A 288,358-nucleotide genomic window follows, 5' to 3' on the forward strand; every position below is an offset into this window, starting at 1 on the left:
AAGCAACAGAAAGTAGCTTAAGCAGAAAATGAAATTATTGCAGGAATAACAGGAAGTATAACAAACAGGCTTTGAAAACAGGCAGGAATTAAAGGAAGCAAAACAGAAACAGATAATCAGATCACTGGCAGATCCCACGATGCCATTATCCTGTATCTTTGCTCCACCCAACCAAACTCTATCTCGGTTTTCCACTGCGTCTTTTTATTACTCCCCCCAAAGTAAAAAAACCTGGATGAGAGTGTCTGATTGGCTGAGTCTAGATCTCACCTACATATAATAATTTTCTGGGAGTTGGGAGGGGGAACATATTTCACTTGGCTTCTAGAGTGGCAGGTAGGGCCCTGTCTCCCACTTATTTTGGAATTCCCTATAATGATATGTTTGAATGCTGGGCAGTCAAAAATGACCACTGTCCACAACACTATCTGTGTTGTTCAGATTCTGGCGTGTGATCCTAACTCCTCTCCAGGACTTTCAGGATCCAGGATAGGCCCAGTGTAGATAGTTATGTTCTAAACCACGATCCTGGTCCTGGAGAGTGAACAGGAGATCAGGTGTGGAAGGTCGCCCTGGCTCAACCATCTAGAACCTGAGCGGGGAAACCAGTTGTACTGGTGAGATACAGAGAGAACTTGAATTACATGAGAGAATATTTGAAAGGCAGAGAAGATAGTAGGCCTTGGTGATTAATCTAGAATGTGGTAAGGCGGAGAAAGGAGTCAAAGGTGACAGTCCGAATTTCTGACTTGAGAGAGAAGGGGTGAATGAAGATTGTGCGGACGAATAGGGACAGTGACACTGAAGAGAGGCAAGGAGTAGACTGTTTATTGCTGTTTGGGGTGGTTAGAAGGGAAGGGTTACGTTTTGATGTGGTGAATTCAAGATGAAGATGTCCAACACACAGTTGACATTACAGGTTTTAGAAAGAGATCAACGAAGATCAAGTCTATTGGCTGAGGCCTTGGATGAGGGCGAGAACAGCCCAGGTGGTGAGGAAGAACGCCAGGGAGAAGGTTCCGGTGATTTCCGATATTTAGGAGGTGGTCTCCCATCTTCCTACCTAGCCTGGTGCTGCGCACGTGCTCTGGGCCCCCCACGCCGGCGCCCAGGCACCCTCTGGTCCACGGGCGGGCCACCCCTCCACATCCCGCCCCTGTGGGCGGGGTGAGCAGCGGTAGAGCAAAGTCACCCGGAAGATGAAGTCGGATAGGCGCGGACCGGGGAGGGGCCCCGCAGAGTCGGGCGAGGGGAGGAAAGCGCCTGGGCGGAGGGTTGGCCGGATGTCCCGGCCCGCAGCCCTGAGCGCTGCGTTGGCGGCGGCGGCGGCGGCGCTGGTGGTCGCGCTGCTCCTGCTGCAGCCTGAGGACGCGGGGCCGGGGGCCGGCTCCAGGTAAACCCTCCGCGTGGGGGACCAAGCTGGGCTCCGCGCCCCTGCGGGCCAAGGCAGGAGGGGCCGGAGTCGGGGACACCGTGGGGGAACGAGGCCTCCTGGTACCCGGGCGCATTCCCTGTTCCAGCCCCTTCCAAGGTGTGGGTTGGCTCAGAAGCGGGTAACCAATACGGCGCCCCGCCCTGAGGGTGACTCTGCACTTTCCCCCGCGCCCAGACTGCAGAGAATAACCGTATCTTCCTCCAGAACAAATAACCTTTGTTCCCAGGGTAAGCACGGCTGTCCCTTTAAATATCCCGAGACCAGCACCTGTTAATGTTATTTCTGTAGCATGGCCGAGACAGAAGCGCTACCGAGGCTTCGGGAAGACTTCAGGATGCAGAATAAATCCGTCTTTATTTTGGGTGCCAGCGGGGAAACCGGCAGAGTGCTCTTGAAAGAAATCCTGGAGCAGGGTCTGTTTTCCAAAGTCACGCTGATTGGCCGGAGGAAGCTCACCTTTGACGAGGAAGCGTATAAAAACGTGGTGGGTATTTGAGCTGGGACTCAAAAATGTACCCGCAGTGATTCTTCAGAGTGAGCATATTTTATGCTGCGAGGCTGAACATTGCCCTGCAGTGGCGGCAGGAGGTGTTCAGAGCGTGACCACGATTGGTCTGTGAGAGGCCTTACTGGAAGCTGGATTGTAGGTCCAGGTGGGCCTCCCCCTCACTGCCAGGCCTTGGACAAAGCCCTTCTCTCAGGCTTTGCCCCCATAAAATGGGGCCTAAGTGTAAGGGGGTCTAGGGAGACAGAGAAGAGCCATGTTTCCAGGGTCCTTTAAGCTGGCTTCTAGAAAAAAAGCCCTGTGACCTTGGGTAATTTTCTCAACCCCATTGCTTGTTTTGTCTACCTGTCCACTACACACTAAAGTTAGCGAATCAGAAATAGCTTTGCAGAGGGGGAAAGATCTATGGCACTGAGAGGTGGGGTTATTCACCTACAAGAATTTGCCCTGTCTCAGGGCTGCAGGCTTGTGTCTGTAAGTGGAATAGTCCCTTTCCTGTCACTTACACTTTTCGTGTTTAAACAACACTGACAGACCAGACTTCAGTCTGGTGTTAATCCCCTAAATATTTGAAACCTGAGCTTGGTGGAGATTTCTTTCCCCTTGCAAATGGAGTTATTTGTGAACTGCAGTAAATTAAACTATAGTGAAATTCTGAGACCGCCCCCCGCCCCCCCGCAACCTGGACCCACAGGTAGAACATTCCAAATAACAAACGGTCTCACAAATAAATGTTCATGACCCCTGCAGGTCCATGATCAGGTCATTTTGCATATGTCTTTGGTCCCTCAGGACTTTTCTGTTAAAATGGACATCTTTGTTCAGACTTAGGCAGGTAATACGTGATCTTCATCGTCTGGCTTCATGGGGGCATGTCAGACACCTCTGGTCGTTAGAAACTGAAATCGAGTTCTGTGCTTTGACAGTTGAGTTTTGGTGGTGCCTCTTTTGGTCAGGCACTTTTTGTAAACATACGTTTCTTCAGCATTGTGTATGGTGCCAGGAAAATGCTTTTGAAAGAGTCAGTGGTAGAGAGGGAAAGCAACGTTTTATTTAAAGTCCTGAATGATGGAAACTTCCCAAACTTTTCTTTTTTAAGCTTCACAACAAACTTAAGAGGTTAGATGGAGGTTCTTAAATTTCCATGGGCATGAGAATTACCGAGGGTGCTTATTAAAAGTGCAGTTTCTGATTCAGGAGTATTGGTGTGAGACCTAGGAATATGCCTTTTTGTCAAGCACCTGCTGACTGATTCTAATGCAGGTGGGTCGTGGTGTAGACTGAGGGAAAGATTATCATTCACATTTTACTGCTGAAGAAACTGAGACATATAAGTAACTTGGCCAAGATTATTAACATGCCTAGTAAGTAGCAGACCCAAGACTCAAGCCTAGGTTTTGAGACTCCAAACACCATTTCCTTCCCCAACATTATACCTCATTGGTATTTCTCCTGGTAGTATACAGACAGGTCTTTTATTTTTCCAGAGAGAAAATTATAATTGAACCTGACTTTAGAGATCTAGATCACACCTAGTCCAATTGTGTGTACTGTGGACATATAAGTACATTGTTGATTTTTGAATTCAGATTAATTGCTTTTTGGTGGGAGAAAATGAGCTTGCAAAATTTGATGTTAAGTGGGTGGACTCTTTAGTAATGTTCTGTCATTCTTTAAATCTAGAGGGGGTATTTTTGTCTGTTTTTTTGTTTTGTTTTAATAACATCAAGTCATATACAACTATGTCTTTGTTGTCTAGAATCAAGAAGTAGTGGACTTTGAGAAACTGGATGACTACGCTTCTGCCTTTCAAGGTCATGATGTTGGATTCTGTTGCCTAGGTACCACCAGAAAGAAAGCTGGGGCGGTAAGGAAGGAATCTACCCTTTTCCCCTTTCTCTGGTCAGTAATGTCGCAGATTCCATTCTTGCTCCCTCTTTTGCTTTATATTTGCTGTGCTTAAGTGTAAATTAGCTCTTATCATTTAAGATTCCATATACTGCCCTAGCCTTTGCTATACTTTGAATAGTACTTATAAGTTCATCTTTCCTTCAGCATAATCCTTGAGTTCAGGCCTGTGTGCTGGAGATGTCATAAATATTTACATGGTCTTGCCTTTTGCAGATATCGTGGTCACTACTTGCCCTGACTTACGCAAACCATTATGTCTGAGTAAAAGTAACTGGCTCATGCTCTTAGCAGTAAGTTATTTTGGTTTCTTTATAAATGTCTTAAACTTAAAGCATTCTCTCTCACTTGAGTGATTTGCTTCAACCTGTTTTCATGCCAAGCTTTAAACTTCTGGGCTAGAACATCAGAACAGAGGCACGATTCAGCTAGCCTCCGGTGATGACTCAGCCTCCAGCGATGATTCAACCCCAATGGTGATTCAGCCTTAACTGATGCAGAACTGTCCTAACACACATTTTATTCTTTTTTTAATGATGTTCTAAATTGCTTCGGCCTCTGTATAGAAGTCAAATTTTACTACATAGTTAGAAATCATAGCTTACTATGTAGGTCCTGGGCAAGTTTTAATACGTACATCTTATTTAATTTATACCTTGACTATAGTTTATCCCTTTGACAAAATTTACTTGCTGGAGTTAAACATGTCTTTTAAACATGCAGAACCATGATGCTGCCATGGGGGCTTACCATAGGTTTATAAACAGGCCCATGCATCAGAATCATTTGGAGAGCACAGAACTATTGGTTTATACCAACCAAGGAGTTAGGCTCAGATGTATTTCTCTGGGCTTTCTGGTGATCCAAAGAGTAATTCTATTTATGCTTTCAGTAGGGACAAATTTCCAAATCTTCTGTAGTTCTACCATGCACCCGTGGGAACACATCTGAGTTTTGAGCTCTGTTCTGGGAAGTGTGGATTATCGAGAAGTTGACTCTCCCGGGAATTGGCACATTATCTCGCCTAGGAAGGGTCATTTTCCTGCTGATCAGCTCCTGCAGTCTTTTCTGTCCCAGGGACAGTCACAAGGCATGTGCCCTCTGACAGCATTGAAAAACTTTTGTTCTAGTACACTGCAGGTTACATTGTCTCAAGTGCCAACCTGACTTTGGTGGTGACTCAGCAAAATAAGAACACTACTGCATTAGGCATAGAGCAGTTGATTTTCATGACATAAGGCAAATCTCATTATAGGGCGCTCCAGGGGAAAGTCTAAATTGCTTTGTTGCATCCAAATCACGTAATGCAATTTTAATCAGAGGAGTTGGATGTCTTCCCTATCCAGAATATTTTTTGAGATGGAGTTGGTTCTCCACCTGGAAACTAAATACCTTTTGTGCTCCAAAATCAGTTTGGAAAGATAAAAGTAATTAACGAGTAAGCAAGAGAAAAGACTGGTAAACCAAGTATAATCTCAGAAATAAGTTAGAGCTTAAATGGTTTAAGAGGATAGTGACAGAAAATAAGCTGACATTTCCTCCAGAAAGTCTTTTTTTTTTTTTTTTTAATTTGAAGGTGATTTAGATTGGATGCAGTATGAAGTTTGGAGGTTGTGATAACTTCAGGCAGTTTAAAAGAGGTGACAGTTCACAAGTGGCTAGGTAATAATAGTTGTTTGAGCGGGGGGAGGGTGTGTGGATTTCCAAGCTCACTCCACCTGGTATTCTGGTCAGCAGCGTTCTCTGTAAAAAAAAGGGAGCATCAGATGGGTATTGCAAAGCTGGTGGCAAGCCTAGTGTCATTCTGTAGCTGTTTGTTTTGTAACTGGAGCAGCCCGCATTTTACTTTAGCAACTTCAAGAAATTCAGTGTTTCTGTCTCAGTGTTGAAATCCTATGAGTAGCCTGCTTATTTCCCTATGACCTTCAGTTTAATTTGCTGGGGATGGATGTTATAACAAAAAAGCATAATCAAGGTGGCTTAAACAACAGACGTTTTCTGTCTCACAGTTCCCAAGGCTAGAAGTCTGAGGTGGAGGTGTTGTCAGGATTGGTTCTTTCTGAGGGCTGAGAGGGAAGGATCTTTTCCAGGCTTCTCTCCTTGACTTGTAGATGGCTGCCTTCTCTCTGTGTCTCTTCACATGGTGTTTTTCCTATGTGCCTGTGGCTATGTCCAAATTTCTCCTTATTATAACAACACTAGTCAAACTGGATTAAGAACCACCCTACTTGGAATGACGTCATCTTAACTAATTACATCTGCAAATAAGGTCACATTCTGAGGTACTGGAGGTTAGGACTTCAGCACAGGAATTTTGAGGGGGTAACATTACAACCCATAAAATTCAGTCTACCCAGATTTCTTTTGACACTGGTGCTAGGGATAGGTCTGTTAGCTTTCTTCAGCTGTTTGGAAAACCATTTTCTTTAGCAGTAGCTGGTTAGATGCTAATCTTTCTTTTCACATTCACAAGCCATAGTTGTCTAATGAATGCAGTGACTGTGACTTGGCCCTAATCCAGATCTACTGGATCAGAATCTCTAAGGTTGGAAGCCTATTTTTAACATGCTTCCTGGGGGATTCTGATGCAGCCAACCTTTTCTTCTTGTTGGACCTGCTTTGTGGATGCATTAGACAGTATTAGTCCTCTTCGCCTGCTGGGTTTCCAGGTACTGTTGTCCCAGATAGCCTTCACCTTGCTTTGGTAAGTAACTTATGTACTACTGAAAGTTGAAATACCCTTTGAAAACCAGATCTACATGGGCCATAAGTGAGGAGCAAAACCTCACACAGGGGCCAGAGAATGGTGCTTTCCCCTTATTAAGAGAAGGATTTGGTTAGTGAGTTTGAGGGGGTGTGATTTAGTTTCACCTTTTCATTTGTCTCCTCACCTGGTAGGCACAGGCTCCAGAAGTCCAGGCTCTTGTAGTCTGTTGAGTGGACGATGCCATTAATGTGATGAATGCAGCCATTGTCACACTTATTAGGCATCATTAAAGTCTCGTGGCCTCTGATTCAAATGATACACTCTTATAATCCAGGGGCTTGTAAACTACAGACTGTGGGCCAAATACAGCCTGCCTGTTTTTGAACAGCCCGTGAGCTAAGAATGTTTTTGTATTTTAATTTTTTATTTATTTATTTTTTTAAAGTTCTTTTTCTTTTGAATTTTATTTTATTTATTTTTTTATGCAGCAGGATCTTATTAGTTATCTATTTTAGACATATTAGTGTATATATATCAATCCCAGTTTCCCAATCCATCCCACCACCACCACCCCACACACTTTCCCCCCTTGGTGTCCATACGTTTGTTCTCTACATCTGTGTCTCTATTTCTGCCCTGCAAAAAGGTTCATCTGTACCATTTTTCCTGGTTCCACATATATGCGTTAATATACAATATTTGTTTTTCTCTTTCTGACTTACTTCACTCTGTATGACAGTCTCTAGATCCATCCATGTCTCTACAAATAACCCAATTTCTTTCCTTTTTATGGCTGAGTAATATTCTATTGTATTTATATACCACATCTTCTTTATCCATTTGTCTGTCGATGGGCATTTAGGTTGCTTCCATGTCCTGGCTATTGTAAATAGTACTGCAGTGAACATTGGGGTGCATGTGTCTTTTTTTTTTTCCACTTTAAAGTTCTTATTTTTAACATCTTTATTGGAGTATAATTGCTCTACAATGGTGTGTTAGTTTCTGCTTTATAACAAAGTGAATCAGCTATACATATATCCCCATATCTCCTCCCTCCCACCCTCCCTATCCCACCCCTCTAGGTGGTCACAAAGCACCGAGCTGATCTCCCTGTGCTATGTGGCTGCTTCCCACTAGCTATCTGTTTTACATTTCGTAGTGTATATATATCCATGCCACTCTCTCACTTCGTCCCATCTTACCCTTCCCCCTCCCCGTGTCCTCAAGTCCATTCTCTACGTCTGTGCCTTTATTCCTGTCATGCCCCTAGGTTCTTCAGAACTTATTTATTTATTTATTTTTTTTTTTAAGATTCCATATATATATGTTAGCATACAGTATTTGTTTTTCTCTTTCTGACTTACTTCACTCTGTAGGACAGACTTTAGGTCCATCCACCTCACTACAAATAACTCAATTTCGTTTCTCTTTATGGCTGAGTAATATTCCATTGTATGTATGTGCCACATCTTCTTTATCCATTCATCTGTTGATGGACACTTAGGTTGCTTCCATGTCCTGGCTATTGTAAATAGAGGTGCAGTGAACATGGTGGTACATGACTCTTTTTGAATTATGGTTTTCTCAGGGTATATGCCCAGTAGTGGGATTGCTGGGTCATATGGGAGTTCTATTTTTAGTTTTTTAAGGAACCTCCACACTGTTCTCCATAGTGGCTGTATCAATTTACATTCCCACCAACAGTGCAAGAGTGTTCCCTTTTCTCCACACCCTCTCCAGCATTTGTTGTTTGTAGATTTTCTGATGATGCCCATTCTAACTGGTGTGAGCTGATACCTCATTGTAGTTTTGATTTGCATTTCTCTAATAATTAGTGATGTTGAGCAGCTTTTCATGTGCTTCTTGGCCATCTGTATGTCTTCTTTGGAGAAATGTCTATTTAGCTCTTCTGCCCATTTTTTGATTGGGTTGTTTGTTTTTTTGATATTGAGCTGCATGAGCTGTTTATATATTTTGGAGATGAATCCTTTGTCCGTTGATTCGTTTGCAAATATTTTCTCCCATTCTGAGGGTTGTCTTTTCAACTTGTTCGTAGTTTCCTTTGCTTTGCAAAATCTTTTAAGTTTCATTAGGTCCCATTTGTTTATTTTTGTTTTTATTTCCATTACTCTAGGAGGTGAATCAAAAAAGATCTTGCTGTGATTTATGTCAAAGACTGTTCTTCCTATGTTTTTCTCTAAGAGTTTTATAGTGTCCAGTCTTACATTTAGGTCTCTAATCCATTTTGAGTTTATTTTTGTGTATGGTGTTAGGGAGTGTTCTAATTTCATTCTTTTACATGTAGCTGTCCAGTTTTCCCAGCACCACTTATTGAAGAGACTGTCTTTTCTCCGTTGTGTATCCTTGCCTCCTTTGTCATAGATTAGTTGACCATGGGTGCATGGGTTTATCTCTGGGCTTTCTATCCTATTCCATTGATCCATATTTCTGTTTTGTGCCAATACCATACTCTCTTGATTACTGTAGCTTTGTAGTATAGTCTGAAGTCAGGGAGTCTGATTCCTACAGCTCCATTTTTCTTTCTCAAGACTGCTTTGGCTATTCGGGGTTTTTTGTGTCTTGATACAAATTTTAAGATTTTTTGTTCTAGTTCTGTAAAAAATGCCACTGGTAATTTGATGGGGATTGCATTGAATCTGTCGATTGTTTTGGGTAGTATAGTCATTTTCACAGTATTGATTCTTCCAATCCAAGAACATGGTATATTTCTCCATCTGTTTGTGTTATCTTTGATTTCTTTCATCAGTGTCTTATAGTTTTTTGTATACAGGTCTTTTACCTCCTTAGGTAGGTTTATTCCTAGGTATTTTATTCTTTTTGTTGCAATGGTTAACGGGATTGTTTCCTTAATTTCTCTTTCTGATCTTTCGTTGTTAGTGTATAGGAATGCAAGAGATTTCTGTGCATTAATTTTGTATCCTGCTACTCTACCAAATTCATTGATTAGCTCTAGTAGTTTTCTGGTGGCATCTTTTGGATTCTCTGTATATATCATGTCATCTGCAAACAGTGACAGTTTTACTTCTTCTTTTCCAGTTTGTATTCCTTTTATTTCTTTTTCTTCTCTGATTGCTGTGGCTAGGACTTCCAAAACTATGTTGAATAATAGTGGCGAGAGTGGACATCCTTATCTTGTTCCTGATTTTAGAGAAAGTGCTTTCAGTTTTTCACCATTGAGAATGATGTTTGCTGTGGATTTGTCGTATATGGCTTTTATTATGTTGAGGTAGGTTCCCTCTATGCCCACTTTCTGGAGAGTTTTTATCATAAATGGGTATTGAATTTTGTCAAAAGCTTTTTTTGCATCTATTGAGATGATCATATGGTTTTTATTCTTCAGTTTGTTAATATGGTGTATCACACTGATTGATTTGCATATATTGTAGAATCCTTGCATCTCTGGGATAAATCCCACTTGATCATGGTATATGATCCTTTCAGTGTGTTGTTGGATTCTGTTGGCTAGTATTTTGTTGAGGATTTTGCATCTATATTCATCAGTGGTAGTAAGAATGTTTTTATATTTTTAAATGGTTAAAAATTTCCAAAGAGGACTAATGTGTCATGACACATGAGCATATAAGAAATTCACATTTCAGTATCCATAAATAAAGTTTTATTGGAACATTCTCATTACTTTATATATTATTAGTGGCTACATTTGCACAATGATGGCAGAGCTGTGTAATTGCAATAGAGGCCTGCAAATTTGAAAATATTTACTATCTCACCGTTTATAGGGAAAGTTTGCCAACCCCTGTTGTCACCTATACTATTTTATTTGATGTCTAGGAGGGGGCTTATGAAGTGGTGAGGTCCCAGACGTTTCGTGAGACCCAGATCATAGCCTCTGTTTGGGTACCAAATGGCTGTGGGACCTTGGGTATGCTGGTTAGCTTCTGTGGGCCCCTGTCTCCTTGTCTGTGCTGAGAGGGTGGTGACCACCGAAGCCCCTTTGGCCTGCAGAACTCTCTGACTTTCAAAACAGAAAGAAAGGAATGCCCCAAATGGGAAAAAATGTGTGATAACATAGAGATTGACTCAGGAATCCTCTGCATCTATAAGGTTTTGTTTTTCTATCCAGAGCTCTTTCTCTAACCAAGATCTTGGTTCCCCCTCTGTACATCAAATATAGACGTGCCCTCCAGGACACAAATAAATGGGGTCTCAGGTCATACCATTTGTTGTTTGTCAGTGTCTCTGTTTTCTAGTCTAATTTATAGGGTTGAATTGAAAAGGGAGTGAAGGAGAAAGAATCTGAAGCAGAAATATGGCCAAGTGGGACCCTTTGCAGAATGAAATCCTCCCTTCTTGGAAAAGGGTCTTGTTGACCTTGACTCATTCCTGCCTGCTTGCTTGTCAATGCTGAAATACCTTATCAGGATGAGGTGTTCTTAAGCCACAGTGTTCCCAGTTTGCAGGCATTGGTAAAGAATATTAGAAGGAATACTTAGTAGCTTTGGATTTTCATAAGACTTAAAATAAAGAGTAATTAGAGAATTTGTCTACCTAGATGTTTGTAGAGCCCATGAAGACATCTCTGCTGTGTCATATCAGTATATTGTGTTTATTTTTTCGAGCAGGTGCTGGGAAAGGAAATTTATAGTGGGAATTTATTTAATCATTTCCTTTTTCTAGAAGGACTCTGATTCCTGTCTTAGAGTAAAACACACCAACTGTGGAATCATAAAGACACAAAGACATAATGGACTTAATTCTCTCAGAAGAGACATCTTTTTTTCTGCCATATGGTTGGGGAAACTAAATATGGTTTTTCTGAAAATTATGTTTCTGGGATATGGAGTAGCTTGTTTTAGTTTGTTTTTCTATTCTTTTATTTGAGCTGCTAGAGAACAAGAAAGGGTTTAATAATATCTTAAAGATAGCTCCTTTCTATCTACAAAGGGAGTCTTCCTCACTCCAGAGAAAATCAGTGTGTGTCGGTATCTCTGAGTAAGTGTCCGGGATCCACGTTTAAGTTTGGCTTCTGAGTCCTTGAAAGCCATTGACCCCTTTGCTTTTGAGTTTCATTCACCAGTTAAAAGGCCACGCATCAGGGCGGGGGAAGTGAAATTCAAAGTTTGTGGGCTTGGAATGATGCGTATTTATAATCAGCTTGAGGGCTCAGAGGATTTGTGAAATCGTTTTGGATTAACAGCCATTGATTGCTAATAAAACAGTATTGAGCTTTGTCCAGAGAACAGCAGTGAAGAAAGGTATGGGCACCTTGTCGACAGGACCCATTGAGCAGGGATGATGGGCTAAGTGTGAGGGTCTCTGCAGCAGCGTGGGTGCTCGTCCTGCCCGGAGCCGTTGTCAGTCCTTTGCCAGGCGGGTGAAAGGAGGGACGCCAGAGGCTGATGGCTGGGGTGGTATTGATGTGCCTTAGCTGACTAATCAGATTGTAAAAGTCCCATGGTATTTATGTCACTTTAATTTTCATCAAACAATTGGAGACTGCAGGACTCTATTAAGGAGTGGTTGATCCAGAACTAAAGCCAGATAAATTGGGGTCTCAGTTTAATCAAATTATCCCTTTACTGGCCCAGGATTAAGTGAGAGGGACAGCGTCGGTCTAGAGCCTTGTGATTGGCTGAAGCTTTCCCGTATTTTTAAAGACACCGATGAAAGAAGAAACATTTTAACAGAGACAACTCTAGTAATCCTTCCAAGAAATAGTGCTAAACCAGCAGCAGCAACAGAAAGGAATTTATTTCACTAGTCAACGATGTAATTTTATTGGGAATAATGAACCTGTTATCAAAATCAGAGTTCTGGTGAATTGGAGTGAGGGGAAGAAAATAGATGTGGAAGACAAATAGAGTGTTTTAGAATTTTTTAAAGTCGTTTTGGGTTGTTTTTCTTGGCACATCTTGAGCACATGTAAAAATCTCAATCCAGAGAATGACTCTGAGGAGAGCAATCACAGCCCACTCCCAGGATGTGCTGAGTATTAAAACTGGTTTGCTGCACACTGATTTAAGAAAGCAACAACATGAGTTTCAATCAGTGTGTAGGACAGGTTGCTGAGTCCGTTATTAGGATGGAATGTCAAAGTCTACAACACAGAAGCAGATGGGGATGATTCCCGGCTAAGAGTTAAGTTTATATTATCTAAAAAAAAAGAAAGAGGAACAACAGTACCCTGCAGGTCGTGGACATCGTTAAAAATGCTCCATAAGTGATAAGAAGAGAGGACGAGACAGGCTTTTGGGGTAACGGTGGTGCTCTATTTCTGGATCTGGGAGCTGGTTGCAGAAGATATTTATTAGTTTATGAACAGCTTATATAGCCAGCTCGATGCTTAGAATATATTTACTTTTATGATCTACTTCAATACAAAGTTTGAGAAGTTTGCTTGGGCCCCTTGTTTTAGAATTGAATTCTGTATTAGTTTCCTATTGCTGCTGTAACAAATTGCCTCAAATTTAGTGGCTTAAAACAACATAAGTTTATCATCTTACAGTTTTATAGGTTAGCAGTCCAATGTGGACTTTGCTGAGATAAAATCAAGGTGTTGACAGGGCTGATTTCCCTCTGTAGGCTCTAGGGGAGAATCCATTTTCTTTACCTTTTCTGGCTTCTAAAGACCACCTGCATATCTTGGTTCATGGTCCCTTCCTCCATCTTTAAGGCCAGCAATGGGGGATCAAGTGCTACTCACGTTGCCTAACTCCAGCCTCCTTTTCTGCTTCCCTTTTCCACTCTAGGGACTCTTGTGATTACATTGGGCCCAGTTGGATACTACAGAATAACCTTTTTCAAAGTCAGCTGATTAGCAGCCTTAATTCCACCTGCAACCTTAATTCCCCTTGGCCACATAGCCTCTAACACGTTCACAGGTATGGGGATTAGGGCATGGACATCTTTGAGGGGCCATTATTCTGCCTACCACAGTTATGAATTAGTTCTGTTATTAGCTGGTGATGGTGTGAGGTAAGAAGGAACGTGAGTACCGTGGGGAGCACGGCTCAGAGAGTCAGGAATTTGCGCTCTGCTCTCAGCTATCTCACTCATTAGCCGGTAGTTCCTGGATCGCTGGACCTTGTTGTCACATCTCCACAGTGAGGGGGTTACGCGTGATGTTTCCTAAGGTGCCTTCTATCTATCTTATGAAAGATACATATCTCCATACAAAATATAACATTTAGGGTCAGTAACTACCAGAGGGCAGATTTTTAATTAAAAAAAAATCACTGGGGCAGTAATCCAGTCTTCAGATTTGGAATCCTCATTATATGAAACCTCATTATATAATTGTGGGTACCCATGAAGTTCAGCTTCAGTAGACTTTAGACTGCTCTTCAGCTGTACCAAGTTTGAGGATGCCAGACTTCGTGGTGGTCCCAAGAAGCTGTTACTACATGGAATTCCCTAGTCTGGGTACAGGCCGGTATCCTTCACTTAGGCCCTGGAAACCAGTCTGTATTCTCTTGTTTGCACCATCCTCTCCCCTCTTCCTTTGATTGCCACTTAGTTCTTTTTTTTCCTAATTGGATTTACCTTTTCTCTGCTTTCGCTGGACTTTTATTCATTCATTCAAATATTTTTGGAGCACCTGCCATGTGCTGGGTGGGCATGTACTGATGCTGAGATGTGAATTAGGGAAGACCCAACCGCTACCCTCACTGGACTGAGTCTAGACCAGGGGTCTCCAAACACTCTTGATTATATACCTGTCAGTAAAAAAAAATTTGCAGATGCACTCCTTACTAACGTGTGAAGTATGTTGTAAAGCATACACAAAAATTGGAAATTAGATAGACTTTGTTCTCATAGTGCGTGGGTAGTGTTCTCTGCCACCCTTTGAGACCCTGCTATGTTAGAGTTGACACACAAAAAAATAGAGAAAACAGAGAGAGGGTGGTAAGGTTGTGAAGGATTAAGGACAAAGAAATGTGAGACTAAAAACAGTTTCTCAGGGACTTCCCTGGTGGTCCAGTGGTTAAGATTCTGTGCTCCCAGTGCTGGGGGCCAGTGTTTGATCCCTGGTCAGGGAACTACATCCCGCATGCCACAACTAAAGATCCCACATGCCTCAACTAAAGATTCTGCATGCCACAAAAAAGATCCCGCATGTCACAACTAAAGACCTGGTGCAGCCAAGTTAATAAATAAATAAATATTAAAAAAACAACAATGAAAAACCCCAGTTTCTCAGCCTGATATTATTGTTCCTTTTGCTCCTTGCAGATTTTCTTGGTGTCTGTGTTTCAGTGTCATTGTCCTTGTTTTTTCATTGCAGTCTGGCCTTGCTACTAAAGCTGGTACATCTATCCTGAGCATCATATTGGAGTCATTCCCAGGGTCTAAGCCTGACATTCGTGTTGTTTTGGATGCATTTTATTTGGATCCCCATCCTCGTCCACCCCCCCCCACCCCCCCGCAAGGACTCTTAACCTGCCACCCAAGCTGATAAGTAATCTTTAAGATGAACTCACAGCTTTTGGGAAATAACTCACATCCTTTTCACCCTTAGGAGGGATTTGTTCGTGTTGATCGAGATTACGTCCTGAAGTCTGCAGAGCTGGCAAAAGCTGGAGGGTGCAAACATTTCAACTTGCTGTCCTCTAAGGGAGCTGATAAGTCAAGCAGTTTTTTATATCTGCAAGTCAAGGTTTGTGCATGTTTCTATCTTTTGTATACTTTGGAGAACCCTGGCTAATTGGCAATACTAAATAATACAAAATGCTAAGTAATGCCAAAATGCATTAAATGCATTATATTATGCATTTTTTATAACTACACGGACTGCTTTTTTGCAGAGATGTACTTAGTAAACAGGAGTGATTTGAAAGATAATTTCCAGTGTCTTCCCCTCTGTTGATTATCTAGTCATCATAAAATGAGATGTTGCAGCCCTGGTCTTGAGGATCAGCCCAGAATCTTAGCATTAGAAGAGACTTTGAGACAGTGATACTTCTCCAGAGTAGATTAAATGTTATTATTGGGTATGGTTCTTGTCCTCAAGAATTACAGTCTTGTTTGGGGGGATCCCCAAAGCCAGCCCCAAGTTTGGGAATGCGCTAGAAGGCCTCCCAGGACTGCCATATAGTTATCTTCACAGCCATGTTGTGTTACAATGAAAGAATATAAAGCAGAGTCAGTGCAGGGAAAAAGAAGTGCATGGAGTGAGCTCTGGAGGAATCTAGGTTCAGGCTTCCAAGGGTCTTCTGCCAGTGGAGTTACACGTGTTTCATTTCTCCAGCAATGAGTATTGCCTACCAGAGAAATTCACTTGAGCTCAGGAGTCCAGGGTTTTGATGGGGGTCAGTCACGTAGGCACCCTCAGCGTAAAAAAATTACAGACTTCCAGAAGGAAAGCAAGTGTTCAGCATAAACCACATTGTTTGTACAAATAGTTTAGGCATAGTAAAGTACCCTTATCAGTTAGCTAATGACGGGAACACTCCTAAAATCTGAGTTCCCCGACACAGGCCAGAGGACAACCTGGCAAGCAGACCTTTCTAAGAATAGCAGTTTCAGCCTGGTACTCTTGTACACATGTTGCTAATAGAGACAAAACACATCTTTGTAAAAAACCAACTAAGAAACGCACCCTCATAAAAATTTACATATGAATGTTTATAGAAGCATTATTCATCATAGACAAAGAGTAGAAACAACTCAAATGTCCATCAGCTGAAGCATGGATGAAAAAAATGTGGCATATACCTACAAAATAACATTGATTTAACTATGAAAAGAAATGACATATTATAGCATGGGTGAACGTTGAAAACATTATGCTGAATGAGGGAGGCCAGTCACAAAGGGCCACAACTTACATGACTTAATTTATAGGAAATGTCCAGGATAGGCATATCTTTAGAGACAGAAAGATTAATGGTTGGCTAGGGTTTGCGGGAGGGGATGGGAGTGAGTGCTAATTGGTACGGGGTTTCTTTTGGGGTGATGAAATATTCTAAATTTAGATTGTGGTGAAGGTGGGACAACTCTCTGTGAATGTATTAAAAATCATTCATTGAAAAAAGCTTTTTAATACATTGATTAAAATGTATTTTTTAAATATATTGATTAAAATGTATTACTGCAGATTATACAGTGCTGTAGGTTAAGTGCCAAATGAATGGTATGAACAGGCCAAGAAGGCGGCGGTGAGCAGGCTGCTTAGTTCATAGGCCTTTTAAACATCCCTGTGGCCAAGCTTCTCTGGCATTTCTGTTTATAGAGATGCCTGGCGTGAAAATTCATGGATTGTTCAACAAATTTAATTTAAAGCCTCATCTAGATGCTCTGTCTCTTGAAATGTTGTGGGTTTTGTTAGGAAGTGAGTAATACAAGGGAGTCTGTGGTTCTTCTGACCTCCTGAAACTACCTGGAAGCCAAAAAAGGTTAAGGTCCCCTGGCCTGCAGCACTGATTCTGGAGTGACGGACAGTTCTTTTATGGCTGAACTCCTAACATGTCACTCTCTGGATCTGTTTCAGTAGGTCACATGACAGGCTGGACTGACCATGCAGCCATTTACTCATTCGGTGCATCTTTTTTCACTCTCTACTACGTATCAGGATTAACTGATCTTTTCCTTAACTTCCCAGACTCTCTGGAATCTAAAAATCTAGGGGAGGATATTAACTAGTCTTGAGACCTGCAGAAGTAGATTGTCTTCAAAACCCCAAGTTATTCTTGTTATTCTCTCTTAAGCATTACAGCAAGTTGGTCTTGATTAAATACTAGAAATGTTTTTTTTTTGTTAACAGGGAGAAGTGGAAGCTAGGGTTGAAGAGTTAAAATTTGATCGTTACTCCATATTTAGGCCCGGGTAAGTATTCCTACTGCCTAAGAGTACACCACTGTTGGTTATTCCCTAGAAGCTGGTTTTTCATTTGAAGAGGCTGACAAATTTCTAAGATATGAAAGAGTTGGCTGGAGGGAGATTGCTTCTCTGAAGAACCCACTTTTAGCTTTGAAGGAAAGGCTAGACGGTTGGTGGTGCCAGGTTCAGAATAGTCTGAAATTTTCTGGGTAGCCTTGGCTGCCTTCTTCTTTAAAATCCTCTTCGTGCCCAAATAAAACCATTTATGCACTGTATTAGTGTGTTTGGGCTGCCACAACACTAACACTGCAGAATGGGAGGCCAAGGTCAAGTCCAAGGTCAAAGTGCCATCAGGGTTAGTGTCGGGTGAGGCCTCTCTTCTGGCTTGTTGATTCATTGCTGCTTCTCTCTGTGTCCTCCTATGGTCTTTCTTCTGTGTGAGTGGAGAGAAAGAGAGAAATATCTGATATCTCTTCCTTTTCTGTAAGGACACCAGTCCTATCAGATTAGGGTCCCATCCTTATGCCCTAACTTAACCTTAATTACCTCCCTAGAGGTGTGTCTTCAAATACGATCCCACTGGGGATTAGTGCTTCATGAATTTGTGGGGACACAGTTCAATCCATAACATCCTGTATGGTCTGAATGCAATTTACCATCTCCTCCTCTGCTCTTCTTTTTCTCTTTAGAGTTCTATTATGTGATAGGCAAGAATCTCGCCCAGGTGAATGGTTGATTAGGAAGTTCTTTGGCTCCTTACCAGAATCTTGGGCCAGCGGTCACTCTGTGCCAGTGATGACTGTGGTTAGAGCAATGCTGAACAACGCAGTGAGACCAAGTGACAAGAAGAAGGAACTGCTAGATAACGAGGCCATCCACAACCTGGGGAAAGCTGATGGCTCTCTCAAGCCGTGACCACACTGGAGAAATGCTTTCTATTGTCAAACTCAACACCCATCACCTAATCGGTAATTTCGGGGTCTAAAAAACACATGTGCTTTAACTGTGGTTTCACTATTCTCAGTCGCCCAGATCCAATCAAAAAATGATCGTGCTCTGCATCAGCATTTTAGAGCCTGATTGTACATATGTAGACATTACCCTGGGAAGCCTTTCAAAAATAGAGATCCAGCAGCTCCCTGGTGCTCTAGTGTCTCGTATTCGGCACAGAAATGAGAGGTTCATAGGCCCTACCTCAAACTTTCTCAATCAGAATTTTGGGGGTATGGGGACAGAAATCTGTTGTTTTATTTAAGCTTCTCTTATGGTTCTGATGCCACTGGTGGGGAGGCCAGCTTTGAAAGCTTGTCTGCAGAGTCACAGCAGCAGTGAAAACTTTATGTATCATGCAGATGAGTCCTGAACAAAAATTGTTGACATTTGTGTCTCTGAGTTACCCAGTGCTGACTGCATGTTAATTGTGTAAGTGAACATTGTGCCTTACTATTTCTTTAGAATATATAATAAAAGTTATTATATAACTGAGCTTATATAATTCATGGGAGAATTAAATAGAAGAATTAAAATAAATGGACAAGTCGTGGGTTCCCTTAGATTGTTAGAAAATGCCCAAGTATCTGTGGTAATATGCAGCATTTTGGCCAATGGGATTATAGAATAGCAGCTAATATATATCAAGTGCTTGCTAATTGCCAGCTTTTACACATGATGTCTGTCCTTTAACCCTCCAAACAATCTTTATACTTCTTACAGGCAGTACTATCATCCCCCTATCTTAGGTGGGGAAACCGAGGCTCACTGTGGTTAAATGCCTTGCCCAGGGGCTTAAAGCTGAAGCCTGAAGCTAGGAAATGGCAGAGCCAGGATTCTAACCCAAGTGAGCCTGAGTCCATAGCTTCTGTTTTTAACTACTCTGCAAGAGCATCCAGTATCTGTATATTTCCAGGAAGTTCCAGTTAATTGTTACTGGATCAGTACATGCCATGGATGAATAAAATAGAAATGTTTGGGTTTCTTCATTGGTCTAGGATCCCTCTAATGATTAACTACACAATGTTCACATAGCCAGTAAATGTATATCTCAAAGTGCTTCACTTTAAAAACTACGGAAAAGGAAAGGAAGAGGCAGAAGGAAGGGTCAAAGTCAAGAGGAACACACTGTTAATTTCCATCATGGAACAAAGGATAGTAGTGAAGTTTGTCTTAACGTCTGTGCTGGGGGAAGCAAAGTAATAAATTTCAAGCTTCAGTGGACTCCTTTAGAGAGAGGGAGAGAGAGAGAGAGAGAGAGAGAGAGTGTGTGTGTGTGTGTGTGTGTGTGTGTGTGTGTGTGTGTGTCTTCTGTCTTTAGAAGGGGTTGGACGTTCCCAATGTCAGTCATCTAGGAAAGAGGCATATTTTAGGATGGGGTGAGGACTTGAAATGTGGGCTTTAGGAAGGAGATGGAAGGAACATCTTCCTCCTGCCAGGGGTTCCTTTGGGGCTGGACTCTGAAGAGCCTGTTTGTTTAGGTGATAACAAGCATGGGCTCCAAGAAGTGAGGCACGAATTACGGGGACTCCGTGAGGATATACTGAGGCTGGTGGGCTCTAAAAGCAGCTAAACCCAGTGGCCAGTTTTAAGTTATTCTCCGTGTGTTGAAATTCCTTACCCACAAACCTACTGTCAGGTGTTGTTCAACATTCTTTTCTGACCTCAGTAGTGAAGTGGCGTGATGGGAGAGGGTCTGTGTTTATCTTTGGAGTAAAGAAAAGAGCTGTTCCCTCCTAAGCCCAGCATTGTGGAGACACATAAACTTCAAGGAACAAGATTCTGGCCCAGTCACTCCTCTGGATTGGGTGTTACTTCGCTACTGTTAACATGGAATGATTGGGTGTTAATGGGATTTAGCAGGTTTCCCTCCAAATGGGGAGAAGATGGGCCTTGCTGGAGAGTATGTTGGAAGGATGAAGGAAAAAAAATGACCTTGAAGTTCTTTCAGCTTATTGAAATGCCTCCTGTGTGCCACTGGGCACGTAGGCAGTGGGTCTACATCAGTGAATAGTAAGTCTAACCCAGCAAAGCCTGCAGCTATTCTGGCAGTGGCCTGCAATATAAGGGGGCTTCCAAACTAATATTTGATGGATTCTGTCCTCTAGGGGTTTACAGTCAAGGGAAAGGAGTGCATTCAGAAGAGTTTGGCAACAATACAAGGCATCGTTCTCATTCAGCAAATTAATATTGAGTACCTACCTATGAGTTAGGCCATATATTATGTGCCAGAGAAATGAAGGTAGAGACATGGCCCTACCCTCATGCTCAAACACTGTTGTGACTAAAGACGGGAAGAAGAAAGGAAAAAGTAAATGGTAGGTGATAAGAAAGAAACTAACAGGAGGCTGCTGGAATGACAGTGGAAACTACTTTAGAAAAGATGACCTGAGGAAGGACTTTCTGGCTGAGACAAAAAGTACCCTTTTGTAGAACATTCTTAGCAAAGACCTTGAGGTGGGAAAATGATTAGCACCGAAAAAAAGGCTGGAGGATGGGGCCCAAGGTGGAGGGTTGAGGTGAGATGTTAGGCGGATTATGCAGAGCCTGGTAGGCCGTGGTAGTCAATTTAACTGGATAAACTTGTGCCAAGCCCAGTGCTAGCACCTGGCACTAGAACTTGGGACATACACTTTAAAGACTGAACTCCTTAAAAAAGCCCTCGAGGCTCTGGCTCCTGTGTGGCCCCTGGTACACCCACTGGCCCCTGCAGTTCCCTCCCCAGCCGCACCCCACGGGGACCAGGGAGCCCCGGAACCAGTGTGGAGTACCAGCCTCTCTCCTGCGTTCGACCTCCTCCGTCACCAGAGGGCGCAGCGAGCAGGTCGCCCCCCCACTAACCGCTCATCCCTCGAATAAGGGACGCACAGGGGGCGCGATGCCGACTGCAGAACCGCTTCCACCTCTGGGCTCTGAGCCGCGGTTTAGGACCTCCCGCTAAGGCCTGCCGCATCCCGAGGAGAAAACAAAAGCCAGGTCCAAGCCTGCAACGCCCAGCCCCGGTTTCAGCGCTTACTCGGCGCGCGCTGCATCAACCCTGCGGCAGGAGGCGGAGCCCGGGCTCTCGCCCCGCCCACCCCAGCTCACGTGAACAACGCCGCGGCCCCGAGGCCGGAAGCGCTTGCGAGCCGGCGTGCACGCGCTCCTGTTTCCAGGCGCCGCAGGGTTCCCGGAGCTTCGGCCCCACCGCGTGCCCGCGCGCGCCCTCACGCTCACACTCACGCTCGTTCCCGGGTTCTCGGGCGGGGAGGGCTCGGAGGCAGTTGCGCCTGCGCTGCCCAGCCTGGTCCCCGCCCCCAGGCGCGCCGGGCTCTAGCGGCACCGCCGCCATGTGTTCGTTAGCGTTGGGCGCAGATGGTGGGTACCCCGGCCCCTCAGCACCTAGGCCGCGACCCCGTGGGGCCGGTGAAAGCCCCTCCCCTCCCCCTGCGCCCGGGACGCGGAGCCGGGGTGGTGGGGCCCGCAAAGAGGGAGGTGGGGGGGAGGGCCCGCCGGGCCCAGAGCGTTCTCGCTTTGCTGCCCCTCGTCCGCCCTCCTGGCACTGGGGTCCGAGGCAGAGCTGACCGTTTGCGTGTGCTAGGCGGCCGGGGCGCTGTGGAGGAGGAGGAGGACCTGCCAGGACTGTCAGACAGCGGTGACGAGGCCTCCTGGGAGGATGCGGAAGATGCCGATCTCCCCCACGACAAGCAGCAGACCCCCTGCCTGTTCTGTGACAGGTTCGTCCACCTCAGCGCGAGGCGCCAGCCCTAGGGTGGCCGGGCCCCGTGGGTCTGTGTGGTCTGCTCCTCTGGAGTCCAGCCCAAGTGGCTGCCCTGGAAGTCTGGAGCCCGTGCTTTGGAGTGAGGGTTTGTTGAGCCGGAAGACCCACAGTGGTTTCCAGGGAGGAACCATGAACTGGAAGCCAGGTTACACTGCTTCACTTTGACGGGCCTCAGTTTCCTCTTGTGTAAAATGAAAGGGTTCTGGGCCGGATCTGTGGTTCCCACATCTGGTTGTGCACCTCTGTCACCTGAGACACTTAAGAAAAAAATACACAGATGCTAAACTGCACCTCAGTCCTTCTAAATCAGGGATAGGGTCTAGGAATCCGTTTCTACAAAGACGCTAGCTGAAGTGATTCTAAAGAGTAACAAGTTTGGGAGTCACTAAACTTGATTAATCCCTCAACCTTCTAGAACCGTTCAGGCTCTCCCATTCTATAATTCTTTGACAGTTAGAAAGCTTATCAGGTGTAATAGTTCCATTTGAGCCGTTTAAAGAATCACCTTTGTTAGGGGCTCCCCCCCGCAATTGAAGGGGAAGGAATTGATACTATTTTCACTTAGGGAAAAAGACGCTGCAATACCAGTAACTTGTTCAAAGTCACAAAGCTGTGGTTTGTCTTATAACCAAATCCATGTTTTTTCCACTTAAAATTCTGCCTCTTCATCTTTGACTTTGGCTGCTGTCCTGGGCAAGTGGGCGTGAAAGAGGCCTGGTTGGCACTGGCCAGTGTTACTTTAATAAACATTTTACCAGTATCCCCTGAGTCTCAGCATGGTGCTGATTGGTGGTATATTAGCTTCTGATGATTCGTCATTGTTCCCACGTGTAGCCTCATGTGGGTAGGTACGGGATGTCTGCATATACTGTAGTCGTCAAAAAATAATATTTATTGAGCATCAGGGAGGTACTTCTTTGTGATAGGCTGTGTAAATACTGTATAAATAAGCTCTCTCGGTAAACGTTTGTTGAAAACTGCTGCATATGTGCTAAGCATATAGAAGAGGTAATGCAGGCTCTCTGCCGTGTGTTCTTATTACACGTCCTTCAGTTTTGCAGGTCACAGAATAAAGGAGCTTGACCCTCACAGTGTCTATAATACAAATCCTTGGGGAGCACTGTAAGACCACTTTTTGAAATATGGCACTTTGGGAATTTACCAGCTATAAAATTACATTTTATGCTTTATTTCTAAAAGCAGTTTGAGCTGTGTCAGTTCAGAGCCTCTGAAAGCAGAGTTGATACTTAGAGGAGAAAAGAATCTTATGCAGTGAATTTTTCAGGTCTTAAGAGACACAGTCTATCAAAGGGAGTTCTCTTTCTTAGAAGCCTTATGATAAATTGAGTGCTATTATTTGGCAAATTCAGCTCAACATTTTAAAGGGTGGTTTGTTTTAGGTGTAAAATGGGACTCAGAAGTACTAATTCTCTTTAGGAGTGCTGGGTTCCTCTCTACAGCTGTGTTTGGTTTTTTTTAATTAATTGGAAGTAAAACTGGAAACCTGCAGTGAGGGGGAAAAGTTTATATCTAACATGAAGTCAATATTTAGACTTCTTAGGAGACTATTTCATGAAGCTGTTGCTTGGTTTTTCAGGTTATTTACATCTGCTGAAGAAACATTTTCACACTGTAAGTCTGAGCATCAATTTAATATTGATAACATGGTTCATAAACATGGTGAGTAATTTTTAGAATAAAGAAAATTTTAGTTGAGAAATTTAAATTCAAACATTATGTTTTTCCAGACCATTCCTTTCCTGTACAAATCCAATATAGTGAAACACATGACAACAACTTATGAAAATGGCGTGTTTTTGACAAATGGCTTTTGAGGAAAGATTGATAAATAAGTCATTCTTCTAGATATGATTGACTGTATTTAAGCTTAAATTGCCTTCACAACGAAAAAGGAAAAAAAAACCCAAAAAATCCTTGGCATGTGATTACATTTTAATCATTTTAGAATTAGGAAGACAAGGGGCGTGGATATTAGAATTAGGGAGAGCAAAGGATAGAGGTGGTCTTTGGAAAAGGAGGTGGATCATTATGAAAAAAGACAACTTATCAGGTCAAAGCATAACATGGACTTCAAGGCATACAAGATTGAGTTTTATAAGGAGTTTGGTAAGAGAGTGTGGAAAAAGCGAGTGCTAAAGTTAAGGTGGTAATCCAGAGATTCAGCTGATGATTCTATTGAAACTTGCATCTAAACATACTTAAAATTAAAGCCTTCTAATTTAAACGAATATAGAAGAGCTACAGTATCCCACTAATATTAACTAAATACAGAATTGGCTTTTTGGTCCCTGTATTTACTAACAACTAGAAAGGACCTTACTGAAGAATACCAAATATTAGGCAGATTTGGGGTCTCAGATAAACATATGATACAGTATGTTTATGAATCATAAATTCAACTGCAACTACTTTTGTAAGATACAAGTGACTTAGTTTCATTTTTTTTCATGTTTTTAATGTGCATTTTAAAACTGAATTGAAACCGTACTTTATATTATTTTATATCTTTTTCAATACCAAATAGGGGCTTTTGTGTGCTATTACGCATATGAAACATTTTTATATGCTGGTATGTTCTCATAACAGTATTTCTCATGACAAATAATAATTGGTTGGGTATGCTATTGCTTTCCCTTATTTTAAATGCTGCTTCATTTCTGAAAAGATGAGAACCAGATAACAAGCCTCACTATTTTTTTCATTTGCATCATTTAACTTAATGTAAAATCTAGTATACTTTGTATACTCTGTGTCCTGGCAAAATTACAGTTTGGTAGGTACCATAAAAATTGGGTATTTAGAAACTTTAGTATCAACTCTCGTATTAGCTGCCAAATACTTGGTAAAATCAAGGGCCTAATTTTCCTCATCTGTATTGTTCTGATAAGTGAGTAGAATTCTAAAAATTAATTTCCGATTTTTCAGAAATGCAAGAAAAGCACTTAAAAATTTGTCCTTTCTGGCTTTTTCTCAATTAAAATATTCTGAAGTGTCAGAGTTACTGTTTCTAGTTCTTAATAAAAAATTCAAAACTTTTAAGTAGTAGTTGAGAGGACAGAAATATTTTATTGTCTAACCAGAGAAGCATCTTCGGAGCAGGTTAATGAAACAAAACTCATGTTAAAATAAGTGAATTATTTTTTTTTCCCTTTTAGGACTTGAATTTTATGGATACATTAAACTAATAAATTTTATTAGACTTAAGGTAAGGTGGTAGCTTAATCTACAATTTTGTTTAAAACCTAAAGAAGTACTACAGTGATTATCAATGCACCGATTTTTAAAAGAATATGAGGAACTGCTGTATAAGGAACTGTTATAAATTTGACACTCATCATATTGGGGGAATCATGGACATCAGGAACTAGCACAACATACAGCACCAAGTAAATAGATACATACCATACTTAAGTGTGGTTTTTAATTTTGTGTAAGAGATGAATCAATGTTATGTGGCAAAGTAATTCACTGTCAGATAAAGGGGAATACTGATAGTCTTTCTGTAAAATCAGAAATAATTTCTAGTGCGATTTTTAAGTGCTTTGGTTACTCTTTTTGTTCTGTTTTTTAAATACTTTGTTCTAGTCAGTTGATGTTTATATTGCCATTTCCTCAAAATCCAAACAATATAAAACTGTGCATTGAAACAATTAAGCAGTCATCCAGTCAAGTTAATGAAATAGCCAGTGAACATAGACTGTTTAAATAGAGATTTTGTGTGATGTAGACATGATTTCCTTTTTGTTTAATTTTCCCAGTTTTTTGGTAGGGGGATTTTGTGATTATGTGCAGTGAAAAAATATGCAATTAATTTTACTTCCAGAATCCTCCAGTTGAATATATGAATTCCATATACAACCCAGTGCCTTGGGAGAAAGAAGAGTATTTAAAGCCGGTATTAGAAGATGACCTTTTACTTCAATTTGGTAAGATGAACATATGGTATCTACTTTAAAGCAGGGTCATTTGTTATGGCAAAATAGTGGTTAGGTGTTACAGGAAAATATATCATCCCCTTGATTCTCTAAAGACCTCGTCAGGTAGTTGGTTTCAGAGGGAACGTTAAGTCACTTAGAAAGTGAGAGTCACACTAACGGTTACCAGGGAGGAATATGAGCTTGGGTTAAACATTGTGTAAAAGATGTTTTGAAACATAGGGAGACTTGAGAGAATAATTTTTAGTTGTCAGACTGATTTTTAATGTAATTAAAATCGATGAAATTTTAAATTTAAATAAAAAAAATTAAATCAGTATATTTAATATTTAATAGATTTAAGTAAATTTAATAATATTGCTGTTTTTACCTCATAATACAATCAGATACATGACTTTTCTTAAGACATCTAATTTATGGAGCTTTTGTTTTGGTGCAGGACAGATTCCACGAAAATTCCCCACGTATACTAACTCTTAAGCCTCCCTTGTGGCAGGGTCACTCGTCTTTTGACTGTAGCTTTCTTAGTTTCTTGCTCTGTGCTTTGGTTCATTCCTTATTGAACAGGAATCTTAGGAAAATTCTGTTGGCTCTCTATAGGTCTAATTTGTTGGAGTTCATGATTTATTATTATTTTTTAAATTTATGCTTTCTTTCATGTTTTTTGTGCTAGTTAGGTGAGATAGAGGGGTTTGCTGTCTTCGGATCAGCAAGACCATTCTAAACAGACACATACCTTCTCAGATAGTAGTTTGACAGTGTGTATTTGGGCAGTCCTTTGGTAAGTGGGAACTGTGGAAAACCACTCATTTCCTTGAGAAGTACCATCAAGAGAAGTTGTGTGCAGTGTGATGCAGTAGTAAGAACCTTAATGTAGGATTCAGGAACTAAGTGACCCTGGACAAAGCACTTAAGCTTTTTGTTTTTTAGGTCTTCATCTATAAAATGAGAACTAGGGCCAGATTTCCAACTTTCTACCTCTAAAATTTGGTGAGGCCTAGGTTGATTCTTTCCCATTTTTACAACTTCTATTAAATTTTATTTCTCCTCAAAGTAACCAAAGTGATCTCTTTGATACATGACAAAGTGCCCACTAGGTGTTCTTTGTGACTCCCTAAACTCGAAATTGAACACTCACAGGTTGAAAGTAGTATGTTAAATACTTTAGAAATATGAAGAAATGAATCCTTCACATTGGGAGCCCACAATCTAATAGTAGGAGTGTTTTGTTTTTGAATGACTGTCCTGTATTATAAGATAAGGTGGAATATAGTAAGTTTCATGAGAAGTAGGAAGAATAGTGCAGTTCAGAAGAGAAAGAGATTACTCAGATCAACAGATACCGAGTGCTATTTGCTGGTCACTATGGATACAGATCGGTATTGATCTCTTCACTCTCCAAAGGTATATTAACTTAACTTCTTTCAGACTTAATTTTAATTTATAAAAAGGTGATAATGACACCTACCTTATAAAATTGTTACAAAGATAATGCATATTAGCACAGTGCCTGTCAGAGAGTAAGTGCTTAATGAAGGAGAATTTATTGTTATTAGTAAATAAGTTCTAAGGAGTTTAGATGAAGAAGTCACGACCGAGCTCTGAAACAGTTAAGGGGCCTAGTAAAGGAGGTGGAACTTGAATTGGGCATGCTAGTTAGTGCACCGCCCGTGCCTCTCAAAGGATCTGTGGGACTTCCCTGGCGGCCTGGTGGTTAGGACTCCATGCTTCCACTGCAGGGGGCACGGGTTTGAACCCTGGTCAGGGAACTAAGATCCCACAAGCCGCACGGCACAGCCAAAAAAAAAAAGCAAAAGATCTGTTCTCCTGGCCATTGGTGTAGAGAGATGGAAGAGAAGGTTCTTCATTCTCATGGCTCCTGGCTTGATTACTGACTATTTCACCTGCACTGTCTTTCAGTAAATAGTTATTGAGCATCTGCTTTGTATTAGGCTTTGAGAATATAAAGATGACTAAATTTAAAAAGGAGATAACTAAGAAAATAGGCAATGAAAGTACAGTGTAAGTGGGGAGAAGTAACTATACTGATGGAGAAACCTGGCAAACACTGCCTTAGCCAGGTAATGAAGGTTAACATCATTGGTGATGTAATGTCAGTGGTATGGACCCTTTATATCATGTGATGAGAATGGCACTTTACCTCAGTGGTCTTCCTCCCAGGCCAGTAATCTCAGTCTAACCATGAAAAACCGTGAGACAGACACAAAGTGAGGGACATTCTACAGACTGCCTGACCAGTACTCCTCGAAACTGTCCATGTCAAGGGAAGCCTGAGAAGCTGTTGTAGCCAAGAGGGGCTTAAGGAGACATGACAACTAAACATATGTGGTATCCTGGATGGGATCTTGGGACAGAAAGGGGACATTAGAGGAAGACTAATGAAATCTGAGTGAATAAAATGGAGTTTAGTTAATTTTTTTTAAAGTATGGTATAATATTTGAAACATATTCCACAAAGGGTTAATATCCTTTTTACATAAAAGACTCTTGAAAATTAAGGGACAAAGGATCAAAACAGTTGATAGAAAAATGGGGAAAAATTCTACCAAAAAGAGGTAGGAAAATAGCCCAATAGCAAGATACCATTTCTCACCTCTCAGACTGGTAAAAATTTTTACAATGTGACAACACATTCTGTTGACAAAGCTGTGGAGAGACAGGCACTGTCCTAAGATTGCTAGTAGAATGCAGATTTAGCAATACCTAAAAAACTGAACATGCGATTTTTTTTTTTTTTTTTTTTGCTGTACGCGGGCCTCTCACTGATGTGGCCTCTCCCATTGCGGAGCACAGGCTCCGGACGTGCAGGTTCAGCGGCCATGGTTCACAGGCCCAGCCGCTCCGCGGCATGTGGGATCTTCCCGGACCGGGGCACGAACCCATGTCCCCTGCATCGGCAGGCGGAGTCTCAACCACTGCGCCACCAGGGAAGCCCAGTAATGTTTTTTATAGCCTTCATATAATCAAAAAAATCAACAATTGAAACAACGAGGATATATGTATACAAGGGTGGTGCTGGTGCGAAATGGAATGCAGGCACTAACAGATGAACTGAACTGTAATACAAAGGAATAATGTAACCATACTGCAGGGAGTGGGGAGGAAAAGAACTAGGTGAGTAACTGAAACCTTTAATGGATGTTGTGCTGAGGCTACAGATAAAAAGAACTGCATCAACGTTGTAATCCAGTAAGAAAAGGCATTTCTTGCAGGGTAAGAATTAGCAATTCTGACGCTATTTTTGTGTATGCTAGAATGGAACATGTAAGTTAATAATTTATGGATGGGGCTTCCCTGGGTGGCACGGTGGTTAAGAATCTGCCCGCCAGTGCAGGGGACACGGGTTTGAGCCCTGGTCCGGGAAGATCCCACATACCGTGGAGCAACTAAGCCCATGCGCCACAACTACTGAGCCTGCGCTCTAGAGCCCGCAAGCCCAACTACTGAAGCCCGCACGCCTAGAGCCCGTGCTCTGCAACAAGAGGAGCCACCACAATGAGAAGCCTGCTCACTGCAACGAAGAGCAGCCCCTGCTCACCACAACTAGAAAAAGCCCACACACAGCAACAGAGACCCAACACAGCCAAAAATAAAAAAATAAAATTAATAAATTTATTTTAAAAAATTATGGATAAAAGCCAGGTTTCTCACAGTTGGAGAATGAGGTTTCAGATAGGGAAATGAAGGATGAAATGAGTCCTGTGTTGACAAATTGGAATCAGAAGTGTCAGTGTAAATTCATAGTTTTTCTTATACAGACAGACAGATACAGAAATGTAGATGTGTGTGTGTGGGGGGGGGGGGGTTAGTATAATACATATACTTCCGAGCTGTGCTGAAAGGGCCTAGAAAAACCCCAGTAGCAATGATCATACCTAGTGCCCAGATCTTGATTTATAATCCTTTATTAATAAAAGGAACCAAGGGTCCTTAGAGAGGTGATTGATTTCCAGGTGGGGCAGGGAAAATACAAGATAAGTCTAGGACACCTTGTTCCAGAAAATTAGGAAGTACTTAAGAAAAAGTGGGGGAAGAGGGGACTTAACTTAAAGAACACAGGAACCAACCTGAAGGACCTCCTAGTGGCCAAAGCTAGAAAAATTTAATCAATACAGAAAATGACAGTATTGGGTTTTAACCCATAGGATAAAGTAAATGTCCATGAATTCTTCTTGACATGAATAAGCAACCAAATAAATGGGAAGGAGTAGCTCCACTTCAGCATAGAATTCCTGTTAATAAATGTCAAAGGAAAAAGAGAAACAGAAAATCAGCATTAGGCAAACACCATGGTAGTAACTTGCAGAAAAGAGCAACCCATGCATGCTAAGATTAGTGGGTGAAAATTTAGGCGAGTGAGATAGGATTTGCATAGTTCAAAGTATGTCCTCCAAGAAATTTAACTACAAAGGAGCTGTTAAACTTTTGAGTGGAAAAACTGAGCAGACACTACCATAACCAAGTGATCAAGGTTTACATCACCAGTAATAAGTGTACTGACGCCATGAACCCCTTGGTGTAATGCTCTGAGGAGGCAATGTCATTTCTCTGCTGTTCTTGCCAAAAATGTTAACCTCATTCTAATAATGAAAAATCATCAGATGATCCCAGGTTGAGGGACAGTCTACTAAATTACTGATCAGTGTTCTTCAAAAATGTCAAGATACAGTAATTGGGTGCAGTATTCTATAAATAATTCATGGTGCTGAATATTTTTGTTCAGATCTTTTATGTCTTTTTGGATTTTTAAAAATCTACCTCTATCGGTTGTTGATAGGGGTGTATTTAAAATCTCTGACTGTGATTAGAGGATTGTCTTTTTTTGCCATTCTATCAGCTTTTGCTTTGTGTATGTTGAACCTCTTTTGTGAGGTTTATTCTCATTTATAATTGTTATGTCTTCCTGATAAATTGACTATTTTTGTGTGTGTGTGTGTGGTACGCGGGCCTCTCACTGTTGTGGCCTCTCCCGTTGCGGAGCACAGGCTCCGGACACGCAGGCTCAGCAGCCATGGCTCACGGGCCCAGCCGCTCCGCGGCATGTGGGATCCTCCCAGACCGGGGCACGAACCTGCGTCCCCTGCATCGGCGGGCAGACTCTCAACCACTGCGCCACCAGGGAAGCCCTAAATTGACTATTTTTATGGTAGTTTTCAGCTGCCAAAATGAAGTATCCAGGTGATTTGAACCTCCTGAGACAGAATGTAGATGTGGAAGTTCATCTTCCTGAATATGGTTTAGGACTTTAAATTAGACTGTTTTGATATATTATAGTTATGCATCGTAATGTTTACTGAATTTTTTCTCCTTTTCAAAGCTATACATTTAATATATAATTATCTGTGTACAGTTGGCCGTCATATCTGGGAGTTCTGCATTTTTGGATTCAACCAACCTTGGATCAGAAATATTCAGGAAGGGCTTCCCTGGTGGCGCAGTGGTTGAGAGTCCGCCTGCCGATGCAGGGGACATGGATTCGGGCCCAGGTCTGGGAAGATCCCACATGCCGCAGAGCGGCTGGGCCCGTGAGCCATGGCCGCTGAGCCTGCGCATCCGGAGCCTGTGCTCCGCAATGGGAGAGGCTACAACAGTGAGAGGCCCACGTACCGCAAAAAAAAAAAAAAAAAAAATTCAGGAAAAAAAAATTCCAGAAATTCAGAAAGTAAAACTTGAATTTGCTGCCCAGTGACAATTATTTACATTGTATTTATAACTATTTGTATAGCATTTACATTGTGTTAGGTATTATAAAGAATCTAGAGATGATTTAAAGTGTTATATGTAAATACGCCATTTTATCCAAGGGCGTGAGCATCTGCGGGTTTTGGTATCCGAGGGAGGGGGGTCCTGGAACAAATCCCCCACAGATACCAAGGGACAACTGTGTTATTAATGCTAACAGCTTTTATTCTGTTTTGTGTCCCCTGCATCGGCGGGCGGACTCTCAACCACTGCGCCACCAGGGAAGCCCGAATCTGTAGTTTTTTAAAGCAACGGGTCAGTATTCTGCTAGACTGTTTAGAGTTTCGTGGCACACCATACTGCTTTTATAACAAGTTCAATTTAGGCTCTAGTCTCTAAGTTATAATATTATCATGTATTTGTGAAGCTTAGTTATTTTGTCCCAGCTCTAAAGAAGTGTTGCAGGTAAAAACTGAATAGGAAAAAAAAAAGTCGTGTTTCCCTCAGAGCTGTACTGAGGAGACAGTGTATTATCTACATTGTTTTCATTGCTTTATGTTGATTCAACAGTTAATTAGACGGGTCAGTGGACATTGGGATTTTGTAAAACTCACTAGTTCCATATATTAACTTCTGTTTGCAGAGTTAATGATTTACATATATTAACTTCTGTAGCAGAAGTTAATGATTTACATATAGTGAAATTAAATTTAAATCAAGAATTTTTAATAATATTAGGAATTAGGATATTTAATAATGTCAGCAATAAGACAGTGTATAGATTGCATACCACCTTACCCATGATGAAAAAGTTATTGAATGTACAGAATTCCTTACCTACACACTGTCCTTAAGGAATATCTAAATGTCATACCTGTTACTCTACTGATAAAGACCCAGAGGCTGGAGGTGGCCCTGTGTGGTGGCAAGAACACGGGCTGGGAAGGCAGGCATGGGTTTGAATTGTAGTTCCTTCATTAAACAGCTGCATGACTTTGGGCTAGTCAGTTTCTCTGAAATTTATTTTTCCCATGTCTTAAAATAGGGATAAATGTTTATATTTTAGGTTTGTTTTGAAGATGGAATGAGATGTAATGCATGAACTTGAAAGATACCTGATGATCAATAAATATGAGTTTTTTCCTTCTACTTTTTAATTTCTTCCTGGGTTTGGTTCAGTACAATTAATGCTTATTTATGTGTTCAGTTTAGCCAACTAGTGAAAAGTTTAGACTAACAGCATGCTCTTTAAACTCAAATTGGAATAGTTTGGATATTAAATATTTATTTAATTAAAAGTACTAATTTTTCTCAGTTGGCCGCATAATAGGCACTTAGTATATACTTATTCGTAACACATTTGTATGTGCTTCATTGTTATAAGATGGCCTGATAGAAATGTCCATTTGTTTATTTAGATGTAGAAGATCTTTATGAACCCGTGTCAGTTCCATTCTCATACCCCAGTGGACTCAGTGAAAATACATCAGTTGTTGAAAAATTGAAACACATGGAAGCCAGGGCACTGTCTGCTGAAGCTGCGTTAGCTGGAGCGCGTGAGGATCTGCAAAGAATGAAGTAATTTATCAATCTTACAGAAAATTAATTGTTTAGATCCCCAAAATAATATAATTCATAAAAAGAATATGGTAAAATATTTCATATACTGGAAAGCACAGTGTAGATATTTAATTTCAATAATATTAAAGGTATGCAGTATTTTTTATACATTGTGGATGTCGTTGATTAACATAAAATTCTGTAGTTTTTATCTGTCCTCTTATATTTCTTTATAATTACTTTTGTACTAATGATAATTGTTCTGGGGAGTGTGTTCCTCCTGAGTGCTTTTTGTTCCTTGATATTGCCTTCCTTTGAATTACCTTATTTCTGATAGATTTCTCCATTTTACTTTTTCTCTCCTGGACTTTTTAAAGTGTAGGGATTAATACTTTTTAGGCTTGTGGAAAATACAGGGTTGAAATTTTTGTTTTTAAAGAATCACAATATAATTATGATGAAGTATATAATCAGAAAACCAGCTACATAGGATGGTTTTCTCTAGTGAGTAAATTAACATTCTGCTGGCTTAGTACTTGTCAGAATTTAATGTGCATACGAATCATCTGGGTATCTCGTTAAACTAGATTCTGATTCAGGAGGCCTGAAATAGGTAGTGTCTGAGGTTCTGCATTACTACCAAGTGTATATACCTCTAGCTTAACCTATTAGATTTGTAAGTTGGTTGCTATTGCCCAATTACCCATTTTTGATGGTTTGCCAGAATGTCCAGCAGGAAAAATAGTATAGCTGATTGTAGTTTCCCTTTTTCTGAGATTTTATGCTGGGTAATCTATTATGTGCCTCTTTACACTTCTCTCCCATATATACCTCATAGATTCTTGATGTGTTGTTATCAGAGAAGGAGCTGAGTTTTAGAGCCTGAGCAGATGGTGTTGATGTGTGTAAATAATTCCCAGTTTGGGTCTGCTTTCTGCCTATATAACCCTTCCATGAGATACTATGGTTTTAAAGAATATTCATAGCATTGGAATATGCTATATTGATTCAGCTGCTAAAATAAGATTTTGGAACAATAGAAATAATAAAGTTGAATAAAGTCATAGTGTGCTTATTTTGTTCACTTGAAAGATAAAACAGCCATAGCCTGCAGCTGGCAGTGCTTTTGTGATTTGTAGAAGGAATGCTTCCAACTGGGTTTGAATATGCCATTGCTTAAGATCCAGCAGGGGGAGCTTTCCGTGCTTAAGATAGAATGTGATTTAGAAGGCTCATCACACCCCGCACTCCCTCCCCCCCTCCCCCTTCCTCTTCCTCAGCCTCTAGCCTTTCCTTTTTTCATGGTCCAGTAAACTTGTCTCAAGGGTGTATTTCAAATTGATTACAGACAATTTGCTCAGGATTTTGTGATGAACGCAGATGTCAGAACCTGCTCATCATCTACAACTGCCATTGCAGACCTCCAGGAGGATGAGGATGGTGTTTATTTCAGCTCATACGGGCATTATGGGATACATGAAGAAATGCTAAAGGTTAGAAAAGAGCACAAACGTACCAAATCCATACTAAAGGAAAAATAGAGTAAAGAAGGTTCTTAATACATATGGGAGAACTGCTTTTTCGGTTTTTGTTTTTTTTGAGAACTGCTTTTTAAATCTTTTTGGTGCTTGATAGCTCATCTTGCATTGAAAAGATTATAGAAGCATCAGAGACACTGTAAATTCTGTTTAAGATCATTATTAATCTTTATTATGAGATTACCTTTTGCTGGGAATAGAACATTCGAAAAAATTGCTGATGATTTTAGTCTTCTCAAGAGCAACTTTTAAATAGGAAGAAAAATACGTTTGCCTTTTAATGTGTGAAGGAAATGATTAATTTTAGTGTTTTAATTAGCAGTACTGACTTTAGTTTGGGCGAATAATAATTCTTTGGTACAAAGTTAATTATAAATAATTCTCACAGTTGTTACGGCATTACTTTTTTACATTTGAAATCATTGCTATATAGAAGAATTTCCTAAATCAGATACTTGAATTTGGTTGGTTTTAAGTTTTATAATGGTAATGTCCATATAAACTATAAGTAGATTTCTAGGTATACCTGGTATATTATGTACATTTTATCATGTATTATAGATTATAAAATAGCAAAATGGTTTTTTAATTCAGTAAAACTGAAAATATCTAACTAGAGTAAAATAAATGTTGGAGTGTAAAAATTACTGAAAACTTTAATGTTTATCTCTGTGAATTTTAGATGCCACTACTTTTTTTTCTTAAAAACCAACAAATGAAAAATTCCTTTCTGAATCCTTCCTCAAAAGATTGGTTTATTTTACGGACACCCCAAGACTGTGTTCCTTGAAACATGCCCATTTAAGATAACCAGGGGTAGTTAATGAGTATATATTTTGTTGAGTCAGTTTTGCAGGATCACAGAGTGGAGGTTTGCTGATTAATAGTAATTGTAATTACTTGGGGTCTTTTAAAGCAATGTCATGTCATTTCTTTGCTAATGACTTGTCACAGTTGGTTGTGCTTTTTGTTGTCACTTGGGTAGTTGCATAGCATTACAAATAACAGTTATAACTGTTGCTAAGTAATAAATTAAGTCCAGAGTGAATTTGTTTAAAAGAAATTGACATACTCCATTTTCTCTGTTAAAATTAATTTTATTGTGTCTAGAATATTTCCTTTAAAGGAGTTAATCTAAGCCCATGTTTGCCGTTATAAATCACCCCATCAATTTCAATGCCATGAACCTTTAATGCTTTTGATATGGTAATTTTAGTTGGGTTTTTCAGACAGATAAGGCTACTGAGACTCCTAGAAGATAGTACATCTGAGTGCTCTCAGTACAGTCATCAGGGAAATCCAGTTTGGACTTACTTCCAAATCTCTGTCCTGGACCCTTGTAGCTCTGTATCAACAACTAGAGGATCTTTACACCTGATGGAATATTTTAAGTCCTTTTGATGTACATATATATTTAAGAAGTTCCAGCTGGAAGTTTCCAGTGCTGTGTTTTCACTTTTAGAGAATCACTTAAGACTCCTTATTAATATAAGTTTCCATGCCTTAATTCCCCTTTGCTGTTATACAATGTAACCACCTTCTCCTTGGAGATAACTTAAGTCTTTATAGGAAATATGGATATATTTCATTCAAAAAGAACTATTTGTCCATTTTATGTTTTGTTAAGTTACATACTGTGGATGAATATGAAATGTGCCTTATATCAAGCAATATTTCTCCTATTTCTTATCAAAACAGTTCTTAGCACACATAATTTGTTCAAGGTTGTGCTACTACTGGAGTCTCACCTGATCTTTATAAATAAATTAAAATTGAGAAGCCATGCATACAGGACTTATTTTTATGCTTAGAATTGGCCTTTTATAACAATATTATTTGGATTTTTTGTTACTTACTAGTCACAGGTATTTTAATGACACTTTTTTGGCATATGTTGTGATTATAATTATAAATAAAGACAGTTTGTAATCTTATTTTCCAGAGTCAAGGTGAAGATAACTTTTTTGAATTCTAGAGATAATGGGATAGTAGTGGACATTAACTTTCAGAATCCTTTGCCACTTTATCTTTCTGAAGAAGAGTCATTGTTGCTAATGTTATAATTCGGAGATGCATCACTCTCCTTTTTTTTCTCCTCAAGTAAAACATTGTTCATCGTGGTGAACATTTATCACAGATTATAGTACCATTAATTTTTCATTACTGCATTTTCCTCATTGTATCTGCAGCTGACTCTTGCATTCTGTCCACCTTCATGAGCCTATACATTTAAAACATACTGTTACTTATATAGGTAAAATTTATAATACATAACTTTTCTGTTGTCTTTAGTCTTATACTTAATTTTTTTTAATATTGGTAGGAATTATTCCATGACACTGTACTAGCCTTAAAAGATTGTCTTTCTTCTTAATATTGGACCTCTAATTTTATTCTTTTGTGCTTCTTAGTTTTACTAGGTTAGTGCAAAAGATAACTTTATTTCTGTTTATTACCTTATTTTATATTGAAGAGTTAGTCTTTTGTTAGAATAAATTTTTAGAAATGGTTTGAGGGCTAGTCTTTGATTTGCTTGAATTTTCATGTTTAGTGAATTTTCCTCTCAAAAATTCATTTATTAAATTGAAGCTCTGCTATGTCCACAGCACTGTGTTTAGTAGACTTTGAATTTCATTGCACCAGTATGAGCATATGAGCAAAAGCAGATGGATATGTAGGAAGAGACTGGATGAAGGATTGTAGTTGAGCTGAGCAGCAGTGCATGGATTTAGGACAGGAGTTGGGATGCTAGTGATTAAGTTAGAGCAGCGGCGAGGCAGTGTGATTGGTGAGAGCTTTCCGAGTGACTGCCTTCTTGACTGATGTTCACCCTTTGTAGGTTTTGTTGTGTCAGCAAAAATCACTGGTTACAGTGTAAGAAGGCTATAAAAATGGTAGAAATGTATGAAATCGTATGTTTTTTTAAAAAAAGACAGTTTTTAAATTAATTAATACTATGTTTAAATTCATTTAAAACATGAAGTTCTCATAGTAATTCTTTTCTTTAAAATTTATTAATTTTTGGCTGCATTGGATCTTCGTTGCTGCACAGGGGTTTTCTCTAGTTGCGGCGAGCGGGGGTTACTTTTCCTTGCGATGTGTGGGCTTCTCATTGCAGTGGCTTCTCTTGTGGCAGAGCACGGGCTCTAGGCTCAGCTTCAGTAGTTGTGGCACGTGGGCTCCAGTAGTTGTGGCTCGTGGGCTCTAGAGCACAGGCTCAGTAGTTGTGGTGCACGGGCTTAGTTGCTCTGTGGCATGTGGGATCTTCCCAGACCGGGGCTCGAACCCGTGTCCCCTGCATTGGCAGGCAGATTCTTAACCACTGCGCCACCAGGGAAGCCCCATAGTAATTCTTAAAATACACTGAGGGAAAGATTTCAGTTTTTAAAATATGATTTAAAATTTTGTTTGTAAAGCAATTAGAAGTAATTCCATCAGAAAACATGGAATTAATTATGGAATTTCCCTTTTTTAGATCCAGCAATTAAGCAAAACAGCTTGCCTTTTAATTTAAGCCCCTCTTTGTACTTTTTTTTAAATCCCAGTATTGGCATAAAAGTTTTTTTGGAGGGTATGGACTGTGTAAAGTTTTATGTTGTAGTATTTAGTGTAACTACTTTTTCTTTTTTTTTTTTTTTTTTTTTAACCTAGTGTGAAATCGAAAACTAGAATTCCCGGTATGAGTTATTTTTTATCATACTCATTTTACTCACTTGGCAGCAGAGCCCCTTACTGCTGAATTTGCTGTCAGCGTGTGTGTCAGCCGAGGTGATTTAAAAGGAAATCAGCTCTAATGTTCATGCACCAACATAAATGTTAGCATTCAGTGCCTGCCTTGGTCACAGGTCTTGTGAGACTCCATAGTGGAGAAGTCTTGCAATATGGTCTGCGGGGCTCAAGCGATTGACTTTTAGGCTTATAGGCTTTTTTTTTTTTTTTTTTTTGCGGTACACGGGCCTCTCACTGTTGTGGCCTCTCCCGCTGCGGAGCACAGGCTCCGGACACGCAGACTCAGCGGCCACGGTTCACAGGCCCAGCCGCTCCGCGGCATGTGGGATCTTCCCGGGCCGGGGCACGAACCCGTGTCCCTTGCATCAGCAGGCAGACTCTCAACCACTGCGCCACCAGGGAAGCCCTAGGCTTATAGGCTTTTAAGCATCATTTCCTACTACAGACATTTCTAGAAACAAAACAGGATTATAAATCAGATAGGTGCTGATCAGTGACTTTCTTAGGAAACTATACTCAGTTGAGCTTCATTTTTCATACGTAACTGTAACTTTTACATCTATCTAGTTTGGTTCTTTCCTCCCATATTTTAACTTAGTTCTACCACAGGGAATCAGACTCTAGATTCCAGGCCCTATTTAAAGGAGTAAAACATGTTCATCTTCTACTAGCATTATCACTTGAAGTCTTACAGTGCATGTCAAGATGAAAATATGTACATTTTTAAGAACTTAGGTCTTATTTGACTTTCAGTGTTGTTCTTAAACGTTTTCTTTGTGTGTTGTTGCTATTTCCATTCTTTATTATTTTCTTTTAGGAAAAAAAGATTAGGCTTGGTTTTCCAGGCAAATTGTAGCTATGGAAACTAGAAGTGTGTGATAAATTAGCAGATATCTTCCTTAAATATTTTTATTTGTTCAGACTATCCTGTAAACACAATGTCTTCCTCTTTCTACCCTAGGACAAAGTACGAACAGAAAGTTACCGAGATTTTATATACCAAAATCCACATATCTTCAAAGATAAGGTGAGTAGCACAGACTACAGAATTGTACATTTCATGTGGATCTTGGGCAGCAGAAATCCTCTCTTAGGTCATCATTGTGATAGCAGTTGATTTCATGTACACTGGCTTTATTTCATGGAAAACTTTTATGATGCTGCCCTGTGGTGCAGTATACTGATAACAGAAATGCTGATTGGTGCTGTCATTCAATATACTCTTTTTTTTAAAATTGAAATTAATTAAAATTAATTTTTAAATTAATTAATTACAGTGACATAGCTTAGTTAAACTTTGCTTATCCAGATAATTTTGCTTAAACCATATTTTTGGTTTACTGTGATTCCTGTTCATTTCAAATGTATAAGCTCTGTATCAAAGCACTTTTAATTATTATTTTAGTTTGTGTTAATTAGTTACAAATTAATAATTTTAAGAAGTCATTATTGGTAGGTAGGGTCAAATATTATAAGGTACAATTTATTTTATGTGCTTTCTTTTAAGACCTCATTTATTTACCCTTTTATGAGTTACTTTATTTTTTAAATTTTAAAAATTTTTATTCTTGGCTACATTGGGTCTTCGTTGCTGCACGTGGGCTCTCTCTAGTTGCGGCAAGCGGGGGCTACTCTTTGTTCCGGTGTGCGGGCTTCTCATTGCAGTGGCTTCTCTTGTTGCGGAGCACAGGCTCTAGGCGCTCGGGCTTCAGTAATTGTGGCACGTGGGCTCAGTAGTTGTGGCTTGCAGGCTCTAGAGCACAGGCTCAGTAGTTGTGGTGCACGGGCTTAGTTGCTCCACAGCATGTAGGATCTTCCCGGACCAAGGCTCGAACCCATGTCCCCTGCATAGGCAGGCGGATTCTTAACCACTGCACCACCAGGGAAGCCCTGAGTTACTTTAAATTTTACAGTTAGTGTTAATACTGCCTCAGGTTATTTTGAAGGTGATCTTTCACTTTGTATATGGGTGGGTGTGTTAAAAATGTGTCATTTGTTTTTCCTCCCTTGTGAATTTTTCCATTTTTCTTCTTCACTTTCTCCTTCCCTCCCTCTCTACATTGGCATGGTTATCTAAAAGTTCAGGTTTTCTGTTTCTGTTCCTCCTCATTGGAAATTAGTCCACTAATTTAGTCAAATATATTATCGTCTCTGCCACTTATATACTTTTGCTTGGGAATTTTTCCCCAGTCTTTCTACTTTAAGAACATGTATATTGGTAACATCAGGTTTTTATAATTCCCCTTTCACCTCCATTTCAAAGATACTTCTGTCAGGTGATTTCATGAGCTTTACGTGATGTTGCAGCAGTGATTAACAACCTTTATATGTTGAAAAGCTCTTTCCCTGATTTTTATGTTGTTTGGAATATCGTAGATTGGCTTTTCATTTTCCATACCTGTTTCCTAAGAGCGGTGTTTCACTTGTGACCTAGCCAAGTTGGACCTGCGAAATTTATATGGTGCTCTGATACCTTTTGGCCAAAGCATTACCTATGAGGTAATGGTGGTGTGTGTTTCTTTGTTTTTGCTAATTCCCCTATAGACAAATGATTATTTTATTTTTAAAGTATTAGTTTTTATCAGTTCTTTATACTTGACCTTTTTGTATGCTTTTTATATGTTTTTGCAGCAGAGACTAAGAATTTTTTTTATAGTTTTTATGTTTGCACCCAAGTGCTGAAACAATTTATTTAATATTTGTCTAAAAAACCACATTGTTGGGCTTCCCTGGAGGCGCAGTGGTTGAGAGTCCGCCTGCCGATGCAGGGGACACAGGTTCGTGCCCTGGTCCAGGAAGATCCCACATGCCGCGGAGCAGCTGGGCCCGTGAGCCATGGCTGCTGAGCCTGCGCGTCCGGAGCCTGTGCTCCGCAGCGGGAGAGGCCACAACAGTGGGAGGCCCGCGTACTGAAAAAAAAAAAAAAAAAAGTTGCCTTATATTTACAGTTCAATTTTGCCTAGATTTTTATTTTATTTTTTCCTTAATATGTTGTATAGAAATTAACCATGCTCTAGTCTGGGAATAACTAGTCCTGCCTGGCTTCTTAGGAACCATCTACATAGTAATTTTAGACTGTGGTGAATCTCTGTGGGCTTCACTTGTAAAATGATTTTTTATGTATAGCTGATTCGCTTTGTTATAAAGCAGAAACTAACACACCATGGTAAAGCAGTTATACTCCAATAAAGATGTTAAAAAATAAAAAATAAATAAAAATACAATGATTTTTTAAACCTTTCTGGTTCTAAAATTTTATGATTTTTGTTTTTGTAAAAGCAGTATCATTTTCTTTCTTTGAGCCATCTTTTTAAAAATACTTTTTGATATGAATGCCATAAGAATTCCTTAAGTAAAAGTAGTTAGAAGTTTCTTTTTCAATATGCTCTGAATAGATTTTTGTGTTATATTATATAAGAAAATACTGAAAAGGCACAAGTATTAGTAAACATAAGGTTAATCATTGGGAAATTAAGTAATTATGAATATTTCTATGTATATGAAGCACATCTTACTGGGTTCATAGACCTCTACACAGTCCCTTTCTGCTTTTAATTTTTCATTTGTAACAGTCTTATAGAAATATTGTATATATTATACATTTTTGGACAAAATACGTGACCATGGAACACATAGAGTGTTTAATTATTTTGTGTTCCACTTACTGCTTTTACTGAAGAGATTAAATCTGCCCAAGTCAGAAAGGGGCTTACTAATAAACAGGGAGTATTTTTCCTTAGTACTTTGCCTAAGATGCTTTCATTTAATTCATCAATGTGTAATTAATTTTGCTTGGCATTTGTGTTTTCTCAAAAGTATACTGTGATGTAAAATATATGTGTGTCAATTTCTAACTCTTTGAAGTATATTCAGGATATAATTTTCTATAATTAATAATATTAAGTAATCTAGAACTTTCATATTTTTAAATGATTTGGGATACTTTTCTTTATATTATACTATGACTACAGATTTTAAAAATATACGACACATATTTAAATAGCATTTGATAATTTATAAAATACTTTCAAGCATGTTGTCTCATTGTTGCTATACAATATACCAATATGGTGTATTCATAGCAGGTATGTATTCATCTCTATTTTTCACATGAGGAAATTTGAAACCAGTAGGTTAATTGACTTTCCCTAAAACAGACAGCTAAAAAAAAAGCAAACAAACGCGGGTTTTAGTCCTAGTCTAGTGCCCTTAACCCTGTGCCACTACACTTTGAAACTGTTATGTTAAAATAGAATGAGTAATTAGGGTGGGATTCATTAGTCATATTTTAATTAACACTATTTTACATATATAAGTCATATAATTTCTGTGTGCCATGACAGAACATGTTCATGAAATTATTTAAATATAGTTCTTTTAAAAAATGTATGAAATAACATGTTTTCTTAAGTTTTATTACCATTGTTTTTGTTTGCTTTTTTCTCCATTAGGTAGACAAATTTCATATCACAGCACTAGCTTCTGTATCATATTATTTAGTGAATGGTAGAGATTTATTTTTCAGAAAGGTGCTTAAATTTAAAATGTCTTCCTTCCTTCATTCCCTTCTCCCTCCATCCCTCCCTTCCTACTTCCTTTCCTTCATTTCTTTCTTAATATTGTTTTAATTCACAAAGCTCCTGTGGAGGACATATGGTTTCTCAGATTTAATTTAACTTTGGGTGGCGTAATTGTGTTATCACTCACTCATAATTAATTTCTATTTGTAGTTCATTGAAGAAATTCACAGTTAGGTGCCTTTTTTATGCTTTTGATTATTATCTAAGTTAAAGTTGACGCACTTTTTCTCTCTTTTTTTTTTTTTAGAAACAGTGAATCACATTCCTTCATCATTTTATAAAATAACGTTAGTGTATTCTGTTAGCATTTCTACCTCTTTCTTTGATTCTACCAGATTTTAGTTTATTTGCCCAACTACCTAAATCTGAGCTAGATGTAATAAATAATTAGTATATAATTTAAAATATAATTTAAATATAGGCTTTAAAAAGCAGATTGACCTATGTATGTTTGAGTGCTACCTTTACAAATTACTAGCTCTATGATTCTGGATCTGTTACTTTCCTTGTCTGAGGCTCTCCTTCCTTCAGAAAAGGTTAAAGAAGAATTTTATATATATATGTATATAAATTATATATGTGTGTGTATGTATAGTCTTAAAAAAGAACACACACTCTAATTGGAGTAAATGATACATACCCTTCTGTACTTAGCTTTTGTAGCTCAGCAATTTCTCTAAGATAATTCGGTATTAACATTATTTTAATGGCTCAAAAACCCAATGTAAAATTGTCCATAAATTGTTTTAAGTTATATTAGAAATAATGCTGCATGTAAAAATATAAAATATTAAAAATCTTTTTATAAATATGAGAGTAGAATAATAAGATAAATTCCTAGCAGTGGCCTCCCTAGGTCATTCTACCCAGGATGGTTTTAGTGCTGCCAACTTGTCTTTCCAGAAACTGTGTGGGTGTTGATATTCCCAAATACCATTGCCAAAGCCCTGTGCTATCAAACTTCTAAATTCCACACTGATCTTTTATTTTTAATTTTTTAATTTTGCAAATATCTTATTTCAATGAAAGTTCTTGGGAAGTTATCACTTACTATTGTGTTATACATATATATTTTTTGTGTTTTTTTGTGTTTTTTTTTTTTTTTGCGGTACGCGGGCCTCTCACTGTTGTGGCCTCTCCCGTTGCGGAGCACAGGCTCCGGACACGCAGGCTCAGCGGCCATGGTTCATGGGCCCAGACGCTCTGCGGCATGTGGGATCTTCCCAGACCGGGGCACGAACCCGTGTCCCCTGCATCGGCAGGTGGACTCAACCACTGCGCCACCAGGGAAGCCCGTGTTATATATATTTTTATATTTTATGCCACATAATATTTCAAACTGATATACTATAACCATACTATAAATATATATGCTCTGTGTTATAGTATTTTCTTGATGTTGTGGTTAATATATTTTATTTGTAACATTAAAAAAATAGTTTTGCTTGCAGTGATGTTGTATAGATTGCACCTTACAATTTTAAACTTTCTTGTGTGTGAAGTGGTTATGTTAAAATGTGCTGACTCACCCAGATAGGCCACATGTGCAGGAACAGTCACATTCTCCCTGTGGAGCCATCTGGGCCACGTCCTTCTTAGAGCAGTAGCCTTTTGGCAACCTTATTTCTTCAATAGAAATTAGACTGTTTAGATTCTGTCTCTTCTGGAGTCAGTTTTGGTGTATTATATTTTCAAGATATAATGGAACAGGGCTTCCCTGGTGGCACAGTGGTTAAGAATTCGCCCGCCAGTGCAGGGGACACGGGTTTGAGCCCTGGTCCGGGAAGATCCCACATGCCGTGGAACAACTAAGCCCGTGCGCCACAATTACTGAGCCTGCGCTCTAGAGCCTGCAAGCCACAACTACTGAGCCAGCATGTCATAACTACTGAAGCCCGTGTGTCTAGAGCTTGTGCTCTGCAACAAAAGAAGCCACTGCGATGGGAAGCCTGTGCACCACAACAAAGAGTAGCCCCCGCTCGCCGCAACTAGAGAAAGCCCGCGTGCAGCAACTAAGACACAACACAGCCAAAAATAAATCAATTAATTAATTTTAAAAAAAGATGTAATGGAACAGACTTCCCTTACACTAGTAAACAATGCAGAAGATAAAATGTGTAGGAACAGACTTAACTAATGTGCAGGACGTAGATGAAAAAGATTTTTTAAAACCCCAAACTCCTGAAGAACATAACAGATGATTTAAACAAATTGAAAGTCATACCATGTTCCTGAATGGAAAACACAAAATAAAATTGTCTGTGTTCCATAAATTTATATTTTAGTGCAATCCCTATAAAAATGCTAAGACTTAAAAACAAAACAAAGAAACCATAGACAAGCTGATTTTCTTGTTCTTGTGGGAAAATAAACATATAAAATTGTCCAGAAACACTGTGAAAACAGTTGGCAGTGACGGTGGACCAGCTTTACTAGACAGAAATTCTGCCAAGCTTCTATAATTAGAATAATTATTGGTACGTGATTGTACAGATTAATGGAGCAGAATAAAAATCTAGAAATAAACCAAAATATACACAGATCTCCAGAGGGATCCCTTCCTCTCCTCTGTCATGTGAGGACACAGCAAGAAGTCATGTCTGTGAACCACAAAGCAGGCCCTCACCAGAGTCAACCTGTGCCTTGATCTTAGACTTTCCAGCCTCCAGAACTGTGAGAAATAAATTTCTGTTGTTTACAAACCACTTAGTTTATGGTATTTTTGTTATAGCATACTGAATGAATTGAGACAGGGACCTTCAGCATTCACTAAAATTTCTGTGTGTTTTGGTCTGTCCCCATGACATAATCACCTCCGAAAGGCCCCAGCTTCTAATACCATCACCTTGGGGGTTAGTATTTCAACGTGTGAATTTCGGGGGGTGCAAACACAGACTGTTTAATAACATGTTGGGACAATTGGTTAGCTTTCTGAACAGAAGTAAAGTTGGAACCATACCTCTTAGTGTATACTATGATTTAAAAAAAAAAAGAAACTGTAGTAATGAAACTATAAATGTACCAGAAGGAAGTGTGAATGAAATAGGAGAGAATATGGGCTAAGTTGGCCTAATTATGATCAAAATCCAGAAGCCATTAAAAGAAAAAATTAATGAGTTTGACTGTTGGTAAAGAATTTCTACATAGCAAAGATCAGTTTAAGCAGAATCAAAAGGCGAAAAATCATATGCTGAGAGAAAACATTGCAAGTCATATTACAAAGGTCTGCTCTTCACTAACAAAGAACTCTTATTTGATAAAATTTGATAAGAGAAATTTGGTAAGAGAAGGACTAACAACTTGGTGGAGAAATGGAGAAAGGCTAAAATAGATGGTTCACATAGAACTACAGATGGCTCTACAACATGTGACATATGTTGCAAAGCCTCATGATAATGGAAATGCACATTAAATCTAGACCAGTATATCATTATTTTGTACTTGCCATATTGGCAGAAATCTGAAAGTTTGATTATATGGGCTAGTGTCACCTGTGAGGAAATTGGCCCTTACACATTGCTGATTTGAGTCTTCATGAGTAGAATTGCCATATGGTGGGTAATTTATGTTTAGCAGAATTACAAATATGTATATTCTCTCTGACCCAGTGTTTTTATTTCTAGGAATAGATTTACTCCTTTGTACATCTGTAGAGTTACTCATGTATGAATGGGATTAGGTATAATGTTATTTACAGCATTGATTGTCATGGTAAAATTTCAGGAACTACGTAAATGTCCATCAGTAGAGAACTGGATCAGTAGATTATGGTACAACCATGATACGGAATCCTATACAGCTATATAAGAGAAAGAAGTTCTATAAACTGATATGGAAAGATCTCTAAATTATATTGTTAAGGAAAAAAGCAATGTGTAGCACAGTGGGTATAATATGCTTCCATTTGTGTAAAGGAGGGAAGGAAATACATATATAGTATTGCATTGTATATGCATAAAAATTATTTTGAAGGATAAATAAGAAATACACTTTTTGATGTTTAAACTGTATGAATGTTTTACCTAGTGAAAAAGTAATTGTTGAAAAATATAATAGATTCTTAATTCTAGTTCTATTTTTCTTACAGTAGCTTCCCATTACTCAGAGTAAAATCCAAGGGCTTTATGTGATCTGACCCCTGCTTAACCCTGATCTCACCGCCAAGGAACCTTTCTCACCCAGCTCAGCTACAGTGGCCTTCTTGCTTTGCCTGGAATCTTGTGCTTTGCATTTAATATCTTCTATGGTTAGAAGAGACTTCCTCCAGATCTTTGCCTGGCACACTCCTTTACTTCATTTCCTTCTCTGCTCACATGTATCAGAGAAGTATTCCCAGACCTATCTAAAATTCTAAAAGAGTGTGTCCCCCGCCCCTTGCTCTAACGTCTACTCTGTGCTTGAGTTTTCTTTATAACACTACTATTCTCTGTTAACATTCTCTGTTCTTTATTCTCTATTCTTGGTCTGTTCATTGTCTCCCCCACAAGATTGTAAGCTCTATTAGGACAGGGACTTGGTCTTGTTTGTTGCTGTACCCCATCACCATGATCAATGCCTGCACTTCGTAATGCTCAGTGAATACTTATAGTAGAAGACTACTGAAATAATTTCATATTTTGAGACAAGTATATAGGGTTTCAGGTCATTGGTAATGAAAGACTTAAGGCACTGCAGTTTTCAGTAATTTCTAGTGTACCTCTGAGTATTTTGCTGAATGTGTTTCCTTGGTAATTAGTTTTTGTTTTTTACTATGAACCAAGCACGTTTCACTATACTGTTCTGGGAAGAACCATGTGAAATTCTTGATTAGAAATAATTGCTCCCTGCCTATCCCCAATAACATCTTAAATTTGGTTCTTCTTATTTCTTTCACCAATGATAATGAATATCATTTTTAAAAATTAAACTCTCAAGTTACTGAGTTCTAGAAGCCAGTTTGTTTTTATTGTACCTGTATTATTAAAATGAGTTGAACATTTAATTTTGGAAGTGGAGGGGTTATGGCAATATTCTATATCCATGATTCCTTTATTTTTTTTTACATATTTATTGGAGTATAATTGCTTTACAATGTTGTGTTAGTTTCTGCTGTATAACAAAGTGAATCAGCTATATTTATACATATATCCCCATATCCCCTCCCTCTTGTGCCTCCCTCCGACCCTCCCTATCCCACCCCTCTAGGTGGTCCCAAAGCACCGAGCTGATCTCCCTGTGCTATGTGGCTGCTTCCCACTACCTAGCTATTTTACATTTGGTAGTGTATATATGTCCATGCCACTCTCACTTTGTCCCAGCTTCTCCTTCTATCCCCCTGCCCCATGTCCTCAAGTCCCTTCTCTACGTCTGCGTCTTTATTCCTGTCCCGCCCTTGGGTTCATCAGAACCAATTTTTTTTTAGATTCCGTATATATGTGTTAGCATACAGTATTTGTTTTTCTCTTTCTGACTTACTTCACTCTGTATGACAGACTCTAAGTCCATCCACCTCACTACAAATAACTCAATTTTGTTTCTTTTTATGGCTGAGTAATATTCCATTCATGATTCCTTTATAACCATTTTTAAATTGTACTGGATCAGGCTATCTTGCTTAATTCCTGCCACTCAAACTTGAGAAAGTTTATTTCTGTTAAAATTTAGAATTACTAAGCCTAAATTAGAGCATACATACAATAAGGAAATAAAAAAGAGACTAATTCCCCCTTAATAAGTCTGTGGGAATTGTTTATTTCATATAAAACATTTCTTAAATTTACATTGTTGCATCTGATTGCAGCAGACTGTGGCCAAAACACTGTTACGAATTTAAAACAACTTAATGTAATTATATTTTCTATTTCCCCAAAGAGAAATTATTACCATATTTGATCGGTAAAGTTTAAATTTTGTTATCTATTCCTAGCCAGAAACATCATCATATATGAATAGGATTTAAAGTATTAGACCTTCTTGATAACATCTGTTTTTTTATTACACCAGGTAGTTTTGGATGTTGGTTGTGGAACTGGAATTCTCTCTATGTTTGCTGCTAAAGCTGGGGCAAAGAAGGTTCTTGGAGTTGATCAGTCTGAAATACTTTACCAGGCAATGCATATCATAAGGTAGTTGCATTTTATGGCTTGACTTAAGATTATTTTTAAATTTAATGATTAATATCAATTGATTTTCTTGTCTTTAATAGCTATCCAATGCAGACTCAAGACACTTGTCTTTTAGTAAAAATTCATTCCAGAATAATAAGATTTTAAGTTGGATTGACCTAGACATGTTTGAGCTATGAATAATCTTTTCATTGTTCTTCTCATTGATGAGAATTATTTTTATATAGTTTTCTGTCCTTCCAACTATGGCTATAGATATGCTGATTACAATAATGTGAAATTAGAAATCATGGACATATAGGGCAGTGTTAGAAGACTTGCTACAAAACTCAATATATCAGTAGTATTTCCTTTAGCAAATAGCAGTTCAACTAAAAAGACTAAGGATTATCTTTTTCTTTTTGACAACACTAGCCCTTGTGCCTCCTCAAATTAAAATAAGTAAATTCCAGAATGGCTACAAACTTAATTATGTTCTCTAAAAATATCTCTCTTTGAGGAATTAAGTTAGTTAGGTTAATTGATCCGTGATTGATTTTACAGTTGGCTTATATCCTAGTAAGAAGACCTTCATTTGAATTACAGCTTTTAGAACTAGATTTTGTTAGCTGTGTACTTAACCAAAGCATGTTACATTTGGAACTTTGGAATAATTTCCAGAATAATTTTAATAGCAGGCTTATTAGTGATTCTTTTTTCCCCCAGCTTTATTGAGATATAATTGACACATAATATTGTGTGAGTTTAAGGTGTAAAATGTATTGCTTTGATACATGAATATAGTACAGAATGATTACCACCATAGCATTAGCTAACACCTCCATTGTGTCACATGAAATAATTACCATTGCTTTTTTGTGTTGGAAGCATTTAAGGTCTACTCTTTTAACAGCTTTTGCCATGCTTATGTTAGATTCTCGGCAATGATTCTTAAATGGTCCTCCCCACTGATACATATGTTTTATTCTTAAAATTGGTTAATATTGATCATTTCTGATTCATATAAAATTTAATTATGTAAAATGTTTAAATTTTTAGATTTTATTGCATTGAAGTCTATTGTTGTGGTTAAGAGTGCAAAGTTTGAGTCAGACAGGTTTGAGTCCTTGCTCTTTCCCTTCCCTGTTGTTTGAACTTCAGTTAAATTATATCTAACCTCTTTGAAACCTCAGTTGTTCTACTGTCAAAATGAAAATAATGATGACTACCTCATATGGTTATGAGTAAGGTAAATAAGTTACAAGTAAGTTATGCACCTCAGTCTCTTTGGCATATTGCGTGCCCTGGCATGTAGTAGGTATTCAGAAGTTAGCAACTGTTATTACTAACAAGTACCAAATTAATGTTAATGAAAAAATGACACTGCTCTTGCTTAGATTTTTTCATAGATAGAGGTTTGTGGTTATTATTTTCATATTAGAGAATATGCATCTATGTTGCATATGCATATTCAGTCCATAATCTAGTAAATTTTTTTTATTTCTTATGTTGCCATTAACTACAACATCATCATTTTGGGGGTTCTGTAAAGAGCACCCTCTCTTGCTTGTGCATTACCATCCAAACAGATGTGAGAACCACTTTCCCAAAGAAGAGATTGTTTTAGATGAATTATCAAAATTTTATTGTTGTGATAGTAAGATTACAGTAAGATATTTCTACTAGAAATTCTCATCTTATGAAAGACCATGTTTATTTATGTATTCGTCATTTTTGATTTCTGTAAGGTGAGACTAGATGTGCTGTCATTTTAATTCCCTTATGGAAGAAAAAGATAGGAATAGCTCTCATTTTATTTTGTTTTGTTTTCATTTTATTTCACAGAAGCTCTGATTCCTAGTGACTTTTTAGAAATATGTTTGTACAATGATTATAATCAGATTCATTGTGTATGAAATTTAGTGCTGGAGTGTATGGAAATTTTGCATGAGAGCATTTATTGAAAATGACTTAGCATTCAATTCTAGGTACTTAAATTTAACAATAAAAGTTGCTAACATTAACTTAGTACTTTCTATTTAATTATTTTTTGAGGTAGGTACAGAAACAGTACATATATATATATTTGTTTTTATAGAGATTAGGAAATTGAGACACAGAGACTATGTAACTCTCCTTATTTGTCGTGCAGCCAGGATTAGATCCCAGGCAGCCTGACTCCATGGTCCATACTCAAAGCCAATTTACTATGCTGTCTCTCCATTTCACTACTCACAGTGCAGGTATTGGTTGCATTCAGTAGTTTGCTTTACTTAGAACCTATAGAGTTTGAAAATCAGACCTTTTTGTTTTGGATGAGCCAACATTGTACTTTTCTTCAAAGATGTTCTCCTTTGCCTTTTTTTTCCCCACATCTTTATTGGAGTATAAATGCTTTACAATGTTGTGTTAGTTTCTGCTGTACAACAAAGTGAATCAGCTATATGTATACATATATCCCCACATCCCCTCCCGCTTGAGCCTCCCTCCCACCCTCCCTATCCCACCTCTCTAGGTGGTCACAAAGCACCAAGCTGATCTCCCTGTGCTATGCAGCAGCTTCCCACTAGCCATCCATTTTACATTTGGTAGTGTGTACACGTCACTGCTACTCTCTCACTTCATCCCAGCTTCCCCTTCCCCCCATGCCCTCAAGTCTGTTCTCTACATCTGCGTCTTTATTCCTGCCCTGCCACTAGATTCATCAGTACCGCTTTTTAAAATTCCATATATATGTGTTAGCATATGGTACTTTTCTCTTTCTGACTTACTTCACTCTGTAGGACAGACTGTAGGTCCATCCATCTCACTACAAATAACTCAACTTTGTTCCTTTTATGGATGAGTAATATTCCCTTGTATATATGTGCCACATCTTCTTTATCCAGTCATCTGTTGATGGACATTTAGGTTGCTTCCATATCCTGGCTATTGTAAATAGTGCTGCAATGAACATTGTGGTACATGACTCTTTTTGAATTATGGTTTTCTCAGGGTATATGCCCAGTAGTGGGATTGCTGGGTCACATGGTAGTTCTATTTTTAGTTTTTTAAGGAACCTCCATACTGTTTGCCATAGTGGCTGTATCAATTTGCATTCCCACCAACAGTGCAAGAGGATTCCCTTTTCTCCACACCCTCTCCAGCATTTACTGTTTGTAGATTTTTTTGATGATGGCCATTTGACCAGTGTGTGGTGATACCTCATTGTGGTTTTGATTTGCATTTCTCTAATGATTAGTGATGTTGAGCATCTTTTCATGCATTTGTTGGCCATCTGTATGTCTTCTTTGGAGAAATGTCTGTTTAGGTCTTCCGCCCATTTTTGGATTGGGTTGCTTGTTCTTTTGATACTGAGCTTCGTGAGCTGCTTGTATATTTTGGAGATTAATCCTTTGTCAGTTGCTTCATTTGCAGATATTTTCTCTCCATTCTGAGAAATGGAAATTCTGTCTTTTCGTCTTGTTATGGTTTCCTTTGCTGTGCAAAAGCTTTTAAGTTTCATTAGGTCCAATTTGTTTATTTTTGTTTTTATTTCCATTTTTCTAAGAGGTGGGTCAAAAAGGATCTTGCTGTGATTTATGTCATAGAGTGTTCTGCCTGTTTTCCTCTCAGAGTTTTATAGTGTCTGGCCCAAAAATAAATAGAGTTTATTTTTGTGTATGGCTTTTAGGGAGTGTTCTAATTTCATTCTCTTACATGTAGCTGTCCATTTTTCCCAGCACCATTTATTGAAGAGGCTGTTTTTTCTCCGTTGTATATTCTTACCTCCTTTATCAAAGGTAAGGTGACCATATGTGCATGGGTTTATCTCTGGGCTTTCTGTCCTGTTCCCTTGATCTGTATTTCTGTTTTTGTGCCAGTACCATACTGTCTTGATTACTGTAGCTTTGTAGTATAGTCTGAAGTCAGGGAGCCTGATTCCACCAGCTCCGTTTTTCTTTCTCAAGATTGCTTTGGCTATTCAGGGTCTTTTGTGTTTCCATACAGATTGTAAAATTTCTTGTTCTAGTTCTGTGAAAAATGCCATTGGTAATTTGATAGGGATTGCATTGAACCTGTAGATTGCTTTGGGTAGTAAAGTCATTTTCACAATATTGATTCTTCCAATCCAGGAGCATGGTATATCTCTCCATCTGTTTATATTATCTTTGATTTCTTTCATCAGTGTTTTATAGTTTTCTGAATACAGGTCTTCTGCCTCCTTACGTAGGTTTATTCCTAGGTATTTTATTCTCTTTGTTGAGATGGTAAATGGAATTGTTTCATTAATTTCTCTTTCTGATCTTTTGTTAGTGTATAGGAATGCAAGAGATTTCTGTGCATTAATTTTGTATCTTGCAACCCTACCAAATTCATTGATTAGTTCTAGTAGTTTTAATTATGGTTTCAATTTCATTACCTGTGATTTGTCTTTTTATATTTTCTAATTCTTCCTGGTTCAGTCTTGGAAGGTTGTACTTTTCCAGGAATTTGTCCATTTCTTTCAGGTTGTCCATTTTATTGGCATATAGTTGCTTGTAGTAGTCTCTTACGATCTTTTGTATTTCTGCAGTGTCAGTTGTAATCTCTCCTTTTTCATTTCTAATTTTATTGATTTGCATCCTCTCCCCTTTTTTCTTGATGAGTCTGGCTAAAGGTTTATCAATTTTGTTTATCTTCGCAAAGAACCAGCATTTAGTTTTATTGATCTTTGCTATTGTTTTCTTTGTTTCTATTTCATTTATTTCTGCTCTGATCTTTATGATTTCTTTCCTTCTATAATTTTGAGTTTTCTTTGTTCTTTTTCTAGTTGCTTTAGGTATAAGGTAGATTGTTTATTTGAGATTTTTCTTGTTTCTTGAGGTGAGCCTGAATTGCTATGCACTTCCCTCTTAGAACTGCTTTTGCTGTGTCCCATAGGTTTTGGATCGTCGTGTTTTCATTGTTATTTGTTTCTAGGTATTTTTTGATTTCCTCTTTGATTTCTTCAGTAATCTCTTGGTTATTTAGCAGCACACTCTTTAGCCTCCATGTATTTGTGTTTGTTACTGTTATTTCCTTTAATTGATTTCTAATCTCATAATGTTGTGGTTGGAAAAGATGCTTCATATGATTTCAGTTTTCTTAAATTTTCCAAGGTTTGATTTGTGACCCAAAATGTGATCTGTTCTGGAGAACGTTCTGTGTGCACTTGAGAAGAAAGTGTATTCTTCTGCTTTTGGGTGGAATGTCTTTAAGATATCAATTAAGTCTATCTGGTCTGTTGTGTCATTTAAAGCTTGTGTTTTCTTATTTATTTTCTGCCTGGATGATCCGTCTATTGGTGTAAGTGGGGTGTTAAAGTCCCCTACTATGATGGTGTTACTGTTGATTTCTCCTTTTATGGCTGTTAACATTTGCCTTATGTATTGAGGTGCTCCCATGTTGGGTGCATAAATATTTATAATTGTTATGTTTTCTTCTTGGATCGATCCCTTGATCATTATGTAGTGTCCTTCCTTATCACTTGTAACTTTCTTTATTTTAAAGTCTATTTTATCTGATATGAGTATTGCTACTCCAGCTTTCTTATGATTTCCATTTGCATGGAATATCTTTTTCCATCGCCTCACTTTCAGTCTGTATGTGTCCCTAGGTCTGAAGTGGGTCTCTTGTAGACAACATATATATGGGTCTTGTTTTTGTATCCATTCAGCCAGTCTGTGTCTTTTGGTTGGAGCATTTAATCCATTTACATTCAAGGTCATTATTGATATGTATGTTCCTATTACCATTTTCTTAATTGATTTGGGTTTGTTTTTTTGGGTCTTTTTTATCTCTTGTGTTTCCTGCTTCCAGAAGTTCCTTTAGCACTTGTTGTAAAGCTGGTTTGGTGGTGCTGAATTCTCTTAGCTTTTGCTTGTCTGTAAAGCTTTTGATTTCTCCATCAAATCTGAATGAGATCCTTTTTGGGTAAAGTAATCTTCATTTTAGGTAGGCTCCCTGGTGCCTAAGTGGACTGGGAGAGCGCTGGCCGTGTTCTCTTCCATGCCCCCCCATGCCCACTGTCTCCCCCAGGATCTCCCTGGTCCCCGCTGGACCCCTAACTGTGTGTGTGTCCCACTGGGTGTAGGAACTCTCCTCCCCCAGCCACCCCTCAGGGATGCCCATCTGGGAGGTCCAGCCTTTACTTTTGCTCCCCCTTCCCTCCCTCCCACTCCCTCAGGACCCTCGTGGCTGGAGGGGGCCTAGGTGGGCAGAAGATCAGGCCCGGGATCTCAGCAAGCTCCTGGGGCCCCAAGTGGGCAGGGGAAAGCTGGCCACACTCCCTTTTGATCCTCTGCCCTCCCAGTGGTCCCCAATTTCTGCCTTCGGACATGGGATCCCTTCCCCTCCCCCAGCCACCCCTCTCACCACCAGTCCCGTCCTGCCTTCACTTTTCCTCCCCCCTCACTCCCCCCCATAGCTCCCGTCCTACCCAGTCGCTGGGGGTTCCTTCCATCCCCTTAAGTGTCCATGGTGCCCCACTGGTGCCTGGTAGGTGCCCTGATTGTTCAGAGACGTGAATTCCGTGTCCTCCTAGTACGCCATCTTGACTCCACCCCCTGCATTTTTTATATTGTGAAAAGATAGCTATTTCCATAGTGTTCTCAGCATCTCTCCTTCGTTTTCCATTTGAATATTTGAAATTTATACTGTGGGGTGATATAACCTCTGTTCTTCTGTTTGTGAATGTCCCTGTAGAAGAATATTCAGGAAACAGTTTATGTTAATATTCCCAGCATTTACTGGCCCATTATTCTACCAGTTGAGGAGGCAGAATAGCATACTTCTCTCAGCATCCGGAACCAAATGACTTGATTTCTAATTTTGGCTTTTTGACTATTTAGCTTTATGAAAATGGGAAAATTGCTTAACTTCTTTAACCCTGGTCTTTTTTTTTTTTTTTTTTTTTTTGTGGTACGCGGCCCTCTCACTGTTGTGGCCTCTCTCGCTGCGGAGCACAGGCTCCGGACGCACAGGCTCAGCGGCCATGGCTCACGGGCCCAGCCGCTCTGCGGCATGTGGGATCTTCCCAGACCGGGGCACGAACCCGCGTCCCCTGCATCAGCAGGCGGACTCTCAACCACGGCGCCACCAGGGAAGCCCTGGTCTCTTCATTTATAAGATGGGGTTGATGGTAGTACCTATCTCACAAGATTATTATAAGGATTGAATCCATTTATGGTGCTTTACCAAGTGGCTGACATGTAACTGCTTACTAAATGTTAGTAATTATAATAATATTAGGTGATAATTGTAGTGGTATGTTTGGCTTGGCACCAGTGCCTCCAATAATACTTTACATTTGGTTGGTTATGTTTCTAAAATGATCATTTCTTGCAGCTATCCCACCAACATATGATGACTCTCTTTTTTGTATTCTTTCTGTTTCACAGTCTGTTCTCTTACACCATAAAGCTTCAAGCATTAGCGAGCTGTATTCCGTATTCACTCTCCTCCCTTGAAATCTACCCTAAGCTTCTCTTATACTTGTCTATTATTGCACTGGAGTTTTCTAGAACTATCATCAGTCAGTGAAAGCAACTCTTCTGATTAGCAGGCTGTGATTGTCTTTAGCAATTCTGAAGCTTCTTTCTCTGTCAGAAATCTATACACAGCAGGATTTCTCTAAAACTCCATAAGCTTACATCTGAAAAAAGTACTTTAAATTCTAAAAGATGGATACTTTTAAAATACATGTTTCTTTATTCTTTTAGATATACTCGACTTACAATCCTTGAATTGTGTTCAAAGTAATGATAAAATAATTATTTCTTTTCTTTGTTTAAAAAACAGATCTAACATTTTTAAAGAAATGAGTGTAGAATGGAGTAAGTTTTGGCTTTAATGTAAACTAATATATATATATTAGGGCTTATATACATATATAAATTATTTGTATATAAATTGGGACTTAATAAGAAAGTCAGGCTTGCAGTTCTGAGGTTGTAGACATGAATAAAGTAGAATATGGATTTTTAAAGGTGTTATATTAACGGGCAAATAGAACTCAAAGTGAATATGGAAGGAATGAAAAATTGTTTCTTTTTCTAGCTGTCACATTCCAGTGAATGATCATTTCAGAAACATAAACTTACCTAAGGACAGCAAAGCTATTCAGTTGCCAGACAGTTGTATCCAGTGTTCACCCTCGGGAAGCAGAGGTAGCTTCTGGCAATATTTTTACCATTACTCTGGCTGACTTTGGTTTCTCATTGACTCTGCTGTGGAATAGCTCATTATTCAGACTTTTGGATGTTATTGCAGAGGAGTTTTCATGAGAAGATTGATCTATCATATGGCTACAATGCAGTGCTTTCAATCTCAATATGACATTAAAGATGCAGTCTTTTATATTGCCTGTGTCTAGAATACTGTTAAAAATGAAACATTAAGAAAAGCCTAGATCTGTTGTCATATTTATGTAAATATCCTTCTCTGGATTCTAGGATAGGAGCTTTATCTTCTTAATATTTTTATCCCTATTACACCTGGCAAAGTGTCTTATATGTGGTAGATACTTAGTGAAAGGTTTTTGAGAAGAATAAAGTAAGTTAATGAATTTAAAGATTGTGGTGGTATATATAATATTTGGAACAAGATCACAAAATGCACCGGATAAATCCTTGAAGTAAGGGATGTTTCTTCATATTTGTTTATAAATATAATAGAAATAATAGAAGAGCAAGTTAAAGTTGAAGGGAACTTTGAACCACTGATGAAGTTAAAATGGTAAAAAAAAAAAATTGCTGCTCAGGAGTCTTCTAATGAAGGTAATGAAGGTGATCAAGACGCCTTACGTAGAAACTAAATTCAGTTTTTCTTGTGTCCCACCATCCCCTTAATTTTGTGTCAACTCAGTGGTCCTGTCTTGGGGGTCCTGTGACTACCCACTAGTTCAGTGGTTCACTGGAAGAACTCACATGACTCAATATAAAGTTGTGTTCACAGCTAAGATTTATTACAGCAAAGGATATAGTCCAGGGACAGTAAGAAAAAGATATCCATAGGTAAGGAGGCCATGTACAGGCTTCCACAAAATCCTTTCTTCTCTGCAAGAGTCACGCAAGATGTACTTTTCCTTCTAGCTGTGAACCTCAGAGACTCTTATGAGATATCTCTACCCAAGGAAGTTTGCTTGAGTCTTAGAGTCTATAGTTCTCAAAGAGAACTGTTCACGTAGGCACATACCTGTTGTGTGACCAGCCATTTGTACAAACCCATGTCAGATACCAGGTACATATCATTAATCTTCATGTTTACTTTAAACATTGCTGTCCTCCTGATTTGTCTTGGTCCACAGCTTCACGTGTATAGAATAGCATCATTAACCAGAAACTACATGAATGTTCAGGAGTTTTGTTCTTAGGGTTTGATGCAGAATTATTGACATGGTTACAGAGATAAGTAAGAACTGAGAGAACAGACCTGCATTAACTCTTCTCACAGGTCAAAATGGGAACCTGGGACTCAAACTTGGCGTCTCCATCAGCAGACTTGCTGGAGATAGAGTCCTCTTGAAAAGCCTTACTGTTTCTCAAATCCATCCCTTGTCTACAGTTGATGTGTCTTTTATATTTATTTATTTATTTATATTTATTTTTGGCTGCATTGGGTCTTTGTTGCTGCACTCGGGCTTTCTCTAGTTGCAGCGAGTAGGAGCTACTCTTTGTTGCGGTGGGTGTGCTTCTCATTGCGGTGGCTTCTCTTGTTTTGGAGCACGGGCTCTAGTCGCACAGGCTTCAGTAGTAGTGGCACGAGGGCTTCGTAGTTGTGGCTCACAGGCTCTAGAGCACAGGCTCAGTAGTTTTGGTGCACAGGCTTAGTTGCTCTGTGGCATGTGGGATCTTCCCAGACCAGGGCTCGAACCTGTGTCCCCTGCATTGGCAGGCAGATTATTAACCGCTTAGCCACCAGCGAAGTCCCTCATTGATGTTTCTTAAATCCTTGCCTTAATTCACATTCTTGCATTGCGTATATACTCACATGAATTAACACATCTGCACATAAGTAGCTCGGTTATTTGTATTCAGTTATTTGGTCTTCTGTCATGTACTCTCTCAGTGCAGCCAGATTGACTTTCCTACCAATTCTCTTCCCCTTTAAATAAATAAAGGAAGAAAGGGGAAAAAGTTGTTTTTGTGTTGGGAAGACATGAGAGAATAAAGGAGAAACTAAAAATTACCTCTAATCCTGGTATGAGATCTCACTTTAAAGACTTAGGTTACAGGAGATGAAGTACATGAAAATGTAAGCTTTACTAAAAATATAAGCTCCCTAAGGTTAGACAGGGATTTTTCTCCATTTCATTCACGGATGTGCCCCAACCTCCTGGGAGGGTACCAGGCACACAGGTAGGTATTCAGTGTACATACTTACTCAATGAATGAATGAATGAATGTATTTTCAAGATCCAGGACATCAAACATTCAAAGCCAGATAAATTGTCAACACGAAAGACTGAAAACCTATTGTCTCTGCTTGAATCCAGGTTATTCTTTCTTCATTTTTTTCATTGTGTTAGAAGCTAAGCTATTGCTAATTTTAAATAATAAATGTCCCCAGTGTTAGTAATTGCGCAGCTACACTCCTGTAAACACAAATGGTACATTTGGGAGGGAGGCAGCTCATGGAATAGCTTTGTTATGATTGCAAGTCTGGCCCCTGCATTGAAATTATCTGCCTGGTAGTACTTGTTGTTTATGAGATGTCCTTACATCTTTCCCCTATCTCAAATAGTTAAGGATTCCTTTTGTTTTACATTTATGAATGGAGGACTAGATTATTTCATAAAGGTAATTGATATGGGTTTTCTCTCATCTCTCTGAGAAAAAGGGAGGGAGATCTGTTCTGGGCACCACTTTTCCTATGATTTTTCAGTTCCTTTGTCACTTCCACTTTGTATACCTCTTGACATCAGGGATTTGTGTTGTGAAAAATGGCTCCCACCTCCACTACAGTCTTCTCTGATGTGTGCTCTGAGCACTGGGTCCTTCTTCACAAGTTTACCAAAATCATTTGAGTCTCCTTTTTTTCCCCACTGAATTTATCAGAATGTTTGGTTGTTTGATATTACCTTCTAAAATCTCCATGAGTTTATAAGTGTATTACATTTTGTATTACTTTATTGTCATTTCAGCATGCTTGGGGAACAAGAGAGAAATATGTATGCTTGGGTGCCATAGCTAACTGAAAGCAAAGTAATACTATATGCCTTGTATATTTTTATATCAGGGTATTCCCTCCCTGTCCCCCTGCCCCATATGCATTTTGAAAAAATAGTTATCACCCATGTATTCTTCTAGGTAAACTTTATAATAATTTTGTCACCAGCTTTAAATGCCATTTAGTTGATAAGGGGTTCATTGTATGAACCCCTGTGGTACTTTATGCTGTTTGCACGTCTCTCTCTCTGCTAGACCATGTTCTTTCTTAGAACCTAGACTATGTCTTTTATCAAAATCACATTGGGCAGAGGTACATTACAAATTTGATCCTATATTTCTCATTCTAAAAATCCTGAAATGTCTCCTCATTATCTCTAAATAAAATCTAGACTCCTTTGCATCCCCTGTAACTACCTCCCAGCTTTGTCACTACATACTACCTCTTGTTGTTCTAATCATACTAAACTATTTATAGCTCTTCAAACTTGGAATTTCTCTTCCATACACACACACGCACACACACACATAACCACAAGCAGTTTGTGCACACAGAGATGAGGCACCCTCCTTTACCCCCATGCTTGCATACGTCTTTGTGGATGCTCTGTTTTTTCCTGACTAAGCTCAAATGTCACTTAGTTAAGGGCTTATTATATTAGCTCCTGTGGACCCTGTGTTCTTTACTGCTCTGAATCCCTTAGACCATGTTCTTAAGCGCACAGACCATGTCTTTTATCTCTGTATGCCCAGTATCAGATAATCATGATGATGTCCCTGTATCATGAGATAAAACTTAAATTGCTACTTTTAAGATAGGAAATAATATAGGATAGTGATTGTTGTTCTAACAAAATGTTCACTTAGAAAAATAGATAATTTGTGTTTATTGGATTAGTTAAGAGACTTACTTAGCGTACTCTTTTTATTATGGTGTTGTATTTCTATAGATTAAATCTATGCTAGTTTTTGAGCAGGTGTTTCCAGAGATAGAATTCATTTCGAATGCTTTTTTTTTTTTTTTTTTTTTTTTTTTTTTTTTTTTTTTTTTTGCGTTACGCGGGCCTCTCACTGTTGTAGCCTCTCCCGTTGTGGAGCACAGGCTCCGGAAGCGCAGGCTTAGAGGCCATGGCTCACGGGCCCAGCCGCTCCGCGGCATGTGGGATCTTCCCAGACCGGGGCACGAACCCGTGTCCCCTGCATCGGCAGGCAGACTCTCAACCACTGCGCCACCAGGGAAGCCCTCGAATGCTTTTATGCTAATGTAAGGTTTAGTGATTGGACACTTGAGAAAAGAAAAATAAGTAAAATCTATAGTTTCTTTCATGAATGGTAAATCAGGTGGTGATTAAGATGAGCAGTCTCATAAAAGGGGTTATCTACATGAATGATATCTGTTGTGATGTTTTAATACAGAATTACTGGGAATTATGGCCTTTGTCTTTTTTTCTGTATTCCCTGAAATCTTAATCTTTCCGGTTATATTTATATTTGAACAAGTAATTACTGAGGCAAATAGGATTATGACTTGTAGCAGACAATAAACAGCCTGAGCAGATGGCCTTTTACAGGATACACCTTGTTTCGCATGAGCATTCTGAAGATATTTTTACGGCAGTGGGAACATTTTGCTCTTTTTAGAAGATTGCTTTCTGTTTCCTTTGAAGTGTTTGTAGTTGTGAAAGCCCAATTAAATATTGCAGTAAATAGTAAGCAACTGCAGCAGTTTTTTCATAGAGAATTTTATTAAGTACCTCTTTGAAAAAACTCAGACGGGATATAAACATCCTTTCTTTTTTACCTTTGTGTGAGATATACATATTAAAAAGTGCATAACACATAAATTATATGTTCTAATATGCATATGTATGGATAAATAATAGGAAAGAGAACATTTCCAGCACTTTAGCATTCCTCCCACCTCCTTTTGCCCTTTTTCAGTCAGATGCTCTCCCTGCTTGATTGAGGTAAGTACCATACTGACTTTGGTGGTAATCACTTCCTTTATATTGCTTTATATATTAACCACTTAAATGGGCATAGTTTAGTTTACTCAATTTTGACCTTTAGATAAATGAAATCATATGCATTCTTTTTGTCTAGCTTGTTTTGCTCAACATTATTTTTAGTGTTCATTCATGTTTATTATTATATAGAATGCCATTGATTAATATATCCCAATTTATCTTTTCTGTTCTTGATGGGAATTTTTGTGTTTTCCAGTTTAGGTCTGTTAAGAACGATTTTGTTATGAACTTTCTGTACATGTGCCTGGTACACACATCTGTGGGGTATATATTTACATATAAAATTGCAGGCTTTAGGGTATACATATCTTCACATTTTCTCAGCATCGCCAGGCTATTTTCCAGAGTGGTTTTACCAATTTATACTTCTACCAATAGTATATAACATTTCTGGTTGGTATTGCCTACCTTTAAGAATTTTTTCCAGTTGGTTGTATAGCAGTATCTCATTGCAATTTAAATTTGCACTTCTGTGATTGTCAGTGAGGCTGAGCATCTTTTCATGTGATTATTGGACATTTGGATTTCCTTTTCTGTGAAATATCTGTTTATGTCTTTTGTTCAGGTTTCCATTGAGTTGGGCCTTTTTATTATTTGTAGGCAATCTTTAAATTTCTTTTTATTTGATTTGTTTATAGATTTTATGTAATGAAAAAGTTCTCATTCTTGCTTGCTATTTCACTGTCTTCATAGTGACTTTGATGTACTGAAATTCTCAGTTTTCATGAGCATCATTCATGTTTATGGTTGCCACTATATGTGAGTTGGGTAAGAAGTCTTATGGAGGTGTTTTCCTATATTCTCTTATAAATTTTATAGTTGTGTTTTTTACATGTAAGTTTGTAATCTACCAGGCATTGTTTTTTGTATATGGTATGAGGTAGTGATCCAGCTTTTTATTATTACTATTATTATTATTATTATTATTTGTAATCTGTTTAAATGACCTAGTTGTCCCAGTCTCACTTAGTACAGAGACCATTCTTTCCTCTCTACTTTGCACTGTCATATTTGTTGGGAATCAAGCATCCATATATGAGGCCAGTATAACCTTTATACCAAAACTCTACTAAGGCAGTAGAACAGAAAATTACAGGTCACTCATTTGTGAACATATGTGCAGACATCCTATACAAAATATTAGAAAATTAATTGAGCAATATATTGGAAGGTAATAAAGTTTATCCCAGGAGTACAAGTTTGGTTAAATTTGAGAAAATCAACCAGAAAAATATTTTGAGATATCTCAGGAAAAAAAGTTTGATAAAATTCCATATCCCTTCAATGTATCTATATATTAAAACTCTTAGCAAACTAGAACTAGAATGTTATATTGTAACATGGCACAGTGTATCTACAAAAACCAGAATTACAGCCTAGAACTTGATGAAGCTTTGAAAGCATTCACTTTAAGTTCAGGAACAGGACAGGGATACTTGCCATCACCTTTTCTATTCAACACTGTAAAGGAGATCCTAGACAGTGGAGCAAGGCAATAAAAAGAAGGGTATAAGAATTGGAAATGAAGGAACAAGACTGTTCTTGTTCCCTAGTAATATGTTTGTGAATATTGATATCAGAAATAAGCTATAAATAAGTTATTACAATAATAAAGTATCAAGGTGCTGAATACTTTAATTTTTTTAATTTGACATATAGTTGATTTACTGTTGTGTTAGTTTCTGGTGTACAGCAAAGTGATTAAGTTATACATATATACTTTTTCATCTTCTTTTCTATTATCATTTATTAAAAGATACTGAATATAGTTCCCTGTGCTATACAGTAGGACCTTGTTGTTTATCTGTCTTAATATATAGCAGTTTGTATCTGCTAATCTCAAACTCCTAATTTATCCCTGTCCTCTGTCCCTCTCTGCCTTTCCCCTTTGGTAACCATAAGTTTGTTCTCTATTTCTGTGCCTCTGTTTCGTATATAAGCTCGTGTTTATTACTTTTTAGATTCCACATATGAATGATATCATACACTATTTATCTTTCTCTGTCTGACTTGTTTCACTAAGCATAATATTCTCTAGGTTCATCCATGTTGCTGCAGGTGGCAATATTTCATTCTTTTTAATGGCTGATTAGTATTCCATTGTGTGTGTGCGTGTGTGTGTGTGTGTGTGTGTGTGTGTGTGTGTGTATCATATCGTCTTACTCCAGTCATCTGTTGCTGGGCACTTGCGTTGCTTCCATGTCTTAGCTGTTGTATATGGTGCTGCTGTGAGCACTGTGGTGAATGTATCTTTTTGAATTAGTGTTTCTGTTTTATCTGGATATATACCCAGGAATGGAATTGCTGGATCATGTGGTATTTCTGTTTTTAGTTTTTTAAGGAACCTCCATACTGTTTTCCATAGTACCTGCACCAATTTACATTCCCAGTAGCAGTGTAGGAGAGTTCCCTTTTCTCCACATCCTCTGCAGCATTTATTATTTATAGACTTTTTAATGATGGCCATTCTGACTGGTGTAAGGTGGTACTTCATTGTAGTTTTGATTTGCATTTCTCTAATAACTAGTGATGTTGAGCATCTTTTCATGTGCCTGTTGACCATCTGTATGTCTTCTTTGGAGAAATGTCTACTTAGGTCTTCTGCCCATTTTTTCATCGAGATGTTTGTTTTTTTGTTATTGAGTATTATGAGCTGTTTGTATATTTTGGAAATTAAGCCCTTGTCAGTTGCATCATTTACAAATATTTTCTCCCAGTCTGTAGGTTGTCTTTTTGTTTTGTTTTGTTTATGGTTTCCTTTGCTGTACAGAGTTTGATTAGGTCCCATTTGTTGATTTTTGCTTTAATTTTTATTGCCTTGGGAGACTGACCTAAGAAAATACTGTTACAATTTACCTCAGAGACTGTTTGCCTATGTTCTCTTCTAGGAGTTTTATGGTATCATGTCTTATATTTGAGTCTTTAAGCCATTTTGAGTTTATTTTTGTGTATGGTGTGAGGGGTTTACATGCGGCTGTCCAGCTTTCCCACCACCACTTGCAGAAGAGACTGTCTTTTCTCTACTGTATATTCTTGCCTCCTAGGTCGAAGATTAATTGACTGTAGGTGGTGGTTTATTTTCGGGCTCTCTTTTCTGTTCCATTGATCCATATGTCTGTTTTTATGCCAATATCATGCTCTTTTTTTTTTTTTTTTTTTTTTTTTTTGCAGTACACGGGCCTCTCACTGCTGTGGCCTCTCCTGTTGCAGAGCATAGGCTCCGAACACGGAGGCTCAGCGGCCATGGCTCACCAGCCCAGCCGCTCCGCGGCATGTGGGATCTTCCCGGACTGGGGCACGAACCTGTGCCCCCTGCATCAGCAGGTGGACCTTCAACCACTGTGCCACCAGGGAAGCCCCATACCATGCTCTTTTGATTCATGTAGCTTTATAGTATTGTCTGAACTTTGAGAGGGTTATGCTTTCAGCTTTGTTTTTTTTCCTCAGGATTACTTTGGCAATTCTGGGTCTTTTGTGGTTCCATATAAATTGTAGGATTATTTGTTCTAGTTCTTTGAAAAATGTCATAGCTAATTTGATAGGGATCACATTCAATCTGTAGCTTGCTTTGGGTAGTATGGCCATTTTAACAATATTAATTCTTCCAGTCCAAGAACATGGGATATCTATCTGTTTCTTTAAATCATCTTCAGTTTCCTTTACCAGTGTTTTATAGTTCTCAGTGTATAAGTCTTTCACCTCCTTGGTCAGGTTTATTCCTAAGTATTTTTTTTTAAATGCAATTTTAAAAGGGATTTTTTTTTTTTTTTACTTTCCTTTCTGATATTTCATTTTTAGTGTAAAGAAATGCAACAGATTTCTGTATGTTACCCTTGTATCCTGCTACCTTGCTGAATTTGTTTATCAGTTCTAGTAGTTTTTGTGTGGAGGCTTTAGGTTTTTCTATATAAAGTATCATATCATCTGCATGTAATGACAATTTTATCTCTTCCCTTCCAATTTGGATACCTTTTATTTCTTTTTCTTGTCTGATTGCTGTGGCTAGGACTTCCAATACTATGTTGAATAGAAGCAGTGAGGGTGGTCATTCTTGTCTTCTTCCTGAATTTAGTGGGAAGGCTTTCAGCTTTTCACCATTTGGTTTGTTGAAAATTTTTGCATGTATATTCGTCAAAGATATTGGCCTCTACTATATGTGTGTGTGTGTGTATTTTCTTTTGTTTTTTGTAGTGTCTTTGTCTGCTTTTGGTATCAGTGTGATGATGGTGGCTTCATAGAATGACTTTGGAGGTGTTCCCTCCTCTTCAGTCTTTTGGAATAGTTTGAGAAGGATTGGTATATGTTCTTCTTTGTATGTTTGGTAAAGTTCCTCAGTGAAGCCATGTGGTCCTGGACTTCTGTTTGCAGGGAGTTTTTTTATTACAGATTCTATTTCACTTCTAGTGATTGTTCAGTTCAAATTATCTGTTTCTTCTTGATTAAATTTTAGTGGGCTGTATGTTTCTAGAAACTTGTCCATTTCTTCTAAGTTGTCCAATTTATTGGCATATAATTGTTCATAGTACTGAATACATAATTAATATGAAAAATTGTATTTCTGTAAAGAACATGAAACACACACTGAAAATTAAAGTATATCAAAGTGTATTGTTAATATTTCTAACCTCCTTCCAGACAATGCAAGGACGTTAAGTCACTTTTTTTTTTTTTTTTTTTTTGCGGTACTCGGGCCTCTCACTGCTGTGGCCTCTCCTGCTGCGGAGCACAGGCTCCGGACGCTCAGGCTCAGCGGCCATGGCTCACGGGCCCAGCTGCTCCACGGCATGTGGGATCCTCCTGGACCGGGGCACGAACCCGTTTCCCCTGCATCGGCAGGCAGACTCTCAACCACTGCGCCACCAGGGAAGCCCATTAAGTCACTTTTAATGGAAAATTCATCCAAGGGATGAATATCCCCCAATAGATGCTGTGCATGAACTACCAGTCAGCTGTTTTAACAACTTCTTCCCCGTTTTATCCTCTGACATTGGTCAGTATTTCCTTGCCATGTATTTCTCTGGTATCTTTACTCTTACAACATTTTCTACAATGATTTCTGCAAAGAAAAAACCTGTGAAGACCCTAATGACTACCAGGATTTGAACCATTCTTTACAAAGCTTATTAATAACTCAGTAGAAATGTTATCTAATTTCTCTTTTTCACATCATATTTCGAAAGCTATCTAAACTCCCCTCTCAGTGAGCTGGTTTTTGTTTCCTCCCTCTGTCTTTTCTCCTGTTGATGCCCCCTTTCTTTTGTATGTCAAAAACATCATGCAGTACTATTCTTGGTAACTGAACAAAGTAATCAGATACTGCCTCCTGAATATTCTCTTGGCTTCCCAATAACAAGATTACATAAAGTGCTCAAGAAGGAGGAGTTGCTGATTTCCACATCTGTTCTTATCTTTGCCAATAGCATTAAATTATATTGTTATCATAAAGCCAGTCTAAGTTGACTTGCATGCATAACATGCCTACTGTTTTAGAGAACTGTTCTGCTTGAGGGTTGGGGTGATGACAGGGGATTACCTCTCTTGAGATAGATAAACTGCAGCCCTGCTCTTACTCACTGTAGTAGTTTAGTTGTTGTATCACCTGGAAGCATCTGTTCACAGCCTCTTAGGGATCTATCATCGACCCAAGTAATCCTTTCTACTCAGTTGTATGTAAAATAAGTGATAGTATCCTCCTGATTGTTTATCCATGCCAGTAATGATTTCACCAGCATTTTCTCGGATGTCTCTCAAAAATGTCCTCTTTCACAAAATATTCTCAGCACTCAGTCCTCTGACCATGTCCTCCTCCGTTTGTATCGTCTTTGGGGGTAACCCCAAGCTTTAAGTTCATTACTTTCTTAGTGGATACCTCATCTTCCCAGGCAGCCATATAAGCATAAGAAGGCCTTCCAGTGAGAGGAAAAACTGTTCTTCTGGTCCTTTCTCTTGCCATCATTTCTTCTCTGAAAAGAGTGGCATTTTTTCAGAAATGCTAGTAACTGCCAGATAGTGTAATTTTTTACTATCTTCCTCTCTGCCTGCTGCTGCCTGTCAGGCCAGTAGCTACTTTCTCTGAATCTCAGTTTTGCCACTTCACACCAAGGATGAGTAGGCAGCTATCCCAGGATTAGATCCTCCTCTTATTTTTCAGTCTCCTCCTTTTTCTGGCTAAAAAGTGCCTCAGCCTTTTTGATTCATGGATCTGTATGAGTCCTCCTCACAGCACTACTCTGAGATAAAATATTTTCAAATCAGATACACAGAAACCTGATTACCCAGGATTACCCAGAGAGATTATCCAGTATTAAGCTTTATTAATAATTTCAATGATACAGGCAATCAAGAGACTCAGAAAAAGCAGGGAGCAATCTGGTACATAGAGCAGGACTTCTTACTGTGGAAGTTAATAACCTGTGCACCTTTCTTAGAGGCCTGTCTACTCTAGGCCAGAGTGTGCATATCTAATACAGGGAAGGGAAGAATAAAGAAGTTGCTTTTCATGTCCCAGACTTCTCCCTGATTAGTCTGGACCTCTTAACTGCCCGTATTTTTGAAATTATTTGTGAAGCCTGACACTGGGTAAAATCTCTGGCTTATGTGAGTCAGATTTGACAGTCTGATCCTTATTCACTCACCGAGATATGTCCATTCTCTTTTCTCATTACTTCCTATTGGGACATAGAAATGCTGTTTTGTTTACATATTGTCTGAGAGCTGATCCTAAAATTCATATGGAAAACACAAATGACCTGGAATATCCAAAAGAATTTTAAAAGAAGAATAAAGTTAAAGGACATACACTGTCAGACTTCATGACTTGATTTAAAGCTATAAAAATCAAGAAACTGTTGTATTAGCATTAGGATATGCATCTAAATCTTGGGGCAGAATTGGAAGTTCAGAAATAAGCTTACACATTATGTTTAATTGATTTTTGACAACGATTCTGAAGTAATTCCATGGGTTGGTAATACTTTTTCTTCAACAAAGTTGAAACTATCACTTGTGATAGTTTTTCCAGCAAAGTTTTTTCATTATATATGAAAATAATGATCATGATGCTATATTGGAAAAAATAACTTAAAATGGAAACTAAAAAAAATTTAGAAGAAAACATAGGTGAAAATATTTGATGTAGGCAAAGATTTCTTAGATATGTCACCAAAAGCATGAACCTCAAAAGAAAAATATGATAAATTGGTTTTTATCAAAATTAAAAACTTTAGCTCTTCAAACATATCATTAAAAAAATGAAAAAGCCACAGGATGGAAGAAAATATTCACTGTACTTAAATCCATCAGGGTTTTTATCCAGAAGATGTAAAGAACTCTTAAAATTCAATAATAAGACAACTGAGCCAATTTTTTAAATGGGCAAAAAATTTGAACAAAAGATGATAGGGGAATATGGCCAGTAAGCATATGGAAAAAATACTTGGTCATTAGGAAAATGCAACTTTTAACCATGATGAGATCTTAACACCCAGTTAAAATTTAAAAGATCAGCAATACTAAGATGACTAGGTTGTGAAGCTATAGAGAAAACCATAATTCAAAAAGACACATACACCCCAGTGTTCATTGCAGCACTATTTACAATAGCCAGATCATGGAAGCAACCTAAATGCCCATCGACAGATGAATGGATAAAGAAGATGTGGTACATATATACAGTGGAATATTACTCAGCCCTAAAAAGGAACGAAATTGGGTCATTTGTAGAGACGTGGATGGATCTAGAGACTGTTGTACAGAGTGAAGTAAGTCAGAAAGAGAAAAACAAATATCGTATATTAACGCATATATGTGGAACCTAGAAAAATGGTACAGATGAACCTTTTTGCAGGGCAGAAATTGAGACACAGGTGTAGAAAACAAACGTATGGACACCAAGCGGGGAAAGCAGCGGGGGGGTGGGGGTGGGGGGGTGTGCTGAATTGGGCGATTGGGATTGACACGTACACACTGATGTGTATAAGATTGATGACTAATAAGAACCTGCTGTATAAAAAAATAAAATAAAATTCAAAAATTTAAAAAGGAATGCTCATATATTGCTTGTTGGAATGTATAATTGTATATGAACTTTGTAAAACAAAATCGCAGTTTCCTAAAAAGTTCTATCACTTCCATTTAACAGAGCAGTTCTTGTACATAAATGTTAATAGCAGCTTTATTCATTATAGTACAAAGCTGGAATAATCCAGAATTCCATCCCCAGGTGTGTGGGTGAACAAAAGTGTTTTATTCATACAGTGGAATACTACTCAACAATACCTAGGAATGGAACTACTGATATACAGAAACATATGCATGAATCTAAAAAGTATGCTTTTTGAAAGAAACCAGACACAAAGGGGTACATTCAGTATGATTACATTTATGTAAAACTCTACAAAATAACAAACTTTAAAAAAAAATAAATTTATTTATTTATGGCTGCCGTTGGGTCTTTGTTGCAGTGCGTGGGCTTTCTGTAGTTGCGGCGAGTGGGGGCTACTCTTTGTTGCAGTGCGTGGGCTTCTCACTGAGGTGGCTTCTCTTGTGGAGCACGGGCTCTAGGCACGCGGGCTTCAGTAGTTGTGGCTCGTGGGCTCAGTAGTTGTGGCTCGTGGGCTCTAGAGCTCAGTCTCAGTAGTCGTGGTACACAGGCTTAGTTGCTCCGCGGCATGTGGGATCTTCCCAGACCAGGGCTCAAACCCATGTCCCCTGCATTGGCAGGCAGATTCTTAACCACTGCGCCACCAGGGAGGTCCCCAAAATACAAATTTTAATATGTAGTAAAAGAAAGAAATCAGTGCTTGCCTGTGGATGGGAGGATTTTCTGGAAGGAGCACTAATGAATCTTCGTAAGAAAATAGAAATGTCTGTATATTGATAGTGGTGGTGGTGGTCACCCAAGTATATCTGTTTTTTTTTTAATTCAACAAAATTTACCCTTAAAATGCATTTAATCTTACGTATATAATACCTCAGTGAAATTTGGGTGGAAAATCCCTCCTTTGTTAGCAGAAGAAATCCTTTATAATTCAGATGTACATCTTTTGAAGGTTGTGAGTTTATTTAATTAGATACAAGCTTAGTAGCTTGCTTTTAGCTTTTTGGAATTATCTCTTTAACTCTGTTGTTCATTTGAAATTGCAAAAGGAGGGGGTGAAAAATATGTGCTAATCTAGTGATCAAGCATGTAAAAATATCTAATGAATGGTATTGGACAAGGTTAAATTATTTATGATGGGAGGAGAATTTCAAGTTTTACACAGCATACGGTATTTTGTTATTCATGATAATACGTTACCATTATATAGGGCTTGAGGATGTGTACATAGCTTTCACAAATATTTCATCCTCATAATAGACTGTGAAGTAGTTAGGGAAGGTATCATCTTTCTGTTTTACACCTGAACACACAGGCTCAGTGAGATTGTTACATAATTTGGTGAAGATCACTTAGCTGACAAGTGCTAGAGGACCTGGAAATCAGTGTAAGAGCTCTGGCCCTAACTGTCTCTCCACTGTGACACACTACTTCCCTTTAAAATGTACTTTTGTTGTCTGGTCTGTCTCCACCTCTCCCTTTAAAAAAAAAAAGACCCATTAACTTTATTGACATGTATTTTGAATAGAATTCGGGTTTCTTTTCATGCTGTAGTTTTAAATGCTGGTTTAGTTGTATTATTGTATTAACCAGAAACATTCTGGGGGGTTCATGATGTGACCAAAAAGCAATTACAGTGCACAGAGAATAAATAAACTTTGAAAAAACATACCTTTGGGTTCCATAAACTAAAATGAACGGTTGCCAAGAAATTATGTAATTTGACTAGTTTTCAGAATCTGTTTAACATACTAATTTAATTCATTATGACAATTTTCAGACTAAATAAACTTGAAGATACTATTATGCTAATTAAAGGAAAAATCGAAGAAGTTCGTCTTCCTGTAGAAAAAGTGGACGTTATTATATCCGAGTGGATGGTAAGTGTTTGCAGAGAAAACTACTTTCATTAATTTTTAAAGAAGGCAATGAATAAAGTAGCAGGTTTTCTGCGTTTAATTATATTTGATAAATGGCAAAATGGTAGCATTATTTTAAAAACAGCTACAGTCTTTTTATGGTAGTTTATTCTGAAATGGCACTTCTTTTCTGGCCATTTATAATTTTTTAAAGAATAGGGTAAATTAGCCTTTTTGCTTTTAAAGTCATAATAAAGAATTATTATTTTTCTACTTTCTAGATTTGTAGAGGCCTAAATATGTTTTCCTAAAAGCCTACAAGGACTAGTTAAGGATTTCCTAAGACTGTTTATGTCAGAATAATGTGATGTTGCCACTGTTGTTGTCATACTTAATATCCTATCTTTCTGATCTGTTAGGTCATGTAATCCGTGTCCTTTATCACATAAAATATAATTTATTGGCATTATTAAGATAATAAAATTAAGGTACAATATATAGCTTTATAATTTGCTTTTGAAACCACAGATCAAGACTATTTATTTTAAAGAGTCTGTAAAGTAAAACTAATGGTATTGTCAACTGATTTAACTCACTGATACGCCACTTCAATTAAGACAAGTATATATTATTTCCAGATATACGAAGATTTTTTTTTTAACCATTTGGAAGTTGTTAAGCTTTTTTTAAAAAGAAGTATTTGATAACATGTATTTTCATTAAATGAATTTATCAGAACTTCTCAAAAAGAATGAGTTTTGCTTTACAATTTTCTATAAATTTTGAATAAACATAGAAAATAATAATTCTAGCAAAATTGCACTGACTTCAGGGAGCTTTTGAAATGTTCAGTTTTAATGTAGTGGTTTTAATTTAGAGCCAGTGACAGTCACTGTTGTTGGCAGTTACTATTTTGCATGTGAAACAGTGTGTTGATTTTTTCATGCTAGGCTTGACTTTTAACAATTCTTGATCACAATATCATTATTCTTCTTATGCCAAATAATTTGTATCAGCACCCTGATTTCCCTTATGAATTGAGTGAGAAGGAATGAATTTAGTATAATTAAAAATTCAGCATCTTTTTAAAGACTACAAAAAGGTGTTTTGGAGAAAGTACATTTGAGGCACCTGCTTGGCAACAACTTTAAGTAGTTTATACTAAATATTGGCTGACATAATCCTCATTTCTCTAGGGACCATTTTATTTTTCTTGGAAAATGCATCTTTAAAATTAACCCGAATTACACTTGAAGCAAACTAAAAGATAGACTTCACTAAACTTGCTGTCACCTCAGTTAACTAGCTGGGTAGTTCTTGCCCTGCCTAGCAGACTTATCCTTCTGGGTAGTGATGTTCTAGGAATTTTCATTTCAGAACTTGAAATGTGGTCTAGAAATATTAATATGCAATTGAAATCTTAGAGCCAGTTGGTATAATAATAAATGATAACTTAGCTAGTTTGAGTGAAATTATGAGATTGTTACAATTATGATGTGAACTTTACTGGAAGGTATGCTGGTCTTGGGCTTATTTTGCCCTCAGATCCATTTGACATCCTTCTTTTTTCTTCTGTCTGATTGGAGAAGGGCTACCGCTGCAGGTGGCTTTTCCTAGGCTCCTGTGGCAGCCGACTTCTATTGGGTTTGGGGAATCTAATGGCAAACACTAATGGGAGATTTATGGAAGGGAGAAGACAGGGCATTTCTCTACTTCTCTTTTGTCTCTAGTGGTGTTGCTGACAGAAGCTGTTTCTTTTGTGGCTCCAATTCCCACTTGTCATAATTCCAGCATCCACTGTGCGATCCTAGCCCTGGGCTCTTGTAGCAGTGCTTTTTCGTTTTGTTCCTCTAACTCTTGTAGTTAGACTCTAATTGATGTAAAGGACACCTTTCATTTTGGAAGATTAGTCAGGCATGATCTCTGCCTTTATCGGGAAGGCAGTGTCAGAGAAACAATACTGAGTCACTGGAACCTGAGATGAAAGGGGTCAGTTGTTTGGAACCAAGGTGCTTTCAGAAACCCTTCAGTAAGGGAAACAAATATGTGTGTCCAGGAAGTGGTAACTAAGAACTTTCTTTCTTCCTCTTCACAAAGGTATAACTTAAGAGTGTGCATTATCTTACTATCTGCCTTTTCCTTGTAAGCATCAATGAGGTTGGAGTCTAGCAGATTGTGTTAAACGTGTTAGGTGGAGCATTAGACACTGTAATTTATGACAGTTACCGAATCATCTTTGTGGCTTGGCAGTATCATTTATAGTATCTTCTATAAGTAAGTCCCCTCCTAACTTTGGTACTTCTACTCGGATTTCTGAGCTGAGAAGCTGGAAAATTCTAATTACATAATTAAACAAGGAGAAGGTATGCTTCCTAAAATATATTCAAGATTTTTTTCAGATATTCCTACTTTGGCTTAAACAATGGGCAAGTGGCAAACAACTGACTATTCTAAATTTATTTTAAAGCCACATTTTCATGAAGCAGCATTTAAAATTAAAATACCTTGCATAGAATCCTCTGTCTTTGATTTTTTTTTTTTTACATCAGTCAGGATGCAAAAATCTAGAATAATCCAAGTTCAAGCTATAGCATAGACTTTTTTCTCTTTTTAAAAGTATTTTCAACAAGGAAGGGCCGAAAAAAGAAAATACCCTGCAGTATTGAACACAGATGTTTAATGGACGTGTAATCCAGTATAGCAATGTAGGCATCATATATTGCAGAGACGTACATCTGTTTTCTTCTACTATGGTCCACTAACTGATCCATGGCTTAATCTAGATATGTTTTTTGTCTACAGCTGTTCATGAACTTTGCTTTTATTTTGGAAGATGTTCTTAGAAAAGAATGTAATTTTAAAAGCCAAATCATTGCTGTTAGCATGTCAATTTAATAAACTATCACTTTTCTCTTAGATTTATGCATTTCTACATTTAGATTTGCATTTAATTTTACATTTTCATTTTTATTGAATGAAATTTCTATTTGATAAAATTGTTATAATTTAAATAAAAAGAGTTTAATTTCTATAGGATGTTAATTTTCATGCCTATGAGTATCTGTTCTCATTTTTTACATTTTACTTACCAACAGAACCATTCTTTATGACTTCCCATTTCTGATCACCTAATAAAACTTCAAAGTAAGCATCCCTAATTCTTGTCCTGTGAGCCAGTAAAGCCAGACTGACTCATTTGATGTTGCTCTTTTCTGTCTAAGTTTTCAGCATGACCTCCTTACAAATAGATACATAAGATCCTGGAATTGCATGATACAACTGCCAGAGGTGATTCTTGTTTGGACATGTTATTTTCTGTCATCAGGACCATCAGGAAAATTATACATTAGGTGAATTTACATTGTCCTTATCACTTATAATATACATTCAGGTTGTCTAAAGTCCTTTGTAATTTTTCTGTCTAGGCTTGCTCTTCACAGAAGTGACCTAAAATTTTGTCACCTTTCCCATCCCATTTTCACTAACACAAGTGTGTCTGTATAGTGCATGCATGCACCGGCCCACACCCACAATGATGGGGTATTCTTTGTTCATATTTAATATTCTTTATTGTTTGTAAATAGTTTTTCAGGATTTTATAGCTTTTATCACTTAGAAACATGACTTGTGATTTGGTTTATCAACAGTCCAGAAACTGGGCCATGAAGCCTGTCATAGGTCACATTTTCAACTGGTGCGTGTTGAAATGTCTTTGTTGGTTTTAGTTTGGTCTGGCAGTGAAACCATGCCATTTCAGACAACTGCCACAAGGATTAGGTGGCCTTTCCCGGTCTTTCTTGCCTTAAATGATATAATAATAATTATGTAAGTAGTTCAGTAAATTAGATAAGTTGAATTAATCTTAGAGTTAGGGAAAGTATAGGAGATTAATTAACAACACAAATTTTCGGTTGTACAGGTGTGTTTTTGCCTTTCCTGTCCATAGCTTATGACCTAAATTTAAGGATTTTTTTAAACTCTTCTATTTTTCCTCTTTTATATTTATTACTCTTAAAATTTTAAGCAAAATAAAACTGTACATGTCTAGTATGTATTGTTTTGTCTATTTAAAAGTAGACATCATCTCATATGTCCAGTGGTTCAAGATAAGGAAATGTAAGACATAACTTTCCCTCAACTCTATACCTCTTGCCATTTTTTTTCTTGCTTTTCTTATTTTTCTGTTGGTCCGTCAGAGTAAAAGACATCTTTTTACTGCCAGATTTTTGGTATATTTTTTAAACTCAATAAATAATAATCAATAACAGGGACTTTCCTGGCGGTCCAGTGGTAAAGAGTCCACCTTTCAATGCTGGGGACACGGGTTCGATCCCTGGTCAGGGAACTGAGATCCCACATGCCGCGGGGCAACTAAGCCCACGTGCCACAACTACTGAGCTCATGTGCCTCAACTAGAGAGTCTGCGTGCCTCAAACTACAGAGCCCACGTGCCCTGGAGCCCACGTGCCCTGGAGCCTGCGTGCCACAACTAGAGAAGAGAAAACCCGCACACCACAACTAGAGAGAAGCCCCCGCACACCGCAACGAAAGATCCCGCGTGCCACAACTAAGACCCAATGCAGCCAAAAATAAAATAAAATAAATAAATAATAAATCTTTAAAAATATAATAGTGAAAAATAACAAAGGTTAAAAATCAAAAATACAGTGTTACGTAAAATTAACTGAAAAAAATGTTCCTTTGATAACAAAGATTACTGTTGTTTTAAAGTCTTTTGTTTCTATTTCTAAAGTCACGTTATTATTAGTGTGTTTTTGGCAGAAATAGTTTGCCCCTTAATGGAAGATACTGATGATTAGTGAGAGCAAAATATGTGTTAGCAAACTGCCTTATTTCTTTTAGTGTGTTTTACCTTCCCTGTCTGGCAAACTGCTAGTAGTTCTGGAAGACTCATCTCAGACATCTCCTCCCTTATGCAGCTTTCCCTTTTTGCCCCTTGATCACATATAGAATCTCTTTTCTCCTTTCTTTTGCGGTTTAGTTTAAGCTTCTATTATACACTTTTACAGTGTATTAGAATTAATTGTTCATGTACCTTTTTCGATTCTCTTAAGACTGGGAACCAGGATTTACTTGGTATGGTCATATTCTGTGAAAGGGATCAGCATTAGTAAATGATGGGGGAATATACATCATAAGAGAAATTTCCCAGATAGAAACTCACTGGCCACATACACGATCTTATTTATAATTTTCTGTACATCACAGGAAGGCAAGGATGTAGCATGTGACAGAGTTAAGAATATTGCTCCAGAGTCAGACCACCTGAATTCTTGGCCCTGTTTTGCCGCACCTAGGTTTGTTACTTTGGGCATGTTACTGAACCTCTCTGTGAGTCAGTTTCCTTTTCTATAAAATGATGATAACAGTAGTACCCACTTCACCAGGTTTTTGTGAGGATTAAATGGAATTAATACCTGTAAATGTCATAAAACATTCTGGCACATAATAAGACCTCAGTAATTAGCCATTCAGTTTTGAAAGTTACACAAACTTTTAAGCAATCTGTAACTAGTGCGTGAGCTGCTTGAGTAGGTTATGCAATAAATAAAAGTTGGGAATGGTAATATACATGAAGTAAAGAATATTAATACTTGAGGGAAGAACATTCTTGGGGCTTCTGCCTTGGCTTATTAGCCCTTTGTAAGAGCAAAAGGTCCTCTGTTTCCATGGCTAGCATTTACTAATTGACTCTGCCTATGATGAGTGCAAAGAAGTATGATAATCAGCTGAGGGATGTGGATTACTGGGGTTAGGGATATTTTTGATATTTTTCTTAATATGAATTAAAATGTATTATATGTATGTTTCAAGAAAAAGTCTCAGTTTGCTGCTCTGTAAACAAATTTTAGGTAGTACTGATAATACCTAATTATTTTACATAAAATATAAAATGCATATTCAGTAGGACTTTTTTGAGTACTCCAAATATTAACAGAGAGATAGTTACTGTATTTGAACACTGAAAGGAAAATTGTGGTTTATAAGCATGATTTTTTCACAGATGTGCTGACATCTGAATTAAGAATAAAATGAAAACAAAGACAGTAAAAATGTAATTAAGAACAGGCCTCTTGGGCTTCCATGGTGGGCACAGTGGTTAAGAATCTGCCTGCCAAAGCTGGGGACACGGGTTTGAGCCCTGGTCCGGGAAAATGCCACATGCCTTCTAACAGCTAAGCCCGTGTGCCACAACTACTGAGCCTGCGCTCTAGAGCCCGCGAGCCACAACTACGGAAGCCCACGCGCGTAGAGCCTGTGCTCTGCAACAAGAAGAGCCACTGCAATGAGAAGCCCACGCACTGCAATGAAGAGTAGCCCCTGCTCGCTGCAGCTAGAGGAAGCCCGCGCACAGCAACAAAGATGCAACGCAGCCAAAAATAAAATAAATTAAAACAAATAAATTTATCAAAAAAAAAATAGGCCTCTTATGTATGATTATTTCAGTTTTATAATCTTTACATTTGTTCTTAGCTGCACTCTTAACCACTCCCCATCCTCCCCTTTATTTAATCTTAATGTTTGTTTAAATTAAAATTCACATGACACTCTGCAGCCATTTTATTTCTTACTCTAGAGAGGAGACCGTTTTGTAATAGTGGGATCTTGGTAGCTGTAGGGAAAATTTAACCCTTTGAGAAATTGTTTAAGTGGATCTCAGGCTATTTTATATTGCAGGTATGTTAGAAAAGTATAGTAATATGTATCATATTCAAATATATGCTGTTTTTTTTCTGTGCTTGAGACCAAATTTAAGTGAAAATGTTTAGTCCCTTAAGGAAAGTTGTTTATGTTGAAGCAGTTATGTGTTGTGGGTAACTTTTTGCTTTTGAAACATAATATTTTAGATGTTTTATATCTCTTTCATCACATTTCTGGAAGTTGCATTTGCTAAGAGATTCAGTGCATCATATGTGATTGATTCAATTGGATTTATTTGCTTTTTGGCTCTCCATAATCCATGTTGCATTCCAGTTGTGCTTAATGTTTGCTCAATGAGTTGTCAATTATTCTAATTATGAAGATACAGGGCATAAGTTATTCAGGAGTGTGTATCAACTGTCCTTACAGAAACTTTTCACTATATTAGCCATAAAACATGAAATATTTGTTAATTTTTATTTCAAACTCAAAATTGTATAGCAATTAAAAATTTTTTTTTTCAGTAAAACTGTTTACCTCTACCTGGGAGTGAAAGTAAGCTCCTAAATTTTAACAGTTTGCATTCGCAGACAGATGGGCATTCATTACAAACTCGGATTGTTTCATGTAACTCAGTTGTCTCAGTCATAATTACTATAATAATTAGTATGAAGTGGTTCTACTTAAGAATTATCTTAGGACAGATATTTGATTCACAAGCCTTGAGTAATCATATGAATGCCACCAATTTGTAATAAATAATACCTGCTCCAGTGCTCCACAACCTGGATTTAGAGAACCCCCAATCATGTGTTTGAGAAATAACAAATTATATCTGTGTGAAGATTCAAGGGGGGCATTATTAGTATTTTTATGGAGTGGAATGCAAAATTCTTACAGATTTTTAAAGTAAAACACCTGCCTTCTTTTTTGAGCCCTTGCAGAGCTGATTTTAGTAAGGTACTCCCTAATTCCTTGGGAATTCCAATTCATTCTCTTTAACCATTAGAAATACTTTAAGGGACAAGTTTAAGAAGCCATGACTTACACTGCTTTTTGAAACTGATTTAAAGGACTTGATGGAGATAATTGTCCTCTTAGTTTTTCGTCCCTTTTAGCATAGATCTTTCATACTCTCTTTAATAGATCCTCCAAATTGGCAAAATTTAGGTGACAGGACTCTGAAGTAATTATTTATTTAGGTGAAATGAAAATTTTAGCTGGAGTTAACATTAAATGTTGATCTGTTCTTATTAACGACTTTCTTGACCTCTCAATACATTACTTGTTTTGAGTAAATTTTTCAATGGTGGGTATACATTGATTTGGTTGGCTCCATTTTCACTCTCTTTCCTCTATACCTTTTTAATACTAGAATATTTATTTGGAGATACCCAATGTAAAGTCAGGACTACAGCTTTGAAGTTGAATGAATGTGAGGTTAACTGACCTTTTCATGAATTCAGTCTTCAACCTTATTTTTATTAATTTGTGCTTCTGTCCAGTAAAAGGAAGAATAAACCCGAGGCTTAATCTGTTCCCTTAATGAAATTTCTGTTTCATTAAGAAATTAAATGTGATTTGTCTTGATCAGTTTTGCTAAGGGTTTATCATTTAATACGCTTTTCAAAGACCCCAAATTTTGGCTTTGTTGATTTTTTTCTATCATACATTTATTTTCTATTATTTATTTCTGACATTATTTCCCTCTACTCTTTTAGTTTGACTTGCTGCTTTTATTCTAGCTTCTTGAAATCGAAGCTTATTAGATCATTGATTTTCAGATTTTCATTTTCTAATATTTTGCATTTGAGGCTTATATTTCTAAGTAGTGATTTAAGTAATTTAAAAAAATAGTTCTAAGTGTTACTTTTTTTCTGAAATGCTGTTATTAAAAGAAAAACCAAACTACTGTCATATTTTAGAATTAATCTACCATTAAAAAAATAAAGGCACTGGTACTTCTTGTGTTAAGGCTTAACTAAGTGCTGTAAGGGACCCTCTTATTGCAGAACCACAAAACCCCTGAAGAATGTACATTTTATGTTTTTTTTTCTTATTATGGAAGTCAGTTTTGCTGTTATTTTCTCTTTTCTGGTTCAGTTGTGTTGTGACTATATATTTTTTATTTTATTTTTATTATTTTTTTTGCGGTACGCGGGCCTCTCACTGCTGTGGCCTCTCCCTTTGCGGAGCACAGGCTCCAGACGCGCAGGCTCAGCGGCCGTGGCTCACGGGCCCAGCCGCTCCGCGGCATGTGGGATCTTCCCAGACAAGGGCACGAACCCATGTCCCCTGCATCGGCAGGCGGACTCTCAACCACTAGCGCCACCAGGGAAGCCCGTGACTATATTTTTTAAAAGAGAAGGAACACAATTTTAAATAAATTTTATTTTATTAAATAAACATGAAACCAGAATATGATTTGCATCACTGGCAATCCACTAAGAGATTACAGAAACAGGAAGAAATCTCACCCTTTTATATAACCAAGCACATACAATGCATTGCATACATGTTCTCAAGATAAACAGTATTATTGACTGGTTTTAATTGCTAATTTTTGCTCATTTCTTTATGTAATTTGGGAGGGAATTTCTAGAGTGCAGTTATATAAATGTGTAAGAACTAACAGTTTTAAATGAGCTTATAGCTCATTTTGGCATTGTCTTCTATGAAATTTCTGTTCATTTATTTTGCTTATCATTGTATTTGGGATTTTTGTCTTTTTATTATTTTTCTGAAAGAGTTTCTTATTTATTCTAGTTACCAATGTGTTAGTAGGGCTATTCTTTTTTTTTTTTTTTTTTGCTGTACGCGGGCCTCTCACTGTTGTGGCCTCTCCTGTTGCGGAGGCTCCGGATGCGCAGGCTCAGCGGCCATGGCTCACGGGCCCAGCCACTCTGCGGCATGTGGGATCTTCCCGGATCGGGGCACGAACCCGTGTCCCCTGCATCGGCAGGCGGACTCTCGACCACTGCGCCACCAGGGAAGCCCTAGGGCTATTCTCATATCTTTTGCTTCTCCTTGTTTCTGGGCACATAGGAGAATTTATCTTTCTGTCTCCTTTGAAGTTAGAGGTGACCCTATGACTTGCCTGACTCCCTTAGTGATTATAATAAGCAGTGCTTCTTGCCAACCTGTAATACCAGAAATAAACCTTTTGTTTGTTTGTTTTAGGTGATTATTTGGTTGGTGTTTGTTAATGCAGGGTAACCCAGCTTGTCTTGACAGATACATTATTCTCTATCAATTACGTTTGTTGGCAGTGTGTGGCTTGTCAGTTCATTATTTTTTTGATATGATTTGATGAATAGACATTCTTAATTTTTGTGTATCAAATTTATCAAACTTCTTTATGGTTTGAGTTTTTCATATCTTGTTTAATAAATCTTTCTAGACTTACCATTGTATATTTATTAGACTTCTCCATCTTCCATGCCTCCTCACCTTTTCATATTTTCTAATGTTTTGGCTTTCTGGACTGCATTCTGGATAATTTTTTTCAGTTCAGTCCACCAATTCTTTCTGAAGTTAGTTTTAATCTGTTAAACATATCCATTGTTTTTTACTTTCCTTTTTTTTTTTACTTCTAGGTTTGTTTTTTCAATTGAAGTATAGTTGACTTACAGTATTCTGTTAGTTTCAGGGGTACAGCGTAGTGATTCAGGATTTTTGCAGATTATATTCCGTTACAGGTTATTACAGGGTAATGGGTGTGATTCAGATGCTGTGTAGCATATCCTTGTTGCTTATGTATTTTATATATGGTAGTTTGTATCTGTTAATCCCATACCCCTAATTTTTCCCTTCCCCTTTCCCTCTCCCCTTTGGTAATGTTTCATATATCTGTGAGTCTGTTTCTGTTTTGCATATACATTCATTGTGTTAATTTTTAGATTCCACATATAAATGATATATAGTATTTGGCTTTCTCTGTCTGATTTATTTCACTAAGCATAAAATTCTCTAGGTCCATCCACATTGCTGTAAATGGCAGTATTTCATTACTTTTCGTGGCTGAGTAATATTCCTCTGTGTGTGTGTGTGTGTGTGTGTGTGTGTGTGTGTGTGTGTGTGTATCACATCTTCAGCTAGTCATCTGGTGGGGGGAACTTCAGTTGTTTCCGTGTCTTGACTATTGTCAAGCCACTAGCGCCACCAGAGAAGCCCTCATAAATCTTTAATTAAGCTTTTGGTTTTGAGATAATTGTAGATTATCACATACAATTATAAAAAATTACACAGAGATTCCCTGTACTTTTATACCCAGTTTCTGTCAATGATAACATCTTGAAAAACTATCATGCAATGGCACAACCAGGATACTGATATTGATATCATTGAGATACAGAACAGTTCCATCACTACAAGGAGCCCTCCTATTGTCCTTGTCCAATCCTAGCCTTGACCTGTGGTAAACACTAATCTTTTCTCAGTTTCTTTCATTTTGTCTTTTCAAGAATGCTGTGTAGGAGACTTCCCTGGCGTTCCAGGGGTTAAGCCTTCACCTTCCAGTGCAGGGGCTGGGGGTTGGATCCCTGGTCAGCAGCTAAGATCCCCTATGCCTTGGGCATCCAAAACACCAAAACATAAAACAGAAGCAATATTGTAACAAATTCAATAAAGACTTTTAAAATGGTCCACATCAAAAAAAAAATGCTGTGTAAATGGAATCATACAGTATCTGACCTTTTGGGACTGGCTTTTTTCACTTATCATAATTCACTGAAAATTCATCCAAATTATGACTCGTGTCAATAGTCTGTTCCTTATTTCTGAGTATTATTCTATGGTGTGGATGTACCACAGTTGGTTTAACCATTCGTCTTTTGAAAGACATCCAGTAGTTTGGGGCTGTTACAAATAAAGCTTTATGAACATTTGTGTATAGATTTTTGTGTGAACATAAGTTTTCGTTTCTTTCAGAGAAGTGCCCAAGAGTATAATTGCTAGTCATATAGTAATTGTATGTTTCGTTCTATAAGAAACTGTCAAATTATTTTCCAGAGGGGCTGTACTATTTTCTGTTCCTACTAGCAACATATAAGTGATCCAGTGTCGCCACATCCTTGCCAACATTTCCTATTGTCACTATTTTTTTCATTTAAGCCACTGATGTGTAGTTATATCTCACTGTGCTTTTAATTTGCATTTCTCTAATGGCTTATGATGTGAAACATCTATTCATATATTTATTTGCTGTCTGTATCTCCTCTTCAGTGAATTGTGTGTTTCTGTCTTTTGTTCATTTTCTAATTGGACATTTTTTCAGTGTTGAGTTTGATAGTTCTTTTTACCAGTTCTTTTATCGGATATGTAGTTTACAAATATTTTCTCCCACTTTGTAACTAGTCCTCTTAACAGAGCCTTTTGCAGAGCAAAAGTTTTTAATATCGATGAGGTACAAATTATGTTTTTATTTTTATGCATCATGCTCTTGGTATCAAAATCTTGGTGTCTAAAATCTCTTAATCTGTAGGTTCACCTTCCTCTTTTTTTTTTATCATGCAATTCTTTGAAGAAACTGGGCCATTTTTCCTGTAGAATTTTCCACGGTCTGGATTTTGATGATTACATCCTCATGGTGTCATTTAATATGTTTTTCTATCCCTTGTATTTCTTGTAAACTTGAAATACAAGGTCAAGAAATAGAGGATTAACAAATTCAAGGGGTTTTTCCCCCCAGAACACCTCATGTGTGATGGTGGTGATTGGTTTCTATTGTATTGAGTCAAGGGACTCTTAGTGTTTGGCTGTCTCTGTTACATTGAGATTGATAATTGCTTTTGGAGTTGTCAGCCTAATCTACTTCTTATAAAGTTCCCTATCAGCCTTTGACTTAAAGATTTTAGAATTCATTGAAAATGATTTCTTAGATTCATTATTTCATTAGAAGTTATAAAATTGTGATATTCTAATTATATCATTTATTCTTTGTTAGGTGAAGTTATTCTGTAAGTACTCTCATCAAACATTTGGTTATAAACTATAGTTTATATAGGAAAAAGGGGATAAATGCCGTATATTTTCTACTTAACATTTTCAGAATAATGAACTGTTTCCCTAGCATTTTCTAAAGGGATTTTTTTGGTTTGTTTTTAGTGTCATTATGAACTCATGGACTTTTAACATATTTGATGTATTTTGAACCATTGTAATTACTATTTTTGGTGTTCACACTGGCCTATTTTTAGCTAATGACAGACACTTGAACTTGCCTCTTATATCCCTTTAACAATTCCTAGTTGTCTTCAATATAATAATGAAAAACAGAAAATATAAGTATGTTTATGTTTCAGATTATACTTTCTGGTCCTATAAGATATTTTACAGTCATTTTATACTGCCTAAACATGGAATCAAAGAATCCTGGTTCTTTCATTGGAAAACGGTATATATAGAGATCACAGTCTGGGTTCTAGGAGTGCTCGTTGCTACTGTACTGCCATTGGTTGTATGTTGTTCTTAGTGGACAGGTATAGCTATTTTTTTTAATATTAAAAAAACCATGAGTTTACACTGATATTTCCAATTTAAGATTATGGAATTTTTACTTAGAGTCTTTAATTTTGTACTGTATCTCTTTTTCTTCTATGTAGAAAATATTAATTCTTAAAATAATAATTGTTTACTTTATCATATAATAGATTACCTATAATAGTTTTAAATTTTTTATATCAATTTTACTACTAACAATAAGATTTCTAATGCAATTTATGATCCCTCTATATTTTCTTTTGTCCTAGAGTATATCTCATGGGAATACACAGTCTAAATACTGTGTTTCAAAGTTACTTGAATTAATTATTTTCCTCTGGTTATGTAACGAACTTGACATACAATCACATTTATTTGTTTACTTTTTCTTCAATCTGGGGGAATTGCTTCTTTTTCCTTTTTTAGTTTAATTTTGTTTTAATTACAAAAACATTTATGTGGTTCCATTCCTTTTGTCCCTTAGTGAATAGATAACCTTAAAAAAATTTTTTTTTAGCTTTTGGTTTATTAAAAAGATATTAGATATGTATATATTTATATTTTCACCCTATGTTACGCAGAGTTAACATACTCTATGCATTGTTCTATGCTTTGCTTTTTAAATTTAAAATTATATCTTGGCCATCACTCTGTATCATTATAGAAAGATACACCTCATTCCTTTCTATGGCTATATAATACTCCATTGTACAGATAAATATAATGTATATAACTAACACTCATTTAAATTTCTATCATTCTTTTGCTGTTACAGCTAATGTTGAACATTCTTGTACATATTTCATTTCATCTTCCTGGAAGTGGGATTGATGGGTCAAAGGGTTAATGCATATGCATATGCAATCTTAACAGTTTTTGCCAAATTCTCCTCAGCACTTACCTTATTACCATTCTGCTTTCTTACCAACAGTAATGAGAATACCTGTTTTTTCACAGTCTTGACAACAGAGTATGTTGCAGAATCACTTTTAAATTGCTGAGGTTTTTCCTGCCACCTAGACATTGTAAATTAAGATTGTATATTTGCATGAGGACTGGCTTATGTTAAGAATTATTGGAGGCGGGGTTGGGGTGGAGGGGAGTATGTGTTTGGCCACCCAATGCCAAGGTTCTAAACTGGGTTGTCGGGGAGGGAGCAGGGTGGCAGCAGGTGAGATTTTAAATTTACATTTACTCTGTAGATATATTTGGTTGTCTCTGTTTTGTTATTTGGGTCTTATATTCCTCACTTTGGCTGGACCATGGGTTTTATCTCCCGTTTTTCCATGTTTATTTACTAGCTTTAGCAAATGGTTCTCAAGGTGAAAGCCAGCTTACTGATGCATCTAACTAGATGTTCTTTTTTTTCTTCTGGCCTATATGTTGTACGTAGAGGATCAGGAGCTCCTAAAATGCATTGGTGCAGGAAACAGAATGAGATCTTGTTCTTTAAGCCCTGAATCATACTGTTAATAGAGTTCATCTTTCCTGTAGTCTCAAACATCTATAATTTACGAGTTTTGTAGGACCACCATGTTACATATAAGTATAACTTAATTAATTCTCATCAGTAAAAGTGCTAGCAAGTAATTTAGTTGTATTTTTAAGAGTAGAATTTCCAGTTATAATTAATGATTTTTTTCAATCACCGTGCAGGATTGGAATATTGTTTTAGAAATACAAATGTATCTTTCTCCAAAGAAGAAATGCAGATGGCCTACAGGCACATGAAAAAGTACTAATTATTTGAGAAATGCAAATCAAAACTACAATGAGGTATTACCTCACACCGAGCAGAATGGCCATCATCAAAAAGTCTACAAATAATAAATGCTGGAGAGGGTGTGGGGAAAAAAGGAATCCTTCTACACTGTTGGTGAGGATGTAAATTGGTACAGCCACTGTGGAGAACAGAATGAAGGTTCCTTAGAAAACTAAAAATAGAGTTGCCATATGGTCTAGCAATTCCACTCCTGGGTGTATATCTGGAGAAAATTAATTCAGAAAGGTACGTGTACCAAAGGGTTCATAGCATCACTATTTATAATAGCCAAGACATGGAAGCAACCTAAAAGTTCATCGATAGGTGAGTGGATAAAGAAGATGTAGCATATATATACAGTGGAATATTAGTCATACAGAAGAATGAAATAATGCCATTTGCAGCAACATAGATGGACCTAGAGATTATATTAACTCACGTAAGAGAAAGACAAATATGATATCACTTTTATGTGGAATCTAAAAAAAAAAAGATACAAATGAACTTATTTACAAAATTGAAACAGACTCACAGCCATAGAAAACAAATTTATGGTTACCAAAGGGGAAGGAGGGGTGATAAATTGGGAGTTTGGGATTAACATATACACACTACTATATATAATATAAATATATATATAACAGGGACCTACTGTTTACACAGGGAACTGTATTCAATATCTTCTAATAACCTATGGAAAAGAATCTGAAAAAAAAATACATGTATGTATGTATAACTGAATCACTTTGCTGTGCACCTGTAACTAACACCACTTTGTATAAACCAACTATACTTCAAAAAATAAAAAGAATAGGAAGGGAAGGAGCGATGGATCGAAGTATTTTTACCTCATTGCCCCATAGGTTTGCCACACTGGATATTGCATAACTTTGTAATTATTGCCAATCTGGTAATCATTTGGTAGTCTCATTGTGTTTGAATTACTAATGAAGTTCAGCATGTCTGCATATGGTTATTGGTGATTTCCTGGCTCGTAACTGTATATAATTTTTTTAACCCATTTTTCTTTTGGGTTGCCCGCATTTTTCTTGTTGATTACTGTTCCTTGTTGGAGATGGAAATGTGTGTGTTATCTTTCCAAACTCTGTGACTTATTTTTTATTCTTCTGATGTCTTTTGATGAACAGAGGTTCTAAATTTTAATGTCAAATTTATTAGTCTTTTTCTTTATGGTTAGTGCTTTCCCCCGCCCAGAACATGGAGATATATATGTGTGTGTGTATAAAACTTCATACCTTCCCCATTTACATTTAAGTTTTTAGTACACTCATGTAGTTCTGGTAGTAAAAATTGTCACAGTCTTTCTATGGGGCAGTTTTATGACACAGGTCAAAATTTTAAATGTGCATATCCTTTAATGCAGAAATTCTGCTTTAAGAAATTTATCTTAACCAAATACATAAAACATTGAACAAAGATGTCTGTGTGTTCATGTTTAAAGCATTATTTTTTTACCCATTTTATGGCAAATGAGTGCAAAGGATACAGATATTCTTGTTGCTTGATATCATCGGACACCTTGCATTTTTCCAGGTGTGTGAAAGTGTAATATAATCTGTCTCGGTTACCGTAGAGCTATCAGTAAGGAAAGTATCTTACCCAAAAGTATTTTACATAATTACTTTAAAATTCTCATGTAACGTCCTTATCATATTTGTGATAAATAAAATGGTTAGTATTAGCACATTTTAAGGTGAAAGAGTCAAATCACAGGCTTGGGAATCACTGAAAAAACTTTGCAGTTTAGATGTTCAATGTCTAAGGCTATTATAAATATAACAATGAAGTAAATAGAGGTTCTTTTACATCCTTTAAATCTTCTAAGATCAGACAAGATCGGGTACATCCTGTAAAATCTTAAGTTTGGTACATTTCTAGCAGAGAGCACTGTAGATGAGGAGAAAATGCTTATCTAATTATTTTTGTTATATCTCTAGAGCAGTGATTCTCAGCAGTGGAGGGAGCATGTCTAATTTTGCCCCCCTGGGATATATGGGTAATGGGAAATGTCTTGGAAACATTTTAGGTTACAGCAGTTCAGGAGAGATGGGGACTGGAGGAGAGTGCTGCTTAAATACCCTACAGTGGACAGAACAGCCCCTACAAGGAAGTATTATCTGGCCCAAAATGTTGGTAGTGCCAAGGTTAAGAAACCCTGTTTTAGAGTTCTCATTTCTATGCATTGATAATAGCTCATACCTCAACTTAGATGATATTATACAGGCCACCTGACCTAGTCTGAGACATCAAGGAAGTTTTTCCTTAAAAGGTGACATCATGACAGTATACTTTGTCACATGCATGTACAGTTGAAGCTTCCTAACCAACCTGCGTTTAATTCACCAGATTAATGATGCTTTGCATTCTTTTTGTATAACATCTGCTAGATTCCTATGGCTACCTGAACACCTAGGCTAATGAGGTACCTTTAGTGTGCTGCTCCTCTTCTGCTCCTATCAGTTGGATTGTATTGTTTACCAAGAGCTTACTGTATTTGTTTGCCTACTTATTTATGAAAAATCAGTTAATATTAACATAAACTATTGAACAATATTGTAAGAAAAAAATTGTTGTAAAATAAAGCACTAAAACAATCGTGAAGGACTTAGGAGCGAGGGTGGAAATTATAGGATTGAAGGATTCTCCACTTGGCAAGTGGATATTGGTAATATTGGTAAACAAATCTACATTTGTATGTTTTTACTTAAAACATGTTGTTTTCAGTTAACTGACTACTAGTCCCAGTCACATTGGATAAAATCCTATCTATAGTAAATCTTATAGAATTGAGAGGAGTATTGAAAAAGAAGTCATCAAATATTTATTATGCTTCAGAAATGTACTTAAGAATTTGAGATTAGATTTCGTAGGTTTATTTATTTGTTGGAAGTAATCTTTAAATATTTTTAAATAAATCTTTGTTTTTTATCTTTAAATAAATCCAGATTGTTGACTGTTTGTCACTAGACTTTCTACACATAAACTCGTCATTTTATTGTTGCCTTCCCCTTGCCTCACTTTTTTAAACAGTTAATTCTACCTAAGCGTGTGTCAGTAATTCAGTTATTTGAACTGAAAAAAAAATTAGTCAAGAGAAGCACCTTATTCTGAAGGTATCACAGGTTTCTTTTGTCATTAATTTATCTATTCCAAGAAGATACCATGAGCAGACATTTTAAAATAATAATAGGCATTATTTCTATTTCAGTGAATAATGTTAATGGTTCTTCTAGTTCCAGATTTGATCCAGTGTGTTACTTTTGTAGTTATTAATTTTTGAAGTGTAAATGCAAATTTTAATTTTAAAAAGTGAATGTCAGTTTGGGAAGAAAAGTGCCCCATGAGCATCATGGGAGAAGTATTGGGTATAATTCTCTTCCAGATGGCACCCCTACAGGTGAGGCAGCAGCCTGTGAAATTACAGTCTGAATTACACTGCAGATGAGCAGGGCATTTGGAGCAAAGCCTTCTGATATCAGTAATAAATGACTTGGTTCAGAACCAAGGACAATTCCCAGGAAATTAAAGCCTATTCTGTCACGTAGGGAGCCTATAGTAAAATGAAGTTTAGCAAAGTGGAAAGTTGAGAGAAAGGACAATAACCGCAAGCAATCCATATATGAAACTTTTCATCTGCTAATATTTTTAACTAGACATTTTCATTTATCTCACAAATGTTAAGTTTTGTTTCTACATATATTCTAGTATATTCATTGATTTTCTAAAGTCATATTTTTCACAGTGAATGGTGGCTAACAGCCACTTGCCAAATAAGCTTTCACTCTGAAATATTAATCAGATACCTATTGTAAATTCTAATCTTGTTTAATATGCTCTATGGGAATTTTCTTATTTCAGAACACTTGAGTCCTTAATTACAAATGTAGTATAATATAATACAAATACCAAGTCTTATTTTCAATCAGGTAAATCAATTTAAGAAGCAACATAGAATAGTTATTCAGAACTTGACCTCTGTAGTCAGGCAGACCAAGGTTCCAAATTCTGACTTGTTCAACTGTTTCTGTGACTGTGTGCTGTTTTTTTTTTAAGTCTTATTTAACGTTTCTAAGCCTTAATTTCCTCATTAGTTAAATGGAAATAATAACATGTGCTTTAGGGAAGAATTAAATAAGATATTCCATAAAAGAACACTTAATACTATGAACTTTGACAGTTTTCACCACTATTATTATTTGAGAATTTTAATTTTAGAAAGCAAAACAGCATTTTAAAATAACCAATTTTAAGTGCTATGATAGAGTACAAAGCAGGGTAAAGAGAGAGAGTTCGGTGGGGGAAAAAGAAGATATTTTATGTGGAGACATTAAGAAAATCCCTTTTGAGGAGGTAATAGTTGAGCAGATATCTGGATACTAAGTGAAATAAATGACCAGTAAAATTGTCAGTCTTCATTGAGTAATAAATAATGTGGCTTGGGAATTCCCGGGGTCCAGTGGTTAGGACTTGGCGCTTTCACTGCCAGGGCCCAGGTTCGATCCCTGGTAGGGGAACTAAGATCCCACAAGCCCCGTGGCGTGGCCAAAATCATAATCATAGTCATAATGTGGCATATTTAGTAGATGGACTAAATATGAATATGTATAATCTATTCTTGTTTTGAAGGAATGCTTTTCTACTGATTTGCTAGTTTAGTTATTCTTTAACATAAAGTTTAGAAACTGCTTTGACAGAACAGAAGCCTTGTCATATACAAGAAATATCTTGCTACAGAAATAAAAAAGGTATTATCAGAAATAAAGTATTGTTTTTAATTATACACCAATGAAGAGAGAAAAAGGAGAAAAAAATGGAATGGGAAAAGACGAAAAAAGAAAGACGTGCTTTAGCCTTCTGCTTCAATCCATTTTAGCCCAATTCTGCCTCATAGTAGCTGACCCCATATGATGACTTCTGCCAAATTAGAGTTATAAAAAATGGTCCTTTGTAGGTTTTATGTGTTAACTCTGTGCCAGGCACTCTGCTAAATCCTTTACATGTATCAACAAAAACATTTGATTATTTGCTTTCAGAAACTCTCTGACTTCATAATGTTGGCTGACTCTAAAAAATGGGAAGTAAAGACATGGCATTTATGAAAGGATGTTTTTGCTGCCGGGGATGATTATCTTTGTTTTGTTTATTTGCACTCTTATCTCTTGTTGAGTTTAGTTAGCAGCATTGGGAATTGAATCTTAAGACCAGTGTTTATGAGGGGATCTGAAAATTGTCCAGTATTATTTTTCCAGCTACGTGACCTAAAATACCTCACTTAACCTTGCTAGTACTGATTTCTCTAATGTGAAAATTACATTGTTTAAATAGTTAGAACCTTAGAAACTCTCTAATATTGTTTGATCAGGATTCTGATCTTAGCTAAGGTGATCATTATGGGGTATGTGGAAAAGTGCTTATTGGTGTTTATTATTTTAAATGGAAGCAGACATATAGGAAAGTCTTAAGTATAAATACTAAAGTTCAGAAGATTAAGTAAAATTAACTTTTTTAGCCCAGCGAAACAAATCTCTCTATCTTCACAAGAAGAATCTTGAAGCTGGAATTGGCACTAATTTGGCCAACCTGATCAAATTATTTCAATTGGGTTTAAAATTTTGTTTCTTAATTTTAAAGAAAGTTTTCTCATTTTTATCTTTTTTTTTTTGTATGCACACAATGCGTATAGTTTTGGCTGGTCTGAAAAAAAAAGTGACTCCTGGGGCGGGGGGAAAAAGAATTTTAGTTCTGACTGGATTTTAATATAGGACCATTCACTAAATATTATATAATTCTGGACAATCTGGTAAGCCTTCATTCTCTATTAAATGTAATTTAAAAATTCTCACTAGCCTTTACAAATATATTTTTTAAGTAGCTCTTAATTTTTTTTAGTTAAACTAATTAGATTTACTGTTCCAAACCTTTTTACATGTATTAACATACTTAGTTCTCATAACAGCTCTATGGTGTAGAATACCATTGTTATTGTCACTTAACGTCACTGAGTCTCGGTTTCTTCATTTGTAAACTTGCCCAACGTTACATAGAGAAAGAAGCTCCTCTAGGATATAAATCTAAGAGTCCACCCTCTAAATTGGTTCTATTGGTATTGACCATAGTACCGATTTAAAATACGGTTATTTAATCTCAGATGAATGGCTAATTATAACTTTATCTTAAATGCAATAAATGAGCATGTTGCTAGAAGGAGCTACTTTCAGTTACGGATTGAAAAAACTTTTTTGGTTTGATTGTAGTATGTGGAAGTAAGATGGAGTTTGAACTTACAGAGGGAAAATACTTAGATTTAACTAACTACTTTGAAAGAATAATACTAGAAACAGTTTGACATGGTGCCAGATCAGTAACACACTATACTTTTTGCCCCCTTCCAAAAAAGATTGGACTATAATGAATACTCAATTTATATGAAAATGTGATTTTATTTTATTTTAATGTTTTAACATGCAACAAACTTGCAAATAAGGACCGTTTTTTCCCAACCTACTAATATGTTTTACCAACTGATCTTTTCCTCTTAGGTAAATAGATGCCTCCTCTTCAAATAATTTTTTTGGCAAAAATTATAATTCACTTTAATCAACTGATAAATGCTTATTTATAAGCATCTGTGTGCATAGATCTGCATGAATTATGTCAGATTGATAAAGATATCTTAGTTGAATTCCAGAAGGCTCTTGTGCTTTGAATACACAGATGATATTAATGAGGAACTAACTTATAAGAGTTAGACATTTTACTGAAGTGCTCTATCAAGGAAAGCAGTTTCCACCAAATCCTTAATTATCCGAATGTAAACACAGTAATAAAAGAGTTTTGTTGCTAAGTCTGTCTTTTGTAGGCAATTATTTTCTTATCAGTGGATTAGTGTGTTGTGGGGAGAAGCTAAATGCCAATATAGAGTTGCTAGCAGTAGTTTAATTAGGTTCCTTTATAAGTGATTCAAGCACTAGAGCTGTATTTTCTGTAAATTTAAATTTGCTATTAATCTCTTGGGAAGATTATCCATTCTGGGTTTGAAGGTTTTTCCTGTGCTAGAGAAACATTTAAAACAGTTTTGTTCATTGTGTTGTGTATTGATCCTCTTAGTTATTTGTGCACAGAACAAATGAGTGAGAACAGTTTTGATTTAGAATGCTGACATGAGGGTAACATTCATATTGGTTAACGCTTAGCCATAATAGGGTGTATTATGTGCTAAGCACTGTGCTGAACACTTGACTTTCCCTGCTGCTCAGGGCTATTGGAGGATGGGCCCCAGAAGAAGACTGACAGAAACTGTCTTTGATCTCTCACTCATGATTACTTTATCATTTCTATAATAAAGTGTATAGCATACTATTAGAATGTACTGTGTTTGTGACACCAGTAGTGGCAGATTATCTTTTCATCTGTGCTGTGATTAGCCTTTCTTGGTGGAGGAGTCAAGTGTTCTCCAGAGTCTGGAGCACACTGGGGCTGAGTTTCATGAAATGTATTTCAAACAACATAGTTGTGCAAGGTGTTGATACATGTTAAATAGAAAAAAAGAGATTTCTAGTTAAAAAGTGGGTAATACTTGTTTAGAATTTGTTCAACCATCCTCTTTACCATAACACTTCTCAGAACTGTTAATGTGCTGATGTGCATTATGAATCTCTATATGAGGATGATACAGCATCTGGTCTTTCTCACCTCTCCCCTCCTTTTTTTTTTTTTAAAAAAAAAAACTCTTCAAAGAGAATGTTTTTGGGCAGGAAACATTTTGGGAAAAGGTGTTCCAGACCAGAGTTTCTCAGCCTTAGCTCTGTGGACATTTGGGATCAGACATTTCTTTGTTTGGGGGCCGTCCTGTGTCAGTGAAGGACGTTTATCAGCATTGCCCCCACCCAGCTGTGACAATGAAAAATGTCCCCCAGGGGCAAAATCTAGTTAAGAACTATTGCTCTAGATTAATATTGCAGTATTCCAGGAAATTATAGGATACATTAGCAATTTCTATCTGAAAGTTTCCTTTTAATGTGGAAGAAATAATAGTCTAGAAAGTGGAAGCACAGGTAGAGAAGGTTCAGTATATTCTGCTGTAATAAACGTTCTGGATCCACTTTGTACCCTGGCCTGATTTTCTTTTCTTTTCTTTTCTTTTTTTAACATCTTTATTGGAGTATAATTGCTTTACAATGGTGTGTTAGTTTCTGCTTTATAACAAAATGAATCAGCTATACATATACATATATACCCACATCTCCTCCCCCTTGCATCTCCCTGTCTCCCTCCCACCCTCCCTATCCCACTCCTCTAGGTGGTCACAAAGCACTGAGCTGATTTCCCTGTGCTGTGTGTGGCTGCTTCCCACTAGCTATCTGTTTTACATTTGGTAGTGTATATATGTCCATGCCACTCTCTCACTTTGTCCCAGCTTACCCTTCCCCCTCCCCATGTCCTCAAGTCCATTCCCTGGCCTGATTTTCTAATAATTATTATGTGGAGAATTTACTGCAAAAAATAATTTCAAACTTTGCAGAATATTATATGGTAGAGACTAAAAGTATATTTTCCATTAAAACACTAGCCAGATATTTAAATTGAACTGCATATGATGATACTGCACTTTTCTAAAATCCATTTTTTCTTTTTTTATACAGGGCTATTTTCTTCTTTTTGAGTCCATGTTAGATTCTGTCCTTTATGCAAAGAACAAATACTTGGCAAAAGGAGGATCGGGTGAGTATAAAATTCTAGTTTTAGTAATCTAATTTTAGTCTAGCAGAACCAAATGAACCTTTGGATTTCAAATAAACTATGCATGACTGAGAAAGTTCCCAATAGAGATGAAAGACATTTCCATCAGAGGAAGATTTAAGACATTTGTTTAGTGTACCGTTGATAGTAGAACATTATATAAGATATGCAGAACTCTTAAGTTAATGGTATTCTCATGAACACTTTTAATAAAAATACTAAGGACTAGATTTGGAAGCTTTTTGATACTCAAATAAAAATCTAACAGAGACTCTTTGATTTTTAATCTTTGTGACATTTAGGGTTTTTTTGTTTCTGTTTTTTCCCAAAAGAATGTTTCATACTAGGTTGGAGATCATTCACTTTGGTAGCAAATACTCCATGACTTCACTGAATGTATAAACCTGGCTTCTTTGTAATTTAACAAGAGTATTTAAGTAGTGAGTGGTTTCTACTAAGTTTTTAAACCACAGTATACCCAATCAGTATTTTTCAATAGATCCCAATAAATTTGGAAGGCTTCCTTTTCATGGCCATGGTGAACTTTTAATCATATTAGCTCTGTGTACTCAAAGTGAGATTGTGTTTTGACAGGCTTTCTGCTATGAACAGTTGTATACAAATAAATGTTCTCAGGGATTATGTTTCACTCATCTTTGGCTCTTCACTGAGCTCCACAGCTTCTGGAACATAGATAGAACATCATACATGTTTTTTGCATTGAATCATTAAAACTGAATTGCATAGCATGTCTCCCTTCATTCACCTTTCCCTGTACCTTCCCTTTCTCAAAGCTTCAGAACCAGTAAATCATTTCCATGGTCAGAGTACAGTTGATAAAACTGTTACATAAAAGTGGGTGAAAAGGAGGATACATTTTGAACTGGTGACATAAAGCACTTGGCCATACTTATGCCTCCTGCCCATCCATGTTCTATGAAATTACTTTGGCAGTAAAAATCAGTAAGGCCAAAACATAAAGCATAGAGAAAATTCTCCAGTACAGTTGAGTTCTTTTTATAATATCATTTAAATAGATTGCCTTTGTTTTTCAAAATGCTCTCATTTTATCACTGTATTTCCTGCAACCATTTCAAGATACGCTTCTGATCTCTGACGTGAACGTGGCTAGAATTTTTAGATATATTTTACCCTGCAACAATTGGCTGTATCTCTCACTAATTGCAGTGATTGTTTTTTAAAGACAACTACACTTAATGACTAAAAACTAATATTATCTACCATTTGTTGATTGTGCAATAGTTGCCAAATAATACGCTGTACCTTTATTTATCTTATTACATGTAATCCTCACGTGTTGTAATCCTCACAACAGCCCTGTGAGACTTTAGAAACATAGGTGTCCTGGATGGTACATATTAAGTATCCAAGTCTTGAATTTTTTTTTTTTTTTCTAAACTCAGATCTGCCAGACTCCAGTATTCTTGTTCTTTTCAGTGTCCCTTGTTGTTTCTTTACTAAAGTGCATTTTATTGAATCTAATTCTTGCCTTGAAGTTGTTCTAGGGAAGATTCAGAAAACTGTTTCCATACTTCCCTGAGTGGTGTTCATTGATCTTACTGAAGGACTGACAGCAACTTAATACATTTAAATTGAATTCTTGATGAAATTCATTAAGAACTTACAGCCATGTGAATAATGAGGTTATAGCTGAAACAGTGGCAGAGCTATTTCCCATCATCAAAGGGATAAAGTGGAGGCTTTATTCTAGCTCTTTCCATATTTTTATATAACTGCTGTTAGCACTAAGATAATCTGGAAGTATATTGAAGAGAGGTCAGCATTTAACTTCATAAGCAGTGCTGTTGAATGTTACTTGTTAAAAGAATCAAGAAAAGTAGGAAAAGTCAGAAATGAGTAACATGAAGTGGTTTAGCCTATTTTGTGTATTTGTGTATGCCTTGATGAATAAATATCATCTAGATGCTCATTCTTTTATTGTAAACAAAGTTTTCTTTCATGTTTTTCTGAAGGAAAGATTTATTAAGCAATTAGCAGTGTCAAGGTTTTAGAAAGAATGATTGAATTATGAGAGAGGGAGACTATTGGAGACCATATAAGCATGAAGGGACCACAGTTTATTTTTACATGAATCCAGGTTCAGTTTATGTCTCACTTTATATTTAATGGCATGGAGTAAAGCCTTTATAAAAGACAGTCAGCCAATAACTTGAGTATTCATGCTCCTTATCACCAGGCAGTTCCACAGTACTTTAGAGGTACTCATTTACTACTGTTATCACTAATAAAAATAAAGCTTTGTGGGGATTCCCTGGCAGTCCAGTAGTTAGGACTCTGCGCTTTCACTGCTGTGAGCCCAGGTTTGATCCCTAGTCAGGGAACTAAGATCCCACGAGCCATGCGGTGCGGCCAAATAAAAAAAATTTTTTTAAGTTTTGTAAAGTTAGTGAAAGTGGATTTACTATTTTCTTCTATTATTAGCTAAGACTTACTAATTGTATATCAGAAATTGTTGTGTTTTACATTCAGCCAACCAAGAGATCAGGAGTAAAACCAAGAAAATGTTAGGTTGAGATCAATGCATAATTTTACAAGGAATTAAGATGAAAACCAATGTATATTTTAGGATGACAGCATAGAATGTAAATGCTTTATACCCTAAAAGTGTCACACATCTCACAAAAATTGTAAAGGGAATGCAGGAGGTAGGTGGGAAAGTGTGTATACTTAAATGGATTTATTTTATTTTATTTTTTTTTTTTTGCGGTACGCGGTCCTCTTACCGTTGTGGCCTCTCCCATTGCGGAGCACAGGCTCCAGATGCGCAGGCTCAGCGGCCATGGCTCATAGGCCTAGCCGCTCCGCAGCATGTGGGATCTTCCCGGACCGGGGCATGAACCCGTGTCCCCTGCATTGGCAGGCGGACTCTCAACCACTGTGCCACCAGGGAAGCCCAGATTTATCTTTAATAGGAATTTATGGGATATCATTTAAAGCTGACAACTCAAGTAATAGCATTAGAGCACATTTAGCACTACAGAGGTAATATTAAAATGATACTGTTGATTAAAATTGAATGGTGAGGCTTGTGGTCATTGATCCTGTCTGTATCATGATTGTAGTGGTGATCGTGTAACTCTATGTTATCAAATCACATAGGATTATACATCAAAAAGGACAGAGAGTGAGTTTTACTGCGTGTAAATTTTACCTCAATAGAGATGACTTAAAAAAAAAAAAATGAGGGCTTCCCTGGTGGCGCAGGGGACACGGGTTCAAGCCCTGCTCCAGGAAGATCCCACATGCTGCGGAGCACCTGGGTCTGTGCACAACTACTGAGCCTGAGCTCTAGAACCCGTGAGCCACAACTACTGAGCTCACAAGCCACAACTTCTGAGCTCACGTGCCACAACTGCTGAAGCCCACGCACCTGGAGCCCGTGCTCCACAACAGGAGAGGCCACTGCAATGAGAAGCCCATGCACTGCAACAAAGAATAGCCCCCTCTCGCCACAACTAGAGAAAGCCCACACACAGCAACGAAGACCCAACACAGCCAAAAATAAATTAATTAATTAAAAAAAAATGAAGCAGCATCTTCCACCTCCTTCAGGTCAAATGAATTATTACATAATTTGATTTCTAGCTATTTTGAAAAATATATTAAAACTCTGTACTAACTACCTACTTCTGTAATTGTTGTTAGTATTATCATTACATCTCTTTTTGTAATTAAAAAAATAATTGGGTGATTAAGAAGAGGAAAGGAAAGGGAAAAACAAGGAAATATACTAACTTTATCATTACTCGCAATAGGAGATTAGTAAATAATATTAAAATAGACAACTAAAGATATTCTATAAGGTTGTAATTATAAAGTTAGCTACTAGAACAAAAAGGCAAACTTTGTAAATTAAAGAATTAATACTTAGGAAAAAGCAAAAAGACCATGTAGTTGAACTACTTAAAAAACAAAATAAAAACTACAGATACAGAATAATATAAAATGGTAGAGTTGTGAACAAGAAAAAGTTCTCATATCAGTAATGTAAATGGACTAAATTCATTTATTAAATGAAAAAGAATTTCAGATTGGATCACAAGAGAAAACCCAATTCTGTGCACTATATAGTGACACACCTAAAACAAAATTATATAGAAAAGTTAAACTTGGGTTAAAAAAGATACTCAGGCAAATAGAAAAAAAGTCATGATATTGATACCAAACAAAAGGGAATTGGGGCAAAATATTATATAATTATATGAATAAGGCTTAGCATTAAGGAGCAAAATCATGCCCATCTTCATAGCTACTGAAAAGGTTTTTTGTTTTGTTTTGTGTTTTGTGGTACGCGGGCCTCTCACTGTTGTGGCCTCTCCCGTTGCGGAGCACAGGCTCCAGATGCGCAGGCTCAGCGGCCATGGCTCACGGGCCTAGCCGCTCTGCGGCATGTGGGATCTTCCCGGACCGGGGCACGAACCCGCGTCCCCTGCATCGGCAGGTGGACTCTCAACCACTGCGCCACCATGGAAGCCCTGAAAAGGTTTTTATATATAAAATGAATAATCTGAAAGTTTAAGAATGGAATACTTACCTAGTTAGTTTCCAAGAATCTCCCCACAAAATATCTACTAATTACAAAAGAGAAAAGAGTAAATTTCCATGTAGAAGCCTAGCAGACTCCACTTTAGTCAAGTAATCAGGGTTGACATCGTCCAGAATTGGACCAATTGAAATTGTAGGAGCACAAAGAAATAATTCGTTGCTTTGAAACTTCCTCAGAACTGATAATAGTTTTGTAAAATCATAATTGTTGCATAGAAATGTTAGGTGCCCATTAAAGGAGACATCTTCCATGGTACTGGAAAAGAATGTTGTTTTCATTGCCTTTCATTGCAAGGAAAATGAAAGGTTTCTTCCCCCCTCATATGGTCAGAACAAAACTCAACTTTCTTATGAGGTCCTTCACAGTGTACATCTTCTCTGATTTATAGTTGTCAGGATTATAAAGTTGAGCACTATGTTCAGTACAAAGCAAGTTACTAAGACAGCCGTATCCTAAGTCATTGTTTCCTAATCTTGGCAGACCATCACAGTAACTGGGACCTTTTGTTAAAAATATGGATCTTCAGACTCCACGTCTGATCCTTTTGAACCAAAATCTAGGGGAAGAGTCCTGTCGTAAGAATTTATTTAAGATGTACCCAGCAGTAGGTATTGCTGCCTCTGAAAAGTAGACACAGGTTTAGGTGTATATCATTAGTAGAGCCTAAGTCATGTATTCATGCCTAACTTGCAAGGGAGGGAGGGAAAGCAAGTTTTTGTCATTTTCAGCTTTCATAGAGGGAAGTAGGCCCTGCCTCAACATAGGAAATCTCTCAAACAGTTCAGAGGGGGGCAGCAAAATAGAGTGGCAGATATGTACTATATACACTGACAGATCTGTCTCTCTCAGGTTTTGCATTAGAATTTGCATTGGAAACCTGATCTATGCGAATAAGAAATTGCCTCTGTTATAAAGTCCAGGTTTACAAATATACTTTTCTTACTATTTCCCTCTCTGTAGAAAGCTGAGCTGTAGACTTTACTGACTCCTCCCCCATTTCTGCTTGGTTGCTCTCCTTTTTAGGATCTCTTTTACCTTATCACCTCATTCCTTTACTCAGATGGAATGGGTAAGGCTGAATGTTTCCATTTTCCTCACTTTGCCCTGAAATTTTATTAATCTCTAAACTTTCTCAACCCTTTTTTCCTTCCTCTTTCTTCTCCAACAGGTGCTCATTTACTGTGGGATAGTCGAGTTCCTCTTTCCTTTTTTTCCATTTGAAAAGCATAAAATTTGGCATCATGAATAAATGGAAAGCATAAAGATTTTGCAGTCAGACCTTCAGTTAAATCCCTGCTTCATCAGATGATTAGTTACCTAGTTAGCTGATGAAGACCAGTAATTTGGGCAGGTTACTTAATTTTTCTGAATTTCAGTTTCCTTATCTGAAAAATGAGGATTATAATCCAGCTTTATAGAATCAGTCAAAAGTCTGAATGAGATGCTTGACATAAAATAGTTGCTCAATAAATGTTAATTCCCCCCCCCCCCGAGTTATAGCTGGTAAACATGAGATTAGTGTTAAGGTTATACCTTATAAAAGTTTTGAAATGAATTTAGGCATCATGGTGTTATCACCTGCTGTTTGTATAGTACATATCTCAGTGTAATCAGCCACTAACACTGTCTCATAGTGCTTAGAGGTTTCTTTAGTATTTCCATAATTTACTGTGTACTTCCTCATCTTCAAATCTGTTTTTCCCACATTTATTATTTTTGTTTTGTTCAGTGATATTGCAGTAGTGTCATTTTCTACCTTTTTTTCTTATTACAATTTTTCAATGCATATTGCAGCAACATTTTAGCCTAGTTAAGCTTTAGAATGTGGGCCTAATCACTATTTATGCATTTATTATAAGTTAACGATGAGAAGATGTTCCAATTTCCAAATAAATATTAGTTAATTTTTAAGATAACCTTATTATATAAATTATTTTTTTAAGCTTATTCAACTCCCAAATTATTTATGCATGTCAGTCATTGTATTGTTGACTATTATTTCAGTGAAGTCTACCTCCATGTGGTTCACATATATTGTGAAAAGGACAGTCTATTTTGATTTATTTATTATCTCCTTTCATTCTAAACCTTTTTCCTCTCTGGTTATTTATATACAAGCAGTGATGCTAGTGTTTACTAGGAATTGTTTCTTTATGCATCTCAGTCTTATCCTTTAGTGTCCAAAAGTTTGTGAGGCATTTCTAAGGGATAAAGGATTTCCCATCTTTATCTGTTCACCATGTGAGCTGTTCTAGTGACAGATGAATTCTGGGCAGTGAATCGAGAAGGACACAGATGTCAAAGCCATGAATTTATAAATGGTCTGTTAAGAGGGTGCTTTTGTCCAATCAACACTTTGTTAATTTCACCTACAAGAAGGAATAATTATTCAATTATGCTTCTTTCTGACAAAAATCAGGTGACAAATGTGTCAGAATATGAAGGTAAAGGGTTAGTCAGGATTCTGACAAGTGGCCCAAAATTTTAGCCAGCTCTGAGGAGATGGATAAAGAATCAAATTGACCTATAGCATTGATAACAAGTCTTTCATAAATATTCATAGATCTTACTAACTGAAAGATAAAAGCTAATTTCATTTCTAAATTCTAACAAATACAGGAACCATGATTTTCTGTATTATATTTTATTTTATTCTTTTGATTTTCTGTATTTTTGTGAAATATAATTAGCTTGAAAAATAAACCTTGAGGGACTTCCCTGGTGGTCCAGTGGTTAAGACTCAGCACTCCCAATTCAGGGGACCTGGGTTTGATCCCTGGTTGGGGAACTAGATCCCACATGCCTGCCTCAACTAAAAGATCCCGCATGCAAGTAAAAGATCCCGCGTGCCGCAATGAAGATCCCACGTGCCACAACTAAGAACCGGAGCAGCCAAATTAATTAATTAATAAGTTAATAATAAATAAGTAAACCTTGGAAAAGTTAAATCATATTCCTCTTTAGTCTGTTTCTCTTATTACCAACATATTTTCAAAACTTTTTAATTAGTTTTAGTAACTTATAGTTTTTCCTTATGAATGAAAAAACTATCCTTATTTCTTAGTAATATTACTGACTAGTACATCATATTGCTTGATACAGAGCCGGAGTTCAGCAAACTTTTTCTACAAAGGGCTAGGTAGTAAGTATTTTAAGTTCACTAAGATTTTTAATAATATTCTAAAATAGAAGAACTCTGTGAACCATGTTAAGTAGCTTGACTGTACACTGCACAACTCCAGGGGATATTTGGACACCGTGAGTGGTGCTCCCAGAAGTAGCGCAGTATAATGGCCCTGATAATGACCTCCCTCATCCATTTTTCCCTCATCTCCATCAGGGATATCTATATCTGGTGTGCTGCCTGTTTTTGTAGATAAAGTTTTATTGGAAAATAGCCATGCTTGTGTATTTATATATTGTCTTTGGGGCTTTCACATCGTAGCAGCAGAGATGAGTAGCTTTAATAAAGACCATACACGAAACCTAAAACAGTCACTTTACATAAAATGTTTGCTGACCCCTGATCTGTACCCTTATTATGTTCCTCTTTAAGGGTGAAATTAACAGGATATAATGTTGGAAAGCTTACATGATGGTCATATTAAGTCTGACAAAGTATACAAAAAGAAGTTGCCAACTATCTAACGTTGCTTCAGAATTCTGTTTCTTCTTCAGTGCTTCTCATAGTAAGGACCTGGTTCAGGAAACTAAACATACATACCTTTCCTGTAGCAGATACTCTTGCTGGGTCAGCATTTACAGTAGCACATCATTTACTTTGAAAAATTTGTATTGATCAGAAATTTAAACACAGTCAAGAGGCTTAACACATCCGTGGAGGAAGAGGAGGGTAGAAGTAACTCAGTTTACACAGCAGTCGACTCCAGCCCAATGCAGCTATCATATCTGCCTTACATGCCCCCTTAGAGAAGACTTGAGAAACTTCTTATCAGTGACATAGCACCAGTTATTTTTTCTGGGTATCTCACATGTCAGGTTTGGAAGAAGCAATTGCTCTGATGCCAGCAGATCTTATCGTGGGCTTTATTTAGAAGATAATTTAGTGCTGCTGTCGTTGAATAATAAAATTCCTACAGCTGTGGAGAGAAACAGAGTTTGGGGGAAGGAGAGGGTTATTTCTCTGCTGTTTAAGTCTGAAGGCTAGTTAATAATAGTAAAATTTTTTCCTTTGTGCATTTTTTGGCACATATGTACTTGCTTTCAGTTTGTTGATACAGGGGTATGTAACTTATATTTTAATTCAAGAATCCCCTACATGTTGACATTTGAAGGACAAAGTTAATTTTGCTATTTATTAGTCCAAAAAAAAAAGAACATCAATGTTATTTTTTAAATTTTGTGTTATAAAGGTTTTTACTAGTTATGAGAAGAGAGTTTCTCCCTGAACTCTCTCTTTCCTTACCTCTCTTAACACTTACTCTCTTGGTTTTCTTCTTACTTCTGTGGTCTAGCTTCTCAGCCATTTCTTTTCAGCCTCCTTTTCTTCTACTCATCCCTTAAATTCCGCTGCTCATTATGTATCCCTAGGTGACCTCATAAGCTCCCATAACTTATACTTGCATTTATGTGCTCACGGTTCCAAATTTATATATTGAACCCAGATCACCGCTTTTGAATTTCAGACCTGTATAGTCAGCTGTTTGTTGGATATTTTTACCTGTTTGTCTCATAAGCATTAAACTCTCATATTCCTCTTGAATCTGCCCTTTTTTTTATTTCCTATTATAATGGTTAGTACCACAGTTTACCCAGTTGCTAAGTCTAAAACTGTGTCATCCTTGACTCTTCCCTCTTTCTCACCTTCACAGCCAGCCGGTCTTACAGCCCTATGAGTTCTACCTCCTAAACACCCCTTGACTGTATCTCCTCCTCTCCATTCCCACAACCGTCACTCTATTTCAGATCGCCTGTATTATTACATTTATCTCTTAGTTTGTCTCTTAGTCTTACTCCCTACCTTTTATTCTCCACATTGCACTCAAGGTGGCTTTTCTAAGACCAAAATCTGATCAAGTTGCTACCCTATGTAAAATTTTTCACTGGCTTATCATTATTCTTAGAATAAAGTCTGATTTATTAATGTGGTTTACTCAGCACTGTTTTCTTTGGTCCCTCCTTTGTCGACTTCTGTTTCACTGTTCCTCTCAAATTGGAGTGTACTGTGCCCCTACATGCCCACTGCCCCCTCTGCCTAGAACACTCTTTCCCTCCCACTGGTAACTTAGTTGGTCTTCAGTTCTTGCCTTAAACAATATCCTTGTTCCCCTGCTACAGCTACAGCTAACTCAGATTTCTGAGTTAGCTGTTTTTTTCTGTAGGTCCCTTAGTAACTTGTGCTTCCCCTTTCTTAGTATTTATTACATCACTAATAATTGCTAATATATTTGTCAGAATTGTGTAAATGTAAGTTTGAGTAGGGACATGTATGCACAGTCTGTAAAATAGAATAACTTATCAGCACACATTTGGTGCTCATAAATGTTTACCTTTCATAATGGATGAGAGAGGGTAATATGAACTGGTCTTCTACACAACTGTAAAATTCTATCACACAACACACCTTTTTAAAGGATTTGCCTCTTCACGTTTCAGAGGAACATTTAAAGTAAAAATCTAGTACCTCTTTTACAGTCAGCATGTTTAATGTTAATAGATATGTTTATTTCAGGATTGTGTCCATCCTTTCTAAATAATTTGAGTGGGAACCCATCATTGAAATCTTTGTTTTAATCTTACCATCACAGTAATAGAAATCTTTTATTTATTATTTTTTTAAAGAGGCCACAACATGGAACTTGGTTATTTTCTCTGATCTATACCTTTGTTAATCCCCTGCTGCTAGTAATCATTTGCCAGCAATCTGTACTGTTGGATTTGATATTTATATTTAGCCTTTAAAAATTATATTTTGTTACAAAGAGAGATAATGCTAAATTGTTCGTTGTTTTATTTGTTACAGTCTACCCTGATATTTGCACTATCAGCCTTGTGGCAGTAAGTGATATGAATAAACATGCTGATAGAATTACTTTTTGGGATGATGTCTATGGCTTCAACATGTCCTGCATGAAGAAAGCAGTTATTCCAGAAGCTGTGGTGGAAGTTTTAGATCCAAAGACTCTTATTTCAGACCCCTGTAGTATTAAGGTAGGTATTTTACTAATTTTATTTTCTTTAACAGTATGGCTATTTTTCTTAGTTTTCATTTATGAGTTTAGTATTTCAAATTAATATATTGATTTTATATATGTATCTTCAAAACAGTAATTATTCTTTCTATTTTAATTAATCTAAAGCAGCTTGATATCATAATATTTGCCAGTTCACTGTGTCATCCCTTTGGAATCACTTCTCTTTATATATTGAAGTTCCTTATACTGAAGGGTTGAATCATTTATTTTGGCTTAGCGAAGGCAAAAAGTCCTGCTGTATTGTCATTTCTGCTTCACCAGCACATTCTGGCCTTATCCTAGCATCTCGTTTACAGCCAGATTATTCGTTCATATATGTTTCACACAACTTCTCTCACCCAGATTTCTTCCAGCCTTTTCAGATTAATTAATTATAGTGACTGTGCCCATGAAACTAAAACCCTACTATGTTCACATTGCTTTAGTTAATTCCTTTTGTGTTTTAATCTTACTCTTCACCATGTTAATCTCTAGTTTTATTGTCAATTTTGCTATGTCGAATTTACATGGGTGGACTAATAACTTTGCAGTGAGTGAAAGTCCTGTTGCTTTTTTAAAAGACTTCTTAATTCATCTGTTTCAGTTGTATCATCAGATAAATATAGCCTGTTCAGTGTTAAGTTCAGAACATTGTCTCTTCTTTTTTAGTCCACTGTTACTTTCATAGTATCAATAGTTGTTCTCTGCACAAAGTAGATATTCAGTTAGTGTTCATTAATATTCTTAAATTGATAAACTACTTTAAGTTAACACAAAGTTTCTCAACAACAACAAGCTGATTAAAATTGCATTCAACTTTTAAGAAAAAAAAATACAGCCTGGTTAATGACTGTAGGACTGTTCACTGCCCTGGTATACTGAGTGTAAGGGATTTATTTGGGTTCTTTGACTCAGGGTAGGGGTGTAAGCCAACTCAGCATTAAAACTGAGCAGAAAGAGGAGGGTCATGTGGGTGTGCTAATTTCTCTCTCTAGTTATCTCTTTGCTTAATGCCAGAAATTCTATGAATAAACAAAATCGTTGAAATAGAAAATTTAGGACTGATAAAGGTATTTAAAAAGTATATATATATATATATACACCCTTTCTCTTATTTTCTTTGTTTAGGTAAATATAGTATGTTCTGTGTTCTGCAATCCTCCTATAAATAAAAGGCAACCATGCTGTAATGTTTTAAAATTTTTCTCAAACTATTTAAAATAGAGTAATGTTTCAGGTAGTCATATGAATTGTGTTCACTGTATACCTACTCATGGTAAGTCAAATGTTGACAGCCTTTACAGCATCATTTGGTCACACTGCTGTAGCTGAGTCCATCTACTCTCCATAGTGAAATGGAGAAGGATTTGAACTAGGTAGGGCAGAATAAGAAAATAAGGATATTTGGCCATTTTTTTCCTGAAGTGAATCTTCGTAGTTGGTTTTGCTCGTTGGTTGGAATTGTTGTGGTTTTTCCTAGTATGTAAGAAACTTCAGATGCACTTACAAGAGTGAATTCTAAAACACCTTGTCCTTTTAAATAGCATATGTTTTCAAGTTGGCATTTCCTACAAAACTATTAACTGTTATCACACATAATTTATTGTAAATGTATACCACTGGTGGTATACAGAATGATTTTAGTTGGAACACAGGAAAGCATTTTTTATTTGAGAGTATTTTAATGTGTCTTAGAAAAAACTTTAGTACAACAGAGCCATGATTTGATATATATTATTCTTATAAGAAGTCTAGGTAAAAAACACTAATTTGATTTAAAGAAAAATTAACTGAATAATAGTGCTAGTAGCCCTTAAATTTAGAAATAATCCCAAAAGTGGGGTGTGAATGATTAAAGTTGGCAAAGCATTGGTTTACAGTAATCCTTTTTGCATAAAAAAAAAAGAAGGAATACTTTTCTGTTTGTTTCTGGTTTTATTTTTACTATTTTTACTAAGTTCTTCCCTCCACTCTTTTTTCACGGGTAGCATATAGATTGCCATACAACATGTGTCTCAGATTTGGAGTTTTCTTCAGATTTCACCCTAAAAATCACAAAGACATCGTTGTGCACGGTAAGCTATTTCATTCTACTTTCACAGATCTCTCTAGTAGTGCAGTTGATTGGCAGGCTAATGAATTACCAGGCTTGTGATAAATGAAAAAGACTATTGCCTTTGACAGTCTATCTTTGCCTTTGTTAGACTATCGAATAGATCTGTTTTAATAGGTCAGTAGACTTCAGAAAAGTTAGTTTAGTTCAGAAGAGAAAGTATTAGGGAACCATGTTTACAGAATGATTTTTCTTTATAGATTCTTCATTATTACCTATCATATAATTAACTGAGAGCACTCAACTTTATCTTCATAGACAAAAATTAATGTCCTGCTCCTCTCAGTAACTCTTAACACTCAATTTAGATGGAAATAAGATGTTTATTTGGTGTAATATTTTATATTCTTGTGAGAAAAATAATGAAGAAACTGATTGTTTACCTTTCCTTAAAGAAGCAACCTGGTGTAATAGAAAAAGTATGCACTTTAGAAGAGTTAGACAAATCTGGTTTCACATTTGGTTCTGCCACTCACTAGTTTGTTACTTTGTTCAAGTTACCTTAGGTAATCTGTACCTCAGACTAATCAACTGCTTTAAGAAAAATGTTAATAATCCTTTCTGACTAGAAGACTAGTTACATTGATTAGTGATATAATATGTGAAAGCACCTACAATGTAGCCAGAAATGTTATTAAAATGTAGTAATGCTTTTCTTAAATAATTTCTAAATGTATATTCATACTAAGGTAACAATATATGCCTTTACCGGGAGACTCAGAATGTTAATAAAATGTAGGCCTTTACTTAAGAAGGTATGAATTTACATAGGTGTTATGATATAAATATTTATATTATTTTAAATTTTAATTATATTGTTTAAAAAATACGAATTATAACTTCAGAATTAAAATTTGTATTGAAAACTGTATTGTCAGAAACTGTGTGAAACAGATGATAGTCATGTTAACTGTGACTCTTCAACCTGATTCTTTTCAATACTTTGCTCAGATTGACATACAAAAGATTATATGATTTCTTTAAAATTTTTTCAGTTCATTTTGAGCCAATAATTATTTTATATCCAAATGAGTTTGTGTTCTTTGATGTTTTGAGGAATTCCTTTTTTCATTGAAATTGGTTTTACAATTTTGAAAAGTTTAGTATCTAAATCCCAGATTTATGATCATTAAGCACCCATTATATATTCATTTAATTGGTGAAAAGCAAAATCTCATTCTTCCCATTCGTTTATCCCAGATTTTCTAATTCTACTTTTTAGTAACTGAAATGATTTGGTCAATTGAAATTACAGGCTAAAGTCTTTAACTCTTAGACTTACTCTGTTTTGATATTAGTAATCCTTGAGAGTTAAAAAAGACCTCTTTTTAAAAAAATTTATTGAAGTGTAATTGATTTACAATGTTGTGTTAATTTTTGCTGTACAGCAAAGAATGTATATATAACATATATATGTATATATATGTTATATGTATATACACATTCTTTTTCATATTCTTTTCCGTTATGGTTTATCACAGGATATTGAATATAGTTCCCTGTGCTATACAGTAGGACCTGGTTGTTTAATCCATTCCATATATAATAGTTTACATCTGCTAAGCCCAACCTCCCACTCCATCTCTCTCCACCCCACCCTCCCCGCAACCACAAGTCTGTTCTCTATGTCTTTGGGTCTGTTTCTGTTTTGTAGAGAAATTCATCTGTGTCATAGTTTAGATTCCACTTATAAGTGATGTCATATGGTATTTGTCTTTCTCTGTCTGAGTTACTTCACTTAGTATGATAATCTCTAGATCCATCCATGTTGCTGCAAATGACATTATCTCATTCTTTTTTATGGCTGAGTAGTATTCTATTGTATACATGCACCATATCATCTTTAGCCATTCGTCTGTCAGTGGACATTTAAGTTACTTCCATGTCTTGGCTATTATGAATAATGCTGCTATGAACATTGGGGTGCATGCATCTTTTTGAATTATAGTTTTGTCCAGAAATATGCCCAGGAGTGGGATTGCTGGATCATATGGCAGCCCTATTTTTATTTTTTTGAGGAACCTCCATACTGTTTTCCATAGTGACTGCTCCAATTTACATTCCCATCAACAGTGTAGGAGGGTTTCTTTTTTTCCACACCCTGTCCAGCGTTTGTATTTTGTAGATTTTTTAAATGATGACTATTCTGACTGGTGTGAAGTGGTACCTCACTGTAGTTTTGATTTGCATTTCTCTGATAATTAGTGATGTTAAGCATCTTTTCATGTGCCTGTTGGTCATCTGTATGTCTTCTTTGGAGAAATGTCTGTTGAGGCCCTCTGCCCATATTTTGATTGGGTTGTTTGTTTTTTTGTTGTTGAGTTGTATGAGCTCTTTGTATATTTTGGAAATTAATCCCTTGTCAGTCACATCATTTGCAAATGTTTTCTGCGATTCCGTATGTTGTCTTTTTGTTTTGTTTATGGTTTCCTTTGCTGTACAAAAGCTTATAAGTTTGATTAGGTCCCATTTGTTTATTTTTGCTTTTATTTTTATTTCTTCACCCTTTCAGAGTAAGCTTATAGTTGTTTGATTAATCATCTATATTTCTTTTTTTCTTTTTTTTCTTTTTTTTTTTTAAATTTATTTATTTATTTTTGGCTGTGTTGGGTCTTCGTTTCTGTGCAAGGGCTTTCTCTAGTTGTGGCAAGCGGAGGCCACTCTTCATCGCGGTGCATGGGCCTCTCACTATCGTGGCCTCTCTTGTTGCGGAGCACAGGCTCCAGACGCGCAGGCTCAGTAGTTGTGGCTCACGGGCCTAGTTGCTCCGTGGCATGTGGGATCTTCCCATACCAGGGCTCGAACCCGTGTCCCCTGCATTGGCAGGCGGACTCTCAACCACCGCGCCACCAGGGAAGCCCGATCATCTATATTTCTTAAAACCTTCCTTTCCTTCCCAGTATGTGTCCTCTAACATGAGCCTGACATGAGTAAGATTTGTGGCCTAATGCGTTTATTACATTTTCATTGTCTGTGAATTCCAACCACCCACCCGTACCTGCTCCAGCTGTCTTTTGCTCTTTGACATTGTGCCAGCTCCTTACACTCTCCCCTGCCAGCCATCTGGAGCTATTATGCAAGCCTAGTCTCTGCGGCTACTTTTTAGAATTTTTGCCTGCTTACTTGGGAATAATCCATTAGAAAAGGTATTAAGAGGATGAGTGCCTAATTGGAACTTTGTTTCTCCATTACATAATCAGAAGAATTAATGGAAATATGGGAAATAAAAAACAATGCCTGGTAAAGTGATGGAGAAAGTTACTTTGGGGAGGAAGAGGTGTGGCTTTCTTAGAGTGAAGAAAAAGATATCCAGTTTTGTACTGCTAAGTACAAACCTTCAAATACATTAAATGCTTGCTTTCTTATGCTGGAAACTTGAATGAATAGCTAAAAAATAAGATGGACGATTTCTCTGAATAGTTAAGCCCATTTGAAATCTATGCATAACCATTTATTTCATAATGAGATTCTAAATTTGTGACCTAATTAAAATATTGGAGGAAACTGGATTTTTCAAACTAACAAGATGCTTAGAACACCCTCTTTGAATTTAATTTCGATCGCATGTGTGCTGTAGACCGATAGTGCTTTTAGATGGCTTTGTGAAGTGTGTTGGAGCCTTTAATGGAAAAATATCTTTTCTTTTCAGTCTCCCCCACCAACATACACACAGACACACACACATACAGCCCAGAAGAAATTTGATAGCATTTCTAATTTAATGTTTTGCATTAGCAAACTTTATGTTTTGGGGAATTTAACATGATTTGATACTTATATGTAAATGTTTGAGTCTTGGTTGTCTATAATGGTTGAAGGATAATTTTCCAGTGAATGCTAGTAACACATACATAGCAATTTTCTGACCATTTTTTACTGTATCAGTTGATATTATTGACAGTTAAGGTCAAATCACCTTTGCTTTTATGATGAGGTACGAAGCTTTAGTTAGCAACTGGCTTCCTATCTATCATATCAGCCTGTCTACCCTTGCAGTAAATGAAGAATAAAGTCCTTTATTTTTATGGAAAGTTTATAGGAGTTCAAAAGCAAATGATTTAAGGCTATACAATTTAGAACCAGTGTGTTTTATCTTGTGAGTTATGGCTTATTTTTTAATGTCATTTATGTAATTGTGTAATGTTCTCTTACTCTGTGTTCCAGCAGCATTTATATTGGCATCTGTCTGTATAAGCTCCTTAAAGATATAGACAAGCATCCTTTTCATAATCCTAGGTGTACATTAAATGACTTCTCATACTTCCTTTTATATAAATGTGAGTTGTTTACCTTAAGAATGAAAATATTTAAGAGGGTTTTATCAGATTACATGCTCACATACGTAATGTCTTTAACATGTAAAGATTTTTTTTATTTGATACATCATCTCTTAAAGCAATCATTTTTCTATCTTAATTTCAACATTATATTTTCTGTGTTTTATTCTACCTCTCTATTAGTGTGTACTGGAATAATGACTGTACAGCAGTGTTCAGTTTGTATAAACTTTCCTTAATCTGATTTTAAGCCTCATTTAACAAAGAATATTATTTTTTCTAGCCATTTTTCTTTTACTGCAGTTGTTAAAGATGAACCAGTGGATTAAATAAAAAATATCAGACTTTGTCAATACTTGTATTTAAAAACCTCTTATATTTTGGATTTTATACAAGTGCATAAATATGAGTTCAGTGACATTTGAGAGCTATTTAATTTTTATCATAACTTTTAAAATCTTTATAATAATGTAAAATTTTATATTAACAGACATTTCAGTTTGTTAAACAAATATTAAATGCTGACTATGTGCCAGATACTTGTCCGAAATCTGTGGGCACAAAACAAAACAAATAAAACTATACTCTGTCCTGAAAAGGCACTTAAGTGAGAGGAGACAGGTACTGACATTTTAGTATGAATAATAAAGATAGGAATATAGAGATATTAAGAGGGTAGTCTGAGATTGGGAGCACAGAAGTGAGGTATTTTTCTGGTGGAAAAATTATAGTTGGTAATCAAATTTTACAGCCAAGATTTCATGACAAAGAAAATAAACTTTACCTCTCTCAAAAAAAAAAAAGATTTGTGTTTTAAACAGGGAAGCCTATTCTGTTTCGAAGGATGAAAAGATTGACAGAAAAGCTGAAGTATGGTAGCCATGTAGGAAGTTCATTTTGGGGTAATTTCTATTCACTTATTTTTTTAATTCACTGGTCTTTTCTTCATTTGTATTCTGTTGTTAAGGTCGCCAATAAATATTTTCATTTTAAATATCATGTTTTTTAGTTGTAGAATTAATATTTTGATTGAGTTATTATTTTTCATCTTTTTAACCACTTTGGTCAATCTTTTTACCTAAATTCCTTAATATTTATAATAACTCTTTTTGCTAATTTTTTTTTTTGCTAATTTGATCTTAATTTGCTAATTAAGATCTGTTTGCTAATTCTATGAGCCACCTGCGATTCTACGTCTGTTTTTTCTTTTGACTGTGGTCACATTTTCCTATTTCTTCTCATATTTCATAACTTTATATTTTATGCTAGACATTGTATAAAAGATAGTACAGTCTTATGTAAGTAATACTTTCTCCTAGACAGGCCTCCACTTACCTCTGTCTGGTAGCTAGGATGATGGCCTGATCCCTTTTATCTAATCTGGAGTTGAGCTTGATCAGGGCTGGGTACCACTGCAGTTAATTTACTGTGACTTGAGCATAAGATTAGGCCTCTCCCTCTTGCCAACTTCTTGGAAAGACCATCAGAATAAAGCTGAGTTTAGGGAGGAAAACAGAGTTAGGATTATTTATGATGTTTGAGAGATCTGATTTTCAGAGGGTCTGTCTATGCAGAGCAAGGGATTAGAGGGGAGAGGAAAGGTCCTGATCTGGGTTTGGCATAGTTCATGATCTAGTTGAGAATTGGTAGTGCCAACTAAAAATTGTCACTTGCTGTCTGCCTTTACAAGGATTAGGTCACTAATCTTGATGAGAGATTAGTTGCTCCCTCTTCGGAGCAGTTCCTCAGTGCTATCTGAGACGCTGTGTCCTGGGCTAGAGTCCCCATTTTGCCCCAAATAAAACAACTCACAACTCTCACGTTGTTTTTTTTTTTTTTTTTTTCAGTTGACTGTAGACACAGTGAGGGGTGGGTTTCAGAGTGAGTTTTGAAGAGTAAACAGTGTAGTTGAGCCATCTGCTTTTGCGAAGAGGGTGGTGCGTATTTACTCTCAGGATTAGCTGAAAAGTTTATTGTTCATATAAATGGGTTTTCTTGAGATGCCTGAAACAAACCACCTCATCTTTCTGGTCAAGAGTTTGTAGAATAGCAGAGAGCTGAATAGTAATACCTTGCTAATGGTGACAGCGAACTGTGTGGTTGCAGATGCTTTTGGCTTTGAGATCTAAACGCTGCAAGAAAACCTTTCTCTTCCTGTTTTGTCGTACAAGCACCAGCTTCATCTGCCTTCTTAGTTTGCAGAGATGACTAGACATCCCTTTCGGGATTCTCCAAATGCCAGTGCACCATACTAGCCCAGACCTGGCGGTCAAAAATTGGTTGGGTTTTCCTTATCCCAGCAAGGTTCCTGTGCCTGTGGCACTTTTACTGCTTTGCCCACCCATTGCCCCAGCATTGGATAGACGCTCTCAGGTGACAGCAACTGTTTCTGCCTGCTCAGTTGGGAAGGGCTCATTCCTCTCTGGAAATAATTTATTTAGACTTTTTTTTGCATCCAAGGCTCTTTGATGGTTTTAGTGAAAAATATAATTGTTTAGTTTCCCCAGTTTGTTGTTGTTGTTGTTGTTGTTGCATCAGAGTAAGGAGAGGGTCTTTTGCAAACATACCCTACTAGAAACAGAAGTCCCTGAATGCGTTATTTTAAAAGACCAAAAATCTAAAAAATAAATCTGGGTCTACACATTTAGGATTATTTTTAAGTTAGGAAAAGTAAGTGAAAATAAACAAAAGTTAATGAGTGAACTGAAAATAAATTATATGTTACCTCTCAATTCTCATTTTTTTTTCTTTTTTTAAAAAAATGATATACTTGATGAATGGTAGAAACATATATTTAAGAGGCACTGATATTTAGCTTTGGATGGAATCAGAACAAGTCTTGAGTTACAGTTTTTAAGGCTAATGTAAATGTTATTAAAAGAAACTTTAAAGTGTTTACCATTCTAACTTTCCTGATTCTCAAGGAGTACTCATAGTACTTGTTTTCATTTTACGCTTTCAATAAGCTTTAAATTTTTCTGATGGCTGAAGAAGAAACATCAAAATGAGCCCATTTCTTTGCAGTTGTGTTCTTTAACTCTTCTTTCAAAGCTTTTTAAAAATCTCTGACAGTCGAAGCCTACTAATTTTAAACTCATTCCTTGGTATTAAATCAGTTCTTAGTACTTTTGGGTGTAAATTGACGTAATTTTGACCTTGCAAAGCCAATCAACTAAAGAAACTATTAAAACACATCTGTGCTGCTTAGAAATAGTAAGATTTGTCTTGAACTCGCATCATAGATTTTAGTGGGACATCTGGTATATATTTTAACAGGCTTCATTAAGTAAATTTTATGTCTCGGAGGGAGAGCATTTCTAATTGTGAGACTCCACCTCTACAGTCAGTTTTAGGTTTCTACTTAAATGAATAACCATACAGTCTAGAGCGTGGTCCTGAACTTTCTGCTCTCTTCTGAAACCTGAACCTTTGGAGTTAGGCTTAGATGGTGTTGAGAATACTTAAATCTCTTTATTTCCAGGAACTGGTTATTGAATAGTATTATGTGTTAAGAGCTGCAAGGCATTATAGTAATATAATAGGCATTAGGCAATATATAAGGCATTATAGTAATATAGCTGCAAGGGAATATAGTAATTAGCCATTAATGCTTCTATTCATGAGGCATTAATGGGGGAGACAGATATTAAAGTTCACTTTGTGGCTATTAGATAATACCAAAGAATTAATGAGAATTTGGTTATATGTGATAAAGGCATTGTAGTTATATAAGGAAATGTTCATATGTTTTTGGAGTCATAAACAAGTAGGTAGGGGAGAAGTGACATGATGTCAGGCATTCACTTCAAGACAGTTCAGCAAAAAGAGGGGCACGGGCAGAGGGAGAATAGATGAAGCAAATGTGCCAAATACTGGTCACTGTTGAATATAAGTGATAGGTACTCAGAGGTTCTATAATTGTGTATATGTTTGAAGTTCTTCATAGTCGGATCTTTTTAAAAGATCATACTAATGACAGTATTCTAAGAAACGCCTAAGAGTGATGAGGCAAATGTACTGTGCTAAGTTGCTTCTATAAAACTCAGCTATCTGCTGTAGCTACCAAGGCTGAACACATGCTTACCCTATGGCTTAACCTTTTCACTCTTAGAAATACCTTCATATGTTCACCAAAAAGACCTGTACAAGAATGTCCATTGCAGCATTGCTCATTAGATCCCTAAACTAGAAGTAAGCCAAACATTCATCAATAGTAGAATGGATAAATACATGCAGTATATTTATGGAATAATATACATCAGTGGGAAAAAAAGGTGATCTTGACTATACACTATGACATGGATGAATTTCATGAATACAACATTCATGAAAAAAGGAAAAAAAGCCAAATACAGAATCTGTCTTTAAATTTCCATAACAAGCTAAACTAGTATAATGGTGATAAACATCAGAATAGTGGTTACATTTTGTGGGAGGATTTATCATTGGATTGGAAGGGGAATAATAGAAGCTCTGGGATCTTGAGAGTGGTCTGTATCTTGATCTAGGTAGTGGTTGAGTGTGTTCACTTTGTAAAAGTTCACTGTGCCCAGTCAGTGATTTCCTCACTTTTATGTGTGTGTTATATATTTTATACTTGTATTCTTCAATAAAACATTTTTTAAATAAATGATTCTCACATTGGCTAAAAAAAGAAAATCTCTATTTTTTTGCATGTACATAATTTTTCAGTTTAGGGCTTCCCTGGTGGCGCAGTGGTTGGGAGTCCGCCTGCCGATGCAGGGGACACAGGTTCGTGACGTGGTCCGGGAAGATCCCACATGCCGCGGAGCGGCTGGGCCCGTGAGCCATGGCCGCTGAGCCTGCGCGTCCAGAGCCTGTGCTCCACGGCGGGAGGGGCCACAGCAGTGAGAGGCCTGCATACCGCAAAAAAAATAAATAAATAAAAAAATAAAAAATTTCAGTTTAAAAGTTCTTAAAGAACAAACCAAAAAAGGATATCCAGTGGTCAGAAGCTTGGTGAGTAAAAGGAACTGAAAGAAGCCCAGCATGGCTGGCGCATGTAGACCAGTGCTGAAGGAGGGTGGCAAGCTGTCCAGATCATTTAGCACCTGTGCTATTTGTTTTTTTCCTTAGACCAGTGGGAAATAATTGAAGTTTTTTAAAGAGAGTGATATGACCTTAAGGGCACTTGAGAAGGATCATGGTTGGAATGTGGAGAACTATTAGGGAGACCAGAGTGGATATGAGAGGCCTATGCGTCAGCTATTACAGTACCTCAGGCAAGAAATGACAGTGACTTGCACAAAGGTAGTTTTAGCGGAGATGGAGAAAAGTGGATGTATTTGAGAGCTATCTAGAAGGTAAAATTGCCAGGACTTGAGCACCGATTAGATAATGAGAGATGAAGGAAAGAGGTCACAGTGGTGTCTGCAGGGTTTCTTGCTTTTACAATTTGAAGAATGATGGTACTATTTTGTAAGACAAAGAAACTTGGAAGAAGAACAGGTTTAGAGGGGAGGATAAGAAGCTCGTTTATTAGTATGTTGAATTTGAAATGCCTTTGAGATATGCAAGTAGTGATGTCCAGTGGAAATTAGAATACTCTTCTGTGGTCTGTCTTGTCCAGTCAGACTTGTGACATGTTCTGTCCACATATGATATATGACAGTAGAATCAAAGAAGTATAGGCAATCATAAAATCACTCTTGAACTGGGATGTATTTTCTAACCTGTGCTACTTCTTGAGGTTAATAGGCTCTAAAAGTTTTCTTTTCTCTCTCTCTTCCTTTTTTTTTTTTTTTGGTAGGCAGATCCAAGGGAGTAGCATCATGTGCAAATAGAACTTGATCCAAATTAACTATTCAGGTAGAAGAAAAAGAGTCCATGAGAGAATTAATGGTCTAATTAGTGCAGATGATACTACCCTCCATTTTACTTAATGAATATGTGCTCCAAAATGAGCCTGAGGTGGGAAACACATCTGCTGTTTCTTTAGTTATCTTCCACTTCCAAGTATTTCTGTAGTATGAGCATCTTGCTGGACTGCATGCGATTCTTGCCTCTAAAGGTATATACAGTAGTCACCCTTATACACATTCCAGGACCCTCAGTGCACGGCTGAAATCAAGGATGGTACCATACCCTATATATACACTGTGATTTTTCCTATATATACATACCTGTGATAAAGTTTAATTTATAATTAGACACAATAAGAGAATATTCAAATTGCCAGCATCACTGCTCTTGGAGTTCAGGGCCATTACTAAGTACAATAAGGTTTACTCAACAATTGATCAGATAACCGAGTTGGCTACTTAAGTGAGTAACGGGTAGGTAGGATAAACAGCAAGGATACTGTGGACAGAGGGGTGATTCTCAACCTGATTGGGATGGAGCAGGAGGGCATGAGCTTTTGTCACACTACTCAGAAGGTCATGGAATTTAAAACTTATTGCTTATTTCTGGAAATTTCCATTTAATATTTTCATGTGTAACTGATACCAAAGAATGGAAAACTGCAGATAAGTGCGGACTACTGTATTTTTAATACAACATGGCACTCTGCAAGCCATCTGCTTTATCTGGAGCCCAACCAAAGAAATGGTGATTTGTGCCATTGCCTGAAGAACTGGTTGTATTGAACATATTGAGGGATGGTTTATATTTCAGTCTCCAATGCAAAACCTTAAGGGGTTTTCCTGAGTGATTTTGATTATCTGAGATTTTTCCAATATGTGACTTATCCTCTATATAATATATGACTCTGCTGTAAAAGAATGCTTTGTCTCATATTTAAAGGGATTCTAGCTAGTTCTGATATTTTTGAGATTTGGTTAAAGTCCAGGTGTACCCTGTGCATTACCTACAAAATTTTGGACACTTCCACTTAATCCTGTCTTATTTTTCATTTTTCCCAGCCACAGAGGGCCCATCCTTCTAAACTGGACCCCTAAGGATTTTAACCTTTTAAAATCTGGATTTCTTCAACTCATTCTCCATGTTTAGTTGCCCTCTTACCTACTTTTGTTCTCTCTCTTTGGAAACATACCATTAAGAAAAAATTAATTTTTAAAAAGATATCTTTCCCACTTCATATTAACTTTGAGGTATATGTTTATTGAGTAGAATAGTGGGAAGAATCACCTGCAGTATTTAACTGTTACTTAACCTACTCAGAGAGAATGCAGAAGTCCACAAAATGAGGAACCCTGAAGTTGGGTAAGACATCTAGTCCTTGGAGTCAACAGAGATTCCTATGCTTTATCCTCTTTGAAAGCCATGCTGTAAATGACACTTCTGAATCTGCATTTTTAAAAATTCATTAAAATTGATTCTGAATCCACCTATTGAGTTATGTTATAAAAGGATTTGAACATCAATTGTTCTGAAATACAGGTTGAGTGGAATGTTGAAATTCTTAAGCTACATTACGATCATAATTTAATTTTAGATAGGTATAGGGTCATGCTTAAAGTCAGCAATGCCCAGGGTCAGAATCAATTTATGAGAGAAATAATCATACTCAAGCCCAACTAAAATATTTATCTTAAGCACAGCAATAAGCATAAAAATCAAATAATCAATAATAGTGGACTCTTGATTAGAGATGTCAGGGAAGTTCTCCCCAGCCTTATCTCAGAGGCTGCCAATTAGCATTATTAGGTTGTGATAGTAAATGAGTTTGACCAGGTATTTTCCTCTCTGATTCAGGCAGTTATCTCTGGAATAATGACCTATAAGGAAGTAATTTTCTCAGTACAGATTCCCTTTGACTTATGCTCTGGCAGAAACCATCGTAAACATTAGCATTCAGATCTTCTAAAAATCCTAAAGCACTTAGTATTTCCAGACTTCTGAGGTATATGCATGTATTCACAGGAGAGATCAGTCCACATGCAAAGATGAGTCAAGAATTGAAAAAATAAATTTTTGTTGTATATACCTGTTTACCTAAATCAGTCTTATATTTTTCTTTTTTAGAAGACTAGATGAAGAAAGGACCAATCTTGAAATAGAAGGGAGTTTTCTAAAAATAATTTAAATCAAAGAGGAAAGTTTAAACAGTGGTAATCTAGCACTGTGGTTAGAAACTTCGAACTTTGGGCTTCCCTGGTGGCGCAGTGGTTAAGTATCTGCCTGCCAATGCAAGGGACACGGGTTCGAGCCCTGGCCGGGGAGGATCCCACATGCTGCAGAGCAGCTGAGCTCGTGCTCCACAACTACTGAGCCTGCGCTCTGGAGCCCGCAAGCCACAACTGCTGAACCCACGTGCCACAGCTACTGGAGCCCACACGCCTAGAGCCTGTGCTCCGCAACAAGAGAAGCCACGACAGTGGGAGGCCCGTGCACTGCAACGAAGAGTGGCTCCCGCTCACCACAATTAGAGAAAGCCCGCACACAGCAACAAAGACCCAACACAGCCAAAAATACATAAATAAATTTATTAAAAACGAACAAAGAAACAAAAAACTTCAAGCCTTAAAGCCAGTGGGCCAAGTTTACCAGTATGACTTTAGAAGAGGTATTTAACTTCTCTGAACTTCAAATTTTTATCTGAAAAGTGGAGATAATAACACCAATAATTGCTGGGTATTATTTTCAGTGCTAAATGAGATAGTGCATAAAAGCGTTTACCACTATGCCTGGCACATAGAAAATGCTCATAAAATGATCTGATTAATATTTCCATTCACTTTCCTATCTTGCTGCATTTTTTAAGGAAAGGATTATTTAGTTTTATTTTTAACATTCATTTCCTTATGGGGATTTAGGATGGTGTGATTTCATAGATTGGATTTACTTGCTCCATCAGGATTGAACAAGCATCACTGATTTGGCTCTCAGTACTATCTTAAAGACCAGTTTCTTTACAGGCAAAGATATACAATGAACTCTTTGACCTGTTCGTATCCCTGAATATCTAATGGATTAAAGAAATGAGACCTTCTTTCAAAATGCCGCATTTATGCAAATCAGGTGCTTCTCAAAGCAAAATCACTCCTTTCTTCTTACAATTTTGCAGAGAGTCACATTTTTTACTTTTTAGATCACTAGGACAGTGACATCGCTACTACAGCATGCCCGTTCTTTTAACAAGTGATATGTCCTGGCTGTCCCTAAAGTCTGTACCATAGCATTCAATCTGATTTCTTTTTTCTCTTTTCCTCGTCATCCTTTTATTCAGCATCCAGTCCCATGAATGGGGGCCCCGAAAGATGTAAGTCATTGTCTCACTCAGTATTCAGAGATCATAATCAAAAAAACACCTAACTTCTACTAACTAGTATAATTACCTTTGAAAAATTGCAGCCCTAAATGACAAAAAAAAAAAAAAAAAAAGTTATGTTGCCAGATTTTTCATTCTCACCCCAGATGTTGGATAGTTTTTAGAAGGGCTCAGGCAGGGAGGTGGTAGCCATCTTTTTTACTTCACTTTTCAAAACAGAAAAAAAATCCTGTTCATTCCTGGAAGGTAAAGTGTATCACATCTTCTACTTGCCCCCTATTTCCTGTCTGTCAAGATTTCTTTCAGTATTCCATCTCCTAGTTTATACTTCTGAAATTTCATAAAGACAAGAAGCGTCTGGTAGAGATTGATTTCCTAGTCACAAAAATGAGTTTTTAATAGTTTTCAGTTTTAAACCTCTGCAGCAGTCACAAAACTGATTTCTTTTTTGTTCTGCACTCATTTTTTAATTCAATATATCTACTATTTTGTCCTTAAAATTAAAAATATAATGTTTACTTATCATTGATAGTATTTTCTGGCATTTGAGGAATGAGGAGTGGGCCATAGAGGCCTTATAGCTTTTAAGGAACATTGGAAATCAGCATGAAAAATGGAATATAAGGAAACAGTAACCATTGACATTGAGCTGTGAGAAACTGATGACATGTGAGGAAGCAGGAGATAGAAAACTAGAGAAGCAGTGGGCTGTAAGAGTTTTTAAGTGGCAAGCACAGACACACACACACACACACACAACTTTTCAAAACGACTTTTCATTCAAGCAGCATGTATTGGATACTAGTGCTGTGTTAGGCCAGTAGTCTCTGGCCCCAAAGACCTTCATTTAGTAGGAGAGGCCAACATATAAATAGATGATTGTACTATGGTGTGCTATAATAGAATTTAAATACTACAGGCATATATAAAAGATAGCATTGACCTGGCACACTCTTATTTACTCACTTTCCTCGAAAATCTTGCTCATATTTAAGGTTTTACCGTATTAGGCATGACTTTCTTCCAGAAAGCCTTCCTCATTTACTGTATGCAGTAAATTAGTGGGGAGTGACTGATTAATTGATGCTGGTACTGACATCAAGGAATATTCTAGAGTAGTTGACATCAAATATGAGTTTTGAATAAAAAGTAGGAAATAATAAGAGAAGTAAAGCCTCATGGTTTTCTTTTCCCAAAGGTCGGTAGGAGTTGAGCATAATATATCATTCATTTCTTTTATTTGTTCACTCAATTAACAAATCTTTATTAATTTCCTTTAGTCCCTGAACATCCCAGGCTATTTCATGCCTTTGTAACTGCATGGCTATTTTCACTAAATGTTTAGATTGAATGCCCAGTCATTGTGCTTAGGCATTGAGGATAGGGAGGTGAACACAGTTGCAGAGAGATTGCCCTAAAGGGCCTATTGGGGTTTACAATTGAACAAAAGACATTGAACAAAAAGCATTATGAATATGGTGAATGTTATTGCAGGGAATGCAGGGATATTTAATGGATGTATTACAATCTACTCCGCGGGATTAGGGGAGGCTGCCCAGGGAAAGTAACATTTAAACTGAGACATAACAAGTAAGAAGGAGCTAGTTTAGAGAATGGGGAAGAGAGTTACAGGGGGTACCTTAGATAGGGGAAAAAAACAAAACAAAACAGTGCAATGATGAATCTGCCTTCTATAACAGTGGACTGTGTAAAAGGAGTTACCCTTTTACTGAGACCAGCTACAAAAGCTGAAAAAAATACTAAATATTATCTGTTTGAAAGTACCAGGGAGATAAATTAGTAAAGCATTACCAAGCCAAGACTCAGAAAAGAAGGAAATCCAAAGAAATGAGACTGGCATTTGGGACTGCTTTTGCCCTGTAGGCGTGTACCAGTTCAGAGGAAGCAGCTAAAGGACTTTGTAGCCCTTTTGATAGCCTCACATGGTTAGGAATACAAAAACGGAGCTCTTTAAAAATTCCCCAGTGCATTGCATTGGGACCCAGAAAGACTGTACCCAAGGGTAAGGTAAAACAGAGGTAAATGAGCCCTTGCAGGGACTGCAGCCCCGCTTCAAATCATCTGGGTGGCCCAGGAAATTCTCAGACCCCATTTTTATTTATTTATTTATTTATTATAAATTTTTTTATTTTTGGCTGTGTTGGGTCTTCGTCGCTGCACGTGGGCTTTCTTTAGTTGCAGTGAGCAGAGACTGCTCTTCGTTTTGGTGCACGGGCTTCTCATTGTGGTGGCTTCTCTTATTGTGGAGCATGAGCTCTAGGCACGCAGGCTTCAGTAGTTGTGGCTCATGGGCTCTAGAGCGCAGACTCGGTTAGTTGTGGCTCACAGGCTTAACTGCTCTGCAGCATGTGGGATCTTCCCGGACCAGGGCTCAAACCCATGTGCCCTACATTGGCAGGCGGATTCCTTTTTTTTTTTTTGCAATACGCGGACCTCTCACTGTTGTGGCCTCTCCCGTTGCGGAGCAACAGGCTCTGGACACACAGGCTCAGCGTCCATGGCCCACGGGCCCAGCCACTCCGCAGCATGTGGGATCCTCCCGGACCAGGGCACGAACCCTCATCCCCTGCATCGGCAGGTGGACTCTCAACCACTGCGCCACCAGGGAAGCCCCAGACCCCATTTTTAGATTAAGATAACTTTGCTTTTGCCAGCACCCCCAAGTTCCTGGCAGAAAAAAAGATTCTTTCTAGAAGAGTATTTTTATAAGTCTGAAATTATTTCTGCAGTTTTTCATATATAATGTTCAGAACATAATCGAAGGTAATGAGTCACACAAGGACACAAAACAACATCAATCAAGAACCAGCTAAAACAGGAAATAAAAATAGAGCTCCAGGTGTTACAGGTGTTAGATGTATAGATATGGGCTTTAAAATAACTATGCTTACTAAGTTCAAGGACAAAAGAAATTACAGATGTCAAATAGTTGGAAATATTTAAGAAATAATAATATAACAGATTTGATAAAGAACCGAACAGATATTCTAATACTGAACTAAAGATGAGTTTAGTGGTAAATATTAAATCACTAGTGTAGAGGGGATTATTGAACTGGATTTTATGTCAGAGGAAATATCCAGAAGGAAGCACAGAGGAATGCCACGATGCAGCATTGGGAAGGGCAGGAGATATAGAAGATACAAGAAATGGTCTAATATATGTTTAAATGGGAGTCCCAAAGGGGAAAGGAGATGAGAATATTTCCAACTATTTGAAGAGATAATGGCTGAGAATTTCCCAAAACAGACGAAAGACAGTGAGCTACAATTTAAGAAGTACAACATAACTTGAATAGGAATGGATAGATATTTTACGTTTCTGGGTATATACCCCAGAGAAATTAAAACATATCCACACAAACACTTGTTCATGAATGTTCATAGCAGCGTTATTTATAAAAGCTAGAAACTGAAAGCAATCCAGATGTCAGTCACCTGAAGAATGAATAAACAAAATGTGGTATAGCCACACAATGAAATATTATCTGGTTATAAAACAGAGTGAAGTCCTGATACCTGCTACAGAATGTATGAACCCTGAAATGATGAGTGTTGAAAACATTATACAAGCGAAAGAGGCCAACTACAAAAGAATTCCATTTATATGATATTCCATTTCTGTGATTCCATTTATATGAAATGTTCAGAATAGGCAACTCTGTAGACAGGGGATAAGACAAGGAGTATGGATATAGGGTTTCTTTTGGGGGTGATAAAAAATGTTCTAAAATTAGATTATGGTGATGGTTGCACAACTCCAAATATACTTTTTTAAACATTGAGGGACTTCCCTGATGGCACAGTGGTTAAGAATCCGCCTGCCAATGCAGGAGACACGGGTTTAAGCCGTGCTCTGGGAAGATCCCACATGCCGTGGAGCAACTAAGCCCATGTGCCACAGCTACTGAGCCTGCGCTCTAGAGCCCTCAATCCACAGCTACTGAGCCCACGTGCCACAACTACTGAAACCCGTGTGCCTAGAGCCCGTGCCCTGCAGTGAGAAGCCACTGCAACGAGAAGCCCGTACACTGCAACGAAGAGTAACCCCCGCTCGCCGCAACTAGAGAAAGCCCACGCGCAGCAACGAAGACCCAATGCAGCCATAGATAGATAGATAGATAGATAGATAGAATTATACAGTTTATTTAACTGGGGAAATTTTTATGGTATGTGAATTATATTTCAGTTGAAAAGAGGGGAATAAATCCACACCTAGATACATCCTACTAAGACTACAGAAACCAAAGAGAGCATTTTAGAAGCCTCAGTGGGGCTGTAAGTAGAGCATTGGAATTACCTTCAAAGGAGCAGTAAATAGATGATTTCTCAGCAGGAACAGTAGAATTGGAAAGACAGAAGATAATTCAATGATGACATCCTCGCGAGGACTTCCCTGGTGGCGCAGTGGATAAGACTCCGCACTCCCAGTGCAGGGGGCCCAGGTTCGATCCCTGGTCAGGGAACTGGGTCCCACATGCATGCCGCAACTAAGAAGCCTGCCTGCTGCAACCAAGGAGCCTGCCTGCTGCAACTAACACCCAGTGCAACCAAGTAAATAAATATTTTTTAAAAATGGTATCCTCACTGTGCTGAAAGAAAATAACTGCCAACTCTGAATTTTACCCAACTAAAATAACTTTTAAGAATGAAGCTGAAATAGATTTTTCAGGTGAACAAATAGAAAGAAGGACTTCCCTGGCGGTCCAGTGGTTAAGACTCCACGCTTCCACTGCAGGGGGCATGGGTTAGATCCCTGGTCGAGGAACTAAGATTCCACGTGGCGCAGGCAAAAAAAAAAAAAATAGAGAAAGAATTTGCCCCAGGAAACTGATTTCTGAAGGGTATATAGGCAAACAAAAACAATCTCTGGTGGAAGACCAGAGGTAAAGGAAGCAATAAAGATTAACAAAAGTTATATATGCACATATATATGCACATAGCAATAGTTTCACTCCTAGGTATATACCCAATAGCATTGAGTACTTATGTTCACCAAAAAATATTATAAAAAAAGTTCATAAAAGCGTCAACTTAAAACTACTCAAGGGGCTTCCCTGGTGGTGCAGTGGTTGAGAATCTGCCTGCCAATGCAGGGGACACGGGTTCGAGCCCCGGTCTGGGAGGATCCCACATGGCACAGAGCAACTGGGCCCGTGAGCCACAACTACTGAGCCTGCGCGTCTGGAGCCCATGCTCTGCAACAAGAGAGGCCACGATAGTGAGAGGCCTGCGCACCGTGATGAAGAGTGGTCCCCGCTTGCCACAACTAGAGAAAGCCCTCGTACAGAAACGAAGACCCAACACAGCCAAAAATAAATAAAATTTAAACTGTTGATTCATTAGTGTAATTTAAAACAAAACAAAACAAAAAAAACTACTCAATACCTGTCAACAGTAGATTGGATAAATAAATTGTATAGTCGCATATGTCTTAGAGCCATATAACAGCGTAGGTAATATGCAATAGTATAAGTGAATCTCAAAAACAATAATAAAATTAGCCAGGCACAAAAGTCTACATGATATATGTTGAAGTATGTAATAGGGAAAATGAATCTGTTTTAGAAATCAGGGTAGTTAGTGAGGTAAGTGTTGGCCAGGATGTGAAGAAAAGGGAAGCCTTGTGCGCTTTCGGTGGGAATGTAAATTGGTGCAGCTACTATAGAAAACAGTATGGAAGTTCCTGAAAAAATTAAAAATAGAACTACCATATGATCCAGCAATCCCACTTCTGGGTATATATCCAAAGGAAATGAAAACAGGATCTTGAAGAGGTATCTGCTCTCCCATGGTCATTGCAGCATTATTTATGATAGTCAAGATATGGAAATAACCTAAGTGTCCATCAGTGGAATAAAGAAGATATGCCATGTACATATATATATGTATATACACACACATACGCACACGCACACATAAATGGAATATTATTACGCTGTAAAAGAAGGAAATTTGCCATTTACCACAACATGGATGGACCTTGAGGGTATTATGCTAAGTGAAATGTCAGAAGAAAATGAATATTGTTTGATATCACTTGTATATAGAACTTAAATAAAAAGGCCAGACTCAGAAACAGAGATCAGAATAGTAGTTATGAGGGAGTGTGGGATGGGAGAAATGGGGAAATGTTGGTCAAGGGTACAAACTTCTAGTTGTAAGTTGAATAAGTTCTGGAGGTCCAATGTACATCATGATGATTATAGTTAATAATACTATATTATATACTTGAAGGTTGTCAAGAGAATAGATTTTAAATGTTCTCATCACAAAAAAATAAATGATAATCATGGGATATGATGGGGGTTTAGCTAATACTATGGTGGTAATCGTTTTGCAATGTGTAAGTGCATTAAATCAACACATGGCACACCTTACGTTACACATTGTTGTATGTCAATTATATCTCAATAAAGCTGGGGAAAAAATCAGGGTAGTAGTTACCCTGTGGGGGTGCCTAGGGTTGGCTAGGTGCCTAGGGGGACTGCTAGGTGCTGGGGTGTTTTGTTTCTTGATCTGAGTGTGGGTATCATAGCTGTATTCTGTTTGAAAATTCACCATGGTGTGCACTTTTGTGTACTTTTCTACATGTCCGTTATACTTTAAAAGGTTTTTTTAAGTGAAAATATTGGTAAATCTCAGTGAATATTGAATGTATAAAATAATAGTATCTTATTTATAGCTAGGAAGAAATGTAAAGGAGTTAGGCCACGTAAGATATCAATCTACAGAACGTCAGAATTGAAGTATTTACGTTTTAGGTTCTGAAGAGGTGATCTCGTCTGCTCCGTAAAACCACTTTCATAAGCAGTTTTGAAATTACAAGGGAGAAATCTAAGTAAATTTTAAAGGAATTTCAGTTATAATTTGGGAATATTTTAAGTAGATCAAAAATTAGTTATGTTGAGTTTTTCAGTAAAAGTACCTTTTAAAAATATTCTGAGACCTGTGGTCTGTTTTGATGCTTTCCATATTGCTTGATCTATTTCTAAACACTACTCAGTTTGGCAATATCCCTTGAGAAGTATATGGCACTTAACGTGTATTGTTCCCTAGAGGAATCAGGAAAGAAAAGATGCAGATTTCCTCTTGGGATAAAATAGAAAATTAATTGAAGAGGGAAGAGTCTATAATTTAAGCTATTGTTAACATTAGGAGAATAGCATAATATGTAATTTTCATTTTTGTTGATTATGTTTTCTTAGTTTAAATACCAGTTATCACCATCAGAGTTCATGCTCTTTATGCAGCAGCTTGGTATGGCCTGTATTTTTATCTTCATCTTGTTGGTTTTTAGACAATGATGTAAGCTTAAAACGTATAATCTTTTTTATGCAGTATCTTCTTACTCTTTCTTCACTTGCTTCAGACTCATCGTCAGTTAGCTTTTGAATTCCATACTAAGATTTTGAAAGAAATACTCCAACAAAAAATGAACTGTATTTTTGTTATAGTGATTCTGCTGCATGGATTACAAGCACTCTATCTGCATGCTTGGATAAACTCCATCAAAAGCACATTATCCTCCTACTTCTGTGGCCAGCTGCCTAATTGTATCTGCTGTAACCACACGCTGTTGGAACATGATACCAATGAAGAACAGAAATGATAAATTACTCCCTGCAGGTGATAGTGATAATGATAATTTTTAATTTCCTTCTTCATCATAAGGTGTAGTCTGATCTTATTTCATTGACTGCATCCTGTTACATACACACATGATATGTCCGCTTTAAAGAAGTACTCATCACACCAAAATACATGAGAAAGTAATTCGTTTTTATTCCATGTCATTGTTCTTCAAATGAGCATGTATAAAACGAACTGCATCTACCTTTGTATGTATGGGATGAAAAAGCAAAACGTGGCTTAAAACAGATTTTCAAATGATTCAATTTACAAATGCTGTGAGTTGTTTTTCCTTTTTGTGAAATCCACAAAGCAGAAGCAAAACAGCTCATTGTGAAACTCTGTTCTAATACTTAGGAATATTTAAGATGCACAATAAAGCTACACGTCTGTATTATTTTCCTGTGCACTTCAAAGTAATTATGGAAGATTCTCACCAAATTACAAGCGTGATCAAACTATCCCAGAAATTTACTGTATATTTTTCTTTCATTCTGTTTCCTTCTGTCGTCATCGCTATTGTTCGTAATTACCACTCATTCTTTCTCTCAGTCTAAGTGACTTTTATAACTAAAATTTTTCTGACTGTGGTGTGTGGTGTAAGTCAGTGAAATTTTATTTATTTCATTGTGACCTTGCCTTTGCAGATTAACCCAGCTCCTATAGATAATTGATTTCAATGCTTATTTTTCTCCTTAGCATTCCCTTTGCCCCTGACTAGAGATATGTATGGAACAAAAGGGACATTTATTCTGTGGTCACGTCTTCAAACCTATCTGATCTTTTTCAAGCACATGTCAAGTTGTGCTGCAGTTACTTATTACCATTGCCAGTTAGTCATTTTCAATTTCGTGTGGTGGTTGTTTATTCTTGTATTTGAATAACTTCCACAGACAGAGTGTAAGTTCATTGAAATTAACATTTAAAACACCTAGAGATAGCCTGTCAAAGTGATGGTAACAAGGAGGTGAAACTATAATTGAAAAATAGTTGTATGTTTATATTCTGCAGCAAAATGAATAGTTTTGTCCCCAAATCAGCTGACATATTTGATTGTTTATAATGGCCTTGCAGAAATAAAAACACTGATCATAGTTCCACTAGTTTATATGACTGTGTTTCAAGTTTAAGGTTTTTTCCTCTTTTTTTCTAATATCTATTTTAATTATCAAGGATCATTTATACAGGGGGGAAAAAAAAAGGAAGCGCTTTCCCTAATGTGGCATTTTAGTCCTTGCTTGTGTTTGAGAGTAAATACCATTTTAAGCCCAGAAAATCCCTTTGGTTTTTCAGAGCAAGCATCTTCCACTTTCTCAGTTAAGTGAATGCTACCTCTGCATGTAATTTTAAATCCCAGGTGATTTTCTTTCTGACTTCTCCTCATGCTTCTGATTAATATTTGCTATGGAACTGATTTTAATACTACCCTCAACCAAACATCATTAGGAGGGTAAATCTGCATGAGGAGTTGGATATACTATAACGCACTTCAGAGGGAACTATAAAATAGCTGTCGTTCATTTTTATTTCTTATTTATTTGTCTTCAGGCTTATAAACGGTTTTTTGGTTACCCCCAAACTACTCAATATTTCACTGTAGTTTTGGGTATCTGGGCAAGCGTTAATTTCTTTTTTGATTTTTAACTAAATTTCATAGATAGTTGGATTTGGGGATTGGAAGACAGTTCTAAAATATCTTTGTATTCTCAAATCTTTTTATCTTTATTTTTTAATTTTGTTGTAAACTTGTGTATCAGCTTCTCCTCTTTGTTAAGACCTTCTATAATTATAATTCTGCAGTGTTCTACTATATTAACATTACCAGTCTGTATTTTATCAGAGTTAAATATATCACTTAGTGTATTTTATATATATTTCATATCACTTAGTGTATTTTATATATATTTCAGACTCACGTCACATTTTCTGATAATGTTGTAAGAGCTTTTTTTAAACCTGAATTTGTTTTCACAAAAGGTTTTATTAGCTAACTAGGGTTTTTTTCCCCCTCCGCTTTCTTTTTTGGTAACAGAGTATAAGGAATACATAAAAACATGTGTATAACTTAAAGAATAGTTATAAGGTAACTAACTGTCTCACCATGAAACCCACTTACTAAAATCTTTAAAAAATCATCTTAATGTTTTCATATAGTTTCCATAGTTTTTATTACTGTTACTATTCTGTTTACACCTTTTCTCCTTTACCTGCTACTTTCCCTTAATTTGCTTTTGCTAATCTCTTGAGAAGAAAAATAGTTATTGAAAATGTTCTTTTTGTAGAATTACTAGTTGGGGAAAACTTGTCATTCTTTTTCTTCAAATTCATTTAGTTCCTACTATATATTAGACTCTGCCCTAACCCTTGGGGTGCAGAGATGAGTGATTTTTCAGAGTCATTAAGGGAAATGTACAAAGGTAATAGTTGAATTGAATGCCTCTCTATGCAATACTATAGATTATTTAACTCAAGTATTATTAAAAATAACTTATCACAGAAGTTGTTCATATTTATGGGAAATGTAAATTATGTATAAGCATAAAGAATATTAATATTAGAAATCTATCATCCACTTTCAATAGCTTGGTGAAATCTTTCCATATAGATGTATATATTCACATTTGTATAACACAGGATAAGTGCCCATAATAAATATATATTATTCTTTTCACCTAATAGTATATCACAACTATTTTTCCAAATCAGTAAATATTTGTCTACAGGATTACTTTTCATGGCCAAATGGTATTCTATTATTTGTAGATTTTATGCTTTATTAACTGATCACCTGTTGTTGAAAATGTGGGCTAAAATTGACATGTTTAAATCTTTGCAAGCATACTTAATTTTTGGAAGTTTTTAATTACTGGATCAATGAGTATGTACATTGTATGAAATCTTAGTTGTGTGCATGAAAACAGAAAAGTACACAAATCATAAGTATAGTTTGGTAAAATTGCACAAAGTGATTACCCCGCCATATACCCAGCATTCAACTTAAGAAACAGAGTATTACCAGCAACCCAGGAGCCTATCACATAACCCCTTCCAGTACTTTCTACCGGTATTGCAAGGATAACTACTATTCTGACTTGTAACACTAAATTAGTTTTTCTGTCTTTGAATTTCCTGTATATGAATTGAATCATATTGTGTGTACTATTTTGTGTCTGACTTCTTTTTAGTACAAATGTTTTATCTTTTAATGTGTATTACTTAATTCCCCTAGAAAGGTTATTTCAGTTTACTTTCACAGCATGAATGCTCCTTTCCCCACTAATTGTAGATATTATCATTTAAAAAATCCTTTCCTCAACATGATCAAGGAAAATTGTATCATGTTGTCTTAATTGACTTATTTTTTTCTAAGTAGGTGAAACAGTTTCTTTAGCATGTTTATTAATCATTTGATTTTTCTTTTGTAAATTTCCTGCTTTTTTGTTGTTAGTTTCTTTTGACATATTGCTTTCTTTTTTTTTTTTTTTCCCGGTACGCGGGCCTCTCACTGTTGTGGCCTTTCCCGTTGCGGAGCACAGGCTCCAGCCACTCTGCGGCATGTGGGATCTTCCCGGACCGGGGCACGAACCCGTGTCGCCTGCATCAGCAGGCGGACTCTCAACCACTGCGCCACCAGGGAAGCCCTGACGTATTGCTTTCTTATTAATTTGTAGTAGCTTAATGTACAAAGGACAGTGAGCCTTTGTTACTTATATTGTAAATACTCTCAGATCTGTCATTCATGTTTTAATTTTGATACTACAATTTAAATTTTTCTTTATTAAGTTTCTGCTTTGCTTATGATACTTAAAAATAAACCTTCTTTATTTCCAGATTTTATAAACACTTGTATATACTGGTGGGATTTCATTCTTCCTCCCTCCTACCCCTTCACCCCCTACACTGATCTTTGTGCATACATGTGCATACATTGAAAACCCCACCAGATGATGTTATAATTTTTCCATTAAAAAATCATAGGTATCTTAAAGGAATTCAGAGGGGAAACATAGTGTTTTATATTTACCCAACGATTTATCGTTCTTCTCTCATTTTTGATGTTTCAGGTTTCCTTCCAGTATTATTGCCCATCAGCCTGAAGAACTTCCTTTAAAATGTCTTCTAAAATGCCTGTGGGCAATGGATTCTCTTAATATTCCTTCACTTGAAAATTCATTTATTTTATCTTCATTCCTAAAGGATGTTTTTCCTGGATATAGAATTTTGAAAGGTTTTTTTTGTTTGTTTTGTTTGTTTGTTTGTTTGTTTTGTTCCAATATCTTTTTCTTTTCCATCTGGACCTCCTATTACATGTATGTTAGTTCCACAGGTCCCTGAGTCTCTGGGCATTTTATTTCAATCTTTTCCCCTTGTTTTTTAAAATTAGATAATTTCTTTTGATCTAACTTCACATTCACTGACCTTGTCCTCCTCTATCATCTCCATTCCGCAATTCAGCAATTCAGCCCAGGAAGTTTTTTGTTTCAGTTATTGTGTTTTTCAGTTCTGAAATTTCCATTTGGTTCTCTTTTCATAGTTTCTATTTCTCTACTGAGAATTCCTGTCTTTTGATTCATTTCAGTGTGTTTATTTTACGTCATTGCTATTAACTTATACCAGCATAGTTATTTGCTTTAAGTCTTTGTCTGATAGTACCAGCATCTGGATCATCTCAGCATTGGCATCTGTTGATTGTCTTTTCTCTTGAGAGTTGATTACATTTTCCTGGACTTTGTATGTTGAGTAATATTGGATTGTATCCTGGATATTTTGGACTCTTAGTTGGGTTATAATCATCTGGGCAGTGTTGATGTTCGTTGTTAACAGGCAGTCCATCCAAAGTCAAGATATAAGTTCTGTCAGCAGTGTCTTGGCAGACAATGGTTCAAATCTCATTTCCATTCTCTAAGAGTTTGCTATACTGTTTTGGGTCTCTCCTGCACATACACAGTTTAGGGATTGGTCTGAGACTTATACAGGTTTTTCAGTTTGACAGAATTATATAGTATTTTGATTCTCTCTTGGTATCTAAAGTATAATGAACCTCAAGGTTAAATATTGAATTTGGAGAGGAGTTGAAGAAGATGGCAGAAGAGTAAGACGCGGAGATCACGTTCCTCCCCACAGATACATCAGAAATACATCTACACATGGAACTGCTCCTATAGAACACCCACAACGCTGGCAGAAGACCTCAGACCTCCCAAAAGGCAAGAAACTCCCCACGTACCTGGGTAGGGCAAAAGAAAAAACAGAGACAAAGAATATGGACGGGACCGGCACCAGTGGGAGGGAGCTGTGAAGGAGGAAAGGTTTCCACATACTAGAAGACCCTTCACTGTCGGAGACAGGAGGCCGGTGGGGGGGGGGAAGCTTCGGAGCCGCGGAGGAGAGCGCAGCAACAGGGGTGCGGAGGACAAAGCGGAGAGATTCCCGCACAGAGGATCGGTGCCGACCGGCACTCACCAGCCCGAGAGGCTTGTCTGCTCACCCGCCGAGGCGGGTGGGGGCTGGGAGCTGAGGCTCGGGCTTCGGTCGGATCCCAGGGAGAGGACTGGGGTCGGCTGCGTGAACACAGCCTGAAGGGGGCTAGTGCGCCACAGCTACCCGGGACGACGGAGTCTGGGAAAAAGTCTGGACCTGCCGAAGAGGCAGGAGACTTTTTCTTGCCTCTTTGTTTACTGGTGCGCGAGGAGAGGGGATTAAGAGCGCTGCTTAAGGAGCTCCAGAAACGGCCGCGAGCCGCGGCGATCAGCGCGGACCCCAGAGACGGGCATGAGACGCTAAGGCTGCTGCTGCCGCCACTAAGAAGCCTGTGTGCGAGCACAAGTCACTATCCGCACCTCCCCTCCCGGGAGCCTGTGCAGCCCGCCACGGCCAGGGTCCCGTGAGCCAGGGACAACTTCCCCAGGAGAACGTACGGCGCGCCTCAGCCTGGTGCAACGTCACGGCGGCCGCTGCCACCACAGGCTCGCCCCGCATCCGTACCCCTCCTTTCCCTCGGCCTGAGTGAGCCAGATCCCCCTAATCAGCTGCTCCTTTAACTCCGTCCTGTCTGAGCAAAGAACAGACGCCCTCAGGCGACCTACACGCAGAGGCGGGTCCAAATCGAAAGCTGGACCCCAGGAGCTGTGCGAACAAAGAAGAGAAAGGGAAATCTCTCCCAGCAGCCTCGGGAGCAGCGGATTAAATCTCCACAGTCAACTTGATGCACCTGCATCTGTGGAATACCTGAATAGACAACGAATCATCCCAAATTGAGGAGGTGGACTTTGGGAGCAACAATATATATTTTTTCCCCCTTTTCCTCTTTTTGTGAGTATGTGTATGCTTCTGTGTGAGATTTTGTCTTTAAAGCTTTGCTTTCACCATTTGTCCTAGGGTTCTGTCCGTCCGTTTTTTGTTGTTTTTTACTTAAAAAAATGTTTTTTCTTAATAATTATTTTTTATTTTAATAACATTATTTTATCTTTATTTTATTTTATCCTCTTTCTTTCTTTCTTTCTTTTCTTTCTTTTCTTTCTTTCTGCTTTTTCTCCCTTTTGTTCTGAGCCATGTGGATGAAAGGCTCTTGGTGCTCCAGCCAGGCATCAGGGCTTTGCCACTGAGGTGGGAGAGTCAAGTTCAGGACACTGGTCCACAAGAGACCTCCCACCCAGCTCCATGTAATATCAAACGGCGAAAATCTCCCAGAGGTCTCCATCTCAACGCCAGGACCCAGCTTCACTCAACAACCAGGAAGCTACAGTGCTGGACACCCTATGCCAAACAACTAGCAAGACAGGAACACAGCCCCATACATTAGAGAGGCTGCCTAAAATCATAATAAGGCCACAGACACCCCAAAACACACCACCAGACATGGACCTGCCCACCAGAAAGACAAGATCCAGCCTCATCCACCAGAACACAGGCACTAGTCCCCTCCACCAGGAAACCTACACAACCCACTGAACCAACCTTAGCCACTGGGGACAGACACCAAAAACAACGGGAACTACGAACCTGCAGCCTGCTAAAAGGAGACCCCAAACCCAGTAAGATAAGCAAAATGAGAAGACAGAAAAACACACAGCAGATGAAGGAGCAAGATAAAAACCCACCAGACCTAACAAATGAAGAGGAAATAGGCAGTCTACCTGAAAAAGAATTCAGAATAATGATAGTAAAGATGATCCAAAATCTTGGAAATAGAATAGAGAAAATGCAAGAAACATATAACAAGGACCTAGAAGAACTAAAGAGGAAACAAGCAACGATGAACAGCACAATAAATGAAATATTGAATTTGGTTTGGGCCCAATCCACATTAACCCTGCGGATCAATAAAACTCCACATTCTTAACAAAAGCAGGAAAGTACAGTAATTAGCTTTATAGTGATTTTTCAGTAATCAGTTTCCAGTTTTTAAGACTTTATAAGCTTTATTTAATGCCAGTTTTAAAATAGATTAAGTCAAGCCTGTCCCACTAGTGAAAGAAAAAGGAATGGTATCGTTCAAATTTTAAACAAAAATAAGTGAAAATTATTTATTTGTTTGAACATGTTAATTTCTTAGAGGCCTTTTTGTAAACTGTTAACAGTAAACCTGAGAGTTACGTTGGAGTTTCTTCTTTGGGTATTTGCCTACATATACGTTTAATTTGAATAGTCTTGTTTTTATTTTCAGGAAAAAAAAACGTAGTATTTTAAAATTTCATTTATCTCATCACAAAAATAATCATAGTACTTTGCTTTAAAACTGGATGAACAAGATCAGAAGAAATTAAATGAGCGGGCTTCATATAAAAGAGTACGTTTTAGTTATTTATTGCTGTGGTTAGCAAACCACTCCAAAACTTAGCGCCTTGAAGTCAAAAATCATGTAGGTTTACTTGTCTGTGTTTCTGCAGTCTGGACTGGACTTACATACTAGTTCTGCTCCTAGGGTTTTTCATGCTGCTGCAGTTGTGTGGAGGCTTGACTCACATGGCAGCATCTCAGTGGAAGAGTCTGGTTGGGCGAGGGGCCGCATGAGCCTTTCTCCATGTAGATCCTCACCTTTCAGTGGTCCACCACGGTCATTTCTCTAATTTAACACATACTGAGTATTTGATTAGCCTTGTTGCCCTTATTATTATGTTGTTTCTGTGGGGAAAAGCCAAATTATATTACTTTATTTTTACTAATATCGTGTTTTCCAGGAAAAATAGTGACCTACCATAAGTTTAAGAGTGTCTGATATTGGAAATGGTTTCTTATTTGTCACGGCTTAAGACTGTATAATCAATTGTTATGTAATTAGTTTAATAATTATTTATATTCCTTTGTTTTTAAACAGGCACTTGCTGGCTACTTCGATATATATTTTGAGAAGAATTGCCACAATAAGGTAAGTATCACGAGTTGTCTCATAAGAATTAATTATGTGAAATACATTGTATTTTATTTTTGTGCCCCAAGGTGTTTGATCATAAGCATTTTGCTGTTGTAAGCAGTTGGAGCTTGTATTAGATGTAGTAGATTAATGTACCATGATACTAAAAATCTTGTGCTTCATCGGGTACTTTTGAACTCTACCAATGCAGGTCGTATTCTCTACGGGCCCCCAGAGTACCAAAACACACTGGAAACAAACAGTATTCCTATTGGAAAAGCCATTTTCAGTTAAAGCAGGTAAGAAAGAAAAAGGGGGAAAATGTCTTATCCATTCTGAAGTAAACAATATTCATTCATTCTACAACCACTTTTTCTATGCCCGCTGTATTTGAAGCAATATGACATACTAAGATAAGTTCTTAGAGTTTACCATGTACATAAATTTTAGGTGGCATATCGTTTCATTAAAGAAGTAAGTTAAAGAAAACTTTTATTTAAATTTAATTTCTGCCAGTTAAAATATATGTGACATTATGTAGCTCTTATTTTGAGTACCACAAAATCAGAAAATTTTTCTTTAAGCAATAGCTAATACGTATTAAGTAGCAAATATAAATAAAAGAAAATGTTCTCATTTCCCAAGTGACCAAAGAGAAATATCACCAGTAGAAGTAAAGTGTAAATTAAAGAGAATGTCATTCAGTAGTTATTATATTCGAAATATATTTTTATTTGTCTAGAATGCTCTCCACTGTGTCCATCTCCTCAAATCTTACATAGTGTTTGAAGACTGATCCAATTCTACATTCATCTCATTGATTGTTCACTTACACAAGCACCTATAGTTCTTACATACCTACACATTTAACTCCAAAAGTTAGAATTTGATTGTGGAATTTTTTTTTTAACTGCTTATTACATATAAGTCTTCTTGTCCCATCTTCACTGAAAGCCTTCTGACTGTAGGAAAACTGAATGTACAACAGACTTCATTGTAAAGATATTCAACATCAAATTATTTGTGTGTCTCTCAAAAGCAACACGGAGCAAAAATTTGCAGAATGATTCCTACAATATATGATTTATATGAAGTTTGAAAACATGTAGAACAGCTGTATGTACACACACACATAGTAAAAGTAAGAAACAACACTTCAGAATGGTAACCACTGAGTTCATGGTAGTGGTTCACTTTAGGGAAGGATGGAAGTAGGATCAGAGAAGGCTACAAAGGGGGTTTAGTGCCATGTATCTGAACAATTTCTTTTAAAAACTGAAGGAACTGTGGCAGAATGTTAAGATTTGACAAAACTGAGTAGAGGTCATTAAATCATTCTCTTTGTGTTTAAAATATTTCATAAAATTCTAATGTGGTTTTGATTTCACTGTTGAGACATAAAGGAATTTAGTAGATGCAAATAAACACTGTTAGAGTAAAGCAGCACCTTGTCATTTTTTTCACTTTGAGGTTGCAGTGCTATGGAAATAAAACCTTGATGGCGTGATTTTCTCTTTCTCTAGAAAGCTTGAGCACAGCAAAACTGAAATGAAGCCAACACATCCTCATTTCTGTTTCTTTGTTTTGTTTTTTGTTTAGCTCTGGTATTTGGATTGATTTTGGGAAAATTGAAAATACTGCTTTTTTCCCTCACTGTAACCATTTTGTTGTCTTAATGCTAAAATTCTAAAGGCAATACTAATTCTTTCATGTTTTAATCTTGAGGGGGATTTAAGATAGCATTTGAATTTTCTCCTACCTAATTACAACAAAGTATTATTTGATGCCTAGTGAAATTTTGAAATCCTAAATATTCTTTACCCAGTAATCCTTACAGTAATTGATTCAGCTTTTTCAGAATACTGTGAAGAAGGTATATGATTCTAATGCTGCCCTCTGGCACCATCTACATTCTCTTTTTCTTTCATTGCCATTGTGTGTACTAATATTTAAATGGTAAGGCCAATAGGCTCCCCTAAAATAGCACAACCTGCGGAGAGTTTGAAAGAGAAATTTCAAAGTAAGGAAAATGTGGTCATTCTCAGTTACAAGAAATTTTTTTTTTAACCCTGCTGTAGTAAGCCTTTGGTGGTAGTACTGATGAATAGAAGCCAGAAGCTCTGGGGCAGAGTATTGGGGTACACATTAGTCAGAAAAAGAGCTCTGGAGATCTTCGATACGCCCTTGAGTTTTAGATGAGTGCTAAGATGGTGTGTATGTGGGATGAAATGCCTGAGGTCAGGCAAAGCAGTTGCAGTAGTTGTGAACCAGATATTTCCCAGCATTTACACAGGGCTGGGGTATTCAAATTTCATCAAGCTAGAGTGGGGCGTCTTTCTGGACTCTATTCAGTGGAGATCCCAGAAGGACCATAGTAGCGGGAATAAACTGTCACTTGAGTAAAGGCAACTCTGGATGCTCCTTAACAAAGCTTAAAAACAAGTCTTAAGAGGAAAAACTGAACTGCGTGTAACCTTAATAGCAACAAAGGAGAACAATAATATCAGATGTTCAATGACATAAAATTCAACATGGGCCAACATTCAATCAAACATTGAATGCAGGAAAATACCAGTCAGTAGAAACAAACCCAGAAATGATAGAATTAGCACACAAGCATGTTGAAATATATTATAACTACTTTTATATGAACATAGGAAAATATGAGAAGATATTTACAATCCAAATAGAACTTCTAGAGATGGAAATTACAACATCTGAAGTGAAAATGTCATTTGATGCAGTTAACGGCAGGAAAGATCAGAGAACGTAAAGATACAGCAATAAAATGTATCCAAAAAGAAGCACAGAGAGGGGGGAAAAAGATTTTTTTTAAAAAAAATTAATGGGGCTTCCCCGGTGGCGCAGTGGTTGAGAGTCCGCCTGCCGATGCAGGGGACACGGGTTCATGCCCCGGTCTGGGAAGATCCCACATGCCGCGGAGTGGCTAGGCCTGTGAGCCATGGCCGCTGAGCCTGCGTGTGCGGAGCTTGTGCTCCGCAACGGGAGAGGCCACAACAGTGAGAGGCCCACGTACCGCAAAAAAAAAATTAATGTATCCTCAGTAACCTGTGGGAAAATATGCAGCATTCAACCTTAAATATAATAGTAGAAGTCCATGGAAGAATCAGGGGCAGAAAACATAATGGATAAAATTTTCTTATATTTGATAAAAACTATAACTCACAGATTGAAGAAATTGAGTGAACTCCAAGAAATTGAGTGAGCTCCAAGAAGGATCAACACAAAGAAAACAACCCCAGGACACATCATAAACAAATTGCTGGTATGCAGTGATAATTAAAAAAAAAAAAACTTTAACCAGAGAAAAAGAAAACATATAGAGAGGAGCAGACCAACAATACAAAATATATTAAAGTAAGCTCTTCAAGTGGAAAGAAAAGATCACCAAAATTTTCAATATTTAGAAAATTCCACTCTAAACAAAGGAGTGGAAAATGCCAGAAATGGTAAATGTGTGTGAGTATGAAGAAAAGCCTTTATTTTCTCACTTTTTAATTTCTTAAAAGATAGTTGACTATTTAAAGCAAAAATAATAATGCATTGTGTGTTTTAAAACATATAGAGACATAAAATATACGGCAATGATTTAAAAAAGAAATTAATTAGAAAATGGAAATATATTGTAAAGTCCTTACACTTAGATGAAGCAATTTAATGGTGAACTGATGAATTAAGTATGTACATTGTAAACCCCAGAGCAACAGCTAATAATTTTTAAATTAAACCACAAAATATAGCTAATAAGCTAGTAGTGGAGATAAAATAGAATCCTGAAAAGACTATTCAATTCAAGAGAAGATAGGAACATAAACAGATGGACAAATAGAAAACAAAAGGTATGATGGTAGACTTAAATTCAAACATATTGATAATTATATTAAATATGAATGGTCTATACATCCAGATGATGGAATTTCATTCAGTGCTAAAAAGAAATGAGTTATGAGCCCGTGAAAAGACATGGAGGAATCTTAAACACAACTTACTAAGTGAAAGAAGCCAATCTGAAAAGGCTATACACTGTGTGATATGTGGTAATGACATTCTAGAAAAAGCAAAACTATGGAGATAATAAAAAGATCAGTGGTTGCCAGGGGCAGGGGATACAAATAAGCAGAACACAGAAGGTTTTAGGGCAGTGAAGATACTCTTTATGATATTATAATTAGGATAAATGTCATTTACATGTGTCCAAACTCGTAGAATATGTAACACCAAGAATATGTAACACCAAGAGTGAACCCTAAGGTAAACTACAGAATTTTGGTGATTATGATGTATCATCAATGTGGGCGCATCCTTGGTTAAAAAAAAAAAAAAAAAAAGTACCATTCCAATGAGTGATGTTGATAGTGGGGGAGGCTGTGCATGTGTGGGGGCTGGGGGATATGAGAAGTCTCTGTACCTTCCTCTCAGTTTTGTTGTAAACATAAACCTGCGTTAAAAAGTTAAGTCTTTTAAAAAATGTTAATAGTCTAAACATGCCAATTAAAAGGCAGAAATAAACAGAATAAAAGCAAGAACTAACTAAATGCTGTTTACGGGAAACACACTTAATATAAAGACAGTAATTCCGGTTGCCAGTGACGTAAGTGCATTCATCCCATCTGTCTCACTGAATGTAGCTTTAAAACCAGAATGCATGGAACAGCTCTTTGAAATCTCTGAAAAGTACATAATAGCAGATAAATTGGAGAAGATTACCAGAATTTGAAGTACCACTGAACTGGTGGTAAATTTGTGATTAGTTTTCCTTCAGTATCCCCTAGCCTGGACTTCAGACAGCCTGAAACTCAGAAGAGGGCCTCAGCACAGACAGGAAGAGCTCCCAAAGGAGCCCTCTGATTCTAGCTTGAGGAGTGGGGAAAGGGTCTCCTAATGCTTAGAGAGAGTGGGGGGAAATCCCCATTTTTCTTTTCTATGTTTCTTCTCTGTTCTCCCATATCACAGCCCGCAAGTAATCCTACAGTGGTAGCAGCAGTAACAGTGGCAGCAGTGGGGACCTGCATACCCATAGGTAAATGAGTGGGTGTGGCTGTGTTCCAATTAAATTTTATTTACAAGATCAGCAGCCAGACTCAAAAGCCTTCCATAAAACAAATCTCCAGGCACAGATTGCTTCATTGCAAATTCTCCCAACGACTTAAAGGGAGAAATAACACCGGTTCTACATAGTCTCTTCCAGAAAATAGAAGAGAGCTAATTTTATGAGGGCAGTATTATCTTGATACCAAAAATTAGACAAAGGTAGTACAAGAGAATTAAACTGCAGACCAGTGTCCCTCATGAATATAGACGTAGAAATCCTCAACAAAATAGTAGCAAATTGAATCCAGCATACATGTAAAAGAAGAAAACACACCATGACCAAGTGCGTTTTATTCCAGGAATGCAAGGCTAATTCAATATTTTAAAATCTTGTAATGCAGTCTGCCATGCTAACAGTCTAAAGAAGAAAAGCCACATGATCGTATCAGTGGATGCAGAAAAAACACTTGACAGAATTCAATATTCACTTATGACAAGTACAGCAAACTAGAAATAAAAGAGAATTTCCTCAACCTAAGGCATCCATACAGTCTGTAGCTAGCATCATACTGAATAGAGAAGGACTAAATGCTTTCTCCCTAAGTTTGAGATAAGGCAAGGATGTCCAGTCTCACCCCTCCTACACTTCTATATTGGAAGTCTTAGCCAGTGCAATAAGAAATGAAAAAGAATTAAAAGCCATTGGAAAGGAAGAAATAAAGCTGTTGTTATTTATAGATAATGTATACACAGAAAATTCTAAGAAATCTACCCAAAAAAACTACAGAACTAGTAAGTGAATTTAGCAAGGTTGAAATTGACAGGCTGATTCTAAAATTTATACCAAATGCAATAAGAACCATATTGGAATTATTATACTATGTGAATTCTAAACTTATTTAAAAATTACATTAACCCAGGCAGTATAATACTGGCATATAAAAAGTAGATATATAGATTAATATAACAATAGGAAATCCAGAGTCTCAGTTTTGTATAGTCAATTAAATTTTTCCAAACGGCCAATGTAAATTCAATGGGAAAAGGATAGTCTTTTCAAAAAATGGTGTTAGAATGACTGAATATTCATAAAGGAAAAGAGTAAATCTCAGTTTTTATCTCACACCAAATATATAAAAACCAATTTTAAATGGATGATAGACCTAAATATCAAAGTTGAAACTGTAAAACTTCTAGACGTTAACATAAGAAAGAATCTTGAGACTTGAGGTAGGCAAAAGTTTATGAGAGTGAGACATTACTAACACTCATTGAACTGCACATTTTACATGTTACAATTTTATTGTATATAAATTACACCTTAATAAAGTTAATTTTTTAAAAACCCACACTGGACCGTCAGGATATCCAGGATAAAATCCAGATTCCTTACCTTGGCCCTTTACAGTCTGACCATTTTTCATCATTTCCAACCCCACCCTGTCACAGCCCCACATAAGCCCATCATATGCTCCAGCTCTACTGCTCATTTTTTAGCTAACTTTCCTGTCTTTTCTTCTTTGCTTTTATCTAAGGTATTCTTCTACCTAGGAAACTGTTTTTACCTCTTTCACTTGATGAATTCCACTTTTCCCTTTATGACCCAGCTTATTTCTGTAAATCTTTCCTCTTTGTCCTTAGAAGGTTAACTGCTCTGTTCTTCGTTCTTCCAGATCAATTCATGCATACATCTGTGTTAGAACATACCAGTGTGTAGGGTAAAGGGTTCTAATAGAAGATGAGTTGTTTGCCTCTCTCACTTCTTTTTTATCTGATGTAGTATTTGGCATATTAGAAATATCCTGCTGAACGAATGAATAAGTACAGTAATATGTGTTGTCATTGAAATTAATTTCCTCTCGTCACTGTGGGTGACACACGCCAAGGGCATTTATCTACCTCCTGTATTTGGTTGCCCCATTTTGTCAGCTCTGATGTTCTCAGAAGTTTCGGCATGGCTAAAGAGAGTTCTCTGTTGTTGAGTTAAAAAGTAGTTTTTGACTCTGTATGGCATGTAAAATTTTTAGATAAAATTAAATAAAGCCAGAAGTCTAATCAGGACAATTTGCTGTGTATGTACCGCTTATTTTACTGTCCAGAAAGTAATATGACAAGATTTTTTTAACAAATAAAATATTGTATACATAGCTGTACAGTTATTCTTCCGTGTGTGTGTGTGTGTGTGTGTGTGTGTGTGTGTGTGTTAATATCTTCAGTAATGATAAATCTTTTTTTGGGAATGGTAAATCTACCGTTGGGGGTAGACTGGATTTTTGGAAAGCAAGAAAAGACAGTGTGAATAGGGAATTTCTCAGACTAAGAATTTTACATTTGGCCAAAAGCACAAGGGAACTATAAAATGATGAGCCTAATTTGTTTTTGCTTCATTTTGGGTTTTTGTTGTTGTTGCTGTTTTCACAGCCTAGTTCTAACAATAGTTCCAAAAGAAGTACTCTACAACATTTGAGAACTTCCTGCATTGTGGGAGTTAAGAGACCAGACTTCCAGGATGAATACTTTTAAAGGATTTAAAGAACACTTACTTTAAATTCAGGATTTTTTTTTATTTGTTTTCCTTTAAAAATAATGTACAATTTTATTGTAAAAGCTTATGTGGCAGTATTTATTTTAAAAATTCAGATCTTTTTCTTGTGATTTGGCTTTGAAAAATATTATTAAAATCAGGCTGTTTAGTTCTCTTTCTCTATTATTAGTAAGGTCTTATGTGATGGAGAATCCATGTCTTTTTTTTTTTTCTTTCACTTTTTAACTCTAAGCTTTAATAGTGATAGTAATGATTTTTTATTTATCCCCCTTGTGGGGAAATGAAATTTTATTGCTCTGGAAGAAACTTAATTTTAAAAAACGACTAGGACAGAATTGAAATGAAATCAATTTTGTTCTTGATTGAACTGCACCGCTGCTTTGTGGTATACTAATAGCCGTCTGCCGATGATAAAAACAAAGTGATATAGCACAGTTCCATAGAGAGTGTCCTATTCAGCTCTCACCACAGGATACACACTTAACAGCATCAGTCATTTTATATCTATTTGACACTGATTAATTACTCTGATCTATTCTGGTATTATAGCCACTGACTTGGTACTTTAGCCAGGCTTGAACAATTGAAGTGAGTGCAGCAGTGTGAACTATGTATTTATTACTGTGACCCTTCGTGCTATTTAATTAACATAAATAAGTGCTGTTTGCACCCCCGTTTTGAAATTAAGGTTATTACAGAAATAGTTATTTTACTGGTATTTCATTTTAAGACATGAAAATTACAGCATCAGCTTATAAGACAATGTTATAACTTTTTTAAAAAATAAATTTATTTATTTATTTTTGGCTGCGTTGGGTCTTCATTGCTGTGCGCAGGCTTTCTCTAGTTGCGGCGAGCAGGGGCTACTCTTTGTTGGGGTGCACGGGCTTCTCATTGTGGTGACTTCTCTTGTTGCGAAGCACGGACTCTAGGCACTTGGGCTTCAGTAGTTGTGGCTCGCGGGCTCTAGAGCGCAGGCTCAGTAGTTGTGGCACACGGGCTTAGTTGCTCCGCAGCATGTGGGATCTTCCCGGACCATGGATCGAACCTGTGTCCCCTGCATTGGCAGGCGGATTCCCAACCACTGCGCCACCAGGGAAGTCCCTTAATGTTACAACTTTTTAATTATTCAGGTATTTTAATTTAACATTGGTGCTTAAATTTTTTTATTTTGTGAAAATTTAACAAAATTATCCACTGCCAGTTCATCTTGAGTTGGGCTGTATTTTAAATTAAGGGGTACAAAGACCACTTAAATATATTCTTTAAAGTTGAAATGCAGAATTAGATAACCTGCTTTATAGGCACCAGGGAACATTTCCATTTTGACCCTACGCTAAGGATTGAATAGGATAGTTACAAACTAGCCAACTTAACATTTTTTTTAACATGTCTAAAGCAACTTAAGGAGCAGCAGCCATTAGGGCACATACACTAAAAAGAAATATTTGCAACAAAACCTCATATACATCAACAAGAAAATCACTAAAAGTAAATGCTCAGAGGATTTCTTTTTAGATGGTGGTTAAACATTTGAAATATTAGTAATACCCATCACTACTGATAATCACTGAATTGCAAATCAAAGCAGATTCTGGTTGTTGTTTATCTAAATAACAAAGATGTTTTTATCATTTTCTTTCATTATTTTTCTGTTGTTGCTTGGTTTCTAATAACGCTCAATATTGATGAAGATGGCAGGAGTGTAAAACTGGAACACACTTTATTCCTTTTTTTAAAAAGTATTCCACTTCTCATAATCCATCCTAAGGAATCGAGTGAAAATTTACTTTTTTAAAAAAATCTTTGCTATTCTAAGCAGTGACAGTAACGTTGTAATTTGCTTTTCTTTAAAGCATCTTTATAGAATTTTTTCATTTTTGTATAAACAAATCTTCAACCTTTTCCTTTTGGTTTCTGACTTTGGTTCCATACTAAAAAATTTTGTATTACTATATTTACACATTTCTCTTGACTCCTTTCCTCAGTGAGTTAAAATGCCCCGTTTACCATGTACTGAATCTCCATAATGGATCTTTTGGTTTCTCTACTATATTCTATTTATCTATGAATTTATTCCTAAGCCACCACATTTTAAAAACAGCTTTATTTTATATCTACATACAGTAAAAATTCACACATTTTAGGGCTTCCCTGGTGGCGCAGTGGTTAAGAATCCGCCTGCCAATGCAGGGGACACAGGTTCGAGCCCTGGTCCGGGAAGATCCCACATGCCGCGGTACAACTAAGCCCATGCGCCACAACTACTGAGCCTGCGCTCTAGAGCCCGTGAGCCACAGCTACTGAAGCCCGCGTGCCTAGAGCCCGTGCTCTGCAACAAGAGAAGCCACCTCAATGAGAAGCCCATGCACCACAACGAAGAGTAGCCCCCTCATCGCAACTAAAGAAAGCCCACGTGACAACGAAGACCCAACGCAGCGCCCCCCAAAAAAATGTCCTCCTTCTAGAACTTGCAGTCTCTTAGAAAAAAAAAAAATTCACACATTTTAATTGTACAGTTTAATGAATTTTGACAAATGTATACCCCACCCTAGTTAAGACATAGAATATTTATATCACTCTAAAAAGTTTCCTTGTTGATCCCCTCTGCAGGCAGTCATCCCCACTAGAGTTGGTCATCCCCAGCTTCAATTTCCAGACCAGAAGAACTACTGATCTGCTCTCTATCACTGTGTATTAGTATTACTAATAGTTAAGGCATTAGTATTCTTTTAGAATTTTATATCAAAGTTACTATACAGAATATACTCCAGTTTCTTTGCTTTTAGCATATTTTAAAAATTCATCTGTGTATCAGTAGTTTGTTTCTTTTTATTGCCAAGTAGTATTCCTTTGTATGGACTTATTGTAATTTACATATGCATCCACTTGCTGCTAGACTTTTGGATCGTTTTCAGTTAGGCGCCATTTTGGATAAAATAGCTATGGACATTCATGTAAAAGTTTTTGTGTGGGCATATGTTTTCATTTCTCCTGGGCAGATACCTAGGAGTGGGATTATTGAGTCTTATGGTAAATATGTATTTAACTTTATAGGAAACTGGCATACTTCTTCACAGTGACTGTGCTTATTCAACATTCCTACCGCTGTTGACGGTTCATTTGCTCCACATCTTTGTCAACACTTATATAAAAGGGCAGTCATTTTAAGTCATTCTATTACATGTATATGTAGTGACAGCTGTGTTTTTAATTTGCATTTGCCTTATGACTAATGATGTTGAGCATCTTCTCATATGTTTATTGATCATTTGTACATCTTTTTTTGGTGAGGTTTCTTTTAAAATATTTTGCTCAATTTTTTATTGGATTGTCATCTTACTGAGTCATAAGGATCTTTATATATATGCATACAAGTTCTTTGTCAGATGTATGTGGTGCTAATATTTTTATTCCAATTCCTAGTTCGTCTTTTCATTTTCTTAAGGTCTTTTGAAGTCTGTGCTTTTGTGTCCTAATTAAGAAATCTTTGCTATCTTAACATCAAAGTTTTTCCTTTATGGTTCCTCTAAAAATTTTATAATTTTGTCAGTACACCTAGGCCTATAATCTATTTCACGTTGATTTTAAAAATAATAGTTCATCTTTTCCCAAATGTGTATTAGGTTGTCTCATCATCATTTCTTGAAAAGACTATGCTTTTCTCATTTAATTATCCTGGCTCTTTTGTCAAAAATTAATTGACCATATATGCGTAAGTCCATTTCTGAGCTTTATTTGTTCCGTTAATCTGTGTCTTTTCTTATGCCAGTAAGACACCTTCTTTGTAAGGTGATATAAGTCCTACTTTATTCTTTTTCAAAATTGTTTTCACTATTCTAGATCCCTTAAATTCCATATAAATTTAAAAATCAACTTATTAATTTCTGACAAAAAAAAATCCTACTAGGATTTTGATAGGGATTGTGTTGAATCCATAGATTCCTCTGGGGAGAACTGACTTCTTAACAGTACTCTCATCCACAAGCAAAATGTATCTCCCCATTTACTTAGATCATCCTTAGCAGTGTTTCATAGTTTGATGTAACTAAATGTTACATATATGTTGTTATATTTATCTCAAGTATTGCATGCTTTTTCAATGCTATTGTAAATGCTATTGTGGTTTTTTTATTACAATTTGTAATTCTTCATTGCTCACATGTAAAAATGCAATTAATTTTTTGTATTGATCTTATATCCTGAGATTGCTAATCCTTTCAGTTCTAGTAGCTTTATTTTTTTTGAATATTGCTTAAGGATTTTCTATTTGTTAAGACCATATAGTCTGCAAATAAAGACTGTTTTACTTTTTTTCCCCCAGTCTGTATATTTTTTTCTTCCCCCACATCTTAATGCTGTGACTAGGACATCCAACAGAATACTAATTAGAGGTGGTCAGAATGAGCATCCTTACCTCAGTCCCAGTCTTAGGAAGAAAGCATTCAGTTTTTCACCATTAATAATGATGTTATCTATAGTTTCTCATAGATTTTCTTTATCGGGTTGAAGAAGATTCCTTCTATTCCTAGCTTGCTGAAAGTTGTTAGAAATTAATTTTGTCACAATTTTACTCAAAAAAAGAAATTAATTTTGTCAGATGCTTTTTCTACATTTGCGTGAGACAATCATGATTTTTCTCTTTTGTTCAAAGGATTTTTTTTATTTCTTATGCAGCAGGTTCTTATTAGTTATCTATTTTATACATATTAGTGTATGTTCAAACGATTTTTGAATCTTTTTTCATAAGTGATATTTACCTGTAGTTTTCTTCTAATAAATTTATCTTCTTTTACATTAATATGTATAAAATGGATAACTAATAAGAACCTGCTATATAAAAAAATAAATAAAATTCTAAAATTCAAAAGAAAAAAAAGTTATTTTAGTATCGGGATAATGCTGCCCTCAAAAGATGAGTTATGGAGTATTCCCTCCTTTATTTTTTGTACATTTGCTATTACTTTTCCTTAAATATTTGATAGAATTCCCCAACGAAGACCTTTGGGTTTGTCTTCTTTGTTTTCTAACATAAGCATTTCAAGTTATCAGTTTTTCCTCTAGGCACTGTTTTAGCTATCGGCCACCTGTTTTTACATGTTGTGTTTCATAATCATTCAAATCGAAATGCTGTCTAATTTTCTTTTAGATTTTTATTTTGATTTATGGAATATTTAGAAGTCTGTTTAATTTCTAAATATTTTGGGCTTTTTCAAGTATCTTTCTGTTACTGATTTTTTATTTCATTCAGTTTTCGTCAGAGAACATATTCTGTATGATGTCTATATGTTTAAATGTATTAAGATTTGTTTTATGAACCATTATATGATCCATCTTGGTTCTATAGATGTCAGCCAGGTCAGGTTGGTTAATAATGTTCAGGTCTTCCATATTCTTTCTGATTTTCTGTCTAGTTGTTGTTATTATCAACAAAGGAGAGGCGAACTTTGCAATGATGATTGTGGATACGTCTGTTTCTTCTTATGGTTCTGTCAGGTTTGCGTCATGCATTTTGAAGCTCTGTAATTATATGCACACAGAAGTTTATGATGTCTCATTTATGAATTGAACAACTTATCAATTGGAAATGTCTTTATCTCTGGTTATTTTTTTTTCCTTTAGTCAACTTTGTGTGAAAGTAATATAGCCATTCCAGCCTCTTTTTTTGTGTGATACGCGGGCCTCTCACTGTTGTGGCCTCTCCCGCTGCGCAGCACAGGCTCCGGACGCGCAGGCTCAGCGGCCATGGCTCACGGGCCCAGCCGCTCCGCGGCATGTGGATCTTCCCAGACCGGGGTACGAACCCGTGTCCCCTGCATCGGCAGGCGGACTCTCAACCACTGCGCCACCAGGGAAGCCCTCCAGCCTCTTTTTGATTAATGTTTATGTAGACTATCCCTCTCCTTACATTACTTTTAACCTGTGACTTTATATTTTATTATTTCATTTTATCTCCTCCCTTGACTAATTAGCTATACGCTTGGGTTTATTTCTATAATGGTTGCTCTAGAGTTTCAAACATGCACCTGAAGCTTATCACAGAGTAACATCAAATGATGTCATACCACTACATTTTTAGTTTTGACTCTTAAAACAATACTCTTCTGTTTACCGTCTCTGATCCTTTGTGCTTTTTTTTTTTTTTTTTGGCGGTACTCGGGCCTCCCACTGCCGTGGCCCCTCCCGTTGCAGAGCAACGGCTCCGGTCGCGCAGGCCCAGCGGCCGCAGCTCACGGGCCCAGCCGCTCCGCGGCATGCGGGATCTTCCCGTACCGGGACACGAACCCGCGTCGCCTGCATCGGCAGGCGGACTCCCAACCACTGCGCCACCAGGGAAGCCCCTTTGTGCTATTTTTATAAAAACATTTCACTTCCCCAAATGTTTTAAATCCCACAATACAGTGTTACTATTTTTGCTTTAAACAGTCAATTATCTATTAAATAAATTTTTAAAAGGAAAAAACATATTTACCACGTACTTACTATTTTCTAGCACTGTATTCCTTTGTGTAGATCCAGGTTTCTTTTTGGTGTCATTTTCCTGCTGTCTGAAGAACTTCCTTTAACATTTCTTGTAGTGCATGCCTCCTGGAAAAGAATTTCTTGCTTTTGTTTCTTTGAAAAAAGAATTTTTTTCTTATTTTTCATTTATTAAGGATTTTTGCTGGATATAGAATTTTTAACAGGTTTTCTTTCATCACTTCAAAGATGTGTCCAGATGATGAAAATTTTGAGATCACTCTTTTCTATCTTCCCTTATATGTAATATGTCTTTTTTTCTCTGAATATTTTACAGATTATTCTTTTTATCACTGGTTTTCAGGAAGTTAAGATGTGCCTTGATGTGTTTTTGTTATTGTTGTAACTTTTTTTTTCCTGCTTATAGGCCTCAATTTGCAGCGCTTTAAAAATCTATCCATTTTAAAATAGATGTCAAACACTGGAAGCATTATTTTGCTGAATGTTTGGATTTTGGTTCCTTTCTTTTAAAAACTATGTGAAGTTTGCTTTGGCAGGCAATTAAGTTATTTAAAGATTACCTTGATCTTTACAAAAAATGTTTTAAAGCTTTGTTAGAGAGCAGTGGTGTGGCCTTTACTCTTTGGGTGGTGTAATGCTAACGCGTAATCTGGTGTCTCTAGTGAATCATCATAAGTGTTCAGCAGGTTCCTTCTATTCTGGCTGCTTGGAACTCAGACCTCCCAGCCTGTGTGAGCTCTGGGAATTGTTCGGCTAATTGCTCCCTAGGAGTTGTGTTCTTTGCTCAAAATCATGAAATTTTACCATATACAAACAGATCAGTATTTAGTTAAAGTCTCAAGAGAACTCAATGAAGATTTATGGAACTCTTTCCCTGAAAATAACATTTGAAATTAGTTGTATCTCTTTTTTCCCCCGTAATAGTAGTACATCTGTATTCTTAATTTCTGTCTTATGTCATATTGCATTGTGTAGAACATTCAAGAATAATGTTAAATAATGTAGTGATAGTGGTATTTTTGCTGTGTTCTCACTTTAAATGCTGCTGTGTTTGCTTTTTATCATATTTGCTCTCAGATTTTGATAAATATTCTCTCAATAAAGAAAGTTACACCACTTATGTAGATAAGAGACTTTTTCTATGACTAGATGAAGTTTATTGGTAAAGGCCCATTTATCATTATATGGTAATTTGAGCATGTGTATGTCCTAAAATCCTGCAGTTTCCATCCTAGAGAAACTATTGTCTTATGGACACAACAGACATATATAACAGTAATCATAGCAGCATTATTTGTAATAAAAAAAACTAGAAATAATTTAATGGAAGAACAAATAAATAGCAGTCTATTAATACAGGATACATCTCTGTGAAGTGGAACTATTTTGAATAGATAATAGTAACAAGAAATTAGATTCATGGTTACCACTGGAGGTTGGAGAAGTGATGTGATTGGAGGGACATAATACGGGGTTTCAGTGGTTTGTGTAAGATTCCAGCCTGATGTTGAGTCTGTGGAGACCATTTCATTATTTTTATATCTCAAGTATACATTATCTGTCTTTTCATACATAGGAACTACTGTAGAGAAGCAACTTAAATAAAGTAATTTACACTAAGACACATTGCTTATAAATAGGAAGGAATTAACAAGCCACTAATTTGTAAAATTCAACACTTGTTAACTTGTGTTGATAATTCAGTAACAGTAATTTAAACCTAATAACCAAGTTGGTAATTACTCTTTTCTGTCATATACTTATAAAACCAATAGCAGTTTATCATAGAGCAGCTACTCATTTCCAATTTTAGTATCAGTAAATGATAAGTTCAGGATATGACTGTTGGTATAAAATAACAATTTTTAAATGTTGGTAAAAAATAGAAACAAGAAAATATTGCCTATATATTCAAAAATGGAAAATCTCTTAGATTTGTTGAAGATACTTATGACTTCTTCCCTAGGTTAATGTCTTAATGGTCAAGAAAACATGTATTATAGCTTATTAAAGTTATAGAATAAAAATTATTATATAAAATTTAATATTAGTAAAATTTTTATAAAGTGGCTAAATGTTTTTACAAATAATGTCATAGAATAGTAAAATTTTGACTGTCTCATGTCCATTAAAGTGTATTAAAACTATAATAATCAATTTTCAGGTAGAGATAGGGAGGTACTAGACGGTAGTTGACGAACATGGGCTCTGGAATCAAAACTGCCCTGCTTAACATCCTGGTTCTTCCCTAACTGGTGGTATGACCTTGGGCAAATTGCTTAGCCTTCCTGAACCTTGTTTCTCATCTGTAAAGTGAGGGAAACGTACTTAACCTCACAGAGATACTTTGTAATCATTAAGTGAGATAAATCACATAAAGGCTTTAGAATAGGGCTAGCACAAAATAAATGTTAAATAAATATTAGCAATTATTGTCTAATAATTAACCTGAACTTTCTACAAAGTTTGTAGAACTACCTCACAGGTAATCTTTGTCAGGCTCTTGATGAGCTTGGCGTGTGATGTAGTTTTTTTTTCATTTTCTTAGTAATATAGAGGAATAGGTCAGATACAGAAGCCAAAGAAAGCCAGATGTATGTATTAACATAACACCCACACGTAAAATCACTGTTATATTAGGTTACATAGACTGCATCTTGGGCCACATTATTTTTTCCATTACTCTGATTCCTTAATTTTGTATTAAACTATATAAGCCTTGCCTTTTTTACAGGCTGTGTAGAATGTATCAGTAATGGAATCTTTATACTCTGAAGTATAACTATGAGGTGGTTCTGCTGTGTTTTACTGTGTTATTTCACTATCATATTGAAAAGCATTCAGATTCTTTAGCCCTTAATGTAGGGGATTTGATTTGCAGCGTTTTTTAAAATAAGATATTGATTCAGTATTTTGATAGTTTTATATAGATTCCACAATCATTTTATATGGAGCCTCACTGTATCCATCCAGATTTTCAAAGCTATACCTGATAGTATTTGCTGTGGTTTTACTCTTATTAAAGCAAGGAATGGTGATCAGTTACAACTTAACAATCTTGTTTTTATTTTTAAATGGCTGTTGGTAAATAAATGAAAAAACTTAAAATGAGAAGTATCTATAATCAGAAAAGCACATAGATATAATTCCATTTTGGAGTGAAACAAAATTTGGAGCATACAGGATAAGTTTTTAGGGAATCATTCTTTGCCTTGTATTTTTTGTGTTCATTCTTTTACCTGTGTAAGCTCTGTTTTACGTTTACGGTGTGAGTACCTTAAAGGCCAGCAGCCTTGTCATGTGCCTCTATAAAATACACATGTAAATTTTCGCAGCTGTAATTTTCATTTCCCCAAAATGCCATTCACCAAGGGCTCTCTATATGTGTTTTCTCTTCCTTAAAAGCTGCTCCATGTACACTCGTTAAGGTAACCTTGACTTTAGTCCTCAGATAATTCATCCATTAATTCTTGTGAAGCTTTGCCTTTTACTGCCTTCCGACCATCCCCAATCCTCACCTCCAGCACACTTTAGACACATACCTGTTGTATAATTGTTAATATAGCTATTTCTCTTCACCCTTGACCATGAACTCTTTGAGGGCAGGGGCCATGTCTTTTTTTTTATGCCCAGGACGCACCTTAAGGGCTCATATTGAGGAGTCCAGTAACACAGCCCCCAACCCTGCAGTGACCACTGTAGTTTTGCTTACTCTTTCACAAGCATTTGACACTTGTGCTGCGTAAGTTAGATCTGTTTTGTTCAAAAATTGAACGTAAAATTGCCCTAAAAAATTTTAAGTTAAAAAAAAATTAGTGAAACATTTCACACCAAAAAAGAGCAATACTAGGTCTACTCTTACTTTTCTGCTACACTGTATTCCTTGAATTCTGAAACACACTTTTTGCCTTTCTTCTATAGGTGAAGCCTTGAAAGGAAAGATCACAGTGCACAAGAATAAGAAGGATCCACGGTCTCTCATTGTGACCCTCACATTGGATAATTCAACTCAAACTTATGGTCTCCAGTGAAAAGGCCACAAAAGCACTACTTTGCAGTTTTTGTTGTAGGGGAGGGGTGGGGAGGGAGGGGAGGGAGGGTTTTATGTGAGCGCATGGATGATGGGTCCTTTCCTGAGCCTCCTCAGTAGGAGAGAAGAAGCATGGCAGGAATCTGAGGATGCAGCTAAGGAGGGCACTGCCTGATCCTGGTGATCCACCGCCATAATCACATTCTTGGAAGTCTGGTCAGTGAGATTTAACCAAATGTAACCCCTACATTGAGTTTGCCTGTATTGAAAGTCATTTAAATTGGCCTAAATTTGGAACAGAGATAGTCTTTTGTTGTTTTAAATAAGTTTCTTACTATAAATTTTAAATACTGGTAATTGATTAGTTATTTGGATGTTGTTTTATTAAACTAGTAACTGTGTACAAGGTATTACATATTTTATTGCAGATTTCCTTTCTGAGGAGTAGTTTTAATTGTATTTGCTAGAATATCAGGCTATAATACATTAAAAGAGCAAGCATAAGGGACTAAAATATGGAAACGAGACCACACAAATTGTATTTGAAGACAGCTTAGTTGATTGCCACATAATTCTGTTCTCATTTTTTAGCTTCTTCTCTCTTTGCAAATATTCTTGAGTCATATAGTTTTCTAGTATTGCCCAGGAAATCTAGTTTCAGTGCATTTACCCTAGGTTTCATAAAAGTTTTTAAAGATTGGGATAAATATGTACTTATTTACTAATACTTTTTTCAAACTAGATTGATGTGCAAAGTTAAACATGTAACTGTTAATATACTTATATCACTATACAATTGTGTCATTTACAATTATTGACTCAGTTTGAAGTGCAGAACAGAAAACATTCAATTAAATGTATACAACAACCATTAGCACTATAAAGTGACATTTCAATATATTAAAGCCTTTTATAAAATCAGAAGCATTTAAAACAAGTCTTAACAAAGGAATCATTTTTAAGATAACGGAAATTTTAAGGAGAAGTGGGTCACATGCTTCTTTTCAGTTCACCAGCTGGTTCTTTTTCAAAACAAGACACACACAAGGCAGCATAGTTAAGTGTTGAGAAGCATGAGCTCTGGAGCCAGTTCAAGCCTTGGCTGCAGCTCTTACTTCCTGTGTAATCTTAGGTTCCTTAACCTCTCTCCCCCTCCATGAATGTTGCCAATTCATAAACTGATACATTTCAACTGTTGATACTTAGATCAGTGCCTGGCACATAGAAAACAGTCAGTACATGCTAGGTGATATTAATTATCATCATCATACAGACAGGGACCCCTTCCAAAGAATATATGACATCGACATTAGATCAGTTTGTGAATTGTCAGCCTCATCAAATACTACACTAGTATGTGTGTGGGAAGATTACAACAGAAATTAATATTTAATATAGGAAAAACTGTATCAAAAAGAAATTGTCTTTTGGTCTTTATTAGAAAATTGGACTAATAGCAATGGGAAGAATAACCCCTTCAAATTATGATATTTCAGATCTTATTCTAAGTCTTCCTTCATCAGCATGATTTCTCTTGTCACTGGGCTAAACTAGTTAGCTTGTTTTCACCATGATTTGAATTCAGACCATTACTGGAAATGTGTAGTGCTGATAATATAGCACAAAGTACTTTAAATTTTTGTCTGGAATGGCTTCACGTACAAATTTGAGTAGGGTGGGATGATAAAACAAAAATAAGCCCATAAGATTTACCATTAAATTTTTAAAGTAACCAAAATTTACTTTTTTCTTTTTTATAAGTGCATAACAGATACTTTCTACTATTTAAAAGAATACTTCTCAAAAATGATTTCTTATTAAAACTCTTGTTTGATTTTTAGGGGATTTTCACCCAGTGGCTCTACTGATTTCCTTCTATTGGTTATAAGTAGTCCAACCATAGTTAGTGGATCTCTGTTCTTTTCAGTTAGCCTTTCCAGGCTGGAACATTCTAATTTGTGTAACTAAACATCTTATGAGATGTGAGAGTCCAAATATTAACTCTTTGATCAGAATTTCAGCCATTAAACTGTTGTGGAAAGTAAGTACTTTATAGCCCTTACAGTGATAAATACAATTTTCTTTCATGCTGTGGCAGATGGGCATTTATGGTTAGCAGTTTGCTCTGTCCCAAGGATCTTATTCCCATTAAGAAAATACATTTTTCTCCTATTTTCCTTTGTGAAAACTAACATTATAATTTTGTAATGTGTGGGGTTTGCACGATTAGTCATCTCTGTTTAGTAGAGCAGTATTTTCTAAAAAGAGCATTTTGAAAGGAATGTTCCAAGAAAACAACTGAGAATGTACAGTGGTTGCACAGTGAAGGTGGTTAATACGTAGCCTCAACTGCTAGGAACACACTTTAGAATGAATCAGAGAGCTGTCAGATAACTTTGAAATAATTTCTGTTTGGGGAGGAGGGTAAGGCTCCACAGAATTATTTGCTCTCTTATCACTTAGTCTAAATTAACAGTCTGGTTCACCTGTGTCTCGCAGCATTCTACCTGTCACTTCTTTTCTTTTTTTTTAAAGATTTGTTTATTATTTATTTATTTTACTTATTTTTTGGCTGCATCGGGTCTTAGTTGTGGCACGCGGGATCTTAGTTGAGGCGTGCCGGATCCTTCGTTGCGGCACGTGGGCTCTTTGTTGCAGTGTGCGGGCTTCTCTGTAGTTGTGACAAGCGGGTTTTCTCTTCTCTAGTTGTGGCACACAGGCTCCAGGGTGTGTGAGCTCTGTAGTTGTGGTGTGCGGGGTCCAGAGTGCATGGGCTCTGTAGTTGGCAGCACACAGGCTGTCTAGTTGAGGCGCGCAAGCTCGGTAGTTGTGGCGTGCGGGCTTAGTTGCCCTGCGGCATGTGGGATCTTAGTTCTCTGACCAGGGATGGAACCCACCTCCCCTGCATTGTAAGGCTGATTCTTTACCACTGGACCACCAAGGAAATCCCTACCTCTATCACTCCTTCAAAAGGAATATTTAGAATGTATTGTGTGACATTGCTGATTTGAGATCTGTCTAGACTAATCTCACCAATCAGGCTATCAAGTGGAGGAAGCAGGGTAACAGTACAACTAAGATCATTCAACAGGAAAAATTAAAACAGGATGAGGCGCCACTTGGCTTCCACTGGCCGTTTGGTAAGCTTCTAGGCCATAACATACCCAAAACGTCCAGGTGTTCAGATTTTCCTGTGTAGTGGAATATCTCAAAAATATATATCAAGTATGCAGTACTGTCATAGAGTTTCAATCCATTATGAAAGGCAGGGTAAGTAAGATAGCTGAAGTCAAGCATTGTCTACCTCAGGGTCGGTAAACTACAGCTTCAGTCTCAATATTAAGTATCATTCTCACTACCTATCTTTTATGCTCACTCTCTTTAGTATCCTAATTCCAGTAATCCTGCAACTGCACCAAGATCAAAATCCACTGATACAGATCACATTTTCACTGTCCCTCACCTCTTCATGTGTACATTTCCCACTTTGCCCACCTTAAAATCCATAATCCATCATTATAAGCACTGTTCTGCATGTCTCCCCTGTGTCATCAGGTCTTCCCTTTACTGCTCTGTGATCAACATACAAATAGGCTATTATTTATCCTACGTTAAAAAAAATTTCAACTCCACTTCTCCCTGCTGCTGTTGTGTCACTATTCTAGCTTCCCCTTTACATTGAGACCACTCAGAAAGACTTGTTGATGTTCACTGTTTTGTCTCTTCCCATTATTTTTAAGTATACAGTATAATGAGTTTTGACAAATGTATGCATATAATCAGCATTCTATTAATACTTAGAACATTTCCTTCACAGCAGAAAGTTTTCGTGTGCCACTTTGCAGTCAATACTTAGCCCTACTCTCCTCCCTGGGCAAACACTAATCAGACTTCTATCAATATAAGTTTGTTTTGCCTGGTTTAGAACTTCATATAAATGGAATCGTGTAGTACGTACTCGTTCATTTCCAGCTTCTTTCAGCACAGTGTTTTTTGAGATTCATCCATGTTGATATGTGTCAGTAGTCTATTTTTTTATTACTGGATACTATTCCACTGTATAAATGGGATTCTGCTCATTTGTTTATCCATTCACCTGTTGTCGAACACTTAGACTGTTTCCAGGTTGAAGCTGTTACGAATAAAGCTGCTGTGAACATTTTTATAAAAATCTTTCTTGAGCCCACTCTCACCAGAACTTCTGCCTCCACAACTCCATTGCGACTACTCCAAGGTCACCAGTGAACTACATGTTGCTGATTCCAGTGACCAGTTCTCAGCCCTCGTTTTACTTGCCTTACTAGCAGTACTCAATGCCGATGATCCCTCTCCTGGAAACGCTGGGCTTGGCTTTCCCTCCTTCCTCCTTGGCCACTCTTCAGTTTCTTTTGTTGGCTTTCTCTTCACCTTTGACATGTTGGCACCTTGGTCCTGGGATCTCTTTTCTGTCCATCTTCCCTCCCTTGGTGATTTCATCAAGTCTTATGGTTTTAAATACCAATATCTAAATGTGTATCTCCAGCCATCTTTCTTCCACTGCCGTCTGTATCCAGCTGCTCAGATGACGTCTCTAGGTGTCTCATGGGCGTCTCAAAATTAACATTCAAAACTGAATTTCTGATCTTCCCCAAACCCTGCTGTTTTCCTCCATCTCAGTAATGGAACTTCATCTTTCAGCAGTAGCTCAGGCCAGAAAACTTGACCCCTTTCTTTCACTCCACATCCAAGCTGGGCAGCAAATCTTATAGAATCTTCCTTCAAAATACAGCCAGAACCAAAATAGATCTCACTACTTCCACTCCTGCCACGCTGGTCCAAACTGCTATCACCTTTCATCTCGATCACTGGTTCTCAAAATGTGGTCAACACACCCCTAGTGACTCCAAAAAAAACCTCTTACAGGAAGTCCAGGAGATCAAAACCGTTTTTGCAATAGTACTAAGACAGTGTTTGCCTTTTTCACTGTATTAATATTTACACTAATGGTGCGAAAGCAATTGTGGGTAGAATTGCTGGGCCCCTAGCACAAATCAAAGTACCAAACTATACTAGTAGTCACTGTATTCTTCACTACCACATGCTCTCATTAAAATGTCCTCATGAAGCTGTAAAAAATATTAATTTCATTAAATCTTGACCCTTGAGTACATGTCTTTTTAAATTCTATATGATACTAATAAAGCACTTTTATTGCATACTACAGTAACAATATTTGTCTGCAGGAAAAGCAGTTGTGTGATTGAGTTGTGAGCTGAACCAGTCACCTTTTTCATAGAACATCATTTTTACTTGAAAGAATGACTAACAAGCTATGACAGATATTGTCCTGCAAAAGAAAAAAGTGAACTTACCACTTCAAATAAGACAACTGATAGGATTTGTTGCTAGTTTCAAGTTTTTAAGCTAAAATTAGAATTTTGGAAAACATTTATCTACCACCGTGAGCTTGAAGGCTTCCCAGTTCTTCCAGACTGAGATAAATGGTATAGGGAGGAAAACCTCTTTTTTCCTCTACCATTTTAAGTTCTCAACTGAGACTTCTGTAACAAAAGACAGATTAACAAGAGGAAAGCATATGAATGTATTTAATACAAGTTTTTATGAGACACACAAGCCTTCATAAGGAAGTAAATGAAGACCTTAAGAAACAATTAAACCTGAGTGTTTTTATGTTAGGTTTGATGAAGAGTGGGAAGCCTTGGGAAGATGTAGTAGGACAAAGGTGAGCTGAATTTAGTAAACCGGGAAACAGCAAGGCCCGATTGTTGGATTCTTCCGGGCAGCCCTGTGCCTTAAGAGATAAGGATGTGCCTTTCCTCTGGGTACAGGGAGGGCACCTATCACATTATGGTTTTATGACCTGCTTCAGGGGAAGGTCAGGAGGTCCTTCCTGAAGGTAGAAGAAATAAGAACAAATCAGTGTTTATTCTCATAGCCTCTGTTGAGCACTGTGGGTTCACCTGTTTGCTGAGAAGCAACAGGTCATAAGCAGACTAACAAAATAGAAAAGAAAGAAAGAATCTTCCTTCACCTGCCATTTCTCAGATTTTTCAGCTTGAAATATTCACTGTGCCAAGGTGCCATATCTGGAGGCAGCGTGTTCTGAACCTGGACAGTGGTATAATGACTGATTTTTGACACTGTGTAATGAAATGTGTCAACATTTGGAAGAGCTGCATAATTCAGTGAACTAATATTCCCCACTCACCAAATTGCATAATGCTAATAATATCCATTCAAGGGGCAAGATAAACTACTTGTCATGTTTGGGTTTAGTATTGAAGATTATCTATGCGAGGCCATATTTTCTTCATATACCTCAACCAAAACAACATTTCATAGCAGGCTGAATGCAGAAGCCACTATGATAATCCAGCTATGTTATTCTAAACCAGATAATAGAGATTTGTAAACATGCTAAACAACACCACTCTTGTCACTAAATATTGTTTTGAAAAATATAGTTATTTTCATTAAAAAATGTTATTTCTGTGTGTGGGTTTATTATTCAGTGAATTAATCCAGGACTATAAATGTTTCTCAGTTTTAATTTCTAATATAATAGCTAGCAGTAGATGTAATCCACATAAACAAAAGCTCTCTGGGGTCCTTAATAATTTTTAAGAATGTAAGACCCTCCTGTTTTTTTCTGATTTTGACCCACCGCACCCTGCCCCTATCTGTTCTCAATACATCAGCTGAAGTAATTCTCTCAGGACGTAAATCAGATTGTTATTCCTTTACTCGAAACACTCCCAAGAAGCTTCTCGTCTCCCTCAGAATAAAAGCATAAGTCCTTACATTCACCTGCAAAGCCCTACACAGCCTCACATCCCATCACTTACTTCTCTGAAGCATTCCCTACTGCTCCCCCATGGACCCACCTCCAGCCACCCTGGCCTTGCCCTCCTTCCTCACCCTCGTTCTCACGGTGGAAGGCACACTTCTGGCTGAGGCTCTTCCTTCTGCCTAAAAAGCTCTTCTCCCCAGTTGGTCCCCTGACTTATTCCCTTGTGTCCTTCAGGTCTGGCCTCAAAAGTCAGTTTCTCAACGAGACTTCTCTGGCCAGCCAATTTAAAGTTGTACAACTCACACTCACGCTCCCAATCCCCTCCCCCTCTTTTATTTTTCTCTTGGCTCTTATCGCCATCTAATATACTATTTTACCAATTTATCTTTATTTTCTTTCTCCCTCTACTAGAATGTAAGCTCCAGGAGGACAGGGATTTTTGTCCGTTTTATTAACTGCTGTATTGTGCCCTGGCACATAGTAGGACCTCAGTAATTATCTGTTGGATTAAAAAATGAATGCAGGGAATTCCCTGGTGGTCCAATGGTTAAGACTTGGTGCTTTCACTGCTGAGGCCCAGGTTCAATTCCTGGTCAGGGAACAAAGATCCCGCAAGCCACACGGCCAAGAAAAAAAAGAAGAATGCAGCATTTACTGGCCAGTCATCTAAGACTGGTGGTTTGCTACAGTTAACCAATGATACAATGCTGGTTTATCCTAATTATTATCTATGAATTATTTTTGCCTTTCTGAGTTAGGAAACTTCTTGCATATCAGTTGTACATATTTAAATGTTTCTGTTTTTTCACCCACCCTGATGTTTTAAAATTTCAGAGCCTAAGACTATCATATGGTTTTGAGCCCACAGAAGAACCCTGGGTTTGCATAGGGATGAGTCATTTAGTTGACATATACACATTTACATAGTTTTTAATTGACTTGCATGTTCATCCTTTGCAAAAAGTACATAATTTTGTATATTTCAGAATTGTCAAAGACTAATTCTGCTGTTTGGTAAGTGTGTGGAAACTGCAGAGATATAGTTTAAACTTCCTTTAAAAGATCAAATTATTTCTAAAACAATGCTGTTTTCCTTATTTATGAATTAGTAGATACGGAAACAAGGACAAAATTATGAGTCACTCTCAAAATCTCTTCAATGCACGGCTACATAAACTAATAACATTCATAATAGGAATATTTTAGCTAATGAGAAATCTTGACCATAAATTTTCAAAATCTTACAGAGTTTTATAACAACAGTAACAGCAAGGATTTTTTCAAGTCATGTTTTTGTCTCCATCTCTATCCCAAAGGATGTTGAAAGAACAAAATGTCTTGTGTGGTTTAAGCAGTGCCTTTGGAATGTTTTCTGAAAGCAAACAGCACATTTTTCCCCATCGGTGACTGGAGCAGAGACCACATGAACGTGAATGTAGCCCCAGGTCATTCTTTCATTAGTGTGTGTGTGTCTCCAGTGACCCTCCTGCTGGGAACCCTAATAGGATTTCTTCCCCTTACACCTTTGTCTGCCCTGGCTTCTCACACTGTTCTATGGTGTTTGGTTTAATGAGGCAACTCCTGTGATTAGGGGGGCGGGGTGTGGGGGGGAGCCTTTTTCCTTAAATAGATACAAGGATAGCTGAGGGAATTCAAAATTATGTTCTGTGTTTCTTACCATTATATGTGACCCAGCATTTGATGACAGACCTGAGTATGCTGAACCAGGAAGATGACAGTAGTCACTTAATCTCAGGTCTCAGCCATGGCTGGGCAGGTTGCATGTCACAGAAGAGGCTCCATCTATCCTTCATAATGTGGAAAGACAGAAGACACTACCTGGGAGTGGAAAGAGGTGGGTGCAGAAAAGCAGAGGAGAAAGTAGGAACACTAACATTTTTCTGATGAAGTAAGAACTTGAAATACAATCTAGTGTCGATGGGATAAGCAATAAAATCTATGTGTAAGATGTCTGAAGTAACCAATTATGAAAATTGGAAGGGTAATAGATGCTGGGAAGGTTAGGGTAGTATAAGTAAGTAAAACCCTCTTCTGCTGTAGAGAAAGGTAATAACAGATACTGCCTAAAATGGATGTATCAAAAATAGAGTTATAAATACATTATTTAAAGATTTAAAGATGACGGCAAGAAAAATTTAAAACAAATTGTTTAACAAATTAAAAGAGGTTGGTTCTGGGGAGGAGGAGTGGGGTTGAAGAGGACTGGGAAAAGGGAATCTTGTTTTATTATTATGATCTCTTACAGTCTTTGATTTGATAACCAAGTATGTATGTGTAAATATATACATACATATCTGCTAAGTAATAAAAGTAAAACATTTGAAATTGAGCCATAACTAGTGACTTCTCTGATAGTCCGTGGAGAGGTGGAGCAGTGTCTGGGATGTCCGGCTCGGGTCTGATTCAGTACATCAGCTCCGGCTGTGAGCCTTGTTCAGATGTAAATGCTGCACAGAGGCTTCGAACGGCCTGCACTGATCCTGGTGTCTCAGCCTTGAGGTTGAGATTTGGATGAAAGACAAGTAAAAAAGACTCATGATAGTAAAGAGCATTACTAAGTGCAATCTCAGAAAACTGAGTTATTTGCACATCCTTTGGATGGCCTAGAGAAATGGTCCTATCCTAGTTTGGTTACCTACAGAGAATTATGGACACAAAGTAGCTCTGGGGAGCAGGGAGACCCTTTCTCGGCCTCAGCTCTGTATCAAGTCCCACTTGGGAAAGAGAAATCTTGACTTTATGCTTGCTGCTTATGCTGGAGGTGGAAGAGAAACATAACTCTTCAGAGCTCGTTAGTCCAGAAATTTCCTTATTTTTTCCTGCTGGTGGTTTTAACCACTTGTTCCCAAATGCAGGTCCACGTGCCCTGGGGAGCTTTATTTAAAATGCAGACCCTGGACATCACCCTGGAGATTCTCATGCTGTAGGTCTTGAGGAGCACTTGGGAATCTGTAGTGATTCTGATGTGCAGCCAGGTGTGAGAACAACTGCTTTGATCCAGTCTAGTTATGTAACCCTCACAAACCACCTGGAGAAATAGAAGATCAAAGTTCAAAGACATTGAGTCATTTTCTCAAAATTGCACTTACAGTGAAGTTAGTATTTTAAGCATATGTGTCTGCTGTGGTGTGCTGGTAAATGTTTAACAGCCAGTTCTACAAAAACAGACCTCCTCCCCTTCAAAAGAGCTCGGATTTGGAACCCTTGACAAATTTTGGTGGTGTAAATACTCTTCCCATGGCTGACTTCAAGCTACCAACATGATGTCACTGAACTTGGAGGTGGGAAGAGATGCTTAAGAGATCCTAGATATTTTCACCATGTAGACACAACCTTAACATCAAGGACTTACTGTAAAAAATATATTTATCTATTTTAAATATAGCAGTATGTACATGGTAATCCCAAACTCCCAATCTATCCCTCCCTACTGTTGAGATTGGTATAGTGTAGGTCCTAAGAAGTGCTGAGGGAAAGAGACCTGATAACCCTGACCCAAAGTTTCCTTTTTTGTTTAGCAGCATTCAGCTGATCCTGCAGAATCAGTGTTCCTTAGAATCCACTTGGGGACAAGCTGTGCATTTGGGGAAATTCTAGCAAATTGATTAAAGCACAGACTCTGGAGACAGACCACTTGAGTTTGAATCCTGACTCCACCATTAACTAGTTGTGGGTCCTTGGGCAAATATAACCTTCTTGTCTCAGCTTCCTCAGCCATAAAATAGGTATAATAATACAAGCACACCTTGGAGATATTGTGGGCTTGGTTCCATACCACTGCAATAAAGTAAGTCATGAATATTTTGGTTTCCTAGTGCATAAAAAAGTTATGTTTACACCATACTGTAGTCTATTAAGTGTGCAATAGTATTATGTCTTAAAAAATGTGTATACCTTGATTTAAAAATACTTTATTGCTAAAAAATGCTAACCATTCTCTGAGCCTTCAGTAAGTTATAGGGGTAATATCAAAAATCAGTGCTCACAGATCACTATAACAAATATAATAATAATGAAAAAGCTTGAAATGTTGTGCGAATTACCAAAATGTGACACAGAGACACAAAGGAAACAAATGCTCTTGGTAAAATGGTGCCGATAGACTTCCTCAACACAGGTTACCCCGAACCTTCAATTTGTAAAAAAATGCAATCTCTTCGAAGTGCACTAAAGTGAAGTGCACTAACATAAGGTCTACCTGTAATACCTATTTCATGTGGTCGTTGCAAAGAGTAAATGAGTGAACGCACATGTAAAGTGCTTAGGGCAATGCCAGGCATCTAAAAAGCGATATGTAAATGCTTTTAGTGTCATGTTATTCTCATACCACTAGGCTTCCAGCCCAATCATTCCAGTCTCCCCAACTCTCAGGTTTCCTGTCAAGCAATCTGGAAGAAGGCAAAGGGATGGGAAGGAAGGGTCTCTTGACATCCTTTTCTGACATCAAAGCATCTCTAGCCACACTAGAGGGATATATGATTTGCCATTTTCTTCCCAGAACCTGCCAACTGGGACTGTGATTTTAGATGTACATGTATTTAAATAAAAATGCCCTTAACTAGAAACCATTTAGATATCCCATGACATTGGTTACAGAGAACTTTTCCCTTGCATTAAAAAGAATACTAGTGAGTTTGTACTAGGCCTCTTCCTTCTGAGTCAGCATCATCAGGAGCAGGAATTGTCACCCTTCACAGAAGACTGGTTCCAGGTTCCGACCTTCCATAGCTATCTCACATCCGTCGCTTCTTCCCAGTCAGGTGAAGGGCATGAACCCTTCCATTTTTTTGCCTTCTTGCCAACTTAGCTGATTGTATTCTGCTCAGTAAAGGGGATGGTGGTGAGGTAACAGCATACAGAATTCCATAAGAGTTGGCTTAAGAGAAGCTAGCAGTGACTTCATCCTAGTTTTGTGAAAATCTGATTTTATTTGAAAAAGAGTGTGTTGAGGTTAAGAGCATGAAGAAGTCATTCAAAAAATATATATCTAAAAGACCAACAAACAAAAATATTTCTAACCTCACTAGTAATCAAAGAAATGTAATAAAGTTAAGATGTCATATTTCTTCTATCAGAGCAAAGATTTTTTTTTAATTATTAAAAACTAGTAGTGGCAAAAGTGAGGAAATAAGCACTTGATTGCACTGTTATTCGGAGTATACAACCTTTTTGGAATAATATTAGATAATATGCCTCAAGATTCGAAATGCATATGCACTTTGCCATAGCAATTTGACTTTAGAAATTTATCACAAGAAGGAATTGGACATGTAAACAAAAGTGTATGTTCAGAGAGGTTCAAAATGGCTCATAATAATAAAAAACTGGAAAGCATACTAATTATCTATGTAATAGATTGAATGGTTGGTCTTCTTCACCCCAATCTGCACATGTCTTCATTGTAAGCAAAGTTTAGACTTGGCCATGTGGTAAGTTTTGGTCAGTGGTACGTGGGCAGAAGTGACATTAAGCCTAAACTTTAAGAGACTTCAAGTGTTTCTGCTTTCCCTCCTGTGTTTTTGTATTCTCCCTAGCATGCCTCAGTTGGCTCTTTGGCCCCAGAAAGAGGATGAGAGACACATGGAGAAGAGCCATCTTTGCCAGCCTATAGATAGAGCAGCTAGGCCAGGCTAGCTCAGCCAAACTCCAGCCAACCTGCAGACATGTGATATATGTATGGAATTTATATAGAATATGTATAATTTATATAGAATATGCATATTGCTTAAAATTGTTTTAAGCCACTGAGTTTGGGGATGATTTGTTATGTAGCAGTAGTTAACCAATACAGACCATCAATAGACTGTTAAATGTTATTATATGGTAAACCATACTACAAAACTGTTATAAATGGTGATATGATCTATATTTACTGACATGAAAAGATGTCTATTCAATATTGCTAAGTGAAAGAAATAAGATTTCAGAACACTATCTAGGCACAATTACACGCACATACATAGATGTAAGAAAGGATGTTTTGCAGTGCTGACTTCTCAGGGGGGCAGTCAGGAATCAGGAAAAAATTGTTTTTCTTTTCTCTATAGTTTTGTTTATTGTTTGATTTTATTTTTCAAAGAGCATCCACCTGTTTTGTAGTCGGAAATAGGGTAATGGCAATAATTATCATACGTACTGAGAGAACAAAAAGATGAGCCTTTGTAGAATAAAGAGAAATGCAGTTAGAGAGGAAAAGAGGAGCCCAGATTACATGCAGCCTTGAAAGGTGGCTAGAGTTCAGATTTGATGTATAAAGAATTAGAAGTAGACGTAATAATAGTTAGCATTGATTATTGCTTATGCTAAGTATGCCAGTAAGTGTACTGTCTCACTTGGTCCTCATAGCAATCTTATGAGGTCAGAGTTTTAACTTTTCTTACTTTACAGAAAAAGAAACTGAGGTTCAGAGAGGGTAAATACTTTGCTGTGGCTCACACAGCTTGGATCTGAACCCAAGTCTGTGTCCAGAGCTCATCTTCTCTCCAGTATACACGCTTATTCTCACTGCATGGCTTTGAGTGGAAGGAGGACATGGAGGAGTGACCAGGAAGCACCAGGTATGGAATCCAAATACCCGAGGGACTGTGGGTAAAGGATAAGTAGAGAGTGTTAGAGGATAGGTCACAGAATCAGCCAGAATGAGAGGTCAGATCCTACCGCTGCAGTTAGGAGCTGAGTAATTGTGCACCAGTTACTTAGGCCCCTCCAGCTCTGGCTCTATCCTTCCATGAAAACATAGAATAAATAATAAATGCCTTCTTCCTGCTCACAGGAATTACTTCAGTGCCTGGCATAGAAGACACCAATAAGTGATTGCTAATATTTTAACATAAGTAAAGGCACTTTGGAAACTGTAAAATGCCAGTCAGATGCTAATAGTTGCTATCTGTAATTTGAATGATCACAATAGTTAAAGGAAATTGATCAAGTCGGCTGAGGAGAGATTGGAGTCACCTGAGAGACGGCTCGCCTGACCTGTGGGTGTCCTGATGGGCTCGGGACGGGCTGGCAGTGGGGATGCCTGTCAGGCAGGGGAGACATTCCAGTGGAAGAATCCACAAGAATTGGCAACTGGCCGGTAACTGAAGATGCATGAATGTGACAAGTTTAAAAGGCTGCCAAGGTTTCAAACCTGGAAAAATAGTGATGATCTTGATGAAGAAAGCTTCATTCTCAGTTTGTGGGAAATGTTTGAAAAGTCAGGGAAAAACTCTCTGTGAAGGATCTGTTCACTCATTCATTCATTCACAAATACGTATGGAGCAGTTGCCATGTGCCCGGCACTGTAGTGTACTCAAGCAGATTATGGTGTGTGGTAAGGGCGGCAGGGGACAAATATTAATCAAACAAGCACACAAATCAGTGTAAAATATGCCTCTGATACAGGGGGTGATGGAAGCACAGAGCTGGAAAATGTTTCCTGAGAAAGTGATGATTCAGCTGAGATCTGAAGGAGAGTAGAAACGTGAACAGAGTTTAGCTCAGGCTGTTACTTTGTAGATGCGCAGATCAGCTGTCCCAGAGGCCATTTACATCTTGGCATGTAAATCAGAGGTTCTCAAACTTGAGTGTGCACTTGAATCATGCTGAGGGCTTCTTAATACACCAGCTTCTGCGCCTTCCCCTCAAAGTTTCTGATTCCGTGGGTCTGGGTGGGGCCTGAACACGTGTGCATATCTAACAAATTCCCAGGTGATGGTGATGCAGCTGATCTGGGGGCCACCCTTTGAGAACCGCGACGGTAAGTGAACAGCCACACCACCTCTTGCCAATTCATAGTTCAAAACATGAGCAACTTCTAACAAATGTTTCCCAGGTTGCTCACCACAAAAATCAATTTCCAAAGTCTTTGGGTTGAAATGTTTTTACACCAGGTTAAGCGTTAACATTACATGTTCAACCTTTCTCTTTACTGAAAAAAAATAAACAAAAAAACACGGCTGTAATCGTAGAATCACCCTGCAGTTAGCTCTGGGTGAACAAATGTCAAAGCCCTGCAAACAACTCTAATGGAATCTTTGAAGGGAGAAGATGAGTGCCTGGCCTCTGAGACCGTCCTGAGAGGCAGAGGGCTGTTTGAGTGCAGAGCCAGACAAGGCACATGCTGGGGGGAGTGGGCTGGTTTGGGATGATCCTGTAATTGACAGCATAGGAGTTGTGTTCCTTGGAGGTTGGGAAAAGGGGAGCCTGCCAGCCACCAGCTACTAATATATTTTAATACTTAACCAAAAAAACAGTCTTTAAGATTACACAAGTCATGCACAACTATGTCACCTTTCTGAAGAAACCAGAGCAGTAAAGATAAGGCCTCTCCAACACTGATTCTTCTCTCCCTTTCCCCAGAACTAATTTATATTGTCAATTTGGCATTTATGTTGCCAGGCTCTCTTCTATACAGTTTCTATGGGAACAATTGATTACTGTTTCCTGTGATGGTATCATACTCTCTTGTTTCACAACTTATCCTTTTTTCACCCATGGGTATGTGCTATGGATTTTTCCATGTCAGTACATATCTCCACCAGACTCTTCTTAATTTTTGCATATTACTGCATAACAGAACAAATGAGGTTTATTTATAGACCAGCATTGAAGTGGCTTCCTCTCCTTCCATTTTTTGTTGTTGTTTTGTCTTGTTTTTCAATGATGACAAACAGTGCCCGAGTCACCATTCTTTATGTGCCTCCCTATAGGCAGGTGTGGGTGTTCCTCTAAGGGACAGATTGGGAAAGAGAACCACTGAGTCCCAGTATTTGAAGGTTTTTTTTAACCTTTTAACAGATATTGCCAAACTGCCTCCCCCTCCCACTAACAGGGTCACTGCTTTTCCCTTCAGCAGGCTGCTCATGTCACCAGGTCTCACACAGTCCCATGAAAGCAGCTCTTCTAGCTTCTGCCTGTCCTGGAGGGCTCAGACCCGAGTCTGTGGGACTGGGCTGAGGATCTAGAGCTGAGCAGACACACACCCCCTCACCTCCCCAACCCCGTTTTTCCCCTTCAACTCCAGCCACATTTCAGGATTAGGAAGCCCAGCTCATCCATTCATCACATGGATAGCTGAATCCCATTTTTAGACTTTAGCTGAGACTTCTGGTGTACCTGACAGATAAAGGTGTCCCAGAAATTTCACTATTGCTGAGCCTGCACTTCAGAAAGAATCATTTTCACTGGGCCTGAGAGATAGCCCAGCGGTTCTCATTCATTCTCAGGACTTAGCCCTTGTGGCCCCAAAGACTTCCTGGCCTCCCTCCTCCAGGCAAGTCGAGAGCTCTTTTTGATCTTCAGACAGAGGCCTGCGGCGGATCTGACTCCTGTCTGATTCGGTTGCAGCCATTTATAGTGCTGCTGCACCCATCAGACTGGCTGAATCTTGAGAATAGATGATCCTGCCTGCCTTTAAATTCCCAGTTCACTGCCTGGCGCTTTTAGGCACACAGAAAATGTTTGTCCAGTGATTGAATGAGGCAATGAGACATTGAGACCTTCTGGAAAGCGGAACTATCACTAGCAGATGGGTTCAAGCACAAACCGGCTTGGCAAGGCAGGTAACATGGAGGCCTCTCAGCGCGCGCCCTGGGTGATGTTTGTCCCTTTCTCGAGGCTGTGTGCTTGTGACAACAAAGACTCCTCCCTGCTTACTACTGTATCCCCATACCTAGAACAGAGCTTGGGACAGATGGGCCCTCCATCCGTATTTACTGAACAAATGAACGAACTCCAGGTATATTTCCATCTGTCTTCTCTTTAGAGACACTAACTAGCTTGATTTTCTGGTTTTCTTCCCCTCCTGGATAGGAGGGCATGGAGCTAATATTTCTTCCCCCATCCTAACATGATGGTGTATTGCAGATGCATTTTTGCAGATGTAAGCTTGAACCTCAATGTAGGTAAACCAGAAGTACACCCCGGAGAGCTGTCAACCAGAGTCATGGTAAGCTGTCACCCAGAGTCACAGTGAGCCGTCACCCAGAGTCACAGTGAGCCGTCACCCAGAGTCACAGTGAGCCATAACCCAGAGTCACAGTGAGCTGTCACCCAGAGTCACAGTGAGCCATCACCCAGAGTCACAGTGAGCCATAACCCAGAGTCACAGTGAGCCGTCACCCAGAGTCACAGTGAGCTGTCACCCAGAGTCACCGTGAGCCATCACCCAGAGTCACAGTGAGCTGTAACCCAGAGTCACCGTGAGCCATCACCCAGAGTCACAGTGAGCTGTAACCCAGAGTCACAGTGAGCCGTCACCCAGAGCCACAGTGCTACAGGTGGGCTGAGGGCAGATGAGAATTTGGTCACTGAACTGAAACTGTAGGGCAGAAGGTAGAGGGTATTATGCTATATATATATATTTTTTTTTTGATGTGCTTTTGTAAGAAGTGGCCCATGTACCCAGAGAATGATGAAGATAATGTAAAAATCACTACAGATCCTGCACTCCTAAGGCAGCCACTGTTAACATGATGATGAACATCCTTGCAGGAATGTGTCTAGGCACATGCACGCCCGTGTGTGTGCGTGTGTTAGGTTATGTTTAGCTAACAATGACGAGCAACCAAAATAACGATGATGGAAACGTGATAGCAGCTCATTTCTCTCTCACCTGCAAGTCTGGGTGGGTGGTTGGGGACTGGCAAGGTTCTCCCTGGTGTCAGTCATCCAGTCTTATGCTATCTTGTCATTATATTGTATATGGCCTCCACCTCATGGTCCAAAGGACAGCATCTGCATTCTAGAAAGCAGAAGGAGGAAGGAACAAAAGAGAGAGAGGTTGAGAGAGAGAGAGAGAAATGCCAAAGGAATACACAATATTTCTGCTTATATCCAGTTGGCCGGAACTAAGGTACATGGCCATACCCAGCTGCAGGGGACTTTGGGAAATGTAGTCCTTGTTATAGCAGCCATGTGCCCAACTAGAAATCCTGTTACCATGGAAGAATGGAGAAATGGATATCCAGGGGTATCTGGCAGTCTCTGTCATAATGTTTATGCAACATTACTTAACAGGATCACAGAGACGGTAGAATATAGATTACAGGCTCTGAAGATGACTGTGGGCTGAAATCTGGCTTCACCACTTACTTTTCAGTTTACTTGTTTATAAATTAGGGATCATAACAGAATAAACCTATTTCATAGGACCAATGTGAGGATTGAATGAGCTAATGTATGTAAAAGGGCTTAGCATGGTACCTGACAGTAAGCTCTCAGCACGAGTTATTAATTAATCTCCTGCTTTTTCTCTTTAACGCTCACCAATATAATATGGATAAGGTTCTGTGTCATCACCTGTGAATCTCCTTATATTATCCTTTTCAGTAGCTGCACAGGATTTCATTATGTGGTGAGAACATAATTTATTTAACTAGTCCCTCGTTGATCACCATCTTAGGTTGTTCTTAATTTTTTGCCTTTATCAACAGTTCCTGGATCCACATCATTTTGTACGTGCATGAATATCTCCTTAAAGTAAATTCCTAGATGTGGGATAGATGGGTCAAACTTAACGCATATTTTAAATGTATTGACATATCGCCAAATGTGGGTATCATTAACAGGTGATTTCTGAGGACACTGGAGTATTCCATTTTGACCACAAGTTTTTGAGCACCTATTACATGCTGAGCCTTTTGCTAGTTGCTACAGAGAGCCCAGAGGTAAATAAAGCATGCCCTGCCATCGGCAAGGAAGTAACCAATCAGGATTTGTGGATGGGAAATTCAGGATGCTACGAGTGCTGGTGACCCAGGGCTTGAGAAGGTCTCCCTAGGGAAGTGCTATTTCACCTTGAACCTGAGGCCCAAAACATGTGTGGGTGTGGTGGGAAGGGGAGAGTTGGAGAAGGAGAGCATGTTCTAGTGGAGAAGGAATATGGGTTGAACAGTATAATGTAGAGGTGAAAAGCATGCATTCTACAGCTAGAGTGTCTTGGTCCAAGTCATGGCTCAGCCACTTATCACCTGAGAAAGACCTCTATGCCTCAGTTTCCTCATCTTTACAATAGAGATGATAGTAATAGTAGGGTGGTTACGAAGATTGAATAAGTAATGCACAGAAGTACTTAGAAGAGCTCCTGGCTGATAGAAAGCACACTGTGTCCGTTATTATTAATACTTTCATCCCACCTTTGCTTAAAAGTCTTAACCCAAGACTGTGAGAGTTCCAACAGTCAGCACCAAAGCCCCCTCTTCATTTTCCCCAATGTTGAACTCATCCATTCAACAAATATTACTGAACACCTCTAAGGGAGATGGTGTAAGCAAAATACTCCCAGACACAGGCTTCAAGGAACAAACTGTTTGGTGGTGAAGATATTTTAAATGAAAAATCCCATACAAACAGAAGCCCAGTTAGCTACAAAGCAATCTGTGCTGTTTCGAGAAGCACGGGGTGATCTGTAAGAGCCTGTCAGGGGCTTTTCCAGTGAGGATGTGACAAAATGACAAAGAAACCAAGACCAGGGGGTTGGGGAGGCTTCAGCCAAGTGGAGGGGTGAGGGGAGAGAATAGACCAGGCAGAGGGAGAGCTTATGGAAAGACCTTGAGGAGGGATGTCTAGCACATCAGAGGAAATAAGTAATTTTTTATTATTAAAAATTATAAATAATTTATAATAATTATTATAAATAATTATAATACTTATTATAATTATTTATAGGGGGAGGGTGGGGTGGAGGGAGTGAGGGTAATGGGCAGAGCGAGTGGGGGGAGAGGTCAAGGGTGAAGTGCAGAAGTAATCAGGGCTGGGTCACATGGGGTCTCCAGCTCTCAGAGGCGATCCCTGGACTCTAACGGTGAGTATGGAGACTGAGTCCCCTCACGAACAAGTTTGTAGCCCCTCCAAGGTCTTAATTCCTGCCAGCCGAAAGGTACCTCCTGTCCAGTAGTTCCTCAAAACTTTTCTTGCCCTTTGCTCCCAAAGAATCCTGAGACTCAGCAGAAAAGTTCTCCACACCAGCACTTTTTCAGGAAAAAAAAAGAGCATTTAATGAACACCTATTATGGGCCAAGGAATGCCCTGAGCCTTTTACCCATCTTACCTCATTTACTGCCCAACAATCTGCGAGATAAGTAGTATTACCACGAAAACAGAGACTCAGCGTAAGTAACTTGTCCGAAGTCACACAGCTATCAAACAGTAGAGTCAGGTTTCTGAAGGCAAAGTCATGATTATTGACTCTATGTTGCTGTGACCATGAGGCAGGCATGGCCTGTTTCACACCAGCTTCTTAGAGTCTCAGGAAGCCACTTCCCTGTGCAGTGTGATACATTTTCAGGCAGCAGTGAGCTGAAAATTACAGAAACCTCTCTTCAACCAATTGTAGAGTTCATTAAGCTGCAGGGAGCTCTTACTATCTTCAGATATTTCAAGGCAGCTCTCTGCTCCAGGAATAAAGGAAAGAACAAATACCAATCCCCAAAAAGGTGAATGAAAGCCTTTGCTAACTAAATACTGCAGATGAGCATCTTCCTCATTTGGCTACAATTACCTCAGTCCCAAGTTACATCATTGCTAGTGAAATGATTAACAAAAAATGGTAATGGCACCGATGGTAAATTAAATGGAAGTAAAAGGAGCTCAGTGTACTGTTCAATTTCCCACTTGGAAAATTTCCTAAGTTGTGTTCTTCAGCTTCCCACCAGGAATTTTCACATGTAAATAAATATGCCTGATTGAAACTGCAAACCCAGACCTCTGTGCGAGGCTAACACTGAACTGGAAGCCTGGGATTGCTTCTCTCCATCCCAAGGCTAATGTCAGTGAAGATTTATTTTCCCCTTGTGAAATGTTCTAATGAATTATGTAAATAGAGACAAACACCTTATAGGACTGACCTCTGCCATGGAAGGTGACATCCTCCTGCCCTAGCCAAACCACGTGGAACGCTGGATTTAAAGAAGAATCAGGACTTCATGACAACTCAGATGCTTGTGGTGTCTGGGTTCTCGCCACCACAAATCAACACCACCCACCAAGAGAAATTACCAACAGGTGTGACAAGGAACGGGCATGACAGCTGGGGTCCAGTTCAAGTCCTCAGCAGATTCCTATCTCGTTAGAAGCCCCTTATTAGGGTTTTAGGCATAATTGTTAGTTTTTCTAATAGGACAACCTACAAGAAGAGTAAAAGCCCTGGGTTTAAAACTCAGCTCCTCCTCTTACTAACTGTGGGATTTGGGACATGTTACGCAAAAATCTTTCTGAGCATCCATTTCCTCATCTTTAAGGTAAGGGTCATAATAGCACCTATTTATTTTTACTTATTTATTTTACATCTTTTTTGGAGTATAATCGCTTTACAATGGTGTGTTAGTTTCTGCTTTATAACAAAGTGAATCAGTTATACATATGTTCCCATATCTCTTCCCTCTTGCATCTCCCTCCCTAATAGCACCTATTTATGATGTGGATTTGAGAATTAGAAAGAGAATGCATGTTGCACAGAGCCTGACCCAGACTGATTGCTCAAGAAATGGGATCTGTTCTTATCATTATTCGCCTCAAATGAAAGGTTGATTCCATTTCAGGATGAATATAAATTGGGTGTTAGACTCTGACTTTTTAACATAACTTGAGACCCTTTTGGTCTTGAAGTTAGATGTATTTCAGGTTGTACAAAATTAAACTGTTTTTTTAAAAATTACTTATCTGACACTTATTAGCAATGTAACTTGGAGCAAATCCTACCTTCACTGGGTCTTAGTTTCCTTGTTGGTTTAAATGAAATAATTGAAGCTAAAACTATAAAGCTCTTAGAAGAAAACGAAGGAGTGAATTTTCATGACCTAGGATTAGGCGATGATTTCTGAGATATGACCAAAATTGTACAAGCGATAAAGGAGAAAGTTGACAAGTTGGACTGTATCTGAATTGAAAACTTTTGTGCTTCAAAGGACACCATCAAGAAAGTGAAAGGACAACCCACAGAATGGTAGAAAATATTTGCAAATTATATATATCAGATAAGAGGTGTGAATCCAGAATATATAAAGAACACTTACAATTCAACAACAAAAAGATGGGCAACCCAATTTAAAAATGGGCAGAAGACATTTGTATGGTCAGGCCATTCAAGATGGCTGTTCTCTTGCTCTCTGTACATCCCCTGCTTGACCAGTCCCGCTTCGCTCACATGACTATCCAATTCTCTTAATTATAGAGCTTAATTAGTCCCTGGTAACTAATGATGAGCCCACCTGATGTCAATTCCCCCGTAAATGGTAGCCTCCTTCTCCCCCAGTAGCGAAGACTGCTGCCATTCCTGCCCATGGTCTGCCACACACAGTGGGGTGTCCCTCCAGGACCATTTGTGTAAGATCCCCTGTCCCATGAACCACTGATGTTTCTGTTGCTGTCTCCAGGCTCTTTATTTGGTCTCAAGGCTCGGCAACTACTAAGGCGTGAAGGCCTGTGGAGTGCAGCCCAACAACATTTCTCCAAAGAAGTATACAGATGGCCAATACAAAAGCATATGAAAAGACGCTCAACATCATTAGCCATCAGGGAAATACAAATGAAAACCATAATGAGACGGCACTTTATACCCACCAGAATGACTATAATAAAAAAGACAATAACAAGTGTTGGTGAAGATGTGGAGAAATTGGAACCTTCGTACATTGCTAGTGTTAATGTAAAATGGTACAGACACTTTTGGAAAAGTCTGGCAGTTCCTCAAAGGATAAACATAGAGTTACCGTAAGACCCAGCAGTTCCAATCCTGGTACCTAAGAGAAATGAAAAAGTATGTCCACACAAAAACTTGTACATGGATATTCACAGCAGCAATATTCATAATAGCCAAAAAGTGGAAACAACCAAATGCCCATTGACTGATGATGAATCTTGAAAACATTAGGCTAAGTGAAAGTCAGTCATAAAAGACTACATATTATATGATTCTATTTTTATCAAATGTTTAGAATAGGCAAATCTATAGAGACAAGTAGATTAGTAGTTGCCTAAGGCTGGGGGTGCTGGGGGGGTGGGCAGGGAGGAACTGGGAAATGACTGCTCCTGGGTACAATTTTTGTGGGGTGGGGTGATGAAAATGATTCAAAATTAGATTATGGTGATGGTTGGTCAACTCTGAAAATACACTAAAAACCGTTGAATTATACACTTTAAAAACTAAATGGCCTGGACAAGATGATTTGTTTGGATCTTGCCCGATTTAACATTTTCTGGACGAGAAGCACATCTTGGAATGGAGCCAGGCCCTACTGGAAAAGAATGACCCTGCCCATGTAAGTGCCCCAAGAAGGGAGAAGAGGTGGATAACTTCGCCTGGGCACGGTGACAGGATCCCATCCCTGGACCATAAACATTAGCTAATTCACAAGTTATCTGCTGCATATGCAAATTGGTGGTCACATGCTCAATAACCACTAATGCTTGATAGGATACTTGCCACATGCCTGGTCCTAAGTGCTTTCCATGGATCTCATTTAATCCTCACAACAGCCCTATTAAGCTTCAGATGAGAAACTGAGGATCGGAGGGTTACAAACACAGGAAGTTGAGGGATCAGAAGCAAATACAGTTTGACCAGTGGCCCAAGGCCTGTGGTCCTAACCTCTCTCCATCCTGCCCAGCTTTCTCTCTACATCCCCCTGGGTGTAAGGAAAACGCGTGCTTCATCAGCAGTGAGCAAATAACTGAGTTTAAAATAACCTTATCATTTCTTGCTACAGTTCTTAAGAGCATTTCATTTTTTAAAAGCCCTGAATTCAGCTTTCTCGCTGCTCTGGCAGGTACTGCTGTTTGCTTTGCAAGACACACACTCCTGGCTTCCCAAGGCTAGATGTGCACCGCTTATCTAAACCAGGCTGACTGTTCTCTCTTCTTTTTCCTTTGCAAATGTCTGTAATCCAGCAGCTTCCTGGCAGGCTCCAGGAGCTCCGGATTGCTCTACACCTGGGAAGTTTGCTACGGAAGCCTTAAAGGAGCCAGATTTTGAAGCGCCTGCCATTTGTTTTTCCTCTCACCTCCAGCCATAATGCTTTATTTGCACCCTAGTGATTGTACCACCGCCAGCGATTCCTCCACCATAAACAAGAAAATGAGTGGGAATGAGGAGAGCGGTAGGAGACGTAAGTTGTGCTGCCGGCCTTTGCCCCAGCTATCCTGACATCAGAGCCTGGGCTGCAGGGCGCTTGCCTCTAGCCCGACTCTCCCTGCTCACACAGGTGGCCCAGCTCTTATGCTGCTATCAAGCGGGGCCCAGGCCAAAGCTCAAACCCAACAGAGGCTGCACAGAAAGACCTGAATGCTTATAACTGAGAAACACCTCTCAGTCCAGCTTTGGAGCTTGCCATGGATATATGCAAGGCTGGTGCCCAGGTCTCGGAAAGAACTGCCAGGCTCCATGCAAGCATTTGGGCCTCTACCACGTGGACAGCCCCACAGGTGAGGCGAGGCTGCCATCCTGCCCAGATCCCCGCCCTCATCCCTGCGCAGCCGCGAGCTAGGAGCGCTCGCCGGTTGCCGGGGCTCAGTGGACTGCCATGGGCACCAGAGGCCCCTTCGGAATGATGCTTCCTTTTCAGATAACTAGTGCTTGTGTGAACGAATTGCCAAGGTCTGTGTTTTATAAAAATTCCCAAACCTGAAAACCAGAGTTGTATGATGACCGCACCTGGAGTATCAAAACTGCCCGGAGCGCTGGATCCCTGCCCCTCCACATACCCCACTTCCAGTGAGGGCCCCCTGGGGATGCTGAGCCCAACCCTGGGATTCCCTGTCTACCACAGATCTAGGGGTGGTGGAGAGTCCCAGGGCCATGCTTGGGCTACCTTCCTGCATCGCCTGATCTCCCAGGGTCAGATTTACTTCTCCAATGAATGTTCCTTTCTTCTTTAGCAAGGAAGCCTGAAGAGTAAGTAGAGCCTGACTGGGCACAGAGCCAGATCCAAGGACAAATCTACTGTCTCCAGTCCCTGCAAGGAGGGCCAAGAAAGCAGCAATAAACTTAAGGGGATGGCGATCATTCTATTTTCCAGGACTCCATGGAGGTAAGGTAACAGGCATGCTCTGATAAACCGCCTAAAGTGGGTGCAGGTGGTGAGACCTTCCAAAAGCACTGCCTGAGTAACAACAGGTAAGTGCTGCCTTCTGAGCTGGAAGGGTCGGTGGGAAGAAAAGTCTGGGCCAGAGCTGCTTGGGTCAGGAAGGAGAGAGATGGAGACCTGCTCTCCGTGCTCTCCGTCTCAGCCATTTCCTGCACGGCTCAGGCTCTTCTCTAAACGACTAAAGAATGTCTGATTGAAGAGGTGTCTAATTATCAGGCTCCCAGGATCCCCCAGGCCTGGTCTGGCTGTGTGGCTGGTCCCCACCCCCTGCTCCCAGCCCTTTTGCAGGCCTCCCTTTCTGCATGTGGAGAAGGTGGGGCTGGCCCACATGGGTCTCTCAGGGTCGGGCCTGCGGGGTCAGCCTGAGTCTGTGCTGTGATTCACTCTGAAACCCAGGTTGAGTAATAGAATCTGAAGCTCTTCCTGTAATTTTCATGATGGTTCCCTTGGGTTTGTTTATCCGTCTCAGTCTCCCTGATTCTGGCCTGAATCTGAATCTAGGCCACACAGTGTGATGAGCAAAGCAAATGGTGCAAGACAATTGCTTAGATTTGCTGTTTGCTTCAAATCTGGATTACAGTTGCCCTTCTAAGTAAGCCTCTGTGAGCACAGGATTTAAAAACTCACAGGTGTCAAGGTCCTTAAAAATCACCAGTCCTTCCCAATTGGTCCTGTGACTCCCTTTCTATAAAAAAAAAATATTTTATAATACCCTCTTTGCTAACCTGAAGTGCAACTCATAAATAATATAAGCCACCTGTATACGTAATTTTTAAAAATCATTATTATATCCTTATTATATTATATAATAACGATCCATGGCCCAATGTGGATGAACCTCAAGAAACGTGCTAAGTGAAAGAAGAGAAACACAAAAGGCTTTATATATTCTGTATGATCCTGTTTATGTGACATTTCTAGAAAAGACAAATCTGCAGAGACAGTAAACATATCAGTGGTTGCCTGGAGCTGGGGGTGGGCATGAGAATTGACGGCAAACAGACCCGAGGGGGCATTGAAGGAGGATGGAAATGTTCTGAAATTGCCTTGTGGTCATGGTCACCCAGCTTGTCAATTCTACCAAATCACTGAATTGATGAAAACCCTATCTGCATTGAACACTTTTAAAGCGAGTGAATTTTATATTATGTAAATCACAACTATTTTTTTCTTTCTTATTGAAATATAGATGATTTATAATATTGTGTTAGCTTTGGAAATCACAACTATTTTTTTAAATGTACTTTATCCTTGATTTACATGGTAACTCAATTTTTTAAAAATTCAGTGTGTGTATACTGGTTGTGAAAAAAACAAATTGTGTTCACATTTAAAGCAGAGCTAGATTCCAGAGTCAGAGAACTATGAACAAGTTCTTCATCTACATGAGTATCCAGTAGGACACGTGACAGTTGTGTAGGGTATGGGATAATTCTTCACTGTGAGGGATTGTCCTGGATACTGTAGGATATCGAACATTCTTGTCCCCTGCCTACTAAATTCCAGAAGCAGCCTCTAATCATTGTAACACTGAAAAATGCCCCTATAGAAGTCCAGATCACCCCCTAGGAAGTGGCTTCACCCCCACTGAGAATCCCCGATGTTGTCCAGCATCACATGGGGAGACTGAGGCCAAGTGAGGGGCAGAGACTTGCCTGGGGGCAGAGAGTGAACTGGTGCTTAGCTGAAGTCAACCCAGACGTCCTAAATCAGACTTCAGAGCTCTTTGGCCTATACCAGGCCTTTTCACTCTTGCTTGTCTTTCTCTCCCAACTTCGCTGTCATTCTGGTACCTAACATGTAAACAGCTTCATCTCATTCAGAGCTATGGAAAAGGCAGACAGGGGGGCAGAGCTTGTCACTATTATGCTAGCTCATGAAATTCACCCACAGGGAATCCAAGCAATGGGGACAGCTGGTTCTGAGTCCCGAACATGAAGCCTCGGTGAGTGTGTGAGCCCAGGAATATCAAACATCCACTGTACAGACTGCTGTTCCCGTCCCCTCCCATGGTAGATATTGCTAATCACTGATGACGTGCTTGCTCTCTGAGATTGAACGCAGACTCTGCCTCTTTCTCAAGGCAGCCATTGTCAATTACCTGAAACTTGCAGAAGAGATAAATCAAGTTACTGTCCTAGGGGTGCTGTGTCTAAAGAAAGGAAACAGGCTGGGTGCAGACCTGAAACAAAGAGCTACCGTTAATCCAAGAAGTTCAATGCAGGGGCGGAGGAGAAGGCTTCTGGACGTGATGAACAAAGGAACAGACCAAACTGAGAGACCAGGCAAGGGCACTGGAAACAGCGCTTCAGGCTTTGGTTGAGACAGATGGGTCCTAAGAGAACAGATGCTCAGTAACTGCTTGACGAATGACCACTGAGAGAGGAACAGGGACTGTCTGCCCTGGCTTCATAGCAACCTCTTGGTCAGAGCCCAAGGAGGTGTGTGCTGCTCCCCAAAGTGAGGCTGGAATCCGGAGGCCTCTGAAGCTGATCTCATGGGCTAGACTCTCTGGAGGGTCTTTGCCCCTTATTAGATGTAATTCATCCGGGGCCCAAGGAGTTCCCCAGCACAGCTGGAGGCGATCCCAAGAACAGGTTCCTCTTAAAGGCAACCAGAGAGACTCACGCAATGTCTAAAATTTGGAGAGTAGAGTCTAGTAGCCAAGTGCATGGGCTTTGGAGGCAGACAGACCTGGGTTTGGATCCCAGTGTTGCCAATTACTAGCTTTGGGATCTCAAATTGCTTGACTTCTTGGAGGTCATTTTTCTCTTCTCTCCGTGGGACCTAATTCACAGAGTTTTGTGAGGGTTAAATGAATAGACATTCATTTGGCTTTTCAATGTCCATTCATCTCTCTCACTGTTTAAAAGTAGCCATGCAGTTTAGTTAGGATGACCTGCATCCTAGGTTCCAGGGATAGACCATCACTGATCTACCCATTCAGGATAATACCAGCCCTGTTGCTACACTGATTGGTTCAGGGATGAGTTACTTAGGCTATGCCAACCAACATGTGGTTTTCTCTTGGTTAGTTCAGTTTAGTTCTGTTAGAATAAATCCAAAAGTGTTGTTTGATGGTAGGAGGAGGTCTCTCTCCTTCTCTCTCTTTCTCTCTTTCTCCTCCTGGATATGAGTGAGGGATTGTGTGTCCTCAGCTTCTGCCAGAAGTCATTTCGCATCCAAGTCATTTCGCAGTCCAGCCTGAGGAAAGCAAACACATGGAATAGGGCAGAGCTGAATCACAGAGAAACCAAGCCAGACCCCTGATCAAACTTTACCTGACCCAGTCTGATCTGTCCCTGAACTTTTTTTTTTTTTTTCTTTGCGGTACGCAGGCCTCTCACTGTTGTGGCCTCTCCCATTGCGGAGCACAGGCTCCGGACGTGCAGGCTCAGCGGCCATGGCTCACGGGCCCAGCCGCTCCGCGGCATGTGGTATCTTCCCGGACCGGGGCATGAACCCGTGTCCCCTGCATCGGCAGGCGGACTCTCAACCACTGCGCCACCAGGGAAGCCCTGTCCCTGAACTTTTAAAGCAAAATTTGGGTTGGAATTCCTGTTACATTTAAGTACTCAACAAATGGTAGCAGTCAATACTATTAGTATTATGATCAAAAGGATTACTAAATAAAGCCCAAAAAAGGGTTTGACATTTTCATTACAAGATACAGTACAATTTTCCCAGTGGTATTCATTTATTTCACAAATTCATCAAACAAATTAATTCAACAAATAATGATTGAGTTCCTACTATGTGTCCCGCTTGGTGCTAGGTGCGAGGTTAGAGTGATGAGCAAGAGAGGCTTGGTACTGCCAAATGCTCAGATCCCAGCCCCACCCCTCGGAGAGGTCTCCTTGCTGAGCTGGAAGGGAGGCTGCTTGTTCACAAATGTGTGCATATTTAAAAGGAAAGCCTTGCAAAATGGTCACACATGTAGAAGCTCTACATCAAAGTCAAGTGGTTCTCAGCGTGAAGATGGCAGGATTTACTCTTATCTCTTCCTGCCTTCACACACTCCACTTCAGCCAGGTACACCCTCCTCACCTTCCTCTGCCTTCAAGGCCCCACCGGAAACTCTATAAGAGGCTTCCTGGCTGATGTAGATGCTTGCTTTCCTCCTCCTGGGACCTCACATCTGTTTCTCTTTACATCTCACCCTGCTCTAATCTTGTAGTCACTCCGGGTCTCCTAGCTGCCAGCTGCCCACTCTTCTAGGTGATCGTCGCCTTGTCTTGCCCTCCAGGCCCTGAACTCTTAGTTTGCATTTACCACCATGATTTCCAACCTACTGCTCTGTCCCAAGGGCCTGCTGTAAACCTGCTGATGGTCCCACTTGCCCAGAGGTGTTTATAGGTGGTTTAGAGGTGATTTATCTGAAGATAATTCAATTCCTATGTTTGTTTGTTTGTTTAAGATTTTTTGATGTGGACCTTTTTTTTTTTTTTTTGGCTGCATTGGGTCTTCGTTGCTGCGCGTGGGCTTTCTCTAGTTACGGCAAGTGGGGGCTACTCTTCGTTGCGGTGCACAGGCTTCTCATTGCAGTGGCTTCTCTTATTGCAGAGCATGGACTCTAGGCACACGGGCTTCAGTAGTTGCGGCACGCGGGCTCATTAGTTGTGGCACACGGGCTTAGTTGCTCCGCAGCATGTGGGATCTTCCCGGGCCAGGGCTCAAACCCGTGTCCCCTGCATTGGCAGGTGGATTCTTAACCACTGCGCCACCAGGGAAGCCCCTGGACCATTTTTTTTAAAGTCTTTATTGAATTTGTTACAATATTGCTTCTGTTTTATGTTTTGGTTTCTTGGCGGGGAGGTATGTGGGATCTTAGCTCCCTGACCAGGGATCGAACCCACACCCCCTGCATTGGAAGGCAAAGTCTTAACCACTGGACTGCCAGGGAAGTCCCCTCAATTCCTGTGTTTTTGTACCTAAATTCCTGACTTCTAGTTCCTGGCTCCTGGCCTTGATTTGCCTGGTGCCTAAATAAATTCCTACCATTAACTAAGGAACTAGTGCCTGGTCCTAACTCAAAAGTTACATTGTAAAAAGGCGAGGGGGGAAATGCTACACTGCTATCCCATCTTCCCCAGCACTGCTTTTCCTTTTATGATATCAATATATTTTTAAAGCAAAAAAGTAGCACATGCTTAGGGGGAAAACTCAAACAGTATAGCATTTGGTAAAGTGGAACGTGAAAGCCTTCCCTCCACTGGCCCTTAGTCCCTTACCCCAGAGGCAGCCATGCTACCAGTTGGCTGTGTTGCCCAGACCCAAGGTGGTCCCTGGGCTCCAAAGGCAGGTTGCCTATATTCAAACCCAGCTCCATCATTTATTAGCCATAGACGTTGAACAATTCAGCTAACCTCCCTGTGCCTTGGTATACTTATCTATAAAACTAGGATAATAACAGGACTTGCTTTTGAGGTTACTGGGGGAAAATATTTTTTAATTTCAGTAAAGCACTTAGAATAGTGATTGGCACATGGTTAAGTGCTTAATCAAAGTAAATTGTTATCTACCTCTTTTTAAATAACAGTTATTAGGGTTCTGTGGTGTGGATGTCTTTTATTATAACCCATGTGGTTTATAGATTCACTAACTAGTTTCTGCAAACTCAGGATCCAATACCGAGAAGTTGGGGCCACATGGAACATCAAGAATGTGTGGTTATGGTTTTCTAACTTGGAACCCAGTGACATCAGAGCTTGCAGGGGTTCACCTGCTGGCCTGAAGATACTGTAAGAAACCATTTTCTAGCTGGGGTCACTTCTTCATTCTTCTAGACCTAATGTTCTCAAACCAGACATCCTTTCCTTCCTCCCAAGTTCTGTGTCCGGGGAAACCAGCACCCTGGACGATGAGCTCTGCTCTGAGCTTAAATTGCTACCAATTAGAGTTAGAGCAGTTTTTCTCTCTCCTCTTCAACATGCTGGGCTGGCAATACTGTGGCTTCCCAGCAGGTTAAAGTGATCACAAGTATCTTGGAATAGATCTCTTTCCTGGAGAGAAAGAAGGGAAACAAGATAAACCAGATGGATCTAAATTGAACACGCTGTTCCTGGCACTTAATTTCCCAAAAGGCATTTTGGTGGCCTCCTGGGAATACTTCCCAAGCAATGCCTGGAGTTTTAACCATTTGACAGCCGTTAACCATGTTGAGCCTCATGGGGCTTAGCTCCCCACCCACCAGTGAAGAGCACCAGCAGAAACTACCGTTTGCCCTGGGAAAATGTCCTATAAGTAGCACCAACAAATCTTCCCCCAATAAGAGCAGGCCACAAGCAATGCTGACAACAGTGCTCAGCAGAGCCTTGATCTGAAAACGCCGAGAAGAAAGAGAAAGACCCAAGCTAGCCCCTTGGAAGCAAATTTTCCATCTTCCTCAATTAAGATGTCCATGCCTCTGTTGTTCCTTTTTGTTGGTGGCACTATTCCGTAGCACTCGGGGGGTTAAAGGCAGATCAGTAGGAGGCAGAATTCCCAGACATTGTTGTTCTTTCACCTCTCGTGTCTAATCAGCTATGGGTCAGGTCTGTTCAGTTATGGGTCTTCCATCCATCCCACCTTGTGCATTGCTAATGTGTATTTCCTGGTTCAACAGAGTATATTGGAACTATTGGGACTTTGTTGACACTCAGCTAAGGGCACAAATTCTAACAATTGTTGACCTCCAGGAAGCCACTTAACTTTGCTGAGTCTTGGTCGCAACGGTTAAAGGAGGAAACCAAAGCTGAATGCGACATTATTGTAAAAGTGAGAGTCGCATTACAAGTGCCCAGTGCTGCTGGTACCTGCTGGATGCTCAAAAAATACCTGTCAGGCTGCTGAAGTAGAAGTGAACGGAGACTTCCAGTTAAATGTGGTGGAACTGACATGTATGTGCAATTTTACTGCTTCCCCAAACCACAATAAAATGGTAACACAGGGCTAAAAACAAGTGTAAACGTATAAGGACACAGAGAACGAAAACAGCATAGGCTTGATCTGTGTGACCTATAATTCAAAGGGAACAAAAAAGAAAGCTTCATTGTAACACCTCTGTATCAGTTATCACACTTGCATAACGAACCATCCCAAAACTTAATGGCTTAAAACAAATACCATTTTATTTGCTCACAGTTGTGAGTCAGTGATTTGGGCTGGGCTCATACAGGTGGATCTTCTGCTAGAATTAACTAGCTCACTCATTTGCAGTAAGCTGGGAGCTGGTATGACTTAGGGCTGGGCTCTGCTGGGATGGTTTATCTTCTCCCTGCACGTGGTCTCAACATCCAGGAGGCTGGCCTTTGCTTCTCCACTTGGTGGGCTCCGGGTTCCCAGCAGCCAGAGGGTAAGACCCAATGCACTAGCCTCTGCATGCCTCAAATTTGCTAATACCTCATTGGCGAGTCACAGATTCAGTGGCCAAGCCCAGACTCAATGTAGGAGAGATCTACACAAGGTCACAGATACCTTGGTTCATTCCTGCAACAGTCTACGACAACCTCTGAAGCACGTTTACCATCTTTGCCAATTAAGATGATCATGCCTGTGTTGCCTCTTATTAATAGAGATGCTATTCAATGGTGCTGACAGAGTCAAAGCTAGATCAAAAGAGATAAAAAGCAGGTGGACAAGAAAGACCAACTTAGCAGACCAGAGAAAATGGAAACCAAAGCCTGAAGTGGGGGACTGAAGGAAGCTGGTTCATTCTATAGAACCCTAGAGATTCAGAAATTGAAGCTACCAAATATCAATATATCTGAAATTCAGAGTACAGGTGGGGCTAAAAACAGAATAGGCTAAACGTCTGTGTAAGAGGCACTATCTCAACCCTCTGCATCTTTGTTCCTGCCCCACACAACCAAGTGAATACCTTTCTATATCCCAGGATTGAGGTATACTCTGTGGAGAGGTAAAAATGGAAAGATTCTTATCTTGGGATACCAGGCATTGCTAAAGGTGGGGACACCATACTGAAAACAGGGAGATTACCCAATTGACAGTAAAAGAACATTAATGAGAAAATTAATTAATTCCACAATTGATTAGTAGGAATTCCAAAGAGCAAAAAGACACAGAAAAAGAGAAGTGAAAGTTATCAAAGACTTCAATACATTTCAATAAAATTTCCCAGAACTTAAGTAAATGAGTTGGAAAAGACCCACTGAGTACTTTGTGGAATGAATTTAAAAAGAAAAAACAACTAAGGCGAATCATTGTGAAATTCAGGATATCAGGGATAAAGAGAAAATCCTAATGGCGTCCACAGAGAAAAGATCAAACAAACAACAACAATGAAAACAGGTGACATACAAAAGTTCAGAAATCTACATGGCATCAGACTTAATGGCCACAGGAGATGCTAGAAGATAATGGAGCAATGCGTTCAGAATAATGAGTGGAGAGGGGACCTTCAAGATGGCGGAGAACTAAGCCATGGAGATCACCTTCCCCCCAACAAATACATCAAAAATACATCTACATGTGGAACAATTCCTACAGAACACCCAGTGAACACGGGCAGAAGACCTCAGACTTCCCAAAAGGCAAGAAAATACCCACGTACCTGGGTAGGGCAAAAGAAAAAAGAAAAAACAGAGACAAAAGAATAGGAATGGGGGGCTTCCCTGGTGGCACAGTGGTTGAGAGTCCGCCTGCCGATGCAGGGGGCACGGGTTTGTGCCCTGGTCCGGGAAGATCCCACATGCCGCGGAGCGGCTGGTCCTGTGAGCCATGGCCGCTGAGCCTGCACGTCCGGAGCCTGTGCTCTGCAACAGGAGAGGCCACAACAGTGAGAGGCCTAAGTACCGCAAAAAAAAAAAAAAAAGAATAGGGATGGGACCTCCACCTCTGGGAAGGAGCTGTGAAGGAGGAAACGTTTCCACACACTAGGAAGCCCCATCACTGGCGGAGACAGGGGGGTGGGCAGGGGGGAAGCTTCAGAGCCATGGAGGAGAGCGCAGCAACAGGGGTGCAGAGGGCAAAGCGGAGAGATTCCAGCACAGAGGATTGGGGCCAACCAGCACTCACCAGCCAGAGAGGCTTGTCTGCTCACCCGCCAGGGTGGGTGGGAGCTGGGAGCTGAGGCTCAGCCTTCCTAGGTCAGATCTCAGGGAGAGGACTGGGGTTGGCTGCGTGAACACAGCCTGAAAGGGGCTAGTGTGCCACAACTAGCCAGGAGGGAGTCCAGGAAAAAGTCTGGACCTGCCAAGAGGCAAAAGACCTTGTTTCGGGGTGCACGAGGAAGAGGATTCCTTCCCCGTCTGCCCACACAGGGCAGAGCACCACCTAAGTGAGCTCTAGAGATGGGCGCGAGCCATGGCTATCAGCTCGGACCCCAGAGACGGGCATGAAACGCTAACAGTGCTGCTGCAGCCACCAAGAATCCTGCGTGCGAGCACAGGTCACTCTCCACACCTCTCTCCCGGGAGCCTGTGCAGCCCGCCACTGCCAGGGTCCTGTGATCCAGGGACAAATTCCCCGGGACAACACACGGTGCGCCTCAGGCTGTTGAAACGTCATGCTAGCCTCTGCCGCCACAGGCTCGCCCTGTATTCCAATTCTGACTACCGTACCCCTCCCTCCCCCAGTCCTGAATGAGTAAGAGCGGCCCTACTCAGCGGCTGCTCATGTCGGGGTGGGGAGCAACGGCCTGAGGGTGACCTACACTCAGGTGAGGCCAAAACAAAAGCTGAACCCCAGGAGCTGTGCGAACAAAGAAGAGAAAGGGAAATTTCTCCATGCAGCCCCAGGAGCAGCAGATTAAATCCCCACGATCAACTTGATGTACCCTGCATCTGTGGAATACCTGATTACACAACAAATTTTCCCAAAATTTAGGCAGTGGACTTTGGGAGCAACTGTAGACTTGGGGTTTACTCTCTGCAACTGATTTGTTTCTGATTTTTATGTTTATCTTAGTTTAGTGTTTAGGGCTTGTTATCATTGGTGCATTTGCTTATTGGTTTTGTTGCTCTCTTTTTTTTTTTTTTTTTACATCTTTATTAGAATATAATTGCTTTACAATGGTGTGTTAGTTTCTGCTTTATAACAAAGTGAATCAGTTATACATATACATATGTTCCCATATCTCCTCCCTCTTGCGTCTCCCTCCCTCCCACCCTCCCTATCCCGCCCCTCCAGGCTGTCACAAAGCACCGAGCTGATCTCCCTGTGCTATGCAGCTGCTTCCCACTAGCTATCTACCTTACGTTTGGTAGTGTGTATATGTCCATGCCCCTCTCTCGCTTTGTCACAGCTTACCCTTCCCCCTCCCCATATCCTCAAGTCCATTCTCTAGTAGGTCCGTGTCTTTATTCCTGTCTTACCCCTAGGTTCTTCATGACATTTTTTTTTTCTTAAATTCCATATATATGTGTTAGCATACAGTATTTGTCTTTCTCTTTCTGACTTACTTCACTCTGTATGACAGACTCTAGGTCTATCCACCTCATTACAAATAGCTCAATTTTGTTTCTTTTTATGGCTGAGTAATATTCCATTGTATATATGTGCCACATCTTCTTTATCCATTCATCTGATGATGGACACTTAGGTTGTTTCCATATCCAGGCTATTGTAAATAGAGCTGCAATGAACATTTTGGTACATGACTCTTTTTGAATTATTGTTTTTTCAGGGTATATGCCCAGTAGTGGGATTGCTGGGTCATATGTAGTTCTATCTGTAGTTTTTTAAGGAACCTCCATACTGTTCTCCATAGTGGCTGTACCAATTCACATTCCCACCAGGAGTGCAAGAGGGTTCCCTTTTCTCCACACCCTCTCCAGCATTTATTGTTTGTAGATTTTTTGATGATAGCCATTCTGACTGGTGTGAGATGATATCTTTGTACTTTTCAATTGCATTTCTCTAATGATTAATGATGCTGAGCATTCTTTCATGTGTTTGTTGGCAGTCTGTATATCTTCTTTGGAGAAATGTCTATTTAGGTCTTCTGCCCATTTTTGGATTGGGTTGTTTGTTTTTTTGTTATTGAGCTGCATGAGCTGCTTATAAATTTTGGAAATTAATCCTTTGTCAGTTGCTTCATTTGCAAATATTTTCTCCCATTCTGAGGGTTGTCTTTTGGTCTTGTTTATAGTTTCCTTTGCTGTGCAAAAGCTTTTAAGTTTCATTAGGTCCCATTTGTTTATTTTTGTTTTTATTTCCATTTCTCTAGGAGGTGGGTCAAAAAGGATCTTGCTGTGATTTATGTCATAGAGTGTTCTGCCTATGTTTATCAAACTAAGAGTTTGATAGTTTCTGGCCTTACATTTAAGTCTTTAATCCATTTTGAGCTTATTTTTGTGTATGGTGTTAGGGAGTGATCTAATCTCATACTTTTACATGTAGCTGTCCAGTTTTCCCAGCACCACTTATTGAAGAGGCTGTCCTTTCTCCACTGTACATTCCTGCCTCCTTTATCAAAGATAAGGTGACCATATGTGCGTGGGTTTATCTCTGGGCTTTCTATCCTGTTCCATTGATCTATCTTTCTGTTTTTGTGCCAGTACCATACTGCCTTGATGACTGTAGCTTTGTAGTATAGTCTGAAGTCAGGGAGCCTGATTCCTCCAGCTCCATTTTTCGTTCTCAAGATTGCTTTGGCTATTCGGGGTTTTTTGTGTTTCCATACAAATTGTGAAATTTTTTGTTCTAGTTCTGTGAAAAATGCCATTGGTAGTTTGATAGGGATTGCATTGAATCTGTAGATTGCTTTGGGTAGTATAGTCATTTTCACAATGTTGATTTTTCCAATCCAAGAACATGGTATATCTCTCCATCTATTTGTATCATCTTTAATTTCTTTCATCAGTGGCTTATAATTTTCTGCATACAGGTCTTTTGTCTCCTTAGGTAGGTTTATTCCTAGATATTTTATTCTTTTTGTTGCAGTGGTAAATGGGAGTGTTTTCTTGATTTCACTTTCAGATTTTTCATCCTTAGTGTATAGGAATGCCAGAGATTTCTGTGCATTAATTTTGTATCCTGCTACTTTACCAAATTCATTGATTAGCTCCAGTAGTTTTCTGGTGGCATCTTTAGGATTCTCTATGTATAGTATCATGTCACCTGCAAACAGTGACAGCTTTACTTCTTCTTTTCCGATTTGGATTCCTTTTATTTCCTTTTCTTCTCTGATTGCTGTCGCTAAAACTCCCAAAACTATGTTGAATAAGAGTGGTGAGAGTGGGCAACCTTGTCTTGTTCCTGGTCTTAGTGGAAATGCTTTCAGTTTTTCACCATTGAGGACGATGTTGGCTGTGGGTTTGTCATATATGGCCTTTATTATGTTGAGGAAAGTTCCATCTATGCCTACTTTCTGCAGCGTTTTTATCATAAATGGTGTTGAATTTTGTTGAAAGCTTTTTCTGCATCTATTGAGATGATCAATCATATGGTTTTTCTCCTTCAATTTGTTAATATGGTTTATCACATTGATTGATTTGCGTCTATTGAAGAATCCTTGCATTCCTGGAATAAACCCCACTTGATCATGGTGTATGATCCGTTTAATGTGCTGTTGGATTCTGTTTGCTAGTATTTTGTTGAGGATTTTTGCATCTATGTTCATCAGTGATATTGGCCTGTAGTTTTCTTTCTTTGTGACATCCTTGTCTGGTTTTGGTAACAGGGTGATGGTGGCCTCGTAGAATGAGTTAGGGAGTGTTCCTCCCTCTGCTATATTTTGGAAGAGTTTGAGAAGGATAGGTGTTAGCTCTTCTCTAAATGTTTGATAGAATTCACCTGTGAAGCCATCTGGTCCTGGGCTTTTGTTTGTTGGAAGATTTTTAATCACGGTTTCAATTTCAGAGCTTGTGATTGGTCTGTTCATATTTTCTATTTCTTCCTGATTCAGTCTTGGCAGGTTGTGCATTTCTAAGAATTTGTCCATTTCTTCCAGATTGTCCATTTTATTGGCATAGAGTTGCTTGTAGCAATCTCTCCTGATCTTTTGTATTTCTGCAGTGTCAGTTGTTACTTCTCCTTTTTCATTTCTAATTCTACTGATTTGGGTATTCTCCCTTTTTTTCTTGATGAGTCTGGCTAATGGTTTATCAATTTTGTTTATCTTCTCAAAGAACCAGCTTTTAGTTTTATTGATCTTTGCTATCGTTTCCTTCATTTCTTTTTCATTTATTTCTGATCTGATTTTTATGATTTCTTTCCTTCTGCTAACTTTGGGGTTTTTTTGTTCTTCTTTCTCTACTTGCTTTAGGTGCAAGGTTAGGTTGTTTATTCGAGATGTTTCCTGTTTCTTAAGGTAGGATTGTATTGATATAAATCCATATTCTTGGATGGGAAGAATCAACATTGTGAAAATGACTATACTACCCAAAGCAATATACAGATTCAATGCAATCCCTATCAAACTACCAATGGCATTTTTCACAAAACTAGAACAAAAAATTTCACAATTTATATGGAAACACAAAAGACCCCGAATAGCCAAAGCAATCTTGAGAAAGAAAAACGGAGCTGGAGGAATCAGGCTCCTGGACTTTAGACTATACTACAAAGCTACAGTAATGAAGACCGTATGAAAGACTGGCATGAAAACAGAAATATAGATCAATGGAACAGGATTCAAAGCCCAGAGATAAACCCATACACATATGGTCACCTTATTTTTGATAAAGGAGGCAAGAATATAAAACGGAGGAAAGACAGCCTCTTCAATAAGTGGTGCTGGGAAATCTGGACAGCTACATGTAAAAGAATGAAATTAGAGCACTCCCTGACACCATACACAAAAATAAACTCAAAATGGATTAAAGACCTAAATGTAAGGCCAGACACTATAAAACCCTTAGAGGAAAACATAGGCAGAACACTCTTTGACATAAATCACAGCAAGATCCTTTTTGACCCACCTCCTAGAGACATGGAAATAAAAACAAAAATAAACAAATGGGACCTAATGAAACTTCAAAGCTTTTGCACAGCAAAGGAAACCATAAACAAGGTGAAAAGACAACCCCCAGAATGGGAGAAAGTTTTTGCAAACGAAGCAACTGACAAAGGATTAATCTCCAAAATATACAAGCATCTCATGCAGCTCAATTTCAAAAAACAAACAACCCAATCCAAAAATGGGCAGAAGACCTAAATAGACATTTCTCCAAAGAAGATATACAGACTGCCAACAAACACATGAAAGGATGCTCAACATCACTAATCATTAGAGAAATGCAGATCAAAACTACAATGAGGTATCACCTAACACCGATCAGAATGGCCATCATCAAAAAATCTACTAATAGTAAATGCTGGAGAGAGTGTGGAGAAAAGGGAACCCTCTTGCACTGTTGGTGGGAATGTAAATTGATACAGCCACTATGGAGAACAGTATGGAGGTTCCTTAAAAAACTAAAAATCGAACTACCATATGACCCAACATTCCCACTACTGGGCATATACCCTAAGAAAACCATAATTCAAAAAGAAGCATGTACCACAATGTTCATTGCAGCACTGTTTACAATAGCCAGGACATGGAAGCAACCTAAGTGTCCATCTACAGATGAATGGATAGAGAAGATGTGACACATATATACAATGGAATACTACTCAGACATAAAAAGAAACGAAATTGAGTTATTTGTAGTGAGGTGGATGGACCTAGAGTCTGTCATACAGAGTGACGTAAGTCAGAAAGAAAAATACCGTATGCTAACACATATATATGGAATCTAAAAAATAATGGTTCTGATGAACCTTGGGGCAGGACGGGAATAAAGACACAGACGTAGGGAATGGAGTTGAGGAAACGGGGTGGGGGGAAGGGTAAGCTGGGACGAAGTGAGAGAGTAACATTGACATATATAGACTACCAAATGTAAAATAGGTAGCTAGTGGGAAGCAGCTGCATAGGACATGGAGATCAGCTTGTTGCTTTGTGACCACCTAGAGTGGTGGGTTAGGGAGGGTGGGAGGGAGACACAAGAGGGAGGGGATATGGGGATGTATGTATACATATAGCTGATTCACTTTGTTTTACAGCAGAAACTAACACAACATTGTAAAGCAATTATACTCCAATAAAGACATTAAAAAATACTGTTACATAAAGTTTTTGTTATACAAGATGCGTAAGTTCTAGACATCTACTGTACAACATAATGAGTATAGTTAACAATGCTGTGTTATGCACTTCAATAAATGTTAAGAGGGTAAAAAAAAAAAGTGATGAGTGGAAATGAATTTCATACCAGAGTGCCACGCTCAGCCAAACTATAATTGTGATGGAAGGCTAAGGATATTTTAGACATTAAAGATCTGGAGAAATATACCTTACATGCATTCTTCCTTTGGGAGAAATGAGGAAGACATAGAAATCAGAGCAAAGGTGTGCCAGTTATTAGCTAATTGCCCGTTAGCTGCAAACCTACACTTCTATACTCTGCTGTGTGATGCTGAGGCCAAGACTCTAAAAATCCCTTTCACCTTGGCCCGCTGGCCCCCTGTTAAGCTCTCTAATGGGGAGAGATTGCTAGAGGGCGACAGGAGGGCTGGAGAAGGGAGAAGGGACTTTCTCCTTCCTGTTGGATTCCTGTCTACTTGTGGTTCCTGAGAGCATCACACTGGCAACCCTTCACCCCACAGAAACAGCTCCTTCCTGTAGCAACAGTTGAGTCCAGTCTGCAGTTTTCTCAACACTTGCAGAAGCAACTTTTCTGGGCCCTTTAGAGATACCAGCACCAGCTATGTCACCTCCTTCACCCCCAGCACACGCAGTTAAAATAGCTGGCATGGTTTCTAAAGCCTGACTGATATACAGGGGATCCAACACAGGATAAAAAGTAAAAACTCCAAGGATGATAGTGAGAGGAGATTCCAGGGCAATAGCTATGCGTCAGACTGGTGGCTTGCTTGAACTGATAGCCCCAGTTCGTGACCTTCCTGTATCCATGTTCTTTGCAAAGTGACTTTTCAGATTCTTCCATCAAGACGTGGAGTCTATTTCTGTTCTCCTTGATTCTGGCCTTGTGACATGTTTGGCCAATAAAATATGATGGGAGTCATGGTGAGCCAGCTCCAATCCTAGCCTCAAGAAGCCTTGCATATTTCCTTTCTCTCTCTTGGATCCTTATTTCCATCATGAAGTCTTGTCTAACCTGCTGGAGGATAAGAGACCATGAGGCATGCCATCCAGTAGCCAGCTACCCATCCCCTCCCCAGGCACAGATGCAGTTAACTGCAGATGCCTGAGGAAGTCCTGCCGAGACCAGGAGGACCATCCAGCTGAATTCAGCCCCAAATGCCAACCTGCAGAATTGTGAGCTAAATAAATGATTGTTGTTTTTAACCACTAAATGCTTGGGCGATTTATTATGCAGAAACAGCTAACTGATCCACAGACTTAGAGAATAACCAGTCCACACCGGACCAGGAGGATTGAAGGCTCACAGATGGATGAATGCAAGAAGCAAAAGTGATATCATTAGGGAAGCTAATATGTTCTCTGGAGGGCAGTGGGGTGAGTTGGAGTAAAGGCTTGCAGCTGCTTCTTGTAAGCCTTGTAGAAACATTCAGTGTGACCTACGTATATGTATAACAGATAGAAATAAAATTCAAATTTAAAAAAAGGAACGGACTTTGTGGATTTCCTTCTGTAGTGAATGTCAACTCACGATCGTGGACTTGAATCCCAAGGCGTGGTTTCAGCAATCTTGTCTTTTCATGACTGCTGTTTTCACTAGTGGACATGCAGGCAATATTCATCAGTAGTACTCATCGTGCTGCTCGGGCCATCACTCCCAAATCCAATCATCATCTTTGATTCTACCTCCTAAATATGGCGGTCCACCTCTCTCCATTGCCATGCCCCTGCAAGAGCTCAGGACACCATCTCTCTCTTGGACCATTACAGCAGCTTCTGAACTAGTGTCCCTGCCTCTCTTCTTTCTTTCTTTTTTTTTTTTTTTTTTTTTGCGGTACACGGGCCTCTTACTGCTGTGGCCTCTCCCGTTGCGGAGCACAGGCTCTGGACGCGCAGGCCCAGTGGCCATGGCTCACGGGCTCAGCCGTTCCGCGGCACATGGGATCTTCCCGGACCAGGGCACGAACCCGCGTCCCCTGCATCGGCAGGCAGACTCTCAACCACTGCGCCACCAGGGAAGTGCCTCTCTTCTTTCTTGTTTCCTTCAAATAGTCTTCACTGAGCTTCCAGAATGATCTCTCTAAACAAGTCATCTCAGCCCATGGCCCTGTCTAAAATCCTTTATTGATTCCCCTTTGTCTACAGGACAAAGTGTAAACTCCTTAGGATGGCATACATGGCCCTTCTTGCTCTGGACTCTTGCCTTTCCAGATTCACCTCTTGCCAACTGTCAAGCTTGTCTCCAGCCTTACTGAGCCTCCTGCCACCCCTCATTTTTGTCATGCTCTGCTTTTCTGCCAAGTTTTTGCACATTGGATTCCCTCTGGCAGACTCTGTTGGCTGCCTACTCAAAACTCACTCTTTTATTTTTGCCTGCAGAATCCTAGAAATCCCTTGGTCTCAGGGAAGGTGAGCCTTAGCCCTAGTCTAGAGGTAGACATATACCCTAGTTCTGGGTAATTATTTGTAAGAGGAAGTCACTATGGAACATATGGAAAGTTTTTCCCTTCCTGATAAGAGGCAGGTATGCCAGTCAAAACTCTCAACCCCATGGTCCCCTAGCTTTCTTCCCCAGAACTCCTACTGTAGACCAGTAGGAGAAAGGAAAGGGATGCTGACTGGAACCCAGACTTCATAGAGCCTCTGCACCAATGCTAGAAACCAGTTACCACCAGACATTTTGTTATGTCAAGAAATAACTCCCTCTTTGTTTATGCCACTGTTCACTGGGCATTTCTTGAAGCTGAAAGCATTTATGCTGGACATTATCTACCTTCCCAAACTAAATCCTTCTCACCCTACAGGACTCAGCAAAGTCACTACCTAGACCAGACTTAAAAACTCTGTTCCCTAACCCTATGTACTAGAGCTTCTTTAAGTATTAACATAATGGCAAAAAACACCAGCTCTGAAGCCAGACTGTCTAGGTTCATAGCCTAGCTCTACTACCTACTAGTTGGTAACCTTGGACAAGTCATTTACCCTCTCTGTGCCTCAGTTTCCTATCTATTAAATGGGGTGTGAGACTATTACTAACCTCATCTAATTGTCGTAAGGGTTTATTGAGTTAATGTATGTAATGTACTTTGTATCTGGCTCCTGATAATCATTCAATGAATATTTGCTGTTGTTAATACAAGCTTCATCATTCTCTGTTACAATAGCCTAATAGTCCTGTCCCTGATAGATTAATGAATGAATTTCATTCATTGTATGAATAAGGTTAATGAATGCAGAGGTGCATCTGTCAAGTTTATTGCATTCCCAGGGATACCTGGCCTAGAGATACTGCCCACTAAATATTTACTGAATAGATAAACATATGTCACACAATGTGAACAGTATATGAAGAGTAAACCAAGTCAAACATTAACCCAGTTGGGATGGCTTTTTTCACATGAAGCCAGGGAAGGAGTTACAGATCAGCAACTTAGTGAGTTCTAGAAGGCTACTACAGGAAAAATTCCCATAGTTGGCTCAAAGGACAAATACCCATGTGCTCATAAAGCCCCTGGGTATCCAGCTTCACTCAATCAAGAAAAAAAATCACTAGATCAGCCAAGAGATACTCAACAGTCAGTGCTGGGCTGTAGCATTTTGCCTTGTCCTGGTCCAAATCTGGCCTTCTTGAGATGAAGCCTGTAATCAAAGGTAGAACGTAGGAGATAACAATGAATCAAAGCACCCTGATTCCAGATAATCGTTTCCCCAGTATCTTTCTTGTTTCAGTTTGAATTACAATGCTTTTTCTCTTGTCACTCACACTGTTAGCAGGGCAACTTCTACTCTCTGGACTTTCGGCTCATCCTTATTCTTCACTTGGGCTGGAACCTCATGACAAAGCTATTCTTTGTAGCGTGTGTGCGTGCTACATGTGCAAGCGTGTGTATTTGTGTAAAAGTAGAGAAGGGAAACCTAGCACAAGCATGATTGCATACAAATATTTTCTGGTGCGTGTGCAGTTTTATTCCCTCATGTCTGCTGACAAGTGACAGGGAAAATACTTGCTGGGTCTTCAGAAAGGCTTCTATTATTGCCCTTCATGATAATTTACTTTATCTCTTTCTTTTCCATTCACCTTGAGCCATTATGGCTTCTTTCTTTGCAGCTCAGTAATTGGAAAACTGGTTTACAAATCTACTTTTTCTTCACTAAAGGATTTTTTCCTCATCACACATAGAACCAAGGGAAAGAGAAGAGAAAGGGGGAAAAGAACACACTTTAGTGAGATCTAAAAGGATGAAAATTGAATTTATTTACTATTCCCACATATTATTTTTCAAGAAAAATGGGAAAAGGACACAGGAATTTGATACTTTGGATAACACAATGTTAAAGCCACACAAGGGATATATTTTTTAATGTATTTAAAAATATTTGTAGCCTCTGGATCAAAGACTTTAAACTACCTTTGTGGGAGGATGTCAGCTCCAGAGATCACTCCATAACAGAGAAATAACAATGACAATAATAATATTAACAACAGCTCACCTTGATTAAGGATTGTGCTAAGTACTTTATATATCATACTTCATTCACTCCCAGCAAACCCAGAGGTGGGTTCCATTATCACCTCATTTTCAAAAAAGGAAACTAAAGTTAAGAGAGGTTAAAAATAACTTACCTGAGGTCATGGAGCTAATACATGGAGAGGCTAAGACCTCAAACTAGGTCTGACTCCAAAGCCTACAATCTCAACCAGCCTGAGAATTTACATAGCATGCATGACCAGTATGGGAAGGGTTTCTGGACCCACCGCGAAACTACCTACATTTTGTCAGGGGTCTCCCATTCAAGTTCTTATGATTTGAGAAGCCTGGTTTTGATCAAAAGGGTAACCAAAGAGTGTAGGCAGGAGGTAAAAAGTACAGCTGGCACCTGTACTTTTGCTTGCTTGCTCCAGAAATATTTTTAAAGACTACGTAATTAGGCAGGTCTTTTTAATTTGCAAAAACAACCAAATCCCCTATACCTTTCCCGGAGCCCCTGTAAATGCAGAGAACCTCTGTGGAGGTAGACGGTGCAGTCAGACTGCTGGGAACATCACCCTCAACTGCCTCTCACTAGCTGTATGATCTTCTGCAGTTTCTTCACCTCCTTTTTCTTATCTGTAAAGTGAATATAATAATAGCATCTGCCTCAAGTCCTCCAATCTAAAGAAGCATCCACAAGCCTTGAAACCTAATGGAATTTGCCCCTTGGGTTTTGAAATTTTGCAAGGGTGACCTCTTTCTTCTTTACATTTTCTCCCTTTGGAATGGGAATGTTTGTAACTGCCCATCCCACCATTGTATTCTGGAAGCAGATAACTGGTTTTCTAATTTCATAGGTTCACAGGTAGAGGGGGATTTTGGCCTAGGATGTTATCCTACAGAGTCTCACCTCCGCTTGATTTAGATGATTTAAGTGATGAGATTTGGGACTTTTGAGCTGATATTTAGATGAGATTTTTGGACAGGTTGATGCTTTAATGGGTTGAAATTTGAGAGAATGTAGGGATGTGGTGAATGTATTTTGCCTGTGGGAGAGAAATGAATCTTTGGGGCCCAGAGGACAGGTAACAATAGGCTGAATAATGCTCCCCTACAAAAGATATCCCTGTCCCAGTTCCTGTAACCTATGAATGTTATCATATGATGAGAGAGAAAGAGAAAGAGAGAGCTTTGCTGATGTGATTAGGAATTTTGAGATGGTGAGATTATCCTGGATTATCCAGGTGGGACCTAAATGCCTTTTGTTTGTTTGTTTTTGTTAGAATTATCATTATTATGGGCATTGGAAGGCTTTCAGGAAATAGAACTTTGCAAGGGTCCTTCAGTAGGGGTCTGTGGATGTTCTGGGGTAAATTATAAATTCCCAGAATTTGTGTGTGAAATTTGGTGTGTATGTGCATCTAGTTAGTTGTTTATTCGTTTCCCAGGACAGCAGTAACATAGTATCGCAGGCTGGGTGGAAGAATCTGTTCCAAGCCTCCCTCTGGCCTGTGGATGGCTGTCTTCTCTACGTCTCTCACAGCATTGTCCCTCTATGTGTGTCTGTCTACGTGTCCAATTTCTCCTTTTTTCTAAAAAAAAGGGATTCATTTATTATTTATTTATTTTATTTTTGGCTGTGTGGGGTCTTAGTTGCGGTACACGCGATCTTTCGTTGAGGTGAGCGGGCTTCTCTCTAGTTGTAGTGTGCGAGTTTTCTCTTCTCTAGTTGTGGCATGCGGTCTCCAGGGTGCGTGGGCTCTGTAGTTGTGACACGTGGCTTCCAGAGTGCGAGGGCTCTGTAGTTTGAGGCACGCGGGCTCTAGTTGAGGCACGCAAGCTCAGTAGTTGTGGCGCGCAGGCTTAGTTGCCCCACGGCATGTGGGATCTTAGTTTCCTGACCAGGGATCAAACCCGTGCCCCCTGCATTGCAAAGTAGATTCTTTACCCCTGGACCACCAGGGAAGTCCCCAATTTCTCCTTTTTATAAGGACACAGGTCATATTGGACTAGGGCCACCCTCATTTTAACTTGATCGTCTCTGTTAAAGACTCTGTCTCCAAGTAAGACCGCATTCTGAGGTACTGAGGCTTAGGAGTCCAACATATTTGGTGGGGCGGGGAGCTTAACGATGTGGATGTTTCCAGAGCTTTCATCAGATCTCAAAGCATCCAGTACACACATTCATGCTTGCACAGGCACACATGCTCACAAAGATTAAAACCCTCAGAAAGGATGAAAGCCCAGAGAGTGGGCAGCAGGTAGTGAATGGTGGTGGGGAAAGACTTCCAGGCCCTTGGATTCTCATCTCAGTAGGCAGATGCCAGCTTTGCTAAGCAACATTAAACCGTGTTTTGAAGTAGGCAGTTTATTTGAAGGCAGTGCATGGAGTGGAGGAAGCACAGGCTGTAGAATGAGTCCAATCTGCCTTGACATCACCTAGGCTGTGTTTCTTCAGGGAACTCACTCAACCTCTCTGAGACTGTTTCTTGGTCTAAAAAATACCATGTACCCTAAGGCTATGGATATAAAGTACCAAACTCAGAGTCTGGATCCTAGCAAACATGCAAAGACCCGTTATCATTATGGGTGGGGTACAACTAATGAACAAATATGCTGCTCTGCCTCTGGAAGCCTAGCTCAACGGCAGCACAGAATAAAGGAGTAGTGGTGGTGACTCACGCTCTGCTTTCAATCTGAGACAGACCATGCTTGCCTCGTGTACGTGACTTTGGCAGGCTGGGCTGACAGATATGGCTTTCCAGAAAATGGCTCATTGGTCTTCCAGTAAGTCAAGGAGGCAAGGAATCCTTTAGTCGGTTGCATGGGCACTGCCTCAGTTTGACAAAAGACTTTTGCTCCCACCTGGGGCAGGCTCAGGTTGATGTTGTGTGGAATGTCCAGTGTGTTAGTTAGGGTAAAGGCTGAGCTGCTGTAACAAACAGCCCCAAATGTCATCAGCTTAAACCAGATAAGAACTTATTTGTCTTAATGTCATAGCAGAGAGATAAGAGGTGCTAGGTTGATAGGCTGCCCTGCCATTCTTAACATGTGGCTCTTCCTTGTAGGTACAAAGTGGTGGCTCTTCATCTCTTAACTAGCAGGGAGGGAGAGCATATGCTCAAGATTTTAAGAGAAGACCCTGAGGTCACACATCATCAGCTTATGTCCTATTTGGCCAGAAGTTAGTGACAAGGGCTCATCGAGCTGTAAGAAAGGCTTGGATGCATCATTGTTAACAGGGTTGCCATGTGCCCAGCTAAACTTAATTATTATGGGAAAAGAAGAGAACTAAGAGTGGGGACTACAGCTAGCAGATTGCCTTATCTGGCTCATGGCATCTTTTTCTCATTCTGGGACTGTCCCTTCCTTAGGTAAGTGACCTTGATTATGCTCCTCTTTAAGAAACACCCTCCTCCTGCAACACACACACACACACACCCCTGTATGATTCAGCCCAGATGTGTGGGTATCAGGCCCATGAATATTGGAATATAGAGGTTCAAGCTCCCGTGATTGCATGGTATTTTACAGCCACCTAGCTCTCTCCGTTCCATTATCTTATTTGATCTTCACCTCAGCTTTGAGAGTTAGGCACAGCAAGATTTATTATCTCCTTACAACTGCAGAAAGTGAGTCTCAGAGAAGCTAGTAAATTATCCAAGCCTGCACAATTCACTGGTTCTAGACTCAAGGTATCTGATACCTAATTTAGAGCATATCCATCTACAGCCAGGGAAAAAGATGGGAAATTGGAACTCAGTTCAATTGGAACAAATTCATTCATTCTTATTAGTGATTCTAGGGGAGTGATGATTGAAAGTAGTTGAAAAACAAGAGAGAAAGTTTACCTTTCTCAGGCATCTTTACACCTCCTGATACCTCTCTTCTGACAGCTCCCAGGTCCAGAATCATCATGTTCTCTTCTGGCAGCATGCATTTGTCTACTGTTGGGGGCCTCCACTACAATAGCTTATGGTACAACACTGTCTATCTACTCCTATCTTTGCTAACTAGGGTTTTCCTTTAAGGATACTTCATGTGTCAACTAGGCGTAAGGAGGAAAGCCATATAATAAAGTTTATACCAGGATGTAAATGTGTAATTAGTTGTTCTAGGAGCATGTGAAATTAAAAAAAACTTGGTTATGATACTAAATGGACTTAGAATTGGTGGAATTTCAGGGGGGTTGGTGGCCAAGTAAAGATGGTTGAGTTTGGGAGGTTCTTTTGACATAAGGCCCCAAATCTTTGCCTGGCAGGAAAGTCTGCCTTAAAATAAGGTTAAGGGATCACAGCAACACATTATCATTAATTAAGCACCTACTATGTCTCTGGCTCTCTCCTGGGCATATTACCTGCATGACCTAATTCAAGTCTATAACAATGCTGTCAGTAAGGTGTGATGGTCCTTATTTTACAGACGATAAGAGTAAGAGCTGCTATTTTGTTTAGCATTTACTACGTGTAAGTTAAGATATGAGGTTTTGTAAGATTAAATACATTGACCAAGGTCAAATACCTAGTAATAAGAACTAGAATTCAAACCCCAAGCCCTATGACTCCAAAATTGGTACTCTTTTTAACATTGCTTCCTCTGATGCCTGCAATTCTACCACTAACACTTTTTCCTCTGGGAAGAGAGGCTACTGGGGATTTTGTATATTCATCTTCCCAGTCCACTTTTTTTTTTTTTAATTTGGTTGTGCCAGGTCTTAGTTGTGGCAGGCAGGCTCCTTAGTTGTGGCTCGCCTGCTTCTTAGTTGTGGTATGTGTGCTTCTTAGTTGCTGCCGGTAGGCTCCTTAGTTGCAGCTTGCGAGCTCCTTAGTTGCGACTCACCAGCTCCTTAGTTGCGGCATGTGAACTCTTAGTTGTGGCATGCATGTGGGATCTAGTTCCCCGACCAGGGATTGAACCTGGGCCCCCTGAATTGGGAGCTCGGAGTCTTAACCACTGCACCACCAGAGAAGTCCCCCCAGTCCACTTTTAATCAAATAATTTAGCACAAAAAATTTTAAATATATTGACTGATATATTTGATATATTTCTACAATATATTCATATGAAGTGTTCACTATATATTGAAGTGATTACATATTATTAAGAAAAAAGTGAAAGTATACATAGATGGCATGTTTCCAGTTTGGAAGGAAAAATGTATAAATAGATATAATCTGGGGCTTTCCTGGTGGCACAGTGGTTAAGAATCCGCCTGCCAATGCAGGAGACACGGGTTCGAGCCCTGGTCTGGGAAGATCTCACATGCTGCAGAGCAACTAAGCCCATGCACCACAACTACTGAGCCCACGCACCACAGCTACTGAGCCTGCACACCTAGAGCCTGTGCTCCGCGACAGGAGAAGCCACTGCAATAAGAAGCCGCGTACCGCAACAAAGAGTAGCCCCCGCTCGCCACAACTAGAGAAACCCTGCATGCGGCAATGAAGACCCAATGCAGCCAAAAATAAATAAATAAAATTTTAAAAATAGATATAATCTGGAAGGATATTTACCAAAACATTCAATGGTTATAACCCTATAACAGAATTAAAGTTTGGAAGTGAATATCTTTTATAATTATGATGATGTCCATCATCTCTCCTGCACATATTCTGATATCTGTAATTGACTACCTCCCCCTTTGCTTTGGGAAATTTCTTCCCCCTCCACGTGCTTTGGATGGAGCTTCCACTCATGGCACGCTGCCCCACTGTGCCTAAGAAATGGACACAAGCCTGGACCAATCAGTGTCCTGTGTGATTGGTCTCAGTGGGGAACAAGCTAAGGTGCCGTTATGATGCCCCATCCACACTGATTTGTCCCATCTGAGTCTGTCGGCAGTAGTGCTGGAGAATTTCTGGGGTACTGACAGCTTCCCACCTCAGACATCCATGTCTCTCTGTTTCTCTGTCTGAGAGTTTTTCCCAGTGCTATAGAAACTTGCCAGCCCAAGTGCAGAGTGCTCACAAGAGCTGGGGATTAACACCCTCAGGGATCATTCTCAGCCAATTAGGGATGGGAGTCTGTGGACAAATCACCTTCTGGCTTCCCTGTCCCCTGGTGGGAGAATTCTGACTTGTGTTCCACGTGTTGCCTCTGAGGGACCCCGCAGGCCTGAACTCCAGTTGCCCACAGTGGAATCTCACTCACTAACACTATGTTGACTCTTCTCCCATCTGTTGAGCTTCCCTTGCTCCCTCACCTGTTTTCCCTGGTACCCTTTCCCAAATACTCTACCTGCATCAAAGGCCTTGTCTCAGGGTCTGGCCCTTTCCCCAGACTTCCCAAACTCAGGTAGAGATGTAGCTATCTCTTTCCGCTTGCATGATAATCCATGAGCATTAAGCCCAGAATTCTGGTGGCATGACTTCTACAACATGAGAGTCTGAAAACATGAGACAGATGGACCAACAGAGTCCAAGACTCAGAGAGAGGGTCCTCATGCTGTGGGCATCCTGGGATCCAGCCCACCTTGAGGTCAGCTCCCCTCTGACCCTGATCTAGCCATTACTTGTTACCTTGAGCTTCAGCTAGTGTTGAATTGGGTTTCTGTCCCTTGCAAGCAAAAGAGTTCTGGTAGGATGATGTTTATTTTTTTTGCTTATGTTTTTCTCTAATGTAATATACAGAAACTTTTTAATGCAAAAAATATGGCAGAATAGGGCAGCTCCCTGGTGGTCCAGTGGTTAGGATTCCGCTCTTCCACTGCTGTGGTCCGGGTTCCATCCCTGGTCAGGGAACTGAGATCCTGCAAACTGTACGGTGCAGGGGGGAAGAAAAAGGCAGAATGACATTCTAAAGGGAAAAAAAAACCCACTGCAAATGTCATTGACATTGTCACATAAATAGCGCATGTGGGTGCACAGTTCACCTTCCTCTCTTAGTATCAGTGAAACCAGGCCTTCCTGAAACAATGGATTCATTGAACCATGAGTCTCCACAGGCAATCACACTCCCCAAATGCTCCCACGGTGCTGAATGACAGAGGGTGTTTCCTTTGTCAGCTCTACCAATCGCCCCGACTCTTAGAATGATTTGGATGAGGCTTCACATTTGGCCCCAAAGCTGTGCCCAAGTTAATGACTTGGAAAAACATATCATCATCCATGTAATCTGCAGAAACCAGAGAGAGCCCTGCATCACGCATTTCCACTGCAGAGGAAGCATTCGCAAATCCTGCACATTTTAACGATGTTTATATTATTTCTCACAACTATTTAGTTAAATGCTGTATAAACAGATGGGCTTATTTGTTTGGTCCTAATAGTTACAAAATTTGAATATTGTGCATATTGACAATTACAAATATTTGTATTTGCCAAGTAATATTCTTTCCATTTAAAAATTCCTTTATGCTAAAGAGAAAGCTGGTTTAGTCTTTATAGAAACGTACTATGGCTTTATGTTTCCATGGCCTTTCTATAACCAGAGGTATTCACAGATTGCTGGGTATCACTGGGAAGAGGAATGGAAATAAACCACAGAACACTGTCACGCTGTACTCAGAGCTTGGTTACATCTTCATACACAGCTCCATTCTATGTCTTGAGGCAAACATCAACAAAACAAAACTGGTGCAAATAAGATGGCTCTAATTCTCAAAAATGTGCAATTTCTTTATAATTCCATGTTTAGGAATTTGCACTAAGAATCCAAATTACAGATGTGAGCAAAGATATATATGGATAGATATGTAATGCAGTAGTATTTATAATAAATATTGGAAACAATTCAAATGTAAAATAATTATTAAATTGTGGTGTATTCATATCATGAAAATCTGTGCAACAATTAAAAACAATAATGTAGATTTCATGGCAGTGGGGCAGAGCTATTTCAACAATATAAGTGAAAAAAGGCAGATTACAAAAGACTATGGGGACTTACCTGGTGGTGCAGTGGTTAAGAATCTGCCTGCCAATGCAGGGGATGTGGGTTCGAGCCCTGGTCTGGGATGATCCCACATGCCGCAGAGCAACTAAGCCCGTGCGCCACAACTACTGAGCCCGCGTGCCATAGCTACTGAAGCCTGTGTGCCTAGAGCCTGTGCTCCACAAGAGAAGCCACCACAATGAGAAGCCTGTGCACCACAATGAAGAGTAGACCCCGCTCTCCACAACTAGAGAAAGCCCGTGGGCAGCAACAAAGACCCAAGGTAGCCAAAAATAAATTTTAAAAAAAGACTATGAACAGCATGATCTCAATTTTATAAAAACAAAAACCATACCTTTATACACATGAAAGTCTAGAAGGTCTTACATCAAAATATTAATAGGATATATTTGGGGGTGTTGGGAATATATAATTGTATGTTCTTCTTTGGGCTTTTCCAAATTTTCTGTAATGAGCATGTATTGTCTTTATAATCAGAAAAACAAAATGAAAAAGAATAAAAAGGCAGAGTAATATGATTTAGAGAATGCAGTAAGGTGACATAAGAAACCAAGAGGTTATTCTATGACTTTTAAGTCACTCATTCAAAATACTAAGGGCCTACTGTATGTCAGTACGAGTAGAAATACAGAGGCTTTAAAAAAATCAAGTTCTTCTGCCTTTGAAGGCTTCACAATTTAGAACAGCACTGTCCAGTAGAATGTTCTGGAATGATGTAAATGTTCAGTGCAAGTAGCTATTGGGTAGTTAGTATGACTGAGGTATGGAATCTTACATTTGATTTTAATTAATTTAATCGTATGTAGCCGCATGTGGCTAGTGGCTTCTATAGAAGAAAAGGCACACTTGGAAATAATTATACTACACTAGTGCTAGAGAAGCATGGAGCGTGGAGCTATTAACTCCGTTCAGAAAAAGCCTCTGAGAGGAGATATTTGGGCAATGAGTCTACAGGTGTAGTTAGGAATTCACTCTGTAGGGAGGAGAATTTCAGGCAAAGTATACCGCAGATGCAAAGGCAGAGTCATGACTGTGCCTGGCCTTTTTAAGCAAGACAGAAAACAAAAAGCAAAGCAAACAAAAAAGGATACCAGAGAAAGCTCAGAAAACAGAAAAGGACACCAGAAAAAGCTCATGACCCATCAAGAAAGATGGGGAGAATGAAATTTGGCCAACAAATCCAGTCATATTAAGCTCTCGAGGAAGGAGTCATTTTGTTACATTGCTAGCGGAATAGTGTTAATCAAACCCACTAAAACCCACTGTCTCACGGTAGGAAGAGCTCTTACTCTGTGCCAAGCACTGTACTAGACGCTTTCAAATGCTTAATCTCATTTAATTACGACAGAAGCCCTATTTTACTGAAAAAGAAAGCGAGGCTCAGAGAAGTAGCTGCCCAAGAACACACAGCTAGTAACTGAACTTGGATTCAAACCCCTGAGTCGTCTAATTCTAAAGCCCTATTTTCACCATATCACGTTACCCCCACCTAGGAATGTGTTTAGATGGAACATAGAAACACTCTGCAATGGAATGCAAACCCTAAGAGATTATTTTTAAACATATCATGGGTCATTTCTAAGCTCTCATGGCTCTAATGGTGACATCCCGGGGACAACTACCATCATGATCAACGAACTCTGGGTTGTCTATCAAAGATAGTAGACTGAGCTGGACTCTTCCAGGTCGTTGTTTGATATGACCTCATGCTGTAGTGAATGCTGTAGATTACTAGAGCTAACAGTACCAAATTTGGTGCCAATGTCCATGGCCCCCTAAGCCCAATTTACAACAGCACCACCAAATGACAAAATCATAAGGCCCAGAAACCTACCTATGCTGCCTGGCAGCTCCCACTCATGTGAAAGATCTCGAATTTTCAGTGTCCCACTTTCTGGACCACTGTCCTCACCATCGTGTCTTTCTGTACCTTGCTCAGATTTGACTCGGTAGCCTTGAGTTAACTCCATCAGCTGCCTATACAGTAAAGCTTCCCAACATCTATTCTGCTCTACTTGTGGGAATTCCTGCTAGGTTTGCATGACATTGAACTCACATTTTTTCCTCCGCTAACTAGGACAGCAACAGAAGGCCAAGGGAAACAGGGACATTCAAGAAACAAAAAAAAGACTCTTCTTTGCTAACATTTAATAAAATGTCAATTCTCTTGTACCCCATGTATTAGAAATCTTCTGTTTCTAATAATGAATATATTTGGGACCTGATCTCTCTTTCAAGGATGGTTTCCCCAACTTTGGGTTTGGGAACTTTGAGCAGAAGACTTAAACTTGGGAAGTGATTACTAGGTCGTTTTACCAAACATATGCAACCATTAAAGCAGGGCTACCAAAAGAATGATTTAAAAAAAGGGGGGCGGGGAGCAAGGGAAAGAAGTGAATATGTTGTTGGTCAGAAAAGTATCAATGTTGTCATTATGGAAAAAGTAGAAATCAGAAAAAATTTCAGTTTAGTGTTGTTTTAGTTTAAATTATTTTATAGTTTAATGGACATTGCAAGGATGGGGTGGGGGGAGCAGAACATCATCATATTTTCCAAAACTATGTTCTCTAAAGGTTTTCATTAGGCCCTGGTTCCAGCTCAGCAGAGCTAGGAGGCAGAAACAGCAGGACTTTAGGAAGGAGGATTAGCCAAATATCGGTAGCTCGGATCCTTAATTAACTGAATTCATTTCTCTGAGTTCTGCTCCTCAGAGAAAGACAGTCAGATAGATGTAGGCTTAATACTTCCTAATGAAAGTAGCTCGTTTGGTGACTATCCTCATTAGTTAAAGCAGTAGGTTCTAGTACTGAATTTATTTTTCTTTTAAAAATTGTTTATACACTTTTTAACATAAATTTATACATATGACAATCAAAACCATTTTTAAGACATCTTTATTGGAGTATAATTGCTTTACAATGGTGTGTCAGTTTCTGCTATATAACACAGTGAATCAGCTATACATATACATATATCCCCATACCTCCTCCCTCTTGCATCTCCCTCCCACCCTCCCTATCCCACCCCTGTAGGTGGTCACAAAGCACCTAGCTGATCTCCCTCTGCTATGCGGCTGCTTCCCACTAGCTAGCTATTTTACATTTGGTAGTGTATATATGTCCATGCCACTCTCTCACTTCGTCCCAGCTTACCCTTCCCCCTCCCTGTGTCCTCAAGTCCCTTCTCTACGTCTGTGTCTTTATTCCTGTCGTGCCCCTAGGTTCTTCAGAACCATTTAAAACCTTTTTTTTTTTTTTTTTTACAGTACAGCCTTTTCCTTCTCTTTTCCTTTTTTGTTTACCTCTTACCCTCTCTCCTCTCCACTCACATCAATGCCCATGCTGCCCACCAGTAATCCTACATACTACCCAGTGTGTATGCTGGAAAACACACACGCACACAAACACACATACACACACGCAGGAATGATATTATATACACTTTAGTGCATCTGCTGTTCTCATTCAGTACCTCATGAGTACCTGTCCAAGCCAACTGTATGGCTCTAAACCGTTCTTTTTAAGGCTACAAAATCATTTCATGCTTTAGACGTACTATTGATCTAATGTGGATATTTTCCCCCGAGGCTTCATTTATCAACTGTGCTATAATAAGCTTTCTTGCACTGTAGCGTTGTTTCTTTGGGATAGATTTCTAAGAGTGAGGTTGCTACATCAAAAAATAGTGTAGTTGCTCTTTTTTTCTCTCTCCTTTTAAACAAGATTATGCTAGACGTTCTTATTTTGCAAGTGACCTTGAGCACTCACTTCTCTTCCCTGGACCTCGTTTCTCACTGTAAAGCAGGCGTGTGGGACTATAGATGACCTTGAATGTCCTCTGCAGCTTGTTTTAAACTTCTCTGCGTCTGCACCTATGCCCACTGCTCTGTGTTTTGCTGCAGTGAAGTGAAAATCATCACTGCTGCTGATTCAAGAACAAGCGTCCTGCCTGTCTGAGTCTCAAGATTTTGGGCCTACATTTTGCACACAGGCTAGTTACTTAGCTGAACCACTGATTTCCAAGTACAGACTCTTCTGAAATGCTATAGTGAGGGAAGATTTCCCTGATTAGTTTGTGTTTCCTTGACACCCGCGGTTCAAATGAGAGCTGGACAGTGAAGCTGATTGCAGAGTTCTAAGATTCTGCTGTGTACGTTTAGATTTACCTTCATCTAAACAGGACACACTCCTAGCAGCCTCTTTGATTGCTTTTTCAGGATGCTCCCAATTTTAATGAGGATAAATACTTGATTTTTGCGTGACCACACCACTGAATGAGGAGGGAAAATGTTGCACAATGGTTATCTACTTTGTCAGGCTTTCTGTTCTGTGCATGTCTACCCATAGTAAAGCTTCTGGACCAGGGAGAAAGAACTGTTTTATTTGCTAAATCTAAGGGGCTTCAAACAGATAATTCTTGCAGTCTGAGTAATAACAATTGCTTATTGCAAGAATACCACGCAGCCAACCTCAGTGTAGGTACTTCACACGCATACTCTCATTTAATCCACAAACAACCCTTGAGGGAGGTTAATACACATTCTTATTATCCTCATTTTACAGATTGAGAATTTCCCCGCAAGGTCACAGAGCGAGGAGGTGGTGTAGTCTGTCTGCAGAGCCCACATTCTTAACACAGAACAACACTGCAGTGGAACCGGCAGTAGCAGACAAGTGGGACAAAAATACTGCATGGCTTCTTGACTATCTTATCAATGTCACCTGAAACCCACACTGAGCACCCCGCACCCACCATCTATAGAAGTTTCAGATGTTTATGGCTCCCATAGCAAAATCATCTGATCACAGATACAGACTGTGGACCAGAGTCAACGCAGACCGTGGGCTCAAATTCTGGCTCTGCCCTCTGACCTTAGGCAAGTTTCCTCGCCTTTCTGTCAAATTGGCCAGGCAGCTGTTTCTCACCTGCTGCCCTGAGGACGAGAGGAAGCTGGCGCCGCAAGCGACAGGCTAACACCAGAGCCAGGGCTTGTAAAACGCCGTTTCCTCGCCATTTCTCTCCTCCTCTAGTGTGGAGGAGGGCAGCATCTTGAAGGCAAAAGGCTGCCCTCCAAGCCCTCTCCTGCCTGGGTTCCAGTTTGCCCCCGGTGTCTTGGCACAAACACTGCCGTCAGGGCTGCCACGGGATGGCCTCCTTTTCAGTAGGCTCCCCTTCCCCTGCCCCCCCATTCTGCTGGGTGGACAGGGGTGTTCAAAAATAGCTATTTATTTGCTTAACTGCGGGGCGGGGGGAGCAGAGTGATCAAGGGCAAAATCAATTACTATTTTTCATCTTTGACAAAGTAATTAAGGCCATAGCGACTGGCTGTTTCCGACCGAATGGCTGCTCAGCGACGGATGCGGATTTACGGCCTGCTCGGCGGCGGCGCTCAGAGGCCGATTATCACTCCAAACAGGCGGCGGCGCAGGGCGTGGGTGGAGGCCCGCAACCGCAGGACTTGAGCCTTTTCTTCTTGTTTTTCTAAATACTGCGGCTCACTCCTCGGCGCTTCCCGAGCGCTGACACCCAACGGGGCGCAAGGCCGCCCCTGGCCTCCTGCCCCCGCACGCTCTCTCTTGCCTTCGCCCCCTACCCGGCTGCCAGGCTGGTGCCCGCCACTCCGCATCCGCGTTGGCTTCAGAACAACCCCTCTAGGTCTCCCCGCTCCGCACTCTCCCTCCCCTCTCCACGCGGCCCCTCCTCTACAGAACCTTGCGACTGGAAGTGGGGGGAAGGTGGGAAGCCAAAGCAGTGCCTCTGCCAACCGCCTGCAGCCTGCGCGTCAACCGCCTTTGAAGGACCTGACGCACGTCGGGCCCCAGGAGGGAACCGAGTGCGCACTTGGCGAGGGAGGGCCTGCGGGAGAAACGTCAGACCCGGGGGACTGACCCGGGGCGCGGGGCGGCGAGGACAGCAGTACTCCACCGCCTCTGCGCACTCCTTCTCGCTCCAGCCCGGGCAGGGACGTCAGTGCGCCCCGGAGCATCGGTGCGCTGGCTGGACGCTCCGCTGGCGCCGGGCACTTGGTGCGGGCGGCTCAAATGCAAATTGCGAAAACTGACTTTCGAAGTCGGGACTCCCTCTTGGAAGTGGGCGCAGGGCCCGCCGAGGGAGGCCTACTCTGACCTAGGGGCGCGCTTCCTGGCGCGGAAGTCGGGGGGCTGCCAGGCCTGCCCTTTACAGTTCTCGCATCCTGGTTTGGCTCCTTGGAAACTGGGGACTGTTTCCGAAGAAGCGCCCAGCAGAGCCCCTCGGCTTTCCCCGTGGCTGCCAGAGTCCAGGGTGTTTTCGAGCGCCCACCAGGGCCGAAGCAAGCGCCCCTGTGGGACTCCTGGCCCCGCCTTCTCTCCTGACCTCCCCCAGAGAGAGCCCACCACAGTCCCACCCCATCTCCCTTCCTGCCCGCTCCCGACCTCGCTGGGTTTGCCTTAGAGCGGTCCTCTAGGGAGGGCGCGATCGGCCCCCAGACGGCCCTGTGGGAGGGTTTGGGAGATTCTCCAGGGCTCGAAAGCGACTTTCTGAGCCTCAGTTTCTCCAGCTTTCAAACTGGGAGTTTCTCAAAGGTTGTTGTTAAGGCTAGATGGGGTAATTCATGGAAAGCCCCTGCACGATTGTTCGATATTGAGAGCTTAATAAATATTAAAGCGACAATACAAAGCGGCCCGAAGCCCTCAAGGAAGCTCACAAGGAAGGTCTCTTCAGGGAACCTGTCCTCCTTCCATAGTCATGCAGACCGTGGGTCCCTAGCCGGCTGCCCCCGGAGGGGCCAGGGGGCAGAGTCAGTGAGCTGAGGCATCCGCGTGCGTTCGCGCAGCTCGGAAGGAGGCGGGAGGGGCCCGGCAGTAGCGCTCTGGGCGCCCACCGCAATCTGCCGCCGCAGCCTCGCCTGCTGCCGCCGCAGCATTGTCCTCCCGCCGCGTGGGGACGGCCCAGTCGAGTGTGACAGAGCCGACCCCGAGGCAGTTGGCAAGGCTGCGGGCAGCAGGGAAGGGACAAAGTGCTTTCCGTAGCTCCCCATTTCCGAGGCCTGGAGTTGCCTGAAGGAGCCCGGCCAGAAAGGAGAGAAGGGAAGCGTTTTGATACGAATCCCCTATTAGTCTCCAAACTACACCTATGTAAAGGTGTTTTCCCTTTCTAATGATTATAGCCATTGCTTTGTACCAGCAGGAAAGTCCATCTTTCTATCGCCACGGCCACCTCCACCCCAGCCACAGAGCAGTAGAACGTCCTCTGGTGGCATCTCGGAGGGCCAGCCCTACCGCCTGGTTGCAGCAGATGGTGATTTGGAGGGTCTATAACACCTTGTGCGTCCAAATCATTCCTGGCTCTGGTGAATTTTTATTGAGAGGGCTAGGAAGAAAGAATGGGTTTCCTGTGACTTTGAAAGTGACCTAAGAACCAGGTCAGTGTTGGAAATAATTTCCTTTTTACTTATAATATTTTCAGAGGAGCTTAAAACATACAATAAGAATAGTGCTAATTTTACTCAGGGATTTCTCTTAATTGTGTTAATGGAGATAAAATAGAAATGCAAACACTAGACCTCAATTTTTAAGCGAAAACGTAGGATCTCTCCAACACTGGTTGGCTGGGAGGGTGGGCTGTGGGAATCTGAAGTCCCACACGCAAGGTTGGTACAGCCTTATAAATGCAGGAACCGTGCGTACAGCCATTGCAGAACTGTGTCGCTTCGTGAGACCCTCGATCTCTTTATAGTAATATTGCGGAATCCGCTGCCTGCAGGTTTGGAGAGGTGGCAACAGGATCTAGCCGAAGAGAAAGAGGGAAACATGACAGTGATTTAACTCCTTCCTCTGAGCCCACCTCAGCAGCCCAAAGCGCTCCTCTGGCGGCTGCGCCTCAGCTTGGGTGCAGTGGGACGTGTCCCTCTCATGTTTCCCTTAATTAGGAGGAGGCAAACTTCTATCATTCCCTCCCGCCTGCTTCGGTTTAGTAATCAGACCCACATGAGTCACGCCAAACACGCAGCCCCCTCCCGACCGAGTGACAACTGGCCAGCGTACTCTCGGCTGTTGTCCCTTTAAAACTCGAATCCAAGGAGGTAATGATTTATCAAACTTGTCTTATCAAGAAAATGTCAAACGAAGGGCACCTTGCTTTGCACTGACGCAAACCTGGCCTTTCCCAAGGAGATATAGAAAGCGCCTCTCTTGCTGGAGCCGAACCCAGTCTTGTCAATAGCTGGTTTCACTCTCTGCCTTCAATCTATTGCCTGTTTCAGACATGGTGAGTGTTTGCTTTTGTTCTTTTAAGAGGAGAGGGGGCTGCGAGGGTAGGAAGGGCAGATTCGTTTTGGATATTTCTTTTTGAAATGTTCTGTGCATTCTGGAAGGCGAAGGGAGCGCACATTGTACTTGTGAGCATCACCTGGGGTCGGAAAGAGGTTTCCGAGGCTGTGGAGCTGAGAGGTTGGAGGTGTCTCCCAACCCCGCTATTCTGGGAACTGTCCTTGGTGCTGAAAAACCAGGTGCCGGTACTGAAGAGAGCTGCTGTGGGTCCTAGAGGCTATTGAGATAAGAATGCTGGCTAGAACTGAGATACTTAGATTTGGTGCAGATTAAAGAGTTCTGATCTGTGCGTTTGTGAAAGAAGGTTAGACGAGAGGTGTGTGGTTGAGGTGAAGGTAATAGGATTATTCTTACAGTATAATAGTAATTATTGGAACGAATATTTACAAAGCCCGGAAAGATAACACGCGGGGAGAAAGTGGATGGAGAAAACACCGCTGACAGTTATTTTCATTTGAACCTCAATTGGGAGAAAGCAAATGAAAACTAGTCGTGAGTTTTGGTTCCCAAGCCAGTGGAGGGGCATGGATATTAAACTCGTGTGAATAGTTATTCGTGGGGAGTGGATCAAAAAACTTCTCAGGTTCTTTTACATATCTGGGAATCTAGAAATGAATGTAGGTTGTGTAAGATAACTCCAGTTACTACCTTGTGTTTGAAATCTGGTTTATTACTGTTCTTGTGGGGTTGTTGTTGCTGTTATTTTGGTCGTTATCCTTATTCTTGCTTTTGCTACCTGGCGGGCGGGGGTGGGCTTTGGAGCGCTGGGATTCGCACAACCAATTTGGCCTCAAACACTCGCAGGTGCCCGGGCATCAGCTTTTGTGGCCGCAGCTTGTTTATCGCTTATTTAAAAAAAAAAAAAAAAAGCAATGTGCATTGTTGAATGACAAAGGAAATGGGGCGGAAAATTAAAGAATCTTTCTACAATGGTGATGGGAACGTGGGCACTCTACAGTCGTGATGTGAAATCCAAAGAGGGCAGGGACCTCATGGCTGTAGGGTGATTTCCGCCCTCCGCTTCTCCCCCCTCCAAAAAACATTTCTGCCTCTTTCCTTAGTTCACCTTCTATCAGGGAGGAGAATATTAGTTTCTTTATGTCATCCAGTTATCCACAAGACGGACAGACTGAGAAATAATGATTACAGTTTTTCTTGGAGAAGGAAAAAAACAATCCAGATTCCCATTTGTTCTCTAGATATTATGTCTGGACCTGAGTTGTGAACATCTCTATAGGTAGATACAGGTATTTTTAAAGCTGCCGTGACTTTTTTTTTTTTTTTTTTTTTTTTTTGCACGAACTTCACATTATGTTTGCAGGATTGCGGTGCTCCCAAGGAAATGAATAAACAACCAGCCAACAGCCTGGAGGCGGCGGTGGCGCTGGGCCACCACGATGGCTCGTGCGCACCCAGGACGAGCCCGGAGCAGGGGCTTACCGCGGCCGCCGCCGCGCCGCCGCCGCGTGTGCCAAGGTCCTCTTCCACCGGCGCCCAAACTTTCCATTTCCCCGACGCGCGAGCCTGCGAGGCCGAGCGGCCGGGAGTAGGGGCTTGCAAACTCGGTAGCCCGCGGGCGCCGGCGGCCTCGGCGGCTCTGCGGGACTTGAGCGAGGCGCACGGCGCGCAGGCCGCCCCTCCTTCAGGGGGCGCCGGGCCCGGCAACGCGCTGCATTGTAAGATTCCGGCCCTGCACGGCCCGGAGGGGGATGCGAACGTGAGCGTGGGCAAGGGCACCCTGGAGCGGAACAATACCCCGGCCGTAGGCTGGGTGAATATGAGCCAGAGCACCGTGGTGCTGGGCACGGATGGAATCACGTCCGTGCTCCCGGGCAGCGTGGCCACCTCTGCCGCCCAGGTAAGCAGGTCGCGCTCGAGCCGCGCTGCCTTCTGCTCCCCAGCCGCGCGAGAGGCGAGCCAGGCCGAAGCGGGTGCACGTGTGCTGATGGGGAGACCGGATGGCAGAGCCAGGTGATGGATGCGGGAGGCAGCTTTGGGGCTTCGGAAACTCGCACTGCGCTGGGGTCACTAGTTCAGGGCGCGAGGGCTGCAGCGAAGCTGCCAGAGGAACTGCGACCTCAGGACCTGCCGCTACCTGCCCCCTCCCAGCCTCAGTGGTAGCGGAAATCCAGGTGCAGACTCATTAAGCAGTTGAGGCATTTAGATTCTTGCCCCTTTCTGCAGACAGAACCCCCTCTTGCTAATGACTGGGTCTTTGTTTTTTTCCAAAACAATTCTTAATTTAAAAAAGGAGAAGAAAATACAGAGAAAAACCTGGGGGAATAATCACTTAAGTCCTGTAGGCTTTGCACTGCGAATTACATTTATCACATGAGAGCTCATTTGATGAGAGGTGGCTTACATGAGGCCAGTACTGAAGTTTAAGCCTCAGAGCCTATATTTTCCAAAACCTGGTACCTAACTTTGTGTATAAATATATATTTTCTTAGAGTACCTCTCTCAATTGTATGAGCCTCAGGCCCCAAAAACCTGGATTCACCTGTGCATTTGATCCTTTACGCTCAACCAGAAGCATGAAAAGCCCACAAAGCAAATCCCAGTCCTGAGTTAGGGATGAGGCAGCTATTCCTGGAGGCCCCCCTCCCATATGGACTTTTGTCTTCTTCCATCTCCCTCCAGTTTCTCTCCCTCCTTCCCTGATTTCTTTCCTCCATCCCCTTTCACATACTTTAGCTCTTCCTTTCCCATTGCCTGCCTCTACTGCTATCTCCTCTCCTCCCCTGGGCTCAAGGGCTAAGCGTGTGTAGCCAGTGGTGGACTCTTGAACCAGAACATCTGCCTGTGTGAGATCTAGGGTATGTATAGCCCTTCTCAGTTACTCTAGTGTTTGTACACACACACACACACACACACATGCCCACACAGCAAGAGCTCAGCTGTTACAATAACTAGAAATGGACATAAACTTAGGCTTTCCCGCTCGCCCTTGCTTTTGGGGTTCACCTCTGGAGCGTTTGACTGTGTGCATTAACAGCAAGTGACAGCATGTGCCCAAGAGTGTGACCTCAGGTAGAGGCAGAAAATTTGTTCCGCATGCCTTGCTTAACCTCCGCACTGCGGCAAAAGGGCTGGAATCCCCACCCTTCGTAGCCCCGGAAGAATTGAAGTGGGGTGGTGGTGGCTGGAGGTGGTCTGTGTGTGGGAGGAGTGTAGTGGGGTTATTAAAGATGTTCAGTATAGATCAAGCCCTGCCTTTGCCTATTTTCAGCTCTGCCCATCTTTCGGATTCTCGCCTTTCTGACACCCACCTCGACCCTCCTCCTCTCTCCCCAAGACTTCCTTCCCATTTGGGCAGCTGCTTCTTTACCCTCCATGGCCTGTGGAACAGTGTGGACGTGCCAGGTTGCTAGAATGAGGTGGAGGGTGACTGAGGAGGTGGAAGCTGTGCGGTGACTTGGGTCCCTGGCAGCTTTGTGTGGTGTCCAGGTGTCCTGAACATTTCCCAAGTTTATTTGAGGTGGCTTCACCTCCAGTTTTTTCTGCTTTCCAGTGAGGCATTCCAGAACCAGGGACTGCCCCAAGAAAGCATCTTAGTGTGAGCTTGGAGAGGTGAGCTCCAAAGATCCAGAGACTGCGGGAGCTGGGGGGTGCCTCAGGGGACAGATTCTGAGCCCCTCAGTTTACAGATGGGGACACAGAAGCTCAGCAAGGGCCAGTGGCTTGCCTGGGGTTATCCAGCTGGGACGATAAAGTTTCGACCAGAACTCAAGGTTTTCAATGTCCTGTCTCTTTGCATGTCTGTTTCTCCATTCTTCCTGTTGTTTCACCCCCGCGTCCCTCTCCTTCCCACCTCCCTTGCCCCACTGCTGAAAGGTGCCCCCTTCAGTGAGCTGACCAGGCAGGTCCTGCCCGTAGGCTTTAGAGAAAGTGAGGCAGGGGCTCTGGCTGGCTTCAGGCATTGCAGCTCTCCTTCTGGCCTTAGCATGGGGTCCAAAAAAAGAAAGGGCTGAGTAAGGGGTGTGAGGAATTTTGGGAGGAGGGGCTGGTTAGGGACCTGCTTGCCGGGGACTCTAGGCATGATATTGGGGGCCTGCTTGCCAAATGAACTCTTGGTCATGGGTTGGGGATGGAGGGACCTGCTTGCAATCCACCTACAGTTCAAGGTTTGGGGAAAGCTGCTTGCTGGTGTGATTTGACTGCAGGGAGAGAGGGGTTCAGGAGTCTATTTAGGATGGCTCTTCTGATCAGAATTGGGAGCCTCCTGCTGACAGACTCTCTGCAGGGTTGAAGGGTCAGGGCCCTGCTTGTAGATGCATCCTCTCTTCAGAATTGGGGTCCTGCTTGCCGATGCATCCTCGGTTGAAAAGTGGGGGCCTGCTTGCTGGGAAGGATCCTCAGCAGTGGGGGAGGGGCGGAATGGGGCCTGCTTGCAGACCTTCCCCGGGGCTGGTATCCGACCATGTGCTTTTCCGCCCCCAGGAGGACGAGCAAGGGGATGAGAATAAGGCCCGAGGGAACTGGTCCAGCAAACTGGACTTCATCCTGTCCATGGTGGGGTATGCAGTAGGGCTGGGCAATGTCTGGAGGTTTCCCTACCTGGCCTTCCAGAACGGGGGAGGTATGGCTTTTCCGCTCTTTCCGCCTGCGGCGTGGCGGGGCGGGCACTTGTGGGTTGGGGGGTGACACAGAGCCCTGGGACGGGGACCGAGGCTGAGAGGGGAGGCTCAGAGCAGCCTCTTCACACTCCAGTTCGTCCCCTGTGGGCATCCGTGTGAAGTCGGAGGGCAGGAGCTATTGAAAGAGGTTGGCACTAGATCCGGGAGGCTTTTGTCTGGAGATGGAGCTCAGAGAAGAGATGGGTCCGCACGCTTCCTCACTGGTCCAGCTTGGGGGGCTGGGCCCTGATTCAACTGAGCCTTGGTGCAGGGAAGTTCAAATCCTAATTTAGCCCACAGGTATTTCGGTACCCGACACACTCCCCACACTTAAACAACTTTAGAGCCAGGAGCTGTGCGATCCTGGACGCTGAATTAAGGAGGCTTTAAGATCATAACCTGGAAATCCGAGCCTACATAGGAGACTTTGGGAATGGGCGCTTGGGTCGTGCAGAACGCAGGATGCAGGCGAACCAGGAGTGGGGAGAAGAGAGGGGCTGGGGGTTGTGCTGTTGAAAATCTATTAGAAGCACCCCGCCACACACATCCTCATGGGCACAAGCAGGGCATATTCTGACTTTAGCAAAAATCGTTTTGCAAAAACGGTTTCCGTTTCATTTGTCCTCACTGGGTGGAAGGAAAACCGTTTCTACAATGGGGAGGACGCCAGTTAGGCCTCTAGGGTCCTCTCCCCTGCCCACCGAGGAGGGACCCGGCACATTCACGGTCTCCTTTGCAAAGCGGGGCTAAAGTGACAAGTCAAACCCCCTCTAGGAATAGGAATTTGCACCCAGGATTCCCTTTCACAGCTTCTCAACTGGACCAAGGAGACCAGAGCTGCGCCCCTCACTCCATCGGGTTAGGCAGCTTAAGTTTGTTTGTTTGGTTGGTTTTGTTTTTTGATTTTGGTCTCTCGGTGCGCTCCAGGCACAGGGACAAGGGACAGATGCAGCCCCACGTGATGATGAAAACGGAAAAATATGTTAATACCCTCCCCCTAATTCCAAATTAGGACACGTTGACAAGTATTTATGAGGAGCGCAGAGCGTTCGCAATCAGGGGTGCCCCGGAAACAGAAGAACGCATGCTGGCCACACACATACGGGCGCCCCAGCCGTGTTACCCCTTGGTTCTCTGCAGGGAGTCCCCAGACCAGGGTGCCGTGTTAAGCTTTACAGTACCAGGAAAGGGGGCGGGCACTCAGGTTGAGGGTGGGAAGGGAGTTCCAGTCCAGGGAGTGCGGCAACTTTGCAGCCCTGCTGCTCTCCCTGCTGGACGAGTCAAAAGGGTCCGTGCTTTGCTCGCCCGGGATCTGCGATCTGCAATCTGCGAAGTGTTGGGCTGCGCAGGGAGCCGGACGCTGGGAGGGTAGGCAACCTCGTCCGCACTGCAGCTCCGGGCCCCTTCGCGGCGCGGGTGGAGAGCTCGCTTCCTCCCTCCCAGCAGCAAAAGAGAAAGATTGCGCAATCTACATCTTTCTCGAAAACCCATTCAGGAGAGGATGAAGCAAGAGCCCTGGTTTAAAGCAAGAGCCCTGGTTTAAAGCAACAGCCCTGGTTTTGCCCCGACAGGAAAGGCCCTTCCAGCAGGAGGAAGAGACTAGAGAAAGATCAGCTTTCCTTCAGTGGAGCCCAGTGTTCTGGACTCTGGCATCTCGAGTCTGAATTGGTTCTGACTCTGCAACAGCACTCCCTCGTCCAAAGATCATGGCTATTCCCCAAGCCTCTACCGAACAACCTCAAAGAATCCTTGAGGATAAAGAACCCCAGAGAACCCTCAGGAAGTCTGCGGAGGCCTGCCAGCTACTGGTGCCCTAGACTGGGCGTTCTGGGGAATAGACGTGAAGGGTCAACATCAGGGGCCCTCAGTCTAGACGAGACGCCCACATAAATAGTGTCAAGTGCTCAGCGCCTGGGGAGAGGTACTGTGGGAGGACAGAGAAAGGAGGCTTCCTGAGGGAGGAAGCATTTGAGTTGACCTTGAAGGATGGAAGGGACTTCTGATGTGGAGAAGGAAGTTGAGACGTGTGTGATGGCTGAGGTAGTGGGGAAAGGGATGTCCCTGCCACCCGTCTGGCAGAGCGGGTCCAACCCTGGTTGGCAGAAGGTATGCAGGTAACAAGTTGAGGGCTCCTGGAGTCCTAGCTTAGAAGATTTTAAGGTTTTGGAGGGCTAAGGTGCCAATGAGATTTCACCAAATCTGACTCCAGTAGTGAATCAAAGGTGTGGATTTGTTGAACATTAGAAGAGCTTAATTTGGAGACACTGAGGTACTAGAATAAGGAAGAGAAAAGAAGAGAAAAGAAAACTCACCCAGTATGCAACCCCTAGCAACCCATCCAATGGGGAACTGAAAAAAAGAATGTGTTTGCAGGGTACCCTTGTACATTTCAGAGGAGGGCTCTTAAATGTCCTGGGTACCTGTGGTTGAGCTGGAATATCGAAAGCTTCCTAGAGAAGGCAAGGGAGCTTCCTCCTTGAGGGGGAAGGTGGAGCCAGCTGGCCTGGGCCTCCCTGGGCTCTCACCTCGCACTCTCTCTTTCCAAGGTGCTTTCCTCATCCCTTACCTGATGATGCTGGCTCTGGCAGGGTTGCCCATCTTCTTCCTAGAGGTGTCTCTGGGCCAGTTCGCCAGCCAGGGGCCGGTGTCTGTGTGGAAGGCCATCCCAGCCCTACAAGGTGAGTCCCCCCTGCCTTCCAGCTCCCTCAGCCCTCCCCTGCCCTCCGTGGCACCACGTGGCCCCGGGGAGGGAGACCTGCTTCTGTGATCAGGAGAACCCGCTCCTTCCTTCTCCGTTTGATCAGTTTCACCACTGGGGCCCTCTGGAGAATGGCCCAAGATCACCTCTGGCATGGTTCCGTTCCTGGCAGAATGCCTTAGTGTTCCTGGTAGACACAGAGTCTTTTCCACTATTAGTGTATCCATCTGTAAGAGAGAGCCAAGACCTAGGTCCCCACCCTGTGCCCAACTGTAAGGATTCCGCAGGATTTGGAGGGAATGAATCCCTGGAACTTTTGCTTCCACAGGCTGCGGCATCGCAATGCTGATCATCTCCGTCCTAATAGCCATATACTACAACGTGATTATTTGCTACACACTTTTCTACCTGTTTGCCTCCTTTGTGTCTGTGCTGCCCTGGGGCTCCTGCAACAACCCTTGGAACACGCCAGAATGCAAAGATAAAACCAAACTTTTATTAGGTAAGTTTGGATATACCTACACTAGGTGAACTATTCATTCATTCAATGAGGGCGAATTGAGCACATATTATGTTTGCCAGGTTTTGTGCTGGGGGCACAGAGATTAAAACCAACATCAAATGTACTTAATTCTAATATTTAAGGAACTCATGGCCTAGAGGAGGGGTAATCAAATTTTTATTTGCTCATGAATAGCTAGAGTGTTTGTTTAAAATGTAGAATTACAAGTCCACCAAATAGTCTGATTTACTAGCTTTGGCTGGGGTCAGGTCCCCAGGTGACTCACATGCACGGTACAACTTGTAAAGCAATGGGGTCTAGCATCTAGGGGAGCGATGCTTGTGATCCTGGGTCCACACTTCACAAAATGCTGCCCAGTGCATGAGGTAAACATGAGAAGAGACACTTAAACTGAGGACCTGTGATAGAAGACCTAACCTAGAAGAGGGGAAGGCTGCCCAGGGAGGCAAGGCGTGTGCCTGGGGGAAGGCTGGTTCGGGCCTGAAATCCACTGGGACTTGAGGACTTGGGGGAACTGTCAGCTTGTTGGGTCAAGGGCAAGGGTGTGACGGTGAGGAGGAACAGCAGAGTGGCTGGCAAGGCTTCTGATCTGTAAGACGTTTTGCCCCTGATGGTGCATGTGTTTGTGTCAGGTAACTTCTCTCTGGATCTCAGTTTTCCTCATTTGAAAAATAGAACTACTAACAACATTCTTCATCCTACTTACCTCTGTAAGGAGAAAAGAAATGGAGGATATGATCGTAGTTGGAAAAACATACAAATAGAAGGTGCTAGTATCAGTTGCCTTTGCAGGTGCTCATCATTTTAATGGGCGCCAATAAGCAAGTAGTTTCTTCTCTCCCCAGCGGAGCTGTTATTCCCTTTAAGCTGGATCTGGCTGAAGTCAGAATCTTGTGGTCTCTGTATGATTGGCTTTTAGTGTTGGTCCCCCAAACCAGCACTTTTGCCCTGACAGCCTGCACACTGCAGAAGTAGGAAGTTACTTAAATGCTTTGAGTGTGTAAGAGAAAAAGATGACCCATCCCTCCCACACCCCAGAGAGATGCACATCCCTAAAGGCAGTAATGCACACTGGAGTATTTTTCCACACATGTGCATGTATGCACACAACACGTCCAGCCTCCACCTTGAGAGGCTTTGAACGAGACTGCAGGAAAGCTGAAACCGGAAACGTGCGCCCATCAAATTCAAACCCAGTGCACCTGAGTGCTCAAGAATGGGAGGATGGGGATTTGTGGGGTTCCCAGGTGTGCGGCCCAGTGGAATGACCAAGAGTAAGTGCCTCTAGACTCTCTGGGCCTCAGTGCCCTCATCTTTACGATCTCCACGTGGACGGATTCTTAACTTAGCGCAGTGGTTCTCAGCCCAAGCTGCTACACAGGAGAATCACCTGGGGAACTAGCAAATCAAGACATCACTTAGGGTCCAGCCCAGACCAGCTAAGTTGGACTCTCTGGGGATGGAGCCTAGGAATCTATTTTTACAGTTCCCCAGCTGCCCCCAAGGGTAAGAACCACCAGGTTGGTGTTTGCCCACATCCCTTAATTAAGCTGCCCTTAACCATGTTTGGAATGGAGTGCCCAGCTTCTTTGCCCTGGAGTCCCTACCAACTCAGGGTCACCTCTGCAAAGCTGCTGTCTGAGAGAACCCCACTCAGATACCCCACTTAAGGTAGCTGTTCTCAGATTCACAACCAATAATCTGCTGCTGGAATGGATTCCCAAAAATGTCGTTTTGGCAAAGTGCATTTTCTAGGATGTGGGGCTGGAGTGGAGAAAAACCTCAAGGTCATCCCAGTGCCCTGCCTGTCTTTCCCAGATTGTGTCTGGGACGGAAGTTACTTTCCAAGGGAGTACCTCTTCCAAAGAGAGCTGTTGCCTTGATCCAGCCTCCAAGGAAGCTTCCCTGGACACTTCCCTCAGGGGGTCACGTGTGTCCCACAGCTGTTCCTCGCGAGGGATAGGAGTTCAGAAACACGTTCTCCTCTGCCAACAATATCCACTAATATGTGTGCAGCACCTTAATAATAATAGCCAGCATTACTTACTACACACCAAGCACCATGTTAAACACTTTAACTCATATTATCAATGTTAAGATGGACAACAGGGGCTTCCCTGGTGGTGCAGTGGTTGAGAGTCCACCTGCCGTTGCAGGGCACACAGGTTCGTGCCCCGGTCCGGGAGGATCCCACATGCCGCAGAATGGCTGGGCCCATGAGCCATGGCCGCTGAGCCTGCGCGTCCGGAGCCTGTGCTCCGCAACAGGAGAGGCCACAAGAGTGAGAGGCCCGCGTACCGAAAAAAAAAAAAAAAAAAGATGGACAACAAGCCAACATATGGTTTAATTATTATTTCCATTTTACAGGTGAAAAATCTGGAGCTCAAGTTTATAAAGCGAGCTCTGTGGTAGACCTTAGATTTGACCCCAAGTTTGCCTGCCTCCCAAGGCCACGGTCCTAACGACCAAGTTAAATGCTTCTCAGTCTACAAAGCAGCTTCATAAATGATGTCTCTGCTATTCCTAATAAGAGCTCTATACGTCCCAAGAGGCAGGTGACGTGATCACTATTTCACAGGTGACAAAGTGGACTCTAAGCCTTAGAGGGTGGAAGTATCAGGCCACAAGTCTCAAGGTAGAGCCAGCACAAGGATTTGGGTCTCATGACCCCTGATTCTCTGCTCATCCAGGGTTCCTGAAGGTTCTATTCTATCAGCCCTGGCAGAGTGACATCTGTCCAGTTGTTCCCTAACTGATGTTTTTAGCTGAGATTCTGTAGGTTTAAAAGAAAGCTCATTTAGGGGCTTTCCTGGTGGCGCAGTGGTTGAGAGTCTGCCTGCCGATGCAGGGGACACGGGTTCGTGCCCCAGTCCGGGAAGATCCCACATGCCGCGGAGCGGCTGGGCCCGTGAGCCATGGCCACTGAGCCTGTGCGTCCGGAGCCTGTGCTCCGCAGCGGGAGAGGCCACAGCAGTGAGAGGCCCGCGTACCGCAAAAAAAAGAAATCTCGTTTAAACAGTAGTTTGACTTAGTAATTCCACTTCTGGGGATCTATTGTTAGAGGAAAATCAGAGACACAGGTAAGGACTATTCGAGATTGTTCATTGCAGTCATATTTACAATCTAGGAAAACACCGGAAACAGACGTGTAACAAAAATTCAATAATTCCATGGTTCAAATAAATCATAGTGCATCCATAGGATGAAGTATTCTATAGTCTTTAAAGGTGAATATTCATGAAACATAGGGAAATCGTCAGCATATCCTGTTAAATGTAAAAGCAGGATACCAATTTATAGTATAATTTCATTTTTACTAACAATATGTGCTGGCTAGAAAACATATAGGAAGGTGATACGCAAAATGTTAACTGGTAAACTTGGGGCCATTCTTTTTTTTCTACATTTTCTATCAGGGATGTGTATTTATTTTATAGTCAGAGAATATATATGTATATATATGTATGTGTACATGTATATATATATACACACACATATATATAGTGTGTGTGTGTGTTTTTTACAGCAAGCTGAGCACAGTGACTGGGCCAGGCGTGTGGGTGCAGGCCCCGCCGGGTTTTGTGGAATTTTTTGCCTGGCTCACAATATCCCAGGGAACATGAAAGGCAGAGTGAAGACATTAGACAGCTAAGCACCTTGTCGACTGGTATAAACCGTAAAAACGATGCAAGCTCTGAGCAGAGAGAGACAATGGACATTTTTCAGTCTGTTCCCTGGAAACATATGGACAGGCTGGGCAGATCTTATTTCATTCTTAGCCAGTGCTTTAAAATTTTTTGTTTGTTTGTTGAAAATGGAGGTATCAATCCTTTCCCCTCTCTTAGTGGAGACCCTCAATCTGTCCTTCCCTGGGTTATCCTCACTTGACTGGGGCCAGGTATCCTTTGTGTAAGTATTGATCCTTTGGGGTCCTGGGGTGTCTTGGAAAAGGGGATGATGGCCTGACTTATAGAGACATGGATGGCTTTGTAGCCCCACTGCTCTGCTGGACAAGACCAGAGTCCAGACAGTCCCAGGCTGCCTCCCAAGTGGCCATACTGAGAGAAGGTTGTTTAGGAAATGGAAAAACTCCCTCCCCCAGGGCGGTGTTCCACAAATGACCTTCCAGGCTCACCCTCCCCCTTACAACCCCATAACCACCGTACCCTGTGTTAGTGGGAAGCTTGTCCCAGGAGATGGGGGTAGATTCCCACGCCATTATGACCTTCACTCATAGCAGGGAGGGGTTTATCCCATGGCCCCTCAGCTCTGCTAGGGACATACTGCCTGGGAGCCCTACCTCATCATTCAGATGCCAGGACCCTGTACCTGCTCCGGCCATGGGCAAAAGCCCTGGCTCCGTCCACCGTGGAGGCTGAGCTTGCCACACATTTCTCAGGTGTAGATTGTGAGAGAGGCTGTCTTCCTTAGGGGCATTCAACCCTCCAGGTATTTGTAATGTTGAAGGGCTAATCCATGGCCTGCCAAGTAAGACCAGCAACGGTTCTTTGAAATTGGGAGCTAGCTGGGTCATTTAAAATGCGAAGTGCACAAATATCATTTCTGTTTCTGGAATGGCTTAATTTTCATTAGAACCTTAATTCAGTGATTCCTTTTCTCCCCAGTCTTTCACATGCTTTCATTTATTCATAATTGCCCGCGTAAGGAGAATCTCATTCGAACAGCTTCCAATTCAGCACGATCCTTATCGCTGTTCTTTGTTCAGGGTTGCTGGGCCGCAGAGCTAGCCGATGACACGGCCCATCGTTCCTTCCGTTGCTGGCCGACCTGAAGGCGCAGTGTGCTGGGAAGCGCGTCTCTGCCGCCCAGTGGTGGGAAGGGATGTTGCAGGAGGCTTGAGGCTGCAGGGAGCCCTGCTGCAGTGCCTCAGGGACGCTGTGACCTTGCACTGCAGGGGAGAGCGGTGATCCAGAGACGCCCAGAGACGCTCTGTAGGGAAGCTGTCCATGTGCTTCTCAGTGCCAGTTTTGGAAGCAAGCGATTTGGCGTTTGCCCGTGTGTTAGCGATCTCGTCTGTCTTAGGGGACGTACTTTTGGGCAGGAGGGCGAGAAATAACTTCTGTGCTTACTTACAGAAAAGGGCTATGGATGGCCCTTTAATTGTCTTCATTCTGGTGCCTGCTGGGGGAGACAAATGCTTCCTCGGTAAATAGTTGATAATTATGAGGTGAGATTCCCCCTGAAAGTCTCTGTTATTTGACTAAAGAAGATAGTTTTGAGTAAGAAGGTATTTTGAGGACTCTAATAGTGGTTGGTGGTTCTCAAACCTGGGAGATTTTGGCAGGAGACATTTGACAGTGTTCATAGACAGTTTTGGTTGTCACAACTGGGCTGGGGTGGGGTGGGGTGGACGGATGTTCCTGGCATCCAGTGGGCAGAGGCCAGGGATGTTGCTAATACCCTGCAATGCATGGACAGCCTCCCACAGCAGAGAGTTTTCTCATCCCAAGTGTCAGTAGTACTGCTGTTTAGAAAAATTCTGGTCTAAAGGACTCATCAGAGGGAAGGGATTCTTTTAATTACTCTTTGCAGTTTTATCCAGTATTCTGAGATATTCTGGGGGATGTGTGGGAGGTAGTAGATCATTTACGGCTGGCAAGTGGGATTGAGAGGCGACGCTGAGGATTAGAGATGCTCACCCCATGCAAAGGTATAACAATGGCGAGTGCATTGCGCCTAAGTTTTACTGAATCCAGCTGTGTGCTAAGCATTGCATGAAATTTTTCCATTCATGATCTATCTCACTTAATTTGGTTCTTGGAGCAACCTCCAAACTAGATACACTATTATCAGAAAATGGAGGCTTGGACAGATTAAGGACTCATCCAAGCTCTCAGGGCTAGTGGAACTCCTGAACCCATGGTTTTACCCACTTTGCTGTTCCACAGAGGGCATAAATTGGGAGTCCATGCACCAGATCTAGGCTGCATGTGCTTTTTTTTTTTGGTTTTGTTTTGTTTCGTTTTGGTCCACAGTGCTTAAAGACAATTTGGCCTTATTTCCAATGTTTTAAAAAGGAGAGATTTCATGTAAATATCCGGATTTTCTGCATCTTTTATCAGGACACCTAGCAAAGCATGGCACTGATTGGCTGGTAAGTCGTCCCTCGGTATTAATGGGATTGGATCCAGGAGGCCTTTTGGATACCAAAATCTGCAGATGTTCACGTCCCTTATATAAAATGGTGTAGTACAATGAAAACAGTATTTCAGCCAGCCGCCATCGAAATTTCAATCCGTGGTTGATTGAATCCATGGATGTAAAACTGCGGATATGGAGGGCAGACCGTACTCTCTGTTTCGCCACCCCTTTTTACCCTCCATTTTATATCTTTCTAATTTGTGTCATCAGCCTGGCTTCTGAAGGTGTTTGAGTTTATGTTCCCTGCTCTCTGTTTCCCAGTAAAGTAGTTAAGAGCATGGCCTCCAAAGAGAGAGTGACTGTTTGCCTCCTGATTCTGCTGTGTGACCTTGGCAAGCAACCGCACTTCTCTGTGCCCAGTTTCTTTACCTGTAACATACAGATAATAACAATACCTACCTCGCAGGCGTGATGTGAGGCTCAAATTAGTTAATGCATGTAAGACATTTAAAATAGTACATAGTAAGTACCATATAAGTGTTAGTTATTGTTGTTATTGTTACTTTTCATCTCTTTATAAATTAATATCCTTTGGCATTAATCCCGGTGGACTCTTTATCTAAAATGTCCATCAAGTGATCATAGAAACATTGTAATGTGGTCAGGAAGACTTCAGTATCTTCCTATTTCAAATGAGGATCATCATAGGCACCTCCCAGGTCTTCTGAGGCTTCCACAAGATAATAATTGGTAAAGCGTCCAGCACGGTACCTGACATGCTAAGACTCACCTTATTAGTTCCCTGTTCCCATCCCAGCCTAGGTCAGGCATTCTCAACCTCAGCACTATTGACATTTTGGGCTGGATAATTCTCTGTCGTGGGACTGTCCTGTGCATTGTTGGACGTTTAGCAGCATCTCTGGCCTCTGCCCACTAGTTGCCAGTACCACCCTTTTCCCCAAATATGACAACTAAAAATGTCCCCCGACATTGCCAAGTGCCCCCTAGTGGACAAATTCGTTCGCAGTTGAGAACCACTGTGTTCAGTCCTGTTGCAGACTCACGAGCACATGCGAGTGTGCAGAAAGCGCGTGGCACACGTATCTTAGGGAACTTCTGTATGTCGGCCGTTGTGCCAGGCAGTAGGTTCAAGGTGGGCTTATTAGTGAGCCTTCTGTGGTAGAGCCCTTCAGAAGTTTTACTTATGTCTCATTAAAATTCATTTCTGCAAGCCATTTATTTTTTGTGGAGTCATAACGACCCGGCTTTGAATCCTGATTCTCTTCCTCATTAGCTGTGTGATTTTGGTAGAATGACCTAACCTCTGAGGCTTTTCCCTCATCTGAAAGACGGAGGCAGTCGTACCCACAGCACAGGCTGTTGTGAGCCTTACGTGAGATAATGCATGTAAAGTGCTTGGCGTGTAGAGAGCGCTCCAGAAATGAGAGCCATTGTTGCCAGGACCGGGCACTGCCGGGGGGTACTGGGGGCTCTGGGATGAATAGCACACAATTTGGGGGTTCATCTGCGTCTAGCTTTGCTCGGTTAATACCCTCGCAAAGCTACTCTCCAACATTTGGCAAATATGTTTGGCTTTTATTTTTAAGTTGCTAGAGAGATACACGTGTCTACTGTCTGTACAGATTTAACTGTGTTTTCGTTCCATCCTCTCCTGAACAGATTCCTGTGTGATCAGTGACCATCCCAAAATACAGATCAAGAACTCAACTTTCTGCATGACGGCTTATCCCAACTTGACAATGGTTAATTTCACCAGCCAGGCCAACAAAACATTTGTCAGTGGGAGTGAAGAGTATTTCAAGTAAGATTTTTAAAAAACTTTTCTAAGAGAAACCCAGTGAATTAGTGACTATCCAACTTGTAGACTAGAGGGATGGGTTGCCTCCCTCTGTACCTCCCTACCTACTCAGATGCTCAGGGAGGAAGATTTTTTTCCCTGGTCTGGCTTCTGGGAGCGGGTTACTGTGCCCTGTGGGCCTGGAGAGGAGAGTTGGCTGAATGCTGGTGGGAACAGAATTGGTGCTGCTGTAGTTCATGACGCTGATGCCAAAAACATTGCAAAACCTTCCTCCGATGCGATCTAAGCAGACCTTCAGTTGACTAGGTTGTTTTTTGTTTTTACTTGTTTTATTTTTTTCCTTCTGCACTTGTGAGGGGAAGAGAGACAATAATTCAGGAAAGTCAGGAAACAAATCATGATCAGTGATTTGGTTTAAAGAAGAACTAATTCTTTCCTTTTTTTTCTCTTTTAAACAGTTCTGTCTTAGTTTTCTACTTTCTTCATCCATTTTGCCAGACACTGGGGATTGAGGTTTGGGGATTGAGGAAATCCTCAGCCACCACAGGAAGATTTAATAACGTTCAGGGAATTATTTCATAAGGGAGGTAGATGGAGACAGAGTTCAACAGAGAGTAGATAATGTTCTCTAGCTAAGCCTTAAGTCGGGGCTTGTAAACTCAAATGTACTTGGGGGCTTGGTAGGGAGGTAGAGGTAAGACGATAGAGAACGGTGGGGACTGTGGCCAACGGGAGGGGAGGTCTGCCCAGTGGAAGGGAGGCTGCTGATGCTCAGCTCCAACTGGCCCCTGTCTTATGGGAATTGTGGGCAGTGCTGCCAGAGCTTCCATTTTACAAGAGAAGTTGGAAATAAAGTAGGAGTTTTTATGTGTCTCTCCCACTTTAAATGTTAGCAAACGAATTCAGATGAAACTGGGGTCACGTAAAATGCATGTGTCAGGGGGCCCCTGGTTTGTGGCCTTTACTTAGATAATAGGAAGTGGTTACTACTGTTCCCACTAGTTCTTCCAAGCTTTCTGTCTTGTGGACTTAGAGGGCACATGGATGTTTCCTGTAGAACAGAAGGGGCGCTTAGGCTGAATGAAGAAATAATCCCCTTTGAAGAAAACATAGGACCAGTGAGGGTGGGCCTTGATTCACCCTGAGCTCTGAGAAAGGAGTCTGACCTCGTGGTGGGCTGAAATCTGATCACATAATCCATGTGGTCAGGTGTATTATGAAGTGTTTTGCAAATCTACTTTTGGTGGCTTTGCTAATCCTCTGGGACCAGTCTTAGTTTCCAAGAGGGAATGTTATCAGGAGCTTCTTGGGGCCCATCCAACATCCCTTATTAAATCATGGAGTAGTTGAGATGGCCGTGGAATTGTTGGCTAGATGGCCTGCCCATTGTGGGGTTGGGGGTCCTTTTCAGTGTTTAGAAGTATGGTCCCTAAGGTTTGGGACAGGCTGGTTCCACCCTTGGTGACTTCTACTCTACTCTAGAGCCCAGGTTGCCCCAGGAGTTGAGACTAAAAGAGCTCCGGGTTGCTCTTGTGAACCGCAAAACAGCCTCTCACAGTGTCGCTGGCTAGCTGGCCAGAGGGGTGCTGTCCCCTTCACTTCCCTCAGCAGGTCAGGACACTCGGCTGTCATGTCTGCAGTCCAGTAGAGTCTGGATGCTGGCTGGCCCTTGATTCAGGTCACAGAAAGACACCCACCTACACGCACAGCACTTTCATCCAGGCTGTGTGACTTTATCACAGAGTTGAGGGGATTGTCCCATCTGGCGTCATGACTCATGGTCTCTGAAGCTGCTTCCTGTCCCCAGGGATGAGGCTGCCTGCTCGCCCTCTAGCCAGGGATGTGGGCGTCGCCACCTTCAGCTTACACACAGGTGCCAGCAGCCGCTACAGATGAGCGCCAGCCCCCTTCTGTGTGCGGCTGGTTGTCTGTCTTCGAATACGTTCCTTGAGTAAGGCCCAGCCAGCCCTGCTTTTACATTTCAGCCAACCTCAGCCCTGGGACATGCTCATCACAACCTGAACTGAAATGCACAGCGGCATTTTAAATTCTTTTACCATAATGACTCTGTACTGATTTTTTTAAATTTAAAGTTGTACAAAAACTATTGGGATACGTTCCCACAAAAGAGTAGAACAATACAGAAACACACAAAAATCATCCTTGACAGTTTAGAGTTTCTGTTAGTGATGTGTCCTTATGGAAAGACAACAACCTCCATGATGCCCATTCCAGGGGCTGCTACACCAGGACCCCCGACGCTGTTGGATTTGTTGCACTGCTCCTGGGGCAGCTCCAGATGATGGTGGAGCTGACATAGCCTTGTTCAGAGCCTGCCCAGGGCCATAAATAATTTTTTTTAAGTCGAAGTATAGTTGAATTATAATATGGTGTTAATTTCAGGTATATAGCAAAGTGATTCAGTTACACACACACACATATTCTTTTTTAGATTCTTTTCCATTATAGGTTATTACAAAATATTGAGTATAGTTCCCTGTGCTAATACAGTAGGTCCTTTAGGGCCATAATTTTTTTTTTAATTTATTTATTTTTGGCTGCGTTGGGTCTTTGTTGCTGCGCGCGGGCTTTCTCTAGTTGTGGCGAGTGGGGGCTACTCTTCATTGTGGTATGCAGGCTTCTCATTACGGTGGCTTCTCTTGTTGCGGAGCACGCGGCTCTAGGCGCGCGGGCTTCAGTAGTTGTGGCACGCGGGCTCAGTAGTTGTGGCTCACGAGCTCTAGAGTGCAGGCTCAGTAGTTGTGGAACACGGGCTTAGTTGCTTTGCGGCATGTGGGATTTTCCTGGACCAGGGCTCGAACCTGTGTCCCCTGCATTGGCAGGTGGATTCTCAACCACTGCGCCACCAGGGAAGCCCCTTTAGTGCCCTAATTAATTAAAAGCAGGGTAAATTCAGTTGGTCTCACCGCAGACAGCTGTGGGAGGGAGCCGGGATCAGCAAATCCCTCACAACCTGATCTGATCAGGTCCCTGATGGGGAGGGTGGGGATGCTGGGATTTTGTCTGAGGCTCTGCAGGAAGATAAAGCCTGCAGACTGTCACCTCCGCCAGCTCATCCTTCCCCTCCTTCCTCCCCTCCCTTCTCTCTCCTTTCAACTCATAGGTACTTTGTGCTGAAGATTTCTGCAGGGATTGAATATCCTGGCGAGATCAGGTGGCCACTAGCCTTCTGCCTCTTCCTGGCTTGGGTGATTGTGTATGCATCCCTGGCAAAAGGAATCAAGTCTTCAGGAAAAGTAAGAACTTGTATTTATCTGAGAGAAAGCTCTGGGACCCCCAGGGCTGTTTGTGTCATAGAGCAGCCAAAGGGCACTGGGATGAGAGTCGGGAGGTGTGGGTGGAATTCTGACTCGTCCCTGAGTAGCTGTGAGGCCTTGGACAAGTGACTTCACTGCTGTCTGTAAAATGGGATAATGCCTTTCTCCCCGGGAGGTTTTAAGGGTTAACTGAGACAGATGTACTCAGGGCTCCTTGTGGATGGCGGGGGCTCTGTGGTGAGTTTCCTTCCTTCCCTATTGGGGACCCTTCACTCAGCAGATGGCACTCCCCGATAGGATTCAATCTCTCCCGAAAGTCTAGAGTTGGTGCTGCCGGCTTTTTGCTTCTTGGTCTGGCTGCCAGCTCAGTCACTGCTCCTCCCAGGAAGCTGGAAGAAGATCAAAGTTGTGAAGGGGATTCCTTCTCCTCACTCCTGACCACGCCGTTCTCCGCCTTTCGTGCCCTTTCTCCAACCCCATCCCAACACTCTCCCACCCCACATGCCCCCAGCATGACAGGGCAATAATCCTGCCAGTGGGAGTTTGGTCGAGCACGTGCTTGGCCCCTCTTGCTAGATAGTCGCTTGGCAGGTCCTCTGGAGGTGGTGGGACACCCACCCCAAGCTCAGTTCCAAGGCACGGCAGGCACGGTGTGCAGGGTCCCTCAGGACATGCTGGATGTTGTGGTAAAGGTCCCAGTGTTTTCCCCTCATCTTCCTGCTGCTTTAGAAAAACCCCGTGAAACGGTTAACCAACCACTTTGATGATAACCAATACAAGTTCATCGTCTGGAGGGTCATTTGCATGTCTCAGCATGAAACCCCAAATGTCTTTAAGGCCCAGGGAATAGAATGTGATGGGGGACTCTGAGACCACAGGTTGTGGAGTTCGGCTTGGTCCAGTCGTCCAGGCCAGTGTTTACTGTGGTCACAATAGCAAACAACCCGTTTGGAAGGATCCAGCCTCACAGGAGTGAGGGTCCGTGCCGCCTCTCACCTCCCAGGCATGCTTCCCAGGCCCCACCAGGCACCCACACCTGGCACCCATCAGCTACAGAGAGCGGTCTGTCTTCTCCCTGGACTCGTGGACAAGCTCACGAGGGCCTTCTGATAACAATTCCTTCTGGTGCCCTCCATGTAATCTGGTTCCACACAGGCTTGAATGGTGGATTCTGGCAGCTTGGTCAGGGTCACCTGAGCCAGTGGTGCCCTTAAATGACATCAGGTGGGGAGAGAGCCAGACTGGGGGTTAGGAGACCTGGGTTCTAGCCCCCCAGCCCTTCCGTGGTGTTTTCTGTGTAGGGACATCTCCGCTTGGACGATGAAACCTGGTTGAGCTTTGGATTTGCCCTTAGCTTTTATTTATTTAGCCGATAAGTGGAAAGCGGATTTTCTTTGTCTTAGCTATTTCAGGAGGCTTCGGTTGTCTCATTTCTAAAGTGAAGGCAGTTGGATTGGGCGATGTCTAAGACCTGCTGGCTCTAACATGATTCTGTCAGAACACTTGCTGGGTGAGCTGGGGGTACTTTTCCTCTCTGACCTCTGTTTCCCCCTCTGTAAAATGAGAGCTGGGATTGAGGACCCTGCTAGCTCTGAATGAGTATTATGAGACTGGAGCAATTGTTTTTCTAGGGCAGCAGGAAGATGAGGAAATGTTAACATGACCCTCACAGTAACGTCCTGTGAGTCCTGAGGTTTCCTGGGCTCCTCGCCTTCCGTGACTTGGAACTGAGCTTGGCGTGGCAGTAAAGGGCCAGCCAGGGCTTCCCTGGTGGCGCAGTGTTTGAGAGTCCGTCTGCCGATGCAGGGGACGCAGGTTCGTGCCCCAGTCCGGGAAGATCCCACATGCTGCAGAGTGGCTGGGCCCGTGAGCCATGGCCGCTGAGCCTGCGCGTCCAGAGCCTGTGCTCCGCAATGGGAGAGGCCACAACAGTGAGAGGCCCGTGTACCGAAAAAAAAAAAAAGGGCCAGCCAGGTGGTGATTGTTTAGCAAGAGGGACCATGTCTTTGCTCAGCCAAAATCGAACTGCAGGACCATCACGTATAGCTAGAGATGGAGAGAGGGCACCTTCAACCATAATCGAAGTGGCCGGACAGGTCTCTAGCAGAATAGGCTAGAAGGTGTGATTGGCAGGAGAAGAGGTGTTAGGTGAGGAGGATCAGAACAGCAGCCTTGTTGGCGACATGAGGAAGGATGGCCTGGTGGCTTTAGAGTCAGACCAGTCTGAGTTCAAATCCCGTCTTGATCACTTTCTAGTTGTGTAACTCTGGACAAGCTGTTTAACCATTGGAACCTCAGTTTCCTCATCTGTAAAATGGGGATAATAGTACATACCTCGTAGAGCTGTTCTAAGATTAGGTGAGAGAATATATATATATATATATATATATATATAAAATATATATAAATATATAATAAATATATATATATAAAAAATACCTGGCATATGATCAGTTCTTAATTGACATTAACTCTTCATTTTTGTGATAATGATTGGCTGATGTATTGAGTGGATATTGTCCCGTGATGACATCTTGAAAGCAGTGGCTCTGGTGGGAAAATGGAAAGAGAAAGAGAAGTTGGTTGAACACTCTGTGTGCCAGGCAGTCTGCTAACTACTTCATCTGCATTAGGGCGTTCAATCTGCCCAACAACCAGCTAGGTAAGGACATTTCTTCCCATTTTATAGATAGAGAAGCTGAGGCGCATCAAGGTAGAGTAAATTGCTGGAGGTCACACAGCTTTTTTTTTTTTAATGGTGTAGTATTTACATATAACCTACTCACAAACTCCCGAATACTTTATTTTACTTTATTATTTTTAAATTTATTTATTTATTTATTTGGCTGCGCTGGGTCTTAGTTGCGGCATGAGAACTCTTAGTTGCAGCATGTGGGATCTAGTTCCCTGACCAGAGATGGAACCCGGGCCCCCTGCATTGGGAGCGCAGAGTCTTAGCCACTGGACCACAGGGAAGTCCCGGTCACACAGCTTTTAAGTGGCAGCGCTGGGATTTGAACCCAGGTCTGTCTCCCTTTAAAGCCTAGACTCTTTCCACTACGTGACATCCTCTCCCAAGGAGGGGCTGTTAGGAATAGATGGAAATGCAGAATTCTGGAGCCATCATTTGCATCTGGGGGGATAAAAGTCCCCCCACTGTGAATCAGGACCCTGGCACTGCTACCCCGTCCTGCTGTCAATAGCTGTCATTGCCAGCTGGGCAAGTCCCAGGAGGCATCCGGGTCCCCTCTTCCATGTCTGCAAATTCAAGGTTAAGATAAATATTCTCTAAGATCCTTCTTTGCTTATCAGTCTGCAGTTTTGGGGGGATGGTGTTAGGATCAGTTCTTGGCATTGATTTAGAATTTAATCCTTGGTGCTAGATTTTCTGGGCTCTCTCTCTCTGAAATGGGGATTTTTGAGTAGCCCTGAGCAAGTCAGCTTTTCTTTTAGATCTGCTAAGTTATCTTTCTGCTTCATTGAGCGAGGCTTCCAATTAGGGTTCAATGATGGATTTTCTTTTAGTGAGGAATACCACCGGAAATAATGCCTCCCGGTTTATTACCCCGCCCTGGCTCGTGCAGACATTAATCACGGAGCTTTGTTTGGAAGCAGGGCTGCAGCACCTCATTATGATGGGCTCCTTTGTGACCGAAGTTCCACCAAGACTGTCATTTCTAAGCAACAGAGATGTCCTTCTTCTGTTGCGGCAAGATAAACTCAGTTCCTCTTGTTCAGGGCCCTAGGAGACAAGAGTGGCCGGTTGCTTCCTATGAGACCTGAGTCTCCCTTTGAGCAGCTAGAATTGCAGAGGCACGGGCGACCAGCAGGCAGCCTGAAGGTCAAATGCAGCCCATCTGACTTCAGGGGCCGCTCTGCCTGAGAGTTATGGCGAGGACACAAAGCCAGCTTAATTAGCTGGCACTGGCTGGGGTGGGGACAGTGGCCTTACCACCTGTTCAGGGCTCCCGTTGTGAGGACTGTGCTGCCAGGTGTCGGGCCAGCAGGCTCAGATCAACTCGTCATTGTCACTCCTGCCAAGTATAATTCATTACTGTTCAAGTTTAATTCTGCTGGCAGTCCATCCTGAAACAGGTACATTCTGAAGCCCCCGTGACACAGGAGAACTAGCTGTGAAGAGACCTCCACAAACACCTGACTAACACTTGACTCACATCGGAGGCATCCCCGGGATTCCGAAATGAAACTGTGTGCCCTTTCAGTTCACCGCAATCCCCACTGACAAAGTGAGTGCATCATTCCATATACCAGGGCTGGACCTGGTGAGGCAAGCAAGTGCCTAGGGTGTGAAATTTAAGGCGGCGCTCACTCCCAGGTTCCTGCATGTGCAGGCTCGACCCCATGAGGGTGAGTGCTTCCTTAAATTGTGCACCCCGGGTGTTCCCTTGCCTCACTCTAGTCCCCCGCCCTGCCTCACACATTTCTGATCCTGTGGCCCAGCGAGTGGCATTAAAGGTATGGAAATAGGCTTTGTAGTTAGAAAGCTTCAAGTCTGGATCTTGGCTCCAGCTGGGAGACCTTGAGTGAGATATTTAACCCTTTGTGAGAGGCTTAACCTGAGCCTCAGTTTCCTCCTCTGTAAAATGGGACTGCAAAGAGCTGATCCACGGAGGGAACTCCAGAAATGCGCTGTCTCCCGCACTCAAACGGGAGCAGCGTCTCAGCAAGTTAGACTGGTGCCACTCTTGGGGTCTTCTTCCTGCCGGACCCCACTTTCTATGTCATCTCCTCTCCCTTGCCTCCTTCCACCCTCATCTCCCACCAGCTCCACATGGTCAGGAGATGAGGAGGATATCCCTTAGTTGTCACCCTGCCCCTTCTGTCTTGGCGGGGCCCCGCCCGGCCCTGTAGCGTTCCTCTCCCCAGCCCCATCTGACAGCTGGGAGGACAGCCCGGGTCATCCTGTGGTGGGTGATTTTCTCCTGAGACGTCAGATGCCTTTGGGTTTCCTACCGTCTGTGTGTGGAAGGGTTTCACTTAAGGGGAAGGAGAGAAGCAGCTTTGGGGGTGGATAGGAGGGAGCAGGGAGCCCCCCCTTCATGGTCCCTGGTAATTCCAGTGCCTCAGGGCAAAGAGTGAAGGGGGCTGCTGTCCTGGGGAACGGGCAGGAGACTCCTGGTCAGTGGTGGCAGCAGTGCAGAGAAAAGGAGACCAGCCCATCTCTGGTCTGTAGACAGGAAGACTTTGGCCTTGACGAGTAATTGGGTTTAGAGGAAGAAATAACTCCTTATCTTTCCTTGACCTGCAGCCTGTCCCATTTCAGCTGACGGAAACTCTGCCCACCAGCTGCTGAGGCCACAACCTTTGGGGTCACCCTTGACTCCTGCCTCCCGCCCCCCTCACTCCACATTAAATTGGTCAGGAAGTTCTGTTGCTCTTCCTGCACGGTGTATCCGGTTTCTGATCATTTCTCCTAACTCCCTGAAACACCCTGGGTGGAACCATTGCTGTCCCTTGCCTGGACTGCTGCTGTGGCCTCCTAACCGCTGCCCCTGCAGTGTAAACGTGACGCAGCAAGCTGGCGACAGCTAAAATGTTAGATCGTATCACTCCTCTGCCCAAATCCCTGCAGTAGTTCCCCTTCCCCTCCCCACCCACACGGGCCCACAAGGCTCTGCAGGATCTGTCCCTGCCTCCACCCCTACCCCTGCCCTCCTCTCCCACCTGTGCCCCTGCCCAGCCACAGCGGCTGTCTGGCTGCCCCTAGAAGGCTGGCACACTCCCTTCTTAGGGTCTTTACTCCAGCGGTTCCCTCTGTCTGGAATGTTCTCCCAGATATCCAGTTGGCGCCTTCTCACTTCCTTCAAGTCCTGGGCAACTTCTCAGTGAGGCCTTCCCTGTCCTCCCCTTTATTATGGCCATCGTCCCAGCCACCCTGCCCAGCATGTGCCTGGAACATATTAGATGCTCAAAAATATGTGTGCCTATGTATGCATATGTGTGTATTTGTTGGATTAATAAGAAGTAACCCCGAGAGATTTATCTTCATCGCAACCCTAACTTTCCCTCAATCCATCCTTTGCAAGTCCTTGGATCAGTTCTCATCTCTTAAACATCCCAGTGCCTGCCAGTCACTGCCAGGCTGGAGCCCCTGTCAGGCCATGGGCTCTGTGCAGCCAGTGTGTGACGGGGACTCTATCTCCCTCCCGGAGGCAGGTGTTCTGGCTTCCCCAGGATGGAAGGCTGGGGGTGAGCACAGAGGGGCTCTGAACCAACAGTGCTCAGCCGGCTGTCTATGCCCATCCTGTGGGTGAGGATGAGGGAGGGTTTGGTGGTCCAGGACAGGAGCTTAGCCTCATCCTTCCAAGTGTCTCCTACTGTACTTTTGGGATGTAACTGGCCTATGAGCTGAGGGTTGCGAGGGTTATTAAATTTAGGAGTCATTGGCAAGACAGAAATGGTACTTCCCTTTCCAGGGTCCCGGGCCTGTTCCGTGGCGTATGCGTCGTCCCATTGTGCTCTTCCAACAGCCCTGTGAGGAGTATGCTTTTGTTATTGCCACTGTGCATGTGTGGGCACTGAGACTCAGTGAGGTTAAGTCACTTCCCAAGGCGGCCCAGCTCATAAGTGATGGAGCTAGGGTTTGAACTCAGGCCCATTGGAGTGCAGAGCCCAAGCTCTTCCAGTCTGCTCTTCTCTCTGTCTACTGAATCCTGGTCCCAAGCCCTTCCTCCATTCTGAGTTTGTTTTTTTTTTTTTTTTTTTTTTGCGGTACGTGGGCCTCTCACTGTTGTGGCCTCTCCCATTGCAGAGCACAGGCTCCGGATGCGCAGGCTCAGTGGCCATGGCTCACGGGCCCAGCCGCTCTGTGGCATGTGGGATCTTCCCGGACCGGGGCACAAACCCGTGTCCCCTGCATTGGCAGGCGGACTCTCAACCACTGCGCCACCAGGGAAGCCCCATTCTGAGGTTTGATTGACAGATAAGGAAGGTGCCTCTCACTCATCCCCATTCAAACACAGCCCCCAAGTTCTGCTGATGATATTTCCCAAATATTTCTTGGCTCTGGTCCTTCCCTCTCGTTCAGAATCCAGGAGCCTCCTTTGGCTGGTACTCAGGGCCTCCAAGACCTGTCTCCTCCCATGTCTCTAGTGCCCCATTGCTCTTAGTCTCAACTGTGTGCTGTGCTCCTAGTGAATTTAGGGCCTTGCCCTCACCCCTGCCTTTCCCACTTTCTTCCCTCACCTTCCCACCGCACCTCACCTCCTCTGCGTTGCACTTGGCCTCTAAGATCCGACTCGCACGTCATCGCCATGCATCTTTCTGTAATCTCCTGGACTGAACCCAGTGTCCTCCCCAGGACTTCACAGTGTCCTGTTTGGAACTGCTTAGCCCATTATTCAGACATTGTCTCTGGGTCTCCGAGGTCGAGTTCCTTCACCGTTATGCATCTAAGCCCTGGCACAGCTCCCAGGTCATAGTAGGCCGTGATAAGTGCTTGTTGAACTTAACTGCATTGAATGACCATCTGTTACAAGTTAGGTGCTGTGCTAGGGGCCCATTTAATCCTCAATTATTTTAAGAAATGTGCTATTATCCCCAGTTTACAGCTGCAGAAACTGAGATTCAGAGAGCTGATTAGCTTGACCTAAGTCTCATAGCTACTCAGGGCCAGAGATGTGATTTTATTTGAACCTAAATATGTCTAATTCTAAGATCATGGTTCTCTCATGTCACTAGGCTGCCTCACTTAGGGTGTGTGTACAAACAAGGATGGAAAACTTAAGATAAAGAAATTAATCTCTAATGGTGGGATTTGGGGCCTGAAGCAGAGGGTGGGCTAGGAGTTAGGGAGGAGGGGGGCACATAACCTTTCTCTTTCAGTTGGTCCTTAGGGAGTTGTCCACTTCTGCGCTGCAGGCTGACTCAGTCCACAGTCTTGGGTGTCCCCCTCAAGATTTCATTTCTGGGCTTCCCTGGTGGTGTAGTGGTTGAGAGTCCGCCTGCCAATGCAGGGGACACAGGGTTCGTGCCCCGGTCCGGGAAGATCCCACATGCCGCGGAGCGGCTGGGCCCGTGAGCCATGGCCACTGAGCCTGCGCGTCCGGAGCCTGTGCTCCGCAACGGGAGAGGCCACAATAGTGAGAGGCCCGCGTACTGCAAAAAAAAAAAAAAAGACTTCATTTCTGGCTCTCTCTGATTCACCTTTGGTCCCAGTGCCTTCCTTGTGTCCCCAGACCTGGAAGAGTTTGGGGAAAAGTACCCTATCAGGCACTTGCGTCCGGGTGGCAGATCACACTCTGCCTCCGTCGATGCTCCTTTGGTCACATCCCGTGTGTCTGCTCCTTCCTGCCCCCATGTCGGTGGCTTTTCCAGGTGGTGTACTTCACGGCCACGTTCCCGTACGTCGTGCTGGTGATTCTTCTCATCCGAGGAGTTACCCTGCCTGGAGCTGGCGCTGGGATTTGGTACTTCATCACGCCTAAGTGGGAGAAACTTACGGATGCCACGGTGGGCTTCTGATTTCATTTATGACGTGCCTGTAGGGGGAACGGCACATGAGGGTGGGTCCCGCTCCGGGACACTGTTTAGCAGAAGGGGTCAGACCTCTGCCCGCAGGGCATTTCACTGTTTGCCTTTACAAACTCCTGATAATCTTGAAATGTTACACACTCAGGAAGTTTTTAATGAGAACTGAGCAGCTGGGGGTTTCAGATTCCTGGAATAGTTGTCCTACGCCTGGGAGGCTGCAGAGGCTGAAATGAAGAATGAAATTCCCTTAATAGCTTTGGGCCGCCTCATGCCACTTATCTGTTGCTAATTATAGTGTGTTGGAAATGGAGTTTTCCTGGTTGGAAAATAATAGCACTTAGGCAAACCGCAAGCAATTATAATTTAAAGGGCTCAGACAGATTTGAATACTTCTGACACGAGACACAGAGCCAGCACACACTTACACTTTCTCTTGGCATATTCTGTACAGGCATATCTTACTCTAAAATTCCCAACCCCCAGAACTTCACATGAGAGGGTGATTGTTTAATAAGAAATGCATTTTCTCACCTTAAAGAAAAATCTGCTTTTCCAGAAGATTTTAAGGAAGCATAACTAGGATTGAGTTTGCACATAATGAAAAACCTCCAGATAATGGCAGCTTTAACAAAAGTTTATCTCACTTGCAGCCCAGTGGTAGATAGTCAAGCCCTGGCTGGGTGGCTCCACAGTGTCCCAGGTTCCTGTCTTTCCGCCCCACCATCCTCAGTGAATAGCGGCCATGTAGCTGCCAGAGCTCCACCCATCATGTCAGCATTCCAGGTGGCACAAAGCAGTGAGGGAAGAGACAGAGATAGGCATCCTCCTTCTCTTTAAAAGAGGAGAAAGCCCAGAAATTCCACATAACACTTGATTTTCTCATCATTGGCCAGAAACTAAGTCATATGATGATTTCCTCTCAGCTGCACCTCTCCTTGATTCTGGGAGTTGGCCATTTGGCCGGACATATGGCTGCCTTTAAATAAAACCACAGCTTTGTTAGTGAGGAGCGTGGGAGAATGGAGGTTGTGGTACAGGCTTTGCCAGCACACACTTGAACTTTCTCTTTGCATATGTTAAGCACAATTTAAAAAGCAGTTTTAATTAATAACAAGGATAGGAAGTCCATATCAAATCATATAAATCTATAGCTCAAACTCTTGAGTAGCTTTCTGGAGTTTAATGAGGACAATTAAAAGGAATCGCCAATGGGCTCCCCTGGTGGCTCAGTGGTTGAGAGTCCGCCTGCCAATGCAGGGGACGTGGGTTCGTGCCCCGGTCCGGGAAGATCCCCCGGGAGAGGCCGCGGCGCTGAAAGGCCCGCGTACTGCAAAAAAAAAAAAAAGAAAGAAAAGAAATCGCCAAGATTACCAAGAGGTGTTGTCAGCCAAGTTCGAGAATGAGGAGGCACTGTAACATCCACTCAGCTGTGGCACAGAGCTTGCTTTACTTCGATGAGGGGCTACAGAATTTCAGATTTTTAGTAAACTGTCCTAATCTTTAGGAATGTCAATTTTATTTTTTGGGGGAAATGTCAATTTTAAAAGGTTTTCATTTTGTACCCATGAATATTTTTGCTGTTCCAAACTGTTTTTTTGAGTGTGTTTCCTGCTAAAGAAGGGGCTCTCCCCTTCTGTATAGCTTTACATTGTAGGGCTTGCAAGCATGAAATGTGTACATTGCTTATTGAGTTCCTCTCCTTTGATTAGAATGAAGTTAGAGTCTCCCAGGTCATTTACTGCCTTTTTGGCTTCCAGTGCAAATGACGTATGTTTCTTGTTTATGTTGGTGCCAAAGTCATCTTGTCCTGACTGCCTTTTCCCCTGGGGAGATGGTGTGGCTTTGGGAGACTCCCCTCCCCTGGGCCAGCCTCCTTCAGTGACCTTAAATCTTCCCCTCTTTTGCCTCCCAGGTGTGGAAAGACGCTGCCACTCAGATTTTCTTCTCTTTATCTGCCGCATGGGGAGGCCTGATCACTCTTTCTTCTTACAACAAATTCCACAACAACTGCTACAGGTACGTGGAGGCACTTCAAGCCCCAGAGGTAGCGGGTGAATGGGACTAGGGCCTGGGGACAGAATCATGGGCTGTGTCATCAGACACCTGAGGCCATATCCTCACGCTTCACCCAAGGCAGAGCCAGACAGTTAGCTCTGGTGTAGGGGAAATCGCCTGCTAAGGCCTAGCTGCTGGCTTCTGGTGGCCTGGCTTGGACCCCAACTTGCACCCTGATTCTCATGCATGGGATGGAGTTGAGTTTCTCTGGAGGTGCCATGCAGCTTGTTGTGTCCTGGAATAGTCATTTGTGAGCGATCTAGTCCATGGATACAGTTGTATGGTAGTCGCTGATGAAGTGTGGTCATTCAGTCACTCGACAAACACTTTTCTAGAGAGCCCTGTAAGAAAGGCAGCATGGTACAGTGGAAAGAATACCTTGGTGATGGATGTGTTAATTAACTCAATGGTGGGACTCCTGTTTCAATGCATATGTATATCAAATCATCACGTTGTACACTTTAAATATGTTAAAATGTATTACAGTTTTATCTGTCAGTTAAACCCAAAGTTATGCAAACTTTGAGTCTCCTCCCAGATTTAGGAAACAGAACATCTGGGAGGTCGGGTGGGCCCAGGAATCTACATATCGAGACAGGATCCTCAGGTGACTCTGGTGCAGGGTGACATTTGGATAGTGTGATATTAGGGGACTCTGGAACCCCAAAGATGTGAGAGAGCCTGGACAGCTTCTGGAGGAGGTGACATCTGAAAGTTAAATCCATCTGTGACAAACAGTAAGAAAATACTGAGGGGCTGATTAAAAAAAAAAAGAAAAAGAACCTTGGAGTCAGAGAGACTTGCATTTGTATTATGACTTCACCATTTTCTAAAACTCCAAGACATGGGTAAGATACTTCACTTCTCTGAATCTCTGTTTTCTCATCTGTAAAATGCAGATTATAATATTTTGTTGAAGGGTAGGAGATGATGTATGCAAAATTCCCACAGCAATATTTTGCACATCGTAGGTGCTCAGTAGAAAGCAGTAGCCATTCTTATTATTTTTAATCATGCATGAGATATTTCGTGAACCAAAAGGAAGAGATTATAGTTAAACTGTGGCCTAGCCTGGCTGGGATGGCCTCACACAAGGGACATCTATGCTGGGCCAAATTTCAAAAGGTGTTAGGGGAGGAAGGGAATGTTTTCAGGTGGGGATGAGTGTGGATGGGTGTGATGGAGACGTGGGAGGGAGCAGGTTGATGGGACTGGAGCAGGTGTGTGCTCACCGGGCAAGAAGGAAATAGGGCCTGAGAATTGGCTGAGGCCAGACTGGAGAGAGCCTTTGTGCCAGTCTCCTGGGGCTGCCGTAACAAATAGCACAGAGTGAGTGACCTGAACAACAGAGATTAATTTTCTCGCAGTTCTGGAGGCTAGAAGTCCAAGATCAAGGTGTTGACAGGGCTGGTTTCTTCTGAGCCCTCTCTGCGTGGCTTGTAGCTGGCCGTCTTCTCCCTGTGTCTCTACATGGTCTTCCCGCTGTGCACCCTGATCTCCTCTTCTTATAAGGGCATCAATCGTATTGGATTAGTGCCCACTCTCACGATTTGCTCTTAACTTACTCACCTGTTTAAAGACCCTATTTTCAAATGCAGTCACATTCTGAGGAACTGGGGGTTGGGACTTCAACATTTACATTTTTGGGGCACACAATTCAGCCCGTAACAGCTAGAATGCCAGACTAAGTTGTCTGAACTTCTTTGGTCATAGTTGCTTATTAACTTATGACCCGCGAGACTCAGTCTGAGCATCGTCCAAGGGGGAAGCATTGCTCTGTGATTTGTTAGAAATGAGGCTGTGTGGTGTGGCTAATGGGCAGGAAGTCTGGGTTCAAATCAGAACCTACCCTTATGAGCCCATTACCTTCCCCTGGGCCTCAGTTTCCCCATCAGTAAACTAAGGTCCTGGACAAGGTGGGCTGTATCCTGAGCACTTGCTCTGTGCCAGGCTCTGTGCGGTGCAGGCCTCATCTGGTTCTGTCCTCACAACAACCTGTGAGGGAGGTGGAGTCATTGCCACCATTTAAAGTCAGAGTGGAGAGAAGGGAAGCCTCCTGCACTGTTGGTGGGAATGTAAATTGATACAGCCACTATGGAGAACAGTGTGGAGGTTCCTTAAAAAACTAAAAATAGAACTACCATATGACCCAGCAATCCCACTACTGGACATATATCTGATGAAAACCATAATTTGAAAAGATACATGCACTGTTTACTGCGGCACTGTTTACGATAGCCAGGACACGGAAGCAACCTAAATGTCCATCAACAGAGGAATGGATAAAGGAGATGTGGTACATATATACAATGGAATATTACTCAGCCATAAAAAGGAACAAAATAATGCCATTTGTAGCAACATGGATGGACCTAGAGACTGTCATACTGAGTGAAGTAAATCAGACAGAGAAAGACAAATATCATATGATATCGTTTATATGTGGAATCTAAGAAAAGGGCACAAATGAACTTATCTACAAAACAGAAATTTTTGTAGAGTTACAGATGTAGGAAACAAACTTATGGTTACCAGGGGGTAAGAGGGGGAAGGATAGATAGGGAGATTGGGATTGACATATACACGCTACTATATATAAACTAGATGACTAATAAGGACCTACTGTATAGCACAGGGAACTCTACTCAATACCCTGTAATGACCTATATGGGAAAAGAATAAAAAAAAAGAGTGAATATGCGTAAAAAAATAAAGTCAGAGTGGAGAGGAAGTGACTTGGTCAAGGTCATGCCTCTAACATGTAAGAGAATTTGGCCTCACGGCTCCGACCCCTCTCTTGGGTCTGGGATGGACAGGGCAGGCCGGGAACGGCAGCCATATGGCCAGCAGAAGGCGCCGGCACCGAGGTGCTGGTCTCTCCCCTCCCCGCCTCCCTTGCCCTTCTAGGCCCCTGTACCCCAACCCCAGGCTGTTCTCATGCTTGGTGGCATTTGTTGGTCCCACCGCCTTCTCTTCTCTCATACGTCGTTCCTGTCCCGGACTCTGCAAAAGGCCTCATCTCCTCAATTTCTGCTCTGATGGACAGACTTACCTCTGCCACTGCCAGGAGGGGAGATCCAGTTCTCGGGCAGGTGGAGCCAGAGCTCTGTCCCAGAGGCCCTGGAGCAGGGCTGTTAGGGGAGGGAGAGCTTTTTGAGTCTTTTGGTGCTTATCCACTTGGCCCAAGAGAGCCTGCGGTCAGGACTGGTGGTTCCTTTCCTTGTGAATAAGAGAGAACAAGACCAGCCTACAGTGAGTACCTATTTAGGAATGGGCATGTGGACGTGGGCACACAAACACGCGAGCACACATTCATGTGTCCCTGCCCTATCCCTTCCTCCTCACAAAGCACGCCTATTGGCAAACTTGTCTCTTCCTCCCAGGGACACCCTCATTGTTACCTGCACCAACAGTGCCACGAGCATCTTCGCCGGCTTCGTCATCTTCTCAGTCATCGGCTTCATGGCCAATGAACGCAAGGTTAACATCGAGAACGTGGCAGACCAAGGTACAGTGCGCTGGTCACCCTGCTGTCGTAGGGCAGGTTCCAGGTTCACGCCCTGAGCTCCTCATTCATGCTATGCTAGGAAGTTGGCCTTCTGGAACAGGCTGGAGAGGGGGACAGCCTAGGTCCCCCTTTGCGGAGAGACCCAGAACAGCTGGAGTCTGAAGCTCATGCAGGGTTAGATCTGGCCGGTCCTTCCCCAGAGGTGTGGCTATAAAGCCCCTTTCCTGCTTCCCTCTCCTTTCCTTCGTTTTCCTGTCCTCTCTTAACTCAGCTCCAGCAGAAGTAAGGTCTCTACCTGTTGGGCGTGGGGAGAGGATTCTCTAGGCAAACGATGGCTCCTGCAGCGGTTGTAGGCACAACCTGCTTCCGGGTGGCTTTCCTTGCCACGGGCTCTGTAGACACCAAACACTAATGCTCAGCGAGCGCAGCCTTTTCCTGATGAAGCACTTTCCTGGTTGTCAGGTCAGGTGTGTTCTCAGGGTCTTCTGCTTAGTTCGCAATGCAGACCCTGCAAATCATTTCCCCAGTGGGTGGAAAGGTTGGACGGTGGTGGTGGGGGGGATGTGGAATACATGTTTACCTTCTGCCCGAGTGATCCCTCTATGAACGCTAACGTTTGTGTGGTCCCTCTGGAGTGTACAGAGAGCGCTCCTTTTTTATCTCATTTAATCCATATCTCTAGCGCAGAATCTTGCAGAGAGTGTGTAATACTTTTAGTTGACTTTTTACTTCCACCCAGCCTTGATCTACAGAGGGTTTGGGTGCTGAGCAGGCCTCAGTGATGGAGGGATTTCATCGTGGCGTCGTCTATCATGACGGGCATTCTCTAATCAGGCATTTATGGGCTGCCTTGGTGTAGGGACTGTGCCAGGGGCTGTGGGGACAGGGCTGTGGGCCTGGACGATCCAGAGTGTGGACCTGTCTGTGACTTCTCTGTGCAGTTATCTTTCTTCAAGGAGCTCACTGCAAGTCTCAGGTAGTGGCTCAGATGCCAGCACGAGAAAGAACTAGGCCCTAGCAATGTCATCTTCTTGGTGGGCTGCTGGCTGTCTTCTGGCTCCCTAAGGATAATTAATTACTGCTTCAGCGGCGCTGATGGTGCACTGCAGGCCTCCAAGGGTTAAAGAGCCAGCTTGTTGGTGGGGGGCAGCTACCTCTCCCTGCAGAGGGTGCTGAACCCCCAGGGATTTTGGTTCTGCAGCAGTGCACTAAATTAGAGGTCCCAGAGCTGAGCAAATGCCCTTCCCTGGTTGAAAAATTTAAACCTTCTGGGGAGCAGGGAGGTGGTGAGGGGGAGGGAGAGAGTGGCGGAGGCTTTGTTTTGGGAGTGCCTATACCACCCGCGCTGTCCTCATTTCCCTCCAGCAGCGTAGCTGGAGCAGGTAGGCCCTGCTCCACCTGCCAGCAGATCTGAGGTGTTCTGTTATTTTTGTGACATTACTGAGCTCCTTGTGAACCAGTGGCCGAGTGGCCAGAGATAGTGATTCTTAAGATGTGGGCCCCATTCGTTAACTCTTCTGAGCGTTTCCTGCCCCAGGAAAGGGATTTGGGGGCACAAGTTGCTAAAACCCAAATTAAATTTTGGTTTTCATTTATATAAAAAGCATCAGACAAATGGCCTGTGTTTCCCTCTGAAACTTCCCCTTTCCAGAATTTTTTCATTTCCTCTGATTTTAACAGGGAGAAAGGAGTACTTCTCACAGGTTCTAACGTGTTGCGTTCATACGGTTGACCCTTGAACAATGCAAGGGTTTAGGGGCGCCGACCCTCCACGCAGTGAAAAATCCGTGTTATAATTTAGAGTCAGCCCTTCGTAGATACAGTTTCTCTGAATCTGCAATTCCTCCGCATCCTCGGATTCGACCAACTGCAGATTGTGTTGTACTGTAGTATTTATGATTGAAAAACGTCTGTGTCTGGGTGGACTCGTGCAGTTCAAAACTCTGTTGTTCAAGGGCCAGCTGTACTTGGTAGTTTCTCATTGTCAACAGCACAGGGACAGTGGGTCTCATCTCCCACAGGGGAGGGGCAGTGGCCCGGGAGGTCTTCTCCCAGACCCGTGGGCAGCTAAACCTGCTCATCTGAATTCGCATACATTCTTACCTGTGATTAGCAGGCTTGTCTGATTTCCCCCGTTGTAATGGAGGCTCTGCAGAATACAGAGATCGGGGTCAGGCCTGCATCAGGTACCAGCCCCAAGCTCTCCTAGCTGGGCGTCATTGGCACGTGGACATTCAGTTCATTTTTGCTGACCCAACATTAGTAACTGTGCTTTGGTATTCAGTCAAAAGCAGGTTCTCTTTAATGACCTAACACTAGTCCATTTCGTTTACAGCCCCCTTGTAAGGGAGGCTCAAAGTCATTACCCCAAATCTAGGCCGTATCAGAGCTTCTGGGGGCTGGAGGGTGGGGTTGGTGATGAGACCAAGCTGTCCTCTGCTTTTATGATGGGCACAGGGAAGGGGGCGTGGTCTTCTCAGGCATCTACTCCAGAGAAGGAGCTTGCTGGGGAGTCAGCCTTTTAGAGTCATCTCCCAGCCAACTGCTGCCTGGGGAGCACTGACTCACGGTCAGAATCCAACTCAGAGCCCTACCAAGATGCTCACCCGCTAGCGGCAAGACTGGGTTGGACCATAGCGAAGGAGCACAGAGGTGCGTATTGCATATAGAGTCCCAGGTCTAGGTGGTAACTCTCAGGTAACCAGGCCACTAGGAAGTTCTGCCCTGGCTCCCTCACCCCCTCATCGTTCAGAGACCCTGCTGATGAAGATGAACGCTCTCAAACTGGACTGACCGTCCCACCATCTGTCTGTCACCTGGATGCCAGTCCTTCCAAAGGCACAGGAAAGGGTTCCGGTGTTGCGTCCTCCGAGAATGCATCCACATGTAGTGGGTTTCTCAGAAGAGTAACCACTCCCCGTGTGCTGCGGGTCGTGATGGGTCCATTGACCGGAGCCCCTGGTTCTGTCTTCAGTGGCTCTCTAGGACCAAGGAGGCTGTCACTGTAGGTCTCTGGGGGCCCCACCCAAGATGCTGGCATGCAGAACCCCTTTGATCCCCTCTCATGGGAAGAGTAATAATGGTCTATGCTTACTGAGTTCTCGCCATGGCCAGGCATGGTTCTGAGCCCTTTACTTGTATCAACACGCTTAATGCTCACAGAAATTCCCTGAGTGTAGGTGCTATTATTATCTCCATTGTACAGATAAGGAAACTGACGTTTGTCCAGAGTCTTACCTACGATCGCGCAGCTAGTAAGAGGCAGAGCCAGTTTTCTGGTCCATGGGCGAGAGAAGCCTGCGGTCCACCCACTGGGTCTTGCTGCCTACCAGAGGGAGAGGAAAGAGGCAGGACTCAGCCTCCATCAGACACGAGGGCCTAGCCCGGGGAAAACTCCTCTGTGGCTCGGACAGTCCATCTTTCTGAACTCTACAAAATGTTCTAAAAACGTATTTAAAAAATCCACTCTCTAGCCATCTTGGATAAACAGAGTTTGCTGAAGATGATGCCTTTACCCTGCATACTTTAGCGAGGCCGCTGAAATGGAAACAGGCCGAATATTTTGAAATCATTCCCCTCCCTGAGAAAGCAGTAAAGCCCAAACGGCCAGAATCCTGTTAAAGCAATGAGCCGAGGTCCTCCGGCAGTGGCCATTTGAAGACCTTCTTGTCCACTTTATGGGCCTAAACTGAACTGGCTTCCTCGGTGTTCAGGGCACTGAACTGGCTTCTTCGGTGCATTGCATTTGAGACCTATTTTGAACTGTAGCTTAATACAGATTTTTCTTTCATGGTTCACGCAGGGAGACTTCAGAGGCTGTCTCTACTGTCTGTTCAATAAATGCATCGAGCAGGGGTATCTTAGGCATTCCAGGCTTTATGTTGTAAATACCCAAGGCCCTAGGCAACACTGGGAGCTAACAACCTGATGAATTCCAGTTTAAAAAAGTGTCATTATGCTTGAGTTATAAAAACTCCAGGAGCTACGATTTCTGGCTTCCAGACGTGCGCTGGCCGTGGATTACCCCGACGTTCCCTGGTCTCTGCCCCTTATCATCTAGGTTTCTACCTACAGGGGAATTCACAACTGCCAGGTCTTTAGCCATCTTCCCAGGGAGGCTGTGAGGAAGACAGGAATGGCTGGTGGGGCTTTCTGTTAGCAGAGAAAACTGCAGGTCAGACACCCTCCACCACGACCACACACGATATTCTTGGGAAAACCGGAATCAGAGCTGCTAATTTCCAAGTTCATTGTCCACCCCTAAGAAAAGCTAATATTCTGTGAGTGCTGATGATGTGCAAGGCACTGGTCTCAGTGCTTTACCTGCATTTCCTCATTTGTCCCTCATAACCGCCCTGTGAGGAACTATTGTTATCCCCATTTTACAGATGGGCAAGATTGAGGCTTACAGAAATTAAATAACTTCTCTAGGGTTGCACAGCTGGCAAGTCATGGCGTCTGAATTTGGACCCAGGTCTGTCTAACTATTAGAGACCAAACTCTCTTAACCCTTATATCATGCTTCCCTCTTCCCCACTTAATTACCTGTGGACTGACGTATCCCCATCTTTACCAAGCCTTTATAGGGCAAGTTCCTGAAAGCGTTGGACTGATTCATGTTTTATGAACATGGCTTCTCCTGGAGGAGTGACTAGGAACAAGGGTAACAAAATGGGGAAACGATGTCATTCTGGGCATGTTTAACCCTTACAGCAGGGTTTCTCAACCTCAGCACTCTTGACGTTTGGGTAGGATAATTCTTTGTTGTGGGGACTGTACCATGCATGGAAGGATGTTTAGCAGCATCCCTGGCCTTTACACACTACACACCAGTAATCATCCCCCATAACATCCCAGTTACGAGAATCAAAAATGTCTCCAGACCTTGCCATGTGTGCCTAGGAGGGCAAAATCACCCACTGTTCTAGAGGGTAATTATTACATTCTCCCCCAACTTATGAATACAAAGATGGAGGTTTTCATGTTATTTGCATGGGATACAGCCTGGCCTTAGAGTCGAGTTGGCCCCGAGTCTCTGCTTTGGCACTCTTTTTGAGCATCTCCTCTGAGTTCCCTGAGGTGTGGACCTAATTCCCCTGGTCTTTCCCTCCCGGGAGCTTGAGGTCTAATTGGGGAAATGGATAGAGAGGAGTAAAAACATAGCAAATAGCAGGAGCAGCAAATGATAACTAACAACTCGGGGCTTCCATGGAGAGAGGACCCTGTGGGCTTCCAGGAGGAGGGGGCCTTGAGCTGGACCTGTTTGCAGTCATGTGTCTTGTTCCTTCCAGGGCCAGGCATTGCATTTGTGGTTTACCCGGAGGCCTTGACCAGGCTGCCCCTCTCTCCGTTCTGGGCCATCATCTTTTTCCTAATGCTCCTCACTCTTGGACTTGACACTATGGTGAGCCCCTCCCCGCTTCGATCCCTGCTTCTTCTGAAGACTCCTGTCCTGGGTCCTGCATCCAGCCTGCAATGGGGTTGAGCTTAGTGGTCCTTAAACGCCCATCCCTGAGTGATGTAGGGGTGGTGAGGTACCTGTCCAGGGCTCAGGATAACCTTGCATTTGTGGGTGACTCAGGGGATGGGCGGAGGAGCCGTACTCTCTCCCTCTCTGTTCTCCATGCAAGTTTGAGCCTGTGTACTTCCTGCTTTTGGTGTCATTTTGCCAAAGCAAGTCCTTTGGGGCTGAATAAGGGAAAATAATATGAGGTCAATTTTAGGGGAATTGCTCTGGGGCTGAGACTACTACAGATCATGGTGACAGGCACTCAGGGTTTAGTAGTTGGGTGCAAAGAGGGTTTTTCCTCAAGCAGAAGATCAAATGCGATTTAAACGGGAGGAGAGGAATTTACATCTCATGAATACAAAGTGAAGCTTAAAGTGTCCTGATGGATGGGTATGAGTGCAGCCTCTGGGGGCTGGAAACACTGCTCTAAGGCCTACATCCTGCTTGGATTCCCCTCACTGGCCTTGTGGGTTGGACCCCAGCAAAGTCTTTCAGGCCCATGGAGGGAATGCAACCCTAAAACCCAAACCTCATACAAATACCACTTGGCCTGGTGGGAAACACAAAGGGCTTTTTGGAGCCTTTGGGGTTGGGCGATGTGTCTCAAGTGTCGCTTTGCTGGCATCATTCCAGTTTGCCACCATCGAGACCATAGTGACCTCCATCTCGGACGAGTTTCCCAAGTACCTGCGCACACACAAGCCGGTCTTTACTCTGGGCTGCTGTGTTTGTTTCTTCATCATGGGCTTCCCCATGATCACTCAGGTAAGCTGCCTGCTGGGCACAGGCTTGGGATGGGGGCAGGTTGCAGGGGCGCCTGATGGCTCTCCAGCCTTTTACTCTTAGCTCCCGGACCTTATAACAACAGCCAAATCATTGCCATTTCCACGTAGATGGAATCAGTTCATTAGGGATTCTGACCACAGAGGGAAATATGTCACCTTGGCTACTAATGATACTTCTAGCATCTTCGTAATTGAGATGTAGCCTTCTTGAGCCAACGAGACAGGTGTGTCCTACTTTAAGAAAATGGAATACATGAAAATACTGACTAGAGAAATTGATTACCTGTAATATACAAGACTTATAGCCATTTGAGTTCCTTCTAGCCCTGAGTGTCTGGTAAGTTGAGTATTAGCTTACCTGATATATATATATATATATATATATATATATATATATATATATTGCTGTCCCTGTGACCTTGAGCGAGTCACTACTTTGGGCCTTGGTTTCTGCATCTGTAAAATGATAGATTGAAAGGAGATGGTCTCTAAGCCTCATCTATTGTAGAGAGACTTAAAGAGTGAGCTGAAAATGCAGGGGGTTGCTTGAGGAATGCCCAGAGACACCTAAAGGTCATATGAAGGTCAGTCACATGCAGGTATATGGATAGAAATGGTCATCTATTTCTTAAAGCAAACATGAAGCAATCTGGCTACTTTCACATATACATCTTCAGATGCTGACCTTTGCCCTTTAAGAGTAAGATGTTAGATCACGTTTCTGGGCTTGTTCTATTGATTAGCTCGGAGTCTTTCCAGGGACTGCTTTGCTAACATGGCAAGGCCCCCAGCTTACATACCTGGCCAGCGTTAGGTTACTGATGTCAAGGGGAGGGGAGATCTTTTGACTCCTGTTTGCACCTGACCCAGCTCAGGATGGAAGGATTGACTGCTATAAGTGGGAGAGAGCCTAGATCCAGGCCTATTGATGTCGGTTGTTTCTCTCCCCTACCAGGGTGGAATTTACATGTTTCAGCTCGTGGACACGTATGCTGCCTCCTACGCCCTCGTCATCATTGCCATTTTTGAGCTCGTGGGGATCTCCTACGTGTACGGTAAGGGAACCACTGTGCCTCATGCTGAGGCAGAACTTAGTGTCTGTTGCCAAGCGTCCAGCAAGCAGGTCTCCCATATTAAGTAAGACAATGAAAGGGCTTCCTTACAGCTATTTGGGAAACATAAGAGAGCCGCACCTTTATTTCCAACTTGCCTCATGACCTCTGGGGTCTAGATTTAATAGAGGAACAAAAGACGGCTGATGGTGAAACTCAGTAGTCTTTGTACCAGAAACTACTAGGACCAGGACATGCCTTTGGGTGTGGTCTGGCAAGCGAACCGTCGTTAATGCCTGAGGACAATGGCCAGATTGGGTGGCGGGGGAAGGCTTCTTTTGTATTTTGAGGTCTTGGTAGTTGCAGTCTTCCTGTAGCTTGAGGTGAGGAGAAGCTTCATGGCCGATGCCCGGATACTTTAGTGAGAAAAGAGAACACAGGCCTCGCAGATCCTTAGGAGATTTTGTTAGCATCATGGGAGCCTGTGATACAAGATCTCAACCCCAGATTTTCCTAGGAAGAAACTGCCTGTTCCCTTTCAGATTAGCCCTTCTTAATATCACCATAGCAACCTGCATTCCATAATCAGCAGGGCCATTATCTAGAAGAACAGGAATGGTAAGTCAGCGGATGCTATCTTTGCCCTTCAGTGGAGGTGTCTGTGCGTGCGGGGGAGGGGTCTCACCGGGTGATCTCCTGGGCTCCTTGTGTGCCCCACCAGTCGGCACAAGCAAGTCCTATTGGATTCAAGGCACTGCTGACTTCCCTGTGCCTCGAAGTCTCAGAATCATCCCTAATATAGATAAGGCCTCCTTAGCAAATACCAGGAAGGTGAGAAATGCCAACTCAGATGATCCATCAGTACTTCAAAACCAAAAAGAGATGGTAAAAAGGAAGGCAGGGTATCACTTGGAAGCAGGATGTCCTTGGTATGAGCATCTTGCTTTTAATGTAACTGTTAGCCTCCTGTCCATCAGGGTTCAGCAGCTTCTTGCTTGCCTGAAAAACGCATTAAAATGGAGGGTGATGGGGAATGAAAATATAAAAAGGAAACCTCTCATGTAAACGCTAGGTGCCCTAGGAAGAGGAAGATACTGTAGTCATCGTTAGGTGTTGGCAGAAGGGAACTTTGTCTCAGCTGGAGATTACATCCCCACTGCAGGGAGAGTTTAGTTTCTGGCCAGAGAAGTGGGCAGGCATGCCAGCTGTCGTCATGGGATCAGAGGCCAAACTGCCAACACTTTGGGCTGATGAGACAGCCTGGAGCCTGCAGTAACACTGTGATTGAGGACCTGCATTTAGGGTGAGGCTACAAAGAGCTTCCTACCTGAGCAGAGAGTGGCAGAAACCCAGCCAATCTACCACAATCCTAACTTTCTGCCCAGATACCAAAGGCTTTGCCATGGAGAGGCCTCTGGGGCCCTCCTTTGGAAACTTAAGCCCTCATGGGTCCATATATAAGCTAAAGTCACCAGATAGTCTGTTGGCAAAGTCAGGAAAGCTCTTCGTTGCAGCACTGGCCCAAGTGCAGGTGGCCATATCATTGACCTCCTCTGCGGTCTGTATCCTCAAAAGACACATTTGCACAATTCTTTCCGATAGAACAGGGCTGTTCAGTGTGGTTTACAAGCATCATTAAAAGAGTAACTTTGGGCTTCCCTGGTGGCGCAGTGGTTGAGAGTCCGCCTGCCGATCAGGGGACACGGGTTCGTGCCCCGGTCCAGGAAGATCCCACATGCCGCGGAACGGCTGGGCCCGTGAGCCATGGCCACTGAGCCTGCGCGTCCGGAGCCTGTGCTCCGCAACGGGAGAGGCCACAGCAGTGAGAGGCCCGCGTACCGCAAAAAAATAAATAAATAAAAAATAAAAATAAGGAAAAAAAAAACAAAACAGAAACCTTTTAACGTCTCTATTTTTAGAACTTAAGTAGCTCCCCCCAGCCTCCATATAAAACTGGTGTAGATTTTTTGGTTCTGAAGGAAAAAATAAGTCCTGAGTGCTTCCATCCCTGGGCTCTGCTAATCTTCCTGGGAGACCACCCAGGAAATCACCTGGCCTCTAGAGGGCTGGTGCTGGGCCAGCTTCCAGGTCCAGGTGGACTCTGTGCTGAGCTTAAGGTGAACTTGACTCCTGCTGTGTCGGTTGTGGGTGTGAACCTCTGATTTGGACCTGGATGGAATTGTAAGAAGGGGCTCTTAGAAGAAATATTTGAAATAAGCTAACATAATTGTTAGAGGTGAAAGCAAAAACCTGCACAAATATATAATGTACGCTCCAGAGGACACTGGATTCTTTACTGAGGTGATGAGGTCCCAAACAAATGCAAGGTTAGTTTAAGGAAGTTGGACATGAACCTGTGAAGAGTGAAAATGAACCCGACTGATTTGATTCCCCCCATCCTGGCTGCTGAATTTGAAAAATAAGTAGCTGGATTGCAGACATTTGTGTTTTCTTCTTAGTTCTAAGGATCTCTAGATTCTAGAGGTTGCCATTCAAACATTTAAAATACAGTAGGTACAATTTTCAAGTTTTATCTTTTGATCATAATATCTGATTCAGGTTCTCAAGGCAACACTCTTCAAAGGCCAATATTTGGGTTTGAGGTAGCTAGAAAAGTGGAACTCCCTGAGTTTGGTGTAGGAACAATCCCTTTAACAGGCTGTTACCTAACAGAGTCGCTTTGAAGAAGTGATTTGCATTTTCCTGGGAGCCAATACAGGGACTTTCTGGCTGCGGGGACCATAGGACTGACCTGCCACCACAAAGCCCTGCTGCCTGCTTCTCTGCTTGGCCCCACACTGTGCATTTCCCCCAAATCACTATATGCTCAATTGTCTTGATCTGTTTTCTTCCGTGTTGATCAGTTACTTGTTTCACGTCCTACCCCACTCTGTCTTTCTCCACATCCTTGTGAGGGATGTTGGAGTCACACAGGCAACGACTTTTACAGGATGGAATATGTCATTCTCCAGTTCTGGCTGTCCATCCTGCAGGCTGAACACCTCAAAGTGTTTTTGTTTTTGTTTTTAGTATAAAAGAAAACAAAATAACAAAACAAAACACATGATCTCTCCGGAACCCCACAAATTCAAGCTTAATTTTATTCCTCTCTGGTCCCCCTCCCTGAGCTCCATCTTCACATATGTTCTTGGCTGAAATGTCACTGTCCACCTCTCATTCAGGGTGTAAGTTCCCCCAGCTCCATTTGCTGGGGTTCAGAAAACATTAGGAACAAGAGGTTTCAGTCCATTCATAACTCACATAGGTAAATGCCTGTGCTTAAATGTTATCTTTTTAAATTAATTAATTAATTTTTGGCTGCGTTGGTTCTTCATTGCTGCGCGCAGGCTTTCCCTACTTGCGGCGAGTGGGGGGCTACTCTTTGTTGTGGTGCGCGGGCTTCTCATTGTGGTGACTTCTTTTGCTGGGGAGCACGGGCTCTAGGCGCGCGGGCTTCAGTAGTTGTGGTGCATGGGCTTAGCTGCTCTGTGGCATGTGGGAACTTCCCAGACCAGGGCTTGAACCCATGTCCCCTGCATTGGCAGGCAGATTCTTAACCACTGCGCCACCAGGGAAGTCCTCAACAGGTATTTATTAAGTGTTCACTGTATGCCCTGCATGTGGGGAGGGCAGAGGTAGTTTTCTATATTCACAGATATTTCCAACTAGCTGCCGGGAAGAGCGAATCTACTTCGTATATTGAGAAGAAGGCCAGTACTAAGCTGTGCATCCCAGCTGTGCGCTTTTGCTGCCCAGAGATAAAGGAGGGCCAGGGTAGCCAGAAAAACTTTGAGAAGGTGGAGTTTTGGAGATAAAAGAATATAAAAGTAGATAAAGACGTAATTTAGTGTTGAGTTTATTGCTAACCAAGGCAGGGAAATTCTGAGCCCACACATAGGGTTTTGGCTCCAAGAGATGCAGGCAGAACATTACATTAACTGTAAGAGAATAATATTTGAGATACACACAGGACTGGAGACCTCATTTGTGGGACCTAGTGCAAAATGAAAATGTGGAGCCCTGTGTTAAAAAATTGTCAAGAGTTTCAAGATGGCGACAGGAGAGATTAAGATTAATCCAGGGGTGGCGCCCTTCTGAGCACCAGGCCCTGTATGAGTGCTTGGCTCACAGGCTAGGAGGCTGGCCCTGGCCACGCAGTGGGGAGAGCAGCCCCTGGAAGATCATACTCAGACCAAGGGCAAGGGTATGGTTCATAAAGACAAAAGCCACAAAGTTGCATGGGTGAAAGTGATCGGTTGGTTGAAGGAGGTCCTTGACTTGCAGTTCAGGATTGGCTGGTTATACGGAGGTTGTGGTGGGCACATTTCTGGGCACCAGATCTGTTGGTTTGAATCTAGAACAGTTGCTATGAGTTCACCACTTTTTTTTTTTTTTTTCCTGCTATTTTTCTGCTAATTCAGTGAGAAACAGTTGCTCTGATCCCTTTTGGAGCTCTCTTACCCCTCCACGTTCAGGGTCATGCCGCAGGCAAGTCTCCATGCACATGCTCCAGGCCCCAAGATCAAGTCCTCTGTCAAGAGTTAGCCTTCTAAATGGGAAGGAAATCCAAAAACGAGGGGTGTATGTATATGTTTAGCTGATTCACTTTGCTGTACAGCAGAAGCTGACACAACAATGTAAAGCAGCTGTACTGCAATAAAAAAAAATAAAAAGAGTTAGCTTTGAAGAGGGATCTGGACCAGCAGGCAGGATAGAGCAGGCAGAGGAAGCCGTATGAACGAAGGCGGGAGGGGAAGGTAGACACTGAAGCTGTAAGGGACTCAGGTGGGGGCGTGAGTCAGGGCGTGGGCAGGCTGTGCTGGGCGGGGGCTGGAGCAGCCAGAGGATGGAGGGACGGGAGAGCCTGGCTCAGGAATGAGCAAGGGGCAGGAGGCTTGCCTGGCGGCTCCCAGCTGGGGGGCCACATTTGTGGAACAAGCAGAGCAGTCAAGGGACCTGGAGCCTGTTGAAGGCAGAGGCCTGTCGTCCAGAGCCCTCGCGGAGGCCCACGGGGAGAGCTGACTTCCAGGGCTGGAGCTGACTCTGGAAACCAAGCCGTCTCCCTTTCAGTCCCAGCACTGCTCTTCAGCATCAAACCGCCTCTTGCTGCAACTGGGCCCCCGTCATCCACCCCTTCCTACAGCTCTGGGTCCAGCTCTTGGTCCCCTCTGGGGGAGCTTGAGCACTTCTACTGCCACCCCCTCCTCCCGTAGGAGGCTATCTGTATGTCTTCCTCTGTCTAACCTTGAACCCTGTCAAATCGATTTCCCCAGGTGAGCTGTGCACCGTCATCTCCTGGGGATGATTTAATAGCCTGGTAACAGGATTGATACTGATAATAGACATTTTTAGAATCTTTTTTTTTTTTTTTTTTTTTTGCGGTATGCGGGCCTCTCACTGTTGTGGCCTCTACCGTTGCGGAGCACAGGCTCCGGACGCGCAGGCTCAGCGGCCATGGCTCACGGGCCCAGCCGCTCCGCGGCATGTGGGATCCTCCCAGACCGGGGCACGAACCCGCGTCCCCTGCATCGGCAGGCGGACTCTCAACCACTGCGCCACCAGGGAAGCCCCATTTTTAGAATCTTTTAAGAACTGAGGCCTGCTTTCAGGATCTCATGTGTGCTTCTGAGGGCCTCATCTTTGACCTTTGTCTCTGTTTTTGTTCTCACCCCTCACTTATGCCCAGAAGGTCTACTGTCCAGAGGCCACTCGCTTGAAGGTGTTTGATGACATGAAAGGAGACAAACCAACCAACCCAGAGATGGTCAGGTCAGCTGCTCAAAGTGTGCAGTTCTTGCCTGTGGTGGCCCATGATTTGGGGCCACCAGTCAGAACCGCCGACTATGAAAGGGCTTGAACTTGGGGCCCTTTCAAGTGCCTTCAGCATAGCGATCCCGCAGTTCTGAGAAAGCCGTGCTTCTGATGAGCTCAGGAAACAACACAGGAAACCTTTCCCTCCTCAAACGTCCTCTGTCACTTTTCCTTTCAGAGAGTGGATGCCGGTTACGTGGGGTCCTGAGAATAACTCTCTTGTCTGCTTTTTACTTTACGTAGTTATGTTGATCAGCGACCAAGCAGATCGCAATCCTCTGAGTTCCAACAAAGTGGGTAATGGCCACGTGGCATTCACTTTGGTTCTTGCCTGCCTGTAGCATCTTACATAGAGCGGAGTTAAACTGACTCATGGGAGAGTGTCCTTGTGATGGTGAGGGGTAAAAAGCCACATACAGCGACTCTCCCTCAAAATCCCAAGGCTCTCCTAACACACTGTGCTTATCGATCACAGTCTCAATTGACTTTGTCAGAGTTGGTTGCTGAGCCCGTGAGCCTACCTCCAAAAGCAGCCGCACGGGTGACCATGCCAGGCTGTGGCAGTGTGGAGACTCCCGGGGCAGGCCGGGATGGAGGTTTTTAGATGTCATGGTGGGATGACATCTCACTTTGAACTTCACTGCAGAGGGTGTTTACTATCTATTTAAATGTCCCATTTGCCTTAATCTTCCCGGCAGCGAGTCATTTGTCTGATGGTTTCCTGCATAAATAGGGGTCACGTTGACACCAGGATGGGGCCGTCCCAGCCAACGGCGCTCGAGTGAGGGGCTCTCGCGCCGTCCCCTGCCGTGGCATCTCATGCTTGATCTCCGTTGGTCTCTTTGCAGGCTTGCAGAGGTTCTGTGAAGATATCGAGATGATGATTGGATTCCAGCCCAACGTTTTCTGGAAAGTCTGCTGGGCGTTTGTTACTCCAACCATTTTAACTGTAAGGACCGTGTGCCTTATTGCATGGGTAGCACCCTGCATGGATATGTGATGCTTTATGTTGAACAAGACCTGTGCCTACATACAGATGAGCCTGCGGAGCTGGTAGGATGAGTATTGCTCGTGTTTTTCAGCTGAGGAAATGCAGATTTGAAGAGGTGAAGCACCTTGCCTAAAGGTGCCTGACTGATCGCGTGCAGAGCTAGGACGCATGCACCGTTTGGAGCATCCCTAGGGAACATTTCCCATCATATCTGTCTGCCTCACGTGATCCCATTTCCCATGTGCTAACTGGGGTCCACGCTCTGTGCACAGTGCTTTATATTAGGGGTTCCCAACCCCTGGGCCAAGGACCGGCAGCGGTCTGTGGCCTGTTAGGAACCGGGCCGCACAGCAGGAGATGAGCGGTGGGTGAGTGCGCGAAGCTTCAGCTGCCGCTCCCCGTGGCTCCCCATCGCCCGTGTGACTGCCTGAACCATCACCCCCATCTGTGGAAAAATTGCTCTCCATGAAACTGGTTCCTGGTGCCAAAAATTTGGGGGGCTGCTGATTTATATGTATTACCTCATCTCTCCCTCACAGCCGCTCTGAGGGGTTGGTATTATAATCATCTCCATTTTACGGATGGGGAAACTGACACCCAGAGGTTATGTGACTTGCCTAGGATTGTACAACTATAATTAGCAACAGCCTGGGTTCAAACCCAGGCAGTCTGGCTCCAGAACACTTAATCCTAAACGCTGCTCAACACAGCTACTCTACAACGAATATGTATAGCAGAAGTTAGACTTTTATTGTTCATTTTTATTGCTTTTGGGGACTATCTTATCATCCTCAAGTGTGATGATGACATTTTGAGATCATCTGACATTCATCTTCTTAAAGATCAGAGCCCTTCATGTGTCAGTAAATCTGCATAGGGACTTGCAGGCATATCCTGTCACCGCCTTTATTGTGCCCCAGCTCCTGGCTTTGCCTCCATCTACTCTCCAAGCACAGTAATTGACAGAGACCTTGCCTTTCCCTCTCTTCCTCCCTGGCTTGAAGGTGTCATCTGGGCAAAGGCTGCAGGAAGCTGGCTGTAGCCCCTCCTGGGCCCAGCAGGTGGCACTAGAAACCAGATTAAGACCCTTTTACTACACTGTACCAGCTTCTTTAAAGGAAAACAAGACAGTAAAATTGTAGAGAAAACATATATTTTCCTAAAAAAAAAAAAACCCAAACTGTCACAGGGTGAGTTTTAATCAAAACATCTCGATTTCTTTCTGAAAAGACAGAAGTTTAGACAGAAAAACCATTCAGCGTTTACCTCCCTCTGCATTGACAGGAAGACATCATACAGAAGCCCACATCTATACTCAAATTTCAGAGGCTGTAATTTGTCTGAAAAGTCCCACCAGATTTGGGGCATGAGAGTTGAAAAGGACTAAGGTAGACTTTTCAGTTTCATGAATCTAGGACTGAAGTGTGTGTGAAGGATGGAGAATTACCCATCTCCTGGGAGGAAGACGGGAGACCCCCCTCCCCGCTGTTCCCTATCTCTGCTGAGCTTTGCCACGTCCCTCAGTTACTACTATACACAATTTATTCTTGGGTGGAATCAAAGTTAGAATCTGTTCCAGATTCTACCGACCTTTCCCTCCTGTCTTGGAAGAGATTAAGCTTTAGAGAATCTTATTATATTCTGCAGATGCAGACCACGTAATAATAATCAGCAGGATGACTTGTGGTAGCTGCTTTAGTAAGTATGTCTCTCAAGCTGCCAACCACTCTGATTGGTGGGTGATTCTTCCCCCATTTTACAGTTGCCTGTGCTGAGGCTTGGAGAGGCTAAGGAGCTTGCCCAAGGCCACACAGCTTGCAGGGGGCAGAATAAGAATGGAACCCAAGGCTACCTAGGCTTCAAGATAACACATTTCTAAATACATTTCTAATACATTTCTAAAAGCCTAGTTGCTTTCATCTCCAAGTGGAGTTTGGCCAATTCTGGATTAAAATAATCCTAATCTTCTTTAGGAGCAGAATGTCAGGGGAAAGGGATTCTAGGGCCTTGCTGTGTTTTTCTGAGAAAGTTCCTCAGCGGTGCTGTGCTTTACTCGATTTCCATTATAAAACTCACCTCAGAAGCCTGTGGAGAGGTCCCTGGTTCGGTGGCTTAATTATCCTTTCTCATGGCCAGGTTCATCTGAGGGCAGGGTTTTTGTCAAACCTGACTTGGCAGAGGGAAACTGATAGCAAGACCAAGTTGGCACAGATAAATTTGATGTGATATTTGTGTCAGAGGAAATGGGTATCAAAGGACCAAGGCTAACCCTTCTTTTTTTTGCCACTTGCCCTTCTGTAACATGGCTATCTTGTAGTAGGCTAGAATGAGCTGAGATTATGGGTTTAAATGACTTGAAAAACCCTGAAATGAAATTGATCATTTTTATATGTGCCTTCATGGAATTATAGAGCTATAAATATTCTGCATGCCATTATTGTACACATAGGCGATCACGTGACTGAAGTATGCACACACATAAGCAGATGTATTGCTATTTATATAGTAAATGAAATGGAGCAACTTACCATAATTACATGAGGCCATGCTTCCAACAGACTGGTTAATAAAGCTTGTAACTCTAGGGGCCGATATTTAAAAGGGGGCCTAGAGGAGAGATCTCTTATAGGAGCAGTTTTCTCAACCACTGTCTTCAGTCTCATGTTGCTTCGAATCCATATACTGAACTGCTGTTGCATTGAAATGATCACTTGCCCCGGCAGCCCGGGCTTTACAGCAATCAGGCAGATGCCTTACATTTGTCTAAGGCTTCACACTTTCCCCAAACACTTCCATATATTATCTCGCCTGACATAATTCCCTCTAATCATTTTCAGGCAGTTCTTTTACTGCTTAAGATAGAATGAGAGAGCTGGGGAGGAGGGAAGGACTTAGGCAGGTACATTGTTCTAGGCGGAGGCTGGCATAGGCGGGATGAATACAGGGAAGAACTCACTTTTCTGAGGGCGGTGCCCCCTCCCCCAACAGAGGCTTGGCTAGAGGGTTAGGACCCCTCTTCTGTCCTTTTCGGTGCCTCTTTTTCCAGCATATCTGTCGCCTTGTTCCTCCTCAGCTGCACTAACTAAGACTTCAGAGGGTTCGCGTCCCTGTTGCCAGCCAAAGTGTGCAGTGATGGGGGAAAACGGGGGGGCTCCTGAGTAAATACCAGACTGTTGTTCCCGGAAAATCCCTGTGTTGTGTACCTGGTGTCAAGTGGATCTGTTATATAGCAGAGAAGTCTGAGACATACAGGTCCCTCAGCCAATTAGTGGTAGAGCTGGGATTAGCCTGCCTGTCCCCGGCCTCTCGGCTCACGGGTTGCTGACGAGGCCCGTTCACCTCGCATCAGTTGAGGGGTGGGCTGGGCCTCCACTCTCTTTGTCCCACAGCTGATTATAGGACCAAACTTCCTGCTCAGCCACTGCTTGGGGACCTCTCAGTCGGCCTTAGAGGCAGCTCCTGCAGATGGGCTCTTCCCCATTCAAGGTGAAAGCAAAGTAGATTTTATTCATTTTTCACATTAATCTAATGGATTTTTTCCTTATAACAAAAGCTTGATTATCCATTATAGACAGTAGAGACACCCCTCTCCTTAAAAACACCCACCATCCCCTCTCCTGCCTCCACCCCTCCGTCACCTCGGTGTATAGCCTTTAAAATCGTCCTCTCAGCCAGTCTGTGTGTATAGACCCCCATATGCATTGCTCAGTTTTTATGGGATGGCGAATGCAGCATCAGCGGCCCAGTGTGTGTCACGTTCATCTCTGTGAAATCCAGTTTCTTCATTTAGAAAATGAAGTAATAATACTTCCCTTTCAGGGTCGTTATTGGGGTAAAATGAGGTAATAGACAAAGAAGCAGCCAACTCACAGCAGGCGACCAGTACCTGACTGTTGAAGGAATACTTCACATCCCCACCCTAACGCGTGTGTTTCTCTTTTCTTCCCAGTTTATCCTTTGCTTCAGCTTTTACCAGTGGGAGCCCATGACCTATGGCTCTTACCGCTACCCTAACTGGTCCATGGTGCTCGGATGGCTAATGCTCGCCTGTTCCGTTATCTGGATCCCGATTATGTTTGTGATAAAAATGCATCTGGCTCCTGGCAGATTTATTGAGGTAATTGTATCAGCTCCCTCTCCTGCCGTCCCCTCCCAGGGCAGAAGCTCCGAGAGCTCTGTGCTTTAGAAAAACAAAAGATTTGGTGAACTTATTCTAAGGGGAGGCATGGTGATTAAGTGGTTACAGTTGCTACCGTTTCTATTAAACCCATTTTTATTACGTATTAGTCCTCTAATGGAGGGACTCAGCCAGTCCAGTGGCTGAGCAGTGGCTCTGGGGAATAAACGATCAGAGTGTCGCCTCTCTCCTGGTGCTTCCCCCTCCTCTCCCCTCATCCAGAGCTTAAATCCCAGTGTTTGGTTTTTAACCACACATCAGATTCCCCCTTTCCTGACGTTCCTCTCTGTCCGAGGTGCCTCCCCCCAAACACCTATTACGATTACGTTTAAAATCACTCCCCCTTCCTGCTATGCCTGTGTTAGGCATGGCTGAGGGGTCCAAGCTGATCAAAATGTCACCATCCCCGAAGGATGTAATGAAAGGTCCAGGGCATGCCTGTTATAAGGCATGTTGGTTGTCTTTGTCTGTTAGTCCCTTGCTGGACCCATTTCCCATTTCTAATGCAAAAAACTCCCCACCCTCACTCCAGAGAGGATGGTAAGGGGACTGCCACTTGCTGAGCCACCAGTGAAGTGTGGTCAGGCTTTTGTTACTCATGAGAAATCACGTGCTCAGACGTGTGAGGAAGAGATCGGCACTGCCTTGCCTTGGCGGTCCAGAGGGCTGCCATTTTGGTCTGGCCCAGGGACTATGGAAATGCAAATGATCGGCCTCCAACTCTGCTCCGCAGAACTAGACTCTCAGGGAAGTAGGACTCTGGCGTCCATTGTTTAACGAGCCCCCAGGTGATTCTGATGCAAATTCAAGCTTGAGAGGCATTGGATTAGACTCAGGCAAAGAAACACCTGCTGATGAGGGTAGTGAAGAACAGCTGGGTGGGCTTTGCTCTTGGTCAGCCAGATTGAGGAGGAGAGGGCCCTGGAGCATCTCTCGCAGGCTCCGGAGGGGAGAAGCAGATGGGAATAGAGCATGTGAGTAAACGCCTTACACGCATGTCCACGCGATGAGGAGGTGGCCTTTGTGGGGGTTTTTTGTGGGTTTTTTTTTGCGGTACGCGGGCCTCTCACGGCTGTGGCCTCTCCCATTGCGGAGCACAGGCTCCGAACGCGCAGGCTCAGCGGCCATGGCTCACGGGCCTAGCCGCTCCGCGGCATGTGGGATCCTCCCGGACCGGGGCACGAACCCGTGTCCCCTGCATCGGCAGGCGGACTCTCAACCCCTGCGCCACCAGGGAAGCCCTGGCCTTTGTTTTTATTGGACTAAAGATGGAGGCAGAGTTGACAAAGGGAGATGCAGGAGTCTTCTTACTGAAGCAGTGTTCCAGTTTCCATCCTCAGGAAATTGTTATCTCCTTAAGGTAAATTGACTCAGCCCTCTCACCGCCAGGGATGGCTTGCCCGAGCCTCAGATGGACCTCCTACCCACTGACCCAGAAATCTCTGTCCCTCTGAACAGAAGCTGCTTTAGCCTCTGCTACTTTTGTCTTAGGCTGAAATCCTCTAAACTGATGAGTCGGCAATATACATTTATTATGGTTGGTGCGGGACACGAAGGTTGCAAACTGATGATTAAGGGGAGATTAAACTAACAGCTATAAGAAGCATCTTCACTTTAATAGGTAATAAACACATACCTGTTCCCTCTTATGTAGTCAGAAATATGTTTTCTTTCCTTTTTCTAGAAAATGCTCCAGTCAAATTATGTTTTCCATGAAAGGTTCAGTTGACGGATTAGAGACATTGCCATTATTTTTAGCTTGCCTGCAAGAACCCACACTTCTGAACCAAGTCAGAAGCGTGTATTTTTGTCAACAGATAATTAAAATCTTTGCTCACTCCTGGCAGTGTATCTTTGTGGTTGAGGGTTTTTTTTCTGGCCATTTATATACTTTGGGGAAATATGCTAAACAAAATCCAATTATTTTGATATAACAACTCACTGTTGAGGCTACAGAACAAAAGTGAGTACATGTCCTTTGCAGACTGCATTTGGCAGTGGAGAGAGCAGCTTGTAGATCCTCTCCATTTGGAGGGGAAAAATGTATAATTAAAATCTGGGCCCTTTATTCTCTATTAATCTTGTGCAAGGCAAACCCTGGGCAACTGTAATATTGCTTGCAGGGTGATATAAATAATTTCCAGTGAACTGAACTAAGTCTCCTCTTAACTGCATCCCTGGCCTTGTTAATTAATGGGGCTGATCTTCCTAACTGCTTCTCTTGGTGGGGGACCTCTTGGTTCCAGGAGGCGTTCTGGCGAATGTGGTCACACACAGTTTGGGGATGGGTGGGTGGTGCCTGGGGGAAGAGGGTGCTTTGCTTCTGTGACCCTGTGTGTCTTTGGCTTCTTTGCAGAGGCTGAAGTTGGTGTGCTCGCCGCAGCCGGACTGGGGCCCCTTCTTAGCTCAGCACCGTGGGGAGCGTTACAAGAACATGATCGACCCCTTGGGAACCTCTTCCCTGGGACTCAAACTGCCAGTGAAGGATTTGGAACTGGGTACCCAGTGCTAGTCCGATGGCATGGGTGGCCCAGACTTGATTCCGTTTCTGCTCTCTGCCTTCCCCTAGTGTTTTCCCCAGCTCTCTTCCCATTTTTCTTCTTCTCTCTCCCCACATCTCGGTTCATACCCGTGCACGAGAGTGGTGACTTAGAAAAGTAGGACATAGTGTCGCATGCTGTAGCCAGGAGCTAGATGGACCACTTGAAGAGCGGTTTGCCTGTGTCCATGCTGTCAGTTTCTGGTGGGGTTTACCCCGCAGGCTCGAATCAACTAGGGGAGCGCTTTCCAGCGAAGTCTCAAGTAGATGTGCGTGCGCTGGTCAGTAGAGAAGCGTCCTCTGTGGTCGTCACTGGTGGTGCCGGTCAGGCTTATGCAGCAGGATGGCAGGATAACCAGACCGTTAGTTTGGACTCATCTGAGCAACGTAGTGATTTCATTCCGACACCCAAAGTTCAGGACTGGGTACCTTTGGAGGGTCAGCAGTGGTCAGAAAATGGTTTTGAGTAAGACGAGCCGGTGGATTTGGACACCCCCGAGGTGGTGAAGTTCCCATTTCCATTCATGATTGGGGCTCTGTTTCCTTCATCTGGACCAACTGTCTCAAGTGTACCAAGGACTCAGATGCTTTCTCTCTGCAAACTGCAAATCTCAGTGAAGAGTTGGTTCTCTCCCCTCAGTTGTCTTTTGTTGGAATAACCATATTTGTGGATTCTTTGGATCCTTTCCTCCACCTCTGCATTGTATTTGTGCCCAAAGTTGTACATTCATAGCAGAGTGCCCTTTTTGTTTCTCCATGACGTCTAGCACTGTGGTTCAATGTCACCATTCCATGTTTCTTCTCTTCTAAATGTCTTTCTGTGAGCTGTAGCTACCTTGTCTTTCAGCCTCTGGGAAAACAAGACTTACCCCGGTTCTGTCTATATATTATATATATAAGACACAAACTCTTAAAAAACATAATGTCTCGGTTTTTACTCTTCATTTTTTCATTCACAGTCAATGCCGATTGTGGCCATAGAATCAAAGAAACGGAGAGTTGAAGAGAAAGCGACCACAGTATTCACTGCACTGGTAGTACATTTAGGTCACTGTATTTACAGAGATTTCCGATAGGTACAGGTTAGATCAGTAGCAAGTGAGCTAATTAAAGCTATAGCTTTTAAGACTACATTTAGCTAATTCAATTGTAAGAGTTCCCAATTCACAGTACTCATAACCACACTCTAATGAGAGCGAATCATAAGTCCGCAGAGGTTGGTGAAGCCGTAACCTTTATTATCTTCTTGTATCCTGAACATACATATATGAGATTTCTATAATGTGATATGTGTTCACGTAGTGTGTACTCGCAGTGGTGTTTTCTGTCTTTATAAATATCTTATTAATCACTGTAGAGATGGTGAGTGTAGGATAGTGTAGTCTGCGTTTGTTTTTTTTTTCCCTTACAGTGATAATATCTAAACCTAAAATTGTTTCCTTAGGGGAGACCATTTCAATCATTTTCTTATTTGTCTTCATATTACAGGGTCTCAGGCAAAGCTTTCAGTTCAAATCTTGTATACTGGTGTGCCATTTCCATCCTGTTGAACAGTAATGAAACCCAACAGTAGACCTTAAAGTAACACTTTTTAAAAAATGACTTCATTTGTTAAGGAAAAAGGAAAATCTCAACTCATCTTACTGAGCTCTCCCTTTTCTGGGGCAAATATTGTTGTCATTTGCCGGCACTGACGTGAACTTCCGGTTTTCAAGAGCAGCCTGTGGAAACTTTCAGAAAAGGAGACAAAGATGGGTTTCGAACTTTAGGTTTTTCATCTCTTTTGTCTGCAGGGCACGTTTGTTCTTCCCCCTCCTCGTTCTCTTCTTCTGCTTACCTCCCAAAGCTAGAACTTACTAGGATCCATCACAGAGACTGAATCCTAAGCTTCCCCTAGACTTAGCTTTAGGAAGCTGAGTTGTGGCTTCCCCTGTCCCAGTGTTTCCCATAGTGACCTGTCTGCCATTAACACTGGTTTCCCCAAGAAAGCCATATTGTAGAGAAGCCCCCTTTGCTGTAGCAGATTCTGCATAGTGGTACCAAAAATTAGCCTCTCCAGTTGATATCTGATGAGGTGGGAGAGGAAGGAAGCACTAACTTAGGTTTGCAAATGTTCTGCAGCCTTTCCCATTTGAAGGTTGAAGAAGAGAGCTGAAATCAATTAGCATTCTCCCATAGGACTGGTACGTTTGTGTCAGGATGAGTGGTTTTTGGCTTTCCTCTCTTGCCTCTTGGCTAAAACTTGAGTCTGATGCTGGATGCCAACCCAGTTTCTGTTAATTATTGCTGTTGTGATTAAAAGAAAGGGGGAAAAAACTCATGGATGCTGCCAGATTTGTTTTGTACACACTGCAAGTTAACTTAATTGTCAGAATGGGGACAGCCTCACTAGCTAGTGTGTTTTGCATTTGGGGGCAGCGACATCTGTATTCATTACAATTTGTCCAGTTAAGACCCAGGACCTGTTCCCTGAGCAGCTGGGTTTTTGTTTTTTTTTCTTTTTCCTACAACTTTCAAGTTTTATGTACAGTTTCCTTAAAGGTGGAAGGTTCTAAGCTTATCTGGAAATAGTTACCTTGTGAGTTTAGTTTTGCCAGTTTCTACAGTCGTGTTTAACTTTTGAGGCTTTCCTTGTCAGAGATGTGTTCAGTATCTGAGCTGTTTCTAGTCATCACCAATCTACTCATGCTGCACCTCCCCTAGACTTGGCTGGGACGCTAAGAGCTGAGATGCGTATGACCAGATGGATGTTTCCATGCTATTAAAATGCACAGTCAAGTGGAAGGGAATAAAATGAATGAATAAAAATAAAATGAGCAGCATTGTCATAAGGTACCACTTGAGATTTCCCCTTCAAACTGAGGCAAAAACCGAGTTGCTGAGGAAAGACTTTCATTGGTTCACTGTGCAGAATGGTGGGGTATTTTCCACTTGTGAGATTATTTCCTAATACCAACAAATGCCAGAAACCCATCCAGAGAAAAAAAAAAGCCATATGTTAAAAACAGTAACGCTGTAATATCCTTAAAGGAGAAAAAAATGTATATGTCTTAACAATCGGTGTTGTGGCTTCTTATGCAAACATTTGTCTTGCATATTAGTAACTTTTAATCTCTTTAAGGCTGTGTGTTTGCCACGTACAAATGTGTCCAGTCTGGTCTTTTTTCTCTTTTTCTTTTATATTTATTTATTGCATGAAATCTGTGGTCAATGCAAAATCTCGATGACCTCAACGTCTTTGAAATTTCCAATGTGTTTTTAGTATGTCAGAAATGGAATCAACTTGTTTTTCAGTGAGTGGCACTTTAAAAGGACACTGAACGCAATGACCCGGAAATGGATAAGACTGGGGTTGTCTTTGCTAATGTTGCACTGGAGTGGAGTTTTCCTTTAATTAAGTTCTAATTTTGTTATCTACATGTGCCTCAGTGCTTCCTGATAACCTTAACCTGTCAGCATGGTTTGCCCATGCCTAAAATTAAGCTATTTTTCTTTCCTCTTTGTTCCCTTGGCTATCGGTATCGGTCATCATTCTCTTCTCAGAGACTTGCACAATAACTGTTACTTAACGTAGGTGTGATGGCACGATCCTACTGCTGCTGCACTTGGATTTGGGTCTGTGACACGCTTCTCTGAGACAGATGACTCGAGCAAGGGCAGGCTGGGCGGTAGGTTATCTTGCAGAGAAATAAAGACCAAGGCCAACGAGTGGCATGAGCGTTACCTATGTTTCATACCAGGTATCACGCAGAAAACCTCCAGGCTGGGAGCAAAGGTTTGGGTGATTTAATCTTGATACTAATTTTTCTGCAAAGTGGCCCTAGGATTTGCAAAAGTGAAGCTTCCTATCTTTCCTGGATTTTGCTTCAACTGTACAGAAAGGCCAAGTCATTTTGAATTGTGGTCTCTGCTCCGGTCACCTCTGAGCAGCCTGCAGCGAAAGAGGAAGGGTTCTTGGATTGGGCGTTCATCGCCTCTGAAGAGCAAGCAGTGGTTTGATTTGCCTGCTATGGGTTAAATACATCTTCAGGTAACCATTTGCCTTATAGGTGTATTTTATTGTTAGGGTGATACCTAGTAACTGACTAGGAGCTGTTTTGTCTCTCATTTTTTTGGTCTTTTTTTGCACTTTATATGGACCTATCATGGAATAGGTTTATTCTTAAATTGTGTACTTGGCTAATGTCCTAAATGCAGGCACCTTACATGGTCCTGTCGCCTATGAATAAAGATATGTTCCGTAATCAGGTCCTTATATTTTTTCATTAACTGTACTTGAAGAAAATATATTACGTTATAAATGATGCATCATATATATATATATCTTATAGAGTACATATTATATACTGTGCATTATTCATTTAAGAAGTCATTATTCTTGAGGCCCTACCTCAAATTTTGTATTTATGTGTACCAATGCAATTTATGGTATTATATATTTGCCTATTATATACTGATATAAATTAGAATTTATCCTAATAATGTATGAGTTCACAAAACCCTAAATAAATGTCAGTGTTTAACCTGATGATTACAGAATTGTGTCTATTTCAAACCCGTTACCCACATTCTTTCTTTCTTAACAAGTGGCCTTCAGGTATTCCCAGGATTGATCTGTTTTGTTGGGAGAAACCTGGAACAGAAATGGAAAACTGCCTTCTTGGGAAAATGAGATATTGCACTGCTGCAGAAACAAATATCAATGAAATTGTTATATTCTTAGCCATCGGAATACACTAATCATCCCTCCTGGGGAAGGAGAGAGAGGGAGGGAGAGAGGATCTGAGTGAATCTGAACAGAAGGATTGGGCAAGTTAAATCCTTGGGTGTGTTTTAACGACCATTTTGTCAGTCTTCAATTCAACTTTATTTCAGTTCTGCAAACATTTACGTTGCTCCTCCACTGAGTCAGACCCCAAGCAACACTGAATAAAAAATAAAACAGTCCCAGAGCTCATGGAACACAGAGCTTAGCAGAAAGACTACCCATATTAAACCGACACACAAGCAAATAAACGTCATTCCTCTCCTTTTAAGTGTGTGGAGCCCGCACATTCCCTGCCCAGGGAGGGGCCCTGAGCTCTGGTATCATGTGTAGAGACTGGCAGCTGGACACTCCTGTCTGATCATGTTAACCCGGAAGCTTGACCCTGTCCTCCTCCAATAAACACAGACACTCGCATTCCACCTCCAACTTCAGCTGCCACGTGGGCAGGCTATGGGCATGAGCTGCACCGCTCTTGGTGGGAAAAGAGATGCCCTCAGAAGCTGATGCTGCAAACCCCAGGCCATGAGCATAGGTGTCCATCCTGTGGTAAGGAGGCTTCCACACACCCCCTCAGGCTTGTCCATAATACTGTGCTTCGGCAGGCAGATGGAGCCGCAAATACTAAACTCAGTGAAGACCTCATCTTGAAAGAAGAACGCTCCGTGGCATCAGAATTTGGTGCTGGCTTGTCATCCTTGATTTCCTTCCTGTGATGTATTTGCTCAGTTGTGTTTTAACTTTTTCTGGAAAATTCTCAAGCATATATAAAAGTGGAAAAATGAACTTCCATGTCCACATCACTCAGTTTCAACAATTATCAACTCATGTCCAAGTTTATTTCATGTATCCCTCTCCCCACTCTGAACTGAAACTTTATTTCTTTGGTGTATTTCAAAGCAGAGCCCAGACACCATGGAATTTCACTTGGAAATGCGCTGTTGTGTTTCTATAGCCCTATAGTATTTATTTTTTTTATTGAAGTATAGTTGATTTACAATGATGTGTTAGTTTCAGGTGTACAGCAAAGTGATTCAGTTATACGAATGTGTATGTGTATATACTTTTTCAGATTCTTTTCCATTATAGGTTATGAGAAAATATTGAGTTCAGTTCTCTGTGCTATATACAGTGGGTCCTTGTTGGTTATCTAGTTTATATATAGTAGTGTACTATGTGTATGTACTCCTTTAAACAGTCTTTCCCTAAATGGGGATAATGCAATGTGGGAAGCTTAGCGCCCACACATCTGTAGCAGGTTGATCTACTCTGGACTGTTAAAGAGGGTACAAGGATCTTTCTGGAAGGAGCTAACGGTGTTTGCTCTGATACCTCCCCTGGCTTCCTGCGTCCAACCTTTCATCTCGTTTTCATTTGTTTGGGGACTATTCCTCCCCCTGGGCTTTGTGGCTATTTTCCTAAGGAGCTCAGTCCTGCCCCTTTGTTCTCTGCTTTTGTTCATGCCTCCTTCCTGCATCTCCTCAGATGTCTCTCCTGGAGCCAGACATTCAGAATCTCACAGCTGCATAGAAGTCCAAGGTCATTTATTCCAGCATCTCTGATACACAGATTCTTCTATGACAGTCTGTTTTGTGGGAACTGGATTTACAAGGCAATGCAAGGAGGGTGGGTAGTCGCTGTCTGAAAGGTTCACCATGGGAGCCTTTTACAGGAGAAAGCTCCTCCCGTGCCTTTCTCAACTTGACAAAAGTGGATTTACTTCTCTGAGTTACACATTCTACTGCATAAACTGAGACTGTGTGTGGTTTGGGCTGCTCCTTTCTTGCCTTTTAGTGTAATCTGTAATTTTATGAGAATTTTCATATTGTACGTCATTGAACCCAGCCCCATTCCCTTTTGCAGAAAACTTCTCCTGTTGCTTGTAGGATGAGGAGAAAATAACATCTGGAATAGAGTGTGGATCGGCATTGAAACAGAATCACATTTTCATCATTATTGATCCATTCACTCATGTATTTATTTTTACACTCGACTCAAGTGGCTTAATTATGTTAAGATGTTAATATAGTTCCAGTACCTAATAATTTGTGACACAGTAGGTAATAAATGCATTTTTTATTCAAATGAGCAAATACTGAGTACTGGCTCTGTACGAGGAACAGAGCTCAGTGTTATAACATGTAGGAAAAACACGAGTAAGACTTGGTCTCTCCCTCCGTGTTACTCAGAGTGAGTGGGGCTTTGAGACAGGTACACACGTTGCCATAACACACGGTGGCAAGTACCAAGTGTGGCCACAGGATTTAGGACAAGAACATACTGAGGGGATGCAGAGGAAGAAATTCCTTCTGGCTGAGAGGATTAGGCAGGACTTCAGGAGATAGGGACACGGGGAGGGTTTTGACCATGAGGAAGGTATTAGGATGAGCTTCCCAGGTGGATGAAAGCAAGTGAGTGATGGTATGAGGATAGGACTCTTTCAAGGAAGAGTGGTGGGCGAAATTGGAAAGCATCACATATGCTTGTGGAAGTGAGAACTAAGGCTGAAAACAGAGTTTAGGACTTGACAGGCAGGTGCCTTCAGTGGCAACAAGAAGAGTTTAGAGGCTCCCGGGGACGGTTATTCAATCATGGAGAGAGATCTCCTGGCAGAGGCATCCATGATGCCAGAGACAAAGCACTGTCCCGAGTTCAAGTGCTGGCTCTATATCTTATTAGCACAGTCTCAGTTTTCTTACTGGTACAGTTGGAAAACATACCCATCTCACACAATTGCTGTGAGCATTAAGTTAAAATCTGTATGTGCAAATTTAACACCACAGATAAATGTTGGATGTTTACTGTTATCGTCAGATCTGTGCATTCGGAATATTGACCTGGTCACAGTGTCAAGGATCGGTGGAAGTGGGGAGAGACCTGGGGCAAGAACACTGGTTTGATTGTGCAAGAAACCAGCCTTTTCAAAATGTTAGAAGAAACACCAAGACACCAGGTCGTAAACCTAGAAACATAGGGGTCTGTTTACCGGTAATCTCCTTTCTGACTCATGTGACTGGGGCCATCAGCGGTTATACTTAAAAATGTGAGCAATCAGCATGGAGATGACACCAGCCAATAGGGACAGAGGCTGGAGCATGGTCCTGCAGACTCTTGCCCTGCCAGGTGCTGCCATGTTAGTTTCTGGATCTTGGCAAATTCTCAGAGTCCAGGGGAGGCGCTGGGATAGGGGTGGGGCTTTGAGGAGGGACTCAGGATTCTCAGGACAGCCTGGATGTCCTTATCCCATTACTCGGTTCCTCCTGCTTTCTCCTCTCACTCAGGAAGGGGAGGCTAAGGCATTCTGTGGTTATTTACGAGGGATACTCATTTGTACCATTTGCAACCAGACTGCATGCCATCTGCATCCCATGCTGGTGTTGGGGAGAGAGGCACCGAGAGAGCTTTGGGTGCTACCTTCCAAGGTTGTATGAATTTGATCTTTCTTGCCTGTGGGTTTTGAGAAGAGACCATAATAAAAAAAATCACTCTGCCCCACTTGCTTGAAAGTGGAGAGCACTGCTAAGCGTAGGCTTGTGACAGTCTTGGTGTGCGGTCCGTCTCTTTTCCTGCCTTCAGGTGAGTGTTTCTTATACACCCTGTGTCTTGGGGTGAGGGTAAGAATGATGATGAACTCGCACTAGACCAGTATTGGTATTTTGCAAAACTGGAACAAGGTGAGGGAGTGCCACAGAGACTGAATTTCTCTGAACTTCTGTTCTAGCCTTCCTCAGGAACATTTCTGACTTTAGCTAGGCTTGTCACCCATTCAAAACATGACGTTCCCTAGTTCCCTTGCGGCCAGGTATGGTAGATGGACTACCGGCTCTACTTGTCTTCACCCCGATCCGAATCACACCCGGGGTTTGTTCTCATCGTGGACGGATTGTACTTGTCCCTCGACTTTACTAGCATGTAAGCAGGAGTGCCAGTGTGCCAGTTTTGAGTCTAGACCTTAGGAGACCTGGCCTGTTTTCACATCCTCTTTGTGCTATGAGAAGAACATGTCCTGACATGTGGGACAGAGTCGTTCAGCTGACACACAGACCTGCTGTGAGAAGTGGGATCAGCCCAGCCACTGTAGCCTGAAGCACACATGCCTGAATGAGACTGAATGAGCTGAATCCTCGCCAACCTGCAGATGTGTGGGAGTAAATGCTTAGTGTTGGATGCCACTGAAATTTAGTGGTGTTTGTTATGCTGTAGTAGCTAACAGATACATAGGGAGTGACCATGTGACTAGGTTCTGCCGAAGTTTGAGTGGAAATGATACATGGGGCTCCTAGGCATACCCTTCTCCTTCTCATTCTCTTCCATATTTGCTGTCTGGAATGTGGATCTAATGGCTGGAGTACCAGTAGCCATACTGAGCCATGAGGGCAAGAACTACGTTCTAGGAATGATGGAGCAGAGATCTGGGAAGAGCCTGGCTCCCTGTGGACTTCATAGAGCCACTAAATTAAACCTGGTTCATTCAACTCTAGGATATTTTTTTTGCCTGAGAGAGTCTTAAACATCTCTTATGTAAGTTATTACTTGGGAGTTTTTCCTGTTATATGAAGGCAGATAGAATCCTTACTGATATAGGTAATAAAATGAACTGGGCTGACTGGAAGGAGACCCAAGGAACCGCTGGGAGATGTGGGAGAGTTTAATGTTACTTTGTTGGCGAGGAGAATTTTCATGGCCTGTGACTCTGGAAAGCAGTCTTAAAAGCGTTGGAAATGACCATTTCTGTTTTATGTATTGTAGATGGGCAGAGCCAGTCTCAAGAATTGATGTGATAGGTTGTTGCCTAAAGTACCTCGAGCAGGCTATCCCTGTTCAAAAATACCTCTCCCACTATAGCATCCCACGGCCTGAATTTCCTCCAGTAGATATTCATTGCTTTGTGTCAACAGGCCAGCTCATTGATGTGGTACTTTAGTGAGGGATGCCCCATCTTCCCTAATTCAGTGTAAGTACAAAAGGATGCCTTCCTCCTAATTTTCCTGCAGAGTGATGGTAACACTGTGGAGCACATGGGCCTTCTACGAGGCATAAAGGATCATTTTCAGCCCTGGAAAAGAAGGCTGGGTGAGCACTTTGTGGGCAGCCCAGGGCCACGGGACAGTAGAAGGAGGCTTTATGGAGGAAAGTTTGAGAGTTGATCAAGAGGATCATATCTTCCCCAGTATTTTGGTTTCCATGTGAGGGATTTTCCTTAGACCCTCCTGGCCCTTTACTACGCTCCCTACTCTCTCCTCTTTTATAGAGGAGGTGGATGGCCACTGGTCCTCATTTCTCAATGAGCTCTCTTTCACTTTCTTTCTCCACCCTGATCAGTGAGAGTAGACGGCTGTGCCAAGGTCCAGCCTGGAGGGAGGGCAGATGGCCAGTCCGTTCTGGCTTTCACACGAGGCTGTGCTCTCCCAACACCGTCTCTATATTCATAAAGGCCATGTTTGGCCTCCTGTTAACTCTTTTATTTCTCGGTTGGTCAGAACTCATGCAGGAAATAGGGCTGCTTTGTATTATTAATCTCCCACAGGACCTCAACAAGAAGACTGAATCCACAGGCTTTAGCCCAGGAGAAGCGGTATAGCTCAACTGTTAAGTACACAGATTCTGCAGTCCTACTGTCTGGGTTTGAAGCTTTGCTCAGGCATATGTTTGACAAATGGCTCAGTTTCCATATCTGTAAAATGGGTATAATAATCCCACCTACTTAATTGGGCTGCTTTGAGGAATAAATCCATAGAAAGCACTTGGCTCAGTAACCCACACCTAGTTACACTTAATAAATGGAGCCATTATCATTCTGGTTAGTGTTGGGGCAAGGTCTGCCTCTAGGGCCTGTTAGACGATAGGGTTTCTGCTCTCGCCTGGTTATAGGAATGGACATGTACTTATATAACACTGAAAACCTGGATATTGTGTACACCTTGGTCCTTATCCTCAGAAACTCAAAACTCAGATTATTGATTTTATGGATTAGGAGAGTTTCTTCCGAAAGAATTATGAGATGCCTTTATCTATATGTCTATGTACAGATTTTTCTATGTCTTCCTGCGGAGTTACACCTAGCTTTGTTCTAAAATGTGTTTGAAGCTGCAAGACAGAAGGACAATAGTTATCTTCACAAAATATGGGTCCCTCTAATCTGGATGTCATTGAAATTGATTGTAGTAATTGGAGTAGGGAATACATTTTTTGTGTGTAGAATTCTTATATTCATATTGAAACAGAGGTATGGGCGTGAATATATTCACTCTACCCCTCTTTACGATTGCACGTGCATTTCAGGAAATGAAAATACCCACCCAGGTCCAGGCGTGCATAGTTCTAGAGAGTTTGGGGCTTGCTGGGTTTGTGAAGGAAACTTGGGGGTTTTTGCACTTCCCTGGGCTCTGTCAGCAAATTGGCACTTGTGTTAGTTTCCTAAGGCTGCTACAAAGCACTGTAAATCGGAAGGCTTAAAAACAACAGACATTTGGTCTCTCTCAGTTCTGGAGGTTTGAAGTCTGAAATCAAGGTGTTAGCAGGTCCATGCTCTCTCCAAAGCCTCTAGGGGGAGGATCCTTCCCTGCCTCTTCCAGCTTCTGGTGGCCCCAGGCACTCTCTGGCTCGCAGCCCTTCAGTGTCTGCCTGTCACATGCTGACATCTGTTACATCTCTGTCTTCACATGGCATTTTCCTCTTCCTATAAGGACACCAGTCACATTGACCTCATCTTCACCTGATGATGTCTGTAAAGACTCAATTTCCAAATAAGGTCACATTCATAGGCACTGGGAATTAGGACTTCAACATATCTTTTTTGGGGGACACAATCCTATCCATAACAGCACTATCCTCTATTCTCTCCAGTTTTACAAGGAAATGTGTTGTGCACCCATAAATATGAAGGTAGTTGGAAGGCTGTTTGGACAAAGGAGAGTGACTTATGGAGGGGACTGGAGGGCAGTATATGAGATGGAGAGTTTCTCAGCCTTGGATACTAAGGAGTCTTCCTCATTCTTCCTCTCTGGAATCCGCTGCCCTACATAGAGTCAGCAGTGGAGCAGCTCCGAGGGTCAGTGGGACATGGCAGTCTTACTGTTGCCTTGGTGATGGTCAATGAGAAATGTCAGTTCTCTATGGTGCTTCCTGGGAGAACATCCGTTGATTCATTCAGCAAAGGTTTATTGAGCTCCTAAAATGTGCCAGGCACTGTTCTAGGTAGAGAGATATGGCGGTGAACAAGGAAGACGAAAATCCTACTCTTGTGGCATTCTCTGGGGGGAGACAGAATAAATGTCAACAAATCAATTGATATTTCAGATAGTAATAAGCACTATAAAAACATGAAGCAGGGTTAGGAGACAGAGAGCCATGGGCGTGAAGTGAGAAACTTCTTTAGGCAGGTCTCCCCGAGGAGTTGACATCTGAGCAGAGATGTAAGTCAGGTAAAAAGTGAACCACACAAAGATTTATGGAAAGAATGTTCCAGGCAGAGGAAGCAGCACATACAAAGACCATGAGGAGGGTGTGAACTTGGAATGTTTGAGGAATAGCAAGATGCTGGAGTGAATGAAGGGGAGAGGGAGAGAGAGCTGGGAAGGTGGGCAGAGACCTTGTAACATGTTTGGATTTCTTCAAGATATGATGGGAAAATGCAGGGGAGTTTTGAGCAAGGGAACGTGATCTGATACATGTTTTACATGTTTACATGCCTGCTGGGGGATGGCTGAATTGTCAGGGGCAAGAGGGGAGGCTGAGAGAATGATTGAGAGTCTAGGGCAGTAGCCGAGGGAAGGGGTAGTCATGGATTGGAGGAAGGTGGGAGTAGTGAAGGGTGGTGAGAAGTAGCTGATTTGGGATTTTTCTTTAGGTCTAAGGGAAAGCAAGTCAAGGATGACCCCACATCATTTGGTTGGAATACCTGATGAAGGCTGGTACCATCTCCTTAGAAGGCAGCAGGAAGGGAGTTTGGAGGGGGGGGAATCAAAGGTCCTCATCTGGCCACATTACAATTTTTTTCATGATCATTAACAAAGTTTTTTAAAAACAGGTTTATTGATATACAATTCACATATTATACAACTCACCCATTTAAAGTGTACAGGTCAATGGCTTTGAGAATATTGTGAATATCTGTGAGAGTTTTACGTCCATCACCACAATCAATTTTAGGACATTTTCATTTCCCCCCAAGTAAACCCTGCGTTCCTTAGCTGGCACCCGCCAAGCCTTCCTCCCCCTTCCTCCTGCCTTAGGCGACCAAGAATCTGCTTCCTGTCTCTATGGATTTGCCAATTCTGGACATTTTATATCAATGGAATAATACGACGTGTGGTTCTTTGTGACTGGCCTCTTTCACTCAGCATAATATTTTCAAGATTCATCCCTATTGTAGCATGTATCCGTACTTCATTCCTCTTTATTGCCGAATAATATTCCATTATGTAAATATACTGCATTTTACTTACCCACTCGTCATCAGCTGATGGGCATTGGGGCTGTTTCTACTTTTTGGCTATTATGAATAATGCTGTTACGAACATTTGTGTACAACTTAGTGTGTGGCCATATGTTGTCAGTTCTTGTGTATGTACCCAGGGGTAGAATTGCTGGGTCACATGGTAACTTTACGTTTAACTGTTCCAAGAACAATTTTACATTCTTGCCGACCAGCAGTATATGAAGGATCTAATTCCTCCACTTCCTTGTCAACATTTATGATCTGGCTTTGTGATTTTAGCCATCCGAGTGGGTGTGAAGTGATACCTCATTGTGGTTTTGATCTGCGTTTCCCAGCTCGTTAATGATGCTGAGTATCTTCTCATGTGTTTACTGGCTGATTGTATATCTTCTTTGGAGAAATGTCTATTCAGATCCTTTGCCCATTTCAAAACTGGGTTACTTGTCTTTTACTATTGAGTTATAATAATTTTTAATAAATACAAGTTTCAATCAGATATAGGACTTGAAAATTCGTTTCCCATTCTGTGGGTTGTCTTTTCACCCATCATGATGTCCTCTGAAGCACAAATATTTTTAATTTTGATGATGTGGCCATGTTACAATTAAGGCACCTGATAGGTAGTTGGGTATGTAAGCCTGGGGTTCAAAGGAGAGGTGGGGACTGGAGATACGCATGTGAGAATTATCCATGTGTAGATAGTAGTTAAAGCCAGGAGGCTGGATGGCAACACATAGGAGTAAGTGTGGCCGGAAGAGAAGAGGACTGGGGACTGAGCCCTGAGTCTCCCCAGTATTTAGGGGTCAGGAAGAAGAGGCAGAGGCATGATCAAAGGAAGCCTCTGGTTCCTGGAGAGACCATGGAGGGAGGCCATTCAGAAGGGCAGAAGGTCAGGGTGGACTTGGGATATGGTATTGGGTAAACCAAGCCTCATCACTGCTTTCTCTGAGCATGGATCCCATTGCAAGATCCCAACATCACAGCCACGTGGTCCCTTAATTGACACCACAGAAATTTGATAGACGAATTCTGTAAAGGTTACCTTAGGCTACACACTCCAAATCCCTACTCAAAGGCATTTATAGGAGGAGATTGAAGTACTTAGTTATCTAGGAAGATTTATGACCTTGTTAAGATTAACACTTGTTACTGCTAATGGATGTGATGCGGCAAAGCTTTGACAGAACATATGCCTTGCTTTATTTTTTAATGGAACATGCTAAACGCTCCATCCCACAGGACCAACTAATTACACAGAAGCTTTAACAGAGAGAAAGCTCTAAAGGTCTGACTCAGACTACCTTTTCCCTTTGTTGGGGTCACTGTGACTTCTAGGATTTCTGAGATCAATAAAAGGGCCTTTAAAACAACAGTTCAAAGCCACGAAGGGCTGCTCCTGCTGAGGTGTATTTAAAATCCGTGGAGAGACAGGGGGCCTGGGTCTCACAACACAACATGGTGTAGGGGAGTTCTCGTTCATTAGGCTCAACTAAACGTGGGGAATCCAATTTTCTGAAAGATGTGTGATTTTAATGTTAGCTTTAAATGTAACATGCTCCAGGTAGAAGGAAAAAGTCCTGACTCTGTAATGAAAACACACAGAGAGAGTCAAGGCAGACAGATCCCCTCTGGGCTGGAGCTGATCCCAGAAGAGATGGAGAATCAGTTCAGCCTTGACGTCAGTTTACCTCAATCCTTCAACTCAACTTTGGAGTGGCAGTACACTTCTTTGTTGGCTTCCCTTCTTCTACTTCAGCTGGTAGGAGCTGGAATTTATCTCTTGTTCATTTCCTTTTTCATCTGCTAAGGGACCACAATGCAAAGGGCCTAGTGGGACAGTGGCTTGCATACAGAAATATCCAGAAAAATAGGGCAGAGATCAGAAGAGTATGCAGATAAAACCTTCTCTTAAGGGCTTCCCTGGTGGCGCAGTTGTTGGGAGTCCGCCTGCCGACACGGGTTCGTGCCCGGGTCCGCCGGGAGGATCCCGCATGCGCATGGGAGGATCCCGCATGCCGAAGAGCTGCTGGGCCCGTGAGCCATGGCCGCTGAGTCCACGCGTCCGGAGCCTGTGCTCCGCAATGGGAGAGGCCACAAGAGTGAGAGGCCCGCGTACCGGAAAAACAAAAAACAAAAAAACCCCACCTTCTCTTAATAAACTGTGTTACAAGTTTGGTGACCTTCAGTGGTGGATCCTGGGATCATAGCGATGTAGGGGTTAGGAGTACAGGGAGTGAGAGGGGGCACGAGAGGTGAGAAGGGCAGATCCTTATTAGTGAAGAGGATTCTGGAACGTTGGAATTGTCTCCTGGGAAATGAGGGAGGGTTGTGTTCAGAGAAGTTTCCCTTTCCTTCTCTGGGATCCCTGTTGCCAGTATCAGAGGTGTGGGGTGGACTCGGAGAGGGGACCAGTGCGAGCAAGCTGAGGAGTTTTAAATCACGTGGGGCTCATTTGGTACAAATCAAAGGTTCTGTCATGTCTGATTTCACGACTCTGCATCCTAGTTATAAATAACATTCCTGGATGGAAGTGCGACAAACCTGGGAGCTATTTCTAGGGAAGGCTCGGTTCCAGAAGGGGGTCACATAGGAGGAGGACTTGGGTTCTTTCCCACACTCCTAAAACAAAGCCCAGCTTTTCTCTCCGGGGAATGGTGCTCGGGAGGGTCCCAGAGGGACTGCGGGACAGGCCTAAAAGTGACTATGATGGCTTTTGACAAAACCATCGAGAAAGTCACTCAAGAAAAAAAAAAAGGTTAGGAATTTCCCCTAAGTGGCAGCATCTGACCTGCGGAACCGGAAGGCTTGCAAGTAGACCCCCCAAACCCCACCGTGGCTCGCTCGGGTTCAGCGACCCTTTTTCTGGGCCCCCTGCCTCAGCGTCCTCTCCCTGAACCTCCAAAGCGTGTACCCAGTCAGAGGGACCCACCGGGCAGAGGGGACAGAAAGTGCAGGTGGCGAGCCGCGACTCGGCCATCATTCCCCTCGGGGCCCTACTCGCCCCTCGCCAACCAGTTGCCTAAGCAAATCCCGAGTAATTGTTTTCCGGGGAGGGGCTGGGCGCGCTCTTTGGCGCCACCTGGGTCGGGATTCCCCCTGGAAAAAAACCCACCCGCGGGGGCTCCGCGGTTCTCAGTCTCGACCAAGATGAACTAGGGCAACTTCTGCAGTCTCCAGCGCGGCACGGAGGCAGAGACAGCGGCGGTGGCGAGGCCGGCTCGTCTGGGCTGGAGAGCGTGAAGCCGAAGGGGTGCTTCCGCCTCCAGCTCCTCCCTTTTGCCCGCGGGTCCTGGGACTCCAGCTCCGGTGCTCCGAGTGGTAGCGGCTGCTGCGCCGTCCGCCCGGGTCTTCGCAGCGGAGGGGAAGCCGCTCCCAGCGCCGAGCGCAACCTGCCGGAGTGGCCGAGCCCCGCGCTCCCGCTCCAGCTCCGAGGAGAGCGCAGCCGCAGCGGGGGCCGCGGCCCGAGCAGGGTGCCGCCGCCCGCTCTGGGGGACGGGCTGGGGGCGGGGCGGCCGGGGCCGCCTTCCTGGGCGCGATCCCCGAGCGCAGCACCCGGCGCTGCCGAGCCACCTCCCCCGCCGCCCGCTAGCAAGTTTGGCGGCTGCGAGCCCGGCGCGCCTCGGAATCGAGGCGCATTTGTTTCCTCCTGGCTTCCGCGCGCCCGGTTCGGCGGGGACCCTTGGGAGCGATGCCGAAGGATGTGATCTTAATTGTGTGGTTTTGTGTGTGCACCGCCAGGACAGGTAAGCACGGCTGTGGCTGTCGGAGGGATCCAGGGATAGGGGGGAGCCGCGCCGCTGTGCCCGGCGCCCACCTAGGCGTGAGGAGAGCTGGAGCTGAGCTCTGCACTGGTCCGGGGAAGGGCGTGGATGGGTCCCTCGAACCTCTCTGCCCCGGTCCAGGTGAAAGGGTGAAAAGTGGGACTCACAGGCTGGAAGATGCCCCCCGAGGAGTGCCCCCTTCCCGGAGGACACGGCCTGGCGGACGCAGGAGTGAGGGGCGCGGCCA

General features: G+C 41.2%; 4 protein-coding genes and 1 long non-coding RNA gene across 15 annotated transcripts in view; all 5 read left to right on the top strand.

The window, feature by feature from the left end:
• Positions 1–1,226: 1,226 nt before the first annotated feature.
• On the top strand, positions 1,227–19,334 carry HTATIP2 (HIV-1 Tat interactive protein 2). Of its 2 annotated transcripts, XR_002179040.3 has the most exons (7): positions 1,227–1,393; positions 1,724–1,919; positions 3,700–3,807; positions 15,056–15,193; positions 17,300–17,361; positions 18,045–18,323; positions 19,069–19,334. XR_002179040.3 is itself a non-coding variant. In XM_019948407.3 (6 exons), exons 1-6 carry the CDS (start codon positions 1,284–1,286, stop codon positions 18,268–18,270), a joined length of 840 nt encoding a protein of 279 aa, XP_019803966.1. In that variant the 5' UTR covers positions 1,228–1,283; the 3' UTR covers positions 18,271–18,836. The 2 variants fall into 2 exon arrangements, 1 of the variants encoding a protein (XP_019803966.1); XM_019948407.3 differs by lacking the exon at positions 19,069–19,334 and having other exon boundaries at positions 1,228–1,393; positions 18,045–18,836.
• A 2,222-nt stretch (positions 19,335–21,556) lies between these two features.
• PRMT3 (protein arginine methyltransferase 3) lies at positions 21,557–156,958 on the top strand. 8 transcript variants are annotated; one of them, XM_004317677.4, is made up of 16 exons: positions 21,558–21,702; positions 21,926–22,061; positions 23,703–23,785; positions 25,282–25,331; positions 25,950–26,052; positions 33,183–33,342; positions 34,673–34,817; positions 39,553–39,618; positions 49,154–49,275; positions 72,328–72,427; positions 95,975–96,053; positions 106,643–106,830; positions 108,842–108,928; positions 138,406–138,456; positions 138,653–138,740; positions 156,440–156,958. In XM_004317677.4, the coding sequence occupies exons 1-16, from the start codon at positions 21,675–21,677 to the stop codon at positions 156,547–156,549; spliced, it is 1,596 nt and encodes a 531-aa protein (XP_004317725.1). In that variant the 5' UTR covers positions 21,558–21,674; the 3' UTR covers positions 156,550–156,958. The 8 variants fall into 8 exon arrangements, with proteins under 8 accessions (XP_019803936.1, XP_033718525.1, XP_019803934.1 ...); XM_019948373.3 differs by lacking the exon at positions 25,282–25,331; XM_019948374.3 differs by lacking the exon at positions 23,703–23,785.
• Positions 156,959–179,366: 22,408 nt separating this feature from the next.
• LOC109552252 (uncharacterized) lies at positions 179,367–215,521 on the top strand. Of its 2 annotated transcripts, none has more exons than XR_002179059.2 (3): positions 179,367–180,762; positions 181,216–181,367; positions 213,443–215,521. It is a non-coding gene; the product is annotated as an uncharacterized lncRNA (long non-coding RNA). The 2 variants fall into 2 exon arrangements; XR_012333485.1 differs by lacking the exon at positions 213,443–215,521 and adding an exon at positions 197,753–198,302.
• Positions 215,522–218,252: 2,731 nt separating this feature from the next.
• Positions 218,253–275,641, top strand: SLC6A5 (solute carrier family 6 member 5). The gene is made up of 15 exons (XM_033862636.2): positions 218,253–219,047; positions 221,630–221,768; positions 224,352–224,483; positions 224,832–225,005; positions 232,809–232,950; positions 236,072–236,204; positions 244,563–244,697; positions 246,631–246,734; positions 250,157–250,281; positions 255,573–255,685; positions 256,424–256,555; positions 257,531–257,630; positions 264,287–264,387; positions 268,379–268,546; positions 270,963–275,641. Exons 1-15 carry the CDS (start codon positions 218,532–218,534, stop codon positions 271,116–271,118), a joined length of 2,370 nt encoding a protein of 789 aa, XP_033718527.2. The 5' UTR covers positions 218,253–218,531; the 3' UTR covers positions 271,119–275,641.
• Positions 275,642–287,961: 12,320 nt separating this feature from the next.
• NELL1 (neural EGFL like 1) overlaps positions 287,962–288,358 on the top strand; it is an 869,596-nt gene continuing 869,199 nt past the window's right edge. For both annotated transcript variants that reach the window (XM_019947892.3, XM_019947894.3), the window contains exon 1: positions 287,962–288,093. In XM_019947892.3, coding sequence (XP_019803451.2) covers positions 288,039–288,093 — 55 coding nt within the window. In that variant the 5' untranslated portion in view covers positions 287,962–288,038. The remainder of the gene's footprint in view (positions 288,094–288,358) is intronic.

The sequence above is a fragment of the Tursiops truncatus genome, chromosome 8 (assembly GCF_011762595.2).
Source record: "Tursiops truncatus isolate mTurTru1 chromosome 8, mTurTru1.mat.Y, whole genome shotgun sequence".
Taxonomy (NCBI): Eukaryota; Metazoa; Chordata; class Mammalia; order Artiodactyla; family Delphinidae; genus Tursiops; species Tursiops truncatus.

Excerpts from the sequence above, each read along its gene's own strand:
- HTATIP2 (XM_019948407.3), top strand. The coding sequence starts at position 1,284 with ATGTCCCGGCCCGCAGCCCTGAGCGCTGCGTTGGCGGCGGCGGCGGCG. Across the intron at positions 3,808-15,055 it reads CCAGAAAGAAAGCTGGGGCG|GAGGGATTTGTTCGTGTTGA; the intron begins GTAAGGAAGGAA and ends TTTCACCCTTAG. Across the intron at positions 15,194-17,299 it reads TTTTATATCTGCAAGTCAAG|GGAGAAGTGGAAGCTAGGGT; the intron begins GTTTGTGCATGT and ends TTTTGTTAACAG.
- PRMT3 (XM_004317677.4), top strand. The coding sequence starts at position 21,675 with ATGTGTTCGTTAGCGTTGGGCGCAGATG. Across the intron at positions 49,276-72,327 it reads CAGGCAATGCATATCATAAG|ACTAAATAAACTTGAAGATA; the intron begins GTAGTTGCATTT and ends GACAATTTTCAG. Across the intron at positions 138,741-156,439 it reads GCCATTTTCAGTTAAAGCAG|GTGAAGCCTTGAAAGGAAAG; the intron begins GTAAGAAAGAAA and ends TTTCTTCTATAG.
- SLC6A5 (XM_033862636.2), top strand. The coding sequence starts at position 218,532 with ATGAATAAACAACCAGCCAACAGCCTGGAGGCGGCGGTGGCGCTGGGC. Across the intron at positions 224,484-224,831 it reads GGCCATCCCAGCCCTACAAG|GCTGCGGCATCGCAATGCTG; the intron begins GTGAGTCCCCCC and ends TTGCTTCCACAG. Across the intron at positions 256,556-257,530 it reads GCTTCCCCATGATCACTCAG|GGTGGAATTTACATGTTTCA; the intron begins GTAAGCTGCCTG and ends CTCCCCTACCAG.